Here is a 288,358-nt window from a genome sequence, read left to right on the forward strand (position 1 = left end):
AATTATGGAACAAAAAATACTTCAATAAGCAATATTCACCACTAGAGAATCTAGAGAAAGAAACAGAAATTATGACTATCAGAAGTTCTACCTATTCAGGAGGAAGCATTTTAAAATAATTTTAAAACGTTTTACATTGACATGTAATCTTCTACATGCTGAACACAGTGATAAACAAGTGTAACACAAGGAACAAAGCCAATTTTAAGGAAAAAAAATGTTTGCTATTCAAGCCATGGATCTAGTAACAGATGGAAATTGAACCTTTTCGACTGTTCTTACCATAATGACTACTAGGAGAACTTACTAAGTCCAATTATAGCCACAATTAGCACTTTTTGAGGACATAGATGTATAAAGAACTGAGACAGATCTAACACCAATAAAAAAGTACCCTGCTTTCTGTTATGTTGGCTTATCAGACTCTGCAACTGGAAAAGGATTCATCTTTTTCACCACTTCCCCAGATTTTCCCTCTTCTGGCTTCCAGGGAACAGATTTGTCTTCATGATTTTTAGTGACACCTTCAGTTCTCTAAGAAAAATGCACTACACAGTTTTTTCCCCGTGGTGCAACCCCAGCACAGTGCCCTCTATCCCATTTCTCCACCAATAACGAGTCACTGGGCAGAGCCAGAGGGCACAAAGTGAAGTTTTCCTGTGGTTTTTGGATCATCCCAGTGGGGCCATTGGCAGTCAGCATATGTGGGACAGACCAACTCAGAGCACTCTTCTAATAGCAGAGAACTTAAACAGAACTTTCTTCCCTTTCTCTTAGGCAGCTCCATGGTACATCCCACTTGCAGCTCAAGGTCCAGCAATGTCTCCTAAGCTATGACAGAACAGACAAACAGAATCCTAGTACTGTTTAACTCTCACTTTCCAACACACTCTGTCTTCCTATAGCTCCTTCTTGTAGAATTTCATCTCATGTCATTTATAGACATATTTTAAACATTATCTGGAGAAGAAATATTAACCCACAAAGCAGGCTGAATGCCTCTTAAAAAGAACTTCTGACATCAGGAGGTTGTTGATACACAATTATTGTTTATTTAAAGAGCTTCTGAGAAACTGTGAGAAGGCTCATTGCTATTTATCCCAAAGCATGGATGTTAGCCTGCAGTTGGAATGGAAACAGATTAATGTTTCCAATGAAAAAAACCCCTTCTAGCCAAATTTTAATTGAAGCTAGATAGCAATTGAAACATTTTTTTCGCCTGGGGATTTGAAGACTCTGAAAACAAAATTGTATCAATGAATTTGGGATTATTTTAATACTAAAAGTCTAAACAATATAAATTATATAAAGAAAACTATTTAGAAATTCTTTTGTGAACAGAGAAAAGCCAAAACTTTTTTCCAGAAAATACTGAGGTGGATACTGATGTGTTTTTCCAATGTGAAAATACTTATCTGTTGACAATCTGATATCCCCAGCTCTGTCTGCTCATGATCATAGACTAATTCTCAAAATTAATTCTTAAGATCTTCATTCCACAGTTTTAAAAGAAGTATTAATGTGCTCTGAAGGCTTTGTTCTCTCTTAGAATTTCACATTCGTCATTAAACAATCACTTTTCATTGTATACGCTGCTTACAACTTGCAGCAATGTTTATCTGTAATTAACAGTGATCCAACAAATATTCTGGAACAGATTAATTGTTTGTCACTACAACTCACAGTCTTGTCTAAAAAAGAAGAGATGCTGATATTCTGTAATTCAGATAAATAAAAATATAAGGCATCCAAATATGCAATTGTTTGCGCTTTTTTTTGTTACCAAGACACATATACTAAAATCTGTTCAGCAAAGCAGTTTGGAATTCTTAATTTTTCTAGGAAAGCTTTGTACAGAAGCTTCCTCTGTAATTCATACTTACCTTCACACATACACCTTACTAGATCCTAACTAAATACTCTGGATCAAGTCCATAGCTGCAGTGTTTTATAAACGAGGAGTGTCTGGAAAAATTAATCTTAAAATGTTTGGACCTCTGAAAAGATCAAAACTAGTTCAAGTGTGCATAAAACATGAGATCATTGTGAAATCAAAATGGAGTCAATAGCTATGCAGAAAAGTTGTGGAGGCTCAGATGGGGAACTTACAGGTGTGTCTTAGCAGTGCCTAGACTAGAGATATTATACAGAGATTCCATTGTGTTTAAAAGACAAGAACATCATGAGTCCTGAAGAACTGTTTTCTAAGGATTAACAGTAATTCCATCATATAGAATATTACTGTTATGCAGTACTATCTATTCCCTTTAGTAATTAATTACCTCTGGTAAAAGACAGTTCATTCACTTTGAAATACTGGTTGACTTCTGCTCTCAAGTGTTTTGGTTGCTAGACATGCTGAAGCCAGGATGCCTAGCTTGCCAGTTATTTCAATAATCTCTTTCAGTAGCCAGAGTCTCCATCCAAAATCTGAGTACAGAATGTAGAAAATAGGGGCATCCTGTGTCTATTGCAAGTTCTCTGTCTCGGAGGAAACATAAATCAAAAATCTAAAATGAATAATGCATGGCCAAGGCTTACAATCTTCAAAGCCTGTCAAGGCACAGATCATCTCATATCAGTAATTAGTAAAACATTGTTCCCTTTGCAAGAGAACACTCCTAGCCAACAGAACTGGTCTGAGAATTCTAAAGACTGTAGAGTGGAGCTTAATTCTGGAAATGAAAATGGAGGAATGACTAGACAGCAAATTCTCTATGAGTATTGTATGTCCCAAGGTGGCCAGTGTTCTGTGACTATGTAAATCACCACTGCTGAACAGGTAGGACAATAGAATGGGAACTATGTCTGCCATATCAAGAACAGTCAGGAGTGATGTCATGGCTGAGAGACCATCTGGCCTTCATTAAAAAAGAGAGGAAGTATTAGGAGAAAAAAAACACCGAGAAGAAACCATTTGAATCTGTGTCTAGAAAACAAAGCCAAATACTTCAGCAGCCAACACTGCAATGGTGTTGAGAAATAAGCAAGCCCACTTAGACTGAGGAGAGAGGAAATTGATCCACATAAGCCAATTCAAGAAGCAGACAGCCTTGGAGTAAAACACACACATACACTATGTGTGATGGGTAGTGATACGGAGAATTTAGACTCTCTGGAATAAGCTCTTTTAGTGATCAGAGAGAAGATAAACATAATACAAAAGCTTTCTTAACTCCTGATAAGAAAACCTCAAAGTCTAGCTGCCTTTTGCACAGTATTTGCATCTTGAACAATCAGCAAAGAGAAAACTCCTGAGAAATATGGCCCTAATTGAGAAAACAAGGGTAATCCCACATGTAGGCTTGGCCAGGTGACTTAACCTTTGCATGTTCTGCACAACCAAAATGAGGTTTTGGACTTAATCCTCAGTTCAGGAGAAGCAAATCTATTAATTGCAAAAAATCCACAAATCATTCCCTTTCAACAAGAGAAGTTCCTTATATGAAGACCAACAGCACACCTCTACTTATACCACAAGGACAAAATTTTGGATCTTGCGTGCCTGTGATGTAGCAAAGCCATTGTAATAGCTAACATGGACCCATTTCAAGAACTTGTGGTTTGAGAACAGATACCGTTTAAGACCAGAGGGCATATCTAGGACTTGACTTTTTTCCCCAGCAACAATAACCTTTGAAGAAAGAATATAGTCTCTGAAAAGGTTGATCAGGCAGTAAATGGAAACAGCAGTGCTAAATATGCAAGGCATTTTGGGGGCCTGTTTCTTCAAATAAATACAGATTTGGGGCAGGTGCCAGACTTAGAGGGAGAACAGAAATTTGGGGACTGTTCCTCATCAAAGAGATTATCCAATAATAGGGAAATACCAGAAGAATCCCCTTCCCACAAGGTAAACTACACGTCTGTTCTTTCCTTAAGCCACAACTAACATACCATGCCTAAAATATGAAGTTGTTCAAAGGAGTAACGACACACATTCTTGGTGCACACAATATCACCCTTAAAACTACAGTAGCAATAGCTCTGAAAATGTAAATAGTGTTACAGTGTTTACCTCTCTACTTGATCACACAAAAAACCACCCTAGAAAATCTTTTATCCTTCAATGTGTCCAACTGCACATGGGTGCCAAGGTCCTGCTCCTTAAAACAATGTCAAAACAGAAAGCTATTAATTCCCACAATGCAGGATCCAATTCTATATGTAACACTGGAGGAGAGACTCATATTTTCAGGTACATCATTAGTCAAAGACCAATTTCTTAAGTATTGCAGTATTTATTGCAAAAATTCTATGTGAACATAATAAAGGGTTAAACTTAAATATTTTAAATCAAAACACTTATCAATTCTCTCCACTTTTATCCCTATTCATACCATAACTCCTCAAAAAATAATGAATTACTTAAACAGTTGCAGCTGGTACAGAATGCATTTTGAATACCCATTAATTTCCACAGCTTAAGCAGCAGTATGCTTTGGCTTGAACAGTCAAAGGATGCCTCAAATTCGATTAATCTCTTCCTCAAATAAGTGTTTTCTACTTTGTGTGAAAAAAAAAAACTACTAGTCAAACTAACCAAAGTAGGAAATTAAACAGTTTCAGAGTCAAGAAAGGGCTGAAAAAAACCCATAAACTATATTAAAAAACCCATAAACTACATTAGATGTGACTAAAAAAAAGGAGTGGAATGACCAATTAATTGAGATCCTAAACAAATGTAGAAGTTTGATGAACACTAACTGGCTTTATGGCTTCAATTAAGTCTAAAAGTATAGGGATAGAATAGGAGGCAGTATTATTGATGACAACAATTAGTCAGGACTGTCAAATCTAAAACTTACTGCTAGCATTTGCAGAATTATGCCATACTGAGACCAGGAAGTAAAATTCATTAACTACAAAGACAGTATCTCTGACTTTGGAATTTCCTGAACTGCAAACTGCTGGAACTGGGTAGAATATTCTGACTAAGTAACAATGCATTATTGCCCTGTTTGAACACTTTTTTTTCCACCAGCATTTTATTTTAGCCAGTGGCAGAGGTAGGAAACTGGCCTAGGCTAACCTCTAGTTCAACCTAGGACAATCATTCTCAAGTTCTTAAAATGGATCATAGATGCATAAAATCAATAAAGGCAGCATAATTCAAAAGGTCAAATCATATAAAAATATAATCCCTTTATATTATCATAATGAGGGGTGGTCTGAAGAAGACTCATTCTGGATAATTCTTTGAAAATAGCAGTTAAATTTGCACCAGGATTCAAAAAGGCACACAATACAAACTACTAGGAAAGAAACAGAAATAATTCTAAAACAACAAAAACTTACCATGTTCCCAACATGTATAAAGTATGCAGTTTTGACATTCCATCTCAGAAAAAAAGATCCTATAAAGCAATAGTTTTAACTTCTACAATCTTATAGTGTCTATAAAACTATGGAAAGAGTATCAAAGATGAATAAAAGTATGGAACACCTTCATCTGGCTGCTCACGGCCTGGATAGGTGCTCTTTTCACTGGGTAATGAACTGGCTGGATGGCTGGGGCCAGAGCATGGTGGTGCCTGGATTTGCATCCAGGGATCAGTCTCGGGGCCAGTCCTGTTTAATGTCTCCATCAATGATCTGATGAGGGGACTGGGGACACCCTCAGTTGGTTTGTTGGTGCACCACGCATGATCTGCTGAGGGCAGGAAGGCTCTGCAGAGGGATCTGGACAGGCTGGATCGATGGGCCAAAGCCAGTGGTGGGAAGGAAAACAAGGCCAAGTGCCAGGTCCTGCCCTTGGGTCACAACAACTCCTGCAGTGCTACAGGCTGGGGACAGAGGGGCTGCCCAGCAGAAAAGGACCTGGGGTGCTGGTCAATAGCAGCTGAAGTTGAGCCATTGTGAGCCCAGGTGGCCAAGAAGGCCAAAGCCATCCTGGCCTGTGCCAGCAATGGTGTGGCCAGCAGGAGCAGGGCAGGGATTGTCCCCCTGTACTCGGCACTGCTGAGGTCACACCTCGAGTGCTGTGTCCAGGTCTGGGCCCCTCAGCTCAGGAAGGCCAGGCAGGGGCTGGAGTGTGTCCAGAGAAGGGCAATGAAGGGTGAAGGGTCTGGAGCACAAGTCCTGTGAGGAGCAGCTGAGGGAGCAGGGGGTGTTCAGCCTGTAGAGGAAGAGGCTCAGGGGAGACCTTATTGCTCTCTACAGCCACCCAAAATGAGGTTGCAGTGAGGTGCAGGTGACTCTCTTTTCCCAGGCAACATATAATAGGACAGGGGGGAATGGCTTCAAGTTGTGCCAGGGGATGTTTACATTGGATATTAGGAAAAGTTTCTTCACAGAAAGATGGTCAAGCATGGGAACAAACTGTGCAGGGAAGTGGTGAAATCATCATCCCTGGAAGTGTACTAAAACCATGTAGATGTGGTGCTCAGGGACATGGCTTAGCGGTAGACCTGGCACTGTTATGTTAATGTTTGGACTTGTTGACCTCAGTAGTGTTTTCCAACCCTAATGATTTTCTTTTTCTATGAAAAGAAAAACAAAACACCGCAAGACGCTTCTCTTTAAAAAATCCTGAAGATTGGAAGCAAAAGATGACTAATTTTAATGTTGGGATAACTAAAGTCATTAATGTAATTAAAGAGGCTAACAGAGAAGAATAATCTGATTTTTGTTGCTCTGCAAATAATAAGGCTCACCAATAGAATCATCACATAGCAATATTAAGTGAGAAGCAATATTAAGCTATAGAATCATCACATAGCAATATTAAGTGAGAAGCAATATTAAGCTATACTGACCTTTAGTCTCATTTCATGTGACTGATCTGATATTCTAAATTATATTTAGTAAATGGGGTCAAGAACTTATATGTAAATATTCATATAAAAATAATATAAATAGAGCAGATGCTTACAATTATTATTATTTTATATACATTTATTTTTATGGAAAGAGCTACTTAAAGTGAATCAGATTAGCAATTAGAGTTCAGGAAAATGCCAGCCACAGTAGTTTCCTGTACATTTTTACACCTTCTTTTGAAAGCACAAATGTATCAGCAATTTTCAGAGACAGGATACAGGACCAGATGGAATTCTTATATTCAGATGAACATAAAGTACAAGCCTTTGAATTTCTGATGTTTCACAATTCCTGAATAATTTTCATCTCATAGAGCTACATATTATTCCAGGCAATATATTTATAAGGTCTTGTTTATTGTTCTGTATTGTTGATATTTCTCAAACCTGTACCCCAGGACTTCTTTTAAAATATACTTCTTGTCATGTCCCACAGCCCAAGCATATCCATGTTTTACTTTTTCTTTTAAATTCCAATATGACTTGGCACACTGAGTAAACAGACTTAATAAGCTGAACTCAATCGTGACTTCTCCACTTACATTTTTTGGCAGAAAATGCCTTTCTGAGTTTCTATTTCAGTAAAATTCACTTAATACGTCCAAAGCTGTGTAGGCTTTGATCCACAATTACAAAGTTAATATATATGGAGAAAGAATAATGCTGGGAAAATGCTCTTTTGGCAAATAAAAGCTAGAGCAAATTAATCCCACAAATTTCCCACCTTTAATGAGTTCAAATCTTGACATCATTAATAATACTGAAATAGTTATTAACATTTATATAAATATAATGAGAAAAGGTCTTTGGACCTGCCAGCAGGATCGAAAGCTATTGGAACTTTTATCACATGAGCAAGATCAAAACCAAAGCAGCTATACACATTTTTTTTCTTTTGCTTTAAGTAACTCCATAGCCCAGGCATCTGATTATGGTCTTGACTTAAAGTCCTTGGCTATAACCCAAAGACAGGTTCAAATAAGGTTCTTTTATTCCACAAACCATGCACATACACACGTTCTTTGAATCCACTCTCCCTGCATGCAGGACTCAACAGGACTTAAGGGCAGAACTTCAAAGTATGCCCAGCACATTGCAGGATGTGGCCCTTTATCCTTATTTGACCCTTCTTCTGGTTTACTTCTGGTTTTACCAGTTCTATTAATAATGTCCAAACCCCACTAATGCCTACTGCCATCTTTCCTTGAAGTCCTATACAGCACCTATCCCCAAGTTACTATAGTAGTTTCTATATTCTATATCATTAATTTTAGAAACTAAGGTAATTCTGAAAACCGAGAATTAAAATTCTCACTTGAATTTGAAAGGTTGGGAAATTCTTTAGTAAATACATAATTTTTCTGTGACATATTGTTCTATTATAGTCTGCAAGGAGATGCCTATTTATCTTTAAAATTACCAGGACTGAATTCTCATTGCTCATGATCCTAAAATGTGGATTAGAGTTTATCTTATCATCCAGTTACTCTAATTTATTCAGACTGTTAATCTGTCTAAACTGAAAACTTTCTGCCTGTATCTTTAGGTTCTCATTCAGCACAAATGACAGCGTTAGATTAGTGGGGAAGAGGAATGATGTACCTCTAGAGCTTGTTCTGACAGTCACTTAAGATGCATGTCTGTATCCAGGACCTCACAGACACCACAGCAGAATTCAGTAGTTTATGCACAGCAGTTTTACAAACTTGGTGGTGATGAGTGCATTAAAAATTAATGAGTCTTCTGGACTTCGTTTATTGATCATCAAACAAACTATTAAAATTTCCTACAAATCAGCCACCAGTGCCCAAAGGTTGCATTTTTAAATGCATGTTTATATACTGAAACAAAAGTGACTTGAGCTTTTGGGAAGTCAGTCAGCAATTTGACTGTTGTGAGTCTACAAATCTGTGAAGGAATTACATTTTAGCACCTAAGCTTGCAAAAATGAGTTCAAATGTTTTGGACTTTATTCTTAGAGGTCATACTGCATTTAACTATGTAGACATTGAGCTTATCAATTCCCTAAAATTTCTGTTAGTAAAGTAATCGATACATTTCCCACAAAGTTTTAGAAGAGACAGGACAGAAGTTTATCTGATTGGAATCTAAATTAGGGAAACAGAAGTGCAGAAGGATTTTTCATTACTGGCTTTTTAACAAGAATGTTCCTAATTTCAAGAAGCTAGGTAAAAGGAAGAAAAAGTTGTCCTCCATTTGAGAGACATAAATTGTTTAAAATTTTTGAAATTTTTGCTGTTTACATAAGTATAATCACTTTATGTTTTGTTTCCAAGTAAATTAAATATTGATTGAGTTTTCATCTTTCCACAAGTCCATTAGTAGCTGTGGAAAGAAAGCAGCCAGCAAGACAAGGGAAAAGCGCCCCTACTGTAGTATTTGACACTCAGGTTAACATATCCCAACTTCTTTAACAAATCTTTTTAGTGTTTAACCATCACAGCTCCTTTCCAGGCCTCTTTCTGTTCATCTGCAAGAGATAAAATATTATCAGAGTAATCAGATGTTCATTATATTAATATTTTTAAGTGTTTTCACATTCTTAGATTATTGTCACAAAATAAATTTAAATTGCTACATACAACTAGCAGAGTCTTTATTTAACAAGTCTCATGAGATAGTTTATTAGCAAATAAATTCTCAGTGAGAAAATTAGCACATTGCCCACATAATAATGTATAAATTCAATATTTTAAGAACTCCATTCATAGAATCATCTCTTTTTTGGAAAAATTGGCACTAGAAATTGCTTAGCAGCAGTCCCTACTATTGTTATTTGCACTATAACCCATATCTACTGCATTATTAGTGCTAGTGCATTAATCATTATTATTAATAGATATAGTAGGTGACTCCTGCACGCTTGTCAGAAAAAGTTATGGTGTGCACACCAAGTCATACATTACAGATGTTGGATGATGTTACAGTATAACATTATATCACATTAAATACAGTCCAGAAAATGAACTAAAATAAAAAGATGGGTGGCAATACCCTGTAGAAACACTACTTTCCCAAAGTCTGTCTTATACACTACAATGATTTTCTACTTTTAAGTACAATTTAAGAGACAGAATTCTACAATCTGTTTTAAAATACTTAAAAGACAGATATGAACGATGCTCACTACAGAGTTTTGGAGCCACCAGCACCTTTGGAGGCAAATAGTAAAGCTGAATGGTGTAATGGTTGTTTTCAATCAAAATTTATTGTTCTTATCCCATGTAGGAACTGCAATTTAACATATGTCACAGCTCACTCCTTCCAGTGAATCAGTGGTAGAAATCCTAAAAAATGCTGACAACTGTCTTCTCAAATTTGATATTGCTGAACAATTGCTGATCTCAAAGCAGGCAATTGATTCACCTTGATTCAAACACACTTTTTAATCTATATTATCTAAAATAATTATTGATATCTGTCCCTAGTTTTGGAGCATTTAAATGTAATCAGTTTCCAAATTAAAGAGCATTTTCTTACTCAAACACACACAAAAAAATAAGGCCAAAACAACTACAAGAAAATAAAAAAACTTCAATCTGAAGCACACTCCATAATGTTACATAAGCCATAGGCACACATGTCCAGAATGTACAAGGATATTAGGTCTCTAAATTTTAATAGTAAATATTCTTTCATGCATAGTTTACCTCATTCTTGACTTCACTCAGTTTTCAGAATCCTACTTTTGATATGAAATCAATTTTTGTTTTTCACTGAAATCAGTGAGGAATTCAAGGAAGAAAGAGGCAAGTCAAGGAAAAAACCCAACTCTGTGCATGTACCATTATATTAAATGGACTAAAACAAATTAAGAAAAATTTTAAGCAGTCAAATAAATGCTAAGTGAATTAAAATATGAACATTCTAGAAAAATGGAAGTTGTAACATACTCTAAAAAGCACCTGATTCTTTGATTGCAGACTATTTCTATGTACTCAAAATTCTCAATAACAAAAAAAAAAGGAATGAAAGGGTAAAGAGAGCACAGTAAGGACAACATCTTGGGTTCCTCATCCAGGTGTTTTTCTTCTGCTGATAAAACTGAAAGGAACGCACATTCCATTAAACACTTCCCTGTACAAGTCAGTTACTCTAAAACACCTTTGGGGGCACATTTTGTGATCCATTCAATATAATCAACTCTTACAGTCTAAGCTAGTGGCTAGACAACTTTGAAGGTCCCTTCCCTACAAAACCATTCTATGATTCTATGAATTGAGAAGCAAGCACAGAACATGAGCAAAACAATTCCAGCCTCATGTGGATCATAACTAAGGTGAAGAATTTGACTGGTCCTCTATCTGTAATGCTGCAAGAGCTGATGTAAAACTGAATTTAGAATCTGAAAGTTCTAAGGTTCTCCCTGCTGGTCCTTTGCCAAAAAACTCAGCCCATTATCATTAACATATTTTGAATCATCCTTCAGCAGGCAGTGCTTACATATAAATCTGCTTATTTGCTGTAGTGAAGCTCAGAAACATAAAATCCTGCCCTTGGTCCCCACCCAGGTATCCCCTACTGTAAAATATCATCTATTCAAAATTCTGAAGTTTTTTGTGCCACTTGTATAATTAGAAAGGAAGAAGAAAATATGCAGTTCCTTTTAGCAACAGGAGTACTCTTCTACAAATCTCAATTCTTTTTTAGAATGATTTGATAAATCTGTTAATGCCAGTGAGAATTCTGATTGTGAAAGAACAGCCACATCAGGGACTAGTCCGGAATACAGAAAAAGCAGAGTACTGTGACTAATATTGTTAATGCCTCTTTACACAAGATTACAGAGTCACATTCTCAAATCCTGAGGGGAATTTGGCTTAGCAGTTCACCCTCTCTGATACTTCTAAAGAACAGAATGTAAGGTGCTAAAAATATTTTTTTGGCAAGAAAATAATCTGAGACACTCTTAGGGGTAAAATAATTTCACAGTAGGGGGGTGCAGGCACAGGAAACAGTTTGGAAGGTAATAAAGAAACTGCAGTTTGTTGTGATCAACAGACAAAATAAAATTATGGAGTCATGTTCTCCATTCCTCAAAAGAAATGTGATTGATAACAAACTTTTTGTAGAAAGTATCTACTTAACGTTTTTCCTTTGAGTAGTAAATTACTTTAAATAGCGGTATTATAAACAACAGGCACGTAATGAAAAAATGGTTAGAATGCAGACTCCCATGGGATTTTTTTAACTGTCTTACAATATATCAGAAGCCATGAGTTTCTTTTATTAGCTAAACAAGCAAAAAAAGCACACAGCATATAAGATTAGTATTTAGTTAAACATCTTTAAAAGTACTATTTGACTTATATTGTTAATTCCTCTATTCATAAGTTTGTGTTCTCAAACTGTAAAGGAGCATGTGGAATTTAATGATTGATTTTTAAAGGCAATACCAATGAAGAATGGATATCCTGTACTGAAGAGAACAGGAAGTGACATAATTACTGAGAAAAAATTAAGAATTCATATTATTTTAGATTATTATATCAACACTACGGCACTACTTGGTTTAGGCAAAATGCTTCTTATTCTTAAAGCACTTAGTCCTCTCCCACTCTGTTACCAGCAATTTTTGTAGCACTGTTTCCCAGGAGAGACCTGCTGAAACACAGAAATAGGCACTCCCTGGAAAAGCTGTGTGACTCCTCTGTCTGGTAGCACTTTTCTTACACAATATTTTGACCAAAACATTTAGAACTCTTGCTGAATTTAGAAAGTTGTTTTTATTTCATATCAGTTTCACTTGTTAACTTATTCAAATATAGAAATATTATCTCCCATCCCAAACCAATATGTCAGTGACCATATTCTTCATTCATTCCTGCACTCAGCAACTTCTCTTTCAGAGAAGGGCAGTAAAAAATATGCAACCAGAAATGGTGCCATTTTCAAGCTGAAAAACCAACTCCCTCATCACATCAAAAGATTGTTTAATAGCAAAGGGCTCCCAGAGCCAGATAATGAATGATTTTCACAATGGTGAGTACTTATTCTCTTATTCTTATAGTCCCAGCTCAATAAACAGGACAACTAATTTTTTAAGTGCCTTTATTCTGGCCTTCTGTTCTACTTGGTAATAAATTAGTAGGGGTTTTTTGTTTCATACTACTGACAGTATATAATATTAAAAAATGAGAAGGACATAGCTTCTTTTTCAACATCCCCAGTCAACTTCTCTTTTCCTCATATAAGATTTAAAATTTCTATGAACATGAACCTGTCTGTAGCCTAGGTCTCCAGTGAATCTCAGGAGGAGCTATGCCTTTTACAACCCAGATTCTGATTTATACCCTATTTAGAGATATTTGTTTGAAAGTCAGCAATGTGAAAAAATAATGCAGTATTTTTTCCTCACAAATTCCACAAAGCTGTACATTGAAAACAATTTAATTTTCAAAAACTATAGCTCACAAATTGTTACCAAGAAATACACCACCATATAAAGTATTCAGTAGTAAAATAGATTTTTTTTTAGTAAACACTTTTTTTTCCTGACTTCACATTATGGAAAATCACAAGGCTTTTTTATTCTAGAAAGATGAAGCAGCTGGTGCAGAACCTGACTGGAGAAAGGATTCTGCTCTCTGTAGTTCTATAGTATAAAAACTACTTTACAGCTACACTTCATTGTACTTTAGGCTCTTATGCAGCCTATTCAAATCAAAGAAATTCTCAGCACATGCTTATATGATCTGTCTATTCAATTTATACTAAAAAGTAATTCTTAATACTTTCCAGATATTTAGCTTGGGCAGCAATACACATAAGAGTGAGCTGATACTTAATAAGTTTTGCATCAAATCTAAATTACAGCAACTGAAATCAATGAAGACAGATTTTCAGATTTGTTGTCATAGCCCTGCCACATGCAGTTGGTCTGCTTTCTCTCACTGGAGATCTCAGGGTCCTTTGTTTAAGACTGATTGCTTCCAGATGCCTTGGATAGTGTCAGTGGAGAGAAAGAGAAGGTATACTTCACACTGGTGCAATTGAAAAACACACTCTGCAAATCAAAGTCAGTTCCTTCAATGTATTTCTTTATCCTCTCCTCTGTTACATGCTGAAATACTCTTTCTTATGTTTTTTAGTCAAACTCCAGAAAAACTGAGACTTTTCACCTGCACAATTTCTTAGCCAAGGGACTCTGTGCTGCCCTATTCAGGGCAAGACAATAATCCTATATCCACTGGAGAACACTGCCCTGGATTGCATTCTGGAAGCCTTCTGAAAAGTGACACATTTGCCATATGAAAGATCTAATATTCTAAGCACTGCACACAGTACATCATTACACCATGACAGGGGCTGTGGTTATTAGTGGGAACAGAGCAAAACTGTGCCAGACTGCAAGTTCACATTCTCCAGATCATTGGTGTGCAACTGCTACCTGCACATGACATTGTAGCTCTGCATTGACCTGTGAGAAATACATCTGATGATTTTATTTCCTGTATTTCTTTACAGATTTCTAACAGAAGTGAGCCCTCTGCCATTATTGAACTCCCTTTTTGTGCAAATCAGCAAGCAGCAGGAATTTCAAAGGAGCAGATAAAATGAACCATGTTATAGGTCAACAGAAAAGGATATTATCCAAGGAGCTTTCACTATTCTTCCTGAGTTGTCTGCCCTGCTAAATCCATTTCTGCAGAGCTAGCAGTCAAGCTCCACTGGCAAACAGGATATTGGGTAAGAAAGTCTGTGTTTATTACAGAGCTCTTCTACTGTCCATTCTATACTTCAATGAAACACTGAGAAAACTCTGCACTGGAATACAAAGCAATAAACCGTGAGACTACATAGCCAAATATAATGTTTCCAAATGTTTCAGAATAATTCTTAAATTCCTACATTTGTATTTAAGGTGAGATTCTTGCAATTATAAACATGTGACACTGCAAATTATAATAATACATTTGGTTTTATTGTACTTTTTATTACATGAACTTTTTTCAGAAGAAAACTTTAAAAGGGTAAAAACGTACGTAGAAGACAACATTTCAAAAAACACGGTCATCAAGGGTATGCAATTTTCAGTAACATAATATCAAATTAATTTGGTTTTAGCCCACAGGAACACTAAAATACATAATAACCCATATCATACTAAAACTATTTTCTTATGCCATTAAGTTATTTGTTCTGGATACATAGAATCAAGAAACACAGAATTCAAGAGAGTCAGGGAAGTGGAAATAGAAATAGGAGACAGATTCACCTGGTAGTACAGACCTATTGAAGAGAATGTGGAACTTAAGTAGTTTTTTTTATTCTTTCTACATCACAGGCTTATTTTTACACAGCTCAAGAGATAAAGAGAATTATTTTGGTCCCCTAAGATGTAGGACCTGTCTTCATATAAACAGATCACAGCCTCTCACAAACACAGAGTTCCCTTTTACAGATCCTCTAAAGCCTTTCCCCCAGGATATCTGGATATTATTTCTTCCTGACATAACTCTTTATTTCTTCATTTATCTGCAGAATACACATAGCAGAGGCAGAAATTCTGGGACTTCTCTGTATTTCACATGGACAATGTGAAAACATTCGGAGAAGAACTAGAGGAAAAAAGAACAAGTCAATCTTCACTGGAAATTCAAACACTGCCAAAAAAATCACTGGATGGTGCTTTCTGTCATTGGCCAATCTGAAATGTAACTTCTAACTGAATTTTTGGGGACTAGAGACATAGAGTTAAGTCATGAAACACAGTGTTATGCTCTGACATACAATTTTTTGTCACTAGCAATGTGAACTGGAATTAAATTATTAGTCAGAAGTAAGAGGATCCATAACTCAATGTAAGCCCCTGAGTAAGACCTTTCAAGTGTTGTAACATCTGAACTCTTGACATGGTGTTTCTAAAATAACAGCCTTCACTCATAGTGGTGCACTAATTACAGTACTACTAGTTCTTACTGACACCTTGAAAATAGTTGTTGCTTCTTTCAAGAGAATTGTTTCTGTTCTATAGCTACAGTTATGTTATCACAAATTTGCTGTTTTCCTATTGCAATTTACCACTGCAGTTTACATTACTATAGCAAACACTGCTCAAGTGGATTGTGGAACAAAGGCAACAAGACATTAACTTCTCTCTGTGAATATGACCTGTCCAAATCAAGTATTTCCTTTGGTCCAAGTACAGAACTCAGAGGGAAAAAAAAAAGGCACTGCAAAATTTTTGCAATATAAATTGAATGCTGGAGAAAAGAATACTGCATTTTTATGTTCTTTTTTTTTTTTGCTTTTGTTTTTTAAGAACAACTCACATGGAAATTAACAAAGTATTTACTTTGAATTCTTTGTACAGAAATGAAAAGCAACTTGGCACAGTAGGAACAAATACACTTGTGAATTTAAAAATTACCTTATAAAAAACAGGTAAGTTATATGAATGATATCATATATATCAATGCTAGTAGAAGCCCTTTAGTATCCAGTGCTTACATTTCATGGAGCATTAAATGGTAACATTTAAAAGGAATAATGCCACCTCCTAAAACATGTCTGCTAACTCTGGGTATGGAGAAGAAAAATGGAAGTATTGTTAAGCCAGGTATGTGGTCCTCTCACTGGACCTGATACACAGGTGACCTGGCTGTGTGTCAAATGGTAAAAGTAAAAGTAAAAGTAAAATCAGAGCAGTGGGAACATCAACATGTTCATTCCAAACTGTTCTGCTTCTCACTTGCTTCTCTGTTTCCTGCTTCCACTTGGTCTTGGATCTATGTGGGGCATGCATGAATCATGAAGCATCAAAACCTCGTTATTCCCAAAATACATGATGAAATATTTAGATAAGATTTCTGCAAAATGTGTCAGAATTGCTAAAAAAAACAAAGACCCCCTAACAACACAAACACACACAGAAAAAAACCCACACCAACCAAAAACCCACAAAAAAGGTGACATAGGATTTTTAGCATAGAAAAATTTCCAAACTTCCAGAGCAGGAATATTTTTAGAGAATGAGCGAGAAATAATTTAATTTTTTGTACTATCTATACTCACAGTAAGCAAATACACTTTCAGTCTAGACCAGCCCTTTTAGTGAGTAAGTTTAAAAAACTAATGCATTGAAATCTCAGAGTTTGCTCTCTTACACAAAATTTGTCCTTCTTTATTTTTCCTTAAGCCATATGCTGGATTTTTGAAATTTCAAACCGAAAAAAAAAATTAAGAATATTTTATATGCTTGTGGATAACAATATCTAGAGACACTCTCACCATGAGAGTTAGACTTTAACAGCAGTGTTGAAGAGGAGACTAAAAACCAGCTGGTGGTCAACCATGTTAAACACAGCACCTATGAAAAAGTGACCACAGCAGAATACAATTACATAAGTTCAATAGTCTGGAAAATCACAGGAAATCTTATAAATATACATATATATATATATTCTGTAGTGCTGCTGATGCTGGTGTTTGAGTACATGTCATCACTTTGTATGCAGCATTCAGTTAATTACTCCTTGTTGTGTTATGCAAATCAAAACTCTGAATTTATGAATAATAACGATGACACCCCATCTTTTCAACACACGGAAACCAGTCCCCAGTGCTGGAGCTGGAGCCTTGTGTTAATGCAATCTGCCACTAGAGGATAGTGTTGCCTTATGGCTATGCACACACGTTAGGTACAATGAGTACATGAAATTACTGTAAAGATCAAGTTGCTTGTTTTCTAAAGCCAGAGGGGAAAAATTATATTTCAATAAAGAAATTTTTTTCCCTGAAAAGCCCTGAAGACTATTTTTTTAATAAAAATTAGAGAGTAAAATCACATGGCATAATTGTTTATTAGTTTATTCTTAGTAAATTTAATATGTAGCCTCAGTAATCTTTATAATGTTCTTTGTTTTCAAGGAAATGAGATTAATGCACCTCAGGCCGAGTGTACTACCTGGGAATCTCTTGGAAGGACAAAGCCTTGGTGCAGGGGTCTGACATAAAGCAGGTAACTGAATTTTTCTGTAGTGGTATTGATATGTGTGAGAGTTACAGGTATCAGACTTGAAAAGTGACTGAGTGTTCTGAGCAGTAGGAGCCAGGTCAGGCCAAGCTCAGGAATACTCACTTATGGCAGTAGCAGGGAATCAGAAAATCACTCCTAATACATTACTTACGCCTTCACTTCAGCAAAGCAGAGATAGATCAGTGGCAGATTTTAATTACAATGTGCAGATCACACTTAGGAGAAAAATCTGTGCAAGTTTCAGGAATATGCTATATTAAATAAAAAGCCATAGTGAATTGCTGCCATCAGGAATAGGAAAGGAAAGGAGGAGATACTGTCACAGTCATCCCCCACAGTTCTACCTGATGCACTACAAATTTCTCCATGTTCAAAATAAGAATTCTAATTTCTGTGAGAAGAAAATCAAAATCTAACTTCAGTCTGGTGATGATATGGAGAGATATTCTTCCATGAAGAGGGCCAGGATACATTTTACATACACGTTTTCAGCAGTGGGAATCCACAGCAGAACACAGCCAACGCATTTGGACCTATGATGACTTTATGATGTTATTTCACACACTGAACACCACACCCTTCAGAACCAGAAAGCATTTCTTCTTCATGTTTCTTAAGTACTCATAATTTGCATTACTAACACGACAATACCTACAGTAAGGTGCCTATTTACTGAGTTATTTTGTATTACTTTAATTTTTAAAGTCCGTAGGCTATATTTGCTAATATTTGGAGAAGGAAAACAACAGTACATGTGGCTTAGAAAATGCAACCTATGAGAAAGACAAAGAATCTGAGAGTGCAGAACTTTAATTCTCTTTATACATGAAAAAGGCAGTTATAAAAAGATGATCAATTATTGCTCAATGTATTCACCAGAAGGAGGACTGGAAGAAGCACAGGAAATATTAGTTGAATAGTACATTGAAAAGAATCAAAGTATACATAGTGATAATTCTGCCAAGCAGTAGAATTAGACCCACTATGAAGGCTGTAACACCTCTACCAAACCTCTACCTTATTCAGGAGAAGAAAACTGACAAGAGTCATAAGTTATCATGGATCATCTCTTCAGGCATATTCTATCTTTCCTACATATTTTTAATTCTTGTAAGATCCTAAACTGTTGCAAAACAAAAATCTCTAATCATTTGCAATCTTAGCAAAATCAATACAAACTGGGGAAAAGGTATTGTGTCTGATAGGTCCACTTGTGTTATTAGCAATAGTAATATGGCATTTTTAGGAAAAGAGATCTGAACTAGGTACATACGAAAGCTATTAATAATTGAGAAAAATCCATCCCCATTGTTGATGAGGTTCTTTCAGCTGTGAACACATACTTAGCACATTCTCTCTATGCCCTTGTACAAAACTGACCACGTAAATAATTCCCTCCTCTTTTCTTAGCTATCAGTTCATCAATAATATTGAGAAACATCCAATCTTGGAAACTGTACTAACAATTTCTGAAAGTTTTTTCACAGTACTGAAACCAGTCACTAGAAAAAGTAAATAGTAGCTACTAAAAACAAAAGAACCCAAATGCTTCAGCTTTGTCACACTACAACTGAAGCATTCTTCTTTCAAATGGAGTTATTTAAATTCACTTAGGAATACAATTTTTTAGGTCATCTTAATTTGAAATGAAGTAAATTTGAGTAATTTTGAACCCAGCAAACTCCACAAACATTTAACAGGGATTTTTCCTGTGAACTGCTTCATTATGCCTTATATTTCTACAGCTATAATCTCCTTGCTGTGGTTGTTTTTATAAACGTATTTTACTCCCATTTTAGCAAACTTTTGAATAACATCTTAATAATCAAGCTTTACACTTTATTGTTTGAGAGGATATTTAAGCAATAAAATTCTGTGTGTGATCTCTGCATTCTAAAGAAATCCACCAAATCTATCAGATCTTCTATACTATGAACTGCTTCATCCAGATAAGAGTTTGGGGTTTTTGGCTATGACTGCTGAAACTAGTTTTAAGTTGCAGTTCTCATTTTCTTACAAATTAATTTCATTTTCCTTGAAACATTTGCAACAGCTATTCAATTGCATACAATGTCAGAACATGTGTCCTGGGTTGCTCAATTAAATCATTTTTATTACTACTACATAATGTTACTATATCTGCACTAACAAGGTATTTGGCTGTAGGTATAAGTGTTCAGGCACATTCAGTTTTGCTTTTAAATGTACATGATTAAGCAACTGTGAGTAGATAACTGCTGGCAAATGATCTTTACAGAAATGGCCAAGAGCTTTCATAAGAAAGAAGTCCAAATACATGGTCAACAGAGATACTAAATCTGATCTAGAAAGTATTTTAATCAGCATTAAGTGGGTTTTTTGGGCAAGGAGACCTGAATTTCAGATTCTAGACCATGACCATTCACACATTACCCAGGGACATCAGTATAATTATTCTTTAAATTTAATCAACAAGTCACAGAGATATTAAGAAATTATTTTCTCTCATATCTCCCCTTTCAATCTCTTGGCTTTTGTGATATGGCTATGAAATATTCTCCAATTGCCAGTAACTGTGGAGGACCTGGATTTTTAATGTCAGAGTTGCAGCTGGCTTTTGTAATTCAGACACTTTTTGCATAACCTAAATAATAAAAACAAGAATGTTTCATATTCCACCATAACACCCATCTCATTGTTAATATAAGGGCTGTATCTGAAGCTGAGTTTGACCTCAGAAATTTTCTCATACCACTGAGTCAAGCAAGGCTGTGACCAATGAGTTACAGTGCTCAAAGCAGTGCAGTAGATGTAGCAATACTGATACTAGCAAAAAATGAGACACAATTTCTCCCACTTGAAGAATAACAATAAATAAGACTGCAAGAAAATCCCCATCTAAACCAGTTTAAGACTGCACCTGTTTATCTACATAACCTCTTTAGAGTTTCTTACAGAAAGATGAATACGAGGAACAGACAAGGCCTTGATGCTGGTCCTTGTCCTGAAGGTTAAAACCAAAATGAGCCATCAGACCAGCAAGGAGAGCAGTCTGCAGTGAATCCTTAGAGATGCTGTAATTCATGCTGTCAGTAACCTACCAGGCACCGGTTGCCATAGCTATAGCTCCTCTGTCCCTGTATACTGCAGTAACACAATCTCAAAGCCACAAAGGCATAAAACCTACAGAGATCTGTAGCAGAGGTAAACAGCCAAGCCTTTGGTGGTTTTGGCAGGTCATAATATCTAATATTAAAATTAATTTTAAAAAATAATAGGCTAAAAAGAACTTTTATTTTGCAAATGTCTTGGATCAAGGATGAAACCTGCATGCCATTTTCTCCCAGGCACATAATTCTTTTCCAAGTGTATACAAACCACCCTTTGTAAGGAAAAAAAAAGATCAATACTTAGAAAAAAACAACACTTCCAGAGACATTAAAAACTTAACAGCTAATACAATCTTGTTTTGGCTGGAGGCTTTAATCTGACAAGTTTTTAGATGATATTGTTCATCAATTTAAAAACTAAACAGCTCCTCCAAATGATAAGACTGTAAATTATGTGTTTGAATGGCTTAAGTTCTAATGCAATAATTGTATTGTGCCTGGTGAAACTGTCAATTTAAAATGTTAAAACAGTGTTCAAAACAAACAAAATTCTCTAGATATTTCTGGCTATTTTTCTAGCACTGACTTTTCAACAGAGCTGCATCAATCTATGTCAGCATTCATCTTAAGTCTAAAGCATTGCATTACTTGTTTCATAGCATTAAGTGATTTATATTATCAAGCACAAGATTGGTTGTTATAGTTATAATAAACTATTATACAAGTTACTCTTCTTTGTTCACACTCTGTCTTTTGGAAAACTGTTTTGAAAAAGTAATAAAATGTATTAATGTAGTATAGATTCTTATGAAAATACTAAACAAACTCATACTCATGGATCAATTCTAATTTCAAGTCATATTCCTTTTTTAATTCCTTTTATCCCCTAAAACAGAAAATACAAAAAATCTTGCCATGGCTACTAAGGAGATGCTGGAGCTCAGAAGCTAAATAATGCTGCTATAGCTCATGCTGGAAGAACTAATAGCAACATAAAAGCTAGACCACATTCTACAAATACATTATTAATGATGTTTTCTTCTCCAATCAGCAGATGGCCACTGAACAGCTCAAGTGACTGGTAATAGGATACTCAGCTTTTCATCTCCAAGTATCTGTGTCAGGTCTGTCTCGAGTGGGTTGTAACTGAAAGGTACAATTTGACAGGCATTCAACAGCAAAAATGTGATAGCCAGCTCAGTCTAGAGACTCTGCTTTTCCTGTGCAATCTGGTAAACAAAGCTGCCATGTTATTTTCAAACTCAGGGTTGAGTAGGCCAGGAGACTTGATTATCCTTTTACATCTAAAGGGTCAGCCCATCAAAACAGTTTTGAAACCCAGGTGCAAGTGGGACAATGGACTCAGTGGTCAGTTTCCATTAATGTCCATCGGGTGTTTTTTTTAATTACTATATTAACTCTTAAACACACAAACAAACAAATAAAAAGACAACAAGAACAAAAAAAAATAATCTGAGATGAATGGGAAAAAAAAATTAGTGTAGTGAGACAGACTACTGCTTTCACAAAGCTTTCAATGAAGGATGTGATGTGTTCTGCACACTCAAGGCACAAAATTTTTCATATGGATACAAACATACAGTATGGATGTAAAACAGCTGTACTGTCAAAAAAAGAATTAGTAAATTGACAAAATCAAGTGATTGTAACTCCCTTCTGAAGGAAACCTGGCATCTGCTGTTCTCAACAAAACCCATTATGTTCAGCAGTCTCCATGAGCTTTGAATTTATTAGAAGTTTTTTTATAATCACACACTTAGGTTTTCAGGGAATCCAACTGAAATTCAAGGGATTTCAACACAGACTCAAAGGCTGCCTTCATTACCTCGAATCTGATAGAAAAATTAGTCATAATTTAGAAGCCTTCTTCTTGTGAAAAGAAAATTACCATCCAGGTATATTTGGAGTAAGCCTAGAAATAGACATCTCAAACATAATTAATCAGTGAATTTCAAACATAAGGTCAGTGTCATGAAATGGTTTTTTATGATAATATTTTTGAAAATGTATCAGGAATTAAAGGGAATTCTACATGTAAAAGTGCTGCAGACATCTAGCAGCAGGTGATAAGAGTTGTTGAGTCAGAATTCTTAAAAATACAACTTTGTTACCTCCTTGACATCCATGGACATTATGGTTTCTTTCATGTCAGTATAGAACATAAAGACAGATGCTAAAGACTGCTCTCTGACAGGATTGAATACCTTAGGTTAAAGGTGGCTGAACACATAATTTAAATTATGTGTGTAATTTCTTATTAATTAACTCTGTATGTGTATAAAAACTGATTACAATCATACCTCAAAAGAACAATTGAAATTCAGTTTGTATTTAAAGCTACTTGTTATCACTCTTGTTAGAATCACAGTCCAGTTTGCCTTCTTCCTTATTCTGGGCACTGTAAAGACAAATTGCCATAAAGATAGACAAGAGAGATAAAAGATGTGAAAAAGAAACACAGAGATTACCTTGCCAAAATCACACTGCAAATTAAGAATAGAATTCAGATCATTCAAACCCCAGCTCACAGAGTATTCCCTCAGGCTTTTTCTAAGACATTTTTATTAGCTATCAGTGTTTACTGTTGCTAATTAATGTTAGACCATAAAAAGACCTTTTAAACACAAAGCATCTGAATTTACCATCTATCAAAATTCCACTTCCTTTGTAACATTTACAAAATAATCAAGTTGACTAGGAGCCTCCTGAACGTTCTCACTGCACCAAATGTATTTAAGGTTCACTCACTACAAGAGCCTCTCGGGCCAGCTGATGCCTTACCCTCTTCTGCAGCCAAGAGCATGCACAGGAATGCAAGGGGCAGCATCAGGTGATGAACTTTATCCTTCAGGCCAAGCAACACTGACCTAGACACAGCTGAGAAGCCTGGAAAGGCACCACCAGAGCTTGAGCCCTCATGGCAGTGACTAGAGAGCCTTTGCATCCCTTAACTTATGCATACTTAATAAAATTTACTATTTATTTGCTCAGCTTTTGGTCACTTTCCCGTCATTCTGGTTTCTAGGCTACAACTTATGCATGTAGGTAATTTAGCATTTAATTCAGTAATACTATATATGGAGCATACTGTTTGGGAAAGACAGAGCAAAAGATCTTTCTGTGAAAAGAATATTTCCCCTCTAGTATTTCAATTACAGTTCTATAATTCTTCAGCCTTGAATTAAAACCCCTGGTTGGGTCCATAATACAACTAAATAAGAAATCTTTAAAGATTAGGCATTAGTTCATCTAGTTTCTGACATTCTAGACAAATATTAAAATACTTGGACATATTTAGCAGAACGAAAATTCAAATCCAAGTTGGTGCAGTCAGAAAACTTGGGGTGATGAGTAGGATTTCTATATAAATGTGTGTAAAAAAAACCTTTATTTATATATCTTATGTACCTTATCTCGTTTCTGTACACATTTTATTTACCTTGTTACCATTATCCTCTTTACATATATGAAAGGAGCTTTAAATGTAAAATGCTCTGGGAATTATGTACAGGCACTTACCAATCTGTTTCTTTTCTCTGCTAACAACAGGGATTTTTCATTTCAATTTATACTAAAAAGGAGATAACTTTAGTTCAAATGCCTGTTAATTCTTCCTTTAAAAAAAAAGATTACATAAGGAAATCCGGGCATTTAGTCTATAAATTAGAAAACACAAGACAGGCAAAGGGCTGCCCATAAAACTGTCTTGATAGCCTGAGTGAAAGGAAGATAAGAACAGCTTTCACAATTGGTCCTTGAATCATGTTACATGTGTTCTCTGAACAGCCAAGAAATGTATGAACCAAGAGTCTACAGATGAAATTGAAAAGAAATACGTGAGAGTAGCAATAAAAGCAAAAGCAGACAACATACAGCATGCTGGAGAGACAAGAGCTGGTTTGGGTATTAAACTCTAGAGAAAAGTTGTGATTAATCAGCTGTGCTGACATTGATACATGCCATTTTCACAGCAAAAAACTGTGGACAGCAAAAGAGGAGCATAAAGTTAAAAAAACCCATGAACCTCTGTGAAGGAAATGCATGAAGTATAAAGATTATGTGTCATGATTCTGTGGAATACATGCAGGAGAAAATCTGTGTCAAAGGCCTTGTTTTATGACTTCTTAGTAATTGTCTACCTAGTACTTCTAATCAACTTCCTGATGTTCAAAAGAATTTCTAACATACCTAAGAACTGATGATAAAATGTAAATACAACTCATATCTATGTCAAATTTCTGAAATAAATACCAAACATAAGATGCAAACGAATTGAATGTTGGGGCAAAGTTTGTACAGGCATACCAGATAGTCAGTACACAGCATGATATAAATACAGATGGAAGAGAAATCTGCAGTTAAGTTGGTCTAACACTTCCTATTGTAAGATTCTGGTTTGAAATGCTTATAAGCTTTGCCAATGTTTAATTGCTCTGTCTAAATTCTTTCAGAATATCTGATTTTTTTTAAACCTTCAGTAAAAACGGAGCTGACACCTAAAATGTGACTGAGCAAAAACATTCTGGTTTGATGAAGGTGATTTATTCTTAATAATTCTTATATTGAAAAGCTGAATTTAGAATTATGAATTCCTCATTACAAACAGACTGGACTGGAGCTTCTGGACTGGGCCCAGCTGGAGGGCTACAAAGGTGACTAAGGGACTGGAGTGTCTCTTTTATGATGAAATGGGTTGAGGTAGCTGGGCCTATTTAGCCTCAGGAAAAGACAACTGAGAGGGGATCCCACCAATGTCTACAAATATCTGAAAGGAGAGTGGCAAGAGGATGGAGCCAGGCTCTTCTCGGTGGTGCCGAGCACAGGACAAGAAGCAATGAGTGGAAACTGATGCGCAGCAAGTTCCACCTGAACATGAGGAAGAAATTCTTTACTGTGCACTGACCATGCATTGGAGCAGATTATCCAGAGAAGCTGTGGATTTTCTCTCACTGGAGCTACCCAAGAACCATCTGGATGCAGCTCTGTGCAATGTGCTCTAGGACGACCCTGCTTGAGCGGGAGGTTGGACAAGATGAACCACTGTAGTCCTCTCAAACCCAACCCATTCTATGATTCTATGGCTCAGGATTTTTACCAACCAGTAGAATCCACAGCTGAATTAGAAGCCAAGGCTTCCATCACAATGCATAAGGAGATTTTGAGCACACCTGCAGTATCAGTTTGAATAACTCTGTTTTGTTCCAAGGTCCTCTTCATTAGCATTCACTTTGTGCACATGTTTGATTATTCCTGGAATACTCTCTGAATCAAAATGACAAGGCTTGCTCTTAGAAAAATTCTAGAAGCCATTCAGTGACTAGGTAGTTCTAGGAATGGTATGAGAACAAAATCTCTTGGCCCAATCCTCCAACATTATTCTTGCAAGCCTTTGCCTGGCATGACCCTGTAACATGTCTCTCTGATAATATGGCATAGTAGGAGATAAGTGGTGTGTCAAAAGCATTTATCCTTCTATCTCGGGCAAACAAAAAGGTTTTGTTATTAAAGAACCTTTCAGAATTGTTCAGATGTCTCATATGCAAAGATAGACTTTAAACTGCGCAGAGGGAATTGGTCTGGCAGAGGCCTCTAGACTATCACAGCTTTTGAAGACAGGGAACCCTGACTGCAGGAGTTACCCTGCCTACCAAAACAGACCTGGTGAGGCTCCTTCATGCTGAGGGATTTTGGTGCAGACCCAGGCAATGATACTTAAACCCAAATTTTATCCTTCCTAAGAGCTGGCCTGATGGCAGGATGTGAGCACAGCAGAGGAGCGATGTCTGTGCCACACATGCAGAGAGGCTGTGGAAGCCTGCAGAGCTCTGTCAGATCCCTGAAGAACTCTCTGAGATCCTGCAGCTCTGTCAGATCCCTGCAGAGCTCTCTGAGATCCCTGCAGAACTCTCTGAGATCCCTGCAGCTCTCTCAGATCCCTGCAGAGCTCTCTGAGATCCCTGCAGAGCTCTGTCAGATCCCTGCAGCTCTCTCAGATCCCTGCAGAGCTCTCTCAGATCCCTGCAGAGCTCCCTGAGATCCCTGCAGAGCTCTGTCAGATCCCTGCAGAGCTCTCTCAGATCCCTGCAGCTCTCTCAGATCCCTGCAGAGCTCTGCCAGATCCCTGCAGAGCTCTCTGAGATCCTGCAGCTCTGCCAGATCCCTGCAGCTCTCTCCGATCCCTGCAGAGCTCTCTCAGATCCCTGCAGCTCTCTCAGATCCCTGCAGAGCTCTGCCAGATCCCTGCAGAGCTCTCTGAGATCCTGCAGCTCTGCCAGATCCCTGCAGCTCTCTCCAAGATCCCCGCAGAGCCTGCTCGGTGCAGCGGCAGGCAGCCTGCCCTAGGGGGAGTGAGCCAAAAGCGCTGCTGGTAGAAGCTGCTCCTCGCATTCTGACAAGGCAGCACGGATTGCTCCTGAAAATCAGAAATCCAGGGTATGCATCATCTCAGGAGATGGACACTTCTGAGCACACGCAGACACACTCAGCCTCCTGAGTCCACAAACTCATGGCACTTGCAGGGTTAAGTCCTGAGCACGCCTTCTGTGTATGTCTTTCAACTCTTCCCACACTGAGATAAAAATATACAGCTATATTAGCTATGACCAATCCTAAAAACGGCAGAAAAAAGGTATGAAGTGTAGAAGGAGAAAATCTTGTATGGCATCAACAGGAGGTACAATTAATTGGATGTCTTCATTCATTCTATAAATACCAACTTAAATATGATAAAAATGAAAATGTAGGAGTTTTAGCTGCAGTCACCTTTATGTTACTAGTCTCACTCATCTGATACAAAATTAATCTTTCCTTTGATATCGTGTGGGAAGAAGGAATGCTAGTACATGTATGGGAACATTGTATTTAATGCAGCAAAAGCCTGGAATGAACAAAGACTGCTAAAAATTGCACCAAAACACACACCATAAAAATACTAAATTTGGACATGAAAAAGAGATGAACTATCAAAAATAAATATGTCCCTTCTACCTCCTAAATGCTAGGCAGAGACAATAAATTTTAAACAGATTATTATATAATATTTTCAAGTAATGCTTAACTCATTATAGAGACAAAAAAATAAACGCACAGAAATAGAGGAAATGTGAAAGCAGACATCCTAATTTATAAATGTCACAAACAGAGTTAACAGAGTTGCCTGTCTCTGAGGTTTTTTCCTGAAAAGATCCAAGTCCATGACATACAGCAAAGTCTTGCTTTTAAGATCTTTTTATTTGCTTCACTGAGGCAGAGAAACATCAAGCGATTTGTACAAAGTGTTTTAACGTTACTATTTTTGTAATTCCCATCTCTCTGGAATTTGGGTATCAGCACACAAATTCAGGCACTTCTCATAGGAATTGGCATTCTGGATAAGACAAATGGTTCATCCGGCTTAATAGCCTGTCTTTTACTTTGATCATCCTCTGAATTCCCCAATGTAGGTCATTTTAATACTTAATAACCACTGTGGTAACTGTGGCCACAAGCAGATAAAAATGTTTTAACTATCATTAGATATTATTAGATATTTTTGTGATATATTATTTGTCCAGAATAGTTCGGAATCTCTGAATAGATGCTTGTGATGGTTTAATCCCAGCAGCCAGCTCAGCATCACACAGCTGCTTGCTCACTTATCCCCAATGGAATAGGAGTGAGAATCAAAAGGGTAAAAATGGGAAACTTCATAGGTTGAGAAAAAGACAATCTAATAGTAATTAAAAGAAAATACACAAAAAAAGAAAAGAAGAAAATATTAAAAAACCCAAAACAATTGCTCACCACCAACAGATGCTCAGCCAGTCCCCAAGTAGTGCCAGCCTCAGCCAAGCTCCACACACTTCCATCCAGTTTTAGTGCTGAGCAAGCCATCATAGAGTATGGGATATCCCTTGGATCAGCTGGGGTCACTGTCCCAGTTGTGTCCCCTCCCAACCTCTTGTGTACTCACAGCTTCCTGATTGGTCGGGCACTGTGAGGAGAAAAGTTCTTGAGGTTGTGTAATCACTGCTCAGCAATAACAAAAACATCCTTATGTTCTTAGCACTGTTTTCATCACAAATTCAAAGCACATCTAGCCCCATAGAAGCTACAATGAAGAAATGTAACACTATCCCAGTTAAAACCAGTACAATGCTTTAGTAACATTCTGCATGAGCTGTCCATTCTCATTATTTATGTTTTTCAAGTTCATTTGAAAATTAAGTTGGCCCAAATAGAAATCCAGAATCCATGTGTTAGTTAATACTGAAAATTCTTACAGCTAAGATCCAGATAGCATAATCATTCATACATGAATTTTTTGTCATTTTTTACTAGTCCAAATTTAGCAAACATACAGAGTAATATGCCTTATATACAGAGTAAACTAGAAGGCACCAAATATGCATCATACTACTAAACAGACATGTGATTAATTATGGTTCTGAACATGTATCTCTGATTCTGTGTTAAGTGATGACAATAATTGCCATTTGTAATTATGTGGTCACATATAGGGCTAAAATATCATGTTGTTTTCACGCATGAAGCTCCAAGTTTGACCTATTACTAATTACCTCAAAAGAGTCTGACTTTTATGCTGCTGTGAATAAATTGTTTTGCAACCTTTACAATACTGCAGATTGTGACAGCAGGGCATTCAACACTAATGGATTTTAAAATAATTGAGAATCAAAGCTTTATAATTTAGATTGAGAGCAGCACAAGAATTATTTAATGTGATTCAGGGTAAGTAGAATGAATTCATGCTTGTAGAGAAAGTTCCTGAAAGATGTTTAAGCTTTTTTTGTGAAGTTGAGTATACTGGTTTTGCAGCTTTTAGTGTTAGATTGCAGAGAAGCAGAATCTATTGCAGGTGCTGATTAAGTAGTTTGTTCCCTCAGTTAGTTCCTTCAGACATAATCTGCCAGTTCCACTATTCTTGCCAGGAAAGTTACCTTAAGTAGTATTTTGGCTCATGCAAGCATGAGAAAAAAAAATGTTTCTATTTCAACCCATCTATTCCAGCCTCTTTACTGCCATTGGCCCTTCAGGGTTCAGCTCTCTCTATCTGACACAGTGTGCCAGACAACCAAAGTCTGCACCAGTCAATGAAGAGATGTTTTGGGAAACAGCCTGACAATGTTTGACAATTATGTATTACGATGACAGTTCACTGGCTGCTAAAACCTTGTCCACAACTGCTGTTGCATAGTTTCAGCTGAGCCAAATTAAGAGCTTCCTAGCAAAAGGTCTCATTGTCTCCTGTCACCACTGCTCAGTTAGTTTTCTGCCATTTTAACAAGCTGAACTGGCATACCACCCAATTAAACCAGAGACAGGGCACGGGAAGCAATAAAGCCATACAACTGGGGATGGAATATGTTATCCCTGTCACAGTGACAGTGGTCTGTTCAGTAAACTCAGGCCAGAGCATGGCTGCTCAACCACTGTAAAGGGATTAAAAAACAAGCAACAAAAACAAATGAAAAGCAATCAGACAAGAATATCCAATACAGCTGGAAAGGACTAATTGTGTAAATATTCCCCTTTCATTGGCACACAGGACACTTGGCCCAGATTCAAGCTATTAAGTATTATCCAGGTGTTTTACACAATACTTGACATTATTTGGTGGCTTAACTTTTGCAGATTTAGAGAATTTGATCAGTACAGTAAAAAATGCAAATTGAAAACTATGCTACATGCATTAGTTTTTGACATTTTAATTAGAGTGATAACCTAATCCATGTGAATATATTCTGGTTTTTGAAAACACCTAATTTGCATAAAATGTTCAGAAATTAATGCAAATATTAATATAGTCATATTCACACTCAAATTACATCACCTTATTTACATAGTTATTCCTACTCCATAGCAGAATAATTAGGTCCACAGTGCCATACCGTTGTAGTAAAAGTAAGATTTCATCACATAAGTCACATATCTTAGTCTCAGGTTTTATGAAGGCACTAGAGCATACAGACAGAACTATTTTTCTTGTAAACCTCCTCCACACACTAATTATTTCATATAATAGAGCAGGCCTTGAAAAACACAATTGCTTTCTGTTACTGGTGAATTAGACTCTGCAGCAAAGCGAGGTGAGGGGGAGTCAAGTTTGCACAAGAGTTTCTACATCTGTGGTCACAAAGAAAACCTCATAAATGTTAACTGAGTCAGTGCCAACTTTTGAACCTGTATTCAGTTCAACATATTGATTCAAGGTTTTCCCAACTAACTGCAAAACAAGAACAGACAATTTTTGCTGCTCCTGTTCAGAAGTAGTTGGGTAAGAATGACACTGACAGAGTTTTTCCATTATTTAGAAAAACTATGAGCACTAGCAGCACAAAAGAGGCCAAGAGCCAATGAGAAACTCATTAAGCTGCTTAAACTGATCTAAATCTAGGCTGTTGAGGTCACATCCCGCCCCCGCCACATATTTCCACCCCCTTCCTTCAGCCAGTGTTAGTGTTTACAGAAGCAGGTGGTGGTGTGCCAGTTCAAGGCAAAAAAAAAAAAAACAAAACCAAAAAAACAAACAACAAACTCCAAACCAAAACTAAACCAACACACCAACACGTCATTTTGGGAGGATAGTTTTCAACCTGATCAATTCTATGAGTAGGTTTAAACTTCACAGCACCAGCATCAGTGCAGGGGAGGGAGATAGGAGCACAACAGCTGGGAATTAAGAGTAGTTTAAGCTTCTACAAAACTGTAACCTAACAAAGTGGAAGCTCTTGAGTTTATCCCTACCCATGCAAACCCTTTCACACACTGATTAAACTCCAGACTACAGATGGAGGTAGATTTCTTTCCTTTGCTGTCTATTAGTATTTCAAAAGTCCATGTTATTCTGTTAGTCAGAAATGTCATTTATTAGTAGCAACTCATTCATGACTGGCTCTCAGCAGAGGCACAATAGTGATAACTGCACCTCATTTCTAAGCTCTCAAACCAGAGATGAGAGAAAGGATAAGAGGCAGACATAATTTGTTTCCTAGCACTTAAGAAACAGGAAAGGAAGAGGACTGAAGTAAGAGGAAGCAGCTCTCCACAGCCAGTAAATTCCTTTGCAGTGCCTGGAAAATGCAAAGTTTCTTCGTCTTTTTCACCACAGCAAAACCAGGGTTCAAATATAGTGGATACAAGCTGATACAAGTATCTAACATTAGATACCATCCTACCAGATACCAGTGCTTATTGGAATTCCATATCCCAAAAATGAGAGCATATCTGATTGCTCATGCTGGATTTTATACTCGCAGGCTGGGTAAGGAATGAGATCAATTTCACTTTTACGCTGTATTTATTAAGTAGTATTTTTTCTATCCTTTAGCAGTACAACACAATTAGAATTTAACAAGTACAACCAATCTAAATTTAAAATATTTTATGTCTCGGTGCTATTAGGACTGCTAATGTCCTTTGCACTTTTTCCTCAGCCAATAATTAATTTGTGGCTTAATCTGACCATGGGAGAAATACAGTTTGTAAATTTTCCAGATGGAGTATTTGCACATTTCTTTTGTCTTAAGATTGTCCTAAATATTGCATTCTGGTTTTGGGAGATTAAAAAGTGATTTGCTTGGACAAAAAATTATCTCTAGTACGGGTGAGCATGATGAAAACATGCACAACCAAACTCAGGCTTTTAAAAGCAATCAAGATATCATTTCAAAACCGGTCTGTAACTTCCCAAAGTTCACCTTCCCCATCCACACGCTGCAAGCGCATATTGAAGTCCTCAAAATGATGACGGACACACGGTTTTCGCACGAGAGGGCCAACTAACTTCAGGCATGCTCTAGATTGTTTTCTTGTTGGGTTTGTTTTGTTTTGTTTTGTTTTTTTCCTTTAACGTTTTCGCTCCCCAGTGACGGGTGCCCCTCGCCCAAGAGCGGCGGAGGCAGCGGCTGCCGGGACCCCCCGCTTCCCACGGGCCGCAACAGGACGAGCTCGCCGGAGCCTCGGGGCCCTGAGGGCACCTCAGCCCGTCCGGCTGCCCCGCTCAGCCTGCGGGAACACCCCGAGGCGTGGCCGGAGCCCGGGCGGAGCAGGGGAGCCCTCGTGGGAGCCCCGATGCCGCCGGGAGAGCTCCGGAGCGGTCAGGAGCGCTCCGATGCCGCCGGGAGAGCCCCGGAGCCGTCGGAAGCGCCCCGATCCCGCCGAGAGAGCGCCGGGGGCGGAGGCGCCGCCAGCCCCGCCCGCTCGGTGACGAGAGCGAGCTGCGGCCCACGTGACGCGCGCAGCCAATGGGCGGGCAGGGCCCGCTCCCCGCGGGCGGGGGAGGAAGGGGGAGCACCAAGGCCGCCGCGGAGCGGGGGAGCGGCAGCGCGGGGCGGGCGCGGCGCGGAGCGAAGCGGGGCCGGCGGGGGCTGCGCCTCCGCGGCCATGCCGAATAAAAACAAGAAAGAGAAAGTGAGTCGGGGGGGATTGGGAGAGACGGGCCCCGCGGGGAGGCTGTGGGGTGCAGGCCCCGCGGGGAGGAGGGGCCTGGGGTGGGGGGCGGCAGCGGCGAGCGGCGCCCGTTCCCAGGCGCTGGGAGAGCCGCGCGAGGGGGAGCCCCGGGTGAGGGGCAGCTCCGTCCCTCCCTCCCTCGCTGCGGTGTGCCGGCCTCCCCCGGGTGCCGGGGAGGGGGCAGCTCCCGGCGGGGCCTAGTCCGGGGGTGCCGAGGCGGGGTCCTGGTACCGACTCGCCGGCGGCCGTCGGAGGGAGGGAGTCGGTGGAGGGCGGCCGTGGGTTTGGCGTGCGGGGGAGTGCTGGAGGGAGGGAATGGGAAACGTGTCCTCAGCCCGGGCTGGCTGAGGCGGAGCGGGGAGCGGGGCTCTCGCTCGGGGCTGGCCCGGGGGCGTTGGTGAGGGGGAAGGGATTATTTCCATGGCAAGGTGGGGGCGTCCGTACCCACGGCGTCTTGCCCGGGCCCCGTCCTGGGAAGTTTTGCTGCTGCGTAGCTCTGGCTGCAGTGGGGGCTGTGCTTGGGGGATCTCCATAAGTATTCAAGGAGCACTGATCGCCCCTCGGAGGCTTTCAGCTCCTTCTCCTGACAATAGAATGAACCTAGCTTTGGCCCCGCTTTGCCTCAGGCTCCCGGGAGTGATTTGTCTGGCGGCTACGAAAGGGGCTTGCACAAGTAACGATAGCAGAAAACTTGTAAACCCGGCAGGAAGTTAGCTGGATTGCACTTTATTTTGTGTGATAGGCAATTAGCCGTGAGTGCAAGTCAGAAACAGTGAAGTGTGCTGTCCTCCTCAGCCAGCTGCTGTGCTCCTCGACCGCTTCTGTTTAGCTTTTAGTTTGTCAACGTCAGTTTAAAATTGGATGTAGGGAAGTTGAGTGTTGAGGTTTTTGGGAGTTGTTTGCTTTAAATTTTCCCAATATCCTTGGCCCTTTCGATGTTAAAAACATTGAAACTTTTTTTTCACTTTTCTGAGAGTAACAAATCTCAAAAATGGGTGAAGGATTCAAGGGAAGTACAGTGCTGTGATGCAGAAAATTGAGTTGTGGGGCCTACTTCTAACAGTGGACTTTCTAGCCCCTAGAACAGACAAAATAATAAAGTGTAAAACGTGTACTATACTGATGCTAGCTTCAAAGCTAAACTAAATATAAATATTTCTGAAGCAAAAAACCAAAGACAGCAAGGTAGTAAAACTAAGTAATTTCTTAGACATGGTTCAAATCATTTGCATTCTTTGTCCCTGCCTGCTTACCTATGTGAAAGCTTATCTTTATAGGTGAATTTTGAGGCATAAATAAAACTCCAAAGTCTTCCTACGTATAAAAAATTATTAAAGTGGCTTTGTAGAGACTTTCAGTTCAATATTATCATCTTCCAGTTAAATTGTATCACTTTTATTCTGCCAACTTTATTACTTTTAGCAAATATCTAAAAAAGCCTGATTCCTTGACTTAAGAATCTATCTAGAGCTCCTTTAAAAAAAACCAAAAAAAACCAAAAACTGAAACTTCAAACTTTTTTTTAAGGAACCTGCAAAATCAGTTAAGAGTGGAAAAAGTGGCAAAGATGGACAAGATAACCAAGAACATGAGGTAAATATTACTAAAAACCATAGTATTTTTCACAGTCTTTTCACAGTCATTTGTAATAACTTCTGAAAAGTGCTTTAAGGTTTTCTACGTTGTTATTTTGACATGATGATAGTTTTGAGGGAAAATGACTCTGGAACTACTGCCCTGGTATTTGGCAAGATATAAGATGATGCTTTTAAGGAAGTCAGTTTTATTTGGAGTAAATAAATATTTGCTTGTTACAGTCTTAAATACTCATGTATTCCCTTTTTTGGTTATGAGATGCACATCTGGTTTATTTTCTGCTTTTATTGTGAGTTTTTGGGCTTCTCTTCTTGTTGCTCAATGTCGTTTTTAGAATTCTCTGTAATTCCCAGAGGTCTCTTCTCTCAAACTGTCGATGCTGGCATGTCAGGTAAGTGTCAGTATCCTGGTTTATTGTCAGGAGACCTTAGGCTTAATGAGAGGCTGCCAGCTGTTGTGTTATGTAGATCCTTTTTATAGGTATACCATGAAGTGTGCCATTTTTGACTAATTATTCTGTTGATTTTTTTTCCTTCTGCATTTCTTTCTGTTTTGCCCACTAGCAAGGCACAGCAACTTGAAAAGGGACGATTAAATCATTATTTACTCCCTTGCACACGTTCATCCAGAAACTCAGAATTAGTTTTGTTTGATTTGGAAATCCACCATTTACGTTAATTTCCTGAAATTTCTTTAAAATGTTCTTGGTAGTTTAAATGTAAAATGGTATTCTGAAAAGTTATGTATTTCAGCCTCTAAACAATTCTTGATACTGAAAGATAATGTTTGAGAACAAAACACTCATCCAGCTTTACCATTTTTCCTGTCCTGAAATGACTGTTAGGGGTAGGTGGGTTGGACTATTTATTGTATGCAGCTCAATGAGTTTTCATTTGTCTGTTGTGCAGAGTGATTCATGCTACTGTCATAAATCAAGAAGATCATTAAAACTTGTAATTTGTGTGTAAAAGTATTTTGGTAAATTCCTGTGAGAGTGATTGAGTTTTGATGGAGGGAAGCTAGCTTCTAGAAAGGATCTCAGCTACCAGGGCAGCTTGTAGAATGAAGTGGGAAATGTATCAGTGTAGATGTTCATAGTGGTGTAAATAGATGTACTTCATTGTGATGTGTTCTGTCTTTGCAGTATTATTGCTATGGTATTAAAGAGAGTGTCACTTGGCCATATTTTTAATTCCTGTGTAGTTGTAATACTCATTATTATCACCATCTTTGGAGTACATTTTTGACTACTTATTTTCTCAAGCTTCTGAATGACAAGTTTCTGAGACCAAGACTATTTTCTTATTCCCTCTTGGTACTTCAGGATTGAGTGTAAAGCTCCCCAAGATAATAAGTGAAGAGCTTTGTATGGTAGCCAAAAATGTGTATGTGGGTTTCTTTGTCATTTCTTCCTGTCTTTGCAGATCTAGATTTTTGGGTTTTAAACTTGAAATGTGAGAGAGATGAATCTCAATTGAAGAATATGTTTTAGTGTTCATACACTCTTTCTTTTGTCCATCCAGGTAGAATTCCCAGTGAAAAGTACAGTTTACTTGACCATATGTGAGCAGGGCAGAATGGGAAAGGAACTGGGAATGTTACTGGCACATACAGTATGGTTGTCATTCCCAGTGGGCATTATTTAGTCTCCATACAGTTTTGAACACCTCAGTGCTTGACTCATTATCTTAATTAATAGAGTAATTGCACACAAAATAGTAATGTAGACTTTGCATTCTAACGTGGCTGGCTGTAATCCTGCTGGATGTTAGCTGGTGTTTATATGAACAGAAAGGAGGCTATTTATTAACATAGTGAAGATTGGTAAATACAGAAATATTCAGGAGCATCCTGTTAATACATTTTTAGGTTTCCTTTCTCTTTGAAAAAGGTTGTTGTCATGTGTCGTTCTACATATGTTTTAATATGGCTTTTAAAAAATCCTCTCCTAGACTATGAGTAGGTTTGGAAATATGGTGGTTCATTTCAGCTTTTTGTTTCTCAAAATGCATTTAATGCATATGCATTTAATGCAAATGAATTTAATGCAAATGGCAGATTGTAAAGACTAGAAACCGCCTGCTGTTCAAAGAACAGGGACAACACAAGCAGCAGCATCCCACAAATACTTTATTTATAGATACTTTTATAGCACTTAACTAAATTCATGATGCCTTGAACTTCTATAGATAAAAAAAGTAAAACAGGTCTTAGTATTTACAAAAATGAGCATGTGCTTTTCCTGTCTTGCAGTCAGAGAAATGAGGTTTCAGTTGATAGAAGCTGTACAGCAAGTTTGAAAAGGGATTGAAATGATTCCTGGTATACCAGGTCCAGAATGCCCATGCTAAAAGGGTGAAAATCACTTAAGCTGATGGTTTTTGCATTAGCTGAGTGTGTTAACTCTAAAGAAGCCTTGCTACCTGTGAAGTAGCAGGGACCTCCCTTTTGAATTGCTATGTGGTCAACTGCTGATGCTTGAGGAGAAAGAACCAGAGTAGATGTTTATGTAGGATCTTTCATCCTGGTATACTTTCCTTTAAGCCAGTATGTGGTTTAGAAGGTTGTTTAACTGGAAGTTATGTAAAATTAGTATTAAATTATTAATTATGTAATTGACATTATATATATTTTTAATATGTATTTTATATTTAGGGTTTTTTCCCCCAAAATCCTGCTTAATGTCCCCTACATAGGAGGACTGCTGTTACTTTGATTGTCCTTCTCTTGTTTCCATTTCCTTTTGTTACAGAGGTACCAGAAATGCACAGTCTGTATGAGGTGAGGGTACCTTGTCCTTCTGTACCCAATGCCATTATTCCAGTTTCCAGTTGCATGTTGCTCATTTATTGAACACTTAAGAAAAAACTAATATGATTGAGCTCCTGTCTAAGCTTATTTTGTAACCTGTTAGTAAATGCTAATAAATTAGACTAAATAGTTGCCAGAACACTTAAATCTATTCCTTTAAGTATAACCTCCTATTTCATTAGTTAGTCCAGCATATTAGGGTCCTCAAGTTGTGAACAAAGACTTAATCTGTTGTGTATTGGTTTTCCCCTCTGTGGGAGTAGTGTCTCTGCTCTGGTAAATTCTTGGGGCCTTTGTTTAACAGTGCCCAAAAACTATACTTGCACCAAAAACTGATACTGAAAATTAAATCCACCTGGATGTGGTGATTGGCCATTCCATTGGTACCTTGTGGACATATGCCCTGTGATCTAACTGGCTTTTGCAGGAATTATTTATCTGCTGGATGAGCTTTGTTGTAGAGTTTTGTTTTGTCACAGGGGTGTGGAGGTCTCCTTTTGAGTGGAGGCAGTAGTAATTTATGGACAGTCCCATTTGTTTAGAAAAGGTGACTTGGTCATAGTTAATGACTGTTGAAAAACATGACCTTTTTCTATCTCTAGAAAAACCTAACCTAATACCTAAAATAATTCAAGTGCAGTACTTTAGCAGTGGTTTTCAAATACTGCCACAGAGGAAGGAAGTTAAAATTCTAACCCTATATACTCTTTATTTCTGACTTTTTTTTGTCTGTGAGAGAGTAGGTGGTAAAACTTGCTCTTTTCACCAGTCACTGGAACAGTTCAGGACAATTAATTCACTACTGTGATTCACCTGGGGGATGGAAGGGTCAGAAGTAGCTGGTGGCCTTTCATACATGACAATAGTCTGGTATAAAACTAGGTGACGGGGAGTGATGGCTTCTTCTCTGTCTAGCTGGACTGGCCTAAACTGGCATGAAAGTTCTAAATGTCATTTGCTTTCATTTTCAATCCAGATGCTGAGTAGTCTGTAGAAGGCAAAGAATATTTTTGTTGTTTGAGAAAGTATTGGCTTGGTGACTATCAGCAAATGAAAACAGAAGTTATAACTCATTCTTCTGCCATGCAGAAAAGCAAACGGAAAACTAATGTGGTTTTGAGAAGCCTCTCTGTGTGTGTGTGTGTATTATCTTGTTGTTTCCACGTGCTGTCCTTGTTGGTTCTTTCTACTTTAAAGGCATTTTGTTGTGGGTTTTTTTTTCTTCTTTTTAATGTAGGTAATGTAATAAAATGTAATAAAATGCAAATTGTATTAGCCATTTTTCTTGCTGTGCAAGAAATTGATCTATTGATAGCATGTGTTGCTGCTGTTAGACTATAATCACAGCTGAGACCAATTTTAAAAATAATTTAAAGTCTTTTAAGTGCTATCCATGCTTCTATCCTGCCACTGTCTCACAGCCATCACTTTTCAGTAGGTGTATTAGTGCAGAAATTTCAGTAGGTTCCAGTGCAGAAATTTTGTAAGGCTTTGTTTTCAGAAGTTTTTCTTCCCTGCTTTTTGAGGCCTTTTTAATTTAGAAGTTAATTTCTTAAGCTACTTAGCATAGTGGTAATACTTTTCAGTAAATAGATTTGCCAAAAAATTATAGAAATCTCTGTTTGCATCTTCAAAGCACTTCAGCACAAGTAATGATTTTCATCCCTCTGAAAGAACCTCCAGAGGTGGCTATCCAGTTTTCCATGATCACCTTTATTAGCCAGCACATGGTGGGGAAAGACTGTCACTGTTCTCACTACTTCTTTAAATAATTCCTGATTATATGAGCACAAAGGATTGTCACTTCCATTAAAAGTAGGAAGTTGCCAAAGGAATGGGTAGTAGAAGCAGTGTTGATGTTTTTTTGCATGGCTTTTTAAGCTGAGATCATATGTGGAAGTATCCTAACATTTAAAGGAAAGCAAGGAATAGACAAAAGCAATAAATCCAGCACTATTTTGTGTTAACAGGTTTCTGTGATCAGCTGAAGTTACTTAGAATGTTGAGTGGATATTCTCTATATATGCTGCTTATTTTTCTCATGTTTACTGTTTGTGATTTTCATTGTTGTGCTATTTACCATGAGAAACAAACATACCTGATCTTGAAGATGGGGACTGTTTCACAGTGTCCAGTTTGAGACTAGAATTTTCTACTTCAGAATTTTTTAAAGTTATACTTGAAAGCCTTGGCACAAGTAAGTATTAATTTGGCAGTTCATTTAGGCACCAAGGCAGAGGAGGTTGAGGTTTGGGGAGTGGGGAGGGTACAAAGTTCTGTGATTGTTTTCTCTTCCTTGTTAACATGCATTAGGACTGCTCCTAAATAATTTCTGGAAATACCTCCTTGTCACAGGTAGGTATTTATCAACTTATGTGAATAAATCCCTCCATCATTGTTGTTCAGTTGTAGAATCACAGAATGGGATGGGTTGGTTTGGAAGGACCTTAAAGACCATCTAGTCCCAATCCCTCTGCCATCAGCAGGGACACCCTCCACTAGACCAGGTTGCTCACAGCTCCATCCAGCCTAACCTTGAACACTTCCAGGGGTGGAGCATCCACAACTTCTCAGGAGAAACTCTTCCAGTGCCTTACCACTCTCACAGTAAAGAATTTCTTCCTGATATTTAATCTAAACTTACTTTCAGTTTAAAGCCATTCCCCCTTCTCCTGTTCCTACATGCCCTTGTAAACAAAAGTTTCTGCATCTTTCTTGTAGGTGCCATTCAGGTGCTGGAAGGATGCAATTAGGTCACCCCAAAGCCTTTCTTCTCCAGGTTGAACAAACCCAGTCCTCTCAGTCTTTCTCATAGCAGAGGTGCTCCATCCCTCTGCACTTGCTCCAACAGCTCCATGTCCTTCCTGTGCTGAGGACCACACCGCTGGATGTGGTGTTCCAGGTGGGGTCTCACCTGAGCAGAGGGACAGAATCCCCTCCCTCCCTGCCCTGCTGCCCACGGTGCTGTGGATGCAGCCCCACACACAGGTGGTTTCTGGGCTGCCAGTGCCCCTGGCTGGGTCATGTCCAGCCTCTCATCCACCAGCACCCCAAAGCCTTCTCAGCAGAGCTGCTCTCCATCTGTTCATCCCCAGCCTGGATTGATATCAGAGTTGCCTGGACCCTGGTGCAGCACCAGCACTTGGTCTTGTTAAACTGCATGAGATTCGCATGGGCTCATTTCTCAGGCTTGTCCAGGCCCCTCTGGTTGGCATCCCATCCTTCAGGTGCATCAACCCTCACACCATTTGGGCAGTTTCTGTAACTCAGTAGCACTGCATTTTGGATACATGGCATTCATCATCTTTGACGTGTAAGATTGTTCTTTACTTGTTCTTGGTAGAAGCTGTTGTCCTTAACAAAGAGATACATTTAGCACTGACAGGCATCTCCATCTCATAACAACCCTAGCTGGGCCCTGGCTCTTCTCTTCAGTGGTGTGCCCCAGCTGGACAGGCTGCAGGGCCAGTGCTTTCATGAGCCAGTCCCATGCAGTAGTAGATAAAGGTGATTTAAAACTGGTGGTCTTGCATATGGAAGAAGAGTTAGATTATGAAATAAAATTGAAATTTCAAACAACTTGTCCTCTCAAGTTTGAATCATGGAATGATTATAAACAGACAGTGTTAGACCCATTATGTAGCTTTCTAGGGCTATTAGGTTGGGATTTTACTCATACATTAGCGAAACAGGATTTTAAACCAGAAGTGTGTCTGAAGTTGGGGTGGATTTTCTCTTGAATCAGTTATAACGGATACAAAATAAAGTTTGTGGGCTTTGGAGTGGGTTTGTTTAGTTTTAAATTGGTGTGCCAACTTCTTTAAAAAATTAATTTGAAAACTAATTTTTGATCATGTCTTGAAGTTCTGATTTTCTTTCCTAGAGAGATTATTTTAATGGGCTGATATAACCATGAAAAAATACTTGAGTGTATACACCTACTTGAGTGTATATAGCCTCAGCTATTTACTGAGTAAAGAGATGCCATGTGTTATTCTTAGAGCATCTACAAAACTTTTTGTTGGTCTTTAACTTCTGTAATTTTTCTATTTCCAATTTTTATTGACATCTTGGCTTTTTGCTTTTGACAACTAGAATTTCCTTCTGTCTTCTAAGCAAAGGCACCTTAATACTGAATAGTGGAGTTACCTTAATGGTGTTTGTTATGTAACTTTAACATTATGCTTCTAAAATTAATGGTGTTATTAAAGTGTACCAAACACTGCTGTATACAAGTATTTTATTACCTAAAATGGGACACTTCTGAAAACAGGATCTTATGCCCTTCTACTTATTACACAAGGCTGACAACAACTTGTGTAACATATGAGGTGTCAGAACTGTCTGTGGTTTAGTTCTTGCTATCCTCTGCTTTCTAATGGTGTTTTTAAGCTCTCTGAATCCTTCCTGAATGGAAGCAGCACAGCCATGAAGATGAAGGCTGTTCTAATCAAAAGGAACAAAGGAACTTTCAAAAATGGATACCAGCATTTTGTAAACTGAAAATATCCTTTTCATCCATTGTTTCAAATTGCTTCTCTTAATTTTTTTCATAAGAGTTAAGGCCTAGCACTCAGAGAGTACTCAGATGTACATGAACACATGTAATACAGAATTATTAATGTAGTTATTTCTTAGAGAATACAGTGAGAAAAACAGGTAGCTGTTGAATCTACCCATATGTTCACAGACTACAAAATATCTTGTGTGCATTTTTCCCCCCTCAATTTCATTTGAAACCAGAATATATTGGTAATTCTAGAAGTAGGATGGTAGGCCTTGGGGTTTTTTGTTTGTGTGTCCTTCCCTGCAACAGGCTTAGAGGGCCATTTACAGAAACCAACCAGCCAAAAGCTAGGAAAAAAATCCTGGCCTATTCCTGAATATGCTTCTTAAAAGATGACTGCCAAATATTATAATTTGCTACACATTTATAGTGACTTTTATATACTTCCTCATCACTTCTCAATTTAGCAGTCTGAAATACTGACAAGTATTTCAGCAACATGTAAAATAAAAGCATATGAGAGCCAAAGATGAAGTGATTTGGTGTAACAGTTCTGTAGAAGCAGTTACAGTTACTATTCATAGAATCATAGAATGGTCTGGTTGGAAGAGACCCACAAGATTATCTAGTTCCAACCTGCCATGGTGAGGGACACCTTCCAAAAGACCAGATTACTTGTCATGGACTATAACTCTCTCAAAGAGCATCTAATACAAATACCAAATTGGTGGGCAGGAGGCAAAGTAAAATAAGATTTCAGTATGACTGTGTGAAGTGAGAAGCTTCTATGAATAGATCAGGGAGCACAAAAATATGGACTTCAGTGGTAAAGCCACATGTGCAGTTGCCTTAGCTCATCAGTAGCTGTATATAATTAAAATTTACAGTAGTGTATAGGAGTTGATGCCTAAAGCAAATGGGTCAGTGTATGATTTCCTTCAAATGTGGGAACCTTACATATATATGTGTGCATATGTGTATGTACATACATATATCTAAAAAGAACAAGGGTAGTTTTTGTTGGTTTGGGGTTTTGTAAAGTAAAAGGATACTTCAGGCTCATCAGAGAGAAATTATAATGAAAATCAATAAGTAAAGTAATTGAAACCAGGCCATCCTTTATCCAGATTCTTCATCCCTGAATTCATATAAATGTTTTGAAATAATACTTAGGACATTATCTGGTTTAAATCTTATTTAATCAGCTAACTGGTTGTTGCAGGTAACAATTTATTTTTATTTCCTGAGGACATTTCTTGCATTGAAGTTTTGTGATAGAAGATACATTAGGAACCAAGTGTTGCTTTGCTGCTTTTTGTGAAGTACCAGGTGCTCACTGATGGTGGTGTTTCAGCAAAAACAAAGCAGTGTCGATCCACTTGAAGTCTGAGCCTGGGCACCCTCTCATCTTTGCCAGTACTCTGCAACCTTGGGCTGAAGATCTGAGCTCTGACTAAAGGGAATCAAATCTCAGGTTGTTCCTGGAGTATATTAGTTAAAGCAAAATTAAATTTACAAGAAGCAAATGGAAAACAAGCCTTATGCTACTGATGCTTAATTGCGAATGTAAAATTATAGTCTATTAATGTCAAGGATGCAGCACACTGAGCTGAAACATGCGATTGGTTTGGTGTGTTGCAAGTCTGGTCTATTACACAAAGCTGTGGTGATACAATTCTTTAGAAGATAAAATTTGAGTCCTGTGTATAAGCAGCTAACAGGAAATACAAGCAATGCTTTGTGTTGTGAAAAATAAACAGCGGCAAGAAAAGCAGGAAAGCTTCAGCAAGTTAAGACTTCTGAGTGGTTTGTGACAGTCAAGTTTGTTGTGGGCTCCACAGCAAAGAGGCCCAGATGGCCCTTGGTGCTTGTAAGAAACATCCCAGGCACTGACACAATTCAGCAGACTCCATGCTGTCTCTGGCAAAACACTAATGGAACTCCATAGGCAGACATTGAGAGTAGCCAGCATAGCACTGTTGTACGTAAATGCAAAATCATAGTTGTTAAACAAGTACTAGAGCATAAATCCGTGAGTGCTAAAATACAGAGTTTGTCATTACTATCACGTTGAAAAGTTAATCTTTTTGCTTATCATTAGAACAGCGTGGATACTCAAAGCTTTAGGATACAGCTCTTGGTGTAATAAAAACATAGTAAGTAATGCTGAGATAGACTGGATAGTAATCTCCAGCAGTAATCTCAACTGCTGAGAGTGTTTAACAATAATAAGCATATTTGCTAGAAAGGCAGCTGCAAAGATCATTCTAGCAGCCAATCCAGTTATCATTCTGGCAAATGATTTTGTTGAGGAAAAACAATAGACATCTAAATTGCCATCTGTGTGAAACCACCCAGAGTCTTCAGCACCGTAAGCTGCCTCTGCAGAGACTCCTCCCTAGGTTGTCTGTCCAGACTGGCTTGTGGTGGTAAAACTAGTGAATAATAATGGCATAGTAGCAAGAATCTTCAACAAATAACTTCAGAAATATCTGCTGTCCAAAATGCTACCCTGCAAACATGTTGTTTCCCTGCTGGTTTTAACTGTGTTATTTATGGATCAGTGTTCCCTTTTATGTACCCAGTGTATTCCATATCAAGCTTTGTATCATTTGTACTGATTCTCTGTAGATTGAAAATACTGATGTTAAAAATCATATCTACTTGTTCCATAATAAACTCTGCCAGCACATACATGTGCTAGAATTACTGCAGACTGTCTGAAAGCACTGTCAGGCCTTATCTTTAATACCATTAGTAAAAAGAGTTTATTCTGATGTTATCCTCTTGGAAGTCATGTTGAATTGGTGCTGGTAACAACACAGACTTGAAATCAGGTGACACATACTGCTCTCCTGGTAGTGTTGTCTTGAACAACTTGCCTTGGTGCCAGCTGCTGATGTCACACCACCAGCCCACTTCCTGTAGGTATGGTGTGGATATATTTACCAGCCTGATGACAGCTGGGCCATATAGCAGATACTATCTGTCCTTGTTCCCACCCCAAACCAGTAAACGAAGATCTGCCAAGGAGAGAGCTCTGTGGTAGTGTTCAAGATTCCTGGAGTGTTCAGATATTCAGAGATTATTCACACTACTTTGAAGTTACTGCAGAAGGGAAAAAAACTACATGGAAGGCTCTTTAGCTGCTCCCTGCCCATTTTGACTCCTTGATCTTTGATTTCAGTTGTCATCTCAAGAGATTAAATTAAATTCAGCTTCTCAGCCTAATTACATTGATTATGTATTAAGCCTCAACCTGTTAGCCAAATTATTTTGGTTACATACTGGGCCCTCATACAGTTTTGAAAATCAAGTTGTTAATGTCCCTTTCATGTTTTGTGATGATCTGTGTTTAGTTTCAGTAACCTGTATTTCAATTTCATTTTAAGCATGTTTTAGATGTACTCCAGAATGCTTTCATAGCATTTTCTGGGGCTGCCTTGGCAAGAAACAAGCTCTTCTGGGTGCTGTAGATCAGACCTCTGTTTATCTTAATGAAAAATAAGTTCATGGAGGCTACTTACTATACCAAAAGGAAAAGAGGGAAGGGATTAATTCTGCATTAAAATAAGCATTTTCCCTCTGTTTCAGATTCAGACTGATGATTCTTTTAAAGTGTTCTGTGCTTTTTGCTCTGTGTACTTGTATTTTACAGGGAACCTTAATCATGTGTGAATTGGTACAGGGTTCACCTACCAGATTCCATAGTCCAGAGTTTTTTCTCAAGGTTTTGCTCCTGCCATTGTGGAATGGTGTGCACACTGATATAAGCTTGAATGCAGTGGTGATACTTAGAAGGCAGAAATGTGTATATTTGAATATTTGTATATACAGAAATGTGTATATGCAGAAATGTGTATATTAGTCTTAGAGTAATCTGTGTAAAGAAACACCATATAGCGTGCTACCCAGCACCATGTTTCTTCAGGCAGAAGATCTCTATTGCCTTGTGCTCAGGAGATCTGATTTTGTCACTAGAAAGCCATCCAGTTTTCTAAGTATTTTAATGACAGATGCATCAAGGTGATTTTACTGTCATTTTCAAATCCTCACCCTGCTCTTATATCTTAGGAAGCAGTATCCAAGCTTGCTGCATTGTTATAGAATTGACTTCACTCTAGGCTTGGCTTGGTTTGGCTTTTGATTTTGTGGATCAGAAGGCTTTGTGTCCTTTGGTCTAATTCAGTTACTAGTGCTTTGAAAGGTAAAGTCAGACAGAGTTCTTCTGGTTGCCCTTGTTTGTCGAGGTAGCTTGAATAGCATTTCTGGGAGACTGTCAGAAAGGGAAGAATAGGTTCTCCTGAAAGACTTCTTCATGTACACGGCATGCACGGTGGATCCTCCTCCCAAGTCCCACCATACTCTCTCTTGTGTCTTAGATAGTTGTCCAGAAGTAAAAGTTGCATTGTGGGATGCTTGATGATGATCAGTTTAACTTAAAAAGAAAAATTGGCTGTAACTGTAGATGTGCTTGCTCTACTCGTGTCTTTCTTTCCCTGGTTGCAAACTTAGTGTTGTGTTCTTATCTTTACCTGCCTGTATAATGTCAGAAAAGTGAAAGATCCAACTTTGCTCAAAAGAGTGATGTTAAAAGGAATGTACCACATCCTGCTTGGTGCAGGATTCAAGGGATGAAGGGATGCAAGGGCTCTCTGCCTTCGAACTGTTGTGACTGACAAAAAAACTTCTCTCCTCCCCACCTTTCACTCTATTGAATTAATTTTAAGCTTAGTCATGGCCACTGAGGAACATCAGCTGTATATCTTCAATTGTTAAAATCAGAATTTAAAAGTTGAAATCACACTTAAGCTGATTGTCTTAATGTTCATTGAAGTATGTATGTAAAGCTCTAGCTTTTCAGAAATAAATTGATCAGAAAACCTGAGGGTTGTGTTTTAATCGTGATTTGAAGAAACATTCTCAATGTGACATTTTTCAGAGCAGTTTGTGCACATTTCACAGAGCAGTTTGTGCACATTTTTAGATGTTTATCAGAACTTTTGGAATTGAATGTCCATATAAACATTTGGGTAGGAGGGAGCTGTTTGCCAGAACAAGGGCAAGAATAGATATTGCTTCCTCTGGTCATAGAAAGAGAATTGATAAAAAGGTGTCTGTAGCCTGACTGTTCTGGTGTCAAATACATTGAACTGTTCACTGATGTGGCAGTGTCCAGCACTTACTCTTGGGAGCTGTGGTGTCTGTGGTAGTTTGGTTTGTTACTGGGAGGAGGAAGCTGAGCTTGGCTCTTCCATCTGAACTCAAAAATCTCCTTACTCTCAAAGAAAGTGTGTTACCGTGAAATCTTTAGCAGATGAATACACAATTGTTAGTCTGAATTTGTTTGCATTTTTTGAAGAGATGTGGTTAAAATTGCTGAGCTCTGTGGCTTAAGTTGACTTAACTCACTTTCTGGGTGCCCTTCTGTCCAGTGTTGCTGCAAGCCCTGGAGGACAAGCTCCTGGAGCTCTTCCATGGTAGCACCATAGTGCCAGTTGCAGAGGTCATTGGGTACAGCTGCATGGCACTGAAATCATGGTTTAGAAATAATTCTGGCAGCTTTCTGGTATGTGCTGGCTGACTGGAGCATGACTGAAAAGCAGGGGTGATCATGCTTGATGTGTAGGAAGCAGGAGGAAATCTGATGGATAAATGGTCCAGTGATTCAGGACTAGAATTACTCTGGAGTCATCACTTCTAGATGGGAAGTTGCCATAGCAACAAAAAATGCTTTCTTTCAACAGTTCTAGTCAGAAATGTTACCCATCCTCTTAAATAACCACTTCTGGCTAATTTTAGAATTTTTCTGCAATTTAGAATACTTGCTTCCCTGAGGTGTGTGCATGTCTGCAGACACATGAGAGCACCTGTTAATTTGGAATGAGAATTTGTTTGGGAAATAGAGGAAACAGGAAAATGGCTTTTCCTGTTCTAAGTAATGAAAAAATACAGGTGGCAGTGGAAAGTAGCCAGTTCAGAAAAACACCATTAGGCTCAAAAACAATATTGAAAGTACAGAATCCTGTGCAGTAAAAATGTTTATGATGCATCTTAATTAGCATTTATTGCTTAATACTCAGTAAGTTATTGCTTCCTAATTCTTAGTGCTGTTTTTCTTTTAGCTTAGTCTATTAATACTTTTGTTTGTAATGCTTTTTAGAATTTCAATTAATGGATAGAAATTACCTTGCAGATCACTTGTATTTCAGCATAAACATTTTCAAGCATTTAGTGTCTGAGATTGAAAAGTGAAATAGTCTGAAAAATGCAATGTAACAGGTATTACTTGTACATAAATTCTTTCAATTTGCTGATGTATTCCATTTTTACTGGAACAAGTTCTAGAGTGTTTTTGGTAACTGAGACTTATAATATTCACTGTACTGTCTCCCTTTATTTGTTCTATAAGGCTGTATAAGGGGTTTTGCTTTTTTAATATTAAATTTGAAAAATGGTCATCTTAAATGGGTTCAATGAAACCTAAATTTTGCTCTCAGTCATCTTTGATATATTAAGTGCTGTGTGTATAATATAATACAATTGTTAATCTGTTCTTGAAGTATATATTCTTTCCTGGTCATACTACTAAAACAAAATTGGAATTAAATTACTTTGAGTGACCTTTTGAGTCTTGGAGAGTCAAAAGGTAGACATTTATGTATGGTAACATTTCCATGCAGGCTGAATGTATACACTACAAAACTATGCAAATTGTTGATGAATAAGCTTTTCTGGAAATACTTTTTAGAACATGAAGAAAATTGGTTTCCCTTGGTTTAGCACTATCTATGAAAAGGCCACAGATGTTATTCCATGCAGGACTGAAGCTGCTTTCATACCTATAACACTTAACAAAATTCTAATGAAATCAAGTCAAAATGCCAAAGTACCAGTGTTACAACTTGATTTCCATCATGAATCCTATTCCCATCTGATTTTTTTCCCTATTGCTTATCTTGTGGGCACTTTCTGAGAAGAATACGGTCTTTCCTGTAAGGAAGAAGTGCCAAGGTATATTTTAAGATGTGTGTGCTTCTAGTTTGCAAATTTGAGAAACTTCTACAGCAAATTAAGGGCCTGCAAAATGAATTACAATATTGCAGCAAGAGGTCCTTGTCAGCTGTTCCTATATTTTTAGCGTAGATCACTCATAGATGTTTTATCATTCTAGTAATGAATGTCATGAAATTATCCATATTTTGAAAGTTAACTATTGCCTCCTTTAAACCTGCTTTTCCTCCTTCAAAAAAAAAAAAAAAGGAATGAGAAAGGCAGCACCACAAGTTCTGACAGGCTTTTGTTAAGGATGCATTTTATTCAGCTTGAGAGAGAGCAAGTGTAGTCAGTGGAATAACAGCAAACTGAAAACCTGTAGTGGGAACCATTTTTCTAGATTTATGTTATAAACTTCATACAGAGGTACAGTGACAATTTAATAAGAATTATTACAGTAAGAGCAACTTGCTTTGAGTAGGCAGTAAACCATGTTTTTGAAGCTGTTAAAGCTACTACAATAGTAAGACTCACTCCTTTAACTTTGTATCAAAGCCTGACTGCCCTGGCCAAGCTTAGGACTGTCAGCAAGGCACAGGATGAATAGGCAGTGAAAGGTCCACCTACTGTAAATAGACAAGTTTCTCTGGTCCCTGTGAAGATGAACTTAAATACCTAGGACACCCAGACTTCTCACATGGGGAGAGGTGAGAGTAGCTGAGGAACTACATTATTTGAAAATATCTTTTCACTTGTCTGGTAACTTCAAATAAATGGGCTGCTGCATATATCAAGGTGATCTATTCCCATCTGTATGAGGGTTATGGTGCAGAAATAAATGGTGAAAAGATGAGCAGAATAGGTGGCAATACATTCAGAGGATGAGGGATACAATAGTTTCATTAAAAGCATATTAATTTTCAGTTATTTCTGTGAAGATTTTTATTTCTAAGTTCAGCTGTAATTAACTGCTTTAATTTCTTTTTAAACAGGTGTCAAACAAAAAATCAAATAGCGCTCCTCCCCCAGCACAACTATCTAAAATCAAAGTACCAGCACCACAGACTGTAGTGAAGAAGGAAAAGCGTCAGAGTTCTTCAAGGTTTAATGTTAGCAATAACAGGGAGCTTCAAAAACTGCCAGCTTTAAAAGGTATGTCTTTCCAAAGTGGAATTACTCTTGTGGGGAAATTTGGGCATGAGGCTGAGAAGCACCTCAGCTGTCATACTTCTAATATCTGGACAGCATACATAATACATCAAGTATGCACATCTGCAAACTGCACATACTTACACTGCATGGTTTTTTCTTTGGTTTTATCTCCACTTGAGGACTTCCAGTATGTTGCCTTCTTGGCAGTCAGTATAGGCAATGTCTGTGTGACAGCATATTCACTTATCTCACATAAAAGCACACTATTTGGGATCTCTTTGCAAAATATTAGGCATCTGTCCTCAGAGCAGTGTGCTCAAACCTTGCTTCATTTGTGCTGAAATTTCTCTTTATACTGTTACAAGACCTGGTCTATCACTATGTATGGGTCTGTTTTTGCTGAGCATGGGTCAGGCAGAGTGGTGCCTTTTTAGTGTATATGAATTTTTCCTTTGTTGATTTTAAGGCTTTTTTATCTCTTAGATTTATGTTTACTTCCATCTGTGACAAAAAGATGATGATAATTGATGGGTCTTCTCTTACTAACCCAGCTTTTATCATTTTTATTTGCTCTGAAGGCTTATTTAGAGGAAACCAAAAAAAGGCAGTTTTGAAACAAAAAAAAGGTAATGTGTACTGCTTTACAGTGTTCAAGAGTTCAAGATTGCCAATGAAAGCCAAATAGATCACTGAAATGTTGAGTAGTACTGGTGTAGGCAATGTGAAATTATGGGAAAAATTATTGTATTCTTTCCTCCATTCATCATTTTCTTAATATAATAAATTAGTGTTTCTTGAAAATAAACTCTGCTTCTCAGCCTGTCTGAATTACACTGCATTTCATTCAGATCAAATGAGATTGCAAGATTTTTCTCTTTACACAGATACTGTTTTTACAAAAAGAATCTGAAATACTGTCCATCATATTAATTAAGCAGCCTATATAGAAGATGCTGTTTAATATATTTCAAGACTAAACTACTGGTTATTTAGTTAGTTAATTTCAATATATGTATTCAATTTTTAATAAGACTATTTAGCAGCACAGATTATGAATAATATGTTCTGTCTTTTAAACTGACATAGAAGGTTCATGCACAAGCTGTGACAACCAGGGCATGAGTGACATAAGCAAAAGATACTAAATTAAAGTAGTGATTTTTATAAGAAGTTACACATACAGAACCTTTTGTTCAAAGACTCAGACAAAAGAATATAATTTGTTTCTTGGTCATATTTTAAAGAGAGTGGTTCTAGTAGTGCCTGGGACTGCAGCTCAGGGATACCAGAACTGAGCATGCAATTAGAAGCAGTATGGACAGAGAGCTGGAAATGGGGAAAATGAGTGCAGATAGGACAGGGGAGAACTAACCCATCCTACAGTAGTGAAGGTGAAGTTTAAGATCTGTTTCTACCTTGGCTGTGTTGCAGTTTAAACCAGTAGGCCAGTGAAGTGCAGAAGAATGTTGCTTGTAGTTGGAGGAGGGAGGAGTAAGAAAAAAAGCAAATTCTTATAAACTGTCTCAGGTATTTTCTCAGAGCATTCTAGCACTTTTTGACACAGTGTTCCTATTTGTGAAGAAATGGTAGGAGTATTGTGCATTGTAATTGCCTTGAGTCTGCAGTCACTCCCCCACGCTCAGGTGAAAGGAATTAAAAGATCTTGAGCTTCTCCCTGGTGCTGTGTGTATGTCCCCAGGTTGTCATGGGCCAGACTTTGTTATGGAGCACTGGTGCAGTTGTTGATCTACTGAGGGGCAGTAATTGCCACCTTTCACTAGTCAAGGCAGTACTAGCTTTATTACCAAGCTGTACCCAATCTCCTGCATCATGCCAGATGTCTGCATAATGGCTGTGCTCAATGCATGTGCTTACTCCTGATGTAATTCCAGCCTGCTGGGGTTGCTGAGGATACTGTTGGCCAGTCACACTGCTCCTCTAAAAGATACAGAGATACTTGACTTAATGTGCATTTAGTGGGTCAAGTGAATCTGGGAAACTTTCTTTTTGGATATCTTTGTGTGTTGTTTAATGTCTGTGTCTGGACAGGAGTTAAATTGGACTGGCAGGCTATAATTTAAAGGACTGAAATGATTAAGACAGGTTTGACTTCTGTGAAGTGCTGGGAAGAACATAGTGTTCCTTCAGGTTAGCTGCACTTAACCAGCTTTCAAACTCCTGTTACTCATAACAGGTGGCTGCATTTCTATGGCTACAGTACCTGGGGAACCTTTCTTTTGTCTGTAGTAGAGCAAGAGGTGTGTATTTTCTTACAAATGTTGCACGGATTACTGTGTGGTGTGATGTACTTTACATGAGACTGTATTTTAAGCACAAAATATAGAATGGGGTTGTCTTTGCATACTTTAAGGTCCATATGAGATATGTGGAAGCTTGTAACTGGTAAGATCTAAATGACCTGTGGTATTGGTGAGATAACCACCTTTCTTCTGTGCCACAGGTCTGGAGATGAGGTCAGCAGATCGCTTGAAATAGTGGGAGGGAAAGGAGAAGCTGCCAAGGTGGCTTTTCATCAAGATTTCTTATTTAAGAAATAGCTTTTTGATCTTCAGGCATGCTGCAAACTTTCTCTTGGGTGTTATACCAAAGTGCTGATGATAAGCTTCTGGAAATTCCAGCATATTTGCCCTGGTGACTGGTATTAGTGTGGTATGCTTTCTGTTCATGGGAGCAATTTATGATTAATGTTATGCACCCTCTGATTATCCAGGAAATGGAGGAGCAGGATAGCTCAGATAATGCAGAAAGAAAGGGAAACAGATTATGAATTAAGAGGTTTAAGAAGAGAGCTGAATGTAGAAAAGAGAAGTCTGTGATGTAATTGGTTTGTGGAACATCAAGATCCACATATTAGCAAAGCTGCAAACTTGTTATGCTCCCTGCAGCACAGTGCAGTGCAACCTGGTTTAGCTGGGTAGAACAGGGAGCTCGTCTGCCCACAGATAACCTAAAGTATCTCTGGAGAAGTGCTTTCAGAACAGTGCCAAACATCTTGAAAAGATCTTACCTGTTTTCACAAAAAAAAAAAAAAAATCTGTGCCATTAAACTTGTGCTTTGTTCATTTCTGCTTATCCAGTTGCATTTGTTAGCTAACATTGGTAGTACAGGTACTTAAGTTACAGAACGTTGATTTCTATTTTAAATTGTTAATTGAGAAAAAATTATACTGGAACTAAGATGTGTTTTGTTTTATTTTATTGTGGTTTGAAAGCTTGCAGACTAATGCTTTGTTTATATCAAATATAAATGGCAAAGGGTGCTTCAGCCTTCAGAAACATACCAGTTTCTTAATTTTTAGTTTCCTAAGAAAGCAGTTAGTCATTTAGGATATGTTAAAATCAGTATATTAAATATAAAATATTAGAATTACATAAACAGTTAAAATTGTTTAAAACTTTAAAAATGTGTTCTCTGTGAAATAAACAGTGTAAGTGTTCAATATTATTATGTAAATATATTTAAAAAGTAGCATATCCAAGGTTGTGCACACTTGAGCACTGACACAGTGAAGAGAGTTTGTGTTCTTTGCATGCTCACTTCAGCTTTATGAATTCATTGTTACATTACTGGTAATTTTTCATGGTAAGTGAGATTTCTAACTGTGCAAACAGGTGAATGTATTTGTAAGTTATTTTGCATGAATGTGCTGATTTTAGTAAACAGTAAATGTAGTAAACTGTAAAATAGAGAAATGACTGTACAAAGTGTTGAGATTTTTAAGGATATGGTCTGAATCATGACAATATGTAAGAAAATGTCACAATGAGAATTTTAAAATAAAATATTAAAACACCCTAAATAGGATAAAATGTTTCATGCACTGTCAAATACAGTTGTGTCACAAATCTAACTTTAACCTTCCAGCAATATTCAGTAAAAGCAATGTTCTCTGTCAGTTCTAGAATAACAAATTTGAAAAAATAAGTCAGTACTACTTAATATTCCGAAACGTTGCAAACTTTCCCAATGAACATATGTTAGTCATGCATATGTAAATTTGGGCATGATTCAAAAATATGCTTTTTTGGTAGCATTTTCATATATACTTTTTTAAAGCTGGGTAAAATCCTTTTACAGCCATATAAAGGCCTCTTGGGATGCAGTGTCGTGATTCAGTTTGTGCATTTGGCATTGAAGTTTTTTGTTGCTTTTGTTTGGGAGGTTCTTTTAGATAAAAGTGAACATTGTTAGATACAACAGAGATTGGACATCAGCTTTTATTTTCAAATACAGTTCTCAATTTATTTTAAAAGTTACTATTTACCTCTTGGAGTTGGACTTCTGATCTCAAACCTGTGGATACAATAGTCTTATAAATGTTTTTATGAAGGTAGGAAGAAATAAGCTACATTGACAGCTGAGGAATATGTACTGACTTTTAGTGCTGAGAAGTATAGAATTGTTTTTTTAATGTAGAATATCTGCATGTGATAGGATTAAACAGATTCTGGTATTTGTTGTTAAGATCTTAGCACACATTTTGATCAGTCCTGGTTTTGATCTTCTGATGATGTCAGTTTCTGCTTTAGCATGGTTTCAACATTAGAAGTACTATTAGTCATATCTATTTGAAAAACCCAAAAACAACGCAAAAAAACCTACTCAATAAAAGTGGGGGGATGGAAAAGAAAGGAACATGGCAGGTCATTTTTTCTGAGCACATTTCATGCAGAGAGCATGGTTCTTGTTTTTCTTCAAGCAGAGACTTCAGAGCTCTGCCAAATTCTGACTCTGTTCTGTGTAAAAGAATATCAGGGTGGTGTCTCAACTTGTCTGCCTGTGATACAGGACTCTGATAGGGAGGGAAGCATTATTAAAGCTTTCCTAATGTTTTTAAGTTGTAAATGGCTGTCTAGGAGATAGCTCTGTTTTCATCATCTGTAAATACTGTCTGATTAATCAAAATTGCAGAAGAGGTGATTTCAGTTTGAGTCTGATACCTAAAAAAACAATAGTACCAAATTTTGATTGATAAAACTGTTGAAACCACAAGAAAGGAGGAAAATGTGAGAATTGCTCAAGAGGTCAGAAATGTAAAATTATTGTGTGTTTTTCTCAAGTGCAGAGTACTAATAAGTAAGCAAAACTGATATCAAGTAAATGAGAAAGCAAGTCAAGTTTTGTTCTCGGTACTGTAGAGAAATTCAGCCATATATGTTGATAGTTTCTACAAGCTCTTATTGGAATACATTTAAACTTAAGCAGAGTGTGTTACCTGTTCATTTAAAGCTAGCATTTATTTTCATGGTACAAAAGAGATTGACTGGATGTGTGCAATGTAATTGAATTTGTGAGAATCATGGCACTAATGGACTGCTTTGGGGTTTTGAGGAGCAATTTTCATATAAGCTGCTGAAATTGGAGATCTCAAGGTTTAAGATCATTTTCATTGCAGAAACCTCCTGACACTCATAATTTATTAGAGGACAAATATGCAGTACTTTGGCCTTTCAGTTTAATTGTACTTCTTCTGTGCATGCATGGCAATTCAGGAATTGTGTCCAGCTGCGAGGTGGTAGCATTCCTGTTCAGATAAAAGTATTTTATGCAAAGTGAGATGGTAGATTAAACAAGATAATGCTGCTATAAAATATAATTTACCGTAATACATAATTCATTTAAAAGGCAAGACACTAAGGCAAAACAAATTAATTCTCATGGAAAATATCAGTGAATGCAGTTTTGTGAAACAGATCATCATCCTCTCCTTCATATGTGACCTATAGTGGAGTAACTATGCTAAATGCTGTCCTTCTGGTCCTGACTGTGTTTGTGCTTTTATAGGTTTTTTTGGCAGCCCAGTGTTGTATCATATTTATTGAAACAAAAAGTCCATAATGGAAAATACTGCAGAAGGTCATTCTTTCCTATATGAGTATGGTTGAATGCATGTATTGTCAGTGAATGTATGTATTGTATCATGTGAAGGAACTGGGGAGGCTTTTTATCCTGTACTTTAGCAACTTTGTCCTTGAACTTTGACCTTAAAAGTATTATCAGTACTGCCTAAACAGACTTTCCTGTACTGATTTTTCTTTTAGATGTTTACATAATCATTAAAATGTCTGTGGTGAGCATATACATTTCTTAAACCAAAAGCTGACAATTGTTTGGTGTTCATACAGGAACATATGATCTGTCAGTGGTTATGAAGTAATTAATATTTAAATGTTTAGAAATTATCCAGTCTGAATTGCTCTGTAGCATTTTAAAGATTAAGAAACATGATACCTAATGAATGAAGAACTTCCAAAAAAAGAAGGTTGTAGAGGAAAAATACTTTGCTTGAGTGTGTGAATTCTTTTCCTTCAGCTAGTTTTACATGAAATCATAGGCTTGGATTAATGAGCCATTTTTCATTTCAACTGCCCTATCAAACACCTACTCATTAGTCAGCAGCTGAAAGTGTTAGAAGAATGCACTACATCTGTCACTGGCAGCATTTCCTACCCAACTTGTTTCCACTGAAGTTTGGATAGAATCCATAAAAATAGGATTTAAAATGTGGTATTGTCTTATTTTCTAGATTCTAACCTGTATCTGAATTCAATTTAGATCTCTCTTAAAATGCCTTTTATTATGCCCTCATTCACAAAGGGAACATTTTGTTCCATTGCATAGATCCTCATTATACTCAGACCTTCACATTTTTGCTGCTGCACTGAACTTCCTTCTTCTTAAGACCTCTAGAGATTAAACATTGAATTTTTACACATGAATATCAATCAGTGGTTGTTGGATAACTAGCCTGGTCTCAAATTTTTACTCTTTAAATGTTATTTTTACACTTTATTTCTTAAAAGTGGTATGTGTGACCTATGTAATAATGCCACAGACACTAGTGAGTTTGGTGTTATTTTGGTGGATTTTGCACAGGGCTTGATTAAAGTAGTGTGGCAGTATTTGAAATGAGCTTCTGCAATCTACCCTAGGAATTACTTTTTTGTACCAATGCTATTTTTAAAACAGGTTTCTTTTAAGGTAATGGTCTTATACAGCTTTCTAAACTCAACCAATATCTACTGGTTTTTCTCCCTGTCCCCACTCACAAAAATTCTTGAGTGTACAAGACTGATTGAAGGAAAACTTGGCACTGTTGAACCTGTGTGCTAGTGACTGTGCAAATATTAGGAAATCCAGATAGAGACAGGAAATCCAGTCACAAACAGACATTTACCAATTCCTCTTTAACCAAATTTTGCTGTACTAGAAGGAGTGAATATTAAAATTTTTTAATGAGGAATTGTCTTTTGCTGTGCTTGAGTTTTGGGAATTTTTTAAGGAAGCTTTATGATAGTTCATATCCCTTTCATTTATCCAGGTAAGTATATTTTTCTTATCTCTGAATTTCTTTTGATAGCTAAGTATTAACATGGTGTTTACTGCCTCTGTTTCCTTGAAGAATTTCCTCTTGGCTGTCCTTTGGATTTAGTCAGAACCTAGAAGGAGAAGCCCATATGTTTCCTATTGCTACAGGTTCTCCTCCAGAATGTTCAGCATCCAGTACCTTTCCTTTTCTAAAACAAAGTTACTGTCTTTGAGTAACTCACTGTTCAGGGTTGTGATGAGACCCATGTTTTCTTATAGCCTGACATCATTTTTGAGAACAGTAAGTTTAGTGTAAGTTATAATTGGAGGGGGGGGGAAGTAAATTATATTGCTCCTACCAGAAAAAGCAAGTCATGTTTATTCCTGTCCCATTTTGGGTGTCTGTCTGGTGGGCCAGATAATGGAATCAACATGGCTCAAACTCACCCTTTTCTCATTTTAACTGTGCTCAGTTTCCTAATCTGGTTCAGCCATGCAGCTGCACAACCCTTGTACAGCAATTTCAGACACTTGGGCACCTGAGCCTCGTAAGAGAGGAGATTGCAGCAGTAGCTCCTGTAAATTTAACTCAGCTTAGACTGCCATGGAACACAGTCTAAGTTAGCAGAAAACTAACCTGACAATAAAGTGGCTTTCTGTTGGCTTATGGGACTACAGCAGCTCAGCTGTGGGTCTGATGACCAGTGAAGCAGATGAGAGCAAAATATTTTTAAATGTAAAGCAGAGAGGAGTGCAGGAAGGGGCCTGAAGCAGCCTGCAACAAGGCTGGCTTAGGTTGGTGAGGAATTACAATTTCAGCAATTGTGCCTTTAGTAACCTTAAAGCTGAGACTAAATATCTTCCCTTCCTCTCTCAATCAAAAAATGAAAACTCATACAGTCTGAGAGGTAACCAAGCCAAATGTCTTCATGTAAGTAGAAGTTTGTGCAGTTTTAATTATATTGTTGTTGATTATCTGTTAGAGTAGTAGGTGGTGTAGAATGGAAATAAAGGCAACCTTTGGGCAGGTGAATTTGCTATATGTGTTGTGGGGGGATGATAAGCAGGGTGAGTGGTTGTTTTTAAAATCAATAACCCAAATGGAGTGTTTGTTTTTGAAAAAGTGGCACATAGCCTCCAAGTTTAAAGAGTATTCATTAGCTATAATGCTGGATCCTAACTAAAGGATCTGATTTTAAGGCCCCTTCCAACCAAAAACATTCTATAATTCTAAAAAGTTACACAGTTATTTCCTGAGAACTTCATAGGATTTTTCCTTCATTTCCATCATTGGAAAGTTAGAAGTGATGAGCAGGGTTCAGAGGGAACCTGTAATAGCTACAGGTTCACTACATTGTCAATATGGTTTTTTGTTCATTTAATTCTAAAAATCGATAGCTGAAGTTAATACTGTTTTTCATTTTCTTGCAACAGAAATGTCTTCATAAATTTGTTAAAGTAAGCTCTTCTTCCTCCCATTGATATTCATTAGCTCTGCTCCACTTGCACTAATACTCCTTCCCTTCCATTAGGAAATCAATTCCTAACTCAATTTTCTTTGCAATTTTTTTTCCAAATGAAGTTGCTCAAAATAATTCAACTTAAGTAAATATTTTCCTTTGGTGGCAAATCAAATATTTTAAGACTGAAACAAAGGGAGTGTATAAAAACCTCCTGAGCAGAATGTACTCTCAATCTGTACAATGGTGAGAAAACTGCAGAGCTGTTAAACCACAAAAGGTCTTATGAAGACCAAAGTCAGCTTCAGTAGCGTCCTGTCAGAATTACACTAGAAATATACTGGTTTATGGGTGTTTTGACCAGTTTCTCTGTGGTTTTTTTAAGTACTGGGCTCAGACCTAACAGAGTCCAGCAAAAAAGAAGAAATGAGAACATTTCTGCAAGAGAAAACTTCCTGGATGTGACTGAGTCCTATCTGCCAATAGGACTGCTAGTCCTGTGAATGTCACGTTTACTTTGTCTAATGAAGAACTTTTTAGGGGGCTTTACTCTTAAAGCACTACCTAAAATTTGCTAATAAACCTCCAACAATAAAAAGTCATGCTTATGTATAAATTAGGAAATGGCACTGTAACTAATGTTCCCTTTTTGCTCTGTTGTGAAATTGTGTCCATGGCCACAGGGACAGCCTTCCTGGCCATTTAATCTTTGTAAGGAGTTTCAGAGAGACATGAGCAGCAGCTGCCCATTAATGCAGACACGAGTAGAGAGGAGTGATAGAGCAGCTGTTCTTAAATATATAGTTACCAGATAAACTGGAATTTTAAACCTTATTTTTTGCAACTTTGTACTGTGGTTTATTACTATAAAATAATCTAATTCTGCTTTAATATCAGGGAAAGAAACAGAATTTGCTACAAGATCCTGCATGTGAAAATACTTCAAAAAATACCCAAGTTGTTTTGTTTTTTCCTTCATCCATCAAAATCTTGTACAAAACCTTGTTAGAGGTCAGTCTTGGTTTTAATCTAGTTTTTTTAAAGGCATATGTCTATGGTAGCTTTTTATTTTGGAAGGCTAAAACTCACATTGAACTTGGTGACTTTAAAGGTCTGTTCCAACCTTGATGATCCTATGATTCTAAGGTATACTTAAGGGATATATAGATAAAAAACGTGACTTTTTTGGGGATACACCTTCCCTGGTTTTGCCTACATTGTAAGGACAAAGGATTTGAATCTTTGTAGTCTTAGAGAAGAGGTCTAAAAAGTTCATGTGATTTGTTTTGATGTTGTCAAAAGCAGGATCAACTTCATTTATGTGACACATTATGGTTGGTCATTTTTTAAATTACTAGAAACCTTGCAGCCTTTTTTTTTTTTAAGTGTGCTTATTGTGAGAGGATTTAATTTAATTTCTAACCTAATCTTCTTTGAGGTAGGATGCATTTACTGTTTGTAGTGAATGTAGAAAAATTAATTCCTTCCACCTCCATAATTATTCTTTAAAATACTTGGGTATTCTCAGTCAGGTCCATTCTATTTAAAAACAAACAAACAAACCAACAAACAAACAACCCACACACCACATCAAGCAGAGGAGCTTTATTTTTTTAAACTAAGTAATATTTTAAAGATTTGTTGTCTTTGCGCTTTCTCATCAGGTTTACATCCAGGATGTACTACTTCAAATTGGGCCTTGTCAGCAATCATTAAATCCAATTGATTTCTTTGTGTGTCTTATGGATGATATTCTTCTTTTTTATATCCCAGTTAGTCTTTTCCCTTCACCAATTGAATAATATCCAGTACAGCTCTAACTCACCTTTGACAGTATATTATTGTAGTGTGATGTAATTTTTCTAACCAGGTACACATATGCCCTATAATTTGTTTTTATTTCAAATTTTCATCAGCAAGTTACTTAATGAAAAAATGTCTTCTGATGTGCAGCCTTTTTTTTTTTTTCTTTTTTGAGCAGATATAAGTTAAGACAGTGTCATAGATTCAGTAATCTACATACTCATTTGCACTAGTATGTGACCTACAGTATTTGGGCAGGACAGATCTGGAGACAGCACAAGTAACAGTGCCAGTTTCTCTGAACATCACTCCCAGCAGACAAAATGGTCCTTCAAATAGCTCATTGTAAAAATAAATGTGCAAGTCTCATATGACCAAAAAAAGGCTGCTCACAGTTTTGTTGTAAATACCTTAACCAATCAAACTAACAAGATCAGAAATTGCTAGCTATGCTTTTTTTATTGTACCTCTGACATCATGCTTCCATATGCTTATATATTGCTTCTTAGTAATTTTATTTACTTTTCAGTAATAGTGTTAAAAGTTATTTATAATTACTGATCTTTTTAGAAAGGAAAACCAGTATTTTGCAACATCCAAATTTAGGAACATTAACATAAACTGAAGGCAGATCCATTTCTAGATTGATAGAAGTATCCAGGTCCATTTCTAGATGAAAAGACATATTCAGCATGAAACATGAGGTTTTCATCTGCTGCTTGTCATATATATGTATTTTTATTTGTTATGTACATACTAGTAACCAGTGGTGAAACAGTGCAAGGCATGTTTATGAGGTTTTATATTTCTAAATCAACAGTAATAATCTAAGGACCTGTATCTTACTGTAAACCAACTACCTTTTGTTATGGCTCTTGAAAGCTGAAGTTGTAGATGTTACCCCCAGTGCTGTGTTTTTCCACGGTTAAATTAAACCTTGGTTTGATAATCCTGAGAAACCGTACTGAAGGAAAGGCTAAGGAAAGAGGAAAAATAAAACTGCATGCGCTCTTTCTAGCAGGTGCTACTGAATATTATCGAGGGGGCGGGGGTACAACAGCAGCAATGAGATCATCCTGGCAATAATAAAAAACCCAAACCCAACGCAGCAGGGCCGTCATCTCCGCAGCCGCTCCGCCCCAGCCGCGGGCGGCGCGGGGCCGGGGCCAGCGCGGGCGCGGGGGGAGCCCCGCACCGGCCGCGCTCATTCGCGGCCTCCTCGGTGTCATTTGAAGTTGCTGCCGTCGGCCAATGGGGCTCCTCCCGCCCGCTGACATCACTCCCCAGCCAGTTCCCTCCAGCTGCAGAGCGTTCAGTTTCTGTCTTTTTTTAAACTAAAATGGAGGCTGGTTTCTTGCCTTAAGGAATACAGTGCCGTGCCTGCTGGAGCCTAGATGTTGACATGTAACAGAGCTGGCAGCAGGATGGTGGTTGACGCAGCCAATTCCAATGGGCCGTTCCAGCCCGTGGCCCTTTTGCATATTAGAGGTGAGTTATTGTGCGTGTGAGAGTGAATCGCGACCCTCTGACGAGCGAATAAATGGCTATTGTGGAGCTCGGAGAAGGGGAGCAGGAAGTCCTTTGTAGCTCAGTCCCTCTCGGTTTGTTACAGCCGCGGTAAAACCGGCGGAGAGCAAAACCCATTTTCTGTTAAATGTGTTCGGGGAAGATTTAAGAATTCATGGTGGCATTGCATACATAGTTAAAAGCAGGTTTTACAGCTTTCTGCCGTAACTCTCCCATCCCCCTTCCAAGCTGTGCTGATGTCAAAGGATGTGAAGTCACTACCCCAGAAAGGTACTGAGGGGGGCAGGGAAGAGCCAAGTTATCCCTATACCGTTTCTAGAGAATAAGGGCAAACCTTTGGTGTGCTTCAAAGCCTTTTTTTGTTTGAATTGTTCAGATAGATCTGCCTTAAAGTGCACTGCAGCTTGTAAAAGAATTGGAAGTGTCAGAGAAGGAGGGGGAAGGAGATGTGACGCTTACTATGAAAATATCCTTTATGTATTTAGAAGGCATTTCCTAGAAGAGATGCGGTTTGGCTTTAACAAGCAAGCTCTTGTGTGCCTGCCGTGTTATGCAGTTCTGAATGTTCAGTTCTTCACGGAATATGTTCTTTTGGGTTTATAGAATTAGTGCATTGCAAATTACATTTTATATAATTTGAAAATACATGTTGGCTTGACACTTCTGTACGATATCGAGCGTGTATCTCTTGTTCTGTATTTTTTTACGTAGTACAATTTTCCTTTGTGTTGGAGGGGTTTTGGGTGTATTTTTTTAGCTGGCTCTTAAGCAACCAGTCCTTTTTTTAATATCTGCTGTGGGGTGTTTCTGGTTTAGAACTTTATGAAGGCAGAACATGTATTAGCTGGGATGAGCACATCTTGAACAATGGTATTTATATGCAAGAAACATAGCTGGTACTGTTCTTAATTACCTTTGCTTCTCAGCTTTCACTGCCATAGGCTGGATGTCAGTACTGGAAATAAATTTTAAATTAATATTCCATACACTGAAAAAAATTTCCTTTGGAAGTTTATAAACCCCAACTGTTCAGAAGTCTGTTCTTTTAAGTAGGAACATGGATGTTCAAGTATTTAAAAATCATGATTTCTCTTTACCTTTTAAAAGAGCCATAACCTGCTCTGTCTGAAGTCGCAGTGGATAATTTTGGATAATCTAGAAAACTAATTTTGATCTCTGACTGGGGAAGAAATGCAGTAAAATTCCCTTGATTTCAAATAAGGACTATGCTCGTTTTCAAGGGAATATACATGGAACTGCCAGACCTCTGGACAAGCCTTTGCTTTTCACTCTGTACAAATCATCTTAATTTCAGTTAGGTGCTGCCTTTTGGAAGGGAAAAGCACCATCTTTTAAAGGTTCAAGTTAGGAAAACAATCGAAGGCTGGAATTAGAATGATGAAATATTGCAATGATTGTCCTTAATCCTTTGTCTCAATATGATAACAAGGTTCATGTCATTGAAGTCCTTATTCTGCCTTTCCTCCAATGTAATACATAATTGTGGAAACCATGGATTTTAAGAAACTGTTCTGAAATTTACTTTCCCAAGACCTACATTTTTGGTGTACTGAATAATACAGTAGTAGAGATTAAAGGGGTTTGTGGTTTAGGGGTTTTTTGGGTGATACAGTTTTTTTCTGTTTGGTAGATTACAGTTTTTCAGTGGATTATGAGAGTAGAGTTTATTGTAAGCAATTAAAGAATTACTGTGAGATTGATTGTTTTTCATTTTTCAGGTGGCAGGAAATGAAATGGGTTTCTGGTATTATAGCCCAGAGGAGTTTCTTGACACTGGGAGAGCAAAGCATCTCCTTCATACATCCTGAAGTGTGCAGAAGTTCCTTTGGGTTTTTCATATGTACCTCAGAAGTTCCTTTGGGTTTTTTATGTGTACCTCATATCACCAGCTGTGCTGGTGCTACCAGTACTGATGCTTCCAAATTGAAGCCTGTCAGAGCAATACATACAAAATTAATGGCAGTAAAAATTAGCTGGTAATTCTGAAGGCTAATGACACATTATTACTGTTTGTCCCAATGCATGCTGCTTTTACAGTTGTCCTTTTGCATCATCTGTTGTAATATAGGATTAAATTTCTAGTAGAAGTCTTCCTCTTGCCAACTGTGAGAGCTAAAACTTCAAGGTCAAGGACAGGGGGTAGGGGCATAAGCCCCTTGGGTGTTTCTCATAGATATCGTTTGTTGAAATAGAAAAAAAATTCTTAAGCACCAATTCCATAAAATTTTTGAAATTTTGAGATGGTATAGGTACCATATTTGAACTCAATCTTGCTTCTAAAAAATATGTGAAGCCTTGTGGACTATACTGTTAGTACTTTATTGAAAATAAAAATTGCAATCTTACTTATAAAGTTAATTCCAAAGCACTTTCTGTACCTGAATCATATGAAATATGTAATGTTTGCAGAATTAAAAGGAAATTTTTAGCAAGCAACAATGTCATGCCAGATCAGAACCTTTGTCCTGTGTATCCTGAACTGTAAGGAACACTGTTTGTTGTCTGGGTTGCTTACAGATTTACCTAAGCAACACAGTTGGAAAAAGATGCAATTGATTTTTAACAATTATGTTAAAGTCTTGTGAATAGGAAATAAGAATGTCAGAATTTTACTGACTGCCGTTGCAGACACCGTTATCTCCAACATCACCAAAAGAAGGAGCAGTGGGTACTTGTAGGATAGGAGGTGTCATGGCCCCCATACCCCGTCCTCCAGGAGTTCATTTGGCTGCAGGTACTCAAGTTCATCTTGAGTATGGTGCAGCCACGTAATCGTGACTCAGAGTGCTGTGGAAAGAGCTGTGAGTGTGTTGGGGTTCCCCTTTGATTCAGGAGCTGTCTTTAGGCTCAGGCCTGTGGCCTTGGCTGTTGCCTCAGCTGGGTTGCAGCTGTGTGGTTGTCCTGTCATATGCCTCGATGATCTGGATTCTGGTGTGTTGACTTCCCAGGTTGGTGTCCCTCTGCACTGAGCACTTGTTCAGCAGCCACAGGACTGTCAGCTGAGCCTGCTCAGTGTCAGAATAGCTGCTCTCTTTTCTTCATTCAGGTACTGCAAAACTATGCCCTTTGTCACAACTGTAGACTGTTGGCAGTTGTTCAAGAGCAGTGTGTAGAAATCAGAAATGCAGGTGACTTTTGACCCACTGGTGGAAAATAACAAGCACCAAAAGAGCCTAATCCATGCTAAATGCAAGTGGTGTGGCACCATTGCTGTGTGTTATCTGTTTGTGCTGAAAACATTGGCTCAGTGAGAGTGATTGGCCTGCTGGGGTAGTGAGTCTTTAGTCAGCAACAGGCTCTCCTGGGGATCTGAGCTATGCTGCTGCTGCACTGATCTTTCCAGAGTACAAAGGTAGCTGAACATTATGCCCTTGAATTGATTGTCACTTATTGCCATCATCAACTGAAAACTTAGTTGTATTGGAATGATATAAGGCTTCTAGGAAAATTACAATTTCAGTTTAAGCAGCTGTTACAGACATGGAATAACTGCTGTGGTTTGTGATCTTGGATGGAGGCTTGACCTTGTGAAACAAATGCAGCTGAAGGAACTCATCATGGGATATCTGCATGGAGAGCTCCTTTAGGATCTTTGTGCATTGACAGGCCACTTGCAATCAAGGTGACACAGAGGGTTATTAGGTATCATGAATTTAGTGTTTTTACAGCAAGGAGGGAAGCAGATCTGGATGGTGTTTTCAGGATGCATCCCTCCATATGGAGCCCTTCTGGCAGCCAAAGGCCCAGGGTGATGAAGTACATTCAGGGCCCTGACAGGGTCAGCCACAAAAACAAGGTGAGGCTTGGGGAAGGAAACATTTTTATTTCCATCTCAGCACTTCAGTCAGAGAAAGCAGCTGTAAAAGCTGCATAGATTAGAACAAACAGTAAATGTTCATCACTAGACTTCAGAGCTTCCAGTTCATATTTACTGTTGAGTGTTCAAAACCATAACTGTAATACAGCGTGTAGTTACAGGTAGAAAATAATAGTAATTCATTCTGTAGGCAGATTATGAATACTCAGGGGGGAGGAGATGTTTTTCATTAGGAAAATGTGTTGATACCAGTGTTGATGACAAAAATCCCTTAATATTGTTTTGTCAGAGCATAGAAGTAGTCCAGATGCCAATGTGTCCATGAACTCAAGACATATTTTGAACAAAATACATATAAAACTCTGTTCTGATCTGCAATGGCAGAATTAGAATGTAAAGGTTACTTTAATGGCTTGGTTGCTGACTGGCTGGAACTGGTAATGTCTGTTCATGCTTTTCAAAAGTTATTTTCAAGATGTTTTGCAAGACATACTGAAAATTGTGTGGGAAGAAGGGTGAGAACACCCTGATACTATGTTCACTCAAACTGATGCTTCCTGTAGACCATAACGTGTTTCACATATCTCATTGTCCATCCTTCTCCTTTGCCTTCCAGAGCAGCAAATGTTTTTTGACAGATTTGACTTGTCATTATTTAAATTACTTTAGATTTTGTGGAAGATGCTTTGACTTTTTTTCAAAGATGATTTATGTTAACTGTGTCCATTTTTTCTGTGTGCTGCTTGTTCATCTTGTGTGAGGGATCATGGAAGGTATTTCAGATTCCGCTTTTACATAGTGTTCTTCAGGGCAAAAAATGTCAGTGGTAGTGTTTCTGTGATGAAAATATCTGAGTATTTAGATAGAAATTTGCATTTTCTTCAAAGGTGGTGAAAGATCTTTGTTTAGTTGGGCAATTTATATCTTAAAGGAGAAAAGCTTGGCACTTTCATTTTAGAAAGAATCCATCGTGTGTTTGTCTTGAAAAATAATTGACCTGAAAATACTTCTGTCTAGCCACAGTTGCTAAAAACTGTTGCTAGACTGTTGCTTTGCAGGAATTGTGTCTGAGCTAAAAGAAGAATAAAAAATTATCCATTCTGTAATTAAAAGGGAAGCAGAGCCCAAAGCTTCAGAAGTAGTACAGACCAAACTCAGCATGCAGAACAGCAACCATTTACCTCATGATGTACAAAGGAGGCTGAAAGAACTGGATTTGTTTGGCCTAAAGGAAGGAAGGTTGAGGGGAGATTTGATCCTTGACTAACTGACGGGAGGGTGTAGAGCACAGAGCCGTGCTCTTCTCAGAGATCCACATTGGGTGAATGAGAAGTAACCAATATGACTTGGTAACTGTGGAGATTGCAATTGTACACAAGGCGAAAATATTTTCACCATAAAAGTGGTTAAAAGCTGAAACAGGATTCCAGAAGGGGCTGTGAAATCTCTGTAATTGGAAATATTTTGACTGGAGAGCAGCTGGGTTTATGTAGTGGGGGATTAGACTAGCAGAAGTGACTGTCCCTTGTGGTGAATATTATTCTGTGATTCTGTCATTCTTTGGTTCTTGTGGGACCAAAAAATTATTGACCTTGCTGTAGCATAAAAATATTACAATATTAATTTAAATGTCTTTTTTTTTTTTCATGTTCAAGAACAATATTCTTACTGTAAACTCTCTTTATGCCCCTTCTTTTCTTTTTAGTTACTAAGGCAAACATTTTAATACTTGGTGCTAGCATGCCTATTAGTAGTACTTTTACTTCTGTTAACTCAAAGTTTTTGGTGTTAATGGTGTTTTAAATTATTCTTACCATGTTTTAGCAAACTGTTAAAGATGGATGACTGCAACTGCATGCAGTATTAAAAACACTGGCATGCTAAAAGAATGTTTTATTCATTTCTAAATCTTCAGTTAGAAGCTCAGCAGCAGTCCATACCTTCTGAATAAGATAGAATTAATAAATGTACACAGACAGCTATTTCACCCACATTTCTTTACATTTATCAGCTTTTGGAAAGCTCTAATAGATTGAATTAACTTGCTCAGTACTGTGAGATTTTTCTCTAGCCTTTTTTGACAAGTTTGAATTGACAATGAGTACAGCTTTTAACAAACTGTGTGACCTTGCTATTCATCTTCTGTGGTGTTTATGAAAATGTTGAACAGTGTCATTTCTAACACATCCTTACAACATGTTTGTAGTAATCTTCCTGCATTATAACAACATTATGTTAAAAATACAAAAATCCCAGGATAATTGTCACTTACCAAATTTCTAATACTATCCAAGAACTTGATGCATTTCAAGCATGATTTCCTTTACATGTGCTGAGTTTGCCTTTTTGGGGGTAATAATATTTTATTATACTCTGAAACTAGCCTATTCTGATTATAAAAGCATACCAAAAAATCTCAAAGTCACATTTCATGATACTGGTTTTTTCCTCTTAGTATATTCTGCAGCAGAAAATTAATCTGGTTTATTCCTTCTGTATTTTCTGTGTAACTATAATCTACACCTTTGAATGCATCTTGCACCATCCACCTAAGTAGGTATTTTAAGGATGGTGAACTTATTCAGTCTGAGCACATATGTTTATTTAAATCTTAATTTTCTTTAATTCTTTAGCACATTTAAATTCAGTCAATATTTAAGGTACAGTCACTCCTTGTTGTAAGAGGTGAGCAAAGTCTTCCTGGGAGGAAAGGTGTATAGAGGAGACATCTTAATTTTCTTCTGAGATGCTTCCATAGTAGTGATGAACTGTGTTATGTCTCTGAGTGAATTTAAATTTTAAAATGGAAGGCTTGTTTGTACCTTTGTGGAAATATTTCCATGCAAAAGACCTTCAAAACTTTTTTTAGTCCTTCCAATCCAATAAATGGAATTTCCCATGGTCAGCAGGCACCTTCTATCCTGCTTGTGGGTCATAGTTGGGTTTTGATCTAATGGATAAACCTCAGTTGAGATTTAAAGGAGATGAAAATGCTTGTTGTTCCCTTTTCTCCCCCATTAGCCAATTATAATTTGGTAACCTGAAGGGGTGAGAACATGTATCAACCCTGTGTTTGGGCTGTTATGTTCCTGCCAAGCCACATGGACTCCGTAGGTGCATGGCCTGACTCCTGGAGCTCATAGTCATCTGTCTTGCCAAAAGTTTCCAACTTCTCCTAGAAAATTCTGAGCCTGCTGCTATTTAATATTGCTTAATGACTTGTACACTTAATTGTTAGCTCTGAAACCCATCCACTGTTCCTTTCTAGAAGTGTTGCCTCAAAAAATAGAACCAAGGCCATCTTCCTCAAGGACAAGCAGCAGTTCTGTTCTTAATGAACCTAGGCCTCTTGTATATATCAAATTATGAAAACTTTCATATGTTAGCATTAGATAATCACCTGAATTATCAAAGGACTGATATTGGTACAAATGGCTCTGTAGTTGTATTACTTCTTGTACTGTTTTGCTAGATCTTTTGGAAGACATTCAGACATTGCCGGACATAGACTGATGGTTTTTTTACATATCTACCAAAGGAACTCATGCAGAGTGGTTTTAATATTTGACCAAAAGCAGGTTTAAATGAGGTTATTTAGTTATTATTCCTGCTGCCTTTAACATGATGACAGGCTTATTAACTCTCCACTTACTATGTAGCACTTTCTATCAGAGAGTGTATTTTACCTTGCTACTGCCTTTACTCTTTGTTCTCTGTCACTCCTCCTTTCTTGACTTTTTTGGGTTGTTTTTACCTTCATATAGACCCTTTGCCAATATGAAGAGTGTATGTACGGGTTCTTCTGCTGGAAACAGTGAGGATGTTAAGTGTTCACACTGCATGTGAAATATCTGAGGGCATGACTGTACAATGTCTCTAGAGGGGACTTTATGTTGAGCTAAAAATACCATGAAATTGTAGGAAGGTAGTCAGCTGGAATTTTTACATTGCTTTTACTGACTCATGGAGTAATGTGCATGCCCTTTCAAGGAAGCAAAAATGGATGCCCTCAAATTTTTATTCATACATACTGTTTTGTGATGGTTGCTGTGAAATACATTTTAAGGTAAAAATTAAGTATTATCTGTTTCTGTGGAAAATTTTCATTTCCATTTCTATTTGAAGCGTCTAATAAATAATCGAGACTTCTGTAAAATTAATTCCATGTGCTATCAAACAATTAATTACTGAAACTGCACTGTAAACCACACAGAATAAGTGAATACCAGCAATATTTAATAGATACAGGGTTATTTGCATCATATGTAGACAAGATGTTCATCTGGGGGAGGTGGCTTTTGTGCTCTAACCTTTGTGCTGGGGGTGGACACCTCATAAAGGTAAAGCAGAGTCTCAGCAGCCTCACAGAGCTGCCCTCTGTGTGCACCACCCTGTCTAAAGTGATAAAACTGAGATAAATGGCACTTGGAGTGCATGGTGTTTTAAAGCCACATCTGCACATCCTTTAATCAATTCCACATAATGTGCATACAAATCATGTGGTACCATTTCTGCTATAACTTGCCAATGCAGTTTTCTTTAATAAAAGTATAGTTAAACTTAGGGGTGGGATCTGACTCTGCATTGTTATCAGTAGTGGAAGTGACAGTTTTGTGTCAATTTTCATAATTGCTCTTGTTACTGATAATGATCTGAATTTCATGAAGAAAAATTATACATGAAGTTTAAAATTTAAAAACTAATTTTAAAATTGTCCATTTGGGACTTTTCTGATTGTAGAAGCCTACCAATTGGAAGCACTTTTTAATTTTAAAGATTTTTATGGAAGGTTTTTAGTTTGCATTTTGGATTAAATCTACCAGTTATGTGGCTTCACACAGCCTCTAGAACCAAATTCTGTTGCTACTTTTATATTTAAGCTGAATGTGTAACAGTGTCCATGATGTTTCAAAGGTGTCCTGTGTTCATTCAAGTCCTATTGGAAAGAAAACTTGAACAAAATTATCAAAGCCAACAAAAAAACAATGGGATGTCTGTTCTTTGGGTGTAATAAGTTTTTCTTCAAAAAAATTTTCCAGACAAAATAGTTGTAACAATGGAACCTTTCTTCTAACCTATTCCCATAATACTTTTATACCTTTTGCTCCTGTTACGCTGACTTTATATAAAGTGCCTTAAAATCCAAAAATTGATCCACAGAGGACTGTCCTAAAGTTGTTTGCATGCAATAAAAACTGAATTGTTCTTGTCCCAGTACAAAATTAAGATTTTTATGGCTTTTGAATCAGAATATTACACATCCTCTCAAAAGCAAAATTTTCAGCATACATTTCACTGCATAACTTTTCTTATTTTATATTGTTGGAAACTCAGTAATCATTAATGTATCTTAAGGAACAAAGCATTTCAAAGCTTGTAGTTAAATGGAAGAAATTAGAACAAGCTGCTTTCATTGCACATTAAATCTTCTGTTAAAAAGGGAAAATGTAAACAGAATAATGAATATTTTGAAAAATTTGCTGGGAGTAAGATGTCTTAATATGTCCAGGGCTTCTGGACGTGTAGTAGGGAGTCAGTCCTGGATTCAGAGCTAATACAGCCAATCAACTTGCTTGTGCCCTGTAAATTTACAGATTTCTTGGAGCCTCCAATTTAAATGTATTCCACACTGCAGTTCACTCTTCCTCCTGTGTGAGAGGGGTGGAAATTATCAGCAGAATGTCAGCTTTTCTGGCAGCCAAGCAATAGGGACACTTTTGCTAATAGGTACATTTTCAGTTCTTACTAGAATTCCTTTGTGGGACTGGAGGTTAGTATGACTGGAGACTGAAGACATCTGTTGAAGCAAATGTGTATGTTTTCAGACAAATGTGATGTGAGGAAATAATGTTGGATTATGCAGGAATAATCTTTGGGTTAAATGGGAAACCATTATGCACTTAACTCCTGACAAATGTACAAGTATATTGTATATTCAGTCTTCTTAGATGTTGAAAACATGTATTTTTAAATGGGCATAGTTGGCTTTCCACTTTGTTTGAGTCGAAATTTTCATTGCTAGAAAGCAATTTTTATTTCCTAACAGAGAACTGCTCATAATTGCCCTTAGCATTTGACATGGCCAGCGTTGACTGCTAAGCAATTTACTGACCTAGTTCTAAATATATTCCTTTATTTTTTTACCAAATCGTTGTTTGTGTGCTGCTTGATCATTGAGGAAAACTGTGCACTGAATTGGAGGTTTTTTCCCAGTGGATATAAAAAAAATCCCAAACAATCAAACAAGAAAAAACCCAAACCAACCAAACAAAAACCCTACCCCCCCCCCCCCCCCCCAAAAAAAACCCCCAAAACAAATACATACAAAAAATACCCTGTAGTAGAGATAGGCTTGCTGTCTACTGAAGTCTATTAAGAAATTGCTCTCAAGAAAACCACAAAAGCCCAGTTGATTTCTGGTGAAAACATTTTTTGCATATCTTGTAACGATGTGTGACAATTTGAGATGATTTGGACCTTGATCAGCCATTCAGGACCTTAGTTTGCATCTCAGGCTCAGTGTGACCTATGCTGTTTAAGTTCTTCCTATGAAAAAAGACTTACCCCTCCTAGTTCTAATTTTAAATAGAGTAGAGAATTTAGAAAACTAAACCGGTGTTGTCCTCAAGGAAGGTTTATGTAAGTTTTTGTTAATTTCAAAATAAATGTTTGCTTCAGACAAGTAAGGATGTGCTTATAACTTTAACCAGAGTTCCTTCATGGGCACTGGGTATTTGCTTTAGGTTGCATTGGAGTGTAAAACGCATCAGGTTTGATCACAGAAAAGCTGGGGGGCTTTTCTTCCTGCTTGGAAAAATCTATTGTGTAATCTGTTTCTAAGCCTACACAAGACCCAGTTTGTGATCTCTGTTAATGATTATTCTAAGTGTCATTGTTAAATTCACCAATTTTGGCATTCAGCAGAAAGCAGGCAGCAGCCCCCAGGTTTAGCAAATGTACAGGGAGTGAGGAGAGGGGGAGGCAGTCTGACAGGCTCTGGAGAAGGAACTGAGTTATTTTACATTTTGGCAGTTGAGTGTTCTTTGAATTGTATTTATCACGGATGTGTGACAGGTACTATTGACTGACAAGTTACTCAGACTCAGAGCAGTATCTGACTAAAATTAGGGGTTGGTGTGTGGAGTTTGGGTGTGTTAATGGAAACTCTGCGTTTGCTTACAGCAGATGGGTAGGCTTGATTACCTTATTCTTACTTGATCCAATTGTCCAGAGTGGCAGTTTATTCAGGATTATGTATTTCTTCAGTTTACTTAATACAAACCTTCTGACTTACACCATGCACTTCAGTAATGTTACAGAATATAATTGAGATCTGGTCTCACAACAGTAGTGCTTAATTTTCTCAGACAGACTGTTGCATATATTTGAAAACCATTTTAAAGTTTTCAAGCACATTTGAAGTTGTTGGGTAACTTGAAAGTGGATTCAAGTACACTCTAATGCCTATGAAATTGAGGGGTTTTCTCTTAGTGTTTTGTGTTTAAAAGTGAGATTTGCTGTCATATTAACTGTATGTGTGCCAGAAAGCTTCACTGAGAGTTCTTTGTTTGGTTTCTCTCCTTCCCCATTAAGACACTTTTTTTCTTCCATTGTCTGTTTGATTATCCTCCTTGCCATTTTTCTCCCTAATTCTCAGGTAGAATTTCCATTTCATTAGCTCTAGCCCATTGCAGCTTGTTTCACATGTTATTTCCTGTATAAGCATTCCTGTTTTCCTCTTTATGCTACATTGCCTTTAAAATATTTATGCAGTTATTATTGCTTTTACTTTTCACTTTCTGCTTTTAAATGTTTTAATATAGTGTAAAAATCTTTATTTCTCTTAACCATATTATAAATATCCTCTTAAGGTTTTTAAAAATTTTACATAGCTTCTAATAAAACAGTTAACTTCTGATAAAACTCTTTTAAAGCAGGCTCTTGGTTCAGTCACATTGGTCTGCTTTAGAAAAATCGTTAGATAATATGGTGTGCATATTATTCACTGTTGATCTACCCTTATCATCATCAGACTTATGATTTACACCTGGAATAAAGTTACTGGCAGTAATTTCAGTGCCTCAGGTTGTTTAGTATGTAAAAATTATGCCAAATAGTTCAAAATGATAGCAGACCTTTTTTCCTATGTCGTTATTAATCAGTCCTTAAAATCTCCTGTCTTAAATCTTTGACAGTTAAATGTCATTACTTAGTTCCTCTATCCTCAAAACCACAGTGCAATCTCTGTTAGGAGGAGGCTGCCACCAGTGCTGGATTCCCCAATGACTGGAGATTGCAGAGGGGATTAGTGTTGTAAAGCACCTGCTTTGAGCTTCACGCTGGGACTGACAAAACATACGTTTCCCATTCCTTTCCGGCTCCTTTAAACTGTAGGATTCTTGAGGTGTTGTCCTTTTTTTTTTTTCCCTCTTTCTTTTTTTCAGTTGCTGTTTAATTAGTCTGGTAATAGCTTATTTGATTCTAACAGCCTTTTTTTTTTCATTACATGAAAAAAAAAATATTACTTTAAAAGCCTCATAATCAAATGAAAAGCCACATTTTGAATGAAAATTTAGCCAAGAGATTTCTATATGTAGAAACCAAAAAGCTTAAATGCTATGTACCTTACTGAATTCCAACATGTTGTTCTTGCCTTTGCCCTCCCCACTTCTGTATCATAAAATCACATCATAAAATGGTTCAGATTGGAAGGGACCTTAGAGAACATCCAGTTCCAGCCCCCCTGCCATAGGTTGGAACACCTTCCACCAGACTGGGTTGCTCAGACCCCCATCTAACCTGGCCTTGAGCAGTTCCAGGGATGGACATTCTCAGCTCAACCTGTTCCAGTGTCTCACCACCCTCTCAGTAAAGCATTTCTTTCTAATGTCTACTACACCGAACCTGCCCTCTGTCAGTTTAAAGCCATTACCCTTTGTCCTGTCACTCCATTTCCTTGTAAAAAGTCTCTCTCCAGGTCCCTTGTAGCCCCTTTACATACTGGAAGGTGCTGTAAGCTCTCCCCAGACTACTCTTAGGTGCAGAAGAGCCCCAACTCCCACAGCCTGTCTTCACAGATGAGGTGCTGCAGCCCTCTGAGTATCTTCATCCCTTCTCGGGGCTCACTCCAGCAGGTCCCTGTCCTTCCTGTGTCAGGGACCCCAGCGCTGGGCACATGATTAAGACTGTTTTCATACACAAGCTGTCACAGGTGAAATAACTTTTTCATTGTAAGTGGAGTTACAGCTTGATCCAGGCTGCAGATTGGCATAGAAACAATATCAGGGCTGTTGCTTTATTAAAAATATAAAGTTTGAATACTTATTACTAAACAGAACTTGTTTGGTGGAAAGAAGACATCTTTAAATAAGATGGAGTATCTGAGTGTCCAAAAATTGAACTACTTGAAAATTAAAAAAAAGGCACTTGCTTTTGAAATTTAGGTAGAACATGTGCTACATATTTATAATTTTAAATATTGTTTTTAAACTTTTTTTCCTATCAGTATTTAGGGAAGTAGTTATATTTTGTGTGTCTATCACATTTTGGGCGTCAACTTTTCAGGTGAAAATGTGTAACAGTGGCAGATAGGAACAGTGTAATTTCTTCAAATACAGGGAAGTGAAAGGCAGGGTTTTCTCCAGTTACAAATTTCTGTTATCTGAAGAACAGCCAAATGGTATTTCTGGCAGCAGCTCAGTTCCTTGACTGCAGTGGGCATTGGCCTGTAATTGCAGCTAATTCTCATTCTCATGTCTCTGGAGTACCTGCACAGGTGCTGAACATCACGGGGCTGCAGCAGGGCAGCTGATGCAGATCAAGGACACACTTTGGAAGTTTTGGTTCGCTGTCCAAGCATTGCCTGAGACTGGAAACTTCCCCTATGCACCCACCTGCTCTTCTCAGCTCACCTTCTAGCTGGCCTTGAACAAAACAGCTTTACTTTGATAATAGCTGGTTGGAGTAGTTAAGTGTTTTCTTGTAATCCTTAAGGAAGCTCTAAGTGTCTGTAAAATATTTTTAATTACTGATCAAAAGTTGTTTGGGAGTCATGAGCTTGTAGATGAGACAAAGTCTATCTGCTCTTCAGTGTCCTATTTCTGATGGGAAATGGCTGAAGTGTTTAAAAAAAAACAAAACAGGAATGTTTACAGGTCTCATACATGGTAGTTGGAGAAGGACCTTGAACTTACAGTTCAATTCTTTTAGATTAAGCCTGTATTCTTTATGACACTTTACAACACTGACATGTACATCCCTTAATTTTCAATGGTGAGATAAAGAACAGAAATTGGTTCCTCTTCTGTGCTGCTTAAAGTGTTTATATGTGGTGCTCTCTTGAGCTTAGTACTAGCACTCTGTTTTTCCATGAGTGTTCCTGTGGCTTTTTGGTAATTGTGGTCATTTTTCTTGTTTTAAGTATTTCTTCTGGCAAAATGTTTCTGCAGGGTCAATAAATAAAACAATATAAACACCAGTGTCTTCTTTGCATTTGTTAGTCCAGTGTATCCATACAACAACTTGCCTGCTTTGAGTTATCTGCAGCCAAATTCCTGCTATTAGTTGCTAGTTATAGTATAAAATGTATTGTGTATAATTTTAGTACTTTCTGGTATTCCTTGAGTTTATTTTTATATGCTGCTAGAAGAAATAGCTTTAATTAAATTTGTCCATGCATGAATTGGAAGTTTTCTTCCCTGTGCCACCCACTTATCTCCAATATCATGTGTTAGGATATAATTCTGTTAATGGGAGACTGTCATCTTTAATTACTGTTAATTATTGTCATCATGATTTCAGTAAAATCACTAAAAACTGTAAAGAGTTGGTCACATAATAGAAATGCAATAAAAATCACTCCAGAGTAGTGTTTCTTGCTTTGAATTAGGATGGTAGTTATACAATTTCAAAATAAGGTAAATATTTTTAATGGAATTTTACCTGATGTTGGTTCAGCTTTTGTAATATTCTAATTTTTTTTTCTAATTCTTCTCATTTTTAAGGACTTGATCCCTAGTTTTGGAAAAAGTATTAGTTCTGGTAAACCCATGTTTTGACAGATTATATTCTCCTTTCTATGCTGCGTAGCTCCTCTGCCTTTGTGTCTGGCAATTTCCATTCTCTTACTCAAGGCACTGGACTCTATTCTTTGTAAAAATGCTGCTGTGGTATTGTCAACTGAAATGTTTTAAGAGAACATTGCAAGATACTAGAGTCCCTTTGTTGAAGTACAGTTCTATAGGGCATCTTACCAAGCTTCAATAATGCTGCTTTTTTTTGCCAATGAACATCAAATTTGAAATGCACTAATACTTTTGACTAGCAGAGGGGACCATGTGACCAATAAATTTAGGGATATCCTCCAGGTAGCACTCTACTTGACAATTAAATGTTGTTTTTCCAAATCTTTAAGAATTCTAGTCCTTCATTAGGGTTGCTGACGAATTTCCTGAGATGTTTTGTCTGCTTGCAAGTAGGCATCATCTGCTCTACACCAGTGTATTATAGAAGCAGTTACTTTCAGCATATGACGTTTAGTTTGTCTTTTTTTCTATGACCTTCTAAGAAAAAGGAGCTACTTCTCTTTCAATGAAATAGGGACCTATCAGCCAACCAAATCTCATGCCTCTACTAAGCTTTTATATATGAGTAAAAAAGTAGTCACAAAACTGAAATTAATTTTGTGGTCGGAATGTATTTTTTTTTGCAAATTTTTAACCATATCTCTGGTTTTCTGTTTTTAAAATTATGTAATATAGTGTGTTTTACTGACCACAAATTGTGTTTTGTGGTAGGAATTGCATCAGCTCTTCTCTGTGTCAGAATATGACCTAAAACTTGAAATTCAACCTTATTTCAGTTCCAATCTGTACTAGAAATCAGCTGTTTCATGTGACATCTCTGGGTCACCCACTTACCCTGCTTTGCCTTTTGTCCTCCTTTCAGCAGCTATTATATTACACTGTTGTCACAGAAAAATGAGCTTCAATGAAAAAGGTAGGGGATGGATCTGCCATCAGTGCCCAGTGATGTCACAGTTACAATACATAACTAAAAATAAGACTTTTAGATTTGAAGGAACATAAAAAATATAGTTAAGAAAACAGTAAGATCTCTACAGGCCTGCACAGCAAAAATACTTGTGTGTCATAGAATACTGAGCATGAGCTCAGGCACTGAAAACACAAACTTCAGTGTTTTCTGGTTTTTTGGGTTTTTTTCCTTTAGCTAATTTTCTTAAAAACCAGGAAAATTTTGTTTTAATATGAAGACATCTTGCTTTGTTAGAATATTCACAGGTTTTAGTTCTTTAGCTGGTCTATACATTACAAAAGAAAGGGTGGGGTGGTAGCTCCTGGGTGCAGACCAGTGCCACATCCTGGCTGAGAAACACTCAAGGTCAAGGGCAGCTACCAGTGTGAAGTCTGTTGGCAGTCAACTCACAGTAGGAATTACTGAAGACATACCTGAAGCTTCCAAAGAATCTGTTTCCATACTGAGTTCAGTGTTTGAATTTAAACTTTTCCAGCCAATTATTTGTGTTCTGCTGAGGACCTGGTAGCTGAGTACCTCTGATCTTTACCTGGCTGTTTCAAAGGGAAATATAGACTGGCAGTGATGCCTTTCAGAGTGAGATATTGGTCTAGTTAATCTGATAATAAAAGCACAGCTAGTATCAGTTATAAAGTGGAAAGTATCTTATTTTATACTTACCAGTATGGAGAAAATCTGGCAAGGCCACAGGCTAAGATGACGTTGAAAATTTTATACTGAATAGCTGTTTCTGTATTAATACTGTTAAAACATAAGGGGCAGAGTTTGCATATCTGTCGGTTGTATAACTTGATCGAACAGTTACCCTGTGATTGTAAGGAAAGAGCCTCTGGACAACCCAAATGAGACAAAAAGCTGATCCCTCAGTCCCAGAGATGGACCTTGCTTTCATAATACCTATCATTTTTTGATACTTTTCCCAGTGTATATTTCTCTCTTACAAAAAGGACTGTAGGATGCAGGCCTAGGCATAAAATATGCCATAACAAATTTCTGTAAAACTGTGTCAGAAACTGCTGGAGATTCAATCCAAATATAAGACTGACCTTGTTTGGGATTACAACAAACTGTACTCTGTTCTAGGAGAAGAGCAAAAATAGTACTCATTTAAGATATGAGTACTGACAGGGATAAGTGTTCAGAGTGAATAAAAAAGATTATTCTACTGCTACTGTTCAGAAGCAAGTCCTGTGAAAATTATGTAAACCATTGCTACAGTTGGAGAAGGGGAGCAGAATATATGGGATTTTGGTTTGGTTTGATTGGAATTGATGGTGTTTGGGTTTGTTTTTTTTAAAACTTTGCTTAGTGAGTAGCTCTAAGTATCAGTTCTGGTGTAATTTCAAGGAGTAGCTTCTGAATAATTATGACCTTCCCACAGTCATCAGGGAATGGAGCACCAGAGTTGCACAAGTAGGGGATTTTTTTCCCTAATGGCATTCTCTTCAAATATGCCAGTTAATTAAGCAAATGGAAGTGAGGGGTTATCGCTTAATTAAACTGGAAGGTGATTTAGAAATCAGCATGCAGTTAACTGAAAGAACATAACCAGGTAGTCCCTGGCAAATGTCTGAGGATAAATGACTTATTGGGTGTCCCAGAGCTGCTCTGCAGGTGTGCACACATACTCTGCACAAAACTTATGGGCTACTCAAGTCATCTTCTTAACCACCTTCCCTTGGTATCATGCTGAAATCATCCTTTCAGACCTTAAAAGTGGGGGGATCCTGATTTCAAGGCAATTACTCCAGACAAAGTACTAGAAGAGATGTGAGGTCCAGACACTTGAAAGCTGTGGATGAATACTCCTAAAGGAGGCAGTTATGTCTCACCCAAATAAACAAAACACAGTTCTTTAGAAACATGTGTGGTTCTCAGTCCGTATAAAGAGGATGTCTCAAATAATGAGGATGACTGAGGTACTTAAAATAGTTAAGCCACCTCAGAATAAATGGCGAGGGAGGTGGCTTGCCTAGCTGAGGGTGTTTCTTGATCTTTTAGTTTTCAGTCTTTAACTTTCACTATTCGTGGTAATTACATCTTTAATGCTTCCTCTCTTTAAGGTTAGTGTACTGTAATCACTGTAATTGTATGTCCATTATTTGTGTAATTATAGTCTGTATTTAGGTTTTGGATTTTGTGGAGTATGCATTCATAGCACAGTATCCCTAAGTGTAACTGCTGTTATGCTTCAGGTTGTACCTTTTCTGTTTTACAGTTAATGGGGGAAAGGTGACCACTCCAACCACTTTGTATGTCTGAGACTTTTTACATTCAGGTCATAAATTTGGCTGGCTTTCAGTATGCAGACTTCTCAATTAATTACTTTTTTGATATTTTCTCAGGAGAAATTATTCATGACTTTTTGATTCAAGTAAACAAAAGCACGGGTATTGAGATACAAAATTTGCGTGGCTTCGTTCACAACACCCCACAGGAATTTTGGTTGATTTGTCAGAAAGTTGTTGCTCTGCATAGGGACACCTGTTACCTAGCACCTTCTTTCTACTTCTAGAATTCTGCACTGTCTCAGGTGTCTTGGTGACACCAAAGTCTATAACTGGCTGTGGTTTCTTTCATGAAGGCTGCATTTTTATTCTGTATGTTCTCCAGGGCTATTACTATACAGTGTTTTCTTACTGGAATTGTTCTTCAGAGCAATTAGGCACAAGTAACTTTAAAAAATTGCCAGCTGTTTTAAACAAATAAGTCTTCCAGGTTTATTATATCAAAAATACTTTGGAAAGCAGCTTCTCTTCAAGAGAGGAGCTATTCCAGCTTTGTTATCACAGGAAGTTCTTCAGGCACTTATAAGGAGAGCAACTGGTATTTAAACAACTGGACTGTAGATCTGTTGCACGTTCAGTTAATTAGATTGTACATACACATGAGCTTGTATTCAGTAATACCACTTGAAATACTTGGATGGTAGCTGTTGCTGCTTGTGTAAGAAAATTCTTAGCATTTTATGATAACTCTAAGGAAAAAGAAAAGCTCATTAACTAGGAGAAGTGGGAGTAAATTGCAGAACTATTTACAAAGTGACTCTAGTCCTATTTTTTAACATGCTATTATTGCCTTAGTAGTTTATATCTAACAATAAAAAAGTCATTATGCAGAAACATAAAATGTGTTATGGTAAAAGCTTAGGCAGATTCTCTGTGGTGTGTTCACATTTCATTTCTTAAGCTTCGTGCTGTAATCATGTGGCCATTTTAATTGCACACGAGTTTTTGCTGCAGTCAAAACATGGTACTGCTTTCTTTACCTCTGGCCAGTTATCTAGTATCTCCTAGATATTTAAGTCCTGATCCTGGAAGTTTTTGCTATGTATAATTTGTAATCTCACATGTATCTGTCATTTTAATGGCTCATGGGATTACTTCAGCAAAACACAAAGCATATGCAGGCATTTCTTCAAGTATGTATTTTTTCCATGCAGTTTCTGCTTCTGGCAAGGGCAAGTTATGCGTCACTGTTGCAATTTTTGAAATCATCCTGATATGTACAGAGTATTTCAGTGGGGTTCATACTCTGGAATGTGATATTCCTGAAAGTGTGACGATTTAGAAAGTTTGCTTATCATCTTAAACACTTCTATACCTGTGTTTCACAAAGTAAAAATTGGGAGGGCAGTGTATCCACTACAATATAATATAAATATTAAACACTGTATAATTATTTTCACTTTTCAGATGTTCCTCCAGCGGATCAAGAAAAGCTTTTTATCCAGAAGTTACGACAATGTTGTGTACTTTTTGACTTTGTTTCTGATCCACTAAGTGACCTAAAGTGGAAGGAAGTAAAACGAGCAGCTTTAAGTGAAATGGTAGAATATATCACACACAATCGCAATGTGATTACAGAACCTATTTACCCTGAAGTAGTACATATGGTAAGTGTTCCTGTTTATGATTCAGTGTTGCTTCTTCACCTGTATCAATTTATCTTAAGAAATTTTGATGAAGTCTTTAGAAAAGATCAACTATGTTTGCACATCTGCAAAAGAGTAACAGGACTTTGAAATTTTATTGCCAGTGTTGATTTTTCTTTTTTGTAAGACAGAAACTAGACACATATATGAAGCAGAATTAGATGATTAGATTAGATTTAAAGTTGGTAAAAACAAAATCTTGTATTTATAAAAATAGGGAGGGAAGTTAAATACATGCATACATACATAGATATATATGTATATGTATGTATATATGCAAAACTGTTTAAAAGACATGTAAATTGTAAAATTGAAATTTTATAAAAATGGAAGGTTAGAATTAAGATCACATGTGCAAGCTTGACACTTGTAATCCTGTTCAGCACCAGAGACTAACTTTATTCTGTGTTCAACGGTGAGAATGAGAGTCAGACTTTATTAAGCTCACAGGATGGCAGATGAGGTTTCTGCTGGAGCAAGTTATGTGAGCCATTCAGACCTGCATTGTCCCTCCCTTCTCAATATCCAAATCCTGGCTAGCTAGACTTAGCTTATTTTTCTGTTGTTTGCAAGTCCTCTCCAGAGGAGGAGGCCACAAAATTACAGCAGAGTCTTTCAGCTCTCATTGTGGTGGTGAGCAGACACCAGAGGCTTGGAGTCGCAGTTGGGGTTCTGTAGCTGTTGTCTGCAAAACCCTGAGAACAGAAGGCATATTTTGAAATTCCTAACTAATAAGCCTACAAGCCTTGGCTGTATGTAACAGGATGGTGTTTCCCAAGGCTTTATGACTTAGGGTGAATTTTCAGTGGGTTGAGAAAACAGTGCTTCTTTACCATGAATGTAAACTTCAAATTTAGTAATTGTCCCACAAATCAGAGACTTTGAAGCTCCTTCAAAGATTCTAAGGATTAATGGTATGTAGGATGTTGCTTATGATGAAGATTGTTATCTAAATCAGCCATAAGTGTTTACTGAGACAGAAGTTATTTTCATGAGAATTTCTGAGAATATGAGGATTACACATAACTCTGGATGTCAAACATGTACCCAAAGCACTGAGGATGGTTAATGGGAGATGTGGGATCATGGCTTTTCCCATGTTTTGATAACTTATTTATATCTCTGGGGTTTTTTTTCCTAATTGCTTGCTTCTTTGGGAGTACTTGGCACTGTTGAAAGGAGAGATATGAAGGAGAATAAGCTTGCTGAGACTTTCTTTGGGTAAAGTGGAGTTCATGATGAGTTCTTCAATACCAATGTCAGACATTGGTGCTTGCTTTGTGCAAGAGTTCTTAACTGCCTATAGTTCATTGCTTGTGCTTTCTATGCCTGCATTATCTTTCTCCACTAAACAGTTATGGCCAGAGTACATTTGACTGAGGAGAATGTATGCTTTCTTTGTTTTCAGGTGTACCCAATGGTAACCAAGTCTGCCCTTTGGTCAGTTGAACAAATCTTGCAGCAGAATTTGGCTGCTATCTTGGTTGCCAGGGTTTTGCTGGTAGCAGGCGGTGTTTGAAAATTCTTTTGGTGATATTAAAATGCTTTTTGTCTGCAAGGGTCTGGAGGGTATGGAGTTCTCTTGCATTGGTTTTACAGAGCACTGTGAGAGACACTGTCAATGAAGGCACCTGGACTGGTATTTTGAGGTTAAATTCAGATAGGTTTTTTTTCCTTTGGTCATTTCCTTTGGTCAAACAACTGTATATTTTCTCCAGTAGTGTTAATGATCTTTCTTTCAGGCATGTATGTGTAGATTGTCATGAACATTTGCTAAATTCTAGACATATCTGAATTGGTTGTGGGAATTTTAAGGAAAATAAATGTAATGTCTTCATGTACTTTAAAACTCTTCCAAGAAACATTCATAAGTTATGTGCTGCTACTGCCACTGAATTATATTAGTAAGGAATAGCATTTTCAATAAAATTATGAGGATCAAGAAATATTCAGATTTGAGAATGGTTCTCCGTTTGTAAAGTATGTGGAGTTGGCAGGAAAGTTGGGATTTTGCTATGCCATTCTGCCAGACTTCACAGCTTGGAGGTTACTTGTTTGTGTACATGTGTACATCCGATGTATATATGTGTGTGTGTGTGTGTGTACAAGTTCTGTTTGGTGTTACTAAATTATTACTTAGTCAGTCATGCAGGGCAATGAATTTCACAGGTTGTCTGTTTACTAGAAATAAAATAATGTTTCCTTTTCCATAGCTTCAAACATTCTTTCTCTCTGACAAAATAAACATTTACCTTATAATTTCATTCCTCTTTATTCTTTATAGTCATAATGCTCATGTCATGTCTATCCATTCCACACTTCTTTTTTTTTTTTTCCACTTCAGGTGTCCTGGACTAAATTATAGTAAGATCTTTTCTTTAAGCTATATATTCATCAAGTGGCTTAGCTAATAATTTAGTGTTAAGCCTAAGTCCTTTTTTCAAAAGGTATGAGAAATCAATTTCTAAAATGGATTTAATGTTCTTCTTTCAGAGTGGATTCAAGAGTATTTTCCCTTTCTTCCTCAAAGAGCCAGCTGATATGTCCTTCAAATTTGTTTTATATTTCTAAGCAAAGATGTGATGAAAAAGGAAATGTTTTATTAACTGCTTCTTATACAAGTTCCATTTCCTAGGTGTAGTATAGTTAAGTACCTCTTCTCAAAACTATAAAATGTGTAGGCAAATGTCTGAGTAAATTTTCTAAATGTGCATGATATATTCAGGGTTTTGTGATGAAAAGCATCCATTTCAGAATCTTCCTTAGAAAATAATAATGCTTTTTTTTAGCTTGCTGTAGCAGAAAGCAGGGCTTTACAACAATATTCTCTTGTGCATTAGCACATAGGGTAGTACTATTTTTTTTAATTGATACCATATATAGGAGCAGATCTAATTTTATTCAGCAACTGACATGGTTTTCAGCGCAACTTCTCATGCATTATTAGAACTACATACTCATTTACACCTATGTGAGCTTGAGGTTTTGTTGGTTTTTTGTTTGGTTGTTTTTTTTAGTTTTGTGTTCAAAGGGGCATTGCAGATCTGGTGTTCTCTATCTTTGCTCTAGAATAAGAGGGGCTGCTGTGAATGGAAGTGTGCTGTTGTTGCTCTATTAAGTATAAGGTTGGCTTTCCTTCATATGAATACAGAAGGCACAGACTTTCAGTTTATGTGCCTCTTCATTCAGAGCTGTTCTCATCAAGCTTAACGCAGGCTGCTCAGCAGAAGGGAGGAGAAAATGCATAGTATCTGATGCCTACTTGCTTGAAAATATTCTCATGTTGTATGAAATGGGCCACAAAAAAAGCAGGATTTGTGACTACCATTACAGCAAAAGCCCATGAACTGATAAAAATGCAGGTTGTTTTCTTTTCCCTTTTCGTTGTCCCATCCTCCTGTTATGTCCTTTGAAGTCAAGTGTTGTTGGTGCTGGCAGCACTGACAGAATTTTGGCACACTAGGCCAGTGTTCATAAAGACTCTAATTTCATAAGTTTGGGGGTCTTGTGGAATTTTATTGGTGGGAGGAGGAGCTGGGGGGGAAATGTTTTTCAGTTATGCTGTGTTTATTTATACTTCTGTGGGAAATTTGCCTTAGAGGAGATCAGGCTTTGCAGATTGTGTCTTGTCTGTTTGGTCAAGACTGAGAAGTTAGAAAAAAGATCAGCCATTCAATGGGTAAAGGACTCAGTGATATTAATTCATTGTAAATTTTCCTAAACCTCAGTAGGGTAGATGAGAGACAGGGGACAAGAGAGTTTCAGGTTTGTGCTTTCAATGCAAGATCCTGCAGCTTGATTTAAGCAGTTTTCTATTCTGCTGGTCAAGGATATAAAATGCAAAATAGATCACATCAGGCTTCACTGGTTCCATTTCTCATGGAAAAAATACTCTCTAGGTTTTTAATCTGTTTTCTGTTTTGAAAAATACAAAGTACAAAACTTGGTTGCTAACACCTGACATGACCCAGATGTTCTTTTTTTAATAGTGATAGCCTGAGACTTTAAGAATTCTTTAGATAAGCTTATTCTTCCATTTTTGTTTGTTTAACAACTTCAACAGGTTTTAAATTTCAAGTCTGATCTTCGGTATTTGTTTTCTTGGAAGACCACTGATTATTGCAAATTTTTACCATATTTTTTAAACAGAAGTCATAGGTGGTTAATCACTTGATGTCCATACTTTTAAAAAGGGGAACATAAAGATATATCAGCTTTAGTTTTAATTCTCTGCAGTATTTTCCCTCACAGGAGTATAATGTAAGCCTTGCAGATTTAGCTGATGCAGTTTGATACTGCCTCCCACTGTCTGCTCAGCCATCTGTCAGATGGGAGATGGCAGGACAGACGTACACATCCTCCGTGGCCCTTGTATGTAGACAAGCACTTGGAAGCACTAAAATACAGTTATATCAACAAACTCGATAAGTAGTTCATGTTTGCAGACTAGTCCACTTCCATGAGGATGCTAAATGTTTTTCAGGGCATTCAGAATTCAAATGTTAGAAGGATGAGGGTGGGTAGTTCATCCCCCTGGGTGCTGTGTATGTCAGGTATATGGACATTGTTTAAGAGAAATACCACTGGGGAGGTTGGTGTTGTGAAACTTGGTTTTGAAGTGTTCCCATATGTGTGCAACTGCTATGTGAAATGAAAGTAGTATTTTACAGAGAAGAACAGATGTGAGTTATCTTTGGCTTGCATCTCTACTTCTGGCTTACGCTTTTGCAGGTTGATGTAAGGCCTTATTAAGTGTGTATATATAAAAAAGTTTGTGTAAACATTTTACATACATTTGCTTACATACATGTCTGTGTGTAGAGAGATCAGAGCAGTATCCTCATAAAACACATCCTGACAGTAGTTTTGTACTTCAAAGAGTACTTAGTGCATAAAAAAGTGTTCTCCAAGTTAGAACTATGTAAAGTATGAATGTTCCTTACTGTTTAAAATACTGCATTATATAGCATGTATTTTTTTTGCAAATGTTAATTGAAATAGTTGATGTAAAGAATTCTTAGCCAAAACTATCTTGGAAGTTACTTTTTTAGTCAGTCAGTTGTTTCAGAGTTCTTAAAGGCACATGTAATTTCAGTTTGCAGTTAATATGTTTCGAACATTACCACCATCTTCCAATCCAACGGGAGCAGAATTTGATCCAGAGGAAGATGAACCAACCTTAGAAGCTGCATGGCCTCATCTACAGGTACTTCATGGAGGCTGAAACATCACAGTCTATAACAGAATTTTGACATTAAATTCATTGTTTATCTATTCTAAATTGTTTATGTTATGTGTTTATCTCAAAACAGTTACTTTTCCATGTAATTTTTAAAATGTGTTTCTTGAATTAAAACTGATTTTTTTTTTAAAAAAATCAGTTGTTATAGGTTAAAGGCTCATGGTTTCTTGTGGTAGAGATGTAACTGCCGAGATTTTAAATGAGCTTCTATTTGTCACTATGAATGCTTTGATCTGGCTCTGGCACAGCTTTAGCTTTCAGAGGTACCATGACAAACAGAGGAGAACAGAGACTTCTTAGAACATGGATTTCTGGGCATGATAAATATTAGATGACTGTGTGTCACTTGAGTAAAGTGTAGTGATGGAGCTCAGCAGAATTTCTGCAGTTTAAATAACCTCAAGTTCTTGTAATTTGTCAGGAGAACAAGAGCAAAGCTTTTACTGTGTGTTATTTAGATAAATATAACTAAAAACATTTTGCAGTTCTGAGCAACTAATCAGCAATTTTAGGAATGTGATGCTTATAAAATGGTTCTTGTTTAAAAGACTAATCCTGGGTTTTTTGTTGTTTGTTTTTTCCAGCTTGTTTATGAATTTTTCTTAAGGTTTTTAGAATCTCCAGATTTTCAACCTAATATAGCTAAGAAATATATTGATCAGAAGTTTGTATTACAGGTGAGGTAAAAAAAGATTTTTTTTTAACTTCAAGCTCTAAATTGTTTTTACAATGCATTAGATTCAGTTAAAGTGCATCTTTTTTCCCCTCTTTTCAGCTTTTAGAGCTCTTTGACAGTGAAGATCCACGTGAAAGAGATTTTCTTAAAACAACCCTACACAGAATATATGGGAAATTCTTAGGCTTAAGAGCTTACATCCGGAAACAAATTAATAATATATTTTATAGGTATGTCAGTATCTTTGTGTTATGGTACATGTGGTCAGGTATGCAGTTAAAACACTCCAAGACACTGCTCGCAATTTTTAAAATTCTCAATATGTTTATACTCAATATTGCTACATCTAATAATAATTAATACCACTCTGGGAGATTTAAATTAGGGTAGTATTGCCTATGGCATATATCTGGCAGCTGAAATTTGAGTTAATAGATGATTTAGTGGGTGGTTTGGTATCTTTGTGGGAGGCTTTTTTTTGGCGGGAGGGGGGTAGTAGTGTTTGTAATATACTAATGCCTTCATAAGGTGTAGTTCTTCATAATGCAGAAAATGGGCTGAAATTGAATGACTGAGGGATCTGTTATTTGCTTAAAGGAATATGTCTGCTACCTCTTCTTTCCTCAGCATTGATGTGTGCAGTTGAGCTCTTGTGAAATATTTGTTTGTTGCCTAGAATGAACTCTAGTATTATCACTGATACAAACCACTCTATTACCAAAGGTTTTTGGAAGTGTGTTTTTACTGCTGTTATGTCTAGTGTGAATGCAAGATTGTGGTGCCTGTTTGACTTTTTTCATTCTTATATTCTTTGCTTTTCTACAAATAATAATGCTGTATATCAGTTTTACATCCTGCTCCTTCTCTGCCACTGTTTTCATCCCACAATGAATGTATGGTGGTACCTCTTTAAGAAAGTAGCAAAAAGCTGCCAGGCCCTCAGTGTCGCATCATGAATGGCACTGGGCAGTACCAGCTGTAGAGGGAGCTGAGGGAGCTGCCTATGGTAACAACTGAGCCTTTGGAAGGGATACAGAGGAGCTACTCTAATATAATTAGTGAGCCTGTACTGTCTTGCAGTCAACTGGAAGTTGACTTCACAGGACAGTCTTGACAGGACAAGTGAAGAGCCAGTATATCCCAAGGAAAAAGTACAAGTGGATCTTGAAGATGCAGATTTTTTTCCCCCCCCACATTAATAAATTTCCCAATGACTTGAGTAAATTTAATCCAAAACGCATAATTTGGTCAAATATCTGAACAGATGATAAAACAACATCATAGCACATTATATGTACTTCTGAAAAGTGGTTTTATTTGCCATTTCTGGCACTTTGCTTCCATTATCTCTGAAAGCAAAGTCTTCAAATACAGATAGTTCTGGTGCTAAGTTTTTTAAAGACCAAGAAATCTTCTGGAGGTTAGATCAGCTTCATATAGTTTGTATAAGAGAGTTTTCAGTCTGACATGTCTATGGGAGATTATATAATTTGCACAGCTATGAAGTTGTGGGAGAAAAAGAAAAGCCAACCACAAACTTAGACAAAAACTCACTTAGCTGTATAATATTTAGCAGCTCAACTTTTAAAAATTTTGCATCTAAATGTAAACTAGTGCATTTGTAGTGCATCACCAAGGAGAAGTTGTTCCAACTTGTCCTGAATTAGTGAATTGGGCTGTGTGAAATGGATGTGTATATGTACACACATAAAGTATGTGTACAACTTTAAAAATATGTAATTTTGTTATACTTTTACCTTCAAGTTGTCAGTTTATTACTGTGCTTACCTAAGAAATGTGTGACCTTCGTTTGTCTTTTAGTCATTGACCAGAATTACATTAATTCTTTCCCCATAGTGTGTTAATCTATTTTTTCCCAGAAGTAAAATACTTTTTTTGAAAATTATGAAACCTGTATGTGCCTATTACTTCAATCCAAACCTTTTTGTATCACTGTGTTTAATTTTGCTTGGATTTATATCCTGAATTATAAGGAAGGGATCTTTAAGAATTAAAAACTGTCGCTTCAAATATTCTGGATTAAAAGTAGCTTTTATGTCAGCCTATGACAAATTTTCAAATTAAAAAATGCTTTCGAATTAGTGGAATTATTTTCTCCTAAGTGTAAATGCTAACTCTGCAAATTACCTGAAGCCATGCATAGAACTTTGTCAATAAATTTGCACTCAGGTGAAGGAGGCTGAAAGGTGACTGCCTAGTAAATTACAGTGCTCTGTCTAAAGGAGATTCAGGAAAATGTGACTTCCTTTGTTTATTGCAAGCCTTTTCTATGCACAGAGATCTGTAATGCCAGAGAGCTTTTTACATCCAGAAGTAGTAACTGTTTGAACACCTTGTGCTTGCATTTGCTATAGAAGGTTGAGTCATGGTGTTTAATTGTGCCAGATACTCTTGTGTTATTTTAATATTTAAAGTGTTATTTGCTCTGTTCAGTTTTGCATTATTAAAATGGCATAAAGTATGAGTGTTGGGAAAAGCTTGAGTGTAGGCTGCTTTGTTAAATGTGAGAGAAAAGAGCAAGCAGGTGTGAAGCTTGAAAGCAGCTGGGTGTGCTACTGATTTTTGTTTCCACAAAGTTTGTTTTCCATTGTGTCTCTCTGCTTTTCTTTTACTGAGTGACTGAAATATTTGGGTAATGATAGATGGTATTAGATTTGTATCTCTCTTCCGCAGTAAACCAGTAAAATGTTTCATTTATTTAGGTTTATTTATGAAACAGAACATCACAATGGCATAGCAGAATTACTGGAAATACTGGGAAGGTAAGTTGTAGATTTCATTTCATTTAACTCACTTGCTTTTAAGAGTAGACTTCAAAAAATTAAGGGGATTTTGTGTAAGATTGTAGAAACACAGAAAAAACTTGAACCTTGTGGGGATGTTTTGGGACATGACAATTTTTGTCATGTCTCAGCTGTAGGTATAGTTGTGTGCAGCTTGGAAGAAGAATTTGAGACAGCTGAAAAACTTGGTTAAGGTGTGGACAGAGATTGATCTGACTATTCTATTCATTTGTAAATATTAGAAAACAAGTCCAAGAATTTTTGTATATCCTGCACAATTAGTGCGAACTTCCATATAATTACTGATCTTTATTTTTAATTTCTTTCTCTGGCAGCATAATTAATGGATTTGCCTTACCATTAAAAGAAGAGCACAAAATATTCCTATTGAAGGTTTTGTTACCATTGCACAAAGTGAAATCACTCAGTGTCTACCATCCACAGGTAAATTTTACTTAGTGTTTTTCTTACTAGTCTTTAAGTAAGCTTGCTTGAAGAGGTTGGGGGACTTGAGTAAGTCTGCTGTAAATTCAGTTCTAAGCTCCAAAACTTCCTTGCTAACTGGCCTGGGGGAAATTACTCAACACATATGTCTGTAATGCTTGACTTGCTGATAGAAAAATTAAAAAGGAAACATGTGGGAATGCAATAATACCCTTTTTAAAAGCACTGTAGTGTTTATAGATGAAACATATGTAGTAGTTGGTTAATGTGAGAGTTCTTAGTATTTATCCACACAGCATTTTTTGTTTATCTTCTTGTCTGTAATGTTTAGACATAATAAATTGCAGAAAAGTATGGTTTTAATGAATGTCATCTATAAACACTTTATTCTAAATTACATTAAGCAATTCATCTGAATTCAGTTTGTTGAATTTCCTGTTTTGAAAGGAATTGGGAATTTACGAGGACATCATTATTTAATTCAATATATCCTTTCAGAAGAACGTAGAAAAAAGGGGTCTCCTGAGTTGTACCGTGCTTTTAATCCATCAGCTTACATAGATGAGCATAGTTATCATTAGTGATCATTGTGATGTATTTAAAAATCTCAAGATTTTTAATATATTTAATATATTTTAAAAACTCAAGATTTACAGCTGTTCAATGCACTTCTATCTAACTTAGGTTATGAAATAGAATATACTTACTAAATCAGCACAGGACACCAAAATGTTATTGAGTGGAAAGCACTCTATAGGACAAGGTCATGATTTTTAAATCCTGTATTTGAAAAGATGAAGTGTGATGAAATGCAAAGTACTGGGTCCAAAAAGGAAGCATCATCATGTGTATCTACATTATAACACAAGAAAAGATGAGGACACACTTGCAAAGGTTGGAAAGAATTGCTAAAACCTATTTACCCTTCTGTTTAAGTTGTCTGCCAAATAGGTTTTTAAATTTTTTTAATTGCAGAAGAAACTTGTATTTTCTTTGAAGCATTCAAAATTATTCTTGACTTCTGCTAGTGACTTCAAAATGTGTTCAGTTTCATGGTGAGAATTAATAAAACTCTTTTTCTTTTACTGTAGCTGGCATACTGTGTAGTTCAGTTTTTAGAAAAGGACAGCACACTTACAGAACCGGTAAGTTTATCTTGCTATTATTGCATATTTTGAACTAGTAACGCACCTTACATCTGTAGACGGTTTAAGGAGGTTTGGGGATTAAACTATTTGTAATTGTTTATATTTGAGTCAAATATTTAACCATTTTGATTTATCAAGTTTTAGTTTTTTCCAGCAGTCGTTCAGAATATCTAAAACTAACTAAAACAAAGTAGTACAGGTCTTATGAAGAGACAGATTTTATTCTGCTTATTTTGTTCTGGCTGAGCAGACAGGAGATGGTGGATCTAGAAGCAGTTTAGTCAGAAATTAGCTTGCTTGAACTGTGCTCTGTTCAGAGATAGATTTACAGTGGAACAGAGACTTCTGACACATAGCTACCTATTGCAAGGCTTTTGAATTAGTTCCTGTTCATGTCTACCAGCCTTGGACAAAACCAGGCTTTGGTCTGGCTGCACATAATTGCAGAGATGAATAGTTTTAGCTGTCCTCTATAGTATCTAGTGGTTTGCTTCATTACACCCAATATCAAGTAAGTAAGAACTAATCTGTTTAATCAGTAGATCAATAAAAGAACTGCTGCTAACGAAAGTGCACATTATTAGATTATGACCATTTCCATTGTAAAATGGAAATGGGATTTCTTGAAACAAATGGAAGTATAGACCTGAGCAGGAGTTCACTCCTAGCTGGAGCTTTTGATATTTAATAAGATAGCAAATGTCAGGCATTCTATCATTTGTACTATATGAGATCTTGTTTTCTTAGCTTTCTTCCAGCGTCAGATAGGATGTTGCATATTTCCTAGTAGGAGTCCAGAAATCTAGAACTAATATTGCAACCAGGTTTGTTTCCTTTTTTGATCCCAAATTAGTATGTGATTACAACTTTCTTTAAAAAATTGGCGCACACATCAGCAAAGTACTGACTTCCTCTTCAAAAGATCATGGTGTTTGCTTCCCTTTATAATTGTCACATGAAACTTTTCGATATCTTATTTTTTAAAAATCTGTGTATATTAACCAAGGCTTAATTGAGGACATAATGTCTGCTTTCATGATTGAACAATATATACATGAAAGAAGCTTATTAAGAAAGAACTTATTTCTCAGAGTTGTCTTGTCACTGATGATATTAATTATTGCTTACAGCTTTTATATTTAAAAATCATAGAATCACAGAATGGTGTTTTGAGTGTTCCTGGTTTGCTAGGTAAGCAAGCTGGGTAAATAATTTATTAATCATGAATAAAGTTAAGACTAAGATTATAGTAAGATAGTCAAATCAAAGTTTAAGAGCAACATACCTAGAATAGTTGGTCACCTGTAATTCAGGCATTTATAATAAATATTTTGTTAAAATATATTGATAGAACTTAATTGCTTGAGTTTTGGATTACATCCCCAAGAAGGTAGAGATTTAAAGCTGCTGTCACTTAAGTGGCGGGGTAATTTTCCTGATAATGTAGTAGCAAGTGTGTACTTTGATCATATTAAGTTGGATGTTAGGTTTTCTCTCTAGTATTATGATTATTATTTTTGAACATGTCTTACAGACATATAACTTTGTTTTCTGAAGAAGTGATTTTAGACCTATTAACACTTACTTCTGTGACACTAAACCATGTCTGATTACTACTGTTACATGGGACAAGAAATCATGACTTCTGTGTTCTGCTTAAAATACCAGACTTATTAATGCATTATAATTGAGTTCAAGGTAAAGTGGAATTATCATGAAATTATTTTATTTTTGTCTCTACAGGTGGTAATGGCACTGCTGAAATACTGGCCAAAGACTCACAGTCCAAAAGAAGTCATGTTTTTAAATGAACTAGAAGAAATTTTAGATGTTATTGAGCCATCTGAATTTGTTAAAGTTATGGAACCTCTCTTCAGACAGCTAGCCAAATGTGTGTCCAGTCCACACTTTCAGGTCTGTATTTACTGCATGTATAATGATAGCAGAATTTTTGTAAAGCAGACTTGTAATGTATTATTCAACATAATGAATTTTATTTGTTGCAAAGGAGTCTTCAGTTCTATGTCAAGTTGCAGGGATCCAAACATTAGTTTTACTGTTTGTTCTCAGAAGTGCAATATGTGCATTCATTTTGGGAGATTCACTTCAGTGTTATGCTTACCATAAAAAAGCTGAAAAACTCAGTGTTTCCAGAAGTACCTGAACCCTTTCAGTATAGTGTTTGCATTTCATTACTTATAATACAAGTTCTACAAATACTGGTTCTTTTGGAAGTATTTCTTTGCTTGAATTTCAGAGTTCATGGGTTATAGATTGAATCATGACCCTAGCAAGGTAGAAAGCAGTTTTTCTGTCTCTCCATCAGCTCCATGATACGCATTAGCACTAAAAAATCCAAGTCTGATTTGTAACTTTTTTTACCTTTCCCTTATATTTGCCAAATGTTATAATTATTTGCTCTGTAAGAGATTGAAGAAGTTTTCCTTTTTTCATGTTGTCTTAGGTTGCAGAGCGAGCATTATACTACTGGAATAATGAATATATTATGAGTTTAATCAGTGATAATGCAGCAAAGATTTTACCCATCATGTTTCCATCCTTGTACCGGAATTCAAAGACGCATTGGAATAAGTAAGAAACACTTGTACAAATTTCTGCTACTTCACTTCTGTGTAGTTGTAGGTTTAAGAGTTTGGATCTGTGAGTTGCTAGTTTAACAGTGTGTTGAGCTGTTTATTCCATGACATTGAAGTTGCTGGATAAAAAGACTGTTGTTGTCAATTTTGAGGAAGTATTTAGAACTGTGGAAGATAGCTTTCCCTTTTTTAATTAAACAAGAAAGAGTGTTTTAGTGCATCTAATCCATGACATTCTTCTATAAATATGGAGCAAATTTGGCATTCATCTGTAGTTCAGATACTTCTAAAGACTTAACTTTGATTTCTGATCACTAACCTATTTGCTGATCTGCATTTCTTCTGCATTCTAGTGAAATATGTTGTAGAACTTTTTCCCCTTCTTTTTATTTTCTTTTTGTTTACTGCTTTTTTTCTTCTTTCTCCAATGATTATTTTCACTTTTTTCCCCACAATAACGTAGTACTTACGCATGAAAACAGTCCTGGTCAGTTCCCTTCTGCAGCTGTTCCATTGTAAAGTGCCTCTTTGTTTGAGCTATTGTGCAACTGCTGGGATGGTGACAGTATCCCAGTCTGGCTCTAGCTGTGAATTGAGGACTGCTGATGAGCTGGCCAAGAATGAGTAATCAGTCTGCAATTAAACACTAGGAAAGAAATGGAAAATAAACTGATGTTAAAGTGGTTGCTTACTGTCGCTGGGTGCAAGCAGTAACAGATAATGTACTCATTAATAAAATTCCAATTCAGTGATGCAATTATACATAGTAAATGTGGGTTGCTGTTGGTTATTTTTTTTCTGACTTTCAAGGTCATGCATTCATTTTATTCTGAGTAAAAGTCGTGCTACCAGTACAGCTGCACTCTTACTTGTAACTCCAAATACAATACAAAGTAATCATTTAACAGATTGCTTTTTGAGCAGCAGTACATTATAGCTTGGAGCTGTAAATTAATCTGTAAAAGTGCCTTATAAAGCAGATTGGTTTTGTGTAATTTTTGTGATGTTTTCAACTTTACTTTTCTAACACATTTCTTAAGAGTTCTGGCATAATTGCATTGAACTGAGTGCTGTTGCTGTGTGGCAATTTTCAAAAGGAATGGGGTCTTTTTTGCACTCCTTTTAATTACTATCTCTTTTTTTCTTCAATTTATCAGTTGCCAGTAAGTTACTTACATCAAGATCTTTAATGCCATACTGCATTTTCTCTACTAACCCTTATGGGATTAGTGTCTGCTACTAAATTTCACAACTAGGCCTGTATTGATACATGTAGTATTAAGAGTGAACTTCAAATGTCAGCAGTGTAAGTGATGAGTAGAACTGCAGATTAAGAAAACTTCATTCGAAGTTGGTAATTCTAGTACTTGTGTTAGGCCTCTTGTGGGTAAATTGAAACTTCCACTAATTAATTTTATTTCCACTTATTCTGAAATGATGTAATTTTCCAGTTATGTAGGCTATTGGCTACTGTTGACCAGAAAAAGTAGATTTCAAAGTTTAAAGTACTCTGAGTTTCAACCAGAAGTTTTACTTATAGGACAATACATGGCTTGATATACAATGCTCTGAAACTCTTCATGGAGATGAACCAAAAACTGTTCGATGACTGCACACAGCAATTTAAAGCAGAAAAACTGAAGTAAGTTTTCATGTCAGTGTGTCTGTCTGTTCTTGAGTAATTTGTTCAGAGAGCTTTAGCTCTGAAAAACCACTGTGTTTTAAGTGGGAAGTTGCCCATTTGATTCCAGCAGTCTCAAAGCTGACTTGCTGAAACTTCTTGTTATATGTGAATTGTAATCTTCCTAACAATAAGGCATCTCATGTAGGCTTAGACCTAATACTTCTGGGGTCACCATCTTCCTAAAAATTAACTTTTGGAGAGGGACAATCTGGTAATGGTGGAGCCCAGTGTAGAGAATCTGTTGAACAGTTTAGTTCACATCCTGTGTTCATTTTTGCATGCTTTATTTACCCAGTGTTATTTCCTTTCATGTTGTCACTCGCTCTGTCCCAGAATACCTTCCCAGTATTTTTCAGCATTGCATTGTGTGTTAGCATATCTTCATATTATTATAGAAGTTACTTGAAATCAAGTGGTTATTCTACTGTAGTGCAGGTCTCTAGTACAGATTTTATTTGATGGAAGAATCCTGCTGAAATGAAGTGGTTTGGGTCTCAGTTTAGGGGCTGGAAGCAGTTAGTAGACTAGCAGAAGTGGGTTAGTACCTACCCACTAACTGGATATAGAATACCTGGATTTGAATTTTATTTTAAATTTCAAAGTAATCAGGAATTCTTTCAAATAGTGGTTCAGATTATATACCTATTTTAAACTGGTATACTGGAAGTCACACAGATTCTCAATGTAGCTTGATTTGTCCAAGTTTTAAAGTTTCCAATTAGAATTCAAGAAGAAATGATCTTGTACTGTATCAAATTCTTAAGGTTTGTGTGTTTGTAGATGACAAAATATGAGCATTGGCTCTTCAAAAAAAGACTGTAATTCTCTTTTTCCTGATTGCAAGTAAGTGGAACCCCTTTTAAATGAGAAATCAAATATTTTCTGATTTTTACAACATTTTTGGGTGGTATTCTGAGTGTGAACTAAAGCAGAGTGCTGAGCAATGAGCTAGCAACACAAAACCAAAGTAAAAAATTTCCCACCACATAAGAACTGAAAAAGGGATGTTTGAAGGGTTCCTAGCTCCCATCTTAAATTAATTTAATTGAGAGCTGGAGGAAATTGTGGATATGCTTGGATATAACTGCTCTTCCCTTTTTTTCTTGACATCATCTGCTCTGTGCATTGAGAGCACTTTTAGCACTCTTAGTTCAAAATTCTTTTAAATTTTACCAGCCTTCAAAGACAAGTGATCATTCTAGTCTCTGCAAGAAGATGTGTATTTGTAAGAAAGAAAGGAAAACAAACCCTAGAGTTTACATTTTCAAATTGCATTAGGCATAAGAAAACAAATTTTTTCTACTTTGTTAAAAAAAAACTCAAAACAAAAAAACCAACCCACATTTATATCATCACTCTGGGCTTGCTACTCCCTAGGATGAGCAAGGTTTTGTTGGGTACTTCTCTGTTAGAGTTCAATTCCAAATATCTCTGGTGCCTTTTCCCTTAACCTGTTATCTGAAGCCATTGGGCTGACAAGTAAAAATCTGCCCTTTCATGGTCAATTATCAACTTCTTATTTACCAATATAGCATTCTAATATTAGAAATTATACAAAAATGTGCTTTCAGCCTAGATCAAAACTTCTTCCAGTTTTAATTTTTACTTTTAACAATGTACATGTGCTAAAGATAAGCTGGTATCATCTGGTTTGTTGCTTTCATGAGAAAATCTTGAGGTTTTTCCCTTTTAATGTTGCTTTGAGATGATGGGGTATGGATATGATGCAAGTTATCCTGTCAACAGTGGTGTTTTGGACAGTAGACTCAAACAGATATAGCTAGATAATTTATTTTGTTATATTCTTTTACTTCTATATGATTTTTTTTTCCAGAGAGAAGCTAAAATTGAAGGAGCGGGAAGAAGCATGGGTTAAAATAGAAAATCTAGCCAAATCAAATCCCCAGGTATTTAGAAAAGATTAACATGATCATGTTTAAATACTCTAATTTTGTTAAATACCAATGGGAGAAACAGATCTGACTGATCATGGAAATAAAGGAATTTCACCAACTGTATTATGAAAGATACACAATAAAAGTACTTTTCAAATTTGTAACCTTTCTCTTGTGCAAGTAATTATTTTTAAAAAAAAAAGGTTTCTCAAAAGTATGATATGAAGCACTTTTTCCTTTCCTTATAATAGGACTTATACCGTATTGCAGTTTGAAAAGTTATTGTGCAAAATTATGGAAAAAATATAGAGAGGCCATAATTGGTTTCTCTTGAAAAGCTGTTTTGCAAACAATATATTACAAAAGAGATCTTTCTGCAAACTGTGAGTTTTGACTGGTCAGTTTTCCTTTGTGTCAAATGGATTAATACTGTACGTTCTTGTCTGGTGCATTTGTTCCCATACTTGCACTGGGCTGCTCTGCTGGTGAACCTGCTGCTCAGGTCTTTCCTGCAGGAACCATCCTGTCCAGCATTAATGATGTGGCTCAGTTATGATAACGAAACAAAGGTCCTTTAGACTATTCATTGGATGTTGAAATTACAGGAGAAGGAAATGGTTTGGCTTGGATCCCCCCCACACCCCCTTCACTTGCTTGGAGATTGCTGCCAGTTTTCTTTCAGCTCAGTCATATGAACAAAAAACCTCCAAACATTCAAATTACTTCACAGCCAGAATTCTATTATACTGTGGCAAGAAACTTAATGTACTCTATATTTCCAAAACCATCTAGCTGAGTTTAAAGTGGTGGAAGAGGGAGAAACGGTACTCTGTAAACAGAAGTGGGACACTTCCTGATCTCAGTGCTATTTTAAAACAGAAAGTATGAAGTAATCTCTTTTTCTAAGAAGAGGAAATTCATAAATGTTTTTTTCCTCTTGGGTTATTTGCCAGGGAGCAATTACTAAACTGCTTAAGTAAAATCTATTAAAATTAATAAAATGTCAGTTGACAACAAATCAATTAAATGTCTCAGAAAGGACTATTCATATGAATGCAATAATTGACTTCCACCGACAAAACATTTCTCTAATGACATAAGTCATACAAAAGCCTTGCTTGAAGAGAATTTGATATACATGGTCACTTGCTATCACAAATGATGAGCTATTACCTGTTTAGCTAAATAAGTGGATTGACTTGCAGAAAAATTCAGAATTCTACGGTATCAATTTCCTTTTCTTTGTAAGGAACTTTTTGTAAATACATTTTCTGATACTGGTTAACACCACCCATAAACAGTATGTTCTGCATAGTCTGCTTGAAGAAAGTTAATATTTGGAAGAAATTTAAAAAACAAATTACTGAATGCTCCACTGAATTTGACATAAAGATACAAATGCTTTTTTTAGTGCTCTAGATAATGGACTTTTAGGAGTTTCTTTTTTCCTGAAATGTCTATTAACTTTTTAGTTTGTCTAATAACTGATGATTCTTGTTATTCAGACCTTTTCCTGATTCTGCATGACACAAAAGTACCATTTAAGATTTTAAATCATTATATTTGTTAAATCCTCGCTGTTAGGGTTTTTTTTTAATTTTTTCTCATTTGCATTGAGTTATTGGTACCTGGTTATTAGTTATTACTCAGATACCAAAATATTTATGAGGAAAAACTGATGAAAAGGTCTGTGTGTGCATATAAATAAGTTCTGAATTCAAAACTATATACACCTCATCTGAAATAAAATAAGATCTGATGTATTGAGATTACTGGGCAACAAAGATTTTGGGGTTTTTTAATTCCTAAAGTACTTTTATAATTGTTTTCTTTCCAAAGACAGAAAATGGGCTTTTTTGTTTGAAATCATATTAAATGTATATTAGGTATATTTGGTCTTTTAACAGTGTATTTTTTCTTCCAACACAAAATTGCAGCAGCAAGTAAAATGATTGTGTTTGGATTACTATATTGTTCACAGAGCACTTGAGAATGTATTAATAATGTTTCAGATTGCCAAAGTAGACATGCAATACTGACAAAATCTGAGTATTTTGAAATTGAGACTCAGATAATCAAACCATCTTTTTTTTTAATGCTGATTGTATTTTTCAGCAGGATATTTCTGCCAAGTGTGAAAGTATTGGAGTTCAATTCTAAAATCTGTTACTTAATCCCTGGATGCATAAAATATTGAAGTTAATCTCAGATAACTAGTCATATCAACCAAATGCTCAAATACACTCCTAGTGTTTCGTTATTGTGACTAAGAATGATTATTTTAACATTTTGCATTTTATTAGTACCCAACATACAGTGACACGAGTTTGCTGAACAGTCCTGTTGCAATGGAAACGGACGGGCCTTTAATTGAAGATTTGCAGACGCTGAAAAAGACAGTGAAAGAAGAGGCTTGTCAGGTAAAGCCTTGTGGAGATAGCAAAGTGCTCCAATTTATTAATTAATTTCTTTAGGTGACTGTTAATCATGAACTTGGCTTGTATTTTCAGCCTCATAACCATTTGTTCTATAGTAATAGGCTTCACCAGGGCTGCTACTTTCAAATGATAGTCTAGCAGCCAGAAGCAGTGTTATGTTTCTAATGCCTGTGAATCTGCTACATAGTCTCTTTTAAGGTTTCTTCTTAGAAACTTTGTTGGACCACTGTGATTTACGTGCCAATAAATAAATGGCTGAGTAAAAGCCAGGCAGTTTTTAATAAGGACTTGTTTATAGGAAAAAAAAAGAATAAACAAGCAAATTAGGGTAGGTGAGCCAGACATGGGAACTACATAAAAACACCATTATAAAGTCAAAGGTACTTTGTTAGGAATATTGTCTGGTTTTGAGAGAGCATTGGTAAAATGGTAGTGATGTCATGATTGTTAATAGCTTAGAATTTCATACTTGTTTCTAGTTTTTCTCTTAGCAAAAAAATTGGTATTAATACTTGAAACTGCATAGATGGTGGGGTAAAGAGGAGAAAGTATAAACTTCTTTCCAGAGATTTTTTATTTCTTTTCCTGTAAGTGAGTATACTGATGTGCAAGAAGTACTCTTAAGTAATGTTTAGTAATTAGTATGTTTGGCTAACTTTGTTGTATTTTTATTTCAGGCACAAAAAGATCAGAAAAAAGATCGTCCTCTTGTGCGACGCAAGTCAGAACTGCCTCAGGATATCTATACCATGAAAGCCTTGGAATCACATTGCAGAGCTGATGAATTAATATCACATGATGGGCATTAAACTATTACAGTGAAATATTATTTTGGAGGAAAAGTTGTTTTCTTTTCTGGACTCAGTTCTACAGTAGAACTTAATTTTTTGTGCCATACCAATCAGTTACACACAAAGTCAAAGCTTTCTTCAACCCATTTCTGTAGGCAATAACTTAATAGAGTATGCAGCTCAAGATTAGTAGTTCAAACAATGGTAAATTACCCAGTTCCATTTGCAGAATATTGGGTTGACTATAATCAAGTGGACACAATTTCCTGGAGGTGTTGTCATAGTACCAACTAGCTGATAACATGCAGTTTTTATAGTCACATTTGAGAAAAACGTTCCATAAAATCTTTCCATCTAAATAAGTGAATGACCAATAGTTGGTACTAATGATAAATGTGTGTTTTCAGAAGGAAAATTATTTCAGATATAAGTATTAAACTTTTTCTAGGATTTCTCAGCTTTACAGTTGTTTCAACATTATTGCTGTCTTGTTATATACCAGCAGTTTTGAAAATACAATTATTCTTTCATATTATAAAACATGGCTTACAAACTGGTAACATTCATGACAATCCTCAGTCATTCATTTCTAAGAATTCTGTAAATTCATTTCTCTTTTGCTTAGGGTAAAGATATATATATCTATATATACCACATCCTAATACTTCATGTATATTTAAAGCCATATCTTCCAGTCTTTAGTGTGTAATATGGCACCAGTATTCCAGATATGAACTGGTAGAAGAATTTTTCCTAAAATGAAAATTTGTTTACTATGACTGGGAATAGACTGAATATAAAAATTCATGTTAATTTTTTTCAAGTCAATAAAATAATTCTTTCACTGTTTTCTCCCTTATCTGAGCTTTTAATACTCAGCATTTTTCTTGGGCTCTAGGAGTTCAATATTCTGTGGCAGATATTATGTGTGATTTCAGTTGCATCAGTTTTTATCTGAAAGATGAACACAACATCATAAGCTTATTAAAATTTAAAAAAGAAAAAAAGAACAGGCTCTTGAATTCCATTCTGCTTCTTTTTAAATGAGTCTAAGAGCTGAGGAGATAGTGACCATAATTTTACCGTGAAAATATTTTTTTGTTGTTGTTGTAAAGAGCACATGTGCTGCAAATACACCTCACAAGTGAACTGAAAATGCATCTGAGTTGCTGATGATCTTCAAATGCTGCTATATATTCCACAAGATTACTTGCATGTAATGAGCTTTTTGTTGTAGATGGAAAAGCACGGGAGGAAAATCTCTTTTAAAATATAGTGCTTTGTCTTCAATATTTGATTTCTCTCAGGGTGGCCAGTATTTTGACTTACTTATCCTGCTTACAAGCTGTTTGAAATGTGTTCTGCTATTCTAAATGGGTGATTAGTTTCTTTTGTCTCTGGCAGTAACATGATATAACTTAATGTTTAATGTCTTGATGCATAAAGAGATAAAAAACGTGGCTTCTTTAAAAATAGTTTTGTTTTACTTTTTAAGGAAGTATAACATCTCCTGCATCCATAAAAAAAAGTATTGCTCAAAGCAGACATTCATAGTAACCTTGTGCAGATGTAGTGCCTGCTGTTCGTTGGTTGCATTTAACATTCAATTTCCAATATTTGTTACATTGTCTATTGGAAGAAAATTGTGAGTGGTAAATATTGGCTTACAACACCTAAATTTAAAGACCAACCCAACCTTTAAGTGGAATGTCCACTGTGTCTGAAAACATTTCCTGTAAAACTTGAAAAAGAAAATGCTTTACCATTAGGATAAACTATATGAAAACAGTTTAAGATGCCTTCTACTTTTGAGGGAAAAAGGGTGCTTTTTTAATTGTGTAAAGCAACGTCTCTGTATTTTGATATACCATTGTTTGAACTTCCATCTTTAGCTGGTAGATTATCAGTTACCTTTGATTTTGGGTGTTCAGTATGTCTGTGCAAGAGATTACTGAAAGGAATTATTCTTATGTTATCCAAGGGGGGGAAAAAACCCCAACTGTATATCAGTGTTTGATTGATTGTGTGATACTCAACGTATAAGAACATCTTTCACTGTCTAGATTTTATTTTTATTCTTTATTGAAGATAAACACTCACCAAAAAGGGAAGTATTGTGGTAATTTAGACGCTTCAAGTTCTCTATAAAGGCATATTTGAAATTTTGGGTCACCGAACATTTGCTTAGGCAATATTCCAAAATCTTACCATCACTAATGGTTTAGCATGTTTGTTATCAATATTTATATATTTCGTATAATCTTGTACTAAACAATTCTAAAACTAATACATCCAAAATAAAAAGAAAAATTAAAGTAGAATTTTGGTGACTGTTGTTCTTCATAAAGTTCTGTCTGATACCTTCCCCCATTTTCCAAAATTACACCTGTACATCAGGAATGTCGAAAGTAATATTACAAGTGTCTTTTTAGTGTGGCTTTAGTATGGCTTCATTTTAATATTGTACATACATTGTACCTTGTTTTATGGTAATAAGTAATAAAAATGTAGACTTCATATTTTGTACAGAATCGTCCTATGTACAGAATAAAAAGTTCCTAGAAACAGCAAAAATAGGTAAGTGGCACAATTATTTTTCATTAGACAATATCTGTAACATTATACGTTAGTGGAATGTTAAGTTCAAATGTACCTACATATTTTTTAACATTTTGTAATTCAATTTTTTGTTCTGGCATTGTTTCTGAAGAACTTCATACACCTGCCATTTAATATGCTTTTATCTAATTTTAAAACTTAAAAAAAAAAAGGTGTATTATATGGACAAATAAAGAACATGTGAATTTTACTTGCTCATCATGAAACTAAGTTTAACACAAGGTGTTTGGGGGTGTGTTCATATTATCACTGGTAGCAGAATCGTATGTACAAATTAACTTCATAAATTTCACAAAAGCAAGACAAAATTATGGAAAGGCCATTAATTAAAAAAAAAGAAAAAGCAGGAATAATTGATATTAGGTAGAAAAAGCAGACTTTGCCTGTAGAACAGCAATCAGTACTAAAATCTGGTTGTGCTCTAATCTAAAAAAAAAAAAGTCTTTCATACCATATTATTTTCCCCTGAAACATTCCTGTATTGACAGGCTTCAAGCAAAGTAGCCATAAAGTCTGGGATTATATTGTGGTACTCGATACATAATCAGGTGGCAAGGATATGGGGAAAAACTGAAGTCTGCAGTAAGGCTTGTCTTCCCTCTGCAATCCATAAAAATCTGCAAAAGAACTAAGGAAATTAGTCGCATAAAGCTGGCATTCAGTACCTGGGGGAGTTGGGGGGGGTTGGGCCTGGGATCAAGAGCTGACTACTGGCTTGAGTTACAAATGTAAGGTTGGAGTTACAAGTTGGGTCTGTGTAGCGAAAGAAACAGTTTTCTGCATGAGCTCAGTAGTAAACTCACCAAGTCATGAATGAAAAACAAGATATTGAAACAACTGAGGATCCAGTTATTCACCTTTGGAAATCAGGGTTAAATACATCTCAAAATAAACTACTGAGAGCAATGACATTTTTTCCACATAAATACGCTAGTGAGTTGCCAGCTTTTTCAGGAAATGACCTTTAATCCTTTCCCTCGAAGGGAATTAGTCTCAGGGGCTTTGACCAGCAGTGGTTTTTTGGCACTGCTTTCATGGTTTGGCTTTGTAGAATTGGAAAGGAAGGTGCTAGTGTAGCACATATTGCTTGTGTTTGGATATGTGTTCATTTGCTTTATGCACCTCACAAAGGTACCTACAGGAGATAGCTGTGATTTCAGGTTAGCCATGTTCTGCATTGTTTTATGGGCCACCCACCTAGAAGTGGAGCACTTTTGCCCCTTGTATCTTGTCCTTACTGTGTGCAGTGATTGTCGAGACTGACTGTATAGCTAATTAAGAAATGCCATTCTAATTACCATATCACTGTCTCCCTGGATTACAGTTTCTTTTGTATGAGGAGACTTGGCTTGGGCTGTCTTTACTTTATGCAATAAAACTGGATGTAGTTAAACATTTTGTATGAACAAATTCCCAAGGGAGAATTGACTGTGGAGCTAAAAGAAGGCAGTGCATTCATTATTCCTTGCCCAGCTCACTGAAGAGCAGCACGGCTGCAGCTGGCTCTCGCTGGAGCCAGGCACGCGGGGACTGCATTCATTCCCTCCCCAAGGAGGTTTGTAAGCACTGACCCTGTGGTGAGGAGGGGAGAGTGCAGTCACATAATTGCCTTGAGCTATTTTAGGCATTTTTGTGATCCAAAAAACCACACTGAGCAGGTTCATGCTAGCATGAAGACCCTGCCATAGTAATTTTTCTAGTACAGTCGCTGTAGAATTAAAGATGCAAGAGGATTAGAGATGGGAAAGGAGGTGATTTGCTCTAATGGTTACTTGTTGGGGTATTTTCCTTTGGTTTTGGTCTCAAATACTACCAAATTAATATTAAGTATAGAAAAAAAAATCCTTTTTTTCCCCCTGCTGAAGCTCGCTCTTTTATAAATTACAAAAAAGGTTTTGTTTCTACATACATTGTATTGCATTTTCTAGGAGTAAGTCTCGTATCTTGACAAGTCCTATTTTCATTATGAACCTCTGAAGTATGTGTCTTTAGTTAAATTATATGGGAAATGTGTCATACTGGCAGTCTTTCCCTTTGGATGGCTGATTGCAGTGGCTTCTCACACCTGTAAGAATGGTCAGGTCTTCTGTGTGCCTGGGAAAAGGACATAGATAATTAACTAGAACCAGATCAAGGCAAATTATTTTTCACCCTGACTGAGCAAGTAAAGCCTTTCCTCTCTCCATAGGGTTTGACTGCAGAAGAGAACTTATGTTAAAAATTAGTTTATCTTGTCTCTGCCTCAGTTTCCTTTAACTGAATTTGGATCTTCCTCCTGCTCCCCTTAGCACAGTAGATAAGGCTGAAGTGATTAAAGAAATACAAAGTCTCTGCGTACACTGGCTTTTAGTTGCAAGTGGCCTAACACTTGATATCAGAATTCAAGACTTGTTGCACATGAAGCATTTCTGATTTTAAAATCTACAGTAAGATGAGACTTGAGGATTTTTGACCCTACTTTTTCTGCAAGTCAGCAGCAATATATATAAATATTTACTTGAATTTTAATTTCCTATCCCTGTCCTGCTTTCTTCTACTTAATTCCTTATTTTCCTTATTTGCATTTTTTCCTGGCAAGTTTTACAGGAGGGAGATATTGTATCTTGCTTTGTAAACTACAGAAATTCTGTGACAGTTTGGCACAGCAGATGATGACTGCTCCAGAAGAACTGAGCATGTCACTACTTGGAATCATTGCTTGAGCTCACCTCCAAAGAGATGCCAAGTTACACTTGAGGTGTATCTACATTGCTTAGGAATAATATCAACACCCTTCTAATGAACATCTTCCACATCCAGAATGTTAATTTAACCTGTGGGTTTGGGGTGCTTGGCCTGTGCTGGCACTTACTGTGTGGATGTAAGAAGTAGCTAATTCTCCCTGCATTGGAAAGCTGTCAGCCAAGACAGGGGAGCCTGGGTGGAATTCGGACAGCCATGCAAAGTCAGCACTTTTTTAATACAAAACACAATCCAGGAACAACCTTCATGTAGAAGAATTACAAGGTGTGGGCAAACTACACTTCAGAAAATTGAAATAGGTGCGTGCTGTTTTAAACACTGTCTCAGTAACCATTCTATGAACAGAGTACTCAGAGAAGTATTTACCAGTATTTTTCTTAATCAAAAAAATTACCTTGGGGGAGGGGGGATGTTAAATAGGTTTGATTCATCAAAAAACAATCACCTCTGTTAGTTTTGGTGCTTGCAGTTGAAACTTAGTTGCTGAGCAAATAATTTTTCTTCCAGACAGGGATGTTTAAGATTTTTATTACTTAAGAAATCTGTTTTTTCAAAGGTAAACTGGACTCATAAATTCTCTAGGAGCCTGCCTGAGCACAGTATGCTTTCTCCCCTGGTAGAAATAGAGGAACTGGGATATGTGAGTGGGCTTTTGCAGATTTCAGCTAGTGTCCTAGCTGGACATAAACACTTCATTCTGAGTTACACTTGTGTAGAGGCTTACAGATCAGGTCTTCCTCTGCTAGGCAGGATATTCCACCCCAGCTTCCTTACTTCTTGGGCAGTACATCTGAACAGATCCTGGGCCTGGGGGTCTGTGCATTTCCCTGTGTATCTATTGAGGAAATGCATGGGAGGTTCAGATGCAGTTTCGTATGGTGATTTTGCTTTTCTTTTGGGGACAACATTCCCTTTTCTACTTCCATATGAGCAAAAGCTGGAGTTTCAGTCTGTGAGTCACCCACCATCCCTAGTGCTTTGCTTTGGAACTTCACTGCCCCCTCCCCTCTCCCAGACACCTCCAAACGGCAGCCAGGACTGGGGGACTAGTTTGGGCAAGGAGGAACAGGATGGTCCATCTCAGCAGCAGTGAGTTAAACTCATCTAATACCTCCATCAGTCAAACATACATTGAGATGTGGCAGCTGTAACAGATGTTTAAGAATTTTTAAAAATTAAATTCTTTCATTTTTAATAAAATCCCCTTTCTTACAGAAGTACTCTTTGTCCCTGTCTCCTTTTATGTCCTTTGCTTTTGGGAAGCAGTCTCACCAAAGACTGGGATTAATGGTTTGGGTGCCGGATTGATTAAACTGTAATTAGTACAGCTGGCTGGCTGGGCATGTAAAGCACCAGAGATACTTCACTGAAAAAGCCTTGCAGTTGGCCTGCTGCTTTCTTCACGGGAATGTGTCGTTTTCACCACCTGACCGTATGGCTTCTGGCCTAATTTTTCACATGAAATAAACACTATTGTCCTTTGGACAAACGAGCCTCGGGCCTGCTTTATCTTCCGGCAGGACACATCTCCCGGGTGCTGCTGCCAGGGCAGTGGGGGGGAGGCTTTGCCTTCCCCTTTTCGCTCACATCCCGCCCTTTTCTTCCAGAATAAATCGCTCTGGTAAAACCCTCGTGGAAGGGTTCCTGTGGGGAACCCTTCAGTAACTGAAAGGAGCTTACAAGAAAGACGCAGAGGAGCTTTTTACAAGAACATGTAGTGACAGAACAAGGGGAATGGATTCAGACTGAGAGTAGGTTTTGATTAGCTATTAGGAGGACGTTCTTTACAGTGACGATGGCGAAGCACTGAACTGAGTTGCCCAGAGAAGCTGTGGGCGCCCATCCCTGACAGTGCTCTAGGCCGTGTTGGATGGGGCCCTGAGCAGCCTGGTCTAGTACGAGGTGTTGCTGCCTATGGTAGGCCTGCTGGAACCATGATTTTTAAGGTCTCTCCCAACATAAACCGCTCCGTGATTCTACGAATAGGCGGCGGTGGGGAGCGGCCGCTGCCCGGGAGGGGCGGAGCGGGGCCGTCCGTCCCAGGCTCCCCCGCGGCGCGGCCGGGCGGGGCTGGCGGCGCGGCGGGCGGGCTCAGCCGGGGCGCGGCCGGGCGGGCGGAGCGCGGTGCCGGCCGGTGTCCCTCTGCCTCGGCATGTCCGACTCCGGCGGCGGCGGGGGCGGCGGCCCCGGCGGCGAGGAAGGCGGCATGGAGGTGTCGGGCTCGGCGGTGCAGAACGTGGCCGACGTGTCGGTGCTGCAGAAGCACCTGCGCAAGCTGGTGCCGCTGCTGCTGGAGGATGGCGGCGAGGCGCCGGCGGCGCTGGAAGCGGCGCTGGAGGAGAAGGGCGCCGTGGAGCATATGCGCAAGTTCCTCTCCGACCCGCAAGTCCACACGGTGCTGGTGGAGCGCTCCACACTCAAAGGTGAGGCGGGAGCGGAGCCGCCGCGGTGGCAAAATGGCCGCTGCCGGCCGCGGCCGCCGCCCTGCCGCGGGTGGGAGGGGCGCGCCTCCGCCGCGGCCCCGCTCCGCGCTCCGCCTCAGCGCGGCCCCGGCCGGGAGGCGCCGCGCCGAGCACCGCGGGTTCGCTGTCGGGCTCAGGCGATGGCGGCACAGCCTGGGCTGCGGGCGGGTCCCGCTGGCCGCCGGCCCGGCCTCCCCCGCCGCCTTTGTTCCGCGGTCCGGGGCCCAGGCGGATGCGCGGCCGGGCTGTGGGCGCAAATCCGGGCGTGCTGCGGCCGCGGCCGGTCCTGCTTGGAAAGGCGCCTGAAGTGCTTCGTCAGCCGGCCGTGGCAGCGCTCCTGCGGCAGGCAGGCTGCTCGGGAAGTGACCTCCTGGGCGAGGCAGAGAGCCGCTCTGAAACAGAGCGAGAGCGCCAAAACCCCGGATAAAGGGAAAAAAATAACCCCAGCCTGAATCGACCTGTAAAAAGCGTCGTTTCATGGTTAAATAGGTAGGTCCTGTAATTGACAAAGGAAGATGTGGACCTTGCCGTGCCTTTGTTTCGTTATCAAAGCCTGGTGGCCGTGGTACTTGCGCTCAGAACCGCATCAAATGCTGCATGAAATACTGCAGCCAAGCTGAGACTGTGGCTGGAGTGTCTTTGTTACTCAGGTGCTGCTGTAACTGTTTATTTCGAAAATGACTTATTTATCTGTTGCTAAATAGGCTCTTAGTGTCACAGAATGCAGCCTAATATACAGTGACAGAATACAGCAAGGTTTCATCAATAATGCAGGCTTTTACTGTTAAACAAGCCCCTACCGTCCGTAAATGGCTACCTGCCTGCCAGCGTGAGCTTGCAAAATTGTATTAAACTTCTGAATCCCTACTCCTAGTATGATGGTGGTTCTGTTCCTGTATATATCAAATCCTAATAAAATCACGTTTCATATTGCGTTATTTAACATGCCAACAGAAACAATTTAACGTCCTGATATATGCCCTGCAGTTGCTGCACACAGAGAGAAACATCAAGAAGGTTCTTTCATTCACTGTCTATTAATTGTAAACTTCAGAGGTTGCTCAAAAACACCCCATCATTGTTTATTTTTTGCCTGTATCCAGATTATCCTCCTCTTTCCCCTTCCAAAGTTTGAGATGTCTTTTCCAGTAGGGTTAATTTTCTCAAAGAGAACAAAAGAACAGCTGTCTTTATGAATTCATGATACAGTGTTTAATAAGGTTTAAAGAAAACCATTTAATATTAATGCAGATGATTCCTGCATTTTTCCTATGCCTGGATCATAACAATGGTTATCCCTAGTTCAGGTTGGAAATAATATAGTGGTGATCAGTTATCTCCAGGCTCATGGCATAGATATTGTTGTATATGTATGCATAAAAAGACATTGAGAGACTCATTACATGTCAGAAGCCAAATACTAATTTATGATGCACAGATGCCATTTCTGTCCATGTCTTCTAGTTTAATAGCAGTTACTTGGGCAGAGTGGATTTTGTGAATGACAGCCAGGTGTTCAAACGTAACAGATCTGAAATCTCCAGCAGCGTATGGAGAGATCTGACACTGTTAAAAACTGTAATTATTGAAGCTTGTCCATGGACTGCATAGCATGAAGTAGATTATTGATTACAAGTACAATAAAACAGAAGCCTTATTTCTGCATAGTGAAAGCAGCTCTCTGGTATCACCAGCTCCCCAGCCTGCAGGGGACAGAGCAGGACAGAGTCTGCTGTGATGTGTCCAGTCAGAGTGTGTCCCCCAACCGGGAGTAACCTTCTGCACCGAAATCACTGCATTGCAGCACGGCTGCCTGCATCCTCGGCAATTACATCATCTGTGATTCACTGGCTGTGCTAATGCCTGAGTACTTCCCACAGCTTGGCTTTTTGTTCTGCCAAGAGATTTTTGTTGTTGTTGTTGTTCAGAGACTTTATTTCCAAATCATTTTCAAAGTAGATGTCTGAAAATACAAAGCCACCTTTGGAAGAAAAAAGCAGCTGTTTAATGTTCTCACTGAAGCATAGTTGTCCTGGCAACATACCTCTGCAAATAAATGCACATTCTGTATTTCAGATTTCTCTCTCATACAACTCTTCTGTGAGTTATAATTCACTTACTGTTATGCTTTATTATTTTTATAGCAACCTAAATCTTAATGGAGTTTTGTTTAAAAACAATGAACCCATTCTGCATCTGAGACTTATTGCAAAGCTACATTTGATCTAATTTAGTTAATTAAGTTGGTGTGGAGCTTAAAGATTAGAAAATAGTCTGTTAACAGCAGAAGGTGGTTGAGAAGGAGTGGCAGATGTGTTAGAAATTATTTCTTACATACTATTTTTTTTGCAGAGGATGTGGGAGATGAAGGAGAAGAGGAAAAAGAGTTCATTTCCTACAGTATCAGCACTGACATTCATTATGGAATAAAGTCAAACAGGTGAATTAGTAAAATAGATCTTAACATTTCTACTCTATGTATGTAACACTTGTATAAGCAAATTTACTTGCTTTACCTACAAATTTACCTTCGGTTTACCTATTGCTTTCAGGCAGTGTTTTTATTCAAGCTTTTCAAGGCAGAGGCTCTGATAAAAAAAGGGTGTGTCATGAGGCTGAAAGGAGTGGACCTAGGACTTCTAGCTACAGAGTTAAAGAAACAAAGTTTTATTAATTTTGGCATACATGCAGCTGTAACATACACAACTTAGGTTCAGTATTCTTTGGTTATGTCTGGCTGTTACATCTTTGTCGCTTATATTGAGGCATATTTGACTCTGAAGCTTTGTAAAATGTTTTCTTCTTCAGTGCGCCCCTATTTCAGTTATTGATAGAAGAGTTATATGAGTTATTGATAGCTCAGCTTGCTTATTGCTGAACTGTAAAGATGTATTTATTTGGAAAACTTGTATTCAAGTCTCTTAGAAGAAAGGTTGTGAAGTATGATGATACAGATTGCCATTTGACTCCTAAACTTGCAGTCAGATTTAAGCTGTTGTGTCATTTAAGTGTCAGATGATTGGTTAGTAACTCTCGCTTCTCTGTTCCGTAGCCTGGCCTTCATTAAACGTACAGCAGTGATCGATGCTGACAAACCAGTGTCTTCCCAGCTCAGAGTGCTCACTCTCAGTGAAGATTCTCCATATGAAACACTGCACTCTTTCATTAGCAATGCTGTTGCTCCCTTCTTCAAGTCCTATATCCGAGAATCTGGCAAAGCAGACAGGTAATTCAGTAGAAATGCTGCATTTCTGTGCTAATGAACTAAAGTGTTTAATGATTAAAAAGTAACAAACAGCAGTGACTCTTCAAGATGAATCCCATGAATTGTTTAAGCACACAGTTGGTATGATGCTGTTGCTGTTTCTGGGGAAACAGTTCAGGTCTAAATGTGTTATGTACGGTTTTTTGGTTTGTCTTCTTACATGTAAACCTCTGTGCTTTTTCAGAGATGGAGATAAAATGGCTCCTTCAGTTGAGAAAAAGATTGCAGAGCTTGAAATGGGTCTCTTGCATTTGCAACAGAATATTGAAATTCCAGAGATCAGTCTGCCTATTCATGCAACCATTACTAATGTTGCCAAGCAGTGTTATGAACGTGGAGAAAAACCAAAAGTTACAGATTTTGGTGAGAAGGCTGAGGATCCATTGTTCCTTAATCAGTTACAGTCTGGAGTCAACCGCTGGATTAGAGAAATACAAAAGGTAACCAAATAAAGAACAGGGGGAAAAAGCAACTAAGTAATAAGCACTTCTGTGTAGTACTGTGTATCTTCTTCACAGTTTAACTGGGAAAATGCTGCTTGTGCAGGATGCTCTGAAGATCTCAGACCAGGTTTTTGACTCACCAGAGACATTGGTCTAAATTAGACTAAGTCTAGTCTAAAATTAGGCTGAGCCTAGTCTTAGTCTAAATTGTTTGACAAATAACCAAGAGTATGACTTTGTTTTACATGTTGTAATAGACTCAAGTGATTGGCAGTAATCCTGTGAGTTTTGTAACTGTTCTTCAGTTCTTTACAGATTGAGCAGCAGATTGGTACAGCAGATTGAGGAACACATCTGATTTGGCCTGTTTTGTTATTTGTCCCAGGTCCATCCACAAGCACAATGATTGCTCCAGCCCTATTTTATAATTTCATACTTCTGTTACTTTTCAAAAGAACTGCTGTTCTGCTGCTGTTACTCAAAAGCAGCATCTGAGATACTAGTCTGGCTTTTTGCCTCTGTTGCACAAGAAACACCTGTCGCTCATGGAACAATGTTGTCTTTTCTTGCTTAAGAGCATAAAACATTTGTTGTCTTGCTTGGCTCATCTGCCTTTAACCAGAATACAGACACTGCTCAGGAAAGCAGGCAGGTGACATTTTTAGGCTATGCTGAAGATTATTACATGAGGGTCCTAAAACCAACCTGTAGGATCTCTGGAATTACACTTGTCACATGTTGCATACAGTTCCTACACTCTTCAAAGAATGAGTGCCAAAACTGTCTGAGGTTGGGTTGTTAAAACCTGGCAGTTGTTGCATGTTTCAGTTATATTTTAGCAAGTTTTTACAGCTGAAGCATATAAATTAAACGCTTTTCTCTCTCCCTTCTCTTTCTCTCCATTACCTTGCAGGTGACCAAATTAGATCGAGATCCTGCATCAGGCACTGCATTACAGGAGATAAGTTTCTGGTTAAATTTGGAAAGGGCTCTGTACCGCATTCAGGAAAAACGGGAAAGTCCAGAAGTTCTGCTGACTCTGGACATTCTGAAACATGGCAAACGTTTCCATGCAACTGTCAGCTTTGATACTGACACAGGTAAAATATCTGTTCAATAACATTTTTCTCAAATGTCCTGCAACTTAAACTGTTAAAAAACCTGAACATTGTGGTACAAAGAGCAGTGCTGTTTAGAGGAACCAGATAGAGATTTTGGTCAATGAAATGAAAAGTTATATTCAAAATCTTTTCCATTTAGGTCTGAAACAGGCATTGGAAACTGTGAATGACTATAATCCACTGATGAAAGACTTTCCACTGAATGACTTGCTGTCTGCTACGGAGCTGGACAAAATCAGACAGGCCCTTGTTGCAATATTTACCCATTTGAGGAAAATCAGGAACACAAAATACCCAATCCAAAGGGCATTGCGTTTAGTGGAGGCTATTTCAAGAGATCTGAGCTCTCAGCTGCTTAAGGTGTTGGGAACCAGAAAACTGATGCATGTGGCCTATGAAGAATTTGAAAAGGTATGTTACGGCTTTGTGATACTGTATTTTTGTGTTGGACGGTGACTTTCGGGAAGGATTAAATTTGGAAGCTGAAGTTCCTGTTCTAAAACTTTTTTCAGGTAATGGTTGCATGCTTTGAAGTATTCCAAACCTGGGATGATGAATATGAGAAGCTACAAGTTCTGCTGAGAGATATCGTGAAGAGAAAAAGGGAAGAGAACCTGAAGATGGTGTGGCGCATCAATCCTGCTCACAGGAAACTCCAGAGTCGTCTTGACCAAATGAGGAAATTCAGGCGTCAGCATGAGCAGCTGAGAGCTGTCATTGTGAGAGTCCTGCGACCTCAGGTAGTCTTGGTTGTTACAAAACAGAAAATCTGTGTGGCTTCTTCAAGAGTGTTACTGTTACTTGAAGTTAGCAACACAAATGTAGTGTAACATTCAGTTTCCATGTTTAGTTTTGAACCCTTGCTAATAGGCTTAGTTTGAATTCCGATTTACATTGCATAATACATGCTCATGTTCACAAACTCAGCAAGTCTAGACATAACACAGAGGATATTAATAAATGTTTAAATCCTTGAACTTGGCTAAACTACAGTGGAAAATGAGATTATGCTGCACAGGAGTGGAAGTTTGTAAAGTAACTGTGCTGCCCTTTTCCTACTGGAAGTTAATTCTGAAGCATGACTGAAGTTTGTTAAGAATTTATCACTGATTGGCTGAGGGTTTGTGCAATATTTTTTAGAACCAACTGCATTTTGCTACTTCAGGGAAATTTTGAAGTATCCAGCTCACTAAACTGTGATTCTAATACAGGTAACAGCTGTTGCCCAGCAAAATCAAGGAGAGGTACCTGAACCACAGGATATGAAAGTAGCAGAAGTCCTGTTTGATGCTGCAGATGCTAATGCAATTGAAGAAGTCAATCTTGCTTATGAGAATGTTAAGGAAGTAGATGGATTAGATGTTTCCAAAGAAGGTACAGAAGCCTGGGAGGCAGCGATGAAGCGCTATGATGAAAGAATTGACAGAGTTGAAACAAGGATAACAGCCCGTTTGAGGGACCAGCTCGGTACAGCAAAGAACGCCAATGAAATGTTCCGAATCTTCTCGCGCTTTAACGCCTTGTTTGTGAGACCTCACATTCGTGGTGCCATTCGTGAGTACCAAACGCAGCTGATCCAGCGTGTGAAGGATGATATCGAATCTCTTCATGACAAATTTAAAGTTCAATATCCACAGAGTCAGGCGTGTAAAATGAGTCACGTTCGTGACTTGCCTCCTGTGTCTGGGTCTATAATTTGGGCAAAACAGATCGACAGGCAGCTCACGGCTTACATGAAGCGTGTGGAGGATGTCCTTGGCAAAGGCTGGGAGAACCATGTGGAAGGTCAGAAGCTGAAGCAGGATGGAGATAGCTTTCGCATGAAGCTCAACACTCAGGAGATCTTTGATGACTGGGCAAGAAAAGTTCAGCAGCGCAACCTTGGCGTGTCTGGTCGCATTTTCACCATCGAAAGCACTCGTGTTCGAGGCCGAACTGGAAATGTCCTGAAACTGAAAGTCAACTTCTTGCCAGAAATAATTACACTTTCAAAAGAAGTCCGAAACCTGAAGTGGCTTGGTTTCCGTGTCCCACTAGCAATTGTCAACAAAGCTCACCAAGCAAACCAGCTCTATCCATTTGCTATTTCTCTCATTGAAAGTGTCCGCACATACGAGCGAACGTGTGAGAAGGTAGAAGAGCGTAATACTATCTCACTGCTGGTCGCTGGCCTGAAGAAGGAGGTGCAGGCTTTGATTGCAGAAGGAATTGCACTCGTGTGGGAATCATACAAGCTGGATCCATACGTACAGCGCTTGGCTGAGACTGTCTTCAGTTTCCAGGAAAAGGTTTGTGTTTTCTCTCAAAATCTGCAAAACTTTGGCATTTCTAATTCAGCAATGTGTGGTTATCTAAAAGTGTCATTGTATAGCTGAGAACCAGTTTTGCAGCTCTTGGTTTAAGTAGCTGATTGAGTCAGCACAAATTGGCCAACTGGATGGATCCTTTAGTATGCTAAAATTGCTATTAGCAATACTGTTTTCATTTTGATATTGCTAAAATCAATGGTTTGCTGCATCCAAATAAAAAGACATGATTAACCATTACTGAATAATTATTGTTTCCTTGATCTAACCTGTCAAACTAAACATCCCATTTGTCCTAAACTGTCTTAGGTGGATGATCTGCTCATTATTGAAGAGAAGATTGACCTGGAAGTGAGATCATTGGAAACATGCATGTATGATCACAAGACTTTCTCTGAAATCTTGAACAGAGTTCAGAAAGCTGTGGATGATTTAAATCTTCATTCATACTCAAATTTGCCAATCTGGGTCAATAAGTTGGATATGGAGGTAGGTTTGAGATTGAGGACTAGTATATGTTTAGAGGTAACATTTTATTCAGGTGCAAAATGTATTTTGATTATTGTCTTCATAGTCACCCAGGGAGACTTTTCTTTATAGTTACACCAGGGAGTTAATTCTCATTCCCTGAAAATTTCAGTGCATTTTTGATATGCAGAAGATGCAAGACCCGTGTTGGGGTTTTTTTACTGTTGACTTTTGGGATCAGTTAATTCAAAGGGAATTTTGTCTTTTGAAGAAAAAAGTTTGATGCAGTTTTACAGCCTAGAGGATGCTGGGGAGCAGGGTAGATAAAGGGTGGTGGAAATTTGCTATCCTGGTAGCAAAGACTTGTTGCCATCATATTGTTTGCTTCTCCCTGTTAAGTTTCAGGTTATTGGTCGCTAGGCCAACTTCAATATGGTAAAAATTGTTTAATTACAATAAAGTCCATGAGGAGGAGGAGAAGCTTTGAATTATATTCAGTGCAAATTTACCAAAACTCCTAAACCTCTTTAATCATGGAATGGTTTGCATTGGTAGAGACCTTAGAGATCATCTAGTTGCAGCCCCCATGCCATGGGCAGTGATGCCACTGATTCAGTAGCTCAAAGCCCCATCCAGCTTGGCCTGGAACACTTCCAGGGATGGGGCATCCATAACTTCTCTGGGCAACCTGTTCCAGTGCCTCACCACCCTAATACCTAATCTAAACCTCCTTTCTTTCAATTTAAAGTCATTATTCCCTGTCTTATTGCTACAAGCCCTAATAAACAGTCCCTCCAATTCTTGTAGGCCCCTTCTGGTGCTGGAATGGCTTAGTAAAGGAGCAGTTCTTTGAGGTGCTGTAGTGTGCCTGTCAGAATATATTGATAGTGGGGATCTTCATGCAGTGAATATACAGGTTTTTCCTCCAATGTCCCTCATTTTCTTTAGATTGAAAGAATCCTGGGTGTTCGTTTGCAAGCTGGACTGAGGGCCTGGACCCAGGTTCTTCTGGGACAAGCAGATGACAAAGCAGAAGTTGACATGGATACAGATGCTCCTCAAGTGAGCCATAAGCCTGGTGGTGAACCCAAGATCAAAGTAAGTTTTCCTGTGGTTTTTTTTTGCATTAGATTTTTTTGGTTTGTTGGGTTTTTTTCCGTATTGTCAATTAACTAATGCAGAAATTATTTTTGAGGCCTGTATGGTAGATAAATATTTCTTGTTGCATCTGTTTTTGGAGAAATATTTTCCTCTTTCCGTTTAAGTGCAAGTTGATTTTTAAAAAGTACTTCTTGAAGTTCAAAATTCTTGTCTATATGTAGCAGTATCTGCCAGTAAAACCAGGTGTTTTTACTATTTCTGCAGAACATTGTACATGAACTAAGAATAACCAACCAGGTGATCTACTTGAATCCACCAATTGAAGACTGTAGGTACAAACTTTACCAAGAAATGTTTTCTTGGAAAATGGTAATCCTGTCACTGCCAAGAATTCAAAGTCAGAGATACCAGGTAAGTGTAATGAAGCTGTATCTAAGTCTGAGCAATTGCTTTCACTTATTAATTAATTGTCCTCAATATATTAATGTATTGACCTAAAACCAAACCCGAGTGCCCTGGAAATCCCAGTATATCACAAGTGTAACTGTGGCTCTTAGGTTGGAGTGCATTATGAGCTGTCCGAGGAAGAGAAGTTCTATCGTAATGCATTGACAAGGATGCCTGATGGCCCTGCAGCTCTGGAGGAGTCATACTCAGCTGTCATGGGAATTGTGACTGAAGTGGAGCAGTATGTCAAGGTAGGAGGCTGACAGGATATAATGGAACAGCTAGAATTAACATGGACTTTCAGTTTTCCTGGGGGCTGGAGGGAGACACGTGTTTTGGAATATACTGGAGAAGTTCTGAACATTGTGAAATACCTCCAATAGGTTTGGCTGCAGTACCAGTGTCTGTGGGACATGCAGGCTGAAAATATATACAACCGTCTTGGAGAAGACCTGAATAAGTGGCAGGCCCTTTTGGTTCAGATAAGAAAGGCAAGAGGAACATTTGACAATGCAGAAACCAGAAAGGAGTTTGGACCTGTTGTCATAGACTATGGCAAGGTGAGAAATCTTAATTATTAGCTGTGATAAATGCATTGAATTTCAGAATAGGTGTATAACAGAAAATAGCAAGGGTGACAACTTACTGTTATGTAACATTATTCACTTGTAGGTACAATCAAAGGTGAACTTGAAGTATGACTCCTGGCACAAGGAGGTGCTCAGCAAATTTGGCCAAATGCTTGGTCAGAATATGACAGAGTTTCACTCACAAATTTCTAAGGTAAGAAAAGTCCTAATTCCAGTTTTTGACTTTCAGATCAGTTTTTGTAGAATGCTAAAACACTGATTTGTGCCCTTAACAGTCCCGTCAAGAGCTGGAGCAGCATTCTGTGGACACTGCTAGCACATCAGATGCCGTGACATTCATCACTTATGTGCAGTCCTTGAAACGTAAAATCAAACAGTTTGAAAAGCAAGTTGAGGTATGTTTGTTGTCTTTTGCTAATGTTTCTGACTTGTGGTAATGTCAGGCTTAGCTCATAAAATGCAGCTTCATCATAAAATAATACTCAGTTCTCTTAAAAACAGATTTGAACTTCGTATTCTGAAAAATCCTACTCTATTTATTAAAGTGCGTTTATTTAGCCTTGCAGCTTAAATTTTGTGTTTTTAACTTAAAACCACTGTTTCTTGTAGCTTTATCGCAATGGTCAGCGCTTGCTTGAGAAGCAAAGGTTCCAGTTCCCTTCCTCTTGGCTCTACATTGACAACATTGAAGGAGAATGGGGTGCCTTCAATGACATCATGCGGAGGAAGGATTCTGCCATTCAACAACAAGTAGCAAATCTGCAGATGAAAATAGTTCAAGAGGATCGTGCAGTGGAGAGCCGAACAACTGACTTGCTGACAGACTGGGAGAAAACGAAGCCTGTAACAGTAAGTAGTGATGGTTAACATTCAGTGAATGAGGTAGATTTTCTGCATTCAGTTTGTTTTTATGCTTTTTTTGCAGTTTTTCATTTTAGGCGATTCTTTTTAAGGGTTCTGTAATAACCAGCCTGTGTTGATTTTTGGTAATAGTTGCAGAGGGAAATTTACCATTAAAACATAGACCTCTCTTAGGTGCAGAAAAGTAAATTACTTCATTGACTAAGAGAGCTTTGTCTGAAACTAGTATATGTCAGAGGTATGCAGGTAGGAGGATTCAGAAGCAAGCTGCTTTTTGCCTTTTTTTTTTCTGAAGTGCTTTTTAGCAAAGCAAAAAACTGCATGTAAAAACTAAATGAGAATGTGGAATGGTATATTGTCTTATTGTCAGCAAAATAGAAATGTAAAAACATGAGACAAACCAACATTTATATGTAGTCCCTACTTTTTGCTTGCCTTCAGTGTAACTGTAGGATTATTGGATTAATGTATCCTGTGCAAACTTTAGGGGAATCTGCGTCCAGAAGAGGCTCTTCAGGCTCTTACCATTTACGAAGGAAAATTCGGCAGGCTGAAGGATGACCGTGAGAAGTGTGCCAAGGCCAAGGAAGCTCTGGAGCTTACAGACACTGGGCTGCTCAGTGGCAGTGAAGAGCGTGTCCAGGTACAACTTGTTCACACACCTTCTTGCCTGTTTTGGATAAAAATGTTTCAGTTCCATCATTTTCTCCCTCAGGAGAGTGACCTGTAGTGTGTGTTGTACCAATATAAGGGCACAGTCTCCACAGTGACTCAGTGCTAGCCTTCAGAGCTTGTCCATGATCTCTTCCTTGACTGTCTTACTCTTTTGAAACTGTTATGTGAGCTGAGATGGAAAATTTCATCTTGGTCACTTGCTGTTGCAGTTCTGTTGAACTGGCAAACTGTCCAAAGGTTTTTGATGGATTAGAAGTATTTTGTTTAACTCACCCATGCTATTGACTTTGAAGAAATTAGGAATAACTGCTGATGTTTGATACATTCTTTATTACAGGTAGCCCTTGAAGAGCTGCAGGATCTCAAAGGTGTCTGGTCTGAACTCTCTAAGGTCTGGGAACAAATTGATCAAATGAAAGAACAACCCTGGGTCTCAGTACAACCTCGCAAGGTACTTCATTTTTGTGTACATTAACAATTTAACTGCTGCAAGTATATGCAAATTAGGAATTAGACCTCTTGAAACAGACATGCTCTATTATCAGTCTAGATAATTTTCAGTGTTTAGGTACCTTTTTCAATATCTTGGGAACATGTTTCTTCTGAAGGTAAGATAAAAAATACTCACAGGATTGTCATAATTTAAGTAATTATACAGGGAATTTATGCAGTTTCCATAGTTTGAGATTGGACTGCATCTACAGAGAAGAAACTGCTGTTTTTAAATAGTCTGTTGGACCTCATTAGAGAAATTTCATTATACAGTTGGGTAAACAGCATTGATTTTAGTTCAGTGCTCAGGAGGTAAAGAGCAGAAAGAACACTAACCTATAAACTAACTGCCTGTGACAAGACTGCATCATGAATCTCAATCAGACCAATAAAATTACATTCTCAGCTGCAGAGTAACCACATCTTAGGCAAACAAGGATAACACTTGTAAATGCTGTCCTGTTGCTAATGTCTCATTAGAGAAAGTGTTCCATAACAAATGTATAGGTAAAATGCTTTTGTGTTACTGACAGCTTCGACAAAACTTGGATGGTCTGCTGAACCAGCTGAAAAACTTCCCTGCCCGTTTGCGACAGTACGCCTCCTATGAGTATGTCCAGAGACTTCTGAAGGGCTACATGAAGGTAGGCTGCCCACATTTCTAAAATGCATGTGTTTTATATTCAAGTTCAAAGATGTAACTTGCTTTCTTCTCTTCTGCAGATAAACATGTTGGTTATTGAACTGAAATCCGAGGCACTTAAAGACCGACACTGGAAACAGCTGATGAAGAGGCTTCATGTTAACTGGGTTGTCTCAGAATTGACCCTGGGCCAGATCTGGGATGTCGATCTACAGAGAAATGAAGCAATTGTCAAAGATGTTCTGCTTGTGGCTCAGGGAGAGATGGCTTTGGAAGAGTTCTTGAAACAGGTTAGTATCAGCCCTTGTATGTATGCATGTAATAGCAAATCTGAGGGTTGCTGTTAAGTGGCTACTTGTGTAGTTAACTTGTCACTCTGAGCTGTTGGAACAAGTGCCAAGACTCCGTGGTTTGTTCTGTTTTGGGGAGCAATTTAAAGTTTTGTAAACTTCCTGTGATGAAACTTGCATTATTTGGGAAAAACAGTTCTTGGTAGTAACTGCAAAGATCCCACCTTGAACTTCATCATAGTCTCAGTATTTTTAACAAAAGCTTAAGTATAAAGCCAGAATCTTTGGGTAAAAAAAATAGTATCTGACTACTGTAATACATTTCTACTTTGTAACTATGTTGGAGCAGAAATTATTGGTGTCATATCTTAAACATCTTTTTCTTCAGATAAGAGAAGTGTGGAACACCTATGAACTGGACTTGGTCAATTACCAGAACAAGTGTCGTTTGATTCGTGGATGGGATGACCTTTTCAACAAAGTCAAGGAGCACATTAACAGCGTGTCTGCTATGAAGCTGTCACCATACTACAAGGTAAAATGGAGAACAAAGCTAAAGAATTTTTGTTTATTTCTGCCTTCCCCTTCTGTTTAGTTTATATTTTTGTCATCAGGGACTATACTCACCATTTAAAGCTGACAGACTGTTAATTGTATAATGCATACTTTGTAACTCTCAAAAAACTGTTTCCTCTAATAATTATTAATAGACAAACACTTTATAATATCAAAATGAATATTAATGTAGTGTTTAAACTTCAGGTGTTTGAGGAAGATGCCCTTAGCTGGGAAGATAAGCTGAACCGTATCATGGCCCTCTTTGATGTTTGGATTGATGTCCAGAGGCGGTGGGTCTACCTGGAAGGTATCTTTACTGGCAGTGCAGACATCAAGCACTTGCTGCCTGTGGAGACCCAGCGGTTCCAGAGGTAACTTCTTCATTTTGTTGTTTTCTTGCCTCCCTTGGAGCACCCTGTGGGCAGGCCTGAAACTTCATGACTCACTGTAGCACTCTCTGAGTTAAAATACTGGCTGCATTCTTACCTGGTCCAGCTGGATTACAGCTGCTCGGGATACAAGTTCATCAAGCAAAGAGGTGCAACTATGGCAGAAAATGTAGTAAATGGGGTGATGTACAATTTTTAGAAGATGATTTGGACTCAGTTCCTGTCAGTTACTTCAAGGGTTTTTCTGGCATTGTGGCTGCAACAAACAGGCAAATTTCTGTTGCTGCAGCCTTTAATCTCACTTTTTAAACATTATTTGCTTCATCTCTTTTAAGTTGGTCTGATAATACTTACTCATTCCACACACTTCCAGTCAGATCAAAGAATCAGATTTATGCATCACTTCAGGAAGTAAAGATAATTAGATCTGCTCTGGACTTGGTAGATTGAACATTACAGAGAAGTGAGATTTTGTTGTTCAGGGCTTGAGGCAGATAAAGAGAAATTTGGGGAATTTAGGCTTGTTCCCTAGAGCTGGTACAGCCATTAGAGGTGGAGTGGTCATTTAGAGACAAATAACTTTGGTGTTCTGTAGGCCTGTGGTTACTGAGTTTGCACTAATGTATTGTGTTATTTTACTTGCAGCATCAGCACTGAATTCTTGGCACTCATGAAAAAGGTGTCCAAATCTCCACTTGTGATGGATGTTCTGAACATTCAAGGTGTGCAGAGATCATTAGAGAGACTGGCAGACTTACTTGGGAAGATACAGAAAGCCCTGGGAGAATACTTGGAAAGGGAGAGGTCCTCTTTCCCTCGGTAAGCAGTTGACTCCTGAAGTAATCTGATGTTTCTGTGCAGGAATTGGTGTACTGCTCTGTAAAGCCTCTACCAGTCCTTCTGTGGTGCATATATATGAGATGTTATGACCATTTACTTAGGTATTGTCTATATACATAATTCAGTTACAGTTACTTCTCCAGAAGTGGGGCTGAAACTTCCCTTACTTGCTCATCTGTGGCTGGTTTCAGGATTTGGATATTGCCTAAGGAACCACTGCAGTTGATTTCTGTAAACTGAAGAGGTTCTTCTGCCATTTGATTAAAGGACAGTGTCTAAATTGTCACAGTACAGTATTTAGGTCATTGATTTTGACTTACCCATGGTCTTCAACTAGTTTGTCACTTAGCATGAGAAAATAAGAGTGAGGGAGGTACTGAGTGGGAGTTCTTCCTGACAGGCAATTCAATCCCAAACTCTACTGTTGGTATTTCAGATATGGATAAGAAAATTATCCACACTATGGAGCATGTATACACTTCTGTATGGTACACGTGAACTTAAAGGTAGCACTGGGGTATAACTGCTGGCAAATTTGTGGATCATGCACTCTTGCAGTGTTGAGGAAATGGTTGTCAATTACTTCCATATAGTGGCCATGGATGAAGCATAAATTATAAGTGATAGTTGAAGTTCTGATACAGATCTGATTTTATGTGATTAATAGGTTCTACTTTGTTGGTGATGAAGACTTGCTTGAAATCATTGGAAACAGCAAAAATGTGGCCAAGTTGCAGAAACACTTCAAGAAAATGTTTGCTGGAGTTTCTAGCATTATTCTCAATGAAGACAATTCTGTGGTTCTTGGAATATCCTCACGTGAAGGAGAGGAGGTATAGCTGCAGTATTTCTTTTTAAATAAAATTCTGAAAATAAGTGGATGTGCACTGACTTAAACTTTTAATTCTTGCAGGTGCTGTTCAAAACACCCGTCTCCATCACAGAACACCCCAAGATCAATGAGTGGCTCACTCTTGTTGAAAAAGAGATGAGAGTGACCCTTGCTAAATTGCTTGCAGAGTCTGTTACTGAAGTAGAAATCTTTGGAAAAGCAACTTCAATTGATCCAGCAGTCTACATCTCTTGGATTGACAAATACCAGGTATTAATGTGGAACACTTAAGTATTCTGCAGCTTGGTTACTTCAGCAAGGACAACTATTTGATGAGGGTTTTTTTACACAGGCTCAGCTTGTTGTGCTGTCAGCCCAGATTGCTTGGTCTGAGAATGTGGAGTCAGCCCTCAATGGTGGAGGTGGAGACAACAGTCCTCTCCAGTCTGTACTAGCCAATGTTGAGGTCACACTCAATGTTCTGGCAGACTCTGTGCTGATGGAGCAGCCACCCCTTCGCAGAAGGAAACTGGAGCACTTGGTGAGTAAAAACTTCCTTTCCTCTTCAGGGTTTACAGGTGAGCATTTTTAAATTTTAATGAAAAAATGGGTCAGTCTAAGATTTACTATTCCTCCAGGAAAAGATTTAGTGTGATTTAAGCAATTACATTAAGTCCTGATCCTCAGTGTAGGTGGTGGTAGTTTTTCACTCTAGTCAGCTTAATGCATGATATCATCTGATATGCTGTCTCAGTGAATTGATCTTCAAACTGGATCTTCCAGGTATGGAAGTTACTGATTTTTTTCATTCAAATGTGAAATATGTCATTAAGTTGCTTATTATTGTAATCATAATATGCTTCTGTTTGTAGATAGGGATTGGAGGTGGGGGGAGAATTAAAATGATCTTGGGTTATTTCTAGAGGGAAATACCTGGTTTCTGGCAAGTAAAATACCAAGTTCAGTAGTTTAATGGGTTAACAGACTGACTGGGCCAAAGTGCTTTGCTGTAAACTAGGGAAGTCATTAGGAACAGTAGGCAACATTGTTAGTTTTGGCCTTGTAGCAACAAATTTTTAAACCAGAGACTGGTTTTAGGTCATGATTTCTAAGTGATGGCAATTCACTGTGCTCATCTGAGAAGCTGTAGGATTCCTGTCTTTATTGGCTTGTATTGTTGTGGTGTTAAGGAGTTCCTTCCTTCTCCAGATCACTGAGTTGGTGCACCAGAGAGATGTTACAAGATCACTGATCAAAAGCAAGATCGACAACTCCAAATCCTTCGAGTGGCTCAGCCAAATGCGGTTCTACTTTGACCCAAAGCAGACAGATGTGTTGCAGCAGCTCTCCATTCAGATGGCAAATGCCAAATTCAATTATGGTTTTGAGTACCTTGGGGTTCAGGATAAGCTGGTGCAGACTCCTCTCACTGACCGCTGCTACCTGACAATGACACAGGCCCTGGAGGCAAGACTTGGAGGATCACCATTTGGTAAGTTTGTGAGACAAGTGTATAAAATTCTTATCTTCTCTAATATATATGAGAATGAGTGGGTTAGGTCACTTAAAGAATCACCAGTGAGGAATCAGTAAAGGCAGGTTTAAATATGAATTTGTAAAAGCACAACACGTATGGCAAGGTTCATTCTGTTACTTACTATATAGATAAAGCACACAAGGAAAAATCTGATGAAAATAAATCTAAAATGGTATATGTGGAGACTGGGGACACAGAAGGAAAAGCAGGGATAACAGTAAGGGATGCAAAGGGGTAAGGGAGATTGCTATTGTGTTACAAGGGTCAGAGAGGACTCCCTTGCCAAACTTCACTTCAGACTGGATCAAGTCAAGGTCTAAAGGATTTAGCAAAACTTAATTACCTAATCAATACAATAATAGCTGTACTTGAACAATTTATTAATTTAAAACAAAATTATTCAGTAGGATTTTCTATAAGCACAGCAGTAATTTGATCAAAAAGTTTAGATTAATTATAGACCTAAATTGGCAACACTTGAAAGGCACACAGACATAAAGTATGTGCCAAGGTATACCTATGAAAAACTAACCTTAAATTCAGTGCAATACATCAGATGCCTTTGCAGCTCTCCAGAGATGAAGGGTTGGGGGTCAAGGAGTGGGGGATATCAGTCCAGGTTCAGTTGTCAACTTTCAATGGCAATCCTCCATTGCAAACTGGAGATGACAAGCTCCAAGAGGCATCCCACTGGGAGGGAGATCCTGGTCACAGCCTGCTGCAGTCTGGGAGATTTCAAAGCGTCTCACTTAGGAACACTGTTTATAGTGTTGCAAAATTACTGATTTTAGTCATCAGTAAATTTCCATCCTGGCCACAATCCGAGTTGGTGGTTGCTGGAACTTTCCTTGAAAAGTTCAACAACAAAAATATTATTCTACTTGTTCTGTTGTTCAGACAGAAAAAAGAGAAGTCTCAAGGCTATTTAAGTAGAAAACAGGAGCTTGTTAGACAAGAGAAGCTGTGGGAGCAGACAGGGTTTCTGATAAGCACAAGGGGAGCTAACTGGTGCTGTTAATGTAGGCCAAGGGCTAACATGCATTGCTGAGACTGTAGTGTGGCCTAGGATGGGCTTTACAGGGTGAACTAGGGAAAGGATGTGCATCCCCACAATACAGTGTTAATATGAACATGCAGGACACTTTTAACTAAGATGGCGAAGAACAAAATGGTCTTTGGGGGAAGTCGAAAGACTTTTAGATTTTGTTTGAACCCTCTTGATTGAACAGGCACCTTCAGAATCCACATGCTGGCCGATTACACAAGTTGGCAGTGCTATTCAGATGATAAACTCTAAAACATGTCCATCCCATTTCAAAAACAGGTCCTGCTGGTACTGGTAAAACAGAATCTGTTAAAGCTCTTGGACATCAGCTCGGCCGCTTTGTGTTGGTTTTCAACTGCGATGAAACATTTGACTTCCAGGTAAGCTGTTTGATTAAAACAAGGTAGTCTTTGTTAACAAGCAGTAGGAATCTCTTCACAACCCTGAAACAGCCAGCAGTGTTTATTTTCAAGATGATGATGTAAAGTCCTAACTGAGCTGGTATCTGTTGGTCATATATAGAGCCTCTATAACAAAAAAATGCCTAAAGCACAAGTGGGATGGAACATTGCTAGAGCAGAGGTTCTGTGCTTTTGAACAGGTAGTTCTGTAACAGCAAATGGAGGGAAAGGAAGTACAGGGGCAGGGGCTTAAGACTGGCTTTAGGAAAGGATCTTCAACTATGTAGCTTGCATTGATAGGACTGGTTTAATGAGGAATAGATGAGATTGTGAGATTACTGAAGTAGCTGTACTATTGCCAAATTATCCTTTACAACACAGATGTGCAGTTTACCTCAATGTGCGAAGAATTCTTCAAAACTAAGAAAATTTATCCAGACATTTGAAGATTATTGACATCTTCAAACTGAGAACCAGATTAAATGTCTCTAAACTGTAACACAGCAAATTATCTTAAAATGAAATCCTTGGTCAAGTGTATAGATAAAAAACAATATAAAACATGGACAAGGAAGCACTAAACTTTATGGATTCTGCCTGTTTTTTTTCCTCTGCAGCTGTAATTTGACCAGATCAGAATGCCATTTAACCAGCATTTGGCTTGTAGGGGTGACTGTAAGAAAATGCCTAGGGAGTATTAATATCACAGATAATGTGATCCTCCTTGCCCCAGCTCACTTCCTCCCTCTGACAGTTAGAACAATCAGGATGTCCCAGTGGGAGTGTGTTACTCTGTTCATGCTCCAGTGAACCTTTTTTAATGTGCCATTTCTCCCCTTAAATCCACTTACACACTTGGTTCTATAACATCTTTACCAAATTGTTACACTGTGCACTATTACTGTGCACTTCATGAAAGGGCAGCTTCTTTTTGTCTTTTTTCAATGATTCCTAAGTACTTGTAGCAGAAAAGACAGTGAATAATTGATGCCTATTCATCTGAAACCAGTACATTGCAGACCTCCATCATGTTCCCTCTACAGAATCTTACCTTAAAGGTTGTTCTGTATGTAGAAAGGTTATCATACTCTGGCCATCCAATTTGTTCTTCTGAAATGTTTTGTAATTCTTGTACCCTCCTTGCGATAATGGACTAGAACTGCACCTGATGTTAATGGTATCTGCAAACAAAACATTATGCAGTGGACTTAGTTTGCCTGTTTTGGAAGGACTGCAGTACAGTGTGAAGTAATAGGGAGCTATGATCTGTGGTTCTGTGAAGCAGTGAAAGCTGAACTTCAGAACCCTTTCATAACTCTTACAATACTACAAATACAGTAACCTACAAATAAACACAGCTTCTTCTGCCTTGGATGCATTGTATAAAGTGCTCTTCTCTGCTCCTTTTGCCAATGCAATTGAGTGAATTTCCCCCTCTCTGTGCAGGCAATGGGACGCATCTTTGTGGGACTTTGCCAAGTGGGCGCGTGGGGCTGCTTTGATGAGTTCAACAGACTGGAGGAGAGAATGCTCTCTGCAGTTTCACAGCAAGTTCAGTGCATCCAGGAAGCCTTGAGAGAGCATTCCAACCCCAACTATGACAAGAGTATGTAATTCTTCTCTAACATCCTTCATGCTTCTCTAACATGCTTCATGTTTTGTTGCTCAGCTATGTTTCTTGAAAACTGTGCAAGGATGAAGCTACTTTATGTCAAAACTTAAATATCTGATGTCACTTTCAGCTGGGAGAAATTCGTATTGTTTGAGTTGCAGTACTAGAGAACTTGCTGTTCTTTACTGTAGGAAACTAAAATAGAATAATGTATGACTTCAGTTCTCAGAGTGATGGATCACTGACTCCGGTATAACTAAATGCACTCTCTTTTCAGCTGCAACACCCATTACCTGTGAGCTGCTGAACAAACAAGTCAAAGTGAGCCCTGACATGGCTATCTTCATCACCATGAATCCTGGCTATGCAGGCAGATCCAATCTGCCTGACAATTTGAAGAAGTTGTTCCGTAGCTTGGCAATGACAAAACCAGACCGTCAGTTGATTGCCCAGGTCATGCTGTACTCCCAAGGTTTCCGTACTGCTGAAGTTCTTGCCAATAAGATAGTACCATTCTTCAAGTGAGTAACAAGTTTGGTTGCAGTCAGTAATAATAGAACTTACTTCAAAGCTGTAATATTCTCCACAACTCACTAAGCACATTGTGCAGCAGTCATTTCAAGCAAAAGTTTCAAGTAAAGACTGACATTTACTGAGTGTTATGTTGGTTCATACTGAGAATCAAATTGAATTTTGTCTCTTGTGCTTCTTAGGCTTTGTGATGAACAGCTGTCCTCCCAAAGTCACTATGATTTTGGCCTGAGAGCACTGAAGAGTGTGCTGGTTAGTGCAGGTAATGTGAAGAGGGAGAGGATTCAGAAGATAAAGCGGGAGAAGGAAGAGCGTGGGGAAGTCGTTGATGAGGGAGAAATCGCTGAGAACTTGCCAGAGCAAGAGGTAATGTGTGTGCAAAGATTTTTACTTTTGTGATAGAGGATGCACACTAAACAAAGGAAGTTAACCCTTCACTGTTTACCATTTAGTATTAAGCCATGTGAACAAAATAATGTTAGTTACCAAAGGTCATTTGATAGCTTAAAAGCACCAAGTTAAACATGTCTTCTAAGTCCCTGAATCATAGTGAGAAAATTATTCAGATGAGGTGCATCCATGACATTTATTGCTGCACAGCGTCTCAGCAATTAATGCCAAAAGCATAATGAAGAGACTCAAAAAGGACTTGTATAAACTGAAAATCACTTGAAAATCACTAGGTAGTTGCAAAGTTGAAACCACATCAACAGTTGTTTTGACTAAGACTACCCTGGTCTGGTACTTAATCAGTAAATTATTCAGTGAAGTTTTCCTTGTCAAACACGTTTGGTAAAGTGAACTTAACAAATCATCAATGAAATGTGACTCTCTCTCTCTCTCTGCAGATCCTGATCCAAAGTGTATGTGAAACTATGGTACCAAAACTGGTTGCAGAAGACATTCCACTGCTGTTCAGTCTCCTTTCTGATGTATTCCCTGGAGTGCAGTATCACCGTGGAGAGATGACAGCCTTGAGAGAGGAACTTAAGAAAGTGTGTCAGGAAATGTACCTTACCTATGGTGATGGAGAAGAAGTTGGTGGCATGTGGGTTGAAAAGGTAAAATATAAAACTGAAAATGTACAGTTGAAGTTTATGTGTAAGACTGAATTTCCTTTTATATTATGAAAAGTTGAAAGCTTTTAAATTTTTCTTGTCTTAAACAAACTGTACCTAAAAGCTTAGATTACCTGCTGAAGTTAATTGGCACATTATTGTGTCACAGGTTCTTCAGCTGTATCAGATTACACAGATAAATCATGGTTTGATGATGGTTGGTCCCTCTGGAAGTGGAAAGAGCATGGCCTGGAGAGTACTGCTGAAGGCCCTTGAACGGCTGGAGGGTGTGGAAGGTGTTGCTCACATTATAGATCCAAAAGCAATCAGCAAAGATCACCTCTATGGTACTTTGGATCCAAATACCAGGGAATGGACAGATGGCTTGTTTACACATGTCCTGAGAAAGTAAGTCTGTAATAACACAAATACAAAATGGCTGGTACATTTGTGCCTAGGATAAACTCACCTTAATTCTCTCCTTCAATCAATATTTTCTTTAATATAGAATCATAGACAATGTGAGAGGTGAACTACAAAAACGTCAGTGGATTATCTTTGATGGTGATGTAGACCCTGAATGGGTTGAGAACTTGAACTCTGTTCTGGATGACAACAAACTTCTGACTCTGCCAAATGGAGAGCGTCTCAGCCTCCCACCAAATGTAATGTTACTTTTTTTATATTGTGTTCATGTGCTGTGTATAAGCTTGTTGGTTTAATTTAATATATACTAGTGTTGTGCCTCTTTCTCATCACAAGCAAAGTAGTAACGAGTTCAGATTGTGGTTTGCTGGAGTAAAGGGTTTTTGTGGAAACATTTCATGTTACACTTACTCTGACCCTGTAAAACAAAATGGGAATTGTGTAGGTCTTATGGTAAATGTCAATAATGATGAACTTACCTTAGGGGAGAGTATAATACTGATGTTAATTATTCAGAGTCTAAATGCAAATCTGCATATTTTAAAAGCTCTCTGTTTTTTCAGGGAAAGAGTGTTTGTATTGTTTTGGTTGATTGTTTTTACTCCTAAATGTTGTTTTAAATTTCTTTTTTCAGGTGCGTATCATGTTTGAAGTACAGGATCTGAAATACGCCACTTTGGCTACTGTGTCAAGGTGTGGTATGGTCTGGTTCAGTGAGGATGTTCTCAGTACAGACATGATATTCAATAACTTCCTGGCCAGACTAAGAAGCATTCCTCTGGATGAAGGTGAGGAGGAAGCTCAGCGCAGGCGAAAGGGCAAAGAAGATGAAGGAGAAGAAGCAGCATCCCCAATGTTGCAGGTATAACTTAGATTTCATTATGGGATAAAGTAGTAAAAATGCTTGTATCACAGGTACAGCCATAGTAGAATTTATGACAGCCTATCAAAGGAAAGCTGACTTCCTCTTTACATCTTTTTCCTTTTTATTTTTTTTTTTAATATGAAGCATTTCAAACCTTAAACAAAACCTTTTCTTTCTGCCTGGTAGTCCAATGACAAACAAACACTTAGAGCAGTGTTTACCTCCCCCAACAGATTCAGAGAGATGCTGCAACAATAATGCAGCCATATTTCACATCCAACGGCCTGGTGACCAAGGCGCTTGAGCACGCCTTCAAGCTGGAGCACATCATGGACCTGACGCGCCTGCGCTGCCTGGGCTCCCTGTTCTCCATGTTGCACCAGGCGTGCCGCAACGTGGCCCAGTACAACGCCAACCATCCCGACTTCCCGATGCAGATAGACCAGCTGGAGCGTTACATCCAGGTAAATGCAGCCTGGATGACTGCATTAGTGACTCCTGTGTTTGCCTAGATTGAGTTACTCACTGGGCTTTGTTCCCTTACTCTAAAACCAATAGCTGCTGCTCTTGCTTCTTACAGAGGTACCTGGTGTATGCCATACTGTGGTCTCTCTCTGGAGACAGTCGTTTGAAAATGAGAGCGGAGCTGGGAGAGTACATTAGGAGAATCACCACTGTGCCACTGCCAACTGCACCCAACATACCTATCATTGACTATGAGGTAAACCTTTCTTGTGCTAGAAATGTTGCTCTTTCATTTTCTTAAAAGCTTGCTTTAGATTTTGGAGGCAAACCTGGAGAATAAGCTGCTAGACTGTCTTAAATTTTACAGTTTTACATTTCAACAAACACATCAAATTTGATGTCACTTAAAAAAATAAATTTAACTAAAGTTGAGCTGGATTCCTCTTCTAAATCGTCTAATCATGTTTTTGTACTTCTAGGTGTCCATTACAGGTGAATGGGTGCCATGGCAATCCAAAGTTCCTCAAATTGAAGTTGAAACACACAAAGTTGCAGCTCCTGATGTTGTAGTGCCAACCCTAGATACAGTTCGCCATGAAGCATTGCTGTACACTTGGCTGGCAGAACACAAACCTCTGGTGCTCTGTGGACCACCAGGATCTGGAAAGACCATGACCCTGTTCAGTGCTCTCAGAGCTCTGCCTGACATGGAGGTACACAAGAGACGTGTGTGTGTATGTGTGTGTACGTGCACATTGGGTGTGCGAATTACAGAGTAGTACCATGTCTTTAATCCTTTTAAGATTAAAGATAGCATAGAACTTATTTCCTAGCTGAAACTCAGTGATAGCTTCACCTCAGTCAGTCATGTGTATATATAATAAAAAATAAAACTCATGTTGAGAATGCAAATTCATTTCTCAAGTTCCTTAGCCTAAATCATTTCTTCTTTCTTCCTTTGCCACTTCAGTAACAGAGGAGCATTCCTGCATTCAGTATTTAAAAATACTGTGCATATGTTTAAGAGTAGCTCTCATCCTTCAGTGTATTTAGGTGGAGTGACAGTTACATGAGGCTGTCATGTTCAAAACACAGGGTTGGGCAAGAAGCTTTGCTGTATGGCAAATGGAGAACCTGCAGTGGGAAGCAAGGAGTATCTAGGCTGTACATAGCTGTATATATGTGGTAATATACCTGTAATGTGGATGGTATATATACTTCCATTCTGAACAGCCAAACATACCTGTTTCCAGGACTCTTGATGCACTCTCTTTCAGTCCTTAGTGTATTTTAATTTTTTTTTCCACTGTACTCTTTTTAAGGTGGTTGGACTCAACTTTTCAAGTGCTACCACTCCAGAACTGCTGCTGAAAACTTTTGATCACTACTGTGAATACAGGCGTACCCCTAATGGAGTGGTGCTGGCTCCTGTGCAGTTAGGAAAGTGGCTGGTGCTGTTCTGTGATGAAATCAACTTGCCAGATATGGACAAGTATGGCACACAGAGAGTCATATCCTTCATTAGACAGGTTTGTTTTTCTTTGTAATCAACTGTATCAGAACAGCTACTTACAGAGAAATAAAACATTCCATTGATTTGATTTGATTTTTATGTTTTTCTTCCAGATGGTGGAACATGGAGGATTCTACCGTACATCTGACCAGACATGGGTGAAACTGGAGAGAATTCAGTTTGTTGGTGCATGTAATCCACCTACTGATCCCGGAAGAAAACCTCTGTCTCATAGGTAATGTGTCTAGTAAATTCTAGGTAACAATGGAATAGAAGTCAAAACGGAAGCATTGATTATGTAATCTGTTCTTAATACACTTGTTTAACAACAGCTGTGCTGAAATTTTGTTCCTTGCTTTTGCTCTATCTGCTGCTTGGTTCTTACTCTGAAAGCCCAGCAGTGGACTCAGTATTAGGCTGTTGAATCGCCTGTCTGAAACCCTTGAGAATGGGAGCAATCAAACCAGCTACAGCTGCTGTTGATGGTTTTGAATCAAGCAGTTCTTTAATTTTGGCAAAAGATAACCAAGAGAATACAGATAGTAATTTGACTTTCTGTACTGTGTAATATGCTAATCTTTCAGATTTTTACGACATGTTCCTGTGGTTTATGTGGACTATCCTGGACCAGCTTCACTTACTCAGATATATGGAACATTCAACCGTGCAATGCTGAGGCTGATCCCATCACTTCGCACGTATGCAGAGCCTCTCACTGCTGCTATGGTTGAATTCTACACAATGTCTCAGGTGACTTGTTAAGTGCAACTCCAAACTCCAGTTAGAATGCTTTCTTCTATGCTTCATTTAACATGAGTTGTTAGCCTTTCACATGGATAATATGTGTACAAGAACTCAACTAATTACTTGAGTTCTGGCAAAAATGACTGAATTATGCTGTCACAGTAATATCTTGTAATGCCAAGTCCTGTAAAAAATACAGTGCAACTTTGAGATAAAGTAGCTAATTAAGTTTAAATTTTTAGGAGAGATTCACTCAAGACACACAGCCACACTACATCTACTCACCTCGTGAAATGACTCGGTGGGTGAGAGGTATATTTGAAGCATTAAGACCACTGGAAACCTTACCAGTTGAAGGCCTTATCAGGATTTGGGCCCACGAAGCCTTACGTCTCTTCCAGGACAGGTAAAAAATTCATGAGCTGGGGAAGCAAAACCATAAAAAGTTGCCTACTCCTTGCCAACTTTCATTAGAACATCAGACTAAAGTGTGCTTTATGTTAAATAACTGGAATACCTGTGAGAATATTTCATTTTGCTGCAGCTTGACTCTCTTAGGAGTTGTATCTGTACAAAGCAAAAATATACTTCAGCCATAGTGCTGCCATGTGGTGTGATTATATTCCTCCCATTACAGAGGAATGTACTCTGTACATTGTACTCACTGACTTAATTCTTTATCCAGACTTGTGGAAGATGAGGAGAGGCGCTGGACTGATGAGAACATTGACATGGTTGCTCTGAAACACTTCCCCAACATTGATAAAGAAAAGGCTATGAGCAGACCTATCTTGTACAGCAACTGGCTGTCAAAGGCAAGTCAAAGTTTAAGAAAAAATAAACCCTGAAATTAAATAGGTTTGATGCAATTGAGTGATGCAGCTCTTATGACCATATTAAAGTGATAATCATTGCCCATCATGCTGTTAAATCGATCTCTAATAAATTTTTAATATTATTATCTGAAGTGAACTCTGCCACAAATTTAGTACCTGTTTTGCCAGGGATGCTATTGTAAGAGCCACAGTGGAATGTAAAGGCAGTATAAAATAATATTTCTCAATAATACTGTGACACTACCAGATGACAGTTATTCCTTTTGGAATCTCTTGGATTAGACAGTGACCCTTGAGCAATACTGATATTACACATTTTCTGGTGACCTGTTTCTTATAATCTGAAATGATCCATCTGGGTAAGCTGTACAAATCCTGGTGAGTTTAGGCAAAAATCCACCTAGCTCGCTGCTCATCTCTGACCAATAGTAAATGACTAGGAAACGCTGTTCAAAATAAACTGGGGAAGGTATTTAGTCTGTAGTGCTACTTCCCAGTCTCTTTGGTAACTGGCAGCACAGGCTCAGCCTATGGTAGGTTCAGTGCATACAGTGTTTGAACCTCATGCTGCTACCTGTGGCACTCTAGGCAGTGGGCATGTTCCTGTGCAATTTAAATGGCTACGTGGTTCTTAAACTTTTGTAGAGGATTGCTACTTCAAGTATTCTAGTAGTTCTGCTTTGGTGTGCTCATAAATTTACCCCTAAGCAAATTCCCTTAGTGTTAACTTCCATACTGTATTGACTGTATTGGTTCTTTTAGGATTATATTCCAGTGGATCAAGAAGAATTGAGAGACTATGTGAAAGCTAGGCTTAAAGTCTTTTATGAAGAAGAACTTGATGTACCACTTGTCCTGTTCAATGAAGTCTTGGACCATGTGTTAAGAATTGACCGGTAAGTTCAGACTTCCATTGCTGCTCATATAAGCAGTATGTAGAGTTACTCTAAACCAGAATAGCCTCAGAACAGAGTAAGAATGGAGCATGGTCTCATTGATATCTTTAGAAAATATACTGCCAGCCTCCAGATAGCAGATCCTATCTGGACAGGTGTGTCAGTTTTGGTGCTAACTTGAAGCTTAGATGTTCTAGGAAATGCTTCAGTAAGTTGCTAACACTTATCAATCACACCTGGTTGTGTTCTTTTTCAGAATTTTCCGTCAGCCTCAGGGCCACTTGCTGCTAATTGGAGTCAGTGGAGCAGGGAAAACAACCCTGTCAAGATTTGTTGCCTGGATGAATGGTTTGAGTGTTTACCAAATCAAGGTTGGTGTGCTAAGTTTACTTCTAAAATCCTGTGAGTCAAAACTCCCACTTATATATTGACCCCTAAAATCCCATTAAAAGCTAAACCAAAATGTTAATGACCAATGTAAACTCGTACCAGGTTCACAGAAAATACACAGGTGAAGATTTTGATGAAGACCTCAGGACAGTATTGAGACGCTCTGGCTGCAAAAATGAAAAAATAGCTTTTATTATGGATGAGTCAAACGTCTTGGATTCTGGATTCCTGGAGAGAATGAACACTCTCCTAGCCAATGGAGAGGTAAGAAGATTTTAAATAAATATTTTTTGCACCTTTTTGCAACCATAAGCTACAACAAAACTTACCCTTTGAATTAGGTTCCTGGTCTCTTTGAAGGAGATGAATATGCTACCCTCATGACTCAGTGTAAAGAAGGAGCACAGAAAGAAGGTTTAATGTTAGATTCACATGAGGAACTCTACAAATGGTTCACCAGCCAAGTTATTCGCAATCTCCATGTAGTGTTCACTATGAATCCATCTTCTGAGGGCCTGAAGGACAGGGCAGCTACCTCTCCTGCTCTCTTCAACAGGTAATTGCTGCATATTCCAATATATTTTCCAGGTACCATTAAAACACTGCTTTTGGGGAAGTCTTCACAAATGTTTTGTGTTTCAGATGTGTCCTGAACTGGTTTGGAGACTGGTCAACTGAGGCACTGTACCAAGTTGGCAAAGAGTTCACAAGCAAAATGGATCTTGAGAAACCAAATTACATTGTGCCTGATTACATGCCAGTTGTGTATGATAAGCTGCCACAACCACCATCACACAGGGAGGCTATTGTTAATAGCTGTGTGTTTGTTCATCAGACTCTTCACCAGGTATGTTATTGCACTGCTTAACTTACACTTAACCTCTAGGCCATGGCATCATTGACCAGTTTCCTAAAAACTATGATCCTTGGCATGCAGATAAATTTTAAAACAGTGCATACTCTACAATGCTTTGTTCCCTCAAGGCTAATGCTCGGCTGGCGAAACGAGGAGGCAGAACCATGGCAATCACACCACGCCACTATCTGGACTTCATCAACCATTACGCCAACTTGTTCAATGAGAAACGAAGTGAGCTGGAGGAACAGCAAATGCATCTGAATGTTGGTCTCAGAAAAATCAAGGAAACAGTTGATCAGGTGTGTGTTCTTAAAACTTTGCCCTCTATAAAGCTGGAGTGAGTAAATAGATCTCAATGCTCAATATGAATTCTCTCTTCCATCTTGCAATCAATCTTAGGTGGAGGAATTGCGGCGTGACCTAAGAATAAAGAGTCAGGAGCTGGAAGTGAAAAATGCTGCAGCCAATGACAAGTTGAAAAAGATGGTGAAAGACCAGCAGGAAGCTGAGAAGAAAAAGGTAAAAATTTTTGTTAAATCTCTGTGCATAGGAACTATTTTATTTACAAAACAGAGCCTACAGTCCAAGTACTGGAAGAAGTTCAGCTTCTAAAAAGCAGTATTTTTGTGAAATTTCCTTACAGGTTATGAGCCAGGAGATTCAGGAACAGCTGCACAAGCAGCAGGAGGTCATTGCAGACAAGCAGATGAGTGTGAAAGAAGATCTGGACAAGGTGGAGCCTGCTGTCATTGAAGCTCAGAATGGTATGTTAGCACCCCAAGAGATCACACTGTGGTCTTGGATCTAAAATTGGTCTATGGGAATGTGTTTTCTTGTGATCTGGGTTGACCCTGTCTAATGAAACTGTAGGCTCGTAGCATGGGGCTGAACAGAGTTGAAGAAATCCCTTCTTTTAAATTCACAGTCTTTGAGCTGTGATTTTTGTGCCTTTTTTTTTCCTTGCCTGTGTGTAATAGTACCAATCTGATTCTTGATACTCCTTCTATGGCTTGTGGCTTAGTTTCTGGCAGGCCAGCTGTAGAAAGACCAGTGATGCCTTGCTGCTGAACAGACAGTATACAGTCAACCTGCCCATTCATTAAACTGTGTAGACAAATCACTGGTTTGAGGGAATCATTTTTAGGCAGCAGAGTCCTCTGCCCATTTGGCAAGCTGACATTCATGAATGTGTTTCTTGTAATATAGTAGTTTTTCAGTAGTATCTGCTTCTCTAATAACCTCATATTCCTTTTTAGAATCTTAAAGCATTTTTGCAGATCCAGGGTACTCTGCTGGGCTTTGCTAACTTGTTTGTTTTCTTCCCAATCAACACTCTTCATCTTTGTGGCACTGGTTAGCTGTGAAGTCAATAAAGAAGCAGCACTTGGTAGAGGTGCGTTCCATGGCTAATCCCCCTGCAGCAGTGAAGCTGGCCCTGGAGTCCATCTGCCTGCTGTTGGGTGAAAGCACCACTGACTGGAAACAAATACGTTCCATCATCATGAGGGAGAATTTCATTCCAACCATTGTCAACTTCTCTGCTGAGGAAATCAGGTGAAGTGCAACTGTGAGATATTTATGTGAACAAACCACTTACAAAGAACAGAGGGTCTTAACTGGACTTTCTTCTGTGTAATTGCTTTCTTGACTTGACTTCTTTTGACACTTTTGACACTTGGCTTCTTTTGACACCAGCTTATTGCACATGGTGAATGTGCAGGTGGTACAGGAAATAAACTGCTGAAGCCAAGGTGTATCATGACAAGGCAAAGCAGCTACTTGTTTTGTGACTTAATGGCATGGTTGCAAAGCATGTGTTGGTGTCCAAAGCCACAGTCAGTTGAAAGTGGTTTTGCAGCAATAACAGACCAGGCTGCTGAGGGCTTTATTCAGCTTAGGAGGTCAGCTTCCTAGCTGGCTCTAACTGTGAGCAGAAGGTCAGACTAGAGACATCTAAATTCCCTTCCAGCTCCAGAGTTGAGCAGTTTGTGAATGACTAATCTTAAAATATTGATAAATTTTTTTATCACCTTTTAAGCTGTAGTTTCTGAAACATGTTGAACATCTCAGCTACTACTCAGCAAAACTGACAGGAAATGTTTCTTGGCAGCTGTGGGAAGGCAGGCTAGACAAAGGCATACTGAGCACCTGTGTGCTGACATAGTGTACTCATGCTGTCTGTAAAAATATTTCCCCTGCAGTGATGCCATCCGGGAGAAGATGAAGAAAAACTACCTGTCCAATCCAAGTTACAACTATGAAATTGTAAACAGAGCATCACTGGCCTGTGGACCTATGGTGAAATGGGCAATTGCACAGGTAAAGTCAGCTTGAGGAAGCAAAGGCAAGGTGAAAAGAGTGAAACAGAAGGCACATAGCAATGGCTAAAGGCTCTGAATTTGCCTTTATTCAGCTGAGTATTGCAAGCTATTTTGCCTCAAAGAAATGGGGTAGATGGTTTAGATGAATGCTAATGGGATGTATATATATATAGTGCCCTGTCAGAGAATTACTGGCCAGTTGGGATAGAGCCCCTGCACTGAAAGACTTTAGGTTTACAGTGACCACTGGTGAATACTTTCTGTATGTGATCTTACTCTACAGTACAAGACAGTCTTCAGTGGAAAATGCAATGCAATCCTCTTAATGAGACTGTGTTTGTGTTGCCTCAGAGTAGGACCCACTCAAGGCAGACTTCTAAGTTTCCTGAAGGAATAAGCTTTGGGAATCTTGCCTCTAGAGTGAGGTACCCAAGAATGGTTTTACTTGCCTGTTGGTGTCCCAATACAGCAAAATTCTTGGCTTGTTAAAACTCTGCCTGCTTGTTATGGCATGATCTAGAAAAACTCTATTTAACTTGAATCTTGCTAACAGGCCCTGTCCTAATTGTTCTGTGGCTTAACTTGATTCATTTCAGTGCTGAGAAGAGCAGATTAGCACAGTACTGGCATGGACACCCCGTTGAATATTTATGTAAAACAATGCTGTGCACTTCTTAATGGGGTCTGAACCTTTTGAATGGCTTTGTGTAAATCTACAGCAGTACAAGGATCTTGCAAAAAGCAATTACTTATGTATCTGTGCTTAGTTTAAACTAGAGTCCTAGGGATTGATAAACAATACTGAGTTTCTCTTAAGTAGTTATTAATTCTTACACAGGTCAGAAGTACATAAATTTGAAAAGATGCAGTTGATAGTATATACCAGAATGCTGTGGTTCCTGTTAACATGTCATTTTAGAAAGTGGAAAGGTTCTATTTTCCATTTGCAGCTGAACTATGCTGACATGTTGAAAAGAGTGGAACCTCTACGCAATGAACTGCAGAAGCTGGAGGATGATGCCAAAGACAACCAACAGAAAGCAAATGAAGTGGAGCAGATGATTCGTGACCTTGAGGCCAGTATTGCCCGTTACAAAGAAGAATATGCAGTACTGATTTCGGAGGCTCAAGCTATTAAGGCAGACTTGGCTGCTGTTGAAGCAAAAGTAAGACTTCATATACCAATAATTTTTCATTCTTTGGTCTTTGACAGTCTGAAATTGAATCATTCTTCAAATTTGAGAGTGGACTTGGTTGCTTCCCCTGTGCAGTGCATTTGAGCTGTTTCATCTCTGGGTGTCATGAGGCTTCTCAAGAAGCCTGTCTGGAGTTAGAGAAATACCAACTCGTATTGCTATTTGATTAACAAGACAGTTCTCATAAGGTTTAAAATTTATAGAAAGCCTGTATGTCTTAACTGGACTTCAAGGAGAGGAGTATGGATTTCTCTATGTACTTCATCTCATCATTAGTATGTTGCTACTCTGATAGTACTTAGCACTTCTAAGTTCCTTAAGGTAACAGTTAGAATCAACTTAATAAATTAGCACTGAAGAGCCCCAAATTTATCTCATTCTGAGCTTTTAAATTTAACTTGGGCCTTGAGTCGGAATTTAAGTGTTCTGAGAGACTTGTAATATAAGAACATTTCATCATCTAAAGAATCTACCTTCACCACTTACTTCTAGGTAAACCGTAGCACAGCTCTTCTGAAGAGTCTTTCTGCTGAACGTGAAAGATGGGAGAAGACAAGTGAAACTTTCAAAAACCAGATGTCCACTATTGCAGGAGATTGTTTACTTTCAGGAGCTTTTATTGCCTATGCTGGCTACTTTGATCAGCAGATGCGTCAGAATCTCTTCACTACATGGTCTCACCATTTGCAGCAAGCAAATATCCAGGTAAAGATACAGTCATGATAATTAACCGTGAATTGATTTACTGCAGGAGTTAAGCTTTAGGATCGCTAGGTAAAGAATGGAGCTGTTGGAAAGCTGTTGCAGCTTTGTAGAGCTGCACTTGATTAAAATATCTTCACCAGCTGGTTGGAGAACGTCAAGTTAAACGTGAACTTTGTTTCCTTCCTGCAGTTCCGCACAGACATCGCAAGGACCGAGTACCTTTCCAACGCCGATGAGCGGCTGCGCTGGCAGGCGAGTTCCCTGCCTGCAGATGACCTGTGCACAGAGAATGCCATCATGCTCAAACGCTTCAACAGGTACTTCATTCTAAGATGTGAAGTTCTTAAGCAACATTCTCGAAGCAGGCAGGGTTTGCACCTATTGAATCACAGTAGCTCCTGCAAAGCACTGTTTCACTGGGGTGTGAAGTTCTAATATTCATAAAAGCTTCTCAACCATGTGTAAAGGTAAAAACTTTCATCCACCTTTGCTTGCCTTTTTTGCTTAGCTGTTAAAATAAGTTGGCTTGGACTATTTTGTTATTTGAGTTATTTTGTTGCTCAAAACTGAAGTGAGTCATTGAACCTGCCTCAGCTTAGTGAAGGAATAAACAAGGTTTTAGAGGTGAGACTAATAATGCAATGTAAATTCATAAAACTGCTTAGACACTGTCTGCAGTCAAAACCTAACCAATGAAAGTGTTTTATTGATAACTTAAGGTATCCATTGATCATCGATCCCTCTGGGCAAGCTACAGAGTTTATCATGAATGAATATAAAGACCGTAAGATAACTCGTACAAGTTTCTTGGATGATGCTTTCAGAAAGAACTTGGAAAGTGCCTTGAGATTTGGTAACCCACTTCTTGTTCAGGTTAGTGGCATGATTGTGTAGAAGCTATTTAAGTTCTTGGATTCTGTCCTATGTATTAGAAAAGTTTTCAATTGTTCTCTTGCATGTAACTAACATGCAAGCAACTTTATTTTCAATTTACAATTTAACAAGTAAACTAGTGATACATGTGATGTTAGTCCTGAGAAGAATTAGTGAGCTACAAAATCAAAAGGAGGTATTTCCTTTTCCACCATTTCAAGATTAAATTCTTTTATTTTGAAATGATCTTTCCATACTGTAAAATTACTTGCAACCTATCTGTTCCTTTGTTTTTATGTGCTTTCTCTAGTCACAGACAATGGCAACTAATATGGTTAGTTATCTAGAATTTAATCTGCTCTGAATATCAGGGAGAAATTTCAGTAACATGAAGAAATAGGCAGCTATAAGAATAATTGACTTTCACTTGAAATGGGTATGTTTTTCACTTCTTAGTATGGAAATGGAAAAGATCAGTAACTGTTGCTTGTGCTGTTTAGAATAGGGCTTACCTGCAGTAGAGCTAACAAATTACAGCCACTAATAATACTTCTCTTCTGTACCTGTGTAGCTCAACTACACGTCTAAAGTGTGTAAACCTTCTGAATGTGATACCTATTCCAAACCAACTACCAGTTGTTTGCTTACCAGAATTTAAGCCTCTGTTGGATTGGGAGTTTTAGCTTGAGACATTTGCAAACAACAGTCTTAAACGCATCTGTCTTTCTATTTTCTAGGATGTGGAGAGCTATGACCCAGTTCTGAATCCTGTTCTGAATCGTGAAGTCCGAAGAACTGGAGGCAGAGTTCTGATTACTCTGGGAGACCAAGACATTGATTTGTCACCGTCCTTCGTTATCTTCCTTTCCACCAGAGATCCAACAGTAAGTAAAATCAAAGCAGTCCTGTTTGTAGAAATGGCATGTGAAGAGAGCTGAGAAAACTTTTCCATGTTTCCTGTGACAGGTTGAATTCCCACCAGACCTCTGCTCTCGAGTTACGTTTGTGAACTTCACAGTAACTCGCAGCAGCTTGCAGAGCCAGTGTCTGAATGAAGTCCTGAAAGCTGAAAGACCAGATGTTGATGAAAAACGCTCTGACCTCCTCAAGCTTCAGGGTATGTTTGCCAAAATTAACTTCCTCCTATTCTAAAAGAATACAGTGGGTTTACTCTAAGAGCACACAGTGTTCTTATCTTCATATTCTTTTTTTAGGATGCCCAATGGCAAAGACACATATTTCACATAATTCTTTAACATATCTGTACAATATGTATGTATGACTTTTTTTTCTTCTAATTAAGGTGAATTTCAGCTGCGCTTACGTCAGTTGGAAAAATCCCTACTCCAAGCACTTAATGAAGTGAAGGGACGTATCCTGGATGATGACACCATCATTACTACACTTGAGAACCTGAAGAAGGAAGCAGCAGAGGTCACCAGAAAAGTAGAAGAGACTGATATTGTCATGCAAGAAGTGGAGACTGTTTCCCAGCAGTACTTACCTCTTTCTACAGCTTGCAGCAGTATCTACTTTACTATGGAATCACTGAAACAGGTAAGTTGAGTTCTTCCTCTCAGGAGCTTTGAGTGTTTACTGGTCAAAGCTAAATAGGCACTGCCCAATATTGTAGTTTGGTAGGCATACTCTGTTGGTTCTCAAACAGCGAGATTGTGGAGAGAAAAAATAAACTCTCTTCTCTTTCAGATACATTTCCTGTACCAATACTCCCTCCAGTTTTTCTTGGACATCTATCACAATGTCTTGTATGAGAACCCAAATCTGAAGGGAATTACAGATCATACTCATCGTCTCTCAATCATCACAAAGGATCTCTTTCAGGTTCAGTGTTTTAATTAATAAATGTAATTCTTTAATAATTTTCAGAGGGTCAGAATTCAAAGCTTCTTACACTACTACTCTGTTTTGTTCCTAGGTGGCCTTCAACCGAGTGGCACGTGGCATGCTGCACCAGGATCACATAACATTTGCCATGTTGTTGGCCCGGATCAAACTGAAAGGCACTATTGGGTAAATGTTTGTTTTCTTGCTTCACTTTAGTTGAAAAAGAGAGGGCTGTCTTAAAGGCATCTAGCTAAAGTCTTCTTTTCCCTTAACATTAGGGAGCCTACATATGATGCAGAATTCCAGCACTTCTTGAGAGGGAAGGAGATTGTACTAAACACTGCATCTCTCCCCAAAATCAATGGTTTGACTGTAGAGCAAACAGAGGCAATGATGAGGTTGAGCTGCCTTCCTGCATTTAAAGACCTTGTTTCAAAAGTTCAAGCTGATGAGGTGAGTGTTGCCTAGGTTCTGTCTCTCTGCTGAACTATCTTGTTAAGCTTTTCAGATGTCTGCTTGAAAAGCTTCATGCTGACAAACAAGCTCTCCTGCTGTGGAAAGGGAAGTTCTAAAGATTAACTAGTTGTATATGTGGAAATGAATGTTCTTACTTCCCTCGTAACACAGCTGTGAAACTTGTGAAGACCAGCACTGTTCATCATTCAGAAACAGTTTCACCATGCCTCTGGCTTTGTGGTTGACCAGCTTTGGTCCCATGGTAGCAGAAGGTGTGACATTGCATGTATTTTGCTGCATCACTATTGTGTGATAATTAGCAGTAGAGATGAGCAGGCCCAGCCACACATAACTTCATTGTGGTGGGCTCTTGGACATGCCTAATCAAGTTGGATAGTACTCAGCTGCTGAATGCTGCACCTTCTCGTGACTGAAGTGTTCAAAGAGTAATACATCTTTGTCTTGACTGTGAAATATGTCATAAATTATATCCATATCTTAAATAGTACCTGTTTGGTTTGCCCTGCCTAATTTTTATCTTAGAAGTTGAATTCTCTTTACTACATCTAATTTTTCTCAAACTGTTCAGCCCGGGGTAAAATAACTTACAGCTTGGCCTGGGACTTGATAAAGATCTGTAGAATCAGGTGTGCTGGAGGCTATCAGTGAAATGAGGCATATCAGTGAAATGATTTGGCACATCTAAAGAGAGGATAATAGACAAAGTGTAATTTGAGTTTTACATGTCCTTGCTGTATGTTTCTGATATCTTGAAAGTCAACTTCAGGTTTTTTGCCTTTTTTTTTTTTTCAATACAGCAATTCTGTATCTGGCTGGACAGCAGTTCCCCCGAACAGACTGTACCATACCTCTGGACTGAAGAAAAACCTGCAAGTAAGTGAATGTGCACTGTTGTCCATATCAGTCCTACTGTACTGATCTAAGTAGTTACTATGATTTTAAAAGCAATTCTAAAGTAGAATTTAAATTTGGACCTTAATGGTTGAGAAAATCATGAAGTTGGGATTGTATAAGAACCTCAAGTCTAGTTGGTTTTTCAACTGGGTTGTTTTGGGGGTTTTTTGGGAGGTTTGTTTGTTTTGACTGCATTTTTTTTAAATCAAACTTTTCTAAGCTGTAGTTACTACACTTGGTTGCTTCACCTTACGTAATTCTACAATCTCATTAGATTGCTTAAAGGTTTGGATTAACCTTAGCCATTGCCAATCTGGAGATATCTCAATACTCTAAAAAGCTCCAAGATACGGATCTTCTGGGGACAGGGCTGGTCTAGTAAAGTTTTAGACCTGCAGTTGTACCTAAGCATGAAGTTACTTCTTGCTACATTAGTAGTCAGTGCTAATTTTTCAAGAGTGAGAACTTGAGGGTAACTGTTGCCCTTCAGTTCCTCCCCTATCTGAAAGGTAATTTCAGGAAGCGTTGCTGTGTTTGATCATTCCATGCTCATTCCTGTAGCTTTCTAAATTAAGGATTCTAAGCTCATATTTACTAGCTGCTTATTAAAGCTGCTGCTGGAGCATTAACTGAAGCAGCTCTAGGTTATCTACCCTGTCCATGCTAGTAAAGCATTTTGTGAGTGAGAAGATGTGAAAAGATCTGTTGTCCCTGGAAATTAAAATCAATCCTGTCAATAATTTTAGCCTGTAGATTTTATAAACCAGCTGAAGCTGCTAATTTTTTTTTCAATTCTCAAATTAAAAGCAGAATATTAAGCATTTCATTAAAAGTTGCATCAGCTCTTCCAAAAGGATAATTAACTTTCTAAATATGTAGTCTTCAGAACAAGATGGGGAGAAATTGAATGGAGAATTGAAGAGAGGAGGGTCCATCTAATCCTGTCTCCTGTTTCCAGCTCCCATTGGACAGGCCATCCATCGCTTGCTTCTGATCCAGGCCTTCCGTCCGGATCGTTTGTTGGCCATGGCACATACCTTTGTTTCAACCAATCTTGGAGAGTCTTTCATGTCCATTATGGAGCAGCCTTTGGATCTGACACACATTGTGGATACAGAGGTAAACTACTTGGATTTGAAATGCTTAGGGCCACCTTGCATGAGTTCCACAATGAACATTTCTTCCACTTTCTCTTCTCTGGGATGAGTGGATTGTTTTGTTTTTTTTAATTAAAACTAAGAGTAACATAATGGTTTTAGTGGTTCAGAGGGAAGAAACACTGAGCTTACTGCATTCTCATATTTATCTAGTGATTGATTCATATCCTTTTCAACTTCTTGGAGCACAGGTGAAACCAAATACCCCTGTGCTGATGTGTTCAGTGCCTGGTTATGATGCCAGTGGTCATGTTGAAGACCTTGCAGCTGAGCAGAATACACAGATTACTTCTATTGCTATTGGTAAGAGCATTCCTTATTTCAACATCTAAGCATAAATGAAGTTGTTAGCAGTAAGAGATTTAGCAACTCTTCTGTCTTTTAGGTTCTGCCGAAGGGTTTAACCAAGCAGATAAAGCAATAAACACAGCAGTGAAATCTGGAAGGTGAGTTCTATTTCATTTTCAGCTAGAATACTGTCTAGTATTCTAGCTGAAAGGTAGAAGGGTAAAAGGGGGAAGTTATCTATTGGTTAAAGAGATAAAACTGACTAAAACAAAAAAGCAGGCCTATCTTTTCAATTGTAGTTTGTAATAGCAAGCACATCTGCATACATCTTCTGTTCAAATATTTTCAGGAGAAGTAGGTTGTACCTGCAAAACAAAAAGTTAACTCATTTACAGTACATAGTAACTGGTTCTATGTAGAAGGCAAGTTTAAGAGGGAGGAAAATCTGTAGCATTGATATATTCTGTTGCTCTTTGTGATGATCACAGCCAGGATCCATAAGCTGTTCACTAAAAAACACTTATTTTGTCTCAAAAATTCACAGATGGGTAATGCTGAAGAACGTTCACCTGGCTCCTGGCTGGCTCATGCAGCTAGAAAAGAAACTGCATTCCCTGCAACCCCATGCTTGCTTCAGACTCTTCCTTACCATGGAGATTAATCCAAAGGTAATGGTGATTTAAAATTTTATTATCTTGCTGAGTAACTGGCTTGCAGAGCTAAGAGTGCTCCCCAGGGAACGTTCTCTCATGACTGCCTTCTGCAGTAAAGAAGAAGGAAAACACACCTGTCAGGGCAGTTATTATCCTTGTTTTCTGATGAATAAACTGTAGCTGTAAACTTGATACTGTTCCTTTTGCTGATTCCCCTAATCTCCAAAAAAAAGGCAGTACTTCATGTGCTCACCATGAGGTTTTGAAGCTAATGCAAACTCTGCTGGGATTTAATTTAGTGAAGGCTAAAGCAGATGGATTTGAACTTATTGATCTTCTCTAGGTGCCAGTGAATTTGTTACGTGCTGGCCGGATCTTTGTGTTTGAGCCTCCTCCTGGTGTAAAGGCAAACATGCTGAGGACCTTCAGCAGCATTCCAGTTTCTAGGATGTGCAAGGTGAGGCTGTGATTTGTCTTGATGAAACTAAATGGAAGAACATGTTCGTTGACATCTTACCTTAGATGATAAAACCTGAGATATTAAGATGTACTTGAAGTGTTTTTTCTCTCCTCACCCAAGCAAAGCAGTAGTTGCTTTTTCTGTAGAATGTATTCAGTTTCAGTAGCAACTTAGCATTAAATCTGATACTTTCTAGTCTTTTAGCAGGCTTTGGTTTTATCAGTTCACTTGAGTGACAGTTGTTTGGTTTTGTTGTTTTGGATTTTTCCTCCCCACTTCTAGTCTCCAAACGAGCGTGCTCGTTTGTATTTCCTCCTTGCCTGGTTCCATGCCATTATCCAAGAGCGCCTGCGCTACGCTCCCTTGGGCTGGTCCAAGAAGTACGAGTTTGGAGAGTCTGACCTGAGGTCTGCCTGTGACACAGTGGATACCTGGCTGGATGATACAGCAAAGGCAAGTAGTGTTGTGTGCTTAGGCACAGGTAACGCATTACTTAAGATCTTCAGTGAAACAGTCTGCTCTGGAAAAATTAAGGAAGTTAAATGAGTAGGCACAAAAAACCTGTTAGCGATTCAACAATTATTTCCTGCTAATTATAGGGTCGCCAGAACATTTCCCCTGATAAGATCCCCTGGTCTGCACTGAAGACACTGATGGCCCAGTCTATCTATGGAGGGCGTATCGATAATGAATTTGATCAGCGTTTGTTAAACACTTTCTTGGAACGTCTGTTCACCACCTTAAGTTTTGACAGTGAATTCAAACTGGCTTGCAAGGTTGATGGACACAAAGATATTCAGATGCCAGATGGAATCAGGTATCGTTTTTTTCTTATCCTGATCTCTTATGTAAAACTTTTTTTTAATTAGCAAACTGCACATAAAGATGAAAAAGACCAAGCACATAACCTGTATTTCTGTGCTGTGTGAACATCTGTCTCAGGCAAAGCATTCACTTGGCATTCTAGCAGAGGAAACCCTTTAATGGATATTAAAACTCTGCATTGCAGGCGTGAAGAGTTTGTCCAGTGGGTTGAGATGCTCCCAGATACACAAACACCATCATGGCTGGGACTGCCAAATAATGCAGAGAAAGTTCTTCTCACCACACAAGGTAAATCCAGAACTTAGCAATGTCTTCCATAGAGTACCAGGCCACCATTTTAACTAAAAAGCAGAAGAGAAATACAAGTTTTGCTGAAGAGTCAATAGCTTTCTTCTTCTCCCTCAACATAATTGGTTTTTGAGTAATCCAAAAACTGACCAGGAGCCTGTGAATCAAAAAAAAGCCACCTCCATTTAGTCTTCCAGATGGCAAGCTCCTATCTTGATTTTGGAAAGCTTTATTGTAAGCTTCTGGAGCCACCTACAGCTGGGCAGTTCTGAATCTTAGGTCTAGACTAGGAATAATGGAAAGTCCTGGTTCTTGCATGTAGTGGGATGTTGTAACCTTGATGCCACTGCTTCTCTAACAGAAAATCTTCTGTTTTAGGCATAGATATGATCAGTAAAATGCTGAAGATGCAGATGCTGGAGGATGAGGATGATCTGGCTTATGCAGAAACTGAGAAGAAGACAAGAACTGATTCTACATCAGATGGACGGCCAGCCTGGATGAGAACACTGCATACCACAGCCTCTAACTGGCTTCACCTTATCCCACAAACTCTAAACCATCTGAAGCGGACTGTGGAAAACATTAAAGTAAGAACTATGTTTTATTTAATGGGGGCATAGGAAAAGCACAAGGTGCATTGTGATTTGGAAGTACCAACTACACTGCTGAGGAGTCAATGGAACCTGTGTCAATGCTGATTTTGAGTGCCATAGCCATGTAATGACCTGCTTGGTTTCTTGAAATGCTCCTAAAACCTGGTTTGTGTCTTTTGGGTAGTATTTGAAGAAATGCAATGGCAAACAGTCTAGCTGGGCAGTCTGCATTAATTGTTCAACTGTGACTTCTAATTTCTTGCTTCTCCGAGGGAGAGGAGATTGTTGGTTGTAAAATAGCTTCTGTAATCACTTTCTGCACCACAGTGCTTGTAGTCAGAGTGTTCCATCCACACAGAATTTGGGGGGTGTTTCTCGTAGCAGTTTTCCAGCAAGAACTTTGATCTGTGTCTTACTTTGAGTGTTTTGACCATCAGGATCCTCTGTTCCGGTTCTTTGAGAGAGAGGTGAAAATGGGAGCTAAGCTGCTCCAGGATGTTCGACAGGACCTGGCGGACGTGGTTCAAGTGTGTGAAGGGAAAAAGAAACAAACCAATTATTTGCGTACACTGATAAATGAGCTGGTGAAAGGTATGGCAGTTCAAACCAGCATCTCCAGGGCTCTCTTTGCTGCTTGCACTCTGTAAGAGGCTGCTGTGGTCAGCAGCTTAAAAAAAACCAAAAATGGTAGAAAAATGTGGATAGATTTTGTCATTTGAAATTTGAGCATAAAATTCGCTTGATATGAGATTCCAAGTTGAGGTTGATAATAGCCTAATATTTAGGTAATAATAATGATAATAATGATAATGATAATGATAATAATAATAATAATAATAATAATAATAATAATAATAATAATAATAATAATAACAGTCAGCTTTAATATATTAGGCTTTTTTGTACACTTTACATTAGCAGCTTAATTTCTAGGCTGAAACCTTACTGTGTTCTCTCAATTTCTGACTTGTGACAGAACAAAGCTATTTATACCACCAAATGAGCAGTATTGGTCCTATAAAATCTAGAAAATATTCAAGCTCTTTGAATTTCTATTTAAAGATTGTACATGTGGAATTTTCACAGACAATGCTGCATGTTGTAATACATGGTGATTTGAACAAAAGCATTTCCTAAAACACAGATACTCAACCTCTTCAGCTATTTCTAAAGGACTCAAATCTTCATTCAGAGCTGAAGGTTAGGTCTTGCAGTAAATAGCTGTGTGTAACTGCAGCTGCTCTTGAAGGGTGTTTGTAAGTGGGTGGCATTTTAAATACAAAGTAGACCTAGAGGCCATTTGCTCTGTAATCCTTGAAAGTATTTTCACTTACTGAAGGGCCTTTTAAAATAGAGGCTGATATTCCAGTCCAAGTCTTCAAAGTTTTAATATAGTGTGTAATTTCAACTTGTATATGAACAAAACTTAATTCTAATCACATCTTTGTAGGTATTTTGCCTCGTAGCTGGTCTCATTACACAGTGCCAGCTGGTATGACTGTTATCCAGTGGGTGTCTGACTTCAGTGAGCGCATTAAACAGCTCCAGAATATTTCCCAGGCAGCTGCATCTGGTGGAGCAAAAGAACTGAAGGTACTTTGTGCTGACTTCTCGGGGTTATTGGTGGAGCTGTGTAACTGCTTTCTGGAGTCTTCACATCAGGACTTCTAAATAGCCCCTCAGTCAATGAACTTGAGTCAGTGCTCTCTGAAATGTCTGTAAATACTGCTGAGCGTCTCCTGATCGCAGCGTGATGAGGCTTAGCAGGGTAACTGTGCACAGAGATCAGAGGGAGCATTAGTATTGTGGGACAGTGGGAGACAAAGCCTTAGAGCAAAAAGCATCTTAGCAGTTACACTGTGCTCCAGTAGTAGCAGGAACATTTTAATGTAAATAGATTGCTTAAGTATTTATAATAGTCATTAATTAATACTGCAGCTGAAATACTTTTTTCCCCTATATTTTTTCTCCTTAAATAGAACATCCATGTGTGCCTGGGTGGCCTGTTTGTGCCAGAGGCATATATTACTGCTACAAGACAATATGTTGCCCAGGCAAACAGTTGGTCCCTTGAAGAGCTCTGTCTTGAGGTCAATGTTACAACTACCCAGAACGCAGTCCTGGATGCCTGCAGCTTTGGAGTCACAGGTAAAGTGAGCTGAAGGAAGGGAGCTTCCTCTGAAATGTTTTCAGAAGCTTCTGTATTAAATGGGCTATGTCAAATGAAAAAGGGGCTGTTGTTGCAAAAGTTAATACATGCTTTCTGAAAGTATTTTCAGATTAGTTTGATATTAGTTATTAGGGAAGTACTTAAAATGCTAATAAATCTCAAGACCAGGGTGAGTATATATTGAAGTGGTATTGCATAGTGTATCACCTACAACCTCTTCATTTTGCATTATGAAATACTTCTCATTTAGTGGACTTAGCCCTTTAATGATACAGAAGGAGACAGCCTTTGGATGTATGAAAGCTCTTAGAACTCTAAACTGCATTGCAATTTGCAGGCCTGAAGCTCCAGGGAGCTACGTGCAGTAACAACAAGCTGTCGCTTTCAAATGCTATTTCAACTGTCCTGCCCATTACACAGCTTCGCTGGATCAAGCAGACAAACGCTGATAAAAAAGCAAATGTTGTAAGTATGATGATGAAAATATTTAGATATCCCTAGCAATTCTTTCCTAAGGCTTTATGGGTACTTGTCCCGGGCACAACAAATCAAATTAGTGTTCTCTAATTACTCTTGTTGTCAGTTGGCATCTGATTTCAGGGCTAGCAGCAAACAGACCTAGTGCTGACTGTGTCTTTCCTTTGTAGATAGATAAAAAGGAGAGACATCCAAAAATGCTGTTCAGTGCTGTTCAAGTCAAAACTCAAATTTATATCTATAGCAGCATCTGTGAATTTATTAAGTCTTGGGGTTTTTCCTCATATTTTGAGTACTGAGTTATCTGAGACTGAATTCCCATCTCATTGGTATCATATAGTGTTAGAGAAACCTTCAGCTGTCTTACAGAACTCTCCTATATTCTTGTTTTTCCCCAGGTCACTTTACCAGTTTATCTGAACTTCACTCGTGCTGATCTGATTTTCACCGTTGACTTTGAAATAGCCACCAAGGAAGATCCCCGCAGCTTCTATGAGCGTGGTGTTGCAGTTCTCTGCACTGAGTGAACAAACCTATTTTCACTGGTTAATGCTGTAGTAAGTGTCAGTCGTCTATGTAGTGCTCACCTGTACTTTTGTAATCAGGGTAGGTTAACAGATGGATTTGTGTCAAGTTGGCTGGAAAGGTGACAGTGCAGTGGGAGGATAGGCCCGAGAGATTTCTTTGAAGGAAGATTGAATGAGGTTTTTAGAGGGTTATTGGTAGATGTGATATTTGATGGATTATGTTATATTAAATAAAATATATAGCAAAAATTTTGACCATCTGTTTCTGTTAATCTAATTCTTAGTGATGATTTCGGTCTGGAAAACCTATACCCATGATCTTTTCAGAGAATAACTATGAATTGCTCTTCAAGCTAACCTCCAGTAACAGGAACCTTGGATTGTAAGTCTGTAGTGCAGTAATACACAAAACCTGACATCTACTGTGACAACTCAGGCCATTGCATTAATTAATTGCAATGGACTGGGTCTTACTTGAAGTCACCTGCTACAATGCATTGAGAAGCTGGAGCATCCTGAGCTTGTCCTATTGACCACAGAGCTTCCTCTTTCTCAAACTGCTTTTATGGTGAAATATGTCCCCAGATTTATGTCTCAGTAACCCAAGAGGAGGCTATTAAATGCTTACACAAGGAGTTACAGTATTATTTGAGACTCTCACATGTGACCAACCATTACTAAATTAGGAAAGCTGAGAGTTCCTGCTATTTGCTTGGGTTGCTGTAATGGTTTGGGCATTTGCTTGCTTTTTCTGATCCTGAATTTGTTGGCTCAGCATTTCTACCTTTCTGACCATCCTCTCAGCACATCCTCTCAGCACTGTCCTCTCTGACAGTGGCTGAAGTCAAGTGTTCAAAGGCATGTATGAAGAATGTGGGTACACAGCTTTCTAATCTCAAAACAGAAATCTTGGGAGCTCCTTCCTCCCCAGCTGCTCCTATGAAAGCAGTGCCTTTCATCAGCTCCAGTATTTTTCTGTGATAAGGGTTCCATAGTACAAGCCTGGACTGGGAAGAAAAATTGGTATCTCAGCCTGCCTCACATACTTGTTTTGGTCAGTGCTTGCTGTTTACTAAAACAGAATTCTGCTGTCTGCCCTCTCCATACTGTTTTGCAAAGTTAATCCCTGAGATTAAACTGTCCTGGTTTGGTTACTTTACAAAGTGTGAATCCCAGACCAGTGAATCAGTGCAGTTTAATAATCTTCATGCAGTTCTTACCCAGTTGTGAGGAACAGAGGTGAGAACTACATGCATCATGATCCAAGATGAGTTGTAACTATAATGCCTTTGCTTTGTCTCAGCCTCTTTGAGAGACTTTGCTTTCCAGCACCAGAATATGTCTGGAACTGGTATCACTGCCTCCAGCATAGTTTCAATTACATTGTACAGAAAAAAAGCAGCGTGCTCTGAGTACCAGCTGCAGTATGAAGTATTAGCTTAAATCAAGAGCTGGCTGTTGGCAGCTCCACTGAACATGCACCTTCCTTTCAGCAGCTGCTGTTTGTGCCCAGCTCATAGACCTGGGCTGTGGCACCACTTACAGCTACTATTAAAACTCTGCCCAAACCAGTTCCACCTATTGGCAAACACTGATGGGGAGATCAAGAGTCTCAACTATCCTAGAGCTTGAGCTTCCCAAACTCTTCAGCTCTTTTATGTTAACTGCTGCATTAGGCCTGAATTAACAAAAGGTACAATTTCAGGCCACAAGTTAATCCACATCTGGATTCTCATACTGAATAAACCTATTTCAATGAGTAGATACTGTCCTATGTGGCTTACCTTTCCCCTCCCTTCCTTCCTCTCCTGTTGTGATTTTTTCATGCTGTGTGAAACAGCTGCTTTAAGTGAAATCCTCTTTAGGTGAGTTATGGGGTTTTGGCTGCAGTTTGAAAGTCAGGGGGTTCAGTTTTATTTAGCCTCAGCTGATGGGGCTGAGAGCTAGGGCGTCTGATAGCTAGGACTTAAAATGAGGGGCTTGGCTCCCTCACAATATTGTATTCTAAGCTTTTCACACATCCTCATTCCAGAGAGAGCTGTAGCCTAGTTATAGTACACACAAATCTATAGCTGCAAGTGGTTGGTTGTTGGTTTGTTTGGGGTTTTTTCAAATAACTTCACAGTTTTCACTGCAGCAGTCTTTGCCTCTGGACAAATCAAGGGGCAACCACAGTAGCTTCTGTCTTGGGGCAAAGGCCTCTGAAGCTTACTGTTTAACCACATATGTTCCAAGCTGATTAAAAACCATTTCCAGCTGGGGGAATAAGGATGAAAGAAAAGTTGCTTTAATAAAATAAATACACAGGTGGGAGGGTGCAATGTTAGCAGTTAAATAACATTTTAAGTGGCTTTCCATCCTATGAAAGAAACTGGAAACTAAAAGTCTCTGCCAGTTGTACAAAACAAATCCTTTCACAAGTTGCTGGTACTAACATCTTTCAAGCCATCATTATACTTTCATAGTTAGTAGTTTCCCTCCCACACAAATGGACTACCCAGATTCTAAACCTGATTAAATAAATTACCATACAGGAAAGGGAGATCAGAGAGACAGTTTTTGCTCCCTAACTGGCCTCCCATCTGTGGGCACCATTCCTGCAGCTCCTGAATGATTGCTTTCACTAAGCAGCTCTGAGCTAATGTGTTCCACATCACATTGTAAACACTCTTCTGGCAGCTACACAGAAACTGCCCAAAACATTGGTCAAACAAGGAAGGAGCAGCTGTGTTAACAGCAATTAGACATTTTCTCCTCCTTTGAAGGAGAAAATAAATGCTGGATTGCCAGTAGTTGCAGTCAGTTCAGTGTGATGCAGTGCAGCTGTTGGGAGTCAAACCTGTATGTTCACCACTCGAGGGAGGTCAGACATCAGACACAGCAGGAGCCAAACATGATGCCAAGCAGGTGCCAGACAAGCCATAGCTGTTGGAAGATAATTGCAGCCAAGGGGTCATTCTTCTTTCCCTCCTCCACAAACCCTTGTCAGTGTTGGTGAAATTACACTGAAACTGAGCAGCTGCCTCCAGGTACTGCACACAGGAGCTGGGGCTGCTGCTTCCAGAGGACCTAGGCACTGAGCTTGTCTTTCATGCTGTGGGTATACCTTTGCTAGTTTTCTCTGGAGTTGTCACACAACTTTTTTGGTTCAGTTTTTCAGGTGGATCTCAGAGCTTACTGTACAGTGCAGTGCATTTGTAACAGGCTTGAGGCAGCCTGCTTAGTTCAGGTACACACTGCAAAAGAAATCTCTACCAGAATGATCCTTCAGAACAGTCTGTCCAACGATTTATTCATCCCTTAGATTAAGTTGCACGGAATTTCTTTCTCTTTAGTTTTTCACTAGCGCTCTCTGGAGCAGGAATCCCTTGTTTTCTTTTAATCATGGGCTGCTGGGCCATTGTGCCATCACAGTGAGCAGCGAGCAGGGGCTGTGGAGCAGTGTCAGCCGGGACTGCGGGGAGCTCTGCGGAGGCTGAAGGGTTAACAGCCCTCGGTGAGGCGTGGCCAGGTGTCAGCCCCGGGGGGGCAAAGCCTTCTGTGCCTGGAGGCGGCTCCGGTGATTGCAACACGCCCTTCTCCGGGGCTGCTCGACACTCCTTTACTGCCTGAATTTCTCTGACATTTGGAGGATTAGGGAAGGATTCTTCATCTTCTGAAGTATCAGCATCCTCCAGAGGCACTGCTTTTGAGGCACTGTTTATCCATGGTGCATCTTTCATACCACAGTCAGTGTGAACAGATGCATCTTCTGAATCACCATCATAAGGATCTGAAAACTAAAATAAACCTCTCTAAACATGGTGGATGATTATTTGTCCCTAAAAAAAAAAAAAAAAAAAAACCAAACAAGATGCTACATACAATGGAATTTAAAATCCCTTCCAACCTAAGTCACAGACTTGCTGTGGAAACTTTTCTGTTTATCCATACAGTCCCTACCTCTGTTTTAGTTTTTGGATGCTAGACGAAGAACTGTGTAATACCCAAAACCTACTTGTAGTCCCCTGGATTCCTTTGCTTTCTTGGGTCCTCCAGCAAGTGGGCTAGGCACAACCTATTTAAGAGAAGTTAACATAGGTTTATCAGGCACTTTCCCTTAAGCTGCCAAATGAGAAACAGAGTAGGTGGAAATCCTAGAAAAGAGGAAGCCAGATTATCACTTTGCTAAAAGAATAAAAAATGTGTCTCAGTCTAACTTGTAAAGGCTTGGTAAAGTTAACCTCAAATAGAGCTAGGGTAAGTCTTTGTGCACTTAAAGCATTGCCCTAAGGAGAACAATGAGTAATTACATGGTACCAGAAAAATAAACCAAATTAGCACTTAAATAGTAGTAGTCAGGATACATTTTACAGACCTTCCCTCCCACTCAGGTCCCTTTCTGTTCTTTCACATGAGGATGATTTGAAATTCTGAAATAGTGCTTAGAGTCTTGGCCCATTAATGGGGGGAAAAAGAAAAAAGCCATGTAGGGAGACTCCCTTTAGAAAGCAAACCCCAGGTACCAAGTCTCACAAAGGAAAAGAAGTTAACAGCAAGGAAAGTGGGAAAGTTCTTGAAAAGGATCCACCACAGGTGTTCAGAAAACACCCTGCCAGTCAGTGCTGTGCTGCTTCCAGTGGGAAGGGGAAGAACTGAGCACAGCTGAGACAAATCTGGGCTCAACAGGAAACCAAAGGCTTTATCAGAGGAGCTGAAGTCCAAGCCCATTTGTGACCGTGTATTCTTGTGCTGCTTCGAGGACAGAGACACCCCCACCAAGCCCTTCTGCTTCCCCAAAGAGCACAGAAACCCCCCAGTCCTGGCCCCTGCCTCAGCAGCCTCCGTGAGAGCAGCCAGCTCTTTGCTCAGGCTGGGACCTGTGGAAGCCCCCCTTCCACCCTGCCCTGCCATCACACAGCTGCACTTCCAGCCTCACAGGAGAACAGACAACTCCAGCCTTGCCCTGACCTTTCTGGAAGGTGAAGTGGTGGCAGGCAGTTTCTCCAAGTCCCAAAGCACAGTGATTCACATGGACCAACAGTGAGCGTCAATTCCAAAGAGTTTTACCCACAAATTAAGTATTTTGTTCTCCACTCCAGCATCAGGTCTTTTTTCATCAGCACTAAACACGTTGGTTTGACAGAACAATGTTTAATAAGTTACCAATATCCATAACTAACTGCCACAGCAACAGAGCTGCTCTTAATCTCCTCCAAAAGGGACAGTCAGAAGGTAGAGGTTCTCCACCCAGAGCTGCAGAAATCTCATTGGACCAGAGCTGCTGAAAGTTAACCACCAGGAACAGCTCAGGTCAGCATTTTCTTAGCAGGTGTCTGCCTAAAACACTGTCCCTTTCCTGCCTCATCCCCCTAGAATCAACTTTTCTAAAGTTAATAACAGTTGTAAGAAAGAGCCCAATAGAAAGGGGAGTATTGGGTTTGGGGTTGTTTTGGGTTTTTTCCAGGCACAAAATCAACAACCCCACAACATGTCTTGGAGGCTCCCTGTTGAGGCTGAAGGAAGGGTTGGATGCACATCAGGGAATCACATCACCATCAGAACACTGCAGAGCCAGTCCTTACCTCTGCCCTGGATTCAGACTCAGACTCTGTGCTTGACTCCACTGTGCACTTCTGCTGCAGAGGAGGAAAGGAAAGAAATTCCACTCAAAGTAGAAGTTACTGTAGCTTCAGGCTGAAGCTCAAGTTCTAGTACCAACTGTGGGTGCTGAGTTTCTCCAAAGCTTCCCCATCTGAAGCCAGCTTGTCTTCCCAAATATCCCACAGCTGTGCTGATTGGGTTGTGCAAGTGAGATATAAGGGGAAAACAGAAGCCTCTCTCATCACTCCTCACCCCAAAACCACAAAGGGAAGCAGTCCAGAGCATGCCTCACACTTGCTAACAATGGTTACTCCAGCCTTGTGAGTAACTTTACAACACATTTTTTAATTTGCACTGTGGTTCTCTTTGTTTCTTTGCTTTTGGTAACCCTACAGCTCAGAAATGTAACTGCACATGAATGACTCAAAACATCCTCATTTCTTCTAAAGCTCTTGCTTAGAAAGAGACCTTACAAACAAACAGCTCCCCTCGTCCCCAGAGGGTAGCACAGAAGTGGAGGAGTTGCTTCCATCCCTCCCATTTAAATTAATTCATCCACACCTGTTCTTCATGCAATCTTTTCCAGCCGAGGCAGCTGCACCATCAGGCCAAGGGCAAACCAACAAATACTTTCTGAATTGTCTTTTAGTAGACAGGTAGAAAAAGTAGCAATTTAAAAAGTTACCATGTATTTTCGTGCCAGTCTTTCCACACAGTCTGGGCTTTTAACAGAATCCTCCTCTTCCTGAGCATCTACTGAAACAGGTAGAGGGTAGGAGAGCACATTAGAGAAAACCTTCTCTGAGATAAAATGCCCAGACATGGCTACTCCCTTTATGCTAGAAAAGTTGATCAGTCCTTCACATAATGAAAGGCAGCTTCTGTTTAAAAATAAATAAGAAGCAGCCACTGTCTTCTATAACAATAAGCCTTCATTCATGAGGAAAATATAATTTTTTTATAGAAGCTTATACCAGACCATAAGGGTTTTTTTCCTTTTCTTTTAGGTATTGCAAGTTTTCTGAATGCTATAAGAGGTATTTGTGCTGAAGACAACCGACCAGACTAGAGAGGGATAAATGCAAAGCTGTGCCATAAGCCAGCCCCCTGTTCCAGGTCCCCACTGCCAAATTCAGTCCCTGTGCACTCCCACATCGCCTTCCCCCCTCAGGGCCCTGTCACAGGGGCTCCCTTTCCCTCCTCTCTCTCTCCCGTACGCTCCATGTCCCGCCCAGCCTCCCGCCTCTTCCTCCGCCGCTGCCTCCTGCCAGCCGAGGCCATGGCGGCCCCGGCGCCTCCGCCTCTGCCGCTTTATGGGCCGGGCCCGCCGCCCCGCACCCTCACACGGGCCCTGCTCAACCTCCTGCACCTGGAGCTGCTCCTTCCGAACACGGAATTCGGCAAGAAAACTCGGGAGTGAAACCCTCCCGTGAAAGAAAGTCCTTTGTGCCACTGCAAGGCTCCAGCGCTGCCTCTGTGGGGCCTGCACTCCTTTAGTCACTGCATTTCCCATGTGCATACAAAATACACACGTATATATTATATATATATGTATATTTAAAAGCACAGACCCCCCGTTTGCAAGGCCTGGTGGCCAGGGGTGCGACGCTTCCCCTGTGCTCTCACCAGTTTATTTTCTGGAGCCCATTTCCTTCACAGGACCCTCAGGCTGAGGGAGAGCCAGCAGTGGAGGCCCTCTTCACCCCCTGCTCCCTCCAGAGGCAGCCAGGGCGACCAGAGATGTTTATGCTGTGATTTCTGGAGCAGGTGATCTCCCCTGGAGCAGAAGGACTGTTGTAGCTGGACACAGAAGAGCTTTCTGAGCATCTTCTTAATCTTTTACAATCCAGCACAGCAATTTTACTGTTTTTAAATACCAGGAGCAGTATTTTTTCAGAGTTATCAGAGAGCTATGGATCAGGTCTGTTCACAAAGAAGCACATTTTATTTGACCCTTTAAAAGCCACATTGCCATTTCCTTTCTTCTTGTTCTTTTTATAGGAAATTAGGAACTCCCTTTACTTTTTTTCCAGATCAAATTCCTTTTCTTGCCATTATCTCTATCCTAGCTGGCTTTCTTGCATCTTTCTGCAGTGCAGAAGGTACTACTGTATAAAAACCTCAGCAAGACAAACATCTCACTCTAAAGCCAGCAGTGGGTTGTTGCTCTGAAAAGGCACCAGGAACAAGTCCCAGTGGGGGTGACAGTGACAGCAGCTGTACTGGGAGCAGCTCACAAGCCTTCACCCCATTTCTGCCTCCAGCTGAGCTAGACCCTGTTCTTACTGCACTATTATTCCCCATACCTGCCTTTCCATCTCCTCAGCTTCTCCACCCAGACTAAAAATCTGATGATTACTCCCTCTCCTCAGTATCTCCAACCATTTTCAAAACAGAGCAACCAAGAACCTCAGTCACCACCCCACAGCACCTCCCACTGCTGAAGTGGGAGCTGAGGAGGCTCACTTAGTGTAGTGCCTGCAGCTCCAGCTGAGCTCAATGAGCACAAATGACCATCCTGCTCCACCCGAACACAAGGCTGGGACTCGTTACTCCCACAAAGGCTGCCCAAAATTAGCTACAGATTCTTGTTAGCAGCAAGGTCTGGGCTCCATGGGCTGCTTGGTCTGCGAGGGGCTGCAGGTGAAATGGTGGCTGCAAGGGGGAGCACAGCCCGAGTCCCCCACAGCACCCCTGAGCCCTTCTGGGCAGGGCCAGGCAGCAGTGACAGTCACACAGAGCGTTCCAAGGGAGAGCTGGGTGTCCCCCTTCCAGGCACACAGGGGATGCCATTGCTGTGCCCTGTGGCTGCAGTGGGGGTGAGGAGGGGGCCCGAGGGTCCCAGGGGTGCAGCAAGTTTGCTCCAGGGTTCATTCCCATCATTTCCCAGTGCTCTGCCACTCCTCATCACTCTTGGCCCTGCACAGATCTTGTGCCAGCCCCACAAGCTCTGATCTCCCTTGAGTCCAGGTTTCTTATGGTCTGGCTGCCCAGTGTAATGCAGGGAATGATTCAAAAACACCCAACACGTTCTCAGGGCAAGAAATACTGCAGATAGCATGCAAGTTTCACCTGAATTATTCTCTTAAATTAGTTTTCAAGAGAGGTTAAGATTTGTGCCATCACTGACCAAGTGGAAAAGTCTTTAGCATTATATAAATTTTAAATCTCAGTGTTACTAACTGGAAGACACCTTCACCATTCTTTACACAAGATCTTGTAGAATAGATTTTAGTCACAAGTCACACATACCTTAGAATCTCCCTTAGGTTTGATACTATTGAATCTATTTTCTGACACTGAGGTCTTGAAGCAACAGCTAAAGCTTGCTGAAGTCTGCTCTTCTGATAACCTCCAAGACTGAACATCACAGAAGGAAAGTCTTTTCCTCCTGATCATTGCTTCTGTCACCCACACAAAATCAGAAGTCAATAATGGTGCACATATTAGAAACTGTAACTCCCTTTCTGCATCCGGCTCGATGCCATGCTCGTTATTACAGCAGCAGTACACCCATCACTGTGAGGGGTGGTGATGGAACACAGGGACACCTCAGCCAGTCTGAGCAAACAGCTCCTGCCAGGCACAGGACACTTGAGATCATAGCACACCCCATAGTCCCCAGGCAGGGCTGTGGGGGGAGCTGCAGCTCCATGGAAATGATGCCCTTGCTTTGACAGTGCTGCTTTCACTGACAGGCAGGCACCAGCCTCTTCTGCAGGCTTTTATGAGGTAACCACGTGAAATGATTTTGAACATTTCATGTCATGATACAGAATGTGAGGTGTGGAAGACAAATGCCCCACATGTTACATATGTTCAGCCTTCAGCAGTTGTGTAAGCAGCATTGAAGCAGCTCATTTTCATACCCATCTTATTTCTCATCTTTGATACAGGATTCAGATTTGGAGCTGTGTGACCAGCTCAGTCTGTTGAACTGACATATAGAGACACCAGCTTGAATTCCTCAGCTTGCAGTGTAGCCACAAAACAGGTCAGCCTCTCCCCACCAAGGGCTGCTTTGACATAAAGGTCTCCTTACAAACCACAACTTGTCCAACTCATTTTGAATTGGTTTGCATGAAACTGAGTTTAGGTACCTGTAAATATACTTAGAGCCAGAAACTCCATCTTTTCACCCTACTACAAAGGAGAACACCAACACACACAAGTGTAATATATGTATGTGAATTATTTTATACTGGGAACTCCTGTATCATGGAGCAGGACAAATGGACACAGGAAACCTGCAGGGCAAGCTGGTTAGAACCTGCCCTTAAACCCCTCCTCCTCCCAGTCAGTTAATTGAATTTAAGACATTGCACCAAATACAATCTGCCTTAAGTCAGCAAAAGGGCACCCAAGAGGCACCAAGGCCCAGCTGCTGAATGGAACTGCTTACAAAGAATTTCTCTTTGCTACTCTCCAAGACAAATGCCAAGGAATACAGAATGCAGCACAACCACCTCATTCCCTGGCAGGCTCTGTGATGGTACTGGCAACTTCTCAGGTAAAAAGCTCTTATCACCTCCCAGAAGCACCATGGAACAGAGGTGCAGCTCCATTCACCCAGACTTCAGAAAATTGCTGAACCATCCCTGTGAATTATACCCCAACTCAGAGCAAATCACTTTTCCAGAGACCCTTTCCTGCTCTGGTGTGGCACTGGTGTTGCAGTGGGATCACCAAGCACACTCTATTCATTACATATTGAGGGCAGCAGCTGGAGCTCAGGATCCAGAACAGCAACTCATGTGGGCATAGGCAGAACAGTTTTATTTCAGTGTGAACAGACAAGTCAGTGACACAGCTCAATTCTTAACACTTTTATTCTTACAGTTCTAGGTTTGAACTGTACATGCAGAGTTGCATAAGTCACAAGAGATTTACAGTGGATTCTATTCTATGGTAGAGTGCAATCCAGAATCCTTGAACAGTATAAAAAACAACTTTAAACATCAAGACCTTGTTAGGAGCAGAAGGATTAAAGCTTCCCCAAGAGATTCAGCTCTCCTAGATACCTAGTTACTAGGTACTGTATGTTAGACACTTAAGAATTGAAGAGCTGTGTAACACTAAACAAACTTGAACACCCGGATGTCTTCCCATCTTCGTTACTTCTTTCCACATTTCTGGCAATTAAGAATAAGTCAAAACCCCTGCCACCTGCAACCAGCTAATACAGACAAAAATAACTACTCCTTACTTGCCTGTTTAGGGTTGTACAGTGTTAAAGAAAATATTCCCTCAATGGCATTTTTATCTCACATCAGCTGAAAAAGCAATGTAACAAAAATAAAGGTATAACATCTTCGAAAATAAATATAAAGAGGGAATGCAGACAAAGTGTCAAAGATTTTTTTTGGCAGGTAACATTCATAATATACAAAATATAACTTATTCATATTAGCCAAGGAAACATTCATGAGTTCCTGTAAACTCGTTTAATCCACCTCCTCCATGCGTGATGTGTCATCATCTCCTTCAAGAGGTGGCATCTCCTCAGTGACTGCTGGACTGGCTTCCTCTGCAGCAGTGTCATCTTCATCGATGCCTGTGCAGGAAACACACACCCAATTAATGCTGACAGGACAACCCAAACCTTTTATCTCCACAGTACTTCAGCACCTGAGGGTTCATTTTCCACACTACCAAGCAGGACCAAGAAAATACACCCCAAGTTCACAGGAGCCAGGACAGATTTGGTAACTTACCCAGCCCAAGTTTGATCATTCTATAGATGCGGTTGGCATGTGTCTGAGGGTCTTCTAAGCTGAAGCCAGAGGACAGCAGTGCTGTCTCATACAGCAAGATGACAAGATCCTTCACAGACTTGTCATTCTTATCAGCCTCTGCTTTCTGCCTCAGTGTTTCAATGATGGAATGATCAGGATTAATCTCCAGGTGTTTCTTTGCTGCCATGTATCCCATTGTGGAGTTGTCCCGTAACGCCTGCGCTTTCATGATCCTCTCCATGTTGGCAGTCCAGCCATACGTGCTTGTTACAATGCAGCATGGAGAAGTAACTAAACGATTGGACACAACAACCTGCAGAGGGAACGCAAAGCACAAGTTGGCAATTTAAGCATCTTAACAAGTACAACTGATTTACCCAAAATTCGTTTTAGATTGACTTTTACACACAGGTAAACCAAGTACTATTTTTACCTTTTCTACTTTCTTTTCAAGGATATCTTTCATTATCTTGCAAAGATTTTCAAACTTTGCTTTCTTCTCCTCCTGTTTCTTTTTCTCCTCCTCATCTTCTGGAAGCTCCAGACCCTCTTTTGTTACAGAAACCAGGGTCTTGCCTTCAAATTCCTTCAGCTGCTGCACACAGTATTCATCAATAGGCTCGATCATGTAGATCACTTCCAGCCCATGCTTGCGGAGACGCTCCACAAAAGCAGAGTTGGCCACCTGATCCTTTGTTTCACCTGCAACAAACAACACCACAGATGAACCTCAGCACTAACAGCAGCTTGTTCAGCTTCTGCAGAGCCTATGCAACAGCTGTGGTGCTTCGTGGCCCAACCACAGGGAAAAAAGGGCATCAACAGCCCAAAAGATACTCAAGCTGTTTAAGCTGACACTCCAGCATTTAATACTCCTAACTGATTTGGAAGCAATTATTTCCTGAAATACATTTTTTACAGGTAAAAAGTGCTTCCCATTCCTGCCAAGCAAGGGAACTGGGGACCCTGTAACAGCATTTATAAATCCCCCAGAAAGTAAACCTACACACAGTGTTGGCCTGACCATTTCAGGTCCCAACTCACCAGTAATATAGTAGACATGTTTCTGGTTCTCCTTCATCCGAGTGCAGTAATCCTTCAGGGAAACCATCTCATCACCAGATGCAGATGTGTAGTACCTCAGCAATTCTGAGAGCTTCTTGCGGTTCTGCGAGTCCTCGTGGATGCCAAGCTACAAAAAGCAAGAAGAAAAATCACTTAGTGATTCCTTCAGGTAAATACTGAACTGCCACAGTCTCCCATCTGCAACTGCAAGTATCAGCAGTGCTCAGCAGAAAGACTACAAACCTTGATGTTCTTGGAGAACTGCTCATAGAACTTCTTGTAGTTCTCCTTGTCTTCAGCCAGCTCAGTGAAAAGCTCCAAGCACTTCTTCACCAAGTTCTTCCGGATCACTTTCAGGATCTTGCTTTGTTGCAGCATTTCACGGGAAATATTCAGAGGCAAATCCTCAGAGTCTACCACACCTCTCATGAAATCTGCAAACAACAGAATTACCTTTGTTAGTCTCAAACAAGTATTACCAGTCAACTCTACCTACATTTGCCTCTGTCCACTGGAAATTGTCAATTTGTTTCCACAGAACCCCAATAAACATGAACTAAGCAATACTTTTAACTGCTCAACAGCTGTTTAGAGCTGAAATTTTCCCCCTTCCAGATTTCTTTACATACGAAAGGAAACTACAGAATAGCTAAGCAGTTCTTCTAACTTTTCAGGGAACACTTTCTGCAGAACTATACTCACTCAGATATTCAGGGATCAGCTCCTCACAGTTGTCCATGATGAAAACTCTGCGCACATACAGTTTGATATTGTTCTTCTTCTTCCTGTTTTCAAACAGATCGAAGGGTGCACGCCGTGGGACAAACAGGAGAGCCCTGAATTCCAGCTGCCCTTCCACAGAGAAGTGCTGTGAGAAAACAAGATGATAATTTTAGTCAGTTTGCCTGGTTCCACTGTGATAACCACTAAACAGCTCTTCAAATGCAGAACACAAACTGCAACCCATCAAAGATCAGATTACAGAGCAGCTGAGACACTGGTGAGAACAGCCTGTCCTCAGACAGACACACTGAATTAGTGTTACGTTATGGCCAATTCAGAGCACATTCAGCTCCTTACACAGTATACTGAGATTTAGAAAGCAAACATGCTCCAATGGTACTTCCCATCTTTAAACAAAAGGCACAAAACCTTTTCAATGACAAATTACAAACCTAATCAGTTTTTGTACTTATATATAACCTAGTCTCAAGTTCAATTAGACATGGTGACTAAACTATTAACTGGGAAGGCACCTGCACTTCCTGACTGCAGGTTTAATCCAGATTATGAACATCAATGCATAATGGATCAGTTTAGCAGCATGCTAAACTAAGCAACCTTCCACCTTCAGTGCTGTGTGTTACAGTTTATATATCTACAGATACAGCAACTGTAGCTGTATCTCTAGAGAAAAACTTACTTTTACAGCCAGGTGGTCTTCCCAGTCATTAGTCAGACTCTTGTAGAATTCTCCATATTCCTCATTGGTTATGTCATCTGGATTCCTGGTCCAAATGGGCTTGGTCTTGTTGAGCTCTTCATGATCAATGTACTTCTCCTTAATCTTCTTCTTCTTCTTCTTATCTCCATCCTTTTTCTCTTCTTCTTCATCAGAACCAACATCCTCAATCTCTGGTTTATCCTCTGTCTTTTCCTCCTTATCTTCTTTTTCCTCTTCCTTTTCCTCAGCCTCATCATCGCTCACCTCCTTATCACGCTCCTTCTCCACCTATGAAACAGTATCAGTACTTGAATTGCAAAAGCTGTAAATTTAGTAAGTAACAGTGCTAAAGTATCCCTTGCAGCCTCACGAAGCCAGCAAACCTCAAGAACATGGTGTCAAGCTCTCCCTCCCACACTCCGAGGACTCTCATTCTGGGTGCTGACACAAGTGGGTGTTTCCATGTGCTACGAGCCAAGTTTTTACTGTTCAGCTTCATTACACTGAATGGCTCCTAACAATACACCTAGATTAACTGTTTGGGAACAAATACTACTGGCTTGGAAAACATCGGTTTTTTTAACATAGTCCTGTGAAATACAATTTTAAGTAACAGAACTACGTTTCCCCAGAGCTTCCTCAGTGTAGTATCTGAGAGAACTGAAACTAACCAAAGAAAGATTGACTGCTCCTTCTTACATGAACTCCCACTTGTGAAACTGGTAATACTTATTTAGCATTTCAAGCAAGATACGTACAAAGAGTGTAATGGGGTAGCCAATGAACTGAGAGTGCTTCTTCACGATCTCCTTGATTCGCCGCTCCTCCAGGTACTCAGTCTGATCTTCTTTAAGATGCAGGATGACCTTGGTTCCACGGCCCAGAGGTTCACCTAGAATGGAATTTACATGTTTTACCTTGCTGTAGCAGGGCAGATTCAATTATTAACTCTTTAAAAACCACAGTGCTCTATCAGCTCTTTTTTCACCTTAGCAAAATGGAGCTTCTGTGTATAAAAACAGCCTAGGTTATGCTTTTTGAAGTTTACTGCATGTATTTCAAACAAGCTTCAGAAGATGTATACTACTCTGTTCAGGGTCTTTAAAGACCCTGCATACAAAGTTGTTGAGATCTTACAAATACTTTTCCATGTGTAAGCTTTGAAAGCTTAATGCACCATTTACCTAGGCATTCCATACATATCAAATTATGCCAACAGAAATTACAGGGTAAGACCTGGATCTATGCCTGATGTGACACATTAGTTGCATTAGTTTATCTTGTGTCTTTTCCAAGGCAGACTATGCACCATTGCCAAACGTCTTTAAAAGATGCCATTGAGCAGGAACACTGAACACTCACCATTATCCAGTCTGACAGTGAAGGACCCTCCTGCTGAGGACTCCCAAGCGTACTGCTCATCATCGTTGTGCTTGGTGATCACTGTCACCTTTTCGGCAACCAGGTAGGCGGAGTAGAAGCCAACACCAAACTGACCAATCATGGAGATATCAGCACCTGCCTGCAGGGCTTCCATGAAAGCCTTGGTGCCAGACTTGGCAATGGTACCAAGGTTGTTGACGAGGTCAGCTTTGGTCATGCCAATGCCAGTATCCACAATGGTTAGAGTGCGATCATGCTTGTTTGGAATCAGGTTAATTTTCAGCTCTTTCCCAGAATCCAGCTTGCTTGGATCAGTCAAGCTTTCATACCTTATCTTATCCAGAGCCTGTAAGAGAAGAGACATGCTTAAGCATTCCCTGGCTACTCCTAGAAAATGTCAGTAATTGTCAGAACTAACCAGAATACTTTTGGCACTTACATCAGAGGAATTGGAGATCAGCTCACGGAGAAAGATTTCCTTGTTGGAGTAGAAAGTGTTGATGATCAGAGACATCAACTGAGCAATCTCAGCCTGAAAGGCAAAGGTCTCCACCTCCTCCTCCATTGGTTGGTCCTGAGTTTGCACAGCTTCCGGCATCTGTGAAAGGAGAGGGAGGAGTTGAAATTCCATCCAGAACAGCTTACCTAACATATACTCTTTACAGGCAGTGACAATGGTATTCTGAGATCAAGTTTTTTAACCACGTGGTTTCAGTACCAGAGAACACACACACATAAAAAAGCCCTTCCCAGACCCTATTTACAGCTAGTAACTATTCAGAAGTTTTAAAGAACGCAGAAAATAGATGACAAGACTTTTACAACAGGCTTGCTTTGCATTCATTTTACCCTGCAGCACCTAAGGTAAAACAGGACTGCTCCCCTCTCCTTCCTTTAATTTACGGATTGATATACCTTTATTTTCCCGTTTCACAAAAGTACCTAAAATCTTTACTTGGATTATTTCTCTCTTAGCCGCATCCCCTGACTATTTTGCATACACAGCTATCCCCACCTCTAACTTAGATACCAACACTGTTTAGCTGGACTCGCTTCTCTGGACAAATATGTGCGTTAATAAATACTCGTCCTTCACCGGCTATAGCTGCCCGTTTGCCCCTCTTGCAGGAGCCGACCCTTCACCCGACAGAGCTCCGTCCAACCCCGCACAGCGAAGGGCACCGAGCGCAGGCCCGGCCCCCGCCGCGAGCGGCCCGGCTCCCCCCGCCCGCGCGGGACCGCGCCCCGAGCCCGCGGGCGGAGCGGCGGCGCAGCGCCCCCTGGCGGCGCCCGCCGGAACCGCGGCACGTTCTAGAAACTACCAGAGCCTTCCCTGGCTGCCCCCGCCTCCCGCCCGCGCATTCCCCACCCCCCCAGAGCGCTGCGGAGCGGAGCAGCCCCCGAACCCGCTCCTGGCCCCATCTCCTGCCTGCCTGTCCCCTCACGCCGCTTACTCCCCCCATCCCCCTTTTTTTTTTTTCCCCCTCCTCCATCCCCCGCTTTTATCCCGCTCCTTCCTTCCTGCCGCCCCCACTCTCAACCTCCCCCCCGCCGCTCCTTTCCCTCCTGGCACTCTACTCTTTTCCTCTAATCTCTATTCCTTCTCCCTGTAATACTCCGTTCTTTCTGCTTATGCCACCTATTTCTTCCCCCATATCTCCGCCACTCCTTTTCTCTTGCTCCCGACCCCGTCCCCCCCCCCCCCCCCGCCGCTTTCCCGGTCCGGCGCCTTCCACCCACCGCCCCCCCCCCCCCCCCCCGGCTCCTCCATCTTGCATTCTCATGGCTGGGGGCCCATTCATTGAGAGCGGATTTCTCCGGCCACCCGGTACCTCCGCAGCGAGGCGTGCTCGGGTCAGCCTCCCACAGCCCTCCCGCCCACGCTGCGAGGCGGAAGGGACACTGCAGCTGCAGCCCAGGACAAGAACAGCCTTCCCCAACCGCCCTCTGCGCCCGCCGCTCCGCTGCCATACCGGAACCCCCCCACGGAGCTGCTCGCTTTCCCCACCTCCGCCGCCATTCTTACAAGAACGCAAATTTAGAAAGCTGGCTTCAGAATCACCAACCGTAGTCTCCTTTTCCCCTATACCAAGACTGTAAGCCCCAATCACCTTTCCCAGGATCCAGAGAAGCACAGAAGAAAGCACAACCAGCGCCACGCGGCTCCTACAGCACACCCCACCCCCACCACCCACGCAACTCCGAACACTAGCCCCGCGCCCCAACCACCGAGCCCCGGGGCTCGGTCAGAAAACGCTCCCTGCGCCGATCCACCGCCGGCGAGCACCGGCTGCTGCCCCCACCGCTCACCTTGGCAGGGGGACGGGTCGCTGCTCTCCGCACTGACGCTGTGACACAGCCCGCTCGCGCCGCTGGATCCTCTCTAGTGCGCGCTCCCCACAGCCCGCCCGATTTATATACGGCGGGATCCGCCTCCTTCCAGAACCATCGGGAACCTTCACCGCCGGCGCGGGGGGGCGCGGGGAGGGGGCCGCGAGGCGGGGGCGGAACAAGCCGCCCGAGGGGCGGGGCCGTGCCGCTCGCAGCCAATCGCAGCCGTCCGCGACAGGCGCCGCGGGACCGGCGGCTGAATGGGCGCGAGCGCGCGCGCTCCCCGCGCCCCGCCCCGCTGCGCCCCCAGCGATTGGCCCGGCCCGGGACTCCAGGGGGAGGGGGAAGCAGGAAGGAGGCGGGCGCGTGCGCGGGAGCCGCGCGGGGCGGTGCCGAAGGGGCGGTGCCTAGAGCGGTTGCGCGAGTGCTGGATGACATCACTAGCTGCCGAGCCCCGCTCCGAACGTCCTAGAAGGGGGCGGGGCCGGGGCCGGGGTCTCTGCCCCCCCCGCCATCCTCGCCCATTCTCCCCCCGCACCCGCTGAGCGGCAGGGAAGGGCCTAGAAAACTCGGGGTCCCCCCCCGCTCTTGCCGGGAACGGCCCAGGGCTGGAGTGTGGGGCTGCGGTCACCCTCTGTCTCCCCGTGCTGAACCCCTGTCTCTGCTGCGCGGCCGGTGCGCCGGCGTGCGGGAGCGCGGGGGTACTCAGGTGTGCGGGAGTGCGGGGTGCAGGTGTGTGAGGGTGGGAGAGTGCAGGTGTGTGAGGGTGAGGGAGTGCGAGGTGCTTAGCTGTGCGGGGTGCAGGTGTGTGAGGCTGGGTGCGTGAGGGTGCGGGTGTGTGAGGCTGGGAGAGTGCGGGTGAAGGTGCGGGAGTGTACTGGACGGAGCGCGGCGGTGCGGAAGTGAAGGTGTGCGGTTGCTCAGGTATGCAGGTGCAGTTGTGCAAGCTCAAGGATTTAAGTTACTTAAGGATTTAAGGTGCGTGGCTGTGCAGGAGTGCGGGGGGTGTAGGAAGGTGTGCGCTGTGCAGCTCTGCGTGTGCGCGCAGGTGGAGGTGTGCAGCTCTGTGGCTCTGCGTGTGCGCAGGTGGAGGTGTGCGGGCTGTGCAGCTCTGTGTGTGCAGGTGGAGGTGTGCAGCTCTGTGGCTCTGCGTGTGCGCGCAGGTGGAGGTGTGCGCTGTGCAGCTCTGTGCGCAGGTGGAGGTGATGCGCTGTGCAGCTCTGTGTGCGCAGGTGGAGGTGTGCAGCTCTGTGGCTCTGTGCGCGCAGGTGGAGGTGTGCGCTGTGCAGCTCTGTGGCAGGTGGAGGTGTGCGGGCTGTGCAGCTCTGTGTGTGCAGTGGAGGTGTGCAGCTCTGTGGCTCTGCGTAGTGCGCAGGTGGAGGTGTGCGGGCTGTGCAGCTCTGTGTGTGCAGGTGGAGGTGTGCAGCTCTGTGGCTCTGCGTGTGCGCAGGTGGAGGTGTGCGGGCCTGTGCTGCTCTGTGTGCGCAGGTGGAGGTGTGCAGCTCTGTGGCTCTGTGTTGTGCGCAGGTGGAGGTGTGCGGGCTGTGCAGCTCTGTGTGTGCAGGTGGAGGTGTGCAGCTCTGTGGCTCTGCGTGTGCGCAGGTGGAGGTGTGCGGGCTGTGCAGCTCTGTGTGTGCAGGTGGAGGTGTGCAGCTCTGTGGCTCTGCGTGTGCGCAGGTGGAGGTGTGCGGGCTGTGCAGCCGCCGCCGTCCCCTCGGCCGGGACGAGGGGCTGCGGGAGGGCGGCGCCGCTGCCCCTGCCCTGCTCGCCGGGCAGGATCCGGCCGCGCTGCCGGGCGTAGCCGGGTGAATCACAGCTTAGGGATGCTGTGGTAACGCGTTTCGCCTGCTCAGGGAAAACAACACCCGTTCTCACGCAGCAAGTATAAGTCTGCGAGTTAACAGAATTCTGCCTCTCGGCCTGTGCACTTGCAAAGAGCCGTGGGACCGAAGCCAAGCGGCTCAGCAGACCTACATAGCTATGCAGTTACTTAAGGATTTAAGTGCTAATAGTAGACATGAGGCGTAGGCCAGTGCTGCTGGGTTTGTAACAGCCCAAAGCCTGAAACCTGCTGGGATTCTCAGCCTGAACGTGGCCTTTGCCAGTTCATCTGGGAAATCTCGGTTGATGTTCAAAGGGCACCACAAGACACACCTTTATACATACATTTACATATCCTGCATAAAGGCTTTGATATGTACACATCTCATTATACCAAGCAGCTCTGTGATTGCAGCATTTAGCAGGGCGGGTATTTTTATATCCTGAATGACCTGATTGGGAGCAGGGAGTTAAATGCAGATCTTCTGCATCTCAGGAGAATGATCTGCATCCCATGTGTTCCAGACCAGCCTTCTAAAACTTTCTTCTTGGAGCTGATCCACTTTCGAGGATATAAATACCCAGAGAAACTACATGTTAAAATTATGCACTGATGTAAGCATGAATTTAGACAAATCTCCTTGCTCTAAAGAATGGCTGTTTGAGGAATAAAAAGAATGTTTCTGTTGCAAAAATTTATCTCAGGTGCAACTTCTTTCCATTTTCTTTTGGCTCTTAAATGTGCCCCAGACTTCTATTCAACATCTGTCTGACTTTGGGGAATTGAAGTTTAAGTTGCCTAACCTGCCCTTCTCCAAGTTGAGCATCTGAAATAGACTGGCTAGCATGAATTAATATTCCAGTACTTAGATCCATTAACACATTTAATCAAAAATCCTCATGCTGAAATTCATGTCCTTTGCATTGGTTATCCTGCAGTTTTAACCCAGACAAGCAAATCTGATTGAATTGGGGTCCACTGGCTTGATTTTGTTGTAGCATTATATTTTCAGAGTTTTCAGTATTCTGACAAGAAGATACATTAAGTACACATGTAAAACATGCAGGAACACCAAGGAATTAAAATTACAGCTTGTCTTGCTGCAGTTTCTGCAGTATCTGGATCAGAACAAGCATTGGTGCAATGTCTTAGAGGACTCTGCCCTTCTCAGTCCTGGTGCTCCAGCTCCGACCCAAGCAGTTGGCCAAAATACAGGATCCTGCAGGTTAGTTAATTAGGTGGAAAAATTAATCATGGTGTCAACAACGTAAAAGGGTGTGTAAATGAGCTGCTGCTCAGCCCACAGGAGAAATCAGACTGTAAGGGTGAGGTTATTTGCTCACCATTCTAAGCCACTGGAATAGTTGGCCTTCAGCCAGTGCTCAGGCTTGAAAGTTCCACACTTACGTCTGGGTCACCTTCCTGGTACTTACTTTGGCTGGTTGTTTTCTGTACTGTCTTCAAGCTGGATTTTAGGGGGCTTCTCAATGTATTTCTCTTCCTTTCTCTCAGACACTGTGTGCCTGTACGGAGAGCTTGTGCACCAAAATGCTTTCTTGAGTACGACAGGTTCCTTTCTTTGCACAGTGACTGTGATTTCAGTGATCTGACAGCTGCTTTGCTTGTCTGCTTCCATAAAGCAGCCTAGTGGCTCTTTACCACTGCCCTAATAAAGTGTGGCAGTTACACTCAGGCATAATGATGTAACTTTCATGGTTTTCTTAGATTAAAAAACAGTCATGGTATAGTACAAATACTACAGGATGTGCCTTTTAGGCTGAAACCCTCTTACATTCAGATTCCATGGAGGGAAATGCTTTCTAACACGTATTTGCACCAAAGTAACTTCTGTACTTCAGAAAATGGCTGAAGTATTGCAATATATGTCCAAGCATTTTATCCAGCAATATCCTGCTAAATTTGCTTGTGTGCTCTCCTTTTGTGGTGTCTAGAATTTTAAGGGTGCCGCTTTTATAATAATATTCAAGATTTAAGAAAGTATTTTCCTTTCTAATCTCTCGATTAATGTGGGCCCAGTGATTCAGACTTAGGGATATATGTCATTTCAAGCATGTGAAAACCTATGGAAGGTTTTGCATATGTCTGCAGGATCACATGCCTAATCTCCAGTCACATCATTCTGTTTTCTCTTTTGTGGTTGTGTTATTCAGCTTTCAAAAGCAGGCTGATTTCTTTTGTCAAAGTTGTTTGACAAGTGCACTGGGAGAATGTAATCTCATACCAAACCATCGAAGTTTTCCCAGCTCTGCTTAATCCGAGTTCCTCTGTGACTGTGTCAAACACATATTTTCTTCGTGACTTGTGAATAACCTGTAGTCTTTTTGTTCTGTAATGCAGTGAGGGGTAGCAAATATAGACATTTTGTTCCTATGGTTACTCTATTTTAACTGGTCCCAGTTTTTTATTGCTTCACTTTTAGGCACGAAAAAAAAAAGATTCCTAACTTGGTTCGTGTCAGAGTTAATTTTGGAGGAAATTCTGAGCGAGATCAATTTTTCAACCAAGAGATTGTGCTGGTTTTCATCGGGTAGAGGTAATTTTCTTCACAGCAGCCAGCATGGAGTTATATTTTGAATTTGTGCTGCAAACAATGTTGATAACCCAGAGACATTTATGTTATTGCTGAGCACTGTTTGGACATCATCAAGGCCTTTTCTGCTCCTCACACTGACCCCCAGCAAGGAGGCTGGGGGGCACAAGGAGCTGTGAGGGGACTCAGCTGGGACAGCTGACCCCAACTCACCAACAGGACACTCCTTACCAGAAAGTCTCAACTGTGCATTTCCTGGTTTCCTAAGGATTAGTTCCACGCTTGGTCTCTGTATACATTTTCATCCTCTTTAATAGGATCTTTAAAATCTTTAATTACACAATTTCATAGAGCTCCTTGCTATATGAAAGTTATAATACTTAAAAAGAACAAAGTAAAAGCTGAAAGGAAGGTATTTAATGTTCAAAGTGTTGAAATAACATGCAGGAAAACCTGGGTTTATTCTTAATTCAATCAAAGGCTTTTTCTGTGTTGCTGGAGATTCTTTTGTTTTTTATAAGCCACTAAGAAATTAAAAAATGTTTGCACAAAGAATTTGAATTCCAGCATTTAACTTGACTTCTGAGAGTTTGGTGTTGTAGCCTTAATGCTTTTATAGCATTGCTTTAAAATTAATTTTGTTTGAGTTCTGAGATAGTTTTGCCATGTTATCTCAGTGCTTCAGGGTTTACTGAAGGAAAACAAAACAGCACCAACTGAAACTGCTTAACACTGGATTTCAGAAGAATGATATAAGTATAAAGATGTGATAATATATGTCTAGTTTGCTTTAACACATGGAATTATGCATGTAAAATCTGTGTTATCATAATGAAATGTAAAGCTGGGAATGGAAATCTGTCTGAGCAAAGCTTCATGTTTTCTTACAACTATTTCCCAGGCTGTGTTCTTTTGTGCTTTCTCATTGCTTGCTGGAAGCTAAAGTGATCATAAGATCTGTAGGTCACAAAAAAAGGTGATTCATTCTAGAAATAGGATCAATAGTCACTTAGAAGAAATATTTCTCTGGTGAAGAAGCTACTTAAGAGGCAAAGAACAAAATCGATCTCATACAATGTAATTGTACTGAAGAACTGCAGGTGGCAGCAATAATCGCATGGACCATAGGCTGTGTGTACACGTTCTTTTTCCCTAAAAGCTTATGGTTCTTGAAATATTTGTCAGGGACTGTGAAAACTGTCAGTCATTTCTCTCAGAAGGAATTCTAAAGGGACTTACTGTTGAACAAGAATATATTTGTTATAGCTAAAGTCAACAATTCCACTACCAACAAATGCCAATTATAATTTATATTTTATATATATAAAATATAACATATATAATATATTTCTATAGATATTTAAAGCTTAGCTGCATAGAAAAGCTGAGAGAATGAGCATGGAAAGGCCTTATTAATTCATAGGACATTAATAAGGTTCCAGAATAATTGTTCAGGATTATCATAAATTACTTTATGTGGTGTTCGTTATAAAATTAACAGGTTAACCTTATAACAACTCAAATTTGATATTTAAATTTTTCCTCATCTTAGTATTCCCTTATGTCTGGAACAAAACATTCTTTACAGTTTTAGACCTTATATAATGTTTTACACTTTCCCAGTATAAATGCATCATTTTGTACTTCTTAGCTGAAGTTATAGGTACAAATCAAGCATCATACCTATGCCAGCTGAGCTATACAAGACACTTCATCTTCCACCAAGTTAAAAGTTCTTCTCTGGTTCTGCTCTTTGTTTTATGAGCATTTTAAGACGACTGTGGTGCCTTTTGTGGAAATGTGTGTGATCTCCATGTAGGATGGGACCAAGAAACCAGGACACAGTTACATGGCTTGGAGAGAGACAGGAGAATGTCATGCCCATCAGAGCTCCCTTAAATCAGAACAGTTACATAAAACTGTTAACTTTGGAGGGAGAACAAGAGGTACGGTGGCAGCTGTAACTTTTATTATCCATAGTTAAGAGCCTTGTTCTATTCATAGCCAGAAGTTTCAATAGATCCTAATTCAGAAGGACAAGAAGCTTGGAGAAAAAGCCCTTCCAGACCTGCAGAAGGTTTGACTTACAAAGTCCCTAGACAAACAAAACCCTAGACTTCCCATGAAGATGTTAAAAACAATAGTGATGGTAAAGTTACATGGTTAAAAAAATAACTTAATAGAGCCCCAGTATCAGTGAGCATGGAAATAAACCTGACACTTTTTCCCCTGTACATACTCAAGTTGTAGGAGTTGAATTCAGTATAACAGTAAAGGTCGGGGGTTTAGTACCTATAACAGCTGAGCACTGCTGCATATTTTATTATTATTTACTTATTTTGTGTGCCTGGTAGATTTGGAGACAAAACTCTCCTTCAAGCCACCTTCTAAATGTTGGATGCTGTTGGTAATTATGTCACAAAGGATGTGTTCTGTACTTCACTAACATTCTTGATGCAATATTATTGATTTTGCAAATTATTGACGACAGGCAACTTTTCAAAGTGAAGTTAGGTGATTATGACATGAAAGAAAAGTGATAGTAGGAAATAAATTTTCAATTCATTTTAAACAGAGGCACAGGAGGTAAGTTTTAGTCCTGGGTTTTAAGCAGATAAGAAAGATCATGTATTTTGGCATTAGGTAGATTTTCTTTAAAGAAGATATCTTTGGGATCAAATTGCTCTGCTGACTTCAGCAAAAGGAAGAAGAAAAATTGTTGGAAAGGCCTTTATAGTTCAGGAACACTTCCAAAGCATCTACGTCTTTATAAGCAGATTTCCTAGAAACAGAGAAAAAGTCCTTCAAAGACAGGTTTACCTTAGAAATCAGGGAAAGAGAGAGCAATCTGGTATGGAAATCACACTTTTGGATTTAGTTGTGAATGGAATTTTAGTTGTATAAAGAGCTGAGAAAGTAGGTTTACTAAGCAGTGATAGCTGGAATCAGGGTGAGCTAGGTTAAAGAAAATCAATTACACGTTTTTATTGAGGATACTGAGTATGCAACAACCTCAATCATTCTACTTTAAAGAGGGCACAGAAATGGAAAGAATTGAAGAATCTTGCCGAACAACTGCTTAAATTTGTGCTAATTTGATGAACCTGAGTCTAGAAAGAATTTGCATGGTGGACTTTCAGTTATGTGTTAAGTGTGAATTACATCTCAAAAGTAGCTCTGGAATCACACAGCCAAGTTACCTTGGATGTGACCAGTATGAAAGGAATTCTTTGAAAAAGATGTGTAAGAAGCCTTGGCCAAGGCTAAAGAGGTGTCCAGGCAGAGCACCCCACAGTCCAGAGAGATGTGTGCAAACTTGCTGTCTTCTTTCCTTCTGAAGGTCAAGGAAAATTTGGAAAAAAATTTATTATTGTCACCTTCGTAATTGTGCTGTGCTGCAATATCTGTGAAAAAATATTTGAAGTCAGCTATTCAGAATTCAGTATATGCTGTGTGCTATACTGTGAGTCTGCTACACACCTAGAGGTTTCAAATTTCATCATGAAGCGTGTTTCAATAAAGGTTTTAGAGGTCATAGAAATTTTTAAAATCTACAAGCTCAGGATCCACATTTTTCAGGATGGGAGATTGTGAGCATTTAAAACAGATGTCAATAAGGTTGATTTTCTTCTAGTATTTCAAACAGGATATGCTCCTTAATTTGACACTCTATACTTGTAAAAAAAAAAAAAAGGCACGAAATTAGTTAAATTTGTCCATATATTCTAGATTGACCCTTTTTTTCATATTCCAGAGAGTAATTTCATTTTATTACCAAGATATTGATGGGATAAAAAACAAGATACTAAAATTATGGAGTGCTTTCAGATAATCACAGATTAAGGCTTAATAGCTGTCTGTGATGAACACTCTGCTTAGGCACAGTTTAATGTTATTTTCTTGCTGTGTCAGACAGATCAAAAGATTTATTTCTTGTGAAAAAACAGGAGAACCCTGAATCCCAGCTTCCTCTCCACAAAAGAATGCTGGAAAAAAAAAAAAGAATAGTAGCAGTAAGATATTCTGATTAAAGCTGACTGTGAGTAGGTACTTTGAGAAATTTTGTCAAGAGCTGTGTAAGTACTTGATTAATCATTACAAATTTATCTGTGGGCTACAGGAACCAGGCATAGTGAATTAGAAGGAAAAAATCGGGTTTCATCCCTTTCAAGGAGATGCTTGCTGCCATACTGAGGCAAATCTTCTGATGTAACTTGGCTCTTTATGCTGAAATCCTGCTTTGCAGTCAGCTGAGCCGAGGGTATTCTTAGCCAGTTAATATGCAGGTCAGTCTAATGCAGCTGCTCTGCGCTGGGAAAGTAGGACAGACCACAGCTACTAGAAGTCACCAGGTTATTTCCTAACCAGAGGGGTGCTGGTTAACACTTAACAGAGAGGTACCTCTGCCTATTCTCCCCACATCACTGACAAAACAAAACAAGGAAGAAAACCCCTCCAGAATGGATCTTTCAGCACTGTGGGAGTTGCAATGACTCTTGTGATTGACAAATTTAAAACTGTTTCAGGTGCTGACAGCCCAGGATTTCTTCATTTCTGCTTTATTTGGATTAGATATATCTGAAAGAATGGAAGCACTTTTATTTTGTCAAATTCAAGTTACTTTTTAAATGTCTAGTGAATCAGCAAGTTTACTCTAACCAGTCAAGTTCTTTATTATAAAGCAAAACTATTAAAAGAATTATAACAGAATGCATTTTCTGTTTCTTGTTTTGGCTGTCTTCATAGTAGATCTACAAAGCTAAGTTGCAGGAAGAGACATCAAAGGATGGGGACAGTAAAAGAAGGGATTTTTCAGCTTTTCTTCCTTAGGGCGTAGCTGCTCTTTCTAATGACTTACCTAAAATTGTGTTTCCTCAGACCATTTGTTCAAAGTGAAATCTCTCTCTTGGTTGTGGTTCTATAGACCTGTTCAAGTTTGTTTCATCTGACAGAAATACAGTTCTGAATTTATACTAAGAATAACCACGATGGCTTGGACTCCTTCTTTGTAGTTCAAGACAGAAAATTACAGGAGGGCATTCTGTTTCTAGAAACCTCTGCAAGTCACATTCCTAATACATTATTTAATTTGCATGTTATTTCCATCTTGATGAACTTCCCTGCATGTCCTTGGGTTTGTATGAATAAACATAATTACAGGTCATATGAGATGTCTTTCCAACGCTGCTTTGCAGTTTTGTAGAATTAATTCATTAAATAATCCTGATGCACCTGGCATTCAAAGTACCTTTAGAAAGTACCTTTCTAAATTGCCTTCTGCTCATCTGTTCTCACTTTTGGAGCTAGAGCCATAGTAAGATGGCCTAAAATCCAGAATTACTAGTTCGTCACTGCCAACCAGACCTCTTTCAGAAGCATATCTAAATATGTCAGGAGATTTTTTTGGCCCCAAAAGCACAGCTTTAGTAGATATCAATATAAAATGCATAATCAGAGTTTATTGCTTCACCTGAATAATTATGATCTTCAGCTAGAAGTACATATTTTCATTGCCAAGTAGTCCAGATTTTAACAAAAAAGTGAACTGTGTCTTACTAAATTCACTAAGATAAATGTTATCTTTATAAGATTTCCTCTGGGTTGGTGGATGAGAAGCTCAGCATCTAGACTGATATATGGTATAACTCTGTCCTACATAGGCAGTACTCTTTCAGAGCTCATTAGGAAAGGAAACCAAGAAATTATCACACAATAAAGAGTCCTTCTTGCAAATGTTAATTCTGGCAGTACAGAGCCATCTCAGTTAATGTTGTACTAGTAGCATCTGGGAATGATGCAAGGACATTAGGTATGCAGCTAGTGTTTCAAAGCATGTACAATTAGCATCTCAAACAAGGCACTTACAAAGAGTGTAATTGGATAGCTGATGAATTGAGAATGCTCCTTCACAATTTCTTTGATTTGCCTTTTTCCTAAGTATTCTCTTTGGTCTTCTTTCAGATATAGGATAATCTTTGTTTTACAGTCATGTGGTTCCCCATGAAGGCAATACATGTATTTTAGTGACAGCACAAATGGACAAACAGCAACCTTTTTCTGAGTTAATACAATTGTAATAAATTCTTAATCATCACTGACTACCTGATAATGCTGAGCTGGTGTTCTGTACCTGTTCTGTGCTCCAACAAATGGAACAACTAAAGCAATTATACCATTTCAATGTGTATTTCTGCCAGCTTTCAAAGCCCTCATGAAGCGCAGCAATATAACATATGAACTGCAAGAGGAAGTCTATAAAGCTTCATTAAGTTTGACCTTTCTCTTTAAATGTTACACATACTAGAAATGAAACACAGCACTGGTGCTGTATTGTGTGATGCACATTCATTCTCTGCTGCACAAAGGTCAGTCAATGATTATTACCCAGCCAGGCAAATTTGCTGCTGAAGGTAGAGATCCTGTGCCATCAGACTGTGCACCTGTGCTCCCACTCTATTCTGCACAATGTTCAGTTCACTCTCACCAGCCACGAGACAGAGAGCAATGAATTCTGTTGGCAAATATTCACCATTATCAATGACAGCAAGAACCTGGAATGGAGGTGACCCCCCTACTGCCTGTCTTTGCTTTGTGACCATGGTCACGTTGGCAACCAGGGAGGCAGAGAAGCTGACTCCAAACTGGCCATTCCCAGAGACACCAGCACAAGCCACATTTCTATAGAAACTCCTCTGCTGGACCTTGCAGTAGCCATGGGATCAGCTTTGGTCATCCTGTGCCTGCATCCAGGATGGTCAGAGTGCAGTGGTGCTTGTCAGGCCCATCATTCCCAGATTCCAGCTTGTTAGGGTCAGTCACAGCCTCAGGTCTCATCCTGTCCAGGGATCACAACAGAAGGCTTGAGCATTCTCAGGGTTACAGTTAAGAATCCAGGCTGTGTTTTACTGCCTGAGTCACATTAATAGCCAGATTACTTGCAACCAGTGATTTGCTAACTGCCTCCCTCAGAAAGTTTTTCTTGCTGGAATGGAAAGTGTTGGTGAGCAGTTATTTCTGCCTGGAAGGCAAGAGTCTTCATCCATGGGCTGATCTTCAGTTTGCACAGACTCAGTGTTAGTAAGGATACACAGAGTTGAAACCTCACTGCATGTACACCCACACATACACTTGACAGTGGCACATGTGTTCTTAAACTGAAAAAATATAAATAATTTGTCTTGAGAGCACAGGGCAGAGAAATTTAATTATTCAGATGTATCATTAATAATCCAATATACATTTTAGATTTTTCACTGATTACTTACTTAAGAAAACATAGAATGAATAATTGTTTAATCAAGAGGAAATCCACAGGCTTTTTAATATTGTCATGTTAGATTGTATTATAAAGTAAGAAAAGTCATCACAGGATTTGATTTATTTTCACTAATTAATTTCGCTTGTACATTCTAGGACATCCCAGAGATAAAATTTTGCAGTTTTGACAGAATAACAAACACAAGATTTTCACTCTCCTTTAACTGAAACACTGCCTCAACAGGAATACTCTGAGGTAACTCTTTAATTTTAACAATAAGCTTGAAAATTCTCTGGGGAATGGGAGATACTGGCTTAGTTGATATAATGATGACACTAACACAGATTTGTTTGTAGTCTCTTCAAGTCAGAATAACACTGAAGGAAACACATTTTGTTGAAGGGACATGTTACAATGTCCCTTCTCTTGATCATTTAACAGAAACCAAGTCTGAAACCACCTAAAGATGTAGATTTGCTCCTTAAGATATGCTATTATTTCCTGTTCCTATTTAAGTTCTTCTTAAACAACCCCCTTTATTCACCTCTCATGAAAAAAGGCCACAAGGCCCTTGTGTCTGGCTACTAGCTGTTTTTATTTTGCCCCAATTCTCTCCTGTCACAGCTGTGGGAAGGAAAGTAGACAGAAGAAACAGAATCAATTATAATTTAAACTGACTAGAAATACTATGATGAGATTATGTTTGAATTTTCCAAAGGGAAATGATGGAAAGAAACAGCCTGTAGCCACATTTCAGCTTATATTAGAAGAGCAACTAATCTTCATCAGCTAAGTCTGGCAGTAAAAGAATCATTGTCATCACTCATCTTTCTACAGAATTAGTGTAGGTAACCTTTAAGCCACCAAAAAATAAAATTAAAAAAAAAACATTAAAAATCAGCCCATCTCTTGGTTTAGACATGCAACAGAAGGAGAGTAGAGAGAAACTGAACAAGACTCCTTAGGCATGGAGCAAGTCAAGGCAGCCATGGAGAGTGTCTTAGTCTGACCTACCAAATATCAAAGGCTGACAGGGTTTGCTAACTCATTTACTAGAGGCAAGCAGCCTCCTTGTTTCTTGTTTAGAAACTAACAGCATGATCCTGCACTTCAAAAGAATTTTATAAAAATTTCTTTTTACAGAAGGTAAGTAAAATGCTTCCTACCCAAACCAGTGTTGATTCATATTGATATTGAATAAATTATTCATATTTATATTAAATAAATTATAATATTAAGGGCAAACTTAGGATGATGGAGTGTTTGAGGATGGGAGGAAACCTCTGGAGGCCACCTCATCTCTCTCTGCTCAAGCAGGGCTACCTGGAGCAGGTTGCCCATTACTGTGTCCACTAGCAGCTGCTCTGAAATGAGCTAATTGATGGGTGACATCCCTTTGCAGTCACAGAAAGTGGACCACAGCCCTCCCAGAAAAACACTGAAAGGTAAAGTCTCTGTAGGAGCAGTGGGCTCAGCCCTGGCACACGTGGCCTTGGCTGGAACAGCACCAAGGATCAGAAATGGCAGATTTCCTGGGAATGGGGCTGACTCAGGTGCACTGATGGGCTGTGCATGTTTCTGGATGCAAACAAACAGATTAACTCCCTGACTTGGGAGATGAATCCGTGAAAGCAGAAGAGAAGCTCATGAGCCATGGTACTGCCATGCTGATGAGGATTCCTGCTGCTGTTTGTGCCCTGTGCAGTGGGCAAAGGGAGCAATACAGGGGTCTCTGTGCAAGCCCTGCCACCCACCCAAGAGCTGGGACATGAGAGTGCAGCATCAGGGCTGTCCAGTTTGCAATGCTGTTAGAACTCACCAGATGGGGCTAATACAGCAAATATAAATATTCTCTATAGGAGTCATATTGAACAAATATGTAGAGATAGGTAGAGAGAGCAATATATATTTGTGTATATGGCACAGGAGTTTTAACCTTATAAAAGTTGTTTGGTTTCTTTTTTTTAAGTTAACCCCCTCAATGAGTCCATTATTTTTAATAGATACTTTGTTAAATTAATTTTCTATGAATCATATGTTTAACTATTCAACCATTCTCTCCCACTCCACAAACCAATAGCTGTCTCAGGATATCTGTTGGTTGGATCAGGCTTGCTTATTTTTAACTTTTAAAAAACTCTAAACAACTATAAAACCACATATATAAAAGTTGAAGGTTTGTGTTAAGATCAATTCCTAATTATTATACTTTTATCTCTGTTTAAATAAGTGAAAGTTGTAAAAATCAGTTTGTTTATAAATGTGCAGAGCTTTCCCTTCTCCTTTGGTACACTGAGACTGATCCTGTCACAGAAGTCCATCCCCCAGATTTATTTTCCTGTAGAGATTCAATATATTTAGACATCACAGTAGAGTTTTAGTTAACTGATTAAAAAAAAAAAAAAGGAAATATCTGTATGCCAGTGCATATATCAAATATCCTCATCTGTGTCAAATCACTGAATCAAGAAGTTAGTATTTGGAAATTGAAAGAAATTGCCTGTGAAAGATGTCAGACTGGTGCTGTCTGTATTTTACCATGCCTATAAGAAGCAATTCCATCATTTTACTACTGAAAACAAGGAAAATACATGAAGATTTAATACACATCTACCCTACATTTGATTTTAGCTTGTTATACCTACTCATGAAAAGAAAAATGACAGTGAACAAACAGACTTCAGATGGGATTTAGCTCAACCAACAGAGCAGCTATTGGAAAATGACATAAATCTTGTTATATCTAGCACTTGGCTTAGAAAGACGGAGGCTAAAGACAAGGAATGTCACAGGAATGTGTGTACTTGATTACATGATTACTGAGAAGTGCTTGTTATGTAAGAACAATATTGTATGAGCTGCATAATGATGATAGTTTCAGAAAAACCAGAAAAGCAGGGTCCCAAGAGCCTATTCTACACAGGTAATCTTCTAAATCACACCTTTCTTTAGTAATACCATCCCTAGCTTTATGTATGCAGTGAGAGAAAGTGAGGAGAGAGAAACTGAACAAGTCCCATTAGGCATGGAGAGAGTCAGGCTTCCATTTAGACAGGCACTTAGGCTGCTGAAAGCCTGAGTGGTGATAATTTTTTATGATTAATTAAATTTTGTGTGTGATGAAATTATAAGGTAGCTATGGTAATGTAAGAGTACATATGTAACAATAATAAATACCCTTTCTCCTCAGCCTATCTTGTAGATGACAAAACCCCAATCATAAAAAAGCTATCCCCACTTTGATGGAAAATACTGTACTGGTAAATTTTATCTATAAGGCTGTATATAATCTTCCTATATATGAGTAAGTTCTGGACACCCAGATGGATGGAAAAGCCATGTGAATTTAACTTATGCCCTTCTAGACCTGCAAATGAAAATCAGTGACCACATGACCATAGCAAAGCCAGCACATAATGATGACCAGAATGGAGCCAGCACATAATTCAGGGAAATAAGCTCTCCTTTCTTTAAATGTGCAATGATTCAACCAGCACTGAATGAAGAGCCAGTGCTGTGCAGTATCCAGAGCACCCATGCTTCAGTGAGCTTATGGAAAAACTCATAAAAATTCCCATTAGACGATCATTTATCTAAAGCTTCAATGCTTCATCTAAAACAATTTGGAGACAGTGATTCCAGCCATGGAAATGAAATTATGCTTGTGACACTGATGGAGAATCTCCTCCTATGACTGGACAGAAAGCAGATAGCCATTCTTTTACTGAAGCTCTCTGCAACCTCTGAGATGTGAGAAAGGTGATAAAGGAATGAAGAATGTGCTAACAAGTTTTCAGTTCTCTTTGTGTAATTCACCAAAGTGACAGAGAAAGATCTCACCATCAGCTAGGTAGGTGACCTGGGGGACACTGAAGAACCTGACATAACCTTAAGATACACATGCACATACCTGTCCTATGTTCAAAATGTTCAGAGGCTCCTGAATCTGGTCACCTTTAAACAAAGACACTTTTTTTTTTTTTTTTAAATGCTGGTAATGCTTCCCTTTCCTTGACTGTTAAAGTCTGTTCTTTCCAAGGACACCTTTCTCAGCTTTCCTTATTTCTTGTTCTGCTTAGGGACTCCTAAATCACACACTGGCAGCCCACTTTTCTTGCATGGATGACCATTAACTCACTGTTGCAGGTTGCTTGGCTGACCTACAAGACTCATCAATAACCAACCATGCATTACTGTAACTCAGTAACCACGAGTTTCCCAATGAAAACCAGCTGAGTGAAACAGCCAGTTCTGATGAAAGACAAAATAATTCTGAAGCACATATTTGCTGAATCTATTGTTTCTTGAATTACAAACATTCAAGGGTCTATTGCAGACTGCACTTCAGGAGTGTCCTTGGCTGTCTCAATGGCACTGCATTCTCACACTGCAACACTGTCTAGAAATTCCAGTTTTGTGAGAAACAGAGCTGCTGCTGCTCACCAACAATCAGACCTTATTTATTCACAGGTTGTCATTCCTCAACTGATTACAGCAGTAGTGTTTATATGGACAATATGTCTTCCCTGTTTAGGGAGTTTTGAGAAGTACATAATGCTGCAGCACAGCTTAGAAACACAAGTTATTTGTAGGTATATCAAAACAATCTCTCTGGCTTTCCGTAGAATTTAAATTAATTTCAATATCTCAGTCTTATCTTCAGAGAACGTAATTTCCAGGACAACTACAGTTCCAAGATAATAACTGTTGTTGACATGAGCAGCACTCCTGGCTATGGAGGCAAGGTACTCTTTTCAGGAGACAACTCACAGAGACCTGATTGCAAACAGCAGAATGAAGTTTTCCAAAGACAGCAACAGAGTTCACCCATCATCCTGTCCCAGCTACAAAGCAGACTCATTTTACCTTGCCTCCTTCAATCCAAATGTCTGTTTTCAAGAGTACCCATTTGTTTCTCAGCAATTAACCGCCACACTATGAAAACAAAATGCTTCACATGCTCTTGCTCCTCTGTGGAGGGATACAAGTATAAACCACATGTAATGTGTTCTAGGAGAGCAGAAATTTCCTTGTAACACCCTTTCACTTTGTAATACATAATGCATTACCTCACATATTTAATGTTAAATGTATGCAGTGTTTAAGAAGAGATTCCTAATGCAAATAAGCAGCTATGAAACTATGCCAGAAACAATAATTTCTCATGATGAAAGCAAGTTAAATGTACTTTAAAGACCATGTAAGTATTTGGAAATATATTTCCTCTTTCTTCTCCCCATATTAAATGGAACTTTCATGCCATCCTCCCACCAGCACCAACTTTTGCCTAGTTCAGATGTGCTCCTTACGTGTCTGTGTACCTGTTAGTAACTCACATACATTCAAAAGTTGTTAAAATTTGACACATTGCAGAGCTTTGGACTCTGTTGACTCTTAAGCCAGTCACACTAAATGCTTAAATTGTTTTGGGCATCAGAAGTCCCAGAAAGACTTGACAAACCTGCTATAGCTGACAGACAGCACAGAGATGGTCTCCTGATTTCTGCAGTATAATCTGCAGGCAGTGCTTGCTGGAATAGACAGTTTGCCTGATGCAGTATGGGTGTAATCACCCTTCTCTTTTTTTTTTGTCTCAGGAAAGCTGCTAAAAGCTAATACCAGTTGCTGCACTTTTTGGGAAGTAACAGACAACATTCAAACTCAAACACAGGAAAGTTTTGTTCATAACTGTACTTGCAGGTTCTTCATGTCCAGTAAAAGCACTATTAATATGACATTCTGAAAAGTTGCAGGACCAGTTTATGCCCTGCATAAAGCAATCTCGAAGGACCAAACTATTTTATTACTGTTAGTGAATTTCGCTCATGTCTGTTTTCCAATTTGCCAAAACAATTTGCAAAAGGTAAAGGCACAATACAGCAGTGATTGTGACTCACTTCAGTTTATTGGTTGTGTGGTGCATACAAAACAACTCATTTGGGGTGTCCTCATGAGATCATTTCAGAATTATCATCCTTGGTTAGCTTGAAACAGAAGAATTTTCAAGTGGTACAGGGGATTTTTTTTATAAGACTTATCTCTGTTATCTCTTTTTCTCCTAGTATTTGATGAGCATTGTTGATGGGGTTGTACAATAGTGTTCTTGTGACTTGCAGCTGTGTTTTTCAAATGAATATTTGTCTTGGATTCTCCATGGAATCTCTCAGCAGCTTTTATTGATGTTTCTTGTAAATGTTAAACACTACATCAATTCTTTGACTTTCTACACCATCATGTACTGCTGATAACCAGGTACTTGTTAACTTTGTTTATTCTTTGGATCACACTCATTCCATCAGTGACAGATGGCCTGCTGTGGTTTCAGTGTGATTTGCATTCCACACAGTCCCTCTACCAAAGTTGCCTGCTTTCTTCTTCAGAGTGATCTATCCTGTCTTGTCAGTGGGTAATGAATAAGACATACTGAGTATGCCTGCTTGGAGCAACACATTTTTTTTTTTAAATTTTGTTGTTGTTGTTACATCCTTATCTGTTTTGAACATTACTATTAAGAGATCCTTGCTGTTCCTGCTCTTCTTTGGTGATTCTTTGGTGAAAGAAAATACTCTTTCTCTCTGTAAGTCCATTAATGAAATTTCTTTATGAAACAATCACTCTTAACATGATTAAAAAAATGCAGGGCTGCTTACCTACTTTATGTGCTTTTAGGAGGTCATCAATACCATCTGGCAGGACTGGCTGATAAGCTGACAAAATCATTATTGATTGGCTTTATCTTAAGAATTTCAAGCAAGTCTTCAATACTTGGCCTTTTAGAAGTCTAATCATCTGTACTTGTTCAGTATTCACTCAGATACATACTCTGTTCTGGAGATCCTTGGCTGTTTTGTGTCTCTCAGCTATTTTTTACTAATATTTTGATGGTCAGCATCAAGACAGTATTCAGCTACAAACAAAATCTCTTTGAACTAAATTGACTTGAAACTAAATCCCTTTAACCCCCTGCAGTCTGGAAGGCTGAGTGGAGTTCTTCAGCTGAGCTGATGTAATGGAAAGCAAGAAGGTCCTGCTGTCCATTCCCTTAAGCAGTCAGTGTTTTTTGTTTAACCATACTCATTTCACATTTGCAAGGAGCTGAGTTGTTAAAAGCCATTTACCTTTCAGAAATGGCTCCTCATGAGGTCAGGAAAGCACTGTGGCTGGTACAGGGAGGAGTAGCAGCAGACAGTCATGTCCAGAAAGAAGAGAGCAAGACAATGCCTTTGGTAGCAGTCACATTAGAGCCATACAGCTACAGCAGGAAACTATACCTTGAAAGTGTGGGTTTTTTTATTGTTAACTTAAAATATTCTAATTCTGTGCTGCTTATCTTCCCCTAGTCCCACATTCCCAACTCCTTCCTTATTTTGGCTCCAGCAGTTCTGTGGTGAGTTGAATCAACCTGGCTGCTGATCAACACTTTGCTTACCTGAGAACTCGTAATTTCTGTGTGTGTGTTAATTTTCAGGTGGATCTGACTCACCCTTTGGTTGCATGATTACTAGAACTGATGCAAGGCAAGAAATGGAAATACCTGTAGAGGAGGGGCCAAAATCTTTTTTTCCAGATGGAAATCAGTCTTAGATCAGTTTGAGTCAGTCATGGGGCTGTAGTCAGACAAACTCTTAATGCTGAAACTGCTGTCAGAAGAAACAGTCCTGCCTCCCTGCCCAGTGAATGCAATCCTTCCCAGCCCTGTGCCACCTCCATCTGATATTGATCTGGTTCCTCATGCAACAGAGCTGGCTGCATGGCTGCAGGATGATCAGAACAATGGGGTGAATGATTTGATAACCAGTTTTTCAGGTTCACACCTCAGGCCAACTCCCAGGCCTGGCTCTGCCTGAAGCAGGTTGGAGGCTGTTGCAGGGCTGGAGGGATGGAGGCACCATCTCCATCAGGGCACCTGAGCTTGGCATGAAGTGTCAAAGTACAGCTGCACACCTGGATTTGCTGTCTCTGCACTGACAGACTCTCACAGCAGGAACCTCACCAGGCTCCAGGCACTGGCAAGTCCCCTGTGGGCAAACGAGCCAATGGAGATGGCCAGGGCTGTGGTGCCTCCCTGTGATGTGAGTGGGGGCTCTCACCTGGGAGCCATTGCCTGAAAACCAGCGCTGCACATGGACACCTCCTGATTATCTGGCACTTCCAGCAGCAGGGGCCACCTCACCCTACGCTGTGCTGGCACTGATGCCCACATCCCAGGGTGGCAGGGCCCTGTGGGTGCACAAAGCCCCTGCTCATGACCTCCCCCTCTCTCCCATCCCCAGAGCAGCTGCCCGTGGAGCCACCATGCTGGGTGACCCTGCTGAGGCCACTCCTGCAGCGCTGGGTCCAGTTCTGGGCTCTGCAGCACAAGGGAGACGCGGAGCTCCTGGGTTGGGTACAGTGGAGGGCTACAAAAATGATTGAAGGACTGGAGCATCTCTCCTAGGAGGAATGGCTGAGGAGCTGGGCCTGTCCCGCCTTGAGAAAAGCTGACTGAGAGGAGACCTCATCAATGTGTATAAATATCTAAAGGAGGGCTGTCAGAGGATAGAGCCAGGCCCTTCTCGCTGGTGCCATGGGCAGAAACTGATGCACAGAACTTGCACACGAACATGAGGAAGAACTTCTTTACTGTGCAGTGACCGTGCACTGGGACAGGTTGCGCAGAGAGGGAGTGGAGTCCCGCTCACTACAGACGTCCAGGAGCGCTCCGGCGGCAGTGCTGCTCTCCGGGACGGCCCTGCGGGGCAGGGAGGCCGAGCGCGAGGACCCCACGGTGTCCCCGGCCGGGCCCCTCGGGCACGCCGCCCCTCCCGCCCCAGGCCGCGCCTCCCGCCCCGGGCCCCGCCCCAGCACCAAGCCACGCCCCTTTCCACGCCCCCCGGGCGCGCGGGCCCGGCGCGCGCGCAGTCGCGCGGTAAACAGGCCCCGCCGGCCCCGCCTCCTCGTGTCGCCCCCGCGCGCAGGGGCCGCGCGCGCGCCGGCGGCTGCGCAGTGTCGGCACATCCGGGCACTGGGGCAGGATGAGCGCTCCTTTCCAAGATGGCGGCGGAGGGAGGTGGGAAGGAGATGAACGAGATTAAGACCCAGTTCACCACCCGGGAGGGGCTGTACAAGCTGCTGAGCCACTCGGAGTACAGCCGGCCTAACCGCGTGCCCTTCAACTCGCAGGGCTCCAACCCCGTCCGCGTCTCCTTCGTCAACGTCAACGACCAGAGCGGCAACGGGGACCGGCTCTGCTTCAATGTGGGCCGGGAGCTCTACTTCTACATCTACAAGGGGGTCCGCAAGGTACCGGGGCTCCCCCGCCGGGATGGGGCGGGGACTGGCGGGGGCTCCGCGCCGCCCGCCCGCCGGGGTGCGGGAGCCCCGGGGCCGCGCCGGGGGCGGGGGAGCGAGGCCGGGCCGCCCCTCCCTCGCTCTGCCCCCTCCCCCGGCCGCGGGGCCGGCGCTCCTCGGCTCCGGCCGAGCTCCCGGTTAACCGGGTAGCGCCTGGGGAGGGGGAGAGCAGGCCTGGGGCGAGGGCGGTGTGAGGGCATCGGCGCCGGGTCGGTGCTCGGGGCTGCTCCAGATACGGTGTCACCGGCGGGAGTTGTGTGTGTGTGTGTGTGGGCCCTGTGCAGGGATGCGATCGCTTGGGCCCTCCTTGTGCGGGAATGAGGGTTGGCTTTCCCTCCCTGGGCCTCCTTCACCTGCTGCTTCAGGTCAGAATTTGCTGGGCACACTAATGCCTGTTGTGATTATGGTGGTGTCAAATCCCTGCTTCCAGGATCTTCCTAGCTTTGGTTGCATGGCTGAAGCATTCCGTGCAGCTTTAGGCCTTTGTTATGACTTAGAAGTGTGGGTTGGTTTTAGAATTGTTTCTAAATGGGAGCGGTGCAGTGAGATGAGTCTTAAATATCAGATAATTGACAGAGAGAAAGTCGCTTTTGCAGGAAAGTAAGATTGATGTGCTTGAGAGAGAGACTCCTTGCTTGTCATTATAGGATGCAGGTCAGTGCATGCTTTTGATCTCTCAGGTCACTATATTTATGAACATACCCTTGATTTTATGGGATTCAGAGAACAATTCGGAATTTGCCATGCTAGGTGAACACATGTCACTCCTCAGAGATGTAAACACAGATCTAATGAATCTCAGCTTTCTGTTTTGTTTCACATAGTGGGTGTTCGTTATTTTACATGCTCGGGTCTCAGCTGCCATCATGTGAGTACCTTGAAATCTTCCTGCTTTTAGCTCACCATTCAGCATGGGATGGGGGCACAGAGAGCCAGAGACTCACAGGAGGCTGTGCAGGAAGCTCGTGGATGAGCAAGGGATTATGCCTGGATCTGCTGTGTCCTGGGTAGTGCCCCCAGCACTCCTACTTTCTGTAAAATGTCGGCACAGCAGGAGTTTAAAGTCTACGTGGTTGTTTGTTGACTGTGACCTAACAGATCTGATATGTTTTGTATAATTTTATGTGAAAGTGTGTCTGTGTGTATTTAGTTTCACTCTTTAATGAATTTTAATAATCTAGGTATGTTTCAAAGAGTGCTTGGACAATGGCCTCTTCAAGCATACAAGGAGTATTTAGTATCAGACAGTATTTCCTGCTTACAACCAGTAGCTGTCTTTACAAGGTATCCTGAGGAGCAATATCTCTGAAAATCTGTATCCTAAATTGTTGCCGTGTTTGGGTCTTGCTATGTTTGTTTTTTCCTTGCAAAGTAGCTGCAGAGTTCTCTCCCTCAGCTCACAGAGCAGGCCTTTATGTAGTTTAGTAATGGCACATGTGATTCTTGCAAGTTCTCTTAGTCATCTCTTGCCACACTTCTGAGAAATAAAAATCTAAAGGCTGGAACGTTGTTCACAATAAGGAATGAAATAAGTATATCAAATTACAAAAGTCTTCTTGAGCTGGGTATTTGGATATCTTTTTAGATGCTAAAAGCTACTGCTATGGTATACAATAACTGAGAAATTTGAGTTTGTGAACTCAGGAGGCATTTATACCTGTGACAATGTGAAACACTTTTTTCTCTGAATAGAGTGAAAAACACACATTGTTAGTACAGAATTAATGACCTTTTACAGTATTAACTATGTAAAATAATACTGTATATTCTATATTATAATACTTTAGTAAAGTGCACCTAAAGAAAGAGCTGAAATAGATTGACTCAGTCTAAGGAAAGCACTTTAAATGAAATGGGACGATGGTCTGGCTTAAATCTGCAGTACTTGCTGCTTTGGAATTTATTTTGGAACTTCAGTTGGAAGTAACTGTTTTGTCTGTGTACAAAAGTGAAACAGGAACAGGCTGACAGCCTGTCAACTTATCATGTGAACTTTTCAGAATCAAAAGTTCTATCTTGTAGCTATCAGAAAGGGGAGAGAGCTATTGTTACCTAAATGGACAGGATGTAATTCTGCCTTAAACTGGGCAGACTATGACATTCTGTGTTCCTTCCTGTTCCTGGGAGCAGGATGGGGAGAGGGATTTGATCTGTTTAAGACCAACCTATTTGTGCTCCTTGGCATAATGCAGGTGCTGATAACTTCAGTTTTAGCTGTTAGTTCATAATTATTTATGTATCCCTTAAGAATTTTCCCTGATTACTTTAAGATCATGATTTTCATTCTGGCTAAGTCATATTGGAGTATTGAGTTGAATTTAATGAAGCTGTGCTGTGTGAATATATCAGCTCACCATGATTTTGTCTTTTTATTTTTTCTTTTTTTCCCTTTTTTTAAAATATATTTTTAAGACTTGTTTTCTTGATGGGAAAACGCTATATTTTTCCTAAAATGAGTGAAAGAATCACCAGGACTGTATTTTAAGTGACCATGTCTGTTAGGTACTGAGATAATTCTTGCATCAGTAATCCTTTGCAGATCAGTACACATTAAGGAAGAGTAACACTTAAGCCATGAATGACACTTAAGAATAAATAACCTAATATTGAAGCAGAGATACCACTTGGAAGGATATTTCTTGACATCCATATTGCTAATCTTTCTTCTTTTAGTTTCCCTTAAATCCTAAATGCTTTGTGTCTGCTATATCTGGTTTGTAAGTCACCTTTTTACATGAACTGCTGATGTGTGTGTTGTTTTAGGAGATTTAACTTACATAAAGAAAAATGTTTCCAGGTAACCTTGATCCTTCCAAGGCACTTGGTGGAGAAGTTACATCTGGCATCCAGGACAGTGGTGTGGAGATTTGTCTCTCTACCAAACCCTTAGGATTGGAGTACAAATAGAGTTTTGGGCAGCATTTGAGGCTGTCTCTAGAGACTTTTCAAAGCAAAAAGGTACTTTCTCCCAACTTTGTTCTTCACCTATTTAAGAAGAATAATAAAAACATTATTAAAAAAACCTGATTTTTATAAAATAATGAAACGTTGCAGCTGTCTTTGTGTTTATAAAGCAATGCAGACTTCCAGAAAACTCCTGTTTTCTGATTTGGATCCACTAAAAAAAAAAAAAAGACACAGACCTGTAGTTTAGTAAGAAGTTAAACTGTGACAGAATGAGATGTGGTTGGTTTACTTAGATAAGTATGTAATTGTTCTTAACTGCACTGAGTGTCAAGGGACTTTCCTTTCAGTCCTCCTTTACTTTGGCTTTCAGGTTAGATGTGTGCAGTGATCTCTTATTAACCAGAAAGGGAAAATTTTCATGTACTCACCTGATCTAGTGACAGCTGTAAATGATGGACTGGCAGTGTAGGATCCTCTTGGCAGTGTGCTCCATCTCCTTGTCTTTGGCAGTGCTCAGCCTCTGGTTGAGCTAGTACAGCTTGCTAAACCAGCAGCAAAAAGTACTTGCAGTTTTTCTGGGCAGATTTCCTCTTGATTTGGTGAGTTGAATGGTGTCATCTTGGGGTTGATGAGTACAGTGACAGCAAGGAAAGGGTTGGAGGGGCTCAGCCCCCTTCAGTGGCCTGGACTGTCTGCTGGGATCCACTGCCTTGGAGGCCTCTCCTGAGTAAAGCCTCTGCTTCAGCCTTAAGTCAGTTCTGGAATGATCTGTTCCTGAGGGATTGTTGACTTGATGTTGATTAAGAGACTTATAGGTGTTAAAGGAAGCTTTTCCTGTTATTTTAGGCATTTCCCTCTTCATGGAGTGAGATTATTACATAATAATTCAAAAATTGTTCAAGTTATGATGCTCTAATGTTCTTGTTGGGTTGCTTTTTCCTACAGCCCCTAACCAGGAGTGAGGGCTGTTACTTGATTTTTGTTTATAAGACAGTCCCAAAGAACTTAAATATGGTTTGTGGTTAGCTTTGCAAAATGATTTATTAGTTGATTCATTAGGCTGGAAAAGAGGGTGCTATATCATCTTCCTTGCCTTAGGAATGACTGACAAGGCAAGGCTTTCCAGCCTGCTGCTGACATTAACTATCAAGTCCTTTTCCCTTCCTGCTAGAAAGCTTGTGCATTTTCCTTAGAGAAGTTGTGTGTGAGATGATGTGTTATTCTCTTTATGTTGTAAAAGTTTCTGGGCAGGTTCATCTGCAGCTGTCATTGCAATGCAGGTACACATTAGCAATAGTGTTGCATGGTGCACAGTCTTAATTTTTACGTAATATATCGGCAGGTTATGAAATTTGAATGTACAGTTTAGCTTATTACAGGACAGAAAACCTTTTAATTCTGGCTATATACTCTTTGGTAATGTGTGGCAGACTTTCTTAACATTGGCTGTTTCATTTTTTTGAAATCACCTTGTTGCAAGAAGAGGCTTCGCCTTTAGTTTGACTTTTTTTCTTGCAGCTATTTAAAGCAGCAGTCTGTTAATAACTTTGCAATATTACAATATGTTGCAGTAGTGTTGGATTAGAAGCATACATAAGTGATAAGCACAGGTTGCTGGAGCCATGTAGGGCAGAATTTGTTGACTGTCTTTTTAAGCTTTACTTGAGCAAGTGTCTTGGAAATGATATTTGTACTAGGATGAAAATCATCTCATATCTCAACTTCTTTTATTGAGAGTTGACATACTGGTAGTGCCTGCTTATCGGTGAAAAGACTGATGTATAGGATTCCTTCCTTTGCAGTTCTCAAAATTACTTTTTTGTGTCTGGCTTGATTTGTTGTGCAGTTGAAGAGTGTTATCCTTGGTGGTGACTTTCATTCTATAGACTGTTCACCTGGGAACTTGTTGCAGTGACAGAATGGTAATGGATGACATTTGTCACTGTGCTTAATATATTGCTCTGAGAAGAGCAGTGTCAGGCAGTTCTAGGTTGGAAGCTGGGATGTGTGGGGAAAACCATCACATTTTCTCAAGATGTGGTGGGAATGTGAATTTGTATTACTGTATGCTTATACGGATCACTAAGCTGTGGCAGGCCTCTGAAAACCATGCACATTTTAAAAGCATATATGAGCTATAAAAGTGCTGAGGTTTGTAAGGATCTTGGAAGATACAGTAGGTCTGAAGCAGAGGGAAGTATATCCACATCTTAGTAACTGGTTCTTACACTTGCAGTAATGAGAATTCCACAATTTCCTTCAATAATGATTTTTGGTGTTGTCTTTCTTCTTCCTCCAATATCTGACTAAACTTCTCCTTCAGGGAAAAAAGAGAAAGCAAACCAGGCTGAATGCAGTTATTTAGTGTGGACATAGAGGACAGTTGACTATTGCCTTTGGCTTTTGCATATTTAAAAACTTGTTAATTTGTCCACTCAATTTTCCTAAGGTAAATAAATCCAGCTCTTAAATCATTCTTCTCAGATAATGAGCTCCAAATGCTTAATTGTTCTCCTCTGTTGGCTTCTGTTGTCTTTTATTAGTGGTACTTAAACTAGACCTAGACCCAGTGCTTGCTCTGTGACTTCAGTACAGAGCAAGGGAGAATTGTTGCTTGCTGTGTCTGTATTCTAATATTCTTGCTAACATATTGAATAGTGTTGACATTTTTGAATCCTCATAGTGATGACTCACTTGGATTGTTTCTTATCATATTGCTGCTTTTCTCCATTTTTATCCATGCCTTGATTTTTGTGGATGTTTATAAATGCCATGTAGCATTTTCATTGAATTTTGTTCTATTAAGATTATTAGAGGGGTTTTATTTCCAGTTCTGTGCTGCATAATGCAACAAATCCTTCCAGTCTTGATATTACTCACAAATTTGATTTGTACTCTCATCTATTAATGAAAATCTCTCATAGAACTTAAAATCCATCTGTTGGATTTGCTGCTGATGTTTCACATTTCTCAGGTGTGTTAGATGTGACTCTATTCTGTCTCTCTTTAAAAAGGTGTTGTAGATTTCTTTTTTCAAGAAATCCCTTTAATTCCTGCTGAGTTTTTTTCTTCTCTTTGGGTTGGATAATAGTTGTTATACTGGGACTGGACTAGCCAGTCTCATGGAGGTATTGTGGCTAGGTCAGCAATACTTTACCTCTTGATCTGTGGTTGTGAAGGTATTTGAGAGCCTCTTGGAAATTTGTTTCAGGTGTTTAATGGGTGGATCTATTTACCACTTTGAGTTTTGTGATGCTATTCCTAATTCTAGCAGTGCTGGGGATTGGCAGACATGTTACAAAGTACTCCTGTAATCTTTCCTGAAGGATAGAATTTTTAGTGATGCCTTTTTTTTCAACAACACTGCTGAAGGAAACGGTGAAGAGTTAATGTAGATTACAGATGTGTAGGTAGCTTTCAGTGTTTAATTTTGTTACGAGGCTTCTACAGAGCAACTAGGACTGGCTAGAGTAAGATAAAAAGACTAAAAAGCTGCTTTAAAATGACAGTTACACTGTTAAATGTTTCTTGCTCTGGAGGAAGATGAAATATCTATGGTTGACAGAGCTTGCAAGATGATTTTTATGTAGGAAGTGATATTAGTCTGTAGTGCTTTTTCTTGTCCTAGTCTGTGCTTCAAGCCCATGTCACAACTGTTTGACTTGAGTGGGCTCTTGCACTGTGCTGGCTGAAGGATTGCTCTCTGAGGTAAGAGTTCATTTGTCTGTGACTGCTTCTTTGGCTGGCCTGTTTGACAGTGAATGCTGGGCTGGGCTGGCCAGAGCCCCACGTTGGGATGCAGTATTTTATAGGCAGTGAGTTTCTGTGTGTGTCTTGGGTTGGGTGTTTTTTGCCACAGCAGTTATAATTTTGGAGGTTTTTGTTTTGTATTGAAGTGCATTTGTGGTAATACTGCACTTAGTTGAATTCAGCTGGGGAAATTAATTTAGCGTAAAGCCAATAATTGTGGCACTTATTCTTTGCAAATTGATGAAATTTTAGTCATAATGCTTCACAGATGCAAAGAGGGGTCATTTGTAACAAATACTTCTGTGCCTGTGGAAAGTTTTATGGGGCAGCTTTGTCAGAATATTTATAAAAGCGTTGTGCTATGTGCTGAAATTACAAGGAGTTTGCATTATACATCTGTGAGTCTGCAAAACACTTAAATAGTTAACTGTTAATAGTTAAAATGTACATTGAAGGTGCCTCAAACTCTAATTAAAGGCTGCCTAGACCCACCTCTGAGAGGATTGCCAGCCATAATTGTCTTGTTTGACATTCTAGAATCAAATTTAATGCCCTAGTTTGAAGTATTATTGCAGTTTTCTGGCTAAAGGGACCCATCTGAATTACTTTCTTGTGAAGGATGTGTACTGGAAGGCCACTTGCTATCCAGTTGTCATGACTATGAGTTGACACACTTGGACAAATTATTACTTGAAAGTAGTGCCATTTAGTTCAAAATAATGCCTAATATTTCCATTATCTGTCCTCTTAGAAGGTGTAAGGAAAAGAAACAGTAACATTAAATGTGCTGTACTTTAAGTATTAATATTTGGTTGTGTCCTTCTGGGAAACAGTATTTTTTCTTCCTTACTCACTCCACTTTTAGGCCCAAGTGAATAGACAGCCCATTTTTTAGCATCTGCATCCCACCCATTTCTTGCCCCTTATATCTGGAGGCAGCTGCTGTTGCCTGTTTGGCTCCTGCTGAGCAGCTGTTGGTGCACTGGATGCAGCCCCCTGCTCTTTGTGGGCAGGACCACCAGCTGCTGCAATTGAAACCTTTCCAGTGGCAGTGTTGAACTTGCATTGGGATTTCTCGTGCCTTATTCAGTCCAGCTGTTCATAATGGAATGATAGATCTCTAATAGATACTTTCTGCAAATGGATTTCAGTTTTGGTTTACCAGATATATTTGTTCTTTAATTTCATGAGTTAATATTAATGTTTACATATGGCTGTGACGGTAAAAAAATATTTATAATTTCTTATTCTTATTTTTTAACTCCGTGTGAGATTGGAAGGTGACTATATTAAGAAGTTGTTGGTTTAATAGTGTGTAATTTTTGTACTACTAGAGATTGTGAAGTGCTATGTCAGACAAAATACTAGTCTAAGCAAGAAATTTAGCTTAGGAGCATGCTGGTGTAGGGAGAAAACATAGCATGTTATGAACAAATGTCATTATCCCCAGTTTGCTAATAATTAAAAAATACTTAGCAGAAGTTTTAGATATATTTTTTTTTCAGGGAAATGGTATGATGTGAAAGTTGGAGAGGACTCAAGTTTATGGTTTTAATTCTCTCTTTCAGCTAAAGAAAGGGGGAGCAATGACAACAGGAGAGAGAATGGATACCAATACACATTGAACTGTGTCTTAAAAACCCACAAGTCTGGTGAAAGAAACAATTTGAACAATGCCTAAAGGACACTTTGGCCTGCCCAGGGCTACAGTGACAGGGATAACTCTGTGAATCTCAGTAACTTAATGTCTCCTTTTCTAACTTACAAATGTAACCATAACAAATACAGAATCCTAAAAGTTGTAGTCTCATCCTATTTTAACTGGCAGCTTATTTTTAAGGATTTTTGGTATGGTTCTTTTAAGACTTCTAGAAAGGTTTTGTGCAGGTTTTCTTGATATTTGAGGTGGGTAGTAGAGCATGACTGTGATGATACATGTTTGAAGCTATCATTGAAGTGAAACTTTGGCACAAGTTGTAAAGAATTACTTTTGTTGTCTTGATTTTTCTGGTTTTCTATTGGCAACTGTCAGTAATATAGAAGAATAATTTTGCAATTTTTTTACATACATTATTAAGATTTAAATTATAGTCTAAATGTTTGGATTTGCATATTTTAGTGGTTTGAATAGAAAATACTATTTCTTAACAACAACTTAATACTGTATTGTGAAGCCATAGGTGAAGACTTAGTGTGCATTTTTCTTCAGATTTTTGTCTTTCCTACAGAATAGTTTGATTTCATTTTCAGACTTCATTTTTAAATGAAGGTATTTCTAAAGGTTGCTTTTCTTTAGCCTTTTTAGTAAGAGAGTGGGCCAGAGACCTTCAATAGCTACCTGTTTGCACTTAAGGTGTCAAGAGGGTTTGTCTTTAAATACTAATTTTTGAGGGCAGGAATAGCTGCATGATTAGGCAATACCACTTTTGAAATTTGATATCATCTACTGCCAAATGCTGTATTTCTTACCTGTTTTGCAGCCCATTTTGCATTGTCATTTTGAGTCAATTTGAATTATTATTTACTGTCCATAAATAACTAAATAATATTTTTTTAAAATGTGCCTGATCAGTGTGATATATTGATCCAGGAGGTTTTTTCCCAAAGAAGAATTTCAGAAATACAGGATGCAGCTTGTAAAAGTGAGATGCTTGTATTGACTAGAGAATTATTGCTGTTTAATAGCATGAGCTGTATATCTCAACAGGTGACTTCAGGAAATGTCTTGCTGTTACTTCAGTGTGAACTTGTGCTCCCTCCCCTCTGAAGGCAACTGTCCAGTTCCATTCACATCAGTTTAACAGAGGGGATGGCCTCTCCTGCCTTCAGCTGTGCAACTGTGGTCCCTTGTACAGAATAACTTCTGTCTGTGTGTCATGAGCTGTTTGCTGACACCTACAGAGTTTTAAGATGCTGTTCCAGGTGATGCTTCTGACCTAAGAGCGTTGGCAGAATAGCTTCTGTGCCAATGAAGTGACTGTTCAAGTGTAGTTCTGTGTTTTAGCCAAAATGCTGCCTCTGTAAATTCTCTAGATGGAACTGGGATAGTTAAGCGTGGGCACATGTTAGCACTTCTAAATCAGAAAGATGGGGCAAACAACTGTTCTAAAGAACTCAAACAAATGCCCAGGTTAAGATGCTTTTAGTGATGCTCAGGGTGATCCATACTTCTCATTTTTAGAGTGACAGAGTACTGGTTACCAATGAGCTGCAGCAGTCCAGTGGCAGCTTGCTCAGTGCTCTGTGTGCTGCACTCTGAGGTCTCTGTTCCCTTGTACTGGCTTGGCCAGGCTCTGGGGGGCTTCTGTGAGAAGCCCAGGATGGACCTGCTGCTGGCCAAGGCTGAGCCCGTCAGGGATGGTAGTAACCACCTCTGTGATAATATATTTAAGGAGAGAAAAGTTATTTTGCAGATGTATTTGCAGCCAGAGAGGAGCAGGGTGAGAACATGTGAGAGGATCAGCTCTGCAGACACCAAGGTCACTGCAGAAGGAGGGGCAGGAGGTGCTCCAGGTGTCAGAGCTGAGATTCCCCTGTGAGAACCATGGTGGGACAGGCTGTGCTCCTGCAGCCCATGGAGGCCCACAGGGATGCAGGGATCCCCTGAACCCTTGGAGCAGACCCACATCAGAGCAGGTGGATCCCTGAGAGGAGGCTGTGAACCTGCAGGAGGCCCAGGCTGCAGCAGGTTCCTGGCAGGGACCTGTGGACCCATGGAGGGAGGAGCCCATGTGGAGCAGGTAGGACTTGGGACTCTGCTGGAGTAGGCTGTGCCTGAAGGACTCGGATAGGGAAGGTTCATGGAGAACTCTGTGCTGTGGGAGGGACCCCACCCTGCAGCAGGGGAAGGACTCCTCTCTCTGAGCACTGTGATGAACTGACTGCAGCCCCCATTCCCTGTCTCCCTGTGCTCCTGGGGAGGAGGTACAGCTAGGAACAGGGGAGGAGTGGGGAGAAGGTAGTTTTAAGGTTTGTTTTTACTTCTCATTATCCTGCTCTGATTTTCTTAGTAATAAATTCAGTTAATTTCCCCAGGTCAAGTCCGTTTTGCCCATGACAATAATAGGTGAGTGATTTCTTCCAGTCCTTAGCTCATGAACCTTTCACTATATTGTTTTCTCTCCTCTGTCCAGTTGGGGAGGGTACTGATAGGACATCTTTGGTGGGTGTTGGCATCCAGCCAGGGTCAACTCACCACACACCTTCTGCAAAAACATGTTGGACTGGCATTGATCTGGTTAATGTGTGTATTGTGTTTTGTTAGTCCTAAACTGATGGAAGCATTGTGTGTACATAAGAGGGAGTCAAAGGGGAATGCTGGTAGGATCAGGGCCTGGAGAAGCCCAGTCTTAGGAGCCTGGAAGCAGCTTTTGCTGTGCTTTCTCTTCACTCATCTGGGAACCTTTTCTTCATTTCTATCTCCCCTATTTAGGAGGTATCTTGCAGTGTGGCACTTGCCGTGCAGATTGATACAAAGGAGAGTTTAGATTTGGAAAGTGTGTGAACATCAGTGGTGGTTAAAGGTGTGATTATTTTCGACAGCAGAGATCCCTGGTGTGCCTGGTATCAGTCTGCCCATATCAGCGGGTGGGATGATTCAAGAGCTGGGCTGTGTGGGGTGTCCTCACAGTCTCCTGGGAGGACCTTTAGCAAAACGCCTGCCCTGTGGGCACTCCGTGGGCAGCACTGTGTCTGTGAGGTCTCTTGGCGACAATGGACAGTCTGATCACTCCCTCCTACACTTGAGACAGAAATCACCCTGAGGAAAGAGACAGTGTTGTGTGACCATTTGGTATGTGGAATACTTTTAGCCCTTTGATGGTAATTTTTAAAGAAAATTATTAATGGCAGGCAAAAGGTTGTGGGTTTTTTCACATAATATCTATACCAGTGAAACTGCCAACACTTATTATTACTTAAAATATCTTAATACTTTGCTTACTTTAAAAGAAATATTTTTATTGAGAAAGCAAGTGCCTGAATGGAACGTATTGCCTTTTGTTCTAAAAATTCTGAAGGAGGATTCTGCTTTTCAGACTGGGTGATATCCTAGAACTTGTACACATGGGGTTGTGGGAAATCAGAGTTCACTATATTTGTTTTAGGGATTTGGATTTGATACTTGTTTGCTAGTAGCTGTGTTTGTTTTGCAACACTTTTCATCTTATTGGGCTGGATTGTAATGAAATGTCTTCAGCCCCAGAAGGAAGATACATTGCAAATTAACAACTGCAGGACAATAGAGCAAATATGTTATTTCATCTGTCTGTTACTGTATATGACCACAAAAAGCATAATCCAGTGGGCCTCATGCTGGTTTTGGAGCACAGGTTATACATTTGTGCAGTATTTTATTCACGTAACTTCTATGGGACTGTTCTGGTGCTCTTAGGATGAGAGCCAGCTCCATCTTATTTTTAGTACTAAAGTAATTAGGTCTTTGTTCTAGTAATATTTTCTTAACATGCTGCAACATGATGGAATAATTGATAAAAACTCTATCAAAAATGTCCAGCATTCCTGTAGGACTTGCAAAATCCAACAGTAGCCAGAAGAGACATAATTCAGACTTGCTGGACAGATGTGACAGTGTCCCATTTGACTTTTATTGAGCTTTGTAATGAAAAATTATAAATTGATTAGCAATTAACTGCTACAGTGAAATAAGTTTCTATAGCAACAGGGCAGTGCAGGGTACAATTATTCAGACTGCTTTCCTTACCAGATAATTTTTTCTTCCAAGCACTGAGTTTACACTGTTGGACTAAAACATTGTTTTATTATAGCAACGCATAATCCTCAGCTTTTGCTGCTCTTGCCTTTTAATTTTTTTTTTCCTTCGTAAAGAAATAAATTTTCCTCTTATGAGCTGGAGAAGAAATGGAAGAAACTTTCTGAGATAGCAGTGTGGTAGACTGGTGGAAACTCAACCTGCAACTATTTGCCTGTATGTTATTAGTATAATGAATGGAGTTATATTGAATATATTGTTATGCAGTATGAATTCCTATTTCACGAAACTAAACCTGGTCTAATTTAATAATAATGGTGATCATATAATAGCTTGCAAATTTCAAGTAAATAAATTTAGATAAGTTGTAATGCTCATTCCCTGAATCAGCCAGATGTGGGGTTTTTTTTATTTGTTATTTTTGTGTTTAAAGTCTCTGTATTTGTTTTTTGGTTTCAATACTTCTGAATACCTTTAAAGAGAGGAATATTCTACTTTAATCTTCACTCTTAAAATTGGAAAACATTAGGATTTTGTCATGGGACTGCAGGTGTTTTGGGTTTTTTTGCTGTAGAACACACTCATAAAGCCAACTTTTAAGTGTTACTATATTTTGATCTTTTTAAAGTTAGAGGAGATGAAATTTTAACAACTTAAGTGATGAAGCTACAGCAGTCTTGTTTTTTTAACAGGACTCTTAGTTTTGAGTTAAGTATTTTAAATACACTTCAAATGTCTGATCGTGTGGAAGAAAAAACAAAAGCAGTTTTTGCTTTTGTCAGTCAGCCTCAATGTTTGCTGTTGTGTTGCACAAGTGCATTTTTCCAGTGTTGTAACAAAACCATACCATTGTTTTAGAAAAGAAAAAAGTAGGATTCAAAGGTAAAGTGAAAGTACTGGCTTTGAATGAGTGACTGACTGGAACACTGGTCCAACAGGTCGGGTAACTTTTGTGTGTGTGCACGGGGAGGAGGTGATCAACTCAGAGATGAAGATGCCATTCAGTCATGCAATGTTTCCAGTTTGCTCCATGTTTTGGGTGCCATCTAAAAGCCATCTGCCAGCTCTAATTTAAATAAGTGTTGCCTTTAACAGGTATGATTTTTTAACCAGTTTTGCTTGCAGAGCTGAGCCAATTTAAACAATTTCCCAGTGAAAGTAACTTACTAAGTGTTTAATAAATATTGCAACCGAGTGTGTGAACCAAATGAGAACAGCTGCTGAATTGTGCCAGAATGTGTGGTTTGACTTGGAATCCATTTGATATTTACATACCTATTTTCCACATTTTAATTTGTCTTGTACATCTAGTACATATATTCTTATCTCTGTTAAGCTCATCTGAATTATGCCTCACTCAGTGTTAAAAAAGGTGAGAAAGACTGATTATAAGTGTAGGCAAGAGTGTGACTAGACTGTAGGAGGAAATAAAGGGATCCACTGGAGAATAAGGAGCAAGAAGGAGATCAGAAAGGTAACTATTACTTTTTTACTTTAGAGCTATGAATCTCTTTTAAGGTACTAAGAGAACTAGAATTATAGTTGGCTAAGCATAAATATTAAGTGAGACTTGCAGAACTTAATTATGAAGTGTAGTTAAGGAAAGAAATAATTGTTACAGTACACTTCACTTTCTCAGTTCCTCAAAAGTGAAGAGACTAAAATGTGTGTTTCAATGCCTTCCAGCCTTTACAGAAGGTGATGTGTTCTTCACATAGCTTGTGACAGTCCATAAGTAGTATTCCAGCACAAACTTTATTTAGTGCCTGTGAATATTTGGAATGCTCTGTGCTATTCTGAAATCAGTTGCTTTTTAATTCACTCTATTCCTAACAGTGAAAATTTCTGCTGAAAACCTTCTGACTGCCTTTGGCTGAGTGACTGGCAGGTATTTTTGCAAGGCTTATCCTGGATTGTATTCACATAGAGAAAAACATGCAGGAGTGCAATTCAACACATACCCCACCACCACAACAACAACAACAACAACAAATCCCCTTTCAGTTTTAGCTTTTGTAACTCTTACATTGTAGACTTCTTTGTTAGAGATTCTTTTTTGTTTTGCTGAAAGTAAAATGTTGTCTCCCTGTGGTGGGAAAACATTAATGTATAAGATGTATATATAGCCAGCTTTATTTGAAGTTCAGGCATTCAGCCTTTGTAGTGTAACACTTTGGTAGTAAAGGAGAGTTGTAATTTACTAAGTTCATGTCCTTGAATGAAGTGGAAATTCAGTTCCATATATAAGACATTAAAATTGAGGGAATTTTAGAACTTGGAAATTCTGTTACAAAATGTTGAGAGAATTAAAAGCTAAGTTCTTTATATCTGAGACAACCATTGGGAAGAGACCTTCAAGTTGAGGTCTTCTAGGAGTGGTTTTGGAAATAATTGAATTGGTGACACTGATACAGAGAAGCAATAGCAAGTACTTTGGGACACATCACTGGTTCATAATCAGAATTTCTTTGTAAGGAGAAACAAGCTGATACCATAGCCATAGATGAAGTGAAAATTCATTGAAGAAATCCATAGGGAATTTTTGCTTCAGCAATAAAACTTTGAGAAGATGATACACAGAGTGTAGTGTTGATTACAAGCTGAGCCAGCTTGTGATACAGCTGTTGAAGGCTGAAGGACATAAATGCAATTCAGAGATGTATCAAACGAGGTTTAAAATAGAAATAAAGAAGGTCTTTAGTGCCATTATACTAGGCATTGAGAAGATGGCTTTAATATTGCAAGAAATTCTGGTTGCTTGTGTTGAAGGTGATTTTTAACTCCTGCTACTGAAAGAGGATGGAGTCTAATGTAAAACTGGAGAAAGAGGTGTGTGATTTTAATTTTCTGAGCAAAATAATAAGTCACTAAATACAGTTTTTGTCACACTAAAAGAAGAGAGGAAAGAAGGGAGAGAATAAATAATACAAAACCTTCCCTGGATGTATGAAACATTACCAGATCTTCCACAAATCCCAATCATGCAAAATCTACTATTAATTTGGAATTATCCTGCTTTTTGACTAGCCCTGCTGTAACCAGTTACTAATAGTTGAACTGCAGAATGAAAATACTGTGACCCTAAGGGAAGTACAGAATAGGTTTTAACAAGAGGCAGAATGTTTCCCCCAGAAGCTTCTTAGGGCTGAGCCAGATGAACAGAGTGAATGAAGGCAATTTATTTTTAGTGATACAAATCCAACTCTCTGTGTGGTACCCAGTGAGGCCACCTTACTGGCTTTCAGATCAGGAGAGGAAAGGACTGTAAGAGACTGAGGAGCTGCAGGCAGTAATGTTCAGTGAAAAAATGGATGTACAGCTCACTTGGCAGATATCATGGAAAGAGCAAGAGATTTTTAATGGTAACTAAATGGATGCTAGAGTATCTCACTAGTTTTGTGGGGAAGCTTTAGGAGGGGATTTTGTATTTTGTGTATTTTTGGAGGTGGTTTTCTATATTCTGAGTCTCCATTTATACAACAGGCATGAAGGTCAGAACTATTTCATCCTGTCTTAAACCATGAGCAGAGTAAAGGATGAGATTTTAACTGGTGACCAGCCAGCTTTTTTTTTTTTGCTTTTTTTTTTTAATCATATGGTGTAGTGACACTGAAAAATACGAGCAGTAAGCCTGTTTTCTCAGGTTTTCCTAATATGTTTACTTACTTTTAAATAAAATTTTACTATGCTGAGGTATTTGGCAGGTTTTGTAGGAATTGGAAAAGATTCTTGTGCTTAAAACAGATGTTTTCTCATGATCCTGTGTTTGAGAGAAATGTTTGAAGAAAGATCTTTCTTCAAAATGGAAACTAAAAGAAGCAAGCAGCTGTGCTTTGGCTTTGCCATGTTAGTGTTAGTCCTGGAACTTCAAGTTAGGCAGTTGCCTGGCCCCTCTTGCACTGGAACAGAGCAGTTTTCCACCAGGGAAACAATGCAGAAAACAGTCTTTCCCATTCAAATGTACTCCTGGAGCAAATTCTCCTTTCGGACATGAATGCAAACTCTTCTTTCAGAGGGGAGAAGATAGAGTCAGATAGAGACTGCTGTTCTAATGTAGTTCCTTATAAATTGAGTGTACTCCTCTCCTCCCATCTGAGTGCATTCTCTTTATCTGGTAGCTTTTTACTTGCATCTTTGGCAAAGAAGTTTCATTACTACCCTGCCATTTTAAACAACAGCAAAAATCCTTTGAGGTTTGTGATACAAGGTGGGTCTCCAGTATGAGAATGGCTGCTTCACTCTTTGGAGTGCTGAAGGATGTTAATGTATCTTGATCAATATGCAATGCTAAACAGTTGAATGGAATTTCAAGTAGAGGCTCAGGCTGCTTGGTTACCATGGCAAACACAGTAGGAAATTCATGCCAAAGTTTGGAAGCAAAGATACGCAAAAGAAAACTTGTAAACTGAAGTAATCACTTTGGAGAGCAGATATAATTTATTATAGTCCGGTTCCCAAAGAATACAGTTTTAAAATGCTATTTTATTAAGCAGATCTTAATTGCCAGTCCAGAGTTTTGCACAAAGGAGGCAATATTCACAAGCAGGGAAGAGTGACATTCTTTGTTGGCTTGCCCTCTGACTGTAAGGGCATTGAGTGAATAGAGTAGCCTCTTGGAGACAGAGGAATTGAATTACTTAAGTACTGTAATCAAGGTTGACATATTTTCAGTGTGCAATGCCTTGTTTCACAGATGACTCAGTCTTGTCTCTCTAAAATTTGTCTGTGTTAATGATTATATGTATGTTAGATCACGTATGTATGCTGTGTAAATATATATATGATCTTTGTGTATTTCATGGTTTGTCTATCTTCCTGATTGCATATATATCCTTTAATTACTTGTGTATATTAAAGATCTTGCCATATTTAATTCACTTTCCCACAGTTGTTTGTCTTAAGGCTTGCTACCTGTAACCAAGGTCTTTATGTGAGTATTTTAATGGGGTGATTTTCAGTTTGATAGGTTCCCTGTGTAATCAGCTTACTGTGAACACAGTATTTGGTATTGTAGTCCTGTCAGGATGTTGTGGCAAATCTGATCCTTTTGCATGTGACTTGCTGTACAGTTTTCCATAGGTGTGGTCACATGCAAATCATGCAGTTATTTTTCTCTTTCTGAATGTAAACTAGTATGTATATTTCCATGTATCTTCCCCAAGGTCTCATCCCCCAAAGGGAAGCTGTTACACAGAAAGCCAATCTGGGGCTTGAGGGAGACACTACTTTTAAAGATTTTCTGAAGATCAAGGTTAGAGCTGGTGTTGGGCGCTGTGATCAGGAGCACCTACCCTAACATGTGACTCTACCTCATCACTTTATGCATTGCATAACATGGATTGGAGATTATGGTAGGCAGTTGGAGGCTCAGGGAAAGCAGTTTAGGTTATTACTGAGAAACTATGATGAATTTGCCTCTGTCTTTATAACACTTAGTCTCTTGGGAAGGGAGGCTTGCTGTTGTTATAACTGGGAAGTAGTGTTACTGGAATGTGAAATGTTGGAGGTGATGGAACAAACAGTTTATGAAATGGTGTTCAGGAGTTCTGGTTGTGAACAGTAACTTTTATATTGAATTACAGGTTAGTCTGCTTTTTGCTGACCTCTTTAAAAAGGACTTACTGAGCACTTTTTAATTAAAACAAAAGTGGAACGTGAAAACATCTGGAAGATTATACTAGGGCTTAATGCAAAGGAAAGTAAGAATTTAGAAGCCACAGGAAGAGAAGAATTGTGCCACTGATTAGCCACAGTAAATAAAATGTCTCATCCCACTAAGCTTAACATGGTAATTTATAGTTATGTGGTATATCTAACTTCAGGAGAAGTGAAAGGGGAAGAGCAGCAGAAGTTGAAGATGCACTGGTTTGACTGAGTAACGGGCAAGAGGCAGCTGTAAGAAACCTGGGAGGTGCAGTTAGGATACTTGAGTGAGCAGCAGTATGTGTTCCCACTAATCTCTTGGTGGCACACAGTGGAGGAAAATACTTGAGTCAGTTTGGAGCTATTACACAAGAAGAGTGGATTGATATTGGTGATTGCCTTAACTGATTAGTACTTGAGTTCTAACAAATATTTATTTCTTTAAGAAATGGAATGGAGAAGAATATTAGAAACAAGAATTGAATAAATCATACAGCAATGTATAAATCAGTAAGTCCATCTCTTCTTATAGGTCTATAAAAATGTATTATTACATAGATATTCAGAGAAGTGGTGAAAATTGTGGCATCTGAAAACTTTTATGTAAATACTGAGGGCAGGACTGGCTTACTCTAGTAATCAATATAAGTGCTGTGTATATGAGGAATATTAGACATCATTGTCTCTTCTTGGGAACAAGGTGGTGTTCAGTAAAATCAGAGTGGAACAAAATTCAGAAATTACACTTTTTTTCCCACATATTAACTCATCAGGATACCTTGCTTCGGTAATATAAGTGAATAATGAACAGGAAGTGGGAGTTAAAATCTGGCAATTTTTTCAATTCCATACAGTAGTTAATGCAAAAAAAAAATCCTGTAGTTATTGAACTTCCATATTTGCATTATAAATGACTTTGTGAAAGAAATCTAGGATGGACAATAATCCATTAATGCATCTGACTTCATGAGTTAACTTCTGGAACATATATCTGCCCACTGTTGAAGAAATGGTACTGGAGTAAAAAGTCCTTGCAAAAAAGTCCAGTGTGGAGTCCATGATTCTAAAGTATGTCTGTGCTAAATTGGTGTCTTAATTGTTAAGCCAATGAGGGGGAAACCAGTGTAAAAATGTGACCTGTCACCCATGGTTTATAAATACCCCAAGAGATCATTATTTTGAACTTAAAACTGCACAGTGAGATCTCTTTCTTACATATGTTCTTAAAAAGAGCTGAGTAGGGGGAGAAGAGGAGGAAGGTGTCTGCATCACATGCACAACATCCGTGATTCTGAATCAGGGTTCTGCTGGAGAGGTTTTTATCCAGCAGCCTAAGTTACAGTAGAGCCAAAGTTCTGCAGACCAGGCACTGGGAAGAGACGATAATGCTGATATCAGAGCTTCTTCTCCCTTCTTCTTAATAAAAAAAAAGGCAAGTAATTGCTTAAACCAAAATAGAACATCTAATTCAGTTCATGTCTGTTGGGAATGTGTGATACAGTGACTTTATTCTGAGTTGTTTAATTAGCCTGTTTACAGATTTAGTGTGACCACACGCAGAACACTGGAGTCATAGTCTCAATTCTTATCTGAGTTGATCATGTCATTAACTGGCATCCACAATGAGGGGAACTTTGCAAAAGGAACTGTTGAACACCTTTTGTTAGCTCTTCTTCAGCATGGGTCTCTGAGGGATTGTTTAGAGGCTCGAGAGGAGTTAAAGCTCATGTATTCTTTTTGTCTCATAGTAAAGCACTGTTGTGCAAAGTGTGTAATTCAAGTGCTTTTAGTGAGCAAAGGGAGCAGGTTTACTTCTGCAGGTGTAATAAAAAATTGACTTTGTTAAATATGGAGAAACAAACACCTTTTGAAAAGTTAGAGTGTCCTGTCACTTGTCTGAAGTTTTAGTCGTTTGATTATAGTGCAGCTGAAGATGCTGGAGTTGCTTGAAGTGCTTCTGGTCAGCTCTGTGGAGTGGGCAGGCTGTTGGGTTTCTCTTGGAGATGCTGAGCTCTCAGACCTTGTCAGGACTGACCAGGATGTGCTCTGGAGAGCTGTGTCAGGGTCAGTTCTTCAGAACAGTTTGGGTGTGACCTAGCTCTTTGAGCAGCACTGTCACAAGTTGTGTGTTCTGGTCTTTCACTCTAAAGCAGCAGTGTCAGCGTGGGTGAAAATTGAACCAAGTGAGTAAATAACACCTTGAACTGAAGATGCTTTAAGTTTCTAAAGGAACAGTTTCAGGGATTTCAGACCTCTCTTGGGTTATGACAGGTGGAGGCAGCAACAGCATTCTGTGCTCAGAAGACAGAGGGATTTTTGTGTGGAGGGGTTCAAAACCTTGTTCCAACTTCACTTAACCTCCCTGGCCTGCAGCAATTCAAATGTGTTGGTATTCTTGGACTGTTTTAGTGCCCTTTGCTCAGTCTTATAAATGAAGAGTAAGTTGATGCTGTATACACCTGTGAAGTGAAGGGGTCTTGCGAACAATTTTTTTTGAGTCTGCTGTTCTGAGGTTTTGAACACTTCTTAGAAATAAAAATATCTACTTTTTCTAGGGTTATTGGTAGTCTGGTGCTTTCACCTTAGACAACTTTCAAAAGAATGTGCTGATCTATACTGTAACCACAGAAATGTTTTGGTTTATGGCCTTACTAAAATGGAGTTAACATTGTTATGATAAGCTGTAAATCAAACAGTCCTTTATGTGTGTTCTTTATGGTGTTCACATCTACTTTCTTGATCTTGTCAATTATATAACCATGGGTTCAGTTAATATGACACAGATTTATTTCAAACCAGTGTGTGCTCTTTGCTCTGCTTGAGTGCTTAGAGTAATTCTTCTGGAAACAGAATATGATTATTTTATTGGATCCTTCAGAAAACTGCACTGATCTCTGCCTAAATATGGATTTATGTCCAGTTATCTGGTCTAGAGCTTTTCTCTAAATGTAGGTGGTCACAGTTGTCTGCTTTATGAATAAATGCTTAAATCTTGTTAAGTAATGTTTTTCTCCTTTCAAAAGTCATGTATGTCTTGTATGGCCCCAAGTGGGAATTAAATCTAGAAGGGAGAAGAATATCAAGTAGCTTCCCAAATTTGCAAGCGGCTTTGTACAAAATTGATCTTTAAGACTTTGTTATGGATGAATTGTGTGGAACACTTGAAAAAAAATTAGGTTAAATAAAATTACTTGGTGTCCTGTTTTACTAGCAGAGCTGTTCTTACAGAGTATCCTAGAAACTGTCACATGCCTTAAGTGTTCCTGTTCAGCATTTAATCAAGTGCTTTGTAACTTATAAAAAACCTTCTGCAAAGATACAGGAACCCATTTATGAGGAATAGTATTGTGAGTGGCAAGCTATTGATGCTTCAGTTCATGGAGTTGGAAGATCAGCAAATTTGAAATGGAAAACTAAAAATAATATTTTTATTGAAGTTTAGAAATGTGACTTTAATATAAAGCAGGTACATTGAATGCAATCTAGAGACCTAAAATTTCCTTAGCATTAATGGCTTTGCAAGGCTCAGGAGACATTTAAAACTACCGTGTGTACACACAAAACACCTATTATGCAACCCTTGAAACTAAGCACATCACTCAGGTATGGAAAAAGCAGCTCACATTTATTTAAGAAACCTATTGTGGCTATAAATAGGGCAACTTTACAAATGGTGATTATCTACTGGCTTTTTATTGAATCCTAATGAGAATTTTACCCTTTTTTCCCCTTTCTTTCTCTTTGGTTTCTAAGTGAAAGCTGAGAAGCTTTTAAACTATTTTAAGTTTTTTTGGGGGGGGGGGGGGGGGGGTGCTTCTGAAGTGAACATTTGTTGACCTGTACAGTGCCTGAAAGGTTTGTGTACCTGAATGTGAGTTCTTGCCAGACTTTAAAATTTCTGCCGAGAAAGCCAAATCAGCAGTCTGTCAGCTTAGGTGCAGTTATATTTGTAGCAGCCAGTTTGCTACTGACAGGCTGTGGCACTGTCAGCTGCACTGAAGAGTGTTTTGTTAGGGCTTTGTACTTGCAGGAAGTGTTGCCTGGACTTTCTGTTGTGTATTTTATATAAACTAAGCAGAACTTTTGCCCTACATCAGTGGTCTTTATAGGGAAAGACAACCAACTTGTTCCTGGAGTTTTTTTGCTTCCTGAATTTCCTTTATGATGCAAACCAGAGCTGTTAAGTAAGCTGGGAGTGGCCCTGTTGCTGCTGCTTTGGTTGATCCTAAGCTTAGGATTCCAGGGCTATTCAGGTGGGAAGGAAGCTCTGAGAGTCTCGGTCTAACCTGCCCCAAGCAGGGTCAGCTGTGAGATCAGATCAGCTTGAAACAACGGTGATGTAACTAAAAATTATTCTGTTGCCAATATTAAGTGATCTCTATTTGGGCCAGTATAACCAAAAAATCTGAAAGTTCGCTCCTGTGTTAATAAAGTGGAGTGTGAAGTATTGACTCTGGTATTTCTGTCACAAACTTGTGTACAGAAACAAGGAATGGAGTTGGCCAGAAGATTCTACAGAAGTGCCTGGGGTAGCTCTGCTTTCTTGTGTTCCTCAGCGGTCCCTGTCCTTTGGCATATCTGCAGGAAGGATAAGGAGACCAGCACAGATGTGGAGGAAGAATAAACAAGTTTAGTTTTCCCTGTCCTTGCTATGCAGTGAGCAAGTCAGGGAGGGTTCTGCCCTATTCACAGGAGATGGTGTAAAGCAGAGGGCTCCAGCAGGGGTTGCCTTGCCTCTTTTTTCAGCCAAATTTTAAAGAGCATCTGTGAAGTTCTAAGAAACTCACTTAGTAATAATTCTAAGAATTGATTTCTTCTGTTACCTGTACACAATAAGCATATTAAGCTCAGTTTTCTCTTTCCCTAGACCAGGGAGCATTAAATCCCTGGACAGCAAGGTGTGGAAGAGGTAGGAGGTTACAGGTAGTCAGTTACAAATTCCAAGCTCCAGAAATACTGAGAAAATTGTTTTCAAAAGTACATTGTCTTGGTTCTTGTGTGTCTTCTCTTTTATTGTGCACTAGAGTTGTACATACATAGGCAATCTGTAATCTGCTGTTCAAGATCAATTAATTCTCTGGACAAGAGAGATTTTCTTAAGAGGATTTTTTGGCAGTAAAATTTTTATTAAATGCTTCACTATTCTGTCTCAATCTCACAGCTATGACCCATTGAAAGCCAGTCTCCTGGCAAATGTAATATTAAATACTATGAAGTATCTAATGGAAGCCTTTTCATGAATGCAATTGAAATTACCTGGAATAAATTAATAAAGTAATTAATTTAATATCTTGGCAATGTTTTCAGCTTGGAAAGAATTGCAGCATGTATGACACATTCTTAAGTAAAATTTGCAGAAAGCTGCAAATGTAAGTTATGAAAAGTAAAGATACAGGAAGAAATAACAACTGTCAAGGAGTGTGATTAAACAGTGACTTAAAATAATGTGATTCACTGTTTAGACAATCTTATTATGAAAGCTCTAAGTCTTGGATCAATAAAATAAATCTTGGATAGATCTTTGGCTTTGACCTTAGAGTTACACACAGCTACAGAACCAAGGTTATTGATGCTCATCCTAATCAGGCATTTCAGACATCAGAATCTGAATGCTTAAAATTTGCTTCAAACCAAGGCAACTGTTTTTTGTTGGGTTTTTTTTCCCATTTTTTTCTTAATGTTTATGTAGTTAAAGCTATGATTAATATGTTCCATTTGACTGCCCTTCTACTGGAAGTCATGAGTCCAGAGTAAATGGGCTACTGTTAAACTGTTAGATTTTTTTTCTTCCCTCCCTCCCCAACAGAATGGGAATAGTTTTGTTAAAACAGTGTGCTGTGAGAGTTTAATAAATAAGAATAGGAAGTCCCTCAAACAGTTACATGGTTCATGTTTTATTTCTAGAGTATGAATTCATCATGCAAACCTAAATGTTCGATTTTTCTTCTGTGAGCAATTTTTCTTCTGTGAGCAAATCTACTTCTCTTAAAGTAGAATTTTAATCTCCTCAGAGACAGGACCTGGGAGCTGTTGATGCCCAAGGTACAGCAATTTTGTTCACTGGCTTTATACAGGTGTGTGAGGTTCCTGTTGTTGCCCAAAAGCTGTTACTCCTTGTCTCTTTGCCCAGGGGGTGCAGTACCTGTCTGAAGGAACAGACTTTGAGCACAGGTACCAGTTGGCCAAGGTGCCAGTCCCAGAGCCTTGGTTAGCTGAGATGTACTTCAAGGCTTGCACAGGGAAGGATGGTCTTGATATTCCTTGCCTTGCATCAGCTGCCCCATTGTGCTTTCAGTTGTGATTACTGAAAGTGTTGCTCTCATCCTGAATCATCCACAACTGAGGGAGTTTCTCAGATGGACAGGCTGGAATAGTGCTGAGTGTTTTTCAGAAGGAAATGTTAAAAGCATTGGGACAGGAAGTCCCAGATAGCTTGCTGCCAGCTGCCGTGGTGAGGGTGTCTGCTTCTGTGCTTTTAATCTCCATGCCTGGAAACACTTAATCCCAAGGTTTTTTGGGGTTTTTTCAAAGTAGATCACCACTTCTAAGTGGGGGGCAGTTCATATCACCTTGCTCAGTAGAGAGTGTCAGATCCAAGGATTTGACAGTTTTTTGTGGACAAGATCTCATGTAAAAGCTCTTCTCTGAGAATGGCATCTTTCACAAAATAGCAAATGGGTTTAGTGGTGAGCTAATGAAAAGCTGACTCCCATGCATGATTGAATTTTATGAGTAAGCACTTCTCTTGTTCTTAGCAAAATCCAATAGCAACCTTCATGCAGAAATAAAGAAAATGTCTCCTAGTTGCTGTGCCCATTGATTCTTCTCTCTTTCAGTTAAGAGAGATGTAGACTAAAGCAGTGTTTTAGTGCTTGTAGATTTGACTTATCTCCATGAGACAACTGTGCTGTAACTGGAAGCAGTAGCTGCATGTAAATAAAAGGCAAGGCATCCCTGTCAGCAGAAGCCTGGTTAATTCTGGGTTGAATTAGTTTATTTATACTTCATTTAAGTTCAGACAGATTCTCACTGCCATCTGGTTCCCAGAGAACAGCTAGAATAAGCACAGTGAAGTCTGTGCTTAGATTTAATTTATCAGAATTTCATGTGTTGCTAGGTCTGTTACCACACAATTTCATGCGATGGGGAACTTGTCACACCGAAGTTGTTGGACAACAAAAACAAAAGCTAGTGATGTAAAACCTCACCCAGACAAAAGAGCAAGGTGTAGTTTGAACATAGCCACCTATTTATTGATTCTTTGCTGCTTCAAGGGACAATGAGGATTCAGAGGAAGGTGGTAATGCCTGTGTCCTCTGCTGGCTGGGACAGTCTGTGGTTCTCTGCTCATTCAGTAGGATTCAGGCCAATAATTTTTACTTTAGAATGGATCTTTGTTCTTAGCATTGAGTCCTGCTGCAACTTCTCTCCAGAGGAGAGAACTTTGAGTCTCACAGGTTTGCTTTAATTCTGCTTTATTTGAGGTATGGCTATGTGTTTGTGTAGCTTGCTCTTCCAGATAGAAATGCTACCCCAATTCTGAGAGTTCTCTCTTGGCATCACTTGCTTATAGTGGTACAGGACAAGGGAATGCTACACAGTCTTAAGACATAACTGCAAGGCCTTTAGGATTTGATTTTTCAACTTCAGATCACAGATTTACATCAGCCTGTGAGCTGGAGAATGCTCTGTGGCAGGCATGCACATTATCCTGCCATCTCCCAGTAGAACTAGTATTCTATTTAATTTCTCCTTGAAGAGGTATTGGTAATATTCTCTTTTAGCTTAAAATGGATCTCTGGACTCTGGGGAATAACCTTTTAGTCTGCTGACTTTAAAAATTGTAATACCTCATCTCATTTTGGAGTTTGTAACAAGGAGACCGTACACCTGATTAAACTGCTTTATAATAAATGCTGCAAAACATAAGTGCAGCTTTAATACTGTTGTGTATAAGTGCTCGTCATGCATATCCTGTAGTTAAATTTGCCTTGGAAATGGCTCACCTGTGTAGCTGGTTAGGATTTTTCCCTACTGACAGGTCTAGTTTCTGTCTGTATAGCTCTATGAATACCAAAGATGTGCTACTCTTCAGTCCTTGTCCTCCAAGGTTTAATGCTCTGGAGCAATTCTATTTTATGTGAAGCTTGTTTACTTTCTCTTTTATTGCTGGCCTGATTTCCTCTGACTAAATAACTGAAAAAGTATATATCAAAATTAGAATCTGAGCCCCAAATCACAGCTATGTCTGAGGCCTGTAATATTGTTTGAGTATCTGCAGCTTTCTAATTACAGACTCTGAACCTCGTAAATAGGGAGGTTAAAAAACAAGGTTGAACCTGGTGTATGATCTTGCATATTAAATGTGTGGGGTTTAATCTCTGGATGATGAAAGATTTAGTTGTCTGTTCAGAAGTGATATGGGGATAAACACGGGTGACACAAGTGAGGGAGCATTTTAAATTGCTTTTCTGTTCCTTTTGATTCTTCTGACACTTAGTGCTAGATCTTAATTTGTTTATATTGAAATTCCTCAGTTTTGTTAGCACTTATTTTGTCTGAGCTATATTTGAGTTTTGTTTTCAGAAGTAAATTACTTTGTAGCTCAGTGGTGTAAAATGTATTTTATAATCACAGGATCAGTATCTTGAATCACTGTTCTTAGAAAGTGCTCTCTTAGGAGCTGGTTGATCATTTTTTGTGATTATGGAGAACAATATCATTTGTTTGCCTGTTGTTAAAGGATAGACTTAGAGTTCAAGAGTTGTATGATTGAGAATATGGTATTTTTAATGCTAAATTGGTTGTACTCAATACTAGGAAAGTGCTACTAGAAAAGTAGAAGATGCCTTGTCTCTGTGATGGCTCTTGTGGCAGGAGAAGCCTTCTGGTATCTTGAGGATATCTCACAGGAGCCTTTGTGCTATGGAGTGGTTGTCATTGGTTTGTCACGTGCTGTAGGTGCCAAGGCAAGGGCAGGAGTAGTTTGTACACTGGCTTGATATAGAGAAACATTTTGATACGATCTTGGATGTCTCATAAATGCAGAGCTGCTTTTTAAAGTAGGGTTTTGTGACTGCATAAATTGTAGTGTGGTATGAACATTGTTTTCAAACAGATGTGGTTATGTGCACATATTGTGATAAACTGAATTCTGTTTGCTCTCTTTGCAGGCTGCGGACTTGAGTAAACCAATAGACAAAAGGATATACAAAGGAACACAGCCTACATGCCACGACTTCAATCATTTAACAGCCACAGCAGAAAGTGTGTCTCTTCTAGTGGGCTTCTCTGCAGGCCAGGTCCAACTTATAGACCCTATTAAAAAAGAAACTAGCAAATTATTTAATGAGGAAGTAAGTAGAAATCTTAATATTGTTGCATGCAATGTATTTGTGATATTGAAGTTTCTAGATTTTCAAAGTTCAGTAGATGTGGCTCCATTTGCCTGTGTAGCTTATTGTTCAGTCACTGCCTTTGTTTTTCAGCTGTTCCATTGGCTTGGAGTACTTACATAAAAATGTTATTCATTGTGAAAAGATAAAGGCATCCTGTGGGGTTTAAGATTAAAAATTAGCATTTTCTAGTTTGGGTAATACTGTAACTAGCATTGAGGACAGTTTACAGATGGAAATAAGGTCTACAAATGTAAATGTTGCTGTGTGTGCTCTGAATTCAGCTGTTTCTGAGGCTTCTGGATTGCCATTGAAGAAGAAAATTTTAAGCTGCTATTTAACTCATATTTTATACTCAAAATATTAAATAAGTTAAAAATACACATTTTTATGGTTGGGGCATTACTGCAGAAACTGCCTATATTCCTAAAGGCTTGCTTGGATAAGAGTAGGCTATAAAGCTGAGTGCACAGAAATGCTGAGGGTTTATGATGTCTTGGCCCTGTGATGTTCAGAAGGAAACTCTCCATCTGCTTTTTCTGTTGCTGCAATAAGGAAAGAGAAGCAGTACTATGGGGAGCACTAATGCCAAGTTACAGAACCACTGCCTCTGAGTATCTGGTAGCATTGGCATTCTCAGAGGAGTAAGTGTCCAGATGCTAATAAGGAAAGAAATCTGGTAACTGGGATGACTTGTGACAGCATTTTCTGCAGAGGATAAGCTCAGGGAATTCGGGTGGTTTGGGGGAGGTTACTTTCTTTTGGGGATTGTTCTTCTGCTCCTTTTTTGTTTTAATTCAGTTCTGTAGAGAGGTTTGCAGGCCTCTTGGTTGGCTTTGTTTGTTTGTTCTTCTCTCCTTTTTTGAAACTTCACATCTGGATTCAAACTTCACAGATGAAGTTAAGCCTTGCTCAGCTTTCAAAGTATACCTTTCCTGCCTCAGAGAGATGTGTTGCCTTCCTCCTTCCTTGTGCAAAGAAGATTGAAGTATTGTTCTCACTGGGGATGTTTTATAATTAGATCTAATTCCTCCTCAGTTTTCTAAAAGTAGCAACATGTAGATCAGAAGAGGGGCGTTTTTCTTCCTACCTGGCCTTGTCCCAACTGCTCTGCCTCTGCTTGTGTTGAGTGGGAAATAGTGCTGGAGAATCTTTTAATGAATCTTTTGTCTGTTGGTAAAAACCTCTGTATAAGTAGTTGAATTGTTAATTTTAGCATTGTCCTACCACCGCCACCCACCCCTCCAAAAGTGTCTTATTTATTCTTGTACAATAATATTGTAAGTATTAAGAAGGGTATCAGACATACTCTAAACAGCTGGTTTCATTTCACAGAGTAGTTCCCACTCCTGTAGCTGAGCTGAGTTCCTTTGAGAAAAACTTCTGCTGGAATAGTTATATCAAGGCCCAGTGCATGTTTCCAGGCCTTGATGGTGTTTACTGTCTGGTGACTCCAGTGCAGAGCTGTGTTGCAGGCTGAATAGCTCCTGTGGTATTCCCCAAATGCTGGAAGCACTGCAGCCACTTCCATCAGCCAGTATTGCTCTTTGTCTGTGCTATTGTCAGATTACTTCAGTGGGATGGAAATGTGGCCTTTGACAATTTGGTGGAAATCTAAATGAGGTGATCTCTCTTCTACCAAGCTGATGTAAGGATTTGCTCAGTGCTACCAAGACTGCACACAGTAGGCTACAGTTAAATGACAAATTCTTGTTTCCCACACTGACCTTATCTGCAGTTACAACCAACTCTAAAACTGAAATATATTTTTATTCTGTCAGTTACAGTATTGAAGTTTGCCCTAGATGTGTTTGTAAGTTCTGGCTTGTATTTAAAGCCCCTTTCAGAGAAAAATTAGTGAGCACTGATGTTTGAACCAGTTCATTTGCTTCAAGATGAAGGTGCCTATTGGATTTAGAATATATTTTGAGTTTAGATTTAAGACTATGGATAGCCTACAGTCTTTAGGAATAACTGTAGGCATAAGGTGGTGTGAATGAGTGTGAACGTTGTTCTACAGATCCAGCATTCATGCTGGAGGTAACAGAATTCACCACCTGTCCTGTGAGTAATTTGGTGCTTCAGGTAGCCCAAAGCTCTGCTTTGCCTATCAGCTGTGGTAGAGCAATCAGAATAGCAATCAGAATGTATATGATACATTAAATAAATCAGCCTGTTATGATAGGCTATGTTGAACATAAAATGCAATAGCCCTAGCATAGTCTTAACTCGTTACCAAATTTTTTAAAATTCTGTTGATGTAGAGGATGATAGGGACTTGAAAGGCTGAGGAGAGTGATAGATACTGTGCAGCTTGTAGCTGCCTACATAAATCCATCTGTAGCCACAGTGGTATTCCTTCCAGCTGTATCAAAATTAAACCAGTAATATTTTCTTACTGCCCAAACCAGTCAAATATACCTCACAGATTCAGTTGTTTCCAGGCAGTAATTGGTTATTATCAAATTAGCCAGTGCTTTTTCATCTTACTTTTTAATCCTTTTTTAATTTAAACTGAAGCCTTGAGCTGCATTTTTTTCCTAATAAACTCGTCCTGTACCTTTGTTGCCAAAGCTGTGTAAGACCTTAATGCAGATTCTTTGACTGCCTCAGATTTTTCAGTCATTTGTGTCCTGTGCCTGTAATTTTGTCCCTTCAAGTTCTTCAAAACATGACCAAGATAATCTTGGCAAGTGTTTCTGCCTGGTGAGTGAAGCTTCTTCACTTCCCATTCTTCCATCAGACTGAACATAAGCTCTTTATCTCACATCCCTCACTGATGTGCTGATACTGCATTCAGACCATTCTTGTAAGGCATCTGCTGCTCCTACTGACTGCAGGTCTGGCTTTGTTGTGCTGCAGGACTTTGTGAACCCAGCTGGAAGCTTTTAAAACTCCTGAAAGTCCTAACTTCAGAGTTTGTGTCTTGGGAAGGGGATGCTTGGTCACTGTGGTCACTTGAACATGTCAGATTAGAGTCTCTCTGCATCTTGTCTTCCTGAGCTGATCAGTTCTCATTGCAAATTGTAATCTTCTGTTTTTCACAGCCTCCTTGAAGTAAAGATCAGGTTTGCAGAGTTTCTCTGCAGTATTTAGGATCATGTAGGCCAATATGGTTATGGACATAAAGTGCCATTATTGATACAAAATTTGAGCAGGTGCTCTTATTAGCAAACGTTGTATGTCAGATTGAGCTGCTTTAGTAGAGAGCAAGAAATTTTGCACATTGGCAATGAGAAGATTGGTGCCTACAGGAAACCAGCTGGACTGGTGTTTCCTGCCCATGTTCTCCTAGTGTGTGCCAGGTAACTTTCTGGTTGTGTTTCTGATGTCATCGTTATCGAGACATGCATGAATATATATCAGTGAATATGTGACAAACTAGTTAAAATATCACAACAGAATCAGAGACACTATTATTTTAAAATTACTCAATTTGAAGGAACAGTGCCATATTTAGTTACATCTCTCAGCTCTCAAATATACCATGGCTGTTTTAACCAATGAGAATTTTCAGGAGAGAGACTTTCTAGTTTCATACTGAGGTTGAGAGCAGCAGAAGTGTAATCTAAAATGGCCAGGTGCTGCTTTTAGTGACAGTTCCACAAGAGATAACAATTGATGTATTATCCATTAGTTTGATGTTTTTGTGTGTGATAAACAGCATAGCAAGGTTTGGGGGGTGATTCTTCTTTCTTCTTTGTTTTTAGGGCTTTTGCAACTTGTTCTGGTATTCTTTAGGGTCTTTATATTTGCACTCTTGCCTTTTGTGTAGCTCAGCTCTTCTTTCTGCTTTCAATCAATATGCCAAATACAAATCTTGAATATGCTTGTAAAGAATTACTTGTCTGCAAGTTACAGCTGAGTGGTGCCATGGACAACATGGTAAGTTGTGGAAGTCCATCAGAACTGAAGTAGTCAAAGGAGTCAAACTTTACCTCTCCGTTCTTAGAGCGTTGAAGACATCATGACCAGGAATGTTTGTTTAATGTGTGTGCATTCTTTTGCAATGATGAACTCTATTAAAACGTTATGTTTTAAAGGAAAGTGTGTAATCAAATGGTAACAGGGTATTGACAGGTCCTTGGCTATTGAAAGAAAAATATAATTGGAGACTGGGGATTCCAAGGTGAAAAGTTGGTGGTGCCTTGTAAATTCACCCAGCCCGTGCATTTACCTACTGACTTTGCAGCCACATGATAACAGGGTCCACAGCCTTTGCTCCCTGAATCAGTAAAAGCTGGTAGGTTTTTTTTCAGAGGTTGGGTTTTTATTTGTGATTTCATATAAAATCAAAGCCTGAATTTACTGTTGTTGATTTGTAACCTGTTTGCTGTATAATACAGATGAGTAACTGCTTTTTTCCCCTTTAGTTTATTCAATGTTTTCTTGTTTCCTTCTCATGCTCTTCAACCTACATAGGGAAAAATAAACCAAAGAGCACTCCCTTTAGATTCATAACAGATTGGCTTGAGTGAAGTACGGTCTTTGTGGAATGTGACTGTACCATAATAATAACCTTTGAAAGTACTTTGTCTGGAAACACTTTCCTCTTTACTGCCTGATAAGTTTTAGCAAATACAGTAACATAGTTCCTGTCTAGAAAGTTAAGTTCACTTTATTTAAACATTGCTCCTCATCCCCCAGAAAGCTCAGATGTACAGTTAATCATGGAAACCTTAATTTTCAGAGTTTCTGATGTGTATCTTCTTTGTTTTTCACAGAGACTAATAGACAAGTCCCGAGTAACCTGTGTAAAATGGGTACCAGGTTCGGAAAGCCTTTTCCTAGTAGCTCATTCCAGTGGCAATATGTACTTGTATAACGTGGAGCACACTTGTGGTACCACAGCCCCGCACTACCAGCTACTTAAACAAGGAGAGAGCTTTGCAGTGCACACTTGCAAGAGTAAATCCACAAGAAACCCTCTGCTTAAATGGACAGTAGGTGAGGGTGCCCTGAACGAATTTGCCTTTTCCCCTGATGGGAAGTTCTTGGCGTGCGTGAGCCAGGATGGTTTTCTTCGCGTGTTTAACTTCGATTCGGTGGAATTGCATGGTACAATGAAAAGCTACTTTGGAGGACTGCTGTGTGTGTGTTGGAGCCCCGATGGGAAATACATAGTGACAGGCGGAGAGGATGACTTGGTGACAGTTTGGTCTTTTGTGGACTGTCGAGTCATAGCGCGAGGCCACGGACACAAATCGTGGGTCAGCGTGGTGGCCTTTGATCCATACACCACTAGTGTAGAAGAGAGCGACCCCATGGAATTTAGCGGAAGTGACGAGGATTTCCAAGACCTTCATTTTGGCAGAGATCGAGCAAATAGCACGCAATCCAGACTGTCCAAAAGGAACTCTACAGACAGTCGTCCAGTAAGTGTTACGTATAGATTTGGTTCGGTAGGCCAGGACACACAGCTCTGTTTGTGGGATCTTACAGAAGATATCCTCTTCCCCCACCAACCTCTGTCAAGAGCAAGGACACATACAAATGTCATGAATGCCACAAGTCCACCTGCAGGAAGCGGTGGAACTAACCCAGGAAGTAATGGAAACAGTATCACAACGCCTGGAAACTCTGTACCCCCTCCTCTTCCACGGTCAAACAGCCTTCCACACTCTGCAGTCTCAAACGCTGGCAGTAAAAGCAGTGTCATGGATGGTGCCATTGCTTCTGGCGTTAGTAAATTTGCAACCTTATCGCTACATGATCGGAAGGAAAGACACCATGAAAAAGATCACAAGAGAAACCATAGCATGGGACATATATCTAGCAAGAGCAGTGACAAACTGAACCTAGTTACTAAAACCAAAACGGACCCAGCTAAAACTTTGGGAACACCTCTCTGTCCCCGAATGGAAGATGTTCCCTTGTTAGAGCCTCTTATCTGTAAAAAGATAGCACATGAAAGACTGACTGTGTTAATTTTTCTTGAAGACTGTATAGTCACTGCTTGTCAGGAGGGATTTATTTGCACATGGGCAAGGCCTGGTAAAGTGGTAAGTTTTAATCCTTAATGCTGCATCAAAGAGCTAGAACTCTGAATAGATAGTTTTCTTGAAATATAATGAATGTTGAATATAAAATTTCTTTATGCTTAATGTAAAAAAAATATCCTCAGAGCCATACTTTTGGATACTGCATGCCATATTTCTGAATGATTTGAAGTGTCTTGGATACAATTATTAAATATAGTTGCCTTCCAGCAGAAGAAATAAATACTGTGCATCTAAACTATTGATCAGTGTTCTTATACTTAAGCATAACCACAATATGGTGAAAGCTATTTATGTAAAAATTGAAGTAAAACCTGTCAAACACTAAAATAATCATAATCCTTCGAATGTTTTCTAAAAAATAAGCACTCCCAATGAGAGTAGCTTATGAAAAGCTGCTGCTTCTAAGTCTAATGAGAAACGTGAGCCTCTGAAAAAGTGAAAACCAAAGTGTTTTATTCCTCCATTCTTTTCTGTGGTGGCCTGCCATTAATGTGAAACCACTTCTTATTAAAACATCAGCCATTTTATGCACAGATTCGTGAGCCCTGTACTGACTGTAGTTTATGCTCTTAAATTGTGAATCAGTATTAACAAGGAACTCTAATTATAGCCAGGTTTTGATTTATGTATTTAAGTTAGGGAAAATCCTGCAAGCTTTCTCTCAGTAGGTTCAGTGTTCTGTTCCTGTCAGGTTTGTTAAGGCAGTTCAACCACTACAAGCTCGTGTTTTTGATGGCATCTGTTCCATCAGCTGAACCTACATTAGTCTATTACTAGTTTTCACTCTTGTTGTTGATGCACTTGAACACCTATATTATTTTATTTTTCTTCTGTCCAATGTATAGATAGCTAAATTTTGACTGAAGCTAAATGTGGTGATTCTAACATTAAAAAGTACTTTGTGCTACAATAGCTCTGCTTGCCAGCAACAGTTCAAAGGAATACAGCTATGAAAACATTTCCAGAGTTGATCTGAGAAAAGGACCATTGTTTTGTGAAAATTTCTGAAAGGGGATGTAGACTATCACCTGAAGTGAGAGAAATGATCTGGTAATACCTGAATAATGCCATGTTGAGCAAGTTAAATGAAAATCTGTTGTTTGTTAGATTTTAACCATTTGGTTCATAAATCTGACTTTTGAAGTAGAGGTACTGTATATATTTAGATACCACATCTTCATTACTATAAACTTGCAAGTAAAACTCAATTATTTTTCTTAAAATTGTTTGTATAATGTAGGCTTTTTTGAGATCCTATCAAATTTGTCTCAACATACGTGTGCGTAAAAATCTGTGTCTGCTCTGCATCTTAATGCATATTTAAAGGTTGAATCTAAAACTTAAAATTGAAAACCCCTTTATGGGAGAAGGGAGGAGGGTGTTACCTAAAAGTATTTTTTTGCCTGAGAACTACAAATCCAGCATTAATTAAAAAAAAAAAAAAACACGCCAACACTCCCTTAAAACACTAAACTATTTAAAATGTTTGCTCAAAATGGAAGTATTAAAGCAATTATACTTTTGTGACTCAGTGCACTTCACATCTTATTAATTACAGCAGTGCCTCAGATTGCTATTGTGAGCTACATTTTCTTTTTGTTCTAAAACTTTTTTGAATACTATTAAACACTACACTGTCACATTTATTTTTCAGTGGCTGAGGTGGGTTTTGTTAGACTGAGTATAACTTAAATATTTTTGTGTATTGACTTTGATTTGGAATATGACATTTCAAATATTTCAGAGATAAAGTATGCAGTACCAAAAATCAGGATTTATGTATTGGCCAATATGGAAAACTTTAACTACAGGTAAGTAATTTTCATGCTGAAGTTATCACTTTCAAAATTAATATATTGCACACTGATGTAAATGCCATATTCTTTAGGATGTATTTACTTAGAAATTTACAAATTAATTTGTTTTTCTGATTTCACTTGCATTTCTAGTGAGCTCACTCTGCTGGTAAAAACTAAATTTTGGTGGCATGTTTACAGGGCTTTGTTAGGAAAATACTTGTGCCAGAAGGACGTTATGAGCATCCTTTTTGTTTATAGGAAAGCACTTAATTTTATTTAATGAGAATTGTCAAAGTATAAAACACTCATGGTGATGTCTTTCTTACTGGGTTATATACCATCATTTCTGTTTCACCAGCTGTTTCATCCTAGCATGTCCCGTTACTCTGGGGTTTAAAGTTGCTATTTCTAGTCTTCCTTTGACATACGGCTCCCCAAGTGATCTTAAAGCTCTGTCACTTTTTTGTCTGCCAACTCTATAGAGTAAAAGCCTCTGAATCTTGCTGCTGCTTCCATCATTGCCTCAGAAGGCCTTCATTAAATTGATGCCACTGCCAGCCTGAAGAAAGAATTGGATGGAAAAGCAAAGGAGGCTTGCAGTGTCTAATGTAATTTCCATTGAGCCAGTGCTACCTCTCCCTCTCATTTCCAACAGCCATCAAAACATGTGCTGGATAATTTGACAGTGTATGACAAATTCTGTTTATTTTTCTGGTTGGGCTTGGGCTGCCCTGAGTGGAAAATAAATCCAGAAGTGTCTGTTCAGCCGTGATCCCTGTGATAGTTGATAGTCTGTACAGTGCTGACATTGTCCTGACAGTTTGTTTATAAACTTTCCAAATTACTGCTTCAGTGTGTACAAAATCATACCTTGAGCTTCCTCACGGGATGTGCTGTTCTTGCATTGCACTTCCAGAACTGCTTTGCCAACTCCCAGTCAGTGAAGTGAAGTGAATAGCAAAATTCAATTAGAAACAAAGTGGATGAGGTTCAGGGTTCATTAGTTTCAATTTTTTATTCTTTTTTTTTTTTTTTTTTTTTTTTTTTTTTTTTGTGAGCTGGTTTCTGTGAAAGGTTCAGGGTGGTCAGAAAAATAGGTTGCCTTAACAAGAGTATGAGCTTTTCTCCTCAACATGGTGACAATTAGCTGTCATCTCTCACCCCTGTCTTTGCCAGGCCCTAATGGGAAACCTAAACAGGATTACAGAACTGTTGGATTAATCTAGAAATATAGAAACAGAATTTGGAAGGAACAAAAGTAAACTTTATTGTGCTATCTTTATAGCTACATCAATCTGAATTACAGGATCTGCAGAAGCAATTAAAAAACCCCAACAAAAGCAATCCACAAAACCCCAAAGTGGTACTTGGATATGCAAAGTAAGTTTTCTCTGAACTCAGTGGTCAGAGTAACTACTTACATGATTTCTGTGTTGGGCTTCAGAACTCACTGTTCACTGTCTGTACAGTGACTCCATTTTCTGGGAGTGAAAGTTGCTGGGGAGTTCCCTGTGTCAGAAAGCTCAAGGTAAGATTGGCCAGAAGCACCCCCAGGTGAAATGGCAGTGTATAACCTAGCAAGAGAAACATCCTACCACTTTGTAAAACAAATGCACATGGAATTTATTTATTTGACTTATTGTACAGGAAAACTTAGACTTAAATTATAACATCCTTGAATTTTCTAGTTAACTACAATTGTAGTACAGTATCATGTTTTAGTATGGCTTCTGTTTTAGTGAAAGTACTTAAACATTCATGTACTATATTTGAGTGAGACAAGCAGCTATACATACTAATTCTTCCTCAGTGGAAAGGAGCATTTCATCATTACAATTGAAGTTCAATTGCTGGTATTTAAGTACTATCAAATAGATTTCTTTCAACGTGATACGGTATCTGTATAATCTTCAGGGATGATTATAGTTAAACTGAAACACAGCTATACAACTTCAGGTTACCATGCTAAAATTTGAAGCTTTCTGTAATGTGCACAATAGCAAAGTTGCACATGGCATACCCACATTATCAGGGTGAATTAAACCTAGAGTACACTGGTGTGATATTTATAGCAAGGTATGTGTGTGTGCGTGTGTGAGGAGGTGTGACAAGTGGCTCCAGTACAGCCAGGAGAGATCATAACCCTCTAAAGGCTTTATGATGAGGATGTCTGGATTAGGAAATAACATGACTTTTACTAAACGCTTTCTAGAAAACCCATGTTCTGAATTATCACCTCTTAAAATTTGAGTATGTACTTGGAATGACTGTATATGTCTGCCCCTTTAACAACATAAAACTACTAAATTAATATTTAAAATGCTGGCCTGCTTATGTTACAATAATAAAATTTGTGTCAGTTAATTTACTGTCAATTTACATGTAAAGATTAAACTATTTTTTCTGCATTTTATGATTCTGTATACTGGAGTTTGTTAAAGATTGACATGTTAGGTGATACTGTACAAAATTGTATTGACTACCTTTAGTGAAAATCAAAAGTAAAATTCATATGTATTTCCTTTTTACACTTCCATCTAATTTCTTGACAACTTGAATAAATTTCATAGAGCCTTTCTAACATGAACTATTGTTAATTTAACTGTTGCAATAATTAAGCTTTAAGAAGTATTGTTGGTATATTTATAATTTTAAGAAGATCATGTTTGTTTCATACTGCTTATTTTTAGCTGTTCTATTGTCACTGTTACAGCTGAAGAACTTTACTAAATACTTGACATTACAAAATAACTTGCTGGGGTTGTCCTCTGTATACTGATGTTAAATAAAAATGTGTGATTGAACTGTAAATGTAGATAACTTTCAATAGTCCTTTCCACATTTGAGTTTTAATTTATCTTGCAGTGCTTAGGTGGTCTTATGCTCTCACACTGTGCTGAACAAATTGCCACAATGAAACTGTTAACTTGCCATGCTTTAAAGTAAGAAGTTGATCACATCTGTAACCTGCTCTGAGAAAATGTTTCATCTCAAGACTGTGCAGATGTTTTGATGTTTAAAGCTTGCTGATAAGGTCATGACTCAAGGTAGCTATTTTTTTTAGGACTAGAGTAACATTAAACAGAATACTTACCAAACCACTTTTCAAACTTGTTTAAACTCAGATTCAGCAGAACACAGACATGGCTGTCTCTAGATTCTCTCTGCACACCTGTCCGGTAGGAGCTGGGGCAGAGTGTCGTCATTCCTTCTAGGACTCTACAGGAGCTCTTTCCTCTGTGGACTCTGGTGCAGGGTATGTCCTTTATTCCAGCTTTAGATCTTGGTGTTTACCTAATGATTGCTGAATTTACAGCCCTGAGGATATAGCTCATACAGGTGATTCAAGCATTTTCTGTCTAGAAGAAAATAGTCTAGGATAAAACTCATCTGAACTAAAATAAACTAGCCTAAAGCTTTGCAAAATTTCTTGGAGCAAATTTAGGTGAAGACTTCAGATGTTGCCCTTCCTTTTGAGGGGTTAGGCATTGTCTCACCTTTGCAGCAGTGATTCTTTGTTAACAAAGAAAAGCCAAACAAATTTACTGAAGTGTTTCAAAGACATTTTTGAGGAATTTCAGTGTAAAAGTGAGTTACTTTGGGTCCAGTCTGACAGGGAGGACTGTTTGTCTCTTATGCAAAAATACTCTGTAGACAAAAGCTGAGGCAATCATCTTCTGTAAACTTGAGAACTTTGTGGTACTTCCAAGGTATTGATTGACCATTGTGATGATCTATACATAGAACATTGATGCATATTTAAGAACAGGGGCTAGTGAAAGAAAAAATGAAATCTGCTTGAACGCTTCTGGAACATCCATTTATATCAAATGATGCAAGAACTGGTTGGTCAAACCAGTTTCCCAGTAGTGTGAGCCTGAAACAAAACCCAGCTTCCACAGGTTTTGTGGTCAGAGAAAGTATTTGGCAAAATATGTCTTGAAACATGAAGGTGTCATTTTACTTGCCTTTAATAATGTTGCACAAGCTTCTCAAGGAAATAACTTTTAAGACAATATTATTTTCTGGGTTTTGAAGCTGGATTTTAGGTAGGTGCTGCTCAATCAAAGTCATTTGGCTCCTTTCTTCTAAGACCACAGTCACTTTATGGCTAACTCACATGGGGTTGCCTTAAGTTATATGCTTTTCCTTGAGGTTTTCCCTGGTTTATCTCAATTTCATTATTTTCTAAACTGCAAATTTTACACCTTACTGACTTTTGTAGGTCGAGAAAAGTAGAGAAACAACAGTTTATAAACATGTGAGCCCTTGGTACTTGAATGAAGCGTAAGGTCCTATTTTTTGAGCCCAGGTCAGGTTTCTGCTGGCAAAAGCCTTTTTGCATTTTCAAGCACCCAAGTAGTTGCATCTTAGTTTTTTTTTCCTCTGCATATCTTCCATTCACCTAGTGCCACTGGACAGATTTTTAGTTACTGATGATTTTCTACCAGCCTTGAATTTGAATTTTTTTTTGTTGACAGTGACCTCTGTTAAGAGAAACTCCTTTATATACACAGAAGAGAAGTTGCAAGTGAAACCCTAAAGGTGCTACAGTCTTTTATAAGGTCTGGTGTCAAATGGTTTATGTATTTATACTTTTGTGTAATGTTATCAGAACGGAGAAAAAAAGGCAAATGGGATACAAATTTAAAAGCCCATTTAGTGAACACAAAAACTGTGCAAAGACAGGCATCAGCTTTGCTCTATCCCCTAAATCCCATACAGAATATTTCTCTGTAGCATGTTATGTGAATGAACAGCATGTGCTTTCCTGAGCATTTTTATTAAATTAATTTTATTACTTCATTAGAGATTAATATGTGATTTAGTGAGTATATGCAGTTCAGAAACTTTTGCTGTTGAACACTTATTCTTTGGATAAAGAACTTGACTATTTTGTTCATGCAAGTCTTAAAACCAGTGCAGCTAATTTAACTACAGAATTTTAAACAAATGTGAGAAATCTCACTTTTTTTGTGTCTTAGTGCTCAAACACCATAGTGGACCATGGGCTCTTTTCTCAAGCAAAGCTTCAGTCCAGAATACTTTGTAACTCTAGTTACATAGTAACCCTAATTACTCAAAGAATATCACCATTCTGGCCAAAAAACAAACTACTCCTGGAGGATTTTTCAAATAATAGCTTCCCATTATTTTACATACTGGCAATAGTAGAAATGGTTTAACAAACCAGTACCATTCTTGTATGGGCATTTGTTAATTCAGCCATATTTTAATTGGTTTAATTGCATTAGTGAAGTGTACTATGAGACTTTCTTTTTTTATATTGGATTGCTTGTTATGTTGGATCCTTTATTTTTTTCTACCTTTCAATTTCAAACCAGAAAGTAGAAAGATGAGCAGAGTTTGACATCCAGCATGTTCTGAGTGCCAGCAGAGCTGTTTCCCGGAAGGAGACATGCACTTTCTGGATCCTGCTTGCATGTCCAAACTTGCTGTTTATTATCTAGATTAGTGAAACTGTATGATTGCACCTTTGGCTCCAATTAAACAGCTTCTAATTTAAATTAAGAAAATATTAACTCAGTGGCTACTGTTTACTATTTTCCTATTTAATATTGCAATATCTTCCTGTTTGTTTGTTTGTTTGTTTTAATACAGCAATTACATGCTGATCTTTCATGGAATTAGTTTCTCTTGTGAAACATTATGTTTCATGTCTTTGGAAAAAAGCCCCAGACTTTTGTCTGGATTGTATGTGGAATTTTAAAATATATACCCATCCTTCTCCTCACAATCCCATAAATGGGGAGGAGGGTTTGTGTTTGTGCTGCTGCAGTGACCAGACCCCAGCAGATGAGTGCCACAAACCTCGGGTGCAAATGGCTTTCCTGATTGTACTTGTTATGGCTTTTCATTCCTACCCATGCCAGCGTATTTTTACCAGATGTGCAAAGTCCTGTGTGTTTCAGGAAGTCAGAGAATGCATGGATAAACAGGATAGCCCTAGCAGCGAGAGCTGAAGCAGCCTGTGTTCAGTACTCACAGCACTGACTGACTTAGGAAAAATGACCCCATCCTCTGAGAGCTGCATTGCTCATCTGTGGAGTGTCCCATTAAGATGACAGCAGCTACCTCTGAGGTTGGGATGAATATTGTTGTACTAAATTCCTGTCTTGGAGCTCATAACTCTTCCATTTCCCATGCCTGCTAGACTCATATGCTGACAAAATACTACTGCTAATAAAACACTACATTTATTTACAAAACTTTGAGCAGTGTCTTAATTTGTTCCTGCTGCTTGCTCAGTGGGATCTGTTTGTCCTTAAGCCTGAAGCTGCTGCACCAGGCAGCAGAGCTGCAGCTGTGGCTCTGCTCTTCCATGTTTCCTGGCACGGCTGTTTAACAGGCTCACTTGGCTGTTGCTCTAATAAGTTGCTGCAGCTTTTGTTTCATCTTTTCCCACCTGATAGACTGGGTGGTTCCATCACAGAAAGCACTACACTCTAATGGCTTTCTTCTTTCTTTACAGGCAGGAGCTTTTTATATTTTTTAATTACCTTACCCATTGTATTCTTCCAGAGAATACAACTACAACTGTTCCAATCCCACACCCTTTGTATCACAGATGAGATTTACTGTGAACTTCTGTATCAAAGCAGTAACTTTATTTGAGCCCTCAATTGCTTTTCTTAGGTTGTTTTCCCCCATCTCCAGTGTTACACTGAACACAACCTGGTGAATAGCCTTGCTTGGAGGCTCTGATACAATGGCAAAATGCTGCAGAATTTTTGTTTTGATCAGGACCCACTGAGAACTCACCACCTTTGGTGAAACTTACATGCCTAAAAACCAAATTCATACTCTTTGCTTTTCTTGTATGAACATTTAAGATGTCTTCTGAAATCAAGTACTTGAAAGAACTCACAAACTTTCTGGTCTCTCCCCTGGGAGTGAATTTCTGAACAGCATCATAGCCTAGTAGTCCTAGTTTCAAGGCAATACTTGCATACATTTGTTCCATCTGCAGAAGCACAAGGATATTGCTTGAGGTTATTTTCACTTTGGTGTTCCTCTGGCTTGCCTGCTCAGAGCTGCAGAATTAATTCAGAGCAAGGACTGAAATAAAGGAATTCCTAGTACTCACTGAAAGCCATCTGCACTGAGCTGCTGCTCTTCAAAGCAGGGAGCATTCACCACCTATGAGATGTAACCAGGACTGACTCCTTGTTCCTAGTCTTGGAACTTACATTCTAGAGTGGCTGATAGTTCACAGGGAATAAGGCACCACACTGAATTTCAGTATGTGCTGCCAGTTTCTAGAGGAATCCTAGGAAAATAACTTCATTTTGTTTCCCAAGAATTGGTTGTGTTACAGTGTAAATCCAATGGTAGAATAGGGCTTACTTCTCCTGTATAGGGTGGTTATAGGTTAGCCTGTTGAAAAAGACTTGACATTATGCCATCCCTAGAGCTTCCTGTGTGCTTATAAAGCACATATTTGCATATGAACAGATTGTTGATTTAATTAAGACTGAAAATAATACCTTTGGACGTCTTTTTCCAGGGTACTTCAAAGTTGCTTAGTGGATGTAATCTTCTGACAAGAAAGACCTTCCAGTTGCTGCTGGATTTAATAGACTTGTGAAGAATGCTTCAGTAATGAACTAGTGAATTCTGATTAACCTTGTCACTTTCCAACAAAACTTCCCTGGTAAAAATTTCAGAAGTGCTTCAGTGGCTTGTTTGCTCTAAAGTTCTGCCTTCTTTCACCATCTAGTCCATAAATAATAACTAGGAAAGTTTTTGTTCTCATGAAATATGCAGGATCTTTGCACATCCTGAATGTCAAGTGTAAAGAAGAACCCACTTCAGTCTACCTCAACAGTGTTTGAATCAGATATTCCCTGCATAAACAAATACAAATAAAGGTGTTGTTCAGGTTCTTTCAGGTGAGGTCTATGGAAGGCACCAAGTTAAGTTCCATGTGCTTTGTTATGTATAAATGTCATATGGACCATATGCAAATACAGTCTGCCAGAAATCCTGCAAACTACTCAGGTTCATGACGTGTCTGAAATGATCAGATGTTTTTTTTTAAAAGAAGGGCTTTGGTTTGAACAGAAATTTGATGACTTGAATCCAGTCAGTCTTGCCCTCTTTCCCCTCTTTCCCCCTCTTCTGAGGTCAGAGTTTACTTCCATCATCATGACCTCTCAGTTCTTGGATCCAAGTTTGAAAGAGCTCCTGTAGATTCTGAAGAAGTGACATAATTCTGTCTTCTGTCTGTATGCTAATTGCTGCCTGATCTTGTCTAGTTTGATGGATCTGAGTCCCAGGATCTTAATTTTGAGGTAAGAACATAAGCTGGGAGCTGCTTAGAGGAGTTGCTGAAAGTGCATTTATCATTCCTACAAGGTGAGGAGTTGCATGGGGATATTTGCTGGTGTGCTTCCAGCTGCCAGTGTGCTTCCAGCTGCCAGTGTGCCCCTTGGCCTGCTGGCACTCGGTAGAACTAATGACCTTATATAAGGCTAAATTGTATTTTGACAATAAGCTTTTCCTAAGTAAGCCTGATAAAGTTATCTTATGTGAATTATTAAAAAAGTGGCTACTGTGCATAAATCTGAAATGGAGTCTGTCCATTGGTACCCAGAGGTTTAATCTGTAAGGTGTAGTTGCTTTAATCCAGAGCAGCAGCCTCTGTGTGGTGAGGGGCACTGTGCAGTCATGGGGCTGTGTGTGAAGTAAGTCTCCTGATCTGAATGGCAGGGTAGTTAGAAGAGCTGGTACCAAGATTTCCTGAGTGTGAACTTAAATTGTAATAGGAAATCTCTACTGAACTCTTGTCAGGGTTTCATTCTGTATTAAAATTACCAAAACAAATATTTGGTTAGACAATCTATTTTTCTATTCAAACCTTGTAATACTCGATCACATATAAGGGATAGAGTGTTTCTCTGTATCAGGTCAGGTGTCAAACATTGATATTGGAATAGGTTCTTTTGACAGCACCCCAGTAAAATGCTGATCACTTTTTTTGGTGTATGATTTTTAAAGTTTCAGAGTTCACTATGACTCCAAGTGCAAGGTAGATTAAACCAAATGCTGGGATCAGATCCATTCCTTGTCATAACGCACACATTTCTTCCTGTCTGAGAGCTCTTTGTGTGCTGCTTGCCTGAGATCGTGGTGGTGGCTTAGAGCCTTTGTAGGAGGGAAGGTGCTGATGTCTGAAGTAATAAACAAGTGTTGGTAAAAATCAACTGTACTCATTGTAGGTTGAGGTTAAGAACTTTATAAAATTCATGTCAGGTTCTCTTGCTGGATTAATGTAAACTGCTTTGTTTGCAGGGTTTATTGTCATCCCAAAACCAGGCCAATTCTCCAAGTGGAACTGTAGTATAGCCATCACACTACTGCTAGCAAATCTCTGAACGCAGGACAAGAAGTAATGACAGTGGAACCACGAGCTGTTCTTCAGGCAAAGAGCATCACAAATTATAATGTGGCAGAGTGTAAACATGGAATTATGTGAATCACATAGTGACTTGCAAAGGACAAATGTAAGGAGTTCTCACTACAGCTGATCCTGCTAGGCTGCTCACCCAAGGAAGAGTTTGCATTGGAGAAAAAGCAAAAAGCTTCCTTTAGTATTGCAGGAAAAAGTAGTAACATTTTTGTTTTCTTTATACTTTTCAAGTCCAGTGTAATTTAATCTCTATAAATATATAAATAAAAGATATATATATATATATATACACATATATATATATATATATATATAGTGTAAAATAAGATATGTTTCTTAAATTCAAGTAAGTTCAATGGTTAAACTAGTACTTCACCATTGTTTATTTTGCACTGATTTTTTTAACCAGAGATGGCTAGAAGACAGCCTGGAATGCACTCATGGAAAATGAAAGTCATTACTTTCTGGCTTCAAAATGTTTTTCAGGAAGATGGATGCTGCAATCATAGATTTTTTTAAAACAAAATTGTTTTGCACTTAAATAGTTCAATGCTTATAGAGAATTACTTTAAAATTGGTGTCCAGACACCAGAAAAACTGTTGTGGAGAAAAGATCCTTTGTATCTATTAAACATTTATTTTAATATTGTTGTTTCCAACTGCAATCAGCTCTGTATTATATGTATAAATAATGTAATTCAGTGATGGGGGATGGGAGTAATGGATCATTACACTAGAAATTCTCATTCATTTAAGAAAGTGATATTTCTAATTCAGAAAATACATATTAAACTATCTTGAATATGCATTTTTGTTTACTTTCTGTTCAAATCCAATCACTTTTGATGTAACCAGTTCTTTACTGAATTAAATGTTTGGTACAGAAATACTACCTAAACTTTGTAGAACAAATTCCTTTCAAAAATATCTTACCTAGAACATTGCTTCATATTTAATAGAATTGAATTTCAATTAGGAAAGTGAAACACAGTTGTTCTGTTCTTGTTCTTAATGGCTTATCTCCAAACACATCCTGCAGTTTAAATACATCATACAGCAGCAACTCCACAGACAGGCAACTTCATGGGGTGAGGACTTTGTTGTTGTGTAGTCCCGTGCATTTGGAGTTGGGAAGTGGAAGATCCCACAGCAGCAGCTGTACACACTTTCTGACTTTTCAATCAGAAACTGGACTAACATTGGAGTAGCATTTCTGAGACTCATTTCTCTTACATCAGGCATCTTATTTATAATTCAGTGGTCCTGAACTGGTAAGTGTGATGGGGATAGACATATCCATGGATTTGCAGAGGTTAATGTTGCTTGTCTAAACACTTGTCATTTTTAATCAGTCAGCACACCACTTAAGTTGTTTTCAGTAGTTCTTGCAAAGACTAACCCTCCATGTCCAGCCCCAGACTGAGAGAGAACAGAAGTATCCATCATATGCTTCCCTTCTTATGCAGAAACGTTCACAACTCGGATTTGCAGAATCCTGCAGGCAGAGTAGAGCAGAGGCTGCTGGCCCAGAACCATGAACTTGCCTGAGGGTGCACATACTGCAGCTGTGGGCACAAGTTAATGCCCTTCCTGCTCTCCAACAATAAAGCTGGGTAGAATTTTTTTAATTACAAGTAAACTTAAGACATTTTCTGGCATGAAAAGCAATTTGTTTTCAGGAAATGAATGAACATTTGGGGAAAAGCAACTGCACTAGCTTGTAACTAAGTCTCATCCTTGCAATGCAGCCAGCATGTAGAGAACTGCCAGATCCATTTATAAGCTGGGAATTAGTTCCCTACTTTATTCAAGATGTAGCTGTGCTTTACAATTCTTATCTGTCTTCTAAAATACGAGGAATGGGGAAAATACTGAAACTGAGCAGGATTATTTTTCAGAAGTTTTGTTTTATTAACATAGTGGGCTTGACTGTTAAAATACAGATAAACCTCATCACTGAAAACTAGTGTAGTTATCTCCCCGTAGACTTCTTCTAGATAAGTGCTTCATATGGTATGAGTCAAAATGAAACAGTTGAAAAAATATGCAGTAACTTTAAAAGACTTTTTTCCTTCAGCTGGAAAAATACAAAACCAGTAGGGAAAGAATTGCAATATCCAACACCAAGGGAACAGCAGCAGCTACTCACATCCGTGTTGGCAGGAATGTCCCTGCCACAAATTGTAGTCCAGCAGCACACAAGGAATGTGGGGGGGTTTCTTTTCTGAGCCTCTTCTTTACTATTAGGGCAATCATCTAGAAGCTTGAATTGCCCATACCACACTCTATGCCATATGGAAGAAAATTATTTTATTAAGAAACAGGGTACTAATAACTTACCTGGAAGGAACTTAAGACCTCTACTGCAGATACAGCTTTTAATAAAAATATTTCTCCTACTACATTAAAAAATAATTAAAAGTGAGCAGAACACAGATATCTCAGTATGGAATTTTAGCTGGAAGAATGAGGGTAGGAACTATACTTGCCAGTTTGTAGTTTAAAGTTTGGGTGGATTTTAACTGTAAAGCAGGTGGGAAAACTCAAGTCTGCCTATTCATCCAACAGCTAGAGAAGTGTAAGTTGTCTCCAGAGGTTTAACAGCAAGGAACTTGTTAGGAAATCAATATCCTTGAAGTACTGTATGTGCCAAACTGAGTAAGATTCACCTGAAAATATAAAAAAAATGAAGAAAAATTCCATTATGGTTCTTCACTTCAGATTTGCAATTTTATAGCAAAAATGATGTGTTGAACATGAAATTGCCATTCTCATTACAACCAGAATCATTCTCATTCTCCCCAGAGAATCTGGGGACAGCCCCAGATACACAGAATGTGATAATACACAAGATGTTGTTCTAGTAGCCCTTTTTTTTCCAGTTTAAAACTTAAAAAAATTCTGACTTCATCTTTTTCCTGGTGTATGAATAATCACGTACCTGATATATTAACAAGGGAAGCAAGTGGCAATAACACTTTTGAAATCAGAAAGGTACCTTGTCCAAACACAGTTTGATGGAATTTTATATTTTTTAGTCAAAATACTTAAACTTCAGCATCTGTGATTTGAGGCTTCCAGAAACTGATTATGGGAAGCAACAAATACAATAAATATATCTCCATCAGGAATATAGCTTTGATAATCTGAGCTTTGACCTCCTGTATAGTGCTAGGTAAGGGAGATCTGAGTCAGAACAATCCATCAAATGTGGGTAGTAGGATTTGTCCTCTCTTTTTGTAAGAAATAACAACAGTGGAGAGTGAGCTCCCTTGGATCCAGTTAGTTACCTATTTTTAGACCATCAATTTTAATGCTACTCATTATGCTCAACTCCAAATATATCAGCACTGAGCAACTCACCATCTTCCTCTCTGGAAAAAACACTGGATAAGCTCGTGGCACCTTTTGCTCAGTGTTCCATAGGTAAGGACTTGGAGGTTACTGTTGCACTGTGTTGCCCACCTACAGACCTGCAGTCCTTAATTTCATTTTCGAAGTGTAGCATCATACTTTTCATACTTTTCACATATCTATCTAATCTGTCTGTCTATAAAAAGTCCCTATGGTAAGTATTCAGACAAATAATGTATTGCCTTATTGTTGAAGGTCTCTGTTCTATCAGTATGAGCTGCTAACATGAAAGCATACAGATGTGGGGAGATGATTCACTGAAATGTAACAGAGCAGGAAACCTCAGCCAGTCACTCTACTGGGAGATACTGTGTTCAGGAGAACACTTTTTGCTTGGAACTGGAGGAAAGCAGCATCCATGCAGCAGGAGTTTCAATAACATGACAAGGAGCAGTTAGCTGTACCCTTGTGTTCTGCTGTTTCCCCTTGTTACAGTTTTCTCACTCTACTGGTGTAAAGCACTTCCTCCACCAAAACTCAGCTCATGTATTTGTTCAGTCCTAGTAAGAGAAATCTGCCCTTCCTTTGGCACACCTAGTGCAAGTAGCAGCAATAGAGGTTTCCCTGCAGAGCCTTGTTCAAGTGCTTTAGTCTTACTCCATACAAGTTCTTGCCAAGCCTGGGATGTTTTTCCATTCCTGCTATTGAGATTCTGAAAGTTTGCTATGAAGAAATGACATAAATTGAGCAATTGTACATGATGCAGGTGCAGGATATTTAACTTGGATAGTCAAATTTGAATCAATATCAAATACTCCCACAGTCTGCACCACATTTACCCTGTGACTATTTTTATATTTTCAAGAATCTCCTTATAAATGTCAGATTGATCCTCAGTACAGTATGTGATAATAATACCATCTTCTAAGCATGAAGACAAACATAAGTTAGACAAGTGCTTTTAAGCAGTAGATGTCAAAAGGATTCATAAAGAACTTGAGTCTCATGAGCTTGTCCACGCAGAAAAGCTACAATGTGGAATTTGGGCATGCTCAAAGTTGTCCAGAGTTGACCTGAACAAGGATTAGGATCTAATCCAGTCACAACAGAGCCCTACAAGTGTTGAGATGCCTCTTCTTACAAAAACAACCAAACCACAGCAAAAAGCCTACTAACTGGAAGAGCTCAAATGAGTGAGAAGAATAATTATTTTCACAAGTGCACAGCCCTGTGGAGTCTCAGAAGGAGAGCTGAGAATGTAACAAGCTTAATTTTTACTCTTACAAGATCTTTATGTTAACCTGTATTTTACTGGATTGTGTATCTTAATTGGTTAAAATAAATAGTCTGGATCTAGAGCACAAATGTCAGGTTGATGCCTAAGGGTTGGCTAAGTGACACTTGGATGTGATGTGCTCCTCCCCAGTGCCCCATTTTCCACGGTGCTCCCTGCAGCAGTACCTCTCACACAAAATGCCCTTTGCCTCCTGCTCGTGGCTGGGGTTTTGAGCAGCAGCACCAGAGCCCAGTGTTTGGTTATGGAAAAAAATGACGATCACTTCCCAATTATGAGCAGAGTAACTTTTATAACTGTTAAAACCTCCAAAAAGGTTATTTGCCAAACCTGTCTTGCATGCACACTCAGTAGGGAGATTTTTAGCCCCAGCCAAGTATGACTTGCACAGACTTTCATTTTCTAACTAACAAAATGTTCTCTAACACATCACCAAATTTATGTATTAGAAATTATTTAATGCAAGTTTTTACATCTCAGGAATTTAAAAATCAATGGTATCAATCTAGAATAAAGATTCTTTCCTAGTAAGATAAGAATGTTGCCTTTTAACTCTCACCTTATTTAATAATAGGAAATATTCTCTTAAATTGTTGGTGGTGATCTGTGTGCCAGATTTCTGAAGCATTATCAGCTACGTGCTCGTACTGCTCTTTTAAGCAGCTGGCTGCAATATCAGTCCCTGTTAAGACTTTTGATTAATGTTAAGATCAATGGCTTGGAGCAAACTAGGACTAAGTTTTGCTTGCTTTTGAATTAGCTAAAAAGTTGGTTTAGCTTTGAATTAGATTATAGTTACATAAAAATATTCAGCAGTTACAGAAACTGCATCAAAATCAGGTATCTCATATGATTGCACAATTTGCACATTCTCAGTAAAACCTGAGGTGGAAGTTACTGAGTACAGGAGAGGAATAATTTCCAGAGCTAACTGAAAAAAACCCCAAACTCTTAAATCTAAAAAAAATACAGCAGTTAGCTGTCATTTGTAATACAATTTGAAAACTTAAATTCTGTAGATAACATTCCATTCCTAATACTTGAACTCAAAGAATCCTTTCATGTTATTTTTAACCAACCTCCTCCTCCACCAGGTTCTAAAAGGAACAAGTACTGAGGAAGTTCAATGCAGAACACTCTCTGTGCTCTGCCAGAACAATGCTTTAATTAAATATTGACCCCCTTCAGGAACATAATATCAAAATGGTAGGAAACCAGCCCTCAAACCTTGTGGGGTTTTCCTACAAATTGTCAGAGCAAGACAAAATCAGGCACTGCTGTTCTTGTTAGATCTCTAACAACAGAAGCATGACTGGGTCTCTCTCACTTCTATTCCTTCTATAGCAGTCAAATGGAAATGTTTCAGGGAAGACTGAAGTGCCTTCTGTTTCTCAGACTGTTGAAGAAACAACAGAAGTTTCAAATGTGCTTCAGTGGGCAAGTGAGAGTCTACACCTCAATATTTGATCCAGTAAATCTGACAGACTAGAACACAGGGATCTACCACCTTCCTTAGGTTTCCAGAAAACTGAATGCAATGTAGGAGTAGGAAAGGAAATCAATTTGGCCACTCCAGAAAAATTAGTTTTGGTAATTCTGCCAGTGGAGACTGATGTTGATTTGGTTTTTTTCCTAGACTTTCCTGAGATAATGCTTTTAAAATAAATAAACCAGATTAAATTTCTTTTTGAGAACATCTTAAGGAATACAATTAGAAAAGAAACCCCCAATAATCAGAAATTAAAAAACCCTCAGCCAATTACAACTTCACCTTGTTCCTTTTTAAAAATTATTTGCCTTACATGATGTTTCTTGAAATCTTGCCTAAAGGAACTTCTTAGAAAACCTACACTGATGAATCCCAGAACTAAATTTGTGGGAAAAGTGGCTTCTCTGGTAGAAGGAGAGTTCATGCTTTCAAAGCTGAATGTACAGCAGAAAATAATTTATAATTATTCTTTGCTAGTTTGTGGAAGTTTTTGAAGGTTTTTTTGAGAAAAACCTGTAATTGAAAGTTTTCTATGTGGTACTAACTTCCACCTCACCTTGTTGATACAGCAAGTGAATACATAGAGTATTTTTCAGATAGCTGATGTATAAACAAAGTTCTAGTTTGCCAGGATTTTAAATGAGATTTTAATTATTTATTATTTCATGTCAAATACATATTTAGTATGTTCCCCGGTATCATCTATATACATGATAATTACGTTTTTTAAAAAAAAAATTTTATTTGCTCAAAATGTAGACTGAAGCCCTGAAAAGGCAAAAGCATAATTCCTGTATCTGCCACACTTCATCTGGAAAACTTTTTAACTCAAGGCAGACATCAAAAACAGGATGATGATATTTGAAAATAAAGGTGGAGCTGACCCTTTAAGTAACAGCAACTCTAACAAGAATCTACCGAGGGGATTATGAGGTATGAGAGCTGCTGAATTCTAACTCGTGTCTGTCAGGGATTTGGGGGGAGGGGGAACTGCATCAGACCAAATAAAGATCTGTGTTTAGGCAGACAGAATAAACCCAAGTAATCAGCTTAAGTAAAACATTTGTTTCTAGCTAACAAGCTCAGTGCTACAAATTACTTTCTCTAAATGGGCTGACAGTTCTTCCACTTAAATACTACCTGTCTTGGACTTGCCTTTGAAATTTGCCACAAATCCTGAAGTACTTGCCCTGATGTATTTCCTACTACTAATTTTTGTGCATGGTTAAAGCTCATGTATTGGCAATCTTAAAAAGGTGGGTGCAAAAAGAATAGAGACAAAACAGTAGTGTTTTAGGTAAGGTCTGGACTCAATGCAAAGAAATACGTTGACTGAATTATGTTCATGGTTGACAAGACAAGGACTAGCACTGGAAACAAATTTAATTTCACTCCACTTGAAACATGGACACAATGCTCCCCTCACCTTTTGACTTTAGTCTTCAAAACTGAAGTGATTTGAAGTCACTTGCCAGAGTTCTTGAAAATAAGGGTGCTGTAAGGTTTGATGGGCAGCAGTTCTCTCATTTGGGTCATATTTTATCATTGCACACAGGAAATAGAAACTTTTAAAAGGAAATTTGTGCACAAGAGAAGATTTTCCTTTTCCTTTCTTTAAAGGGAGGATTCAAAACTCAAAATTCTTGACCTGTGTTAAGCAAGCTGAGAAAAACATTTAATCATGCATATTCAGAGAGGATTACAATTTACTGAAAAGAAAGAATTCACCTGATTTAGGTAATCATTCATTAGGGAAAAGTAAGTAGTACTTGAAAAAAAACCTTTCCTAAAAATTTATGTCACTGGCCTTAAAGATACTATGGAAATAAAAGATAAGATGAAGACAGGCTCAGATTTCCTCTGCTCTGCCTGTAAGATTCAGGAATGGGTGACTGTCTCTGGGTAGGGACAGCAGACACTGCTCTTGAGTCAGCACAACAGATTTAGGTTTTTGTGGTGGTTCCCTGAGCAGAAATTGCACACAGCTGTACAGCTCCATTGTGGATATTGAAACAGTGAGATTAGTAGCTATGGGAGTGCATACTTACTGCTTGAAGGTTTGGAGTTTTGTTACCAGGAGTGCCCATCACTTCATGGATTTTTGAGATGTGGTCCAGCTCATTATATCCAAGAAAAAGAGGCTGGAAAGTGCAAGGTAAGAGATGGTATTAGTACTAGACAAGACACAGTTGAACTATCACTTCTGATTAAAAAAACCCTTTTTTGTGAGAAAGATAAAATGTTAGAATTATTCATTTGTGGACAGTTTAATACCTATCAACAACTGGAGGATAATGTGAGCAGAAGAGCAAACACAGCTGCTGGTTTGCATTGAAGGAGTAGTTGGGGTTATTAAACAGAAATCTGTAGCTGCCCTCTCCTGCTGGTTTGGGGAAAAATATGTAAAGAGATTATCCTTTGCGGTGAAGGGCAATGGATCTGGGATTGTGTTTGCTTCTAGTAAAGCAGCAGATCCTACAACACAACGTGTTCTCCTCATTTTAAGACAGCAGAATCAAGCAGTCCCTCTTGCTGTGTATGCACACAGAAATGTATTTATAACACTCCATTCCTAACACAAAGGTTCTTTGCAAGCAGCAATACTGGAAACATGGTAAATTGAACTGCATTCCTGAGCTTGATCCTCAGTTAATATAAAACTTGCACAGAGTCCTTGAAAACACTGTTATCATATTAGAGCAATCTGACTTCAGTCGGGTCCAGTAACATTTCCTGCACTTGTTGCTTTTTTTCTTTGGGCTTATAATTCAAGAAACACTTCAGTAGCACCACATGACTCTTGAAAGCAAAACACTCAGCCCCTTTGTAGACACGAGAAACTTCTTTTTAACTGTTTACAAATTCAATCAAACAGCTGGCTGCACACTGCTCTGAGTGTCCTCATAAAGCTTAGAGGAAGGAGAAAAAAGATCTGATTCACATTGTGCAGCTGCACCAAGACATGCAGCTGGACGAGCTTCTGTGTGAACTAGAAAATGTGCTGCTGTCAAATGTAAAACTGTAACAAATTCAAGAACAACTGTGCAAGCCACTGAAAAGTGTGATCCAGGAATCATGATTTATAGGGAACAGAAAGGGAAACAAGATTTGAAAGATCAGCACGGCTGAATAAAAGACTAAAAGTTCTTACACAATGTGCTGTAAAACATAAAGGCTTATGCAACCATTCAACAGCAATAACTGCAGGAGGCACTGAAAATAAACAAACCTGTCCATAATTGCCTTTAGTTTGGCAAGACTGTATCTCTGGAAATTCATTAATTTCCAATAAACATCCCTCCTTCCTCTCTGAAAACACCTGTAAGGTCTCTGAAAACGTTCAGTGGTTGTAAAGACTGAAATATTTTACATTAAGCTGAAACTACAAGGAAATATCTTCCAGGTTTTTTTCCCTAAGAAAACTTAAGTTTGCAGCATGTAATTTTCTTACAAAGCTACAAAGCCCAGCTGATTCAAGCTGAAATGAAAAAACGAGGCATTCTTAAAGCTTTTGGTCCCAATTTACTTTGCAAGAGTACTGCCACATTTGGGATTTTTCTTTTAACAGTTTTCTGGCTGGAGAAGTAGAAATGTTTCTACAAGTTAGCAGGCAAAGCATAATGGTTGTCATTTAATGTGATGGTGATGGCAGCAGCTGCACTTGCCATGTGGAGGAGGAAAGAAGCAAAGCAAATGTTATCAGTCCTGGTTGCATATCAGAGACAGCAGTGTGGGAGGAGAATAAAGAACTGCTGCTGTTGCTAGGGCACAAAGATATTGGAGAAATACTCATGGTGGGTATTTTTGCTTTTTTCTTGAAGACCAGTGACACATTTTTTGAGTTATAGTTTCATCATCACCAAAAATCTTAAAAGACCTTAATTTGTTTTTTCCTGAACTCTTCCTTCATCAGAACCTGATTTCAAAATATACCAGCACACAAGATCTTAAGAGCACAGGGGGCTTAGATACACTATACTGTAAATCAAATTTGTAAATCAGAGAAAGTGTATTCTCTAATCTCCTCTGTTTTTACAGAAAGTATTAGAAAGTCCAAAAAAAGTGAGAAAAAATTTACCATTAAGTGCATTAACAAGACTGAGGATAGTTTGTGATGCTGATGTTCATGAGAGGAAATGAGCCGTACTCTACACAGAAATAAAGCAGAGAAAATACATTTTTACTAAATACTAAGCGATTGGGGGAAAATGTTCAAAATTGTTCCTTTGTAAATCACTTCTGTTTGTACTGTGTTCTCCTGAACTGCTTTATTACTAACCTGCCACAGGGTGAAGGGAGTGCCAGACCAGATGGGATTACTGCCTCATGAACCTTGCACACTAAGCACAGAAGCTTCTTCTACAAATCCATGGAAACGAAGATCATATTATCCAAACCACACGCTCCTAATTTGAGTTATTTACCTTTGATTATCTTGATTAATGATAAGCAAAACCCTCCACTGAACACAGTACCTTGTGATTTCATAGAAAACACAGCCAGGACTCCACATGCCAATTTTGTAACTATAGAGCCCTTTTGTAAGCAAACATTCAGGTGCTCAGTACCAGCGTGGGGAGGTACTGTGTGCCTGCTGAGAATAGATACTCCTACAAGATCCAAATTCTCTTAACTTCAGGGTGTTCTGCTGCAGAAATAAATAAAGTATTTCCACAGATTACAAACAGTAAAATATTCAAGCAATGACTGTAAAATAGTCATTGTAAAAGAAATCACAGATGACTTGAAGAAGAAACTTTCCAAAATCCAGGGGTAGTATCACAGCAGTAAAGCTGCATTAAAACAGTGAGTAGGGTCCAGGCATGAAGATATCTGTGTCCATAGCATGTAATTCAAATAGTGTTCTGTACATCATGAAAAGAAAGGTCTAAGAGCATAGGGACTAACACAGAAGGAAAGGCTGCTAAATAGGACATCTAGATTAAGTTATTAGAGTTCTTCTGTTTAGCAGTGTTATAATAGGTGGCTTTAGCTTCTCCTGTGCACTTCTATGACTCAAAAATATATCTTCAGAAAATAAAATTTCATAAACTGAATTTAAAAATCCTTGTCTTTCAAACATTAGCAAAATAACTTTCTGGAACTGTAAAGAGAGATGGTTACAATTAAAGCTTCTGAAAGCCACTATCTTCTGCTCTCTTTTGTTTGTGTAACTTCCACTAAAAATAGGAATTGAATGTAGAAATAAAGAGCTGCAAAACTGAACCCTATTTCCTGCATCTAGATTAACACAGAAATGAAAATACATATTAACACAGGATAAAGAACAGGTTTTTAGGTTGGAGGGAGCACATACAGGGTGTAAAGCATCTCAGTCATTTCAGTTTTTAGCCGGTAAGAAAATTGATTGTTCATTCCCCTAGATCAGGAGTACAGTAACTGCCTATATATTTCTTAAAAATCTGCACTTTTGTTCATGAATAAACATTACCTCCTCAGGGTAAAGAGAAAAATACTTATATACTTCACTTTTAGTTAAATATCCTCACATAAATTTAATTACCTTTATTATTATGTTTTCTTGTTGCCCATCACTCTGAAATATCCCATTTCTGTACCAATACAAATACAGCAGAGAGAAGAATTCAGTAAAAAGACAAACATTATCAGTGCTTCCAGTTATTTGTAAAAACCAAATAATACTTAAAGAAACCAGCACTTTTTTCAAACTTATCAACTATAATAGTAAAAACTTTTTACTATAATAGTAAAAAATTAAATTTTGCCATCATGGTGAGACAGCAGCTACAGATATGGGAATGGGCAAGTCCAGGAAGGAGAGGCCAGGCTTTCTGCTTCTGCTCTCACCAGGGCTACCAGAGGATTGCAAGGGCCATCCCCTCCCAGCAGGGCTTCCTGCAGCAGGTACCAGAGCTCCTCTGGGGTGCTGGCAGCAGCTCTGGCTCCCTGCTGCCTCCCAGGGCTCTGCTGCAGGCAGAGATTTACCTGGGCCAGGGCCTTTTCTCTCCCTGCAGCAGTCGGTGGCTGCCCCAGACAATTCTGTTTCTGCCTAGAGAATACCCTGAAATAAAAGTATGCTACATTTGCTGTAAAGCTGTTGCTGAACCAGGTCTTTTACCAATATACACAACCTAGAGATTTGCATATCTGTTACATGTTGTTCCTGTTTTTTTTTTTTAAGGCAATGGCTTTCTCCTTCCTAGAATAAAATTTCAAGTTGTGTGTCCTTTTTCGTGAAGAACAAATAGAATACAAATATCAGTCTTCAGCTTCCAGAGGTGCATTGATATCACCTTTTTTAATTATGCTACTTTTATATGTCATCTATAGCTAGCTTTGTAATTCATTTTCCACTTGACTTATGACATAATTTATATTTCAGTATGCACCAGAACAGCTCAACTAACAATTGTCAATTCAGTACTCTGTAAGATGCCTTAGTTTTTACTGCATGTATTACTTGCAGTATCTATTTCCCCAAGTTCTAGCAGAACTGCAATATTTCACTTCTAAATATCTCATTTCCTCTCTACTCAAAGTAATTGTCCTTCAGGTTTAAGATTTGTATCAATCACCTCAAGTTACCACAACGGTTAAAAGACTGTGATTCACATCTGAATTGCAAATTCAAGGCTAACCTACGTTGTTTAGCTTGCTGTTAGGCAATAATTACAGTTATAAAATTTATCTATTTTTCAGAGCCATTCAGTAACTGCTCAGCTTTTTTCTTTTATAGGCTCCAAAGGCCTTTTAATCTTGCTGTAATGCCTTTATGTAACGCTGCAATGCCATCAAGGGAGGCAGAAACGATCACATTTTTGAAAAACAAAGCAGGTACTGATCTGGTGATGACAGTAGTATGAGTAATTGGCTGGGAGGAGGAGGGGGATTATCAGGACAGTAACTCATTGAGGCCAGAGCCCCAGAGCCAGACTTGTGTTCCCAGCTGATTACAGTGCTCCTCCAGGCAGCCACATAATCCACTGAGCAGGATTAGATCACAAAGCACTTGGAACACAGTACCATTTACATTGGGAATTGTAGTACTAGTGCCCCCATAGAGATAAATGGTGCTTTCAACATCAGGACTTTTGTCATTTATAGTGAAAAGATATTAGAAAATGCAGCTATTCAAATCAATTTAGATTATTATTCTTATTTAAGGAATTGGGCCTTCATAAAAAGAAGTCATGCTCAATTGCTTTTTCATTACATGTCACTAGAAAAATCTGGAGCAGATGCTCTTCTACTTCCAGATTTATACTGGAGAAACCTTACTTGGCAGTAATGGTGCAGCGAATCCTAAGGCAGTGGCACTTGAGGCTTCTATCATTTCTTTTGAGAAATCCTCCACATCTCTCTCTCAGCCACTTTTTTCATTCTTTAAATTACCAAACTGCTGTTGATTAAATAAGGGGCAAGATTGTTTTTCAGTTATTAAATGCTTCTGCTATAAATTAACAGCAAGACAATTATGACTTTGTGTAAAGACAAATAGGCTTGATTGAAGTAACATGGATCTCTTGTTTTTTTAAGGAAAAAACACAAAACTATCAGCTTTCCACATTAGTAGCATTACAGTGAGCTGTCCTCCTAATTACAGAAGTGTCTTCATACTCCTTGCCAAATTAAAAATTCACTCTCAGTCCACTTCAGTTCACTTTCCTATTATACTCTATGATTTGACAAGGTCCACCCCATGTGCCTCTACCTTATACAACATTAAAAATAAGGCACTGTATCATGGTAAACACAGTCCAGACTCAAAATTCAGACCATAAAGAAGAATCAACAATTTATAGAAGTTCAGGTAAACCCAGATGAATGTTCAGATAATCCCTAACTGCAGCGTTTCAGATAACTATTGAACACAGATTTCATTTTGAACTGATTCACCATGGCATAGAAAAGTAGTTTACTATAACTAAGTGGTGTTAAAACAATCATCATCTGAAAAACTTTGAAAGAACTTGTATTTTTAAATAGTAAAAAAAATCAGAACATACTGAAATGATGATTCTCATTTCCATCTGAATACCATGATAAATATAGCAAACCCAAAATGTCTTATTAAAAGTAGTACACACTAATATCTAATATCTACTTCAGCAATCAGCAAATAACTCAATTTTAATCTCACATTCTTATCTAGGTCAGAAACAGAGTTACTCCTTTTGTTAGAGATCTGACTAGTCAATGTCACCAATGTCATGTTCAGGAGCAAGTCTTTATTGTATTACGCTGAATGACACTTGCATGTTCAGTTATTTAAATTAAACTCCCAAGTGTTAAGACATTACAAATTCTTAATTATTCATTTTTTTAAATCCTCTTTTACTCATGAATTGTAAATCTCTTCATTTGCTGTATCCAATTCTTTACTGTTTATGTAAGAACTGGTTTTAAATCAGCTTTGTTCTAAATTTTTTTGGAGGAACTCTTCCTTATGCTTTATGATCTCTGACTTGCTTTGACAAACAGCTCCAGAATTTTTAAATATAGGAGGTATGAGGGAACAATGTTATTTTATAAAGAAAACTTAGTGAAAGTTTATACCTTTTTACAAGGTATAAAAACTAAAAATCCTTATTCATTGATTCAATAGTTTTGAAACAAATGGGAATAATTTTCTTAATAACTCTCAATAGCCCTGACCTAACAAAGAATCTATTTAAATTTTATTTTTTGTAACATAAACCAATTATTTTGTGTTTTGCAGTCAAGGTTATTTGACTGTTGAATAGATAGCTATGGACTGCATCTATCTTTGCCTTAAACAATTGGGTATATTCCACTGGCAAGAAATAAAGGATAAAGCAGTACAGCACAAGATTCCCTGTGAGTTCTATAATCTGTCACAGTGAACAACCAAGTGAAAAATAATTAATTTCACTAGTGATCTACACAAGGACAGTTTATGTTTCTTAAGCATATGCTACATACCTTTTATCAGCTCATAAATAGTCATGGCCATAAATTCACATACCAGTGAAAGGGAGCCAGGGTATTCATCCCTGCAGAAACAAATAAGGAGACTTTAAGCTAGAAATAAAACTTGCACATTGATTTGTCCACAATGTAGGAAAAAAAGTAAATAGTTTAATCAGTATTAAAATGGACATGTTCATTTTTAATTGATGCTGTCTCATGGAAGTTTTTAAACTTACATCTGAGGTATCATAGTTTTAGTTTATACTATCCAAAGCACCCACTGCAGAAGCCAACAGATTTATTCAATGAAGCTTTTTGAAAGCATGTTTTCTGGGCATATCACACTGTTCAGTATCAAGAAATTTCCAGTAAATTAACTGATACAAGCTTAGAACAAAAGAGAGGGAAGCCACTGCACTATATGTGAAAATACCTTCTACTTAGAACTCCAGTAGTGTTCTATTGCATGGCAATGTGTATCTGAACTCACTATTTTGCTGACAACAGCAATTTAAAGTATAATCATGATGTAATACATCTGACACTTTATTTTCCATTTCACTGCCCTGCAGAGGCAGACATCTTTAGGTCTTCAGTTTTTCTTGTAAGATAATTGCATTACAGCCCATCTCCCCTGCAATGTTGTATTAAGCCAGCCAGTAAAAGGTTGAGGGTACAATCTGCAGTTCAGCTTGCAGGAGCTCAGCAGGCTGGATTACCCTTGGTTAACAGCACAGCAGCTGAGGCTAAGGGTTGCAGAAAGCCAAGCTGCTGACACGATTAGCGCCGTCCCGCGTATCTGCAGAAAACGGGACTGGCAATAACAGTGTACTGCTTGTACAGCCTTCAACAGAGAAGTAAGACAGCCTGAAGGGCAAGAAAAAATGTTTCAGAGCAGTCAACAAGTTTTGTGTCAAGGATTTGAATAATGAAGGATATGTCTGCTGTTGCACAGTGATGAAATGGACCATGCAGTAATGGAGTAAATGCTGTCATAAAACGGGATCACTCTGGGAGACAGAACATGTCCCCAGAAGACACTGAAGTGCTTAATGACGCAAGGAACCCAACTTTAGCACTGACACCTCTTTCCAAAAGCATAGCTCAGCTACTGCCTAACTCTGAGATCTACACTTCAACTGCTTGCACAGGGTGTCTGTAAAGTTGCCTGTGAAATGATACTGCCAAATAGTTGGCTTTGATCCCTAGTTCAAACTGATAAGTTGAGCCAAGATCCTTAAGTACCAGAGGCTATTTCAGCAGCTAAGCTCTGAGTGTGCCTAACCAGAGTACTGAGCCATGGTGGACAGTTAAAGCACTGACTGGACTGAAAGCACCAGCAAATCTTACATATGATGAGATGAAATTTAACTATGCTTAACATGTATTTAGATTTTCATTTTAATACTGATGTTGAAATATTTTGGTCTGTTGGAAAAGAGACACAAAAAGCAAGAGCTACATCAGACTTTCTTAACAACAGCAGACATGTAGACTTCAGATTTTGAGAAATGTGTTTCAAACTCAAAAAGCTGGTTAAGAATCTACAGGTTTTCTCTAGACCCAAAAGTTACTGGATATTGTTCAAATACAGGGACAAAGAAGAAAGAAATCAATGCACCATGCATACAAAACAACTTTATGTAAACATAAAGATAGTAGGATGTGGAGTCAGCCTCCTTAATGCTTGTATTTATCTCAGATTATTATCTCATTGTTCTATACTAAGGTTGAATTAAACAGAAAAGAGGAAGACTGTCTTGCAGCCAAGGACTGGACTATAGCTGACTTTTTCCCCTGCCATGAGGCTGTCAGAACTTTAGTCTGTCACTGAACTTTCAAATGCAGGGCCTGATAAATTGTTTCCTTCCTGTTGCTTTATTGAGCAGATCAGTAATTAGTAAATGGCTTTATTCCTTCCTGCAGTTTGGAGTAGCTGGGCTTACCCCAAGAAAAAAAGTAGTAATGTGTTGTGCCCCAGACACCAGTTAGGATACCAAGGAGCTCCTAGCAGGAATTTTGTGTTGCATAGGAGTATGGATGATATTGTTTACTCTGTGCTGCTGTAGCATACATTCCAAACATCGCTCAGTGGGATGCATTGCCAAATGTAACGTTTAAAATTAAGTTTTGGTGGAAACCTCTTACATGAAAAATAGACACTATTCAATTATTGTGTATATTATTTCATTGCCCTCCTAGGCTTTAATAAACAAAAAACCCATGCTACAGAAACTCTGGGAGGAAACAGGAAACAAAGAGCTTTGCACACTATTGAATGGATCAGAGCAGGACATACGTCTTTTCCCAGTCAGATGTACAGCTAAACACCAAAACAATATTTTCCACTTTGAAACAAGGAGAAATACCATGCATGGGCAGGTTCTGTTTAAAATAATGTCAAAAGAGTTCACTTCATCAAAAGGATTTGTCAGTCGATTTATCAAAGGGTTAAAGGCCTAAAAGATGTTTTAGATGAAAAGATAACAGAGTCTGCAGTGCCCTTCCACTGAGTTGTATACATCTGCCCTTGATACAGTTAAGCAGATATTTTAAATACTAAATATAATTATAGTTTAAATACTGTTTTAGTCATAAAGTGCACAATTCTGTCAGTTGTAGGTAGTGTATAAATGGACCAACAGATCTCTAACAATATAACAGAGAATCAGAAGCCACATTACTTGAAGATATTTCTCTTTTTTTAACTGATATTCTTTGAAGCTCTGAGTTACATTTTGAAATCTCACCTAAGAGCAAAATGTCCCATTTCACTTTGTATGTACAAATGAGTCATTGGCAGTGATTTCATTAGGAACTTGATATATTTAACTGAGAATATAAAATCAGTAACCCAAGAGGCACTGGTTGGCACTTACATACTTGGAGGACAATGTCAAGTCTGTGTCTACTTGCACACAGCCCTCTCCTCCACTTTCCTAACTGATAAAAAGCACCTGTTTTGTGACCATATAACATCTGAGCGATGGGTGTAAATATAAATGCAAATATGAAGGAGAACTAATGCTATATACTGACTATGGATAAATGCACTGGTTTTAACCTGCATTACAACAGTACTTAAAGAGGATGAAAAAAGTATTACCCAAGAAGAGGACTGACACATTTCCTCCAAGTATTATTTACAGATAAAAGAAAAACAGCACCAGTATATTCAGTGTGTTTGGCAAGGCAGAAATCAACTATTTATTCCTCATTCATCGTCTCACCCTCGACCCAGTGGCCAGGCGCCATTTAATACAGGGGGTGACATCAGTTAGAGTAGTCAAGGAAATAACCCCCCAGTGCCAAGCAGGAAGGCAGAGCTCCCTTTCTGTACCACATGCAAACCTTTTTAATTCATGTGTACTTAAAAAGCTTCACTTAGTCTTAATTTTGCATTCCCTCACTGAATTTAAACATGGTTTTCTGTACAATTTCCGTGATTAATTATGCATACCTTTCAAAATGTTGCCTCATGTGTTTACTTGCATAGTACTTCCTTCCCAAAGACTCACTTTCTCCAGAACATCAGAAAATATCCCCTCTCCTTATCTTAGCAACTGGTATTTTAAAAACAAAAAACACTGTTTCAGTATGTTTGAAATTATTATGCAGACTGTGTATCAATCCTTACTCGTTAAATGCTGACTAATGGAAAACTTTCAAATAAAAGAGGTATTTTGTTAACATGTAAATTGAGAGAAAATAAAATGAAAAACAGCAAATGAAGTTTTGCTGCCCAGATTACAGAAATATATATTCCAGAAAGTTGTAGACCATAATTCTTAGACAATAAACTACCACTTCCTAGCTCAGAGATAGGATGCCTCTCCACACAGCTCTTCCTACCTTTTTTAATGTTGTATCATATTAGCAACTCATATTTGAATTTATTCTTTGCTTCTTTCACTAAAACAAAACAAAAAACTCCCTTTACTTACAATGTACTGAAAACAAAATTATCTTGGAAACTAAGTGTATCATGGAATCATTGTTCCAACATGGGGGTTATTTGTTGGAGTTTTTTGTGGAGGTATTGTTTGGTTTGTTTGGTTTTTTTTTAACATATTTTACTTTAGGCAAAACAGTTTCTGATTTTAAAGCTTTATTCCCATATTAAATTCAGATATAAGATTTGCACTGGGCCAAAAGTAATATTTGGCTTTGATAATTAAATGCTTCAAATAAAAAAAACGTGAAAAATCAGTCAATTCTAATTCTGCAGAACTTTAAGGGATGAAGTAGATATGGGTTATCAAAGAAGGTTTTATTTATATTAATTTTCAGGTCTTCTAATTTCCATCAGAATTGACTTTTTTCTTTCCTCCTTTATTCTCCTTCAGCTTTGTGATTAACTGTTCCTTACCAATCCCAGTGCCTAGTTCCCTTCACCCACCTCATCCTCCAATTTCCTTTTATTTTTAGCACCTACAGATTCTATCCTTGATAATTTTTTCAGTAATTTCACCTGAGCAAAATCCAATTCTGGATAGCTTTATGCTGCTGTTGCTTTTGACATGGGTCTTATTATTCAAGAAAGATGCAAACCCAGTCATTTTGAGGGAGGCAGGGCAGAAAACCTCCTTTATCATATTCAGCCCTTTATGGGTGTGAGAATAACTGGGAGTCTCAAGCTTTGTGATAGCAGTAAATTCAGTGTAGCTGCCTGTTATTAGTTACTGTGACAACAGCACCTGGCAGGGACATGGCCTGTGACAATCAGCACTTTGTGGGGCACCTTCCCTGCCTGCTCTGAGGACTCCTTCTAAGGTCAGTGCTCAAGCAGTTTCTGTCCTACTGCCTTGTTTTGGAAGATAAGAGAATTTACTAGCACAGATGAGGGCTATTTCATGCCAGCTGCTCTTTGTGTCCAAGAAGATTTCCAGATATGTTTAATTTACAAGTATAAACACAGCCTTACAGTGGAGAAAGCCTGCCAAGAAATTCTGCAGAGGGAAAAGTTACTTAGGCAGGGACATTCTAATGCTGTCTTCCAACTAACAATCGATTTGTGTTTCTTATTCTTTTTTCATCTCCCCAGCTTCCATACTTGCTTCTGTTAAAAAAAAAAAAACAAACCAAACCCAAACAACAAAAAAAGTGTTTTCTTTCCTTGTGAGCCATATGATTGTATCTTCATTATAGAAACCTTCCCCTTGCCACCCCTCTTTCTTCAATACAGTAGCAGCACTTAGATGAGAATTGTCAGGTGCTCTTCTCATTTTTATCATCTGCTGCTTTTGTTTTCTGATCATTATCAATCATGCTGCATCATAAACTAGCTAATTAGGCCATCTAAAGTTGAAAAATTGGAAATAGCCGAGTAATCGAAAATAAACCATCTCATACACCCAACAGAGACAATTTACATGTAGAGCTATTTTAAAAGCACAAAAACTCTTTGTGGGTAAAGGAGGCAATCTCTAACAGACTCCAACATGGGGAGGAGACCACAGGACAGTTTAATTGTTTTGGCTGTAATTTGGTAATTTGGTTAGTGCTTCAGGTGGGCTGACCCTCAGCCTTCACTAATTAAGACTGAAGAAATAACATCTTGTCAGGAAAAATCACCATGTTCTCTATCCCCACCTTAAGTTTTAATTTCCTATCTAAATTGCTAAATATAAGATGGAGATTTTAAATTCAGACTACTTAAATCCTATTTTCTCAGAATTCAGTGTAAATGCAATTTTTGGTAGCAGCTGATACCCTCCAACCAGTCACAAACACATGGCTGTGTTACATGTTCTTATCATGTCAGAGCCAGCCCTGGGGCCAAAATATACACAAGACAGACACAAAAAAAAAAAAAAAAAGTTAGCTATCTGTTGATTTATTATTTTATTCTAGAAAATGGCCATCCTGATTTTTTTTTTTCTTAAATGCAAGTAATTGATTCTCTGGCATTAAAAAGTACTTGGGCAGAGAAATCCAAGAAAAGCATTCTTGTGCAAATTTATTGAAAATATCTTCAGGTATTTAAACAAGTCAGATAGTATATGCTTATACTATTTGGTTATGTTTATATATTTTCTTCTATAAATGTATTTTACACATGCAAGAGAAGTCCAGATGAGAGTAGAGAGTTCAAAACAACTTGAGTTGTTTAGATTTTAAATTGCAGAATTCTGATATGCTACAAGGACTTAATCCTTCACACATTTTAGAACATTCTTGCAGCACTGAAGATCTTTTCCATATAAGCCTGTAAAACTTGTTATTGTAATTCTTTCACAACAGAGAGCTCTGTAGACAAAATAAATACCCCACACATAACCAACAACTGAGGCTTTCACCTGGCACTTATGAGATCCACCCAGTTAAAAGAATGAAGCAAAGGCCTGGATAATTTCAACTGACTGAAAAAAGGGTGGAATCAGGAATGAAAATTGCATTATTTGAAATGTCTCTTTGATGAATAAAGTCAATGTGTAAACTCTGAACAAAAGAGGTCACTAAAATACGAGGGATTTTTTCCTAGGGACAAAATTATAATGATCACATGACAAGTTAGTTATTGTTTAATCAGCAGCTGAAACAAAATCAGACATTGTAAGAACAACAGCATAGAAGTTTACATAGAATAAGAAGAAATAAAATTTAGACTTCAGATGTACTAGCAAATTTTAATTTTGCATTCACAAGCCAAGATTACTGGAGATTCTTAAAAACCCACTTCAGCACCATCCTGATCATGATGAAAAGAACCCAGCAAAACAAAAGACTTCAAACACATGCTGAACAAAAAAAGCCAGGTCAGAGCAACTTTAGGCTATGAAAATTTGTACAGCTACAAAACAAAACTTACTACCAGTTAGGATTACCTGAATTTGTTGTAGTCAAAGCTGAAGACTGAAAGAAAGGTTAAAAATTTTATGAGCATTGTAGACTGAAAGCTTTGAGGATAAATTAAAGGAAGTGTTCCAATTACATTTGTTGCATAGAACCCTGAAGAATAAAAGAGACCTGATCACTGGGTAGAGTTGTTTCATGCATCTGTAACCATGGATGTGAACTAACCTCTACCCTCTCTCCCCTCTGTTTCAGGACACACAGATGTTCAAGCTTAGAATCATTAGTGGAAAGGGAAATAAAGTTGGGAAGAACAAGTTGTAGCAATATGAACTCATCCAACACCCCAAAAAAGTGGCCATGAATTATTCAACAGAATAAGAATTTAATGTGCAAGAGGCTTGAGAGTCCAGGAAATAAGGAACAATCTAAATAGAAATTATGGGCAAGTGATGGAACTCAAAGACAACACCCAATCATTGTAACTAGAGAGCGTGGAAAATTAATAATCATTTAGAATTAAAGAATTCAATACAAAATGACACAAAAGAGAGCACTACAGTAGTCAAAAAAGGATATTATGAAATCTAAAGCAGACACTTTGTTACAAAGATGCCAAGATACAAAATCGGAGGGTGCGACATGCACGATTCTCCCGCACCGGGACGCGCACCCTCCGATACAAAAGAGGATCATTTACAATTAAAGAATTCAATAAAAAATGACACAAAAGACAGCACTACAGTAGTCAAAAGAGGCTATTATAGAAATCTAAAGCAGACACTTTGTTACAAAGATGCCAAGATACTGAGAAAGGAAAAGCTATGATGTTTAAGTATAGCATTGATACACGTGGGAAGAAAGAAATAACCAAAGAAATGAAGGAAGCAGAAATGAAGAAGTTGAGCTTCAAGGCCATGGTACGTAATTACTGCACTCAGAGACACGCCAGATGTGCAGGATGTAACACGGCATGATGCTAAGCAATGGAAGGCAAGGCGTGCTGAACCAGGAAAACTTAGCAGTTCTGAGAAAGCACTCGCAGAGACTAGCAGCCGGGGTGATGCCCCGCAGGAGCCCAGAGAAAGACCCATTCTTTCCCTGCTGCGGAGGAGTGGGACGCAGAGACCAGCGTGGCCATGCGAGACCCAGGAACTGCCCACGGGCCGCGGGTTCGGCATTCCCAGGGCCGGCAAAAGCATCCACAGCCCTCTCGGAGACCGCCAGCCTCCATGGAGAGCCCGGGCCCGCGCCACCCCTCAGAAAGGGCCAGAGGCCTTCCCCCGTACCCTCTTACTGTGCCTCCCGCGCCGTCCCGCCGATGCCGGGGCTGGCGGATGAGCGGCCGGGCCCGACCCGGCCCCGCTCCCGGCGCTCCCCTCAGGCCGCCATGTTGTGTTCCAGTCGCCCCGGCAACCGCGCACGCGCCGGCCCCGCGCCGCGGCCCGCTGCACACGGCACGGCCGGGGGGGGGCGCATGCGCAGTGTGCACGGCGTGCCAGCGCCCCGCCCCTGCCCGCCAGGTGCGCGCCCAGGTGAGGATTGTGGATGTCGCACCCTCCGATAATCTTATTTTTTAAGGAAAAGGAAAGACAATGCCAAGGTGAACGGGCTGTCTGGACGAGAGCCACCAGGGCTGAAGTCAAGAGAATGGAGCAGTAACTGGGGGAAACGTAATTTCGGCAGTGCGAGATCGCAACCCACTGGCCACCTACCCAGAAGAGACCCCAGACTCAACCGGAAAAAAAAGAACTGCGCCTGCGGACTAATTACATGAGAAGCGAGATGCTACTACCAAATAGTGGTTTGAATACTAATTAATAGAAAACTTACGTAGTTGGTAACCGAGGAATGCTGATGCCTTTGTTTGTTAAAAGGTATAGCAAGTGTAAAGTTTTGATGATCACTGGGCTAGACTTTTGTGGGATACCACCCAGCTCCCTGCTTTGCGCAAACTAGAATAAAACCCGAAATACCTCGCCTCAAGGTGTCAATTGGCGTCCCGACTCCCCAGGGATGGCGGGGAGGGAGGGGTTAAGGAGGGGAGCCCTTGGGATAAGAGACGTGCTCCATAAATCCAGCGGCGGGCCCTGTCTCCTGCCAAGCCTCCTGTGGCTGGAGCAGCGCCCCGGCGGGCTCAGATTCATCCCCGGTGATGGCCTGATCCCTGGCGGATCCTGCGCGCCACTGCGGGATGGGGAGAGCTGCCGTACCGCCAGCCCGGCACAGAGAAGAGCCCGGGGAGAGAGCAGGGGCTGTGTTCTCACCGAGCTGTCTCCAAAAACCTGCATTTTGGAGAGCTCCCCTCCCTGTCCCCGCTCCCGGTGTTTGTCTCTTCCTAAACAGACATCCTGTGCTTTAACGTAGGCTTCAAAGGTGAGCAGAAAAGTTCTTTTCTATGCAGCAAATGTAGTAAAAATCAAAACACCAGGAAAAGGTGAATTTTTTATTCGTGCAAAACAAAATCTTAGTAGTGTGTTAAACAGAATAGTAGATGCTTTTAAAGAATGTTCAAATATTTTAATTAAAAGAAACTGGAATCATATCTTAGTAAACCTGAAGAAGTATTAGTCTATTGACTTAGAGGCGAAGTTGTCCCCGATCCCGCGTTATGGTTATTCCCTACCAGGCGCTGCATCTCTCTATAGGCAATGAAAAGTTGTCCAATTTGCTTTTGGTTTTTCTGAGGAGATAAGCGTGTGGTTCTATACGCGCGGGCCCGGCTCCGGCGCTCCTGGGGACGAGGAGATTCCTCGCCCAGTCCGTCGCCTTCACTACTTTGACTAAAAGGTGGAACATTGGCATAGGATTATCTTTATTTTTCCAGAGGCTGCCCGGTTGCCAAGTGGCCGGTTAGCTCAGTTGGTTAGAGCGTGGTGCTAATAACGCCAAGGTCGCGGGTTCGATCCCCGTACGGGCCACAGGAGTTTCCTTTTTCTTTCCCGTCTTTTTTTCGTCTCTTCGATTTGTCCCAGCGATTCCCACCCACCTCGCGCGGTTGTGCTGAGACGCGGCGTGATCTTTGCACAAGGGCACGGCCGGGGGGTGGGGGGGTGTGTCTGTCTGTCTGTCTGTCTGTGCGGGATCGAGCGCCGAGAGCGGCTGCAGCACGGACCGAGCTTCATCGCGCGCCTGCGGCTGATGGAGCCTGGCCGGCCCCAGCAGAGCTCGGGGTCGGCTACAGCGCGCTCGGGTGACCCCTTCGGGCTCTTTTCTGCCGTGTGGGTTGTCCTTCCCGCGTGACACCCGCTCCGCCGCCTGAAACGCCGCCCGGTGGGAGCGAGTGGCGGAGCGCACATTCACAGAACGGGTCACTTTGGAGGAGACCACAACTCCTCCAACCTCCCTGCTAAACAGACTTGTCCTACAGCACATGGCACAGGATTGCGTCCAGACCGTTCTGGGATGTCTCCAGTTGAGGGAGACTCCACAATCTCTGAGCAACCTGTTCAGTGCTCGGTAACCTGCACAGCTCAGTTCTTCCGCATGTTCAGGTGGAACTTTCTGTGCATCAGTTGTCTCGTATCCCAGAAGTCGGCACCTCCGAGAAGAGCGTGGATCCATTCATTCTCTTGGCACAAGCCCCTTTAGACACTTGTACACAGACACAAGGTCACCTCTGAGTCGTCTCTTCTCGAGACTGGGAAGGCGCGACCCCCTCATCCTTTTTTCATAAGACAGACGCACAGACGCTCCGGTCCCTCAGCTATCCCCCACTGCCCTCCACTGTACCCGCTCTAGGAGCTCCATGTCCCTCTTGTACTGAGACTCGGTACAGACTCAGCTCGAAGAGCGGGCAAACCCAACTCACGGTAACTCCGCCCGCGGGTCCCGCGTCCAGCCCCACCGGGGCCAGGAGCTCCGGGCGCACCTCCGCCGGTTTTAGCCCGCGCGAGCCGCCGTCGGCGCCGGGCGGCCCCGCCCCGGGGGGCGCGGCGGGCGCTGCCGGGGGCGCCATTGGCCCCGCCGCCGGTGCCCCGCGCATCGCCCGCGCTGCCGACACCGCCGGGGGCAGCCGCCGATGCGGCGCCCGCCCGCCCGCGCCTGCCAAGATGGCGGCTCCCGGGGCGGGGGGCGCCGGGGCGCTGCCGCCCCCTCCGCCCACTGAGGACGAGCCCCCCGGGACTCGCGGGGCACCCCCCGGCGCGGCGGCGGGTCGAGAGGAGGGCGGCGGCAGCGGCGCGGAGCTGCTGGCGGTGACGGAGGAGCTGGTGCAGAGCTTGGCCGCCCTGGAAGCCGACGGGGGGGCGGCGGCGAGCGGCACCGTGCTGTACCTGCGGACGGACGGGAGCGCGGCGGAGAGCGCGGGGCTGAGCGCCGGCGAGCAGCGGCGGCTACTGGAGCGGCTGCTGGAGAGCCCGGGGCCAACCCCGCCGCCCCGTCCCGCCGCCGCGCCGCTGGCCCCCGCGGAGCTCCGGCGCGTCATCGAGCAAGTGAGCAAGGCCCAGGAGCAGCTGAAGCCGGCGGCGGCCCCGCCGCAGCCCTGCCCCGCGGGCGGCATCATGCAGAACGCCGCCCGGCAGCTGCAGAGCGTGGCCCAGCAGGTCGCCCTGCAGCAGGGCAGGGCCGCGGCCGCCCGCCTCCTCCCGCAGAAGGTAACCCCGGGGCTGGGGGAGGGAGGCTGCAGCGCTCCGTTGGTGATGAAAGCCACGGCTCCGGCGGGTTTAATCCTTTCTAATAAATTTTTTTTTTTTTTCCCCCGTTCTCCTCAGTCACACTTCCCCTCGGGTGTAGACTCCACTTCCATAGCTCAAAGGCACAGCTTTCAATGTGGTTTGGGAAATTCCGTGTTTGAATGTAGCTAATAGCTGCTGTGGTCAGTATTTCGGTGTGACAACACGTGCAGCCAAGAACAGCTTAAAAGAGCTGTTTCCTAGTGGTTAAGTAGTGATGCGCAGGAAGTTACTGCATGCTTCTTGCAGGTGACAGTCCCTGGGCTTTCAACCCACCTTTGGGGTGTAGGTTGTGAAGTGATTGATTTGAACTGAAGCAGAAATTTGCATGAGGCAGAGAAACTGTGAGGGAGATGAACAGTAGTATCTGATTCTGTGAATCATCACCACAAAGTTTTTGTGAACACACATTATAGGATGTGCTGGACTGGATGTTTGGCCTGTGTCATGTAGCAGACTGTAGTTTTCCCGTGTGTGGGGTTTGCTGAAGGTTATGAATGTGCCTTGGTGATGGCATTGACTCTGCTACTCCAGACAGGGCTGCTAGCAGGAAACAAAGCTGTGACATGGCCTCAGAGCAAATTTAACATGCTTTACTTGAACTGCAGTCACAGCAGAAAATGTGCAGGAAAACCCATAGCTTGAAGGAAGGGAATCTGCTTTGATGCATTAAGATGGAAAGTTAATGATGTGCAGCGGTTTCTTCACGCTTTGCTTTAAGGGAATGTGTGTATTGTACTTATTTATTAATACTGTATTTGTGTAATTGCCACTCTTCCTTTTTTCCACAAAAGCAGCTGGAAGCCATTTGTGTCCAAGTTCAGCCAGGACAGATGAAGGAAACTGAAGGGCCAATGACATCATTGGCACCAATCCAGTCCAAAACTATAACGCTGAGTCAGCCAGTTGGTAGGAAATCTAGCATACCAGGAGCTGGCATTATTAATCCCCAGATAATTAGGATACAGCCTGTTTCAGGAACTGAGCAGCAGCAGCTACTCCTGCATAGTTCTTCTGAGTCTCCAGTTCAGTTGCTTATGCAGAGGCCTTTCCCATCTCACGGCTCAGTGTCTGGGGACAAGATTCCCCCATCCAAGATGGTGAATGGACAGAGGGCTTCTCGTGCCACAGCATCAGCTTCAAGGTCTCCAAAACCTACCGTGGCTGCAGCCAGTTCAGCAAGTACACCAAGCCTTGAAAAAAAGCAAAAGGATGACAAGTTAAAGAAATCCTTGAAGGTGAAAACTCGTTCTGGACGGATTTCACGCCCCCCAAAATACAAAGCTAAAGATTATAAATTCATTAAAATGGAGGATTTGGCTGATGGTCATCAGTCTGATTCTGATGACTACTCTGAGCTGAGTATAGAAGATGATGAAGAAGGAAAGGTGAAGGGAAAGGATGCATTATTCAGTTCTTCAAATTATAATCTGAAACCCAAAACGTTTAAATGTCAGACTTGTGAAAAATCTTACATAGGCAAAGGAGGATTAGCAAGACATTATAAACTTAACCCAGACCATGGACAGCTGGAGCCTTTACCTCAGAAAATACCTCTAAATAAGCCTAATGGAAGTTTATTTGTGGAAGAGGAAATGATGAGTCCAGCACATTTGGATTCAATTGCTGTCACTTTAAGTCATGAAAAAGCACTAGATACCAGTCTGGAAGAAACTGTTGATTCAAAGGCTGGAGAACAGGTAAAGTGTTGCTTAGAAAATCTGTCAATTCTGTGGAAAGTAGAATGGCAGTTCTATAGCTGCACAGTCTTGTACTGCTCAGAAATGTCCACTGATAGACTACATTAGGCAAATTTCCCATTGAAGTCCTTTAGAATTCAAATTGTCCCTTGCAGTGCTGCAGCAATAGTACTCTTGCACAGACACATAAAACTAAATGTTCACTGAGTGTTCGTTTCCTACTGTGTTTCTGACATACAGTTTTCACCTTGTCTGCATAAATGACATTCTTTGCATTTGGATAAGAACACTGTTGTTCAGTTACAGCCTTTAGCATGACAGCAACACATCATCTGCTCTCATTTTCTGTTGCTGAAATAATGTCATCACAGAAAAATCTCTTATTTGGAACATAGCAGTGAACTACAACTTTTCCTAGAGCAGGTTTTCAAAGTGAGGCTTTGAAGCCCTGCACACCAAACACTGGTGAAATTCCACCCTCTAGGGTAGAAGCTGCCTCAGCTGCAAATTTTTTCCTGTGATGTTCTAAGCTGGTCACTTCAAAGAAAAGTTTCTCTTTTAATATTGAAATGACTCTTAACATTTTGCTGCAAGAGCTGATGCAGCTGCTGGTTAGGAAAAAGTACTTGTTTAGATGTAGGGGTGTCACATTTATTACTTGTCTTTGTAATCGTGAATTTGTTCTCAGCAAAGTGGAAATGTACAGGAAACAAACCTTCCCTCATCCTCTACACTCAGTTATCATCTCTGGAAAAAAAGAATTGCAGAGTACTGAAGTCTGCTCTCTGAATTATTGTAGTTGTTTGATACAGACAGGAAGCCAATCAAGATCCCCATGCTCAACCCCTAATCCTGTGTCAAATTTAGAACTAATTTAGTAATTTAATCCCTGGATAGAACTGTCATAAATTTGCCATTTATAGAGCTTTCCTAATCAGTAGAATAGTAGGGAGTTACTGAATGCTGGGATGCAAATGTACAGATTATGCAAAGAAGCCTGATGTAACTCAGTACTATTATAAATTAATTTCTTGAAAGATGCTGGAACATTCTTAGAAATTCTAGCTTGGAAGGGGAAGATGCTTAAGTAAGAAGTCACTGCTGTGAACAGTTAAAAAGTTGTACACTGAAATTATCATTATAACTTAAACATATAAAAGGTACTTTGACTTTCTGTATGATCTTATAAGAGAAGCTGCTTCCTAGCTGTGTTCCTAGGGAAGACAGGATTTTGAAAAGTGGTAACTGGGCAGTACATTTTGGAATTTAATTACTGGGCTTGTCACTGTTCATGGTGTCAGAGTTTTTGCCTTTCTTATAAAGTCTTCATGCTTTGACATAGTTACAATGAAACCCAAATTATTCTTTGAGTATGTTTTACTGCTAATTAAGTTTTATTTCTACAACATCTTTATCTAAAGAGGATATATTTTACTTCAAAAATATTAAATGTATTTAACCCACTTAAACCACCTCTTTCATTATGTTTATTCAATATTTTTATTTTGTATGACATCTTGTGATTCAAAAATGCTAACTTTGCAAATAATGGCATATATGTGATGCAGAAGTAGCAGTCTTACTCATGTGTTGGATTTATTCCACAACTTTCTTTGCAAGTTATGCTTGTATCCAGCTATGCATTTTTTAAATATGCTATTTATTGTTTGCATAGATGCAAACTTAATTTTAAAACTGTCTTCCTCAAAACTGTTTAAAATGGTGAATAAACACTTTTCCTTTTAATTAAGGCATCAGAGTGTGAGGAAAGCAGACACCTGCTGGCAGAACAACCAAATGAAACCAGTTCAGGACGCCGGGGACCTGTAACCCCAAAAGGACCTGGAAGACCCAGACGACCAAAGAGACGTGGTAGACCCAGGATGGGTGGAAGATCCAGGTGTTCTGGAAGGCTTAGCAGACCTGGTCAGTCCCCTTCAAAGTCACTTAGTAGTGTGTCAGCAGAACACAATGTATTCAGAAGAAAAGCTAGGTTAAAAGAGGTATGGTTCTCTTCTGCAATTACTTTGCAAGTGTTTAAGTATTTTTACCCCACCCCAATTTCCCCCCTCCCTTTTTTAATTAATCACTTATTTTCAATGAATCTTTTTTATTTTTTTTTTAATATATCCTCATGTATGGACAAGATGAAAGCCTTAGATGGCTTCTAAGAAGAAAACATTGTCTTTTAAGGAAAAAATACTTCCTGCAGAATACTGGAAAAAGGGAAAATGGGAACTGGGTTTGGAAAGGGACTTCTGACATGTAGATATATTCTTGCTACCCTTTTTCTGGAGAAAGAAAGTTACTGCTAGTATCTCCTTCAACACAGTGAAAGAAATAATAATGAAAAGAACCCAAAAAAACCAAAACAAACCCACAAAGAAGGTCTTGGGGGAGGATAGAATGGGGGTTAAAATCCAAGTAACACAACATGTTCTTTGTTTTCTGTGTGTTATAGATCCTTTATGGCTACTAAAGCTACTGAAGTTGCTGTTCTTTCTATGAATTGGCAACATTTGTGGGACTGAGTTTAGTCTGTACATCAGTAGTAACTATTCTGAGGTTTTGTAACTTACTCCATTTTGGAGTTAGTTTACATCTGTTCTTAAAGCTGCCTAAACATACAGCATATCTTTCAAAAAAAAGTAGTGATATTTTATGTTCTGAAAATGGGGTGCATAATGTGTGGGCTGCTTTTTCCTCATAATCTCATTCTGGCTTTTGACAGCTAATACAACAATGTGATAATGAAGATTTAATGGAGCTGGCTCTCCCACGTCTTACAAAGCTTGTTACAGTGTATGAATTCCTCTTGATGAAGGTGAGTTTTTATGTAGAAATATTAAATTATTTTAGGAAAATGTCCATTAGTACACATAAAAAAGATTCCTTTAGAGACATAATTGAATTTCCTAAATTAATATCATGCAGTATGTAGATGTTCCACACATCACTTCAGTCTTACACAGGCAAAACTCTGGTAAGTCTCAACTCAAAGCTTTGCTTTTTGCTGCCTGGTTCAGTGGCATTTTGAATATTCCATAGTCTTTTGACTTGAATCTTTCTATTTTAGAATGTTGAACAGAACACAATTGACAGATCTTAATATTTTTTTAAAGTATAGGAGAGGGAGAAACAAGCCCTTTTTTATTCCCCTCTTATTTCTAGGTGGAAAAAGGACATCCAGCCAAAGCTTACTTTCCAGATGTGTATAGGGAGTTTGAAGATTTGCATAACATGGTAAAGAAAATGGCTTATGATCACCTCACTAATTCTGATTCTCTGAATTGCCAACAGCCTGTTGAAATAAAAGATGCTAAGGTAATAAAGCACTCTGTTTGGAACTTGTTTTATTTTAGATGTCTTGCATTTTTAATTTTCTCTGATAATTAATTTTCTTGTGCAGGTAAATTTATTTCAAAACAGGAAGATTTTTAATTAGCAAAAATAGGCATTATTGTGAAAAGTCCAACAACTTATCAAGAAGAAAAAGAAATCATAATAAAACTTCAATTCTAGTTTATGTCAGTGGATACAACTAGAAAGATAAAAAACATTTCTAGCAGTGCTGATGCCTGCATTGCATTTCTAGAGTAGTATGAAGCTGCATGTTACTGCAAGGTTTATTTAGCATTAACCACTAATCAAAGTACATCCTGATGTTTGATCAGGAAGGAGGGGAGGGTCTATATGCAAAATGAGTGATCTTGATTTAAAGAGGTAAATAATTTCATTTTAAAATGAGGGCAAACTGAATGCATCTATGCAGTTTACAGTCACATTAACAAACATGAAAGGTAGTGACTACATTAATAAAATTGCAAACTATTATTTCAGTGATTCCAGATTGATTGTTTATGGAGCTCTATCTGAAAAGACAGATGAAACCTCTTTCTTGCTTCTGTGTTCATGTGCATTCTTAGTATAGAATGATGCTCTTTAAAAAAGAACAAGACCAAACCAAACCCCAAAACAACCTAGCCTTGAGAATCTGGACAGTAGCACACCTATGTAAGGTTGAAGCACAGGAATGGAATGTGAGGAGGGGGGAAAATCCTTAACTACACAGAGATACTCTAAACAGAAGACTTGAATGTTTTTAATATGGTGGAGAGTCTCAATAATCTTTATTAAACACTGCTCTGAGTAACTGTCCCTGGATTCTATATATAACCATAATTCTTTCAAGTTTGCCTGTTAACAATCACCTTCAGATGAAGGTCATGTTCATGTGTCACTGTGAAGGCTGGTAGAAAACATGGGAGTCTAAGTACTTGCATTGAGCTGAGGTGATTGTCAGGCTAGACAAGATGTAGTTCTAGTTCAGTTTTAAGAAAATGAATCTGTATTTCAGCATGTATGTATTCAGATCTGAGAGGCTAACTTTTACTTTTTTCCTTATATCTGTTTCTGAAGGTTGCTGAATCTCTAGGAATCACAGAAATACTCAGTGGAGAACAGAAGATGCAAGGTGCAGACCCTTATTCACAATGTGTCATTAAAATGGTCAGTGAGCAAGTGCCTGTGGAGGTACTGGGACAAAAACGGTTAGCTGAGGTATGGAACACCTTTGTGAAAATTAACAGTGAAACTAAGACCAATTAAAACTTTTAAAAATACATAATTATTCCTTACAAAATCATGCTGGTATTATCTGAGTCATGTTAAAGTAAGGCTTTTGTGGTGTTCAGAAATACTGAAAATACTCTCTGCTGTGGTATCATAGCAGGGTATATGAACTAGCACACTAAGTATGGGCTTTGGGAGGACACTTGGTAGCATTCAGGACAGAGTATCAAAGACTTACAGGTATTTGATACAGGGACAAAAGAACTTAATTGAGGTGCTGGTAACTGGGGGCTCCACAGATTCCAGCCTGTGTTAGAGGAAATGGCCTAACCTACAGCAGGTTCAGACACTGGAGAAGTGATTGCTGTGCTAATTGGATAGAGGGGCATGAAAACAGCTTATTTCTTTCTGACAAGTCAGTTGATGAGCTTCAGTCTGTTTGTGCCGTAGCAGAGAGCTGTGTTTTGTCCCTTTGGAGTTTTGGTCAAGTGTTAGGGCTGTGTTTAAATCCTTAGGAAGACCTTTAGTGTAAATCCTGTTTTCAGGGATCATCAGTTCACTGCCATGATGTTCCCACAGTTATCTATTCCAGTATTGTCAACTGTTACAGGCTGCAGTTAATCATCTCTTGTATTGACAGAGCTCAGGGGAAGAACTGTTGCCACCAGCCAAAAGGACCAAGTTAGAAGATGTAATAGAAAATGTGAACAACGCTTATGCCAGTCGAGATGAAGTGAAAGAAAGGAGTGGGAATTTGTGTGCACTGTTTGAAAAAGATGGTAACTTCTTCAGATTTTTCCAGTTCTGTTCATGGAGGAGCTGAACAAATCTTTGTTCTTCAAGCTACTGTGGTTTTTGTCTCCAGTTTCATCTCTTAAATTGCTTCCCAGGTCCTTCAAAAGCAGCTGTTTAACTGGAAAAGGCCTCATGAGGAGGGAGAAGTTACAGATGATGCAGGCAGCAGTAGCTCAGTGCTGGATGCATGATAATCAGTGATTGATACTACTTATGAGTATAGTAATGTCCTCTGCTGTGTGCTTCCTGTCTGTCCTGTCCCTCTGAGTGCACAACCTTTGTGTCAGCTGTGGGAGAGCAGAGGAAGGACAGTGCACATCCTTCCTCTGGCCCCAGCCAGCTACAACAGCAGAATTACCAGAGCTTTGTGGAACTTGGGGAAAGGGAGAGCTGGTGTAGGCTGTCCTGTATCAATTATTGGAATACATCTTGTATTGGAATTGAGGCACCATTAGGCACCACAGTCTTCAGGTGGTTGACTTTCTTTTTATTCCTTCTTCATGTTCCATCCTGCTGCCCTTCATATTAGCAGAGTAACAGTGAAAGGAAAGTAAATCTCTAGTAAGATGTGTCTATCAGTACCATCCACTTTGTAAATACCTTGTTTTGGTGTTGCTCTAAGTGCCTTTGCTTTTGCCCTTTGTATGCTTTTTAGTCAATGGTTATTTTTGTTTCCCTCCATTACATTTTCTTTCTCTGAAAGGCTCTCTGCATGACCATGCTTACTTCTTGCTGCACTGATTTTCTTCTGGGCTAGGAGTTTTTAAAATTACATTTTGCTTGCACCTGCTAGTAGGGTGTTTGCTAGTCTACAGTGCAAAATGTTAAAAATAGTCCTCTCTGCAGTGTTAGTCCCTTTTTTGTGCAGTGGTATCTTTCATAACAAAAAAAATCCAAAACCAGACCAACTTACTTGTTCATTTTGAGCTTTAATAATTAAAACTGACAGCTCATACTACTGCAGCTTAGTAGTTATTGTCCAACTACTTTCAGGGCTTGGGACCCTGGTCAGGTCCAGGTCAAGTAACTGGTAGAACACTGCATTTCTTGTGGTTTTTACCTTTTCTGGCACAGGACAAAAGTGCTGCTGGGGCTCTTAGCACAGCTAATTAATATGTAGCAACCTGATGACATGTCTGAGTTCAGGATGAAGAATAGAAATTTAAACAGAAGTTTAAATGCTTCTATCAACTTACTAAAAGTGATGAGGGTGAGCAGCTGACAAGTTTGTGCCTGGTAAAGTCTTTATCTTCTAATATTACTGGCTGCATGACAGATGGAAGAAAATTGAGTTTGCCTTTCAGCCCAGGTTGTTTTCAGGATGAACAGAAAAATGCTGCCTCTAAATGTAAGGTCTCTAATACTCTCTAAGTATTTCTATGTTAATATAGAAATACTTGATAAATTATCACTATTCAAAAATAAGGAATTTTTATTATTATTTATATTTATTTTTATATATTTTTAATATCTATATAGTTATATTTATAATTTTATAGTTGTGTATTTATATTTTATAATGACTTTCTCATTGGGAAGTTCTATGAAACTCCTGTAAGGTGCTTCAGGTTTGCTAATTTGGGGGAAGCAAAGTAGGGAAGTAGTCTAGCTTTTCCTCCAAAACTATTGCTGAAATATAGGTTTTTTGGCATGCAGTATTAGATTGCCCAACAAAATTAAACTTCTTCCCCCTTTTCAGGTTTTAATCCATTAAATGGAGAAATCCTGCTTTCAGAAGACAGGCATATCACCTGCTGTACAACTGGAAGTACGTTACAGACAGCAGAGGAACATAACTCACTTGCTGATTCAGGAGTTGGAATCGATGGTGAAAATTCAGGTACCTTCTCCCAAAGTGTGGAAATGAGGATGGAGTATCCCCAGCCTGCAGGGATACAGGGAGCAGGTGTGGCAGGTGAAGGATCTCTGCTGCACCCCGGAGCGGTGCTGCCCGTGGGAGCAGGTGGCTCGGCCGGGCCGGTCCAGGCGCGCTTTGTGAGCGGGAGCGCGGCGCGGGCACCGGCAGCTCCTGAGCTCCACAGCTCCCTGATGGAGCAGGCAGGGGCCAGGCAGAGCACTGCCCTAACAACGACTGCAGAAAATGGTCACAGTCCAAAATATCATCAGCTGCAAGAAGAAATCCCGAATTTTGCAATTAAAGAACGTTCTGAGCAACTCCATAATGCTGATGTGACTGATGAGATGCAGGAACTTGAGAAGGTGTTTTCAACAAACGTTGTGCCAATAAACTACCCCCAGAGTGCTCAGGCTGAGTCACACCAGAACCCTGGCCAGGGAGCTTCCCTGTCTGCTCATGGGAACCAGGAAAACACTTTCAAACACCAGAGTGAATATTCTTGCGAGACAGAGGAAGCACACGAGATGGCAAATACAGTTACTGTAGGTGAAACTGTAGCTTTTGAGATTTCTGATGAGAGCCATGATTTTTTGTCTCAGGGACACGAACAGATTTTTATTCAGACTTCAGATGGGCTTATCTTGTCTCATCCAGACACTGCTGTTTTGTCTCAGGCAGAAGGCATCGTCATTGTGACTGATTCCAACGGTACTACAATGCACATTCGCACACCCCAAGGGATACCTTTGGAAACGGTGGAAGCACTACTGGCAATGGAAGCAGGTGGCCAAAGTGAAGATATTTTGCTCTCACAAAATGAATTGGAGCCATAAATTAAAAAACCCTATAAGCTTTCTTCTGGAAAAGACTGATTATAAAATGTATATTTTTCTAATGTGAATACTGAGATAATTGAAATTTAACTTATTTGTAAACTGTTTCTATGCCCTGTACTTTTTATAACTTATGTTTATATAAATTTAGCAGCATTGCAACCAAAAATTCTAGAATTAACATTGTTCTATTTGCTTTATATGTTGGGGATGAGTGGAAAGTGGAAATCTTGTCAACCCTAAAACTTGCACTGTTCCCTTTTGTTACGTAATTCCTTTTCTCTCTAGCCATCTCAAAATGCAGTAAGTTGTACTGCTGTGCAGCAGTGATGTGCTGTGTACTGGCAAGCTGTATATGGGTAAAATAAAAGCTATATTAAAAATGTGCATTTTCTGTGCCACTGAGATTACAAAGCACTGTTATTGTGCTTTTTAAAAGCTACCTTGAATATTCATTAGCATCTAGACTTGATGCACATAAATCTGCCAGGAAAAATGAGCAGGTTTAAGTATAATCCACAAACTTGTGCATTCTGGGAACAATGTGACAGCCTAGCTGATCCTTACTGAAATAAGCATTCACTGAGTTGAGACAAAAATAGCCTCAAACAAGATCTGATTTGTACTGAGCAGTTGGAAATGTGTTTAAGTTGCTTGTCTAATGTACAGCCACACCTCTAAAATATGCTGTTAGGTAAACATAAATGGGAAGGTGCATAAGTAGTGATCTAATTTTCCTTAATGAGGTACCAAATCTTTTTTTGCTTTAGTCTGTCATGGCCTATTTTTGTTAGAGTGCTATTACACTTTTTTTCCCCTTTCAGATGATGCATCCTTTATGAGTTTTACACTTGAACCTTTGCAGTAACTCCATGCTACCTTGTACTGTTTAATCATAATACAAAGGGACTGTTGCTCTAGGCAGGGAGAAAACTTGCCCAATTACTTGAATTTTTGTCATACTTTCAATATGATCCTTGGATCAGATTATATTTTTGTGGAGACCTCCTACCAGCATCTTGTCCAGGGCACTGTCTTTTCTTTCAAAAAGTTTAGCAGGTGAAAAAGAACAGCATTAAATGAACAGACATTACTGAAAAGTGGTAACATATCCTTAAAATGTCTATGCCACCTCATTGCTGAATAGATACAACTACTGGGACAATCAGACAAATCTGCCAAGGACAGGAGAGTTGTTCTTAAATTGAGTATGAGCACTGATTTTTTTTTTTCATGGTATTGTTACCATGAAGAAAAACACTCAAATTGAATCTAAACAGAAGACAATTTACAGATTAAATAAACTGCTCTACTATGTCCCTTTAAGCATAGTTGGGTTAGGCTTTTTTGTTTGGTGGTTTGGTTTTTTTTTTTGTGGTTGCATAAGTAGAAGATGAATTTGATTATGCAAAACGTTGCCTTTTATGAGTAGTTGTTGAAGGTACTGTACATTAATGAGTTATTAATGAGTTACTATTTGTTTTGGGGTTTTCCCCCTCTTTTTTTAGGAGGTGGTAATTGCCAGAGGATACAGACCTACCTTGTAAGTGAAGGTAGCATACAAAGCAAAGTTCTGCTGGTGTTTCAAAGTCTTTCATTGCAGTGAGCAATTCCTTATGATATTCTTTTGTGCTGACTGTCCAATAATTATATTTGAGAGCTACAAATATAACAATCAACTACTTAGAGCTAGAATGACAAAACATCTCTGCAATGATTTTGCAGTAATCTTCCAATGCCCAGCAACAGTCAATAGGCAAGAGGGCCTGTGAATATGAAAACCCCTGCCTGAATTGCTTTTTTCCTCTTAAGAAATGAGAACAAACCACAATTTCCACCTGTGGAGAAAATGAAAACTTGCTTCAATTTTGCCTTCCCTATCAATTTGCACATGCTGGGAAATATAATACACCTACTCTCATCTTAAAAGAACAGTTCTATATGTGAATCAATCTTTTCTCCTTGAAAAATATTTCTGAAGTACTGAGATGTTTCCATAGTGACACAGGTCTGGCCCAACTCAGATGAATTAAGGTGGCTGTTAAACTAAGTGGAACACTTCCACTAAAAAAATAACAAAACCCAACAAAGCTATTCCTAACTTTATTCTCCTTGAGCTACAGCAGAATTTCTTTTTAGATGCTGGAATTGTGGGTTAAGAATAGAACTCTTATTAGCTGCCAGAAACAACCTCATTGTTAACAGAACAACTTTTCAAGAAAACTTTTTAATTCATGCCTGTCTGTCCTGCAGGAAACTGATGAATTTCCCTTACTAACCCCAGAGTTTCAGCTTGGGGCTAATGAGGAAAGTGACCTTGCTTTTCCTATCAGTACAGAGGGACAGACACACCTTCAAACCAAAACCACTTGACATCAGTATCAGTAACCCGAGGAAAAACTCACTGAGCCCTATGACAGGGATACAGCCTTGACTAAAGCAGGTTTTGTTTTATTCACAGATGCTTTCATGAAACATATCTTACCATCTTACCAAAAAAAAAAAAAAAAGTTAATTAAAAGGGACAAGACCTTATTATATTATGACTCTAGAATGCTGAGTTGTACTAAACCTTCCCTGGGTGCTGGTTCAGGTTTGATGACTCTTCGGGGTGATGTACCCAACAACACCAGAATCAAAACCAAACCAGAATTTACACTATTGTCTGCAGCAGCATTTCAAAATCACATACCAAACTATGTAGATCCTTTTGGATTCTTTTTGTGCTTTCCTCCACTTATAAATCAAGTACAAAAACATTTGCCCTGTTAATTCTTGCAAAAAAAAAAAAAAAAAACCAACCAAAAAACAAAACCATGGAAGATCAAGAAGTGCTGAATTTCTGTGGCAAAAGGGACCACGTGGGTATTTTAGGCTGTCCAGACTTGGGAGGAAGTAACATCTTTTGCTGTAGATTCTAAATGCATTGAATCCCCCAGACTACTAAGCAGTGCTTACCTCTTTCTGACTATAGAGGACTTAACCTCCAATTGTAACCTCTGTGTTGCCCTTAAAATAGATAAAAACAACCAAAACTAGCTTGTCCCACGCAGAAAAAGGAGTACCAGCTGAGACAAAGTAAGGAATATGAATAGAGAAAAATATTTTTAATAAGTTTTACAAAAAATCAACTTACTTGGTAAGCCTTGCAATATGTCAGTTCAGTTTCATATTAGCATCACCAGAAGGCAGCCATGTAACCTCTGGAATTCTAGCACTGCCTGTGTCCTGTTTCCAGCAGCATGGCTTCAAGCAGCAGCATGCTGCTGTTCTCAATGTAAGGCTGGTACAGCCACGAGGATAAATACACCATCATCAGATCCTGGTCAGCAGAATGAGCAATGTCTTGTACAATTGTTTGCTTGAGTTGTAGTTCCTTCTTGTACATTTCAGACAGCTTCAGACAAACCTCATCTGAAATGGATTGAAAAACCAAGCACATTAACCAGAACATTTCAGCAATTCTCTAAAAGGTAAATTGTACTTGTAATACATGGATCATAAAAAAACCCTACCTTACATAAGTTATTCCCCAATTGTAGCTATCTTTTTTTTACAGCATTAATGATATTTTTTACATTAGAATATAAAATGCTAAACAATTTCCTCAGCTCTGGGATATATTTTACACACTTCTGATTTTGACATGAGTCCACATTTAATTATAGAATAAGCAGTGGTATTAGTTCTCAGGACTCACTGTAAAATAATCAGTTTATTCCTCAAATAACTGAAATTTGGTTTTAAAATTTGGTAACGGTATCCTGCAATACAAGCTTCACATTTTAGAGTTGTTCTTGATGTTACCTAATCTTAAGGATGCCCTCACATGCTGTGAAGCACTTATGATCACCAATAAGTAATACCAGTAGTGAAAAGGAACAATAAAAAAAAACCCAACAGACCAAAACCAAAGCGTTTATTGTAAAAACTGTTACTAATTATGTTAGTAAAACTGGTAGGGAGGTTAAAATGCATCAGTAATCTTTCATTGTTTGAATTCCTAAAAAATAACCACACAAAGTATTTTTAAAGAGAGACTGAGCTTGTGCTTCAAACTTAGCCTGAACTATCACTGCCTTCAGAAGGATTTAGTCTTTCATGGGGTAGACAGCATCACTAAATGATTCAGTCACAATGGGTGTTTTGACAGCAGTTGTCTTTGTCATTCTTATTCTTTGAGGCTGGCAGAAACTAATACATTAAGATTCCTGCTAAACTGTGGTAGTGAATTAAGAGGCAGAGCTTCACAGAGTTATGATTTTCACAAAGAAGGCAGTTGGTTTGCATGCAATCAGGCTTCTCTTGAATTCAGACAGTTTTAAAACTGGGGTAATACCAGTTGGGAGGCAGTACCTTTTGCCATCAAGTGAGCGCTAAAAGAATTAATATTAACAGTTGAGTGTAACATTTCTTTACTTGTCTTGATTGACACTGAGATCAGAGGTATTTTTCTTTGGCTGCTTGAGAATTAACTGAGGTATAGCTTGCTTTTGCATTCAAGGATTTAATTTCAATGTCAAGAAACAAGTCGAGTAGTTAAGCCTGCAGCTTAACACCAGCAAGTTGCAAATTCATCTCTGCCTGCAGAGGATGTGGCTGTTGCAGCTTGGACACTGTAAACTGCTGACAAATTCAGCTCTATGCTGTAATTGTTGCATGTCAGACAATGCTTGGCAGTCATCAGCAGTAACCCTAAACCAAGTGATGCATTCACATGTTTATTGATTAGTCAATTGTAAAGGAGACAGCACTCTCTCCCTCTCAGGCAAGACATCCAGATAAGAGGGCTTATTTTTCAGTCATAAATTGGATGACACTGCTGACACAATGTAATTAGCTAAGATAATCAATATTTTACTTACAGAAGTATGATGTGGGCCATGTATGAAAGAAGGGAGCCTTGCAATTCCCAGCTCCATGGTGGAACGTTTCCAAGTCACAGATTGCTTTAGTAGTTGAAGTAAGCTTTTCCATTTTCAGTTGTATTTTTGTCTGAAAATGATGAACATGGAACGTTAATGAATATCTCAGGAATATTAGGCTACCATAATCTTAAGCATCTTTTGAAAACACACTATTTATTAAAGCTATTTAATATTGACATTTCTAACTCCCATTTTTTTAACTCCAGACAGGAATCAAAACTGTAATCTATATAAAGACTACTTAATATGAGATACCCAGAAATTTTGAACACAGCAGATATGACTCTGTTTTGGACATTCTTCTGTTTCCCACATGTAGAAATATACTAAAGCCCTCTCATTTTTTCACCTCAGCAACACAGAGGCTACCTGTAGGAGGCTAATTTAGCACTGGGGAAAAACATCACACCAGTACAGCACAAGCCCTATCAAGATCTTTTTGTACATTACCATATCAAGATGACTTTAATTTCAAAAGATCAGCAGCAGGTGAGAAAAGCAGCTCAAGCTACTACTGACAATATATCTAGGGATATCTAACAGTTTGCTTCAAAAAATAGGCCATTCCATCCACTTCCTTCAAGTTCATCTGACTTTGTGCATTTGGGTATGAATATTTACACCAAAATGAAGCTTGCAGGCAGTATCCTTACATCAGGCAGCTAAAACACAGATACATCTATTAACGTTAAGCTCATATAAACTCCTAAAGAATAAAAAATAAATTAGGTCATGGTAACTATGTTTAGTATCCAATCTAACACTGACTGCTTAGACTCCTGTTCCTCAGGAAGAGTAAAAACTTTATCAATGCATTTGTAGTCTGAATACAAGAGTGCATCAAGGAAAAAAAAATCCCCATTTTCACCACAGAAAAAAATCTGAGGGAAATCTAGCCAGTTTCTGGTTTTTCTAAATACTGGAGGTCTGTATTCTGTCTATGAAAAAAAAAGCAAAAACCTACCATTCTTTTAATGGGCCTCCACTTTGGCAAAAGGCTATAAAAGTTATTTTTAATAAGAATTTTAAATTACGGTATCTGGCAGAAAAAAAATTGTTTGCTTCCTGTCAAACTGACAGGTGACATTAATTCCTAGCAAGGTATCCAGAAAAAATGTTGGGTTATATAATTATCTTACTCCACTCTCCAGAGAAGGAGATCTGCACAGCAAATACAGGTAAGAAGGCTGAAAGTATGACTGCATTATGTGTGATCAAAGACAGCTGCAAGGATATGATGGCAGGTGGAGCACTGCTTTATGCTTTGCTGTTTCTTTTGTTCTAAACAGAGGGAATATCCAGGATGAGAAACAGAAACCGGATGCAGCTTTGGAATGCGTTCTTGGTACGATTTGTTTCCACATCACTTTTCACAAAGGAGGGAGTAGAACTATAAGCTGACAGAAGATGTAAAACCAACTTTGAAATTTACCAATCAATCAAATAAATGGTGCACTCTGGATTTATAGTTATTTAGATTTTAAGCCAAAGAACTATGAATGAAAATCCCAATTTTCTGCCTACAATAAATACTTCAGGACATTTTCTTGTTACTTGAGCACACTTGGAATTGATTCATATTGACTAAGTCTAAAAAATTAGCATTACCATTTGCTTTAAGGTCTCAAGTAATTCTGCACAGCAATTGTCCAGCTCTTCATTATATTTTGGGGTTGGCTTTTCAGGTTCTGTGGCATTGTTATCACACGCTATCTCCAGTTTGTTGTCCTGAAATCTAAAATAGAAACATGAGGCAGCATAAACAACTACACATAGGTTTACTTGAGCAGTGCAGATTTAAAATCCTTGTGGTCTGATCCTACAAAATCTCTCACTCACAGGCTGCTCATGAGAATTCCTACATAAAAATAGCAAAAAACATAGCTGGCCATGTGGGCAAATGGGGCTTGTACCACAATCTTCAGAGAAGAACAGAACTACTCTACCTTAGAACACGTGCTTGAAAAAACATTTGCAGGTGTTAAGATAACACTTTTTCCCTCTTTACCTTGCCCCTGTGCTGAGGTTGTCCTCTCATCACCAACAAGGTATGCCCAGGTTTCAGCTGCTCCACAGGACAATCTGGAGCCTCACCACAAACTCACCTTTGTGCAACTTTAAGCCAAGACATTTATCTGTGACCCCAGAGCAGCCAGTGTGCAGACACCTGCCCTGTCTGGCAGACTCACACCAGCTGTAAACTTAGACTGGAGAGAGAGAGCTGCTAAAGAGCAAAAGCAACATCTGGCACCATTACAGCAAATATTCCTCAGCTTGTACCTGTCAGAACCCTGTCAGGAATCTGGAGAGGAATCAGCTTGTACCTTCAGCTGTCAGGAATCTGGAGAAGCTGCTCACAGCCCTGTTAGTTAAGGTTTTCCATTAAAGCATGAAAATAAAAGCTCTACCAAAGTGGTTGTTTTTTCAGTTTTTCTGTGTTTTTTTTTTTTTTTATGGTGGATGTGGTGTGGTATTTTTGTTGATTCCTTGTTCGTTTTAAGTTGTCACCACTAAAACTTTTTATCTGTACAAATCACTAGTCTTCCTTAAAATCTTCTGAACTTTTGACTTGAGGTTTTTTACGCCTCACTGTAAAACATGCAAGAGAATAAGGGAACTCACATGGGCTGATATTTATAAAATTAGATTTTAACTTGGTACATTATGTAAGTATTAAAAATATGTTACATTTGACTATGTAAAATAAACATTTCCCATTTCTCGCAAATATCATTACTATATGAGACATTATTTGAATGTAAATAATTTATGTAACCAAAAAAAAATGCAACTGCAGAGTTTGATCTAAGACCTAGCTTATTCACTCTGACATGTTCTTTCCCATCCCCCAAAAGAACTTTCTAGTGAAGAAAGCAGATTAATCTCTCAATAAAAGCAATCTTTATGCTATCTTTATTCGTGTGTATTAGCATACTTACTGCTCACTGATCCTCATGTTGACTATTTTGTTTGCTGTAGTAAATCCATTATCATTCAGTCTCTCCCATTTCATCATTAAATTATGCCAGTCTGCTGCATTATCTTTAATTTTTCTTGCACTGACAGATAAAACAGGCCTTCTTGGAGTACTATCAGGAGGACTTTTAGCTGTATGAGAAAATAAAGAAATTGAAGTCATTTAAAGCATACAGAAACAAATCAGTGTCCAGCAGCTATTTATGTGAGGGATCTCCTTGCTTTACTGGTAAATATTGATTAAAGTAAAATGGAATTTACATTAACTGTCCTTGGTCGTGAAATCTAATTCCCCATCTCTTGCTATTTACAAGAAAACCATGTTATTAAACAAGTGGAAGCACACTCTGAGCTGCGCAGTTGCAGCACAGACAGCAGTGGCTTTGTAGTGCTGGCAGATCTAGCAATCTTCTGACATCAAATGACAGTCAGATGCTAATGCAGTGCACGACAGAGAGAAATCATGGCAGCAATGGCATGTGTGCAGTGCTCATACCACGAATGTCAGAATTAATTCACAGCAACATGTGAGCTGCAAGAGTTTGGGGAAAGGCTGAGTCCTGCTGAAGGTGGTGGGTGCTTTGCTGCCGAGCACAAAGCCCTCGTTTCATGGTGTCTCCATGCAAGAACCCTCTGCTCCTCCTCTGATCACACAAAGCAGCCCCGCCTTTGCACCTCAGGTCCGGCCCTGGAAGCCAGGGCTCAAAGCCAAGCCAAATGCCCTGCCTGAACGTTTGCTGGCTTCAACTTTTATCCACAGAGATGCCTGAAAAGAGTTCATCACATCGAAAGATATAAAGTCCACACAAAATCATAGAATGGGTCAGGTTGGGAGTGGCCCCAATGGGTGAGCTGGTCCAACCCCCCTGCTCAAGCGGGGCCATCCACCCCAGAGCACATGGCACAGGATTGCGTCCAGACGGTTCTGCAGGGACATCCGGATATCTCCAGGTAAGGAGACTCCACAACCTCCCTGGCTCATCTGTTCCAGGGCTCGGTCACTGCACTGTGAAGTTGTCCCTCATGTTCATCATTCCTGTGCATCAGTTTCTGCCCATTGCCTCTTGTCTGGCTGGTTGGCACCACTGAGAAGAGCCCGGCTCAATTCTCTTGACCCCCACCCTTAAGAGATTTATACAGAGACGTGGTAAAACACATGGGGGCCCCCCATTGCAGACGAGCGAGGTGCTGGACACGGTGCACAGCGAGGTGTGACAGCAGCAGCCCGGCGGGCTGGCAGAGCACCACAGGCGCTTTAAGCCTCGTTAGTTTGCTGAGAAATCCCGGGACCCCCCCTCTGGCCGCCCCCTGCTACTCCCGCGTTCCTTCGCTCGCTCCCTGCGGCTCCCCCCGCACTCACCCGCCATGGCGACCCCGCCGCCCGCGGAAGTTTCCTCACGTCCGGCCCCGCCCAGCCCGGCCCCCGAGCGGCGCAGGCACCGGGGCCGCCGCCGCTCCGCCGCCTCGGGGCTCGGCGCCGCCGCTCCCTACCGCCCTCCCTGAGCCGCAGCCCGCGCCCCGGAGCGGTGAGTGCAGCCGCGTCCCCGCGGAGCCGAGGGGGACCCCTCAGGGCCGGCCCGGTCCCGCTCCCCTCCCCGGGCGCCGCCAGCGGGGCCTGCCGCCTCCGGGCGCCTGTTGCGGGCGGCGCTCCCGGGCAGCGCTCGGTGAGGGGGCTCGGGGCGGTGCTTGGCGGCTGCGTTACCCGGAGGGGCTGCGTCGCCCGGAGGGGCTGCGTTACCCGGGTGGGCTGCGTCGCCCTCCCCTTGCCTGGGCTGTGTGTCTGGGCGGTAAATCCGGCATAAGCCGAGGTAAAGCCGGCGGGAAGGCGCGGCAGCCCCGTGGGTGTCCGGCCGGGAGCCACGGGCTCTGTCCTCCTCTGGCCGGGCTGCAGCCGCACAGGTGCGAGAAGGCACCTGGTGGGAAGGAGAAGTTTGAAACATCTGACTGTGTTTCGATAGAATATGCTCAAGATATCCATTTGAGGGGGGTTAAGACAAGCGGGAATGGCTTCACAGTAAAAGAAGAGCAGATTTGTTAGATACTAGGAATAAATTCTTCACTGTGACAGTAGCGAGGCACTGAAACAGGTTGCCCAGAGAAGCTGTGGGTGCTCCATCCTTGGAAGTGTTCATGGCGAGCTTGGAGGGAGCTCAGAGCAGCCTGGGCTGGTGGAAGGTGTCCCTGCCCATGGCAGGAGGGTTGGAGCTGGATGGTCTTTAGGGTCCCTTCTAACCCAAACCATTCCAGGATTCTGTGAAGGTTTCGTAGGGTGTCACAAGACCATCAGCTGAATTTTCCTATCTCTGTAATGATGTGCAGTGATTGTAGGTTCCCCTTTTCTACCCTTTCCGCATCCTTCATCTAGATTCTTTGTTTTGTTATTTATTTTTTATTATGTATAGAGGAAAAAAAACCAAACATAATTTGAGCTGTGTTATAAATGACAAATGTAGTTATTGGCTTTTGCATTTATGTATTAGCTTTTGGAAGTTCTTATTGATCACAAAGATTCCAATATAGTGCAATTTGCAATTGTATATCGTATACAATTGTATATAGTTACAATTTGTATTGTACCTAGTACAATTTTTCCTTTTAACTGCTTTTTTGGTATAATATAACCTGTCAATTTATGTATGTAGCATATAGCTTATATAAATAATAGTGTGATCAATATATGTCTTAAGCCATTGCATAATATTAAAATAAAAACTATATAATGTTAAAATGCTTTTATTTGTGGTAACTAGCTCAGATAATGGTGTGAAATAGCTATGTGGTTTCTCATATTTGTAGACCATTTTATCTGAATGATAAGATAGCAGTGACAAGAAGCAGGACACCAAGAGAAAAAGTTTGCTACTGACTCTGTGGTTATTAGGAAGTGTCAAAACAACAGAATGGAGCCTCAAGAAGAAATAAAATATATTGATTTAATCTACAAGATGGCATGCAGACAAGTTAAAGGTTAAAGCCAAGCAAAAGAGTTCCTAAACTCACAGGAATGTTTGAATATGTGTAAACTCTTATGAGTATTTATGTATCCCCTGTAATGTAACTGTACATAAGAACACTGTTTTAAGCTAATTGTGTGGTTTTGGCATATTGCCAAACACCCCAGTGCTGGATATTGTCCCTTTTATCCCTTATTAAACTTCTAAAATTTCAGAGAGCGAGCTCTGTTTCTCACAAGCTGAAAATGCAACATGTAATGAATTGTGTAAAGCCAAGTGTGAGTTAATCAGGTAACCACGACCTGTGTGCAGGACACATGAAGCAGAGGTCCCTTGGCAGGGTGTGTGTTTGTCTGCTCTGCTCTGCAGCACTGTGCTATGAAAAGCTCTGGAGATGTGGCAGTGGGGTGGCCTGCTCTGGGGCTGAATGTGGGAGAAGTGTTAGAAAAGAAAACTGCTTTCCTCTTTAGTTGGCAGGATCTAGCTGAGAACAGAGACTGTTGTGTTCAGCTGTGGTCATATGGGAGTTTGTCTGTGCTCTGAAGAACTTTACATTTAAGTTTTAATGTCAAAGATTTTTTAAAAATGGGTCTGTTGTCCCTCTAGTACGAACAGGACCCTTGGGGTCAGAGAGATGCAGTGACAGCTTTAGTTTCCTGCAGTCAGTCTGTGACATACCCTGGCACTGAAGCTTTGGGCACTGCCTGTCTGCTGAACCACAGGATTATCTCTCACTTCAGTTGTCTCTGTTAGGCAGCATTGAGCCTTATTCCTGTTTCTAAGACCAGGGAAAAAAATTAAAAAGCTACTTTTCAAAGCATGGCCTTGAATGCAGTATTTAAGAAACTGTGAAGTCTGAGAGTTGAGAAGAAAGGACTCTGGTGATGGTTTTTGATGTGGTATTTTTCTCCACTCTATCTCTGCAGGACAGCTGCTTAGCACCAGCTGCTTTGCCCTATATGACTGTGATGTACTTCAGAATAACTGTGGCTGACACAGACTGAACACATGCATCCACTTCCAAAATCTGCCTGAGAAAATAGATTATATCCGCTGTTTGCCTTTGATTAATGAGGTAGGAAAAACAGATAACAATTAATCCTAAAGCTGTTACAGACTACATGTGATACACAGCTTTCATTGGAGGGATATGAAAGACTTCAGGCTCAAAAGCAGAGAATTGTGGCATTTGTGCAGATGTTTTGAATGTATAGGTCATGTGGGAGATGTTCTAGTCCCTTATACATTTGGTTTACATAACTTTTCACTTACCTGTTTTTACACAATCAGTAGAAGTGTCTTGTTACTCTGTAAACAGCTCAAGATGAAACTAATTTGTGTGCAATATCAAGAAATTATAGTTCATTGATACATTTTTCCCTTTTTTGATTGTACAGGGTGAATGGGTTATAGAGAACAAAGTCTTAATTTTTTTGTTGACTACTTTGCCATTAGAGATTGTATATAAATTTTATGAAGAGAGCCCTTTACTAACAGCAGAGTTTTCAAATTTAACTTAGTATGTGACAAGAAGTAATTCCTTCTATGGTGTTTTCTGGGTGGAAGAAAAACCCCTGTCAAACTTTCTCTTTTTTTCTCTCTTTTTTAAAATTAAATGTAAACTGCCAAAATATGCATCAGGTAGCAGATAGGGTTATTGTGGAGGAATGAAGAAAAGTCTTTTTCTGGATAATAAAAATTTCCATATTTCCATAGCTGGTAATCAGTTACTCTGTTTTTAATGGTTTAGTTGAGCTGGAAGAATAAGTGGTGGAAAGTAAGAAAGAGGATGAATTCTGAGGGCTTGGAAGGTCCTCTAGTAACTGAGGAGTGTGAGATGGTTCCAGCTACAGAGCAGCTTTGGATGCTGACAGATGTAAATTGCAAGAGTCACAAGGGGGACTTAAAAACCAAAATATGTGGAATTCATGAGGCAGTATCTGGGTAGTGGTAGAAGTTGAGGTTGGAGGAAGATTAGAAAATGTGAGAGTCAGGACAAAAACTGGATTTTATTTTATTAGGGAAAAGAAAAAAAGACCATTGACTAGTAAAATTACTGAAGTGGCAAAATAGCACATGTAGAGCAGCAAATGAGACTTTAACAGTGGATTCTTTTTTATATTTAGTTGACTGTAGATAGAAAGCAGAAAATGCTGAAGAAAGGGGTAGGAGACTTAACATAGCATAGGAAATCAGTGGTTTGTGAAAATATTGTGGAAGTGTCATGATGTGCTAAGGTTATCTGTTAACTTAGTAAACATCTCTGAAAGGAACTCTTCATTCAGGAATAGTTTGGACACATGTATCAGCTCGTCTTGATATTTCATGAAATACATCATGACAGGTTGTAAACATTGGAGGATAGTGGAATTAATTTCTGAACTCTAGCAAGCAGTAAAATTTACCACAATTAGGAACTTCTCCCAGTTGGTGCTAGTGTAGCTGTTGGCAGTTTTTGTAGCAGATACAATATAAGCCAAATAACCAGTTTTTATTCCTGTGGTCGTGTATATGACATGCATGGGCAATGTCCTGCAAACAGTCCCTTTGGCCTTAGTGCAATTTTATATTGACAGCAAGTGTTGCAGGGCCCAAGGTGTATGTGCTGAATGCTCTTGCACAATAACTGAAATAGTAAATAGTTGGAAAACTGAGGCACCAGAGACCTTTCACAATAATGGAGATATTAAACTAGAGCAGCTTTTTTTTTTCTAGTTTAGTTGATACACACTGCAAGCAATGTATGAAGCTTCCAAACAAAAAACATTTTCCATCCTTAAAGAATTAAAAACAAGCACAATAGGACATATCACAAATTGAAGTAGGAGTAGTTCACAGAATAATTGTGAGCATTTGGAAGCATTTCTAACTTCAATTGGCAGATCTCTTTTTTTATTTCTCTAAGGAGGTTCTAACTGTGCTGAAGCTAAAGAAAATCTTCAGTGTTAAGATCTTAAACAGCCATCAAAAACTTTGCTGTCTACAGATACCCAAAATTCTTGTGTTGGAAAACTGCAAGACTCTCTACCATTCTGTTAACTGCACTTGTTCATAGCAAAATAAAATTCAAGGAATGAAGGCTTCTTTTCTTTTCCATGTTTCAAAGTCACCCATGAGGAGAAGCAGCAGCTACTGCTGCAAAATGTTCTTGTCAAGGCTGTAGTGCTGAGAAAAAATGCTTGGTGTAATTAAATTTTTTGAATATTTTTTCGTTCCTCCTGATCAGCTTTTTCTGAAGGTGCCAGTATGCTGTTACTGTGGTGAGCTCTGACTATGTTGTTTTTCTTGGAGAAGGCAAACAGACTCTTTGTTTTTGTTATTCATAGATATTCTCCCTAAAGTATATTTACAGTATTGCTCACAAGCATGAAATTATTTTCTTATCCATAAAAGGAAACCTGGACATATGGTACTTTTTTCCTGTTTGCTCCTTATCTTTCTAAATTCAGTTGCTACATGGATATTTTCCTGTGTCTGTCAAAATAGGAGTTTTTAAGTTTTTACTCACCCCTTTCTTCCCACATTATTCTAATGTATAGCAGATGTAGCTCTAGCTGAACTGCTTCTCAGCTGTGTTTTTTCTTGGGCTGAGGGGCATTAAGGAGTGGAGCACAAATGCTGCTTTGTTGCTTTGATCTTACAACCCTGTAATATCCCAGGCTCTTGGGCACTGGTTGGATTGAGGGTAGAGGCTGCAGAAAGATGAAGAAATACATCACATGGATTGTTCAGTGTGAGAGTCCTTATGGTTTGTTCACTAGGCAGATGAAAAGAAACACTGCATTCCAACTCAACTTTGACAAATTTACAGATGCAAGAAAAAGTGGTTATCCCGTATTTAGTAATCACCATACATCCTTATATGTTAGCTGAACTTA

The 288,358-nt window shown here is 39.4% G+C and overlaps 8 protein-coding genes and 1 non-coding gene across 17 annotated transcripts in view; 6 read left to right on the forward strand and 3 right to left on the reverse strand.

The window, feature by feature from the left end:
* The first annotated feature begins 33,247 nt into the window (after nt 1-33,247).
* PPP2R5C (protein phosphatase 2 regulatory subunit B'gamma) lies at nt 33,248-104,919 on the forward strand. 2 transcript variants are annotated; one of them, XM_036383578.2, is made up of 16 exons: nt 33,248-33,344; nt 34,911-34,976; nt 50,286-50,445; nt 82,153-82,352; nt 87,487-87,597; nt 88,218-88,310; nt 88,409-88,539; nt 91,033-91,092; nt 91,449-91,557; nt 92,649-92,702; nt 94,449-94,619; nt 95,170-95,297; nt 96,843-96,944; nt 98,821-98,893; nt 101,185-101,301; nt 101,997-104,919. In XM_036383578.2, exons 1-16 carry the CDS (start codon nt 33,318-33,320, stop codon nt 102,126-102,128), a joined length of 1,734 nt encoding a protein of 577 aa, XP_036239471.1. In that variant the 5' UTR covers nt 33,248-33,317; the 3' UTR covers nt 102,129-104,919. The 2 variants fall into 2 exon arrangements, with proteins under 2 accessions (XP_036239471.1, XP_036239472.1); XM_036383579.2 differs by lacking the exons at nt 33,248-33,344; nt 34,911-34,976; nt 50,286-50,445 and adding an exon at nt 62,251-62,526.
* Nucleotides 104,920-109,606: 4,687 nt separating this feature from the next.
* Nucleotides 109,607-154,433, forward strand: DYNC1H1 (dynein cytoplasmic 1 heavy chain 1). The gene is made up of 78 exons (XM_036384141.2): nt 109,607-109,894; nt 112,286-112,373; nt 112,986-113,159; nt 113,383-113,638; nt 114,555-114,741; nt 114,902-115,173; nt 115,275-115,502; nt 115,974-117,050; nt 117,378-117,557; nt 118,485-118,634; nt 118,902-119,048; nt 119,195-119,335; nt 119,468-119,644; nt 119,757-119,867; nt 119,950-120,069; nt 120,284-120,523; nt 121,023-121,178; nt 121,548-121,661; nt 122,236-122,346; nt 122,426-122,635; nt 123,024-123,170; nt 123,398-123,564; nt 124,228-124,401; nt 125,090-125,255; nt 125,336-125,524; nt 125,607-125,795; nt 126,464-126,746; nt 128,116-128,216; nt 129,684-129,843; nt 130,127-130,370; nt 130,563-130,746; nt 131,229-131,441; nt 131,608-131,846; nt 131,947-132,103; nt 132,499-132,726; nt 132,963-133,193; nt 133,310-133,450; nt 133,674-133,907; nt 134,517-134,723; nt 134,821-134,942; nt 135,292-135,457; nt 135,694-135,857; nt 136,137-136,266; nt 137,050-137,183; nt 137,440-137,554; nt 137,676-137,837; nt 137,915-138,129; nt 138,216-138,420; nt 138,558-138,731; nt 138,832-138,951; nt 139,076-139,196; nt 139,791-139,986; nt 140,634-140,751; nt 141,704-141,919; nt 142,442-142,654; nt 142,844-142,971; nt 143,374-143,527; nt 144,265-144,411; nt 144,494-144,644; nt 144,831-145,084; nt 145,235-145,369; nt 145,464-145,558; nt 145,651-145,825; nt 146,647-146,722; nt 147,702-147,862; nt 148,092-148,203; nt 148,286-148,346; nt 148,733-148,856; nt 149,185-149,298; nt 149,584-149,754; nt 149,901-150,118; nt 150,311-150,414; nt 150,793-151,004; nt 151,448-151,601; nt 152,461-152,603; nt 152,990-153,158; nt 153,518-153,645; nt 154,056-154,433. The coding sequence occupies exons 1-78, from the start codon at nt 109,624-109,626 to the stop codon at nt 154,182-154,184; spliced, it is 13,950 nt and encodes a 4,649-aa protein (XP_036240034.1). The 5' UTR covers nt 109,607-109,623; the 3' UTR covers nt 154,185-154,433.
* A 10,145-nt stretch (nt 154,434-164,578) lies between these two features.
* Nucleotides 164,579-171,833, reverse strand: HSP90AA1 (heat shock protein 90 alpha family class A member 1). The gene is made up of 11 exons (XM_036384348.2): nt 171,705-171,833; nt 169,834-169,992; nt 169,374-169,740; nt 168,770-168,903; nt 167,991-168,299; nt 167,270-167,435; nt 166,811-167,001; nt 166,547-166,694; nt 165,936-166,204; nt 165,482-165,815; nt 164,579-165,321 (listed from the first exon to the last, which is right to left on the reverse strand). The coding sequence occupies exons 2-11, from the start codon at nt 169,990-169,992 to the stop codon at nt 165,212-165,214; spliced, it is 2,187 nt and encodes a 728-aa protein (XP_036240241.1). The 5' UTR covers nt 171,705-171,833; the 3' UTR covers nt 164,579-165,211.
* A 20,515-nt stretch (nt 171,834-192,348) lies between these two features.
* Nucleotides 192,349-238,244, forward strand: WDR20 (WD repeat domain 20). 6 transcript variants are annotated; one of them, XR_008508466.1, is made up of 6 exons: nt 192,349-192,638; nt 219,891-220,073; nt 224,837-226,114; nt 231,039-232,478; nt 235,442-236,228; nt 237,229-237,282. XR_008508466.1 is itself a non-coding variant. In XM_036384484.2 (5 exons), exons 1-4 carry the CDS (start codon nt 192,390-192,392, stop codon nt 231,126-231,128), a joined length of 1,800 nt encoding a protein of 599 aa, XP_036240377.1. In that variant the 5' UTR covers nt 192,349-192,389; the 3' UTR covers nt 231,129-231,169; nt 237,229-238,244. The 6 variants fall into 6 exon arrangements, 3 of the variants coding, with proteins under 3 accessions (XP_036240377.1, XP_054371236.1, XP_036240378.1); XR_008508465.1 differs by having other exon boundaries at nt 235,442-238,244; XR_004980335.2 differs by lacking the exon at nt 235,442-236,228 and having other exon boundaries at nt 237,229-238,244.
* A 989-nt stretch (nt 238,245-239,233) lies between these two features.
* On the reverse strand, nt 239,234-260,597 carry MOK (MOK protein kinase). The gene is given in 9 exon segments (XM_036384277.1): nt 239,234-240,015; nt 244,910-245,101; nt 245,532-245,624; nt 247,952-248,163; nt 249,033-249,056; nt 252,409-252,479; nt 255,857-255,959; nt 259,224-259,251; nt 260,481-260,597. Coding segments are annotated over 6 exon segments (603 nt in total). The 5' UTR covers nt 255,877-255,959; nt 259,224-259,251; nt 260,481-260,597; the 3' UTR covers nt 239,234-240,015; nt 244,910-244,918.
* Nucleotides 260,598-262,038: 1,441 nt separating this feature from the next.
* TRNAI-AAU (transfer RNA isoleucine (anticodon AAU)) lies at nt 262,039-262,112 on the forward strand. Its single transcript has one exon. It is a non-coding gene; the product is annotated as a tRNA-Ile (tRNA).
* A 1,095-nt stretch (nt 262,113-263,207) lies between these two features.
* On the forward strand, nt 263,208-274,009 carry ZNF839 (zinc finger protein 839). 2 transcript variants are annotated; one of them, XM_036385066.1, is made up of 8 exons: nt 263,208-263,786; nt 264,659-265,564; nt 267,316-267,567; nt 268,296-268,388; nt 268,736-268,888; nt 269,984-270,124; nt 270,777-270,915; nt 272,631-274,009. In XM_036385066.1, exons 1-8 carry the CDS (start codon nt 263,244-263,246, stop codon nt 273,620-273,622), a joined length of 3,219 nt encoding a protein of 1,072 aa, XP_036240959.1. In that variant the 5' UTR covers nt 263,208-263,243; the 3' UTR covers nt 273,623-274,009. The 2 variants fall into 2 exon arrangements, with proteins under 2 accessions (XP_036240959.1, XP_036240960.1); XM_036385067.1 differs by having other exon boundaries at nt 264,662-265,564.
* CINP (cyclin dependent kinase 2 interacting protein) lies at nt 264,437-282,954 on the reverse strand. Of its 2 annotated transcripts, XR_004980395.1 has the most exons (6): nt 282,887-282,954; nt 281,490-281,658; nt 280,159-280,285; nt 278,488-278,617; nt 276,759-277,036; nt 264,437-265,057 (listed from the first exon to the last, which is right to left on the reverse strand). XR_004980395.1 is itself a non-coding variant. In XM_036385068.2 (5 exons), the coding sequence occupies exons 1-5, from the start codon at nt 282,891-282,893 to the stop codon at nt 276,834-276,836; spliced, it is 636 nt and encodes a 211-aa protein (XP_036240961.1). In that variant the 5' UTR covers nt 282,894-282,954; the 3' UTR covers nt 276,702-276,833. The 2 variants fall into 2 exon arrangements, 1 of the variants encoding a protein (XP_036240961.1); XM_036385068.2 differs by lacking the exon at nt 264,437-265,057 and having other exon boundaries at nt 276,702-277,036.
* Nucleotides 282,955-288,358, forward strand: part of TECPR2 (tectonin beta-propeller repeat containing 2) — a 41,335-nt gene continuing 35,931 nt past the window's right edge. The window contains 1 exon segment of the mRNA XM_054515026.1: nt 282,955-283,052. The gene's annotated coding sequence lies outside the window, so the exon portion shown is untranslated.

The sequence above is a fragment of the Molothrus ater genome, chromosome 6 (genome assembly GCF_012460135.2).
Source record: "Molothrus ater isolate BHLD 08-10-18 breed brown headed cowbird chromosome 6, BPBGC_Mater_1.1, whole genome shotgun sequence".
NCBI lineage: Eukaryota > Metazoa > Chordata > Aves > Passeriformes > Icteridae > Molothrus > Molothrus ater.

Bases quoted from the DNA above. Each gene is read 5' to 3' on its own strand.
- PPP2R5C (XM_036383578.2), top strand. From the start codon at position 33,318: ATGCCGAATAAAAACAAGAAAGAGAAA. The intron at 82,353-87,486 runs GTAAGTGTTCCT...ATGTAATTTCAG, and splicing joins ACCCTGAAGTAGTACATATG to TTTGCAGTTAATATGTTTCG. The intron at 101,302-101,996 runs GTAAAGCCTTGT...TTTTTATTTCAG, and splicing joins TGAAAGAAGAGGCTTGTCAG to GCACAAAAAGATCAGAAAAA.
- DYNC1H1 (XM_036384141.2), top strand. From the start codon at position 109,624: ATGTCCGACTCCGGCGGCGGCGGGGGCGGCGGCCCCGGCGGCGAGGAA. The intron at 118,635-118,901 runs GTAAGTTTTCCT...CTATTTCTGCAG, and splicing joins GTGGTGAACCCAAGATCAAA to AACATTGTACATGAACTAAG. The intron at 120,070-120,283 runs GTATGTTTGTTG...TGTTTCTTGTAG, and splicing joins AGTTTGAAAAGCAAGTTGAG to CTTTATCGCAATGGTCAGCG.
- HSP90AA1 (XM_036384348.2), bottom strand. From the start codon at position 169,992: ATGCCGGAAGCTGTGCAAACTCAGGACCAACCAATGGAGGAGGAGGTG. The intron at 169,741-169,833 runs GTAAGTGCCAAA...CTTCTCTTACAG, and splicing joins TGATCTCCAATTCCTCTGAT to GCTCTGGATAAGATAAGGTA. The intron at 166,695-166,810 runs GTTTGTAGTCTT...TGCTTTTTGTAG, and splicing joins AGTTCTCCAAGAACATCAAG to CTTGGCATCCACGAGGACTC.
- WDR20 (XM_036384484.2), top strand. From the start codon at position 192,390: ATGGCGGCGGAGGGAGGTGGGAAGGAGATGAACGAGATTAAGACCCAG. The intron at 220,074-224,836 runs GTAAGTAGAAAT...TGTTTTTCACAG, and splicing joins GCAAATTATTTAATGAGGAA to AGACTAATAGACAAGTCCCG. The intron at 226,115-231,038 runs GTAAGTTTTAAT...GTTTAAACTCAG, and splicing joins GGGCAAGGCCTGGTAAAGTG to ATTCAGCAGAACACAGACAT.
- ZNF839 (XM_036385066.1), top strand. From the start codon at position 263,244: ATGGCGGCTCCCGGGGCGGGGGGCGCCGGGGCGCTGCCGCCCCCTCCG. The intron at 265,565-267,315 runs GTAAAGTGTTGC...CTTTTAATTAAG, and splicing joins ATTCAAAGGCTGGAGAACAG to GCATCAGAGTGTGAGGAAAG. The intron at 268,889-269,983 runs GTAATAAAGCAC...CTGTTTCTGAAG, and splicing joins TTGAAATAAAAGATGCTAAG to GTTGCTGAATCTCTAGGAAT.
- CINP (XM_036385068.2), bottom strand. The intron at 278,618-280,158 runs GTAATGCTAATT...CATCATTTTCAG, and splicing joins TTGAGACCTTAAAGCAAATG to ACAAAAATACAACTGAAAAT. The intron at 277,037-278,487 runs GTAAGTAAAATA...AATCCATTTCAG, and splicing joins ATGGCCCACATCATACTTCT to ATGAGGTTTGTCTGAAGCTG.